The 232,035-nt window shown below is 36.2% G+C and overlaps 1 protein-coding gene across 1 annotated transcript; it reads left to right on the top strand.

Annotated features, from left to right (window-relative positions):
* The first annotated feature begins 11,436 nt into the window (after window positions 1-11,436).
* On the top strand, window positions 11,437-176,069 carry ABCA13 (ATP binding cassette subfamily A member 13). The gene is made up of 55 exons (XM_068185206.1): window positions 11,437-11,801; window positions 12,113-12,206; window positions 13,322-13,445; window positions 21,082-21,227; window positions 22,090-22,121; window positions 23,261-23,424; window positions 25,038-25,153; window positions 26,163-26,296; window positions 28,058-28,222; window positions 29,732-29,934; window positions 31,883-36,574; window positions 37,777-37,883; window positions 39,684-39,802; window positions 41,112-41,284; window positions 42,467-42,543; window positions 42,767-42,888; window positions 45,462-45,656; window positions 47,473-47,637; window positions 53,252-53,429; window positions 55,653-55,792; window positions 60,011-60,124; window positions 61,434-61,524; window positions 67,262-67,438; window positions 69,482-69,782; window positions 70,610-70,724; window positions 71,904-72,233; window positions 73,172-73,241; window positions 74,118-74,252; window positions 75,623-75,760; window positions 78,463-78,649; window positions 79,528-79,746; window positions 81,782-81,978; window positions 82,736-82,893; window positions 83,319-83,549; window positions 89,051-89,141; window positions 105,698-105,944; window positions 106,892-106,981; window positions 107,564-107,636; window positions 109,201-109,319; window positions 110,277-110,364; window positions 116,706-116,814; window positions 126,516-126,570; window positions 127,203-127,380; window positions 129,982-130,097; window positions 134,393-134,549; window positions 135,460-135,713; window positions 136,004-136,196; window positions 137,450-137,559; window positions 147,549-147,696; window positions 155,076-155,210; window positions 157,599-157,702; window positions 159,727-159,819; window positions 173,113-173,218; window positions 174,083-174,220; window positions 175,699-176,069. Exons 3-55 carry the CDS (start codon window positions 13,369-13,371, stop codon window positions 175,786-175,788), a joined length of 12,162 nt encoding a protein of 4,053 aa, XP_068041307.1. The 5' UTR covers window positions 11,437-11,801; window positions 12,113-12,206; window positions 13,322-13,368; the 3' UTR covers window positions 175,789-176,069.
* Window positions 176,070-232,035: the final 55,966 nt, after the last annotated feature.

Raw genomic sequence — 232,035 nt, 5'->3', positions numbered from 1 at the left:
TTGTGTTTTTTTTTTTTTAATCATATTCCTTGCTGCTTTGCTGCTGTGGTTTGAATGTAAATATGCTGTCAGTTAAAGAAAATGTGTTTATATCTTTTTTGGGTCCAGTCCTAGCAGGGGTCATGGGTCAAAAAGTCTGAATAAGCTCTCAGAACAGCTGTGGCTGACCCAGCAAAATGAGATTTTCTTTGTGAGGATTGCAGTCTGCAATGCTGTTAACAAGCACAAGAGTTAGAACTATAAGAGAGGAATGTGAGTAGTAGGCACAGTCACCAAGTGACAGAGACTGGAAACAATGTGATGAAAACATTACAAAAAGAAGGGTGACTCATGAACAGAAAATTGCCAGTGAGGATCAGTCTCGTTAAATTTGATGAGTTTTTCAGCTGGAAAACATATTAGTAACTTTTAGAAAGTTACAATCTAGTCTTCTTTTAATTCTAAAGCCACATTTTCTTCTTTATGATTAGGATATACAGTGAAGGTAAGTTTTCAGAGAAAATCTTTTTTCCCTAAGCTTAAGGCAAGAAGAGAAGTGGGAATGGCTCTACATTTTGTAATTTTGTTTGAACTGTTTCTCCTTTATTAAAAAAAAAAAAATCTGTGTTTAACTATGACTGATGCTTGCCTAGGCATTGCGTGAAGTCTGTGAGGCCCTTTGGGAAACATGCAACAAAGCACATCTTTTCTCTTCAAGGTCCTGTTCTCGAAACAGTAACAAGGAGATAAAAGCGAGATCACTTCAGTGCGTGCTGCACTCTGTGGTGAAGAAAGTCTTACACCAAACTGACTCGTATGGGTTTGGAGGAGACAGTTTGCTGTTGTAAAAGAAATACTTAATAAGAAGTACTTAAAGAGAAGGAAAAAATGCTTTACCTAGAAAACAAACATGTAATGTGACTCTGTGAAGCTCTGGGGAAGTATATTACTACAGTTGTCCTGGAGGTATGAATCTAAAATGATGTGATTTGTCTTTTTAAAGGAAGGACAGAATGAATCTGGAAACTTGTTAAAAAGAATTTATTGAATTATTTTAACAGTGTGTGCTGTCAAATGAAACCAAAAAGTTTTTGTATTTATAGTCAAATAACGTAGGCACTTCTATTCTGAGAACTAATATAAAAACTCTTATGTGCCAGATGCTAAAATATAAATGGTCTTGTGGCCTGGCCAAGCTGGAGATAAGGGTCATGCATTCATGGGACGAAGCAACTATTGCATTAAATCAATAGCCAAGAGCCTGGCAGAAGCCTTTAAAAGATGAGCCATTAACCTTTTGTCTGTATGTCCTTTGTCCTTCCCACTGTTCCTTAGGACACTGTACATTTCTTTCTGCTAAAAGATTTACTTCTGTGCTTCCCACCAGATGGAATAAAGGGACATATGAAAGCTTAAAATTAGAAGTTAAAGGATACCAAATATCTTCCTGTTTCTGCTGTTCCCCCTCTTCTAAAGGATGCTGTATTCCTAATGCAAGAGGTCACTCTACAGACACATGTGACATGCAATAAAATACCTTTCCTGACTTCAGAGGAAACTTGCCAGAATGTTACCCTGATAAGAACAATTGTATTTTCCCTTATGACTGCAACTGGACAGGGAGATAAAGAAGTGAGTCACTTGTGTGCATCCGGCCGAGAAATTACCTTCCTGTAGGTTTTACAGAGCGTTATACAATATTTACAGGTTTTAAATGCAAGTCAATTGTTCAGTTATTCAATATACCCATATATATTATATACCCATTATCATTCTTTCTGAAGAACATGAATTAGGATTTGGAGTGGTGATATTTTAAAAAACATATATGGTATTACATATATGTTCAATATTACATAACACAGTCTCTCCTAGTAGATTTAAAAATCCTGCAAACTCCAGAATCCCATTTCAAATCAAGGGCCTGCTGTGGTTCTCTGTGCCATCCTGTACCTAGCAAAATACTTTACAATTCATTTAATCCAGGGGTCAGAAGGGATAAAAGCAAAGAAGGAAGACAGAAGCTATGAATAGAGTGGAAGCAGGAAGGGAGAAAAAAGTGGTTCCTACCAATGGTTTGTTCTGTGATTCGTGGTGTTCTGGCCTATTCTTACCATTTTGTTAAAAAAATGGTTGAGATCATAATGAAGACAGGCTATAATGCAATGGTTTTACATTTGCAAGAGACTGAAAAAGAGCAGTAACTCAGATAGTGACTTGAAGGAGTGGATTTTTATTTTTGGCATCTTGATATATTTCAGAGAAGAATTTTCTTTAAAGGAAGGTCTGAGAAATCCTGAAAAGGAACATTGTGGAATGACCTATGTCCAGAAGTGATTATACAACATTTTTTATCTGTCCTTTAAAAACCAAGTGAAATAATTTGATAATTTCAGTATTTCTTGAAAATATATGCATGTAATAAGCAACATGTTTTTTTAACATTCGTCTTTGTAAAGGATATTCAGTGCATTGTGTAACAGGACTGGATTTTTTTTCAAGTCAGGATCTCAATATATACTCCTAAATAAAATGTTTATATGGTTGAATCAGGGGTGTTTTTAATTTCATTGACTAGACAGGTGAAAGAAAACCGAAGCAGCAAATTGGACTTTGGGGATTGGATCTGCGTGCAACAACTGAATACAAGAAGGCACAGTAGTGTGATTTGATGTTACTATTATGGTTTGGTACAAAATGTTGAGGTTTGTTTTTCCTGAAAGTTTCTCAGTCTTTGAGTAACTAAAAGTCATGTTTTATCTTTCTAAAATAATTACCATTTAATATTATACTCCAGAGTATGGATTAAATTACAAGTCCAGAAAGTCTTCTGCTGAAGAGAAAGGAGGTCGCTGAACAGAGCAATATTAAATCTCAAACTCTGTGGTACGATAATAGAAGAAAGAGTAAGGCTTACAGGTAAAGTACTTTTGCTTGGGCTACAAACGAAGTGAAGCAGCGGCAAAAGACAGACAAGAGCTAGTTTAAAATGACACATGAGCCTGATTCCAGACCCTTCTTGTTGGCCCTGAGCTTGTAGCTGTGAAAAAAATTTCAATTTCCTAGCAGTCTGTCATTTTATGAGAGTAAATTTCCTAGAGCTCCCCAGAAGCTCAAAAAAACTATCAGCCTCCTTGGGAGATTGGGTCTCTTTTTTTTGTTTAACACATAGCTCCATTTTAATCAGCCCCATTATTTGACCTTACCCATAACTAACATTTTTCATCAGGCCCTAACTTTGCACACACGAAGAGTCTCCCAGGAAAGATGCTACTAATTGATGTCATCCTGCAGGCACTTTGTCTAAACACAGGTCTGGCCCATGTAAATATTTACAAGTAGTACTCCTATTAATGTTAAAAGGAAAGCCTTGTGATCGCTTAATAAATCTTGTGAAAGAAGTGGTGGGTGGTGATAGGAAAATAGGTTAGTTTGCCAGATTCCCAGCCATATTATCACATGATTTGACTGCATTCCTGTCCATACCAAACAGTATTGTTGGCTCCTGGGCTTTAACCTATTTAACATATAAAATTATGTTTCTTTGAAAGTGTTGCCAGCCTACTCTAATTACATTGTATTAAAACTATAGGCTAGACGTGGCATGTTGATGGTATGATAATATAAAGCATTCCAGTTTTAAAACCAGAGCTGGTTGCTGTCAGGAGCTTTACTGTCTTTTCAGCACCAGTGATTTTGGATAACTTGTATATTATAAAAAGTAAAGTTTTAAATTAAAACTGAGGCAAAGCCTGCTAAAGCTAAGCAGAAGCAAAAAAGGTCAGGTCACTCTGTCCTGTCCTTACACAAAGACCCAGTTCTGAGCCCCTTTTTTTTTTTTTCCATTCCAGAAGGAGTGAGTCGAGCACATGATGAAATCCATGCCTTCCTAATTTGCCCTGCAATACTCAAGATGTTGCTGTTGACTACAGCCACTTTGTCAAAGGAACCCTGAAAACATTCAGTTAGTATAGATATTGCCAGTTGTTTATAGTGAAATAATTACATAGTTAATATAGATATTTAAGGCTGGTACTTGTACAGGATGCTGCTTGATGCTGTCCTGATGAAACCTAGGGATTCTAAAGTGCTTCCAGGATGGCAGCAATATAGCTGATACATCTTTCCAAAAATACTAATTACTCCTTTGATTTTCCTCTGTGTTTCATTTTTCATTTTCATCTTTTGTGCCAAGGGTTTTGTTTGGGGTTGTGCAGTGATGGTATGTTTTAATAATTCTCATATTTCTATGGCATTCAAAATAATACAATCAAGCTCATAGAATCTGTGTCTTCTAAAATTACTTTTAGAGGTAATTTCCCAGAATGTCACTGCAGCAATTGTTCCTGATGGAATGTTCATGGGATATCTTTTACTTTCCTAAATTTCATTCTAGAAAAACAGGTCTGCCACTGGAGGACACCAAACAAGGCAAGATTGAATTTCTATAGGAAGTGAGAGAATTGTCTAATGAAGTAAGAGACAAATGAAGTCAACGTAACTTGATGGTGAAAGATGTTTGTCTATTGAGTGTCTTATATAGTAGAATGAGGAGTCAGTAGTTCATTAGCACTGGTCACTAATTGCATACAAAATAGTTGGTTCCTGTTACCATGAAAATAGAATGCCACATTTATGAGAACATAATTATATAGAGCATAATAAATTAACACATCACAGTCAGATGAGCAGAGATTTTGCAGAAAGGCTTGTTCAAAATAATTTGGCAGATGGTTCACGCGAGCTGCTTTAGCTCACACACTTACAGACAGGAATGGTCTTCCACAGCAGTCGCTTTGATAAGTAAAAAACTGCTTGTAATTCATTACACTGAGTAACTTATAACTTCCTACAAATCACATTCTGTCAGGGCTCACTCCCAGATTGGGGTGACCCTGAAAGATGGAAAAGTCTCTCCTCCAACCTGTGCCTCCAAAGAAAGACTCAGTAGTCTTCAGTCGTCCGGTCTCAAGGTATTTTATTGTATGTTATCTAAAAGATTTTCTTCCTGAACTGCTGCGGTCCGTTCAGAAGTCAGGCAAAGGCACACACTGCCTCCCAGGGGGCTGGTGCCTTCTTTTATATCATACATTATGTGTTAAATGTTTATGGTTTTTCCCCAATGCCCATCACCTATATTGAACAGTGACTTTCTACTCTAAACCAATCTGTGAATGCCAACATCACCAAGAACATGGAGGTTAGGAAGGAGAAAGAAGGAGGACAGGGCACACCCAAATCCCTCCATCTTAGAACTTCTGACCCCCATGTACAAAACTCAGACCCCTCTGTACAAGGCCTAAAACCTCCCTGTACAGCACTCAAAAATTCTTCCTTTCACTTTGTGACTACTTCTACTATAGTATCTAAACTGTTATGATTTCTTGTTCCTCCTGCAAGGTTGGTAAATTGTTCCATGGGTCAGATTCAAAGCCACAGAGGTTTCCAGCTGCATGCCAGGGTCTCAAATGCTTCTGACCTGGGCCCAGAACATCCAAGAGTGTCCAAGGGACATTCTGGGTTCCGACAGCATTCTATAGATTCTGCTCCCTGGCTTTCCAGAATGGCTGGGCGATCCCACACATATTAACAATTAACAGCATTTCAATTTCAGTTCCTGAAAAAAATATTTGTTTAAAAATGCATACTTCTGCTGTGTACAGAATCTGCATCACTGCTATCCCAGAATGTCACCTTTGATCCTAACGAGAAAAATGACTGTCCATTCTCTGAAATGGCAGGCATTTTAGCACTGTTTGACGGAAAGCAGAAGTGCCATCCAAGTGTGAAGTGGAGCTCTTTGTTAAGGTATTAATCCTGACTCAAAGGTACATATGTGCTTAACATCATTCAGGTAAACATTAAACTATTTAGTTTTTTAGTATGTCCTGAGGACTTCTACATTTCTACTTGAACTAAATGGTTACTTCAGTAATTTTTCAGTCTCAGAGCAGAGAATACAAAAGGAAATCCCACCATATTTGAGAAATTAAGGTAGTTTGAGAAATTAGCTAGTTGTATTCTGCCACGACTTCATCTGTGATTTCTGCTTTTTGGGAGGTGATTTCAACCACTATTTAAAACTGATGAATTCATGACACCTACTTAGTCTGTTTTTTCTCTATTCCTTGAACCATGGAAAAGGTAAAAATTAAAACAGAAATTGGCACCATTTCAAATAGAGACATTTTAATAGACTAATCAGTCAATTTCCCAGGAAGTGGAGTAACTAAGTTTAGAATGTGCTTCGAAGGGCCAAGACTTCTGCTGGGTGACCCAAATCCAAAGCCTGGGAAAAGAAAGCTAAAGCATTCAAAACTAGCTGATCCTCGTCCCATAGAAACTGGCACAACTAATTAGACCTGCAGATGTGCAGTTGTTCATTGCAGAAGTAGCAGATTTATTAACTTTTAAAATTGCTGCCTTGGCTTAAAACTAATGGAAGTTGGATTCTTCTTTGATGACTTCTGTATACAAAAAGTTCTTATATTTTAGGGGATTTTAATCTTAATGGGGAAAAATAGCTGTGGATGTTAGGGTGTGTCTTTCATTCAATAAGAATACATTTGTAGAAAGTGCAATGATGCAATTTACTCAGCAATAGTAAGAAATAGAGGATATTTGTTCAGGCATCATGCTGTCCTATGTGTGTGTGTGTGAATCATGACTCAGATTCTTGGTGGTTTGAATTACCTTATATAATGGCTGTATTATGTGTCTCTATTGACCATAGAGAGAGATTATGGGGATCAGATTCTTAGGCAATTCATTTGTGTAGAACAAAAAAACCCACAAAGTTTACTCCTCTGCTCACAGTGTCATTCCAGAAAGGTAGGGTGGTCGTCCTCTGCACCACCAGATTTCTGCTGGGTCTCCCACTGGCTCTGCTACCACAGGTCTGCACATGCTCCCTTTCTGCAGAAGGAATTGCTCTCCCACCTCTTTGCTGAAGGAACTGCTGCTGTAAGACTGATTTTCATCCCAGGTGGCATGTAGCACCTGTAGTAGAGTTTTCTATAGTTGGAATATTGCCCCTCTATGTAGGTAAAGGAGAATGAAATGTCAAACATACACCTTCCACAAGAGAAAATCCAACAGTCATCTGATGGGGACAACTACAGTGCTAGATTTGTACTCACAAGGATGTTCTAGAAGCATACTGACATTTTTAGTGCTATGTGGTGAATCAGAGTTATTTTCCTATTTATCTTCCTTCTATTATTTTGTTTTTCAAAAATATAAGCATCTGCAAACAGACATAAACACTAAAGTAACAAAATGTCACAAAACTTTGAAAAGAGACAAATGTGTGTCACATATTCTATCCCCCCCCTTCATTTTTGCATCCATTTTTATTCCAGAAAAGTAGAAACAAGTGGAGAATGTATGCTGTGGAGTAAAGCAGCCTGAAGGCATTTCTGTAAACCCATCCCCTTACTGCTCATTGCACTGAGAAGAAAAACAGAAAGATGAGATTTCTCAACGAAAGCAAAACAAGAGGCAGAAATATAATCTCATCTTTTCTCAGGAAGCAGGCAAATCTCCTGCACTATCCACTAGTGCTGGAATTAATCAGCTTCTGAATAATACGTTTGGACTGCTTGGTGAGATGATTCTGAATTAGAAAGTCCCTAAGAAGCCACTCTGCAAGTGGATGAAGGAAAGAAAAGGAGATATGGGGCACGCTATACACCAATTCAAGGCTCTCTTTTGGAAAAATTGGCTCTGCCGTGTGAGGCAACCGGTGAGTGTTTGGAAATGATTTAAAAAGGAATATTTTATATTTTTTTAGTATCTGGAAATAATAGTATTTAGTATTGAAAAGAGTGTGCCTATTGATTTTCCCTTTTCACTGCAGATTGTTAAGGACAGGCTGGCTGCAAGTGTTTCTTGTTTTGCCTTTTGTCACCTAATTGTTGAAAACATAAGTAGAGAATGTGTTGGTTTAGTTCTAAAATGGCTGAATACAGCAATGTTTCTCAATTTGAAAATGAGACAAGTGTCATAAAAGTTTTGGAGAGACACTGCTTATCTTTTAATTAACATTAAATACTAGCAGTACTGGTAAGTAGTGTCAAGGGAGAAAATCCATTTTCTTCACATTACAGGTGCTTATAGGTAATATAAGAAAGCTTGCATGACTGTGATCAAAGTCTAGATACAGGGAATGCATTGTGTATTAAAATTGTATAAACTTCTTAATTTCCTTTCTTATCTGCTCTCCAAAGCCAAATTTAACCTTTCAAATTCCAATATGCAAAATAATGTGGCAGCTACTTCAACAGAAGTCAAAATTAAAATGATGAAAATTAGATATGAGATGTCTTTTACCTTTACTGTGATGGAAACAATTTTTTAGGATAGAAAGAAGTGAATTTTCTCAAATGAGAGAACATTTTTGTGGGGGAAAAGGTCAATTCAATTAACACTTTCACACTGATTTCACTTGTCTAGAATGATCTGGGGATTTGCAGTGAAGCATGTTGGCTGCTTTAGATTGGTTTATTTCAATTATCTAAACACACTTCTTTCAGTTTCAGAAATATTTAGCCTCAATAAAATAGTGATTTAGAGAGGAATTTCTTCCCCAAATTAATGAAACTGATGTTTTCTAATATAAAATCTACTTTCTGGGGGAAGGATGTTGTTGGTCATATTCTTCTCCATGCATGAACAGTTTTGTATGTTCAATTGGTGTGCATCAAGTGGCTTCTCTCTATCTCCTGGTTTCCTGCATATGCATCTAGTTCTCCTATTGTTCTGTGTCGTGTTCCCTCATATATTTCTGAAGGAAAAGAAAAATCTTAATTAGTGTAAGTTGTAACTTTGTCTAATTGGTAGATTTCCTGAATAGAGAACTCACTTCTCCAAGTCGGGAATTACAAGGGTGACCCAAAGCAAACTTCGTTCTGTCTGTTGAGAAGAACAAGCTGCCCTGGGGAACTTGCAAAACCTCCCTTTGTGCTGTTGTGCAAACACTAAGCTGTGAAGCTGCTCCATCTACAGTACGGGGGGAGAAATCCAAGTGGATTGTCCATCTATGCAGAGGTGGTCAGACCCTTGTGAATCTGGAGAAGCACCTCCTGAAAGATCTGATGTGCTTCAGCTCTGTTCCATATCATGTAGATCTGTCTGTGTAAGACAATTTTCTCCTCATGGCTATTTATCAGCACTTAGGGCTGGAAGAAAAGTGAGAGCTGTTGAACTAGCAAAGTGTCCTGAGTGCCATGTGACCTTAGTCGATATTACACAGTGTAGGGTCAAGGAGCTGTGACAGATGTAAGACTTCTGTAAGGAACAGGTCTTGTGACTGAAATTCAGGTTGGCATCAGCACCTTCTATCAACATGATTCAAAGGCAGGACAGGTTCTTTTGTACCTTTTTACTTGCTGGAGTTTGAAATTGCAGTTGTGCCAAAGACGCATTCTCATTTCTGCTTTCAGAAGGTTTTACTTCAGAACTGCAGATTCTAGAAGCTCAGGACATACACACTACCAGGCTACTTTACTTTTCCGTCACTGTGTTTCTTGACTGTCGTTTAAATAATGTTTATTGCCATCCAAATTTGTAGCTAGGTAAAGGAGGAAATGTGATTCCCAAATTCTGATGCCCTAATTTAGAGGACAATTGGAATTAAAATCAGCTGGGTCCTAAATTTTTCTCAAAACTCACCATTCTTCCCAGGTCCATCTCCCCAGAATTTAATGAGCTCTCATGATCCAGTTCCCCTCAGTTCCTGGGCAAAGCAGCTGTGTAAGGACTGCAATCCTGCAATGTCGCAAATACTCTTTCCTTGGACCTTCTGTGGGCACTTTTCCTATTTGTACACAAACAAACCTTATACAGCAGCATTACTGTCCCATATTTACAACAAATAACTTACTTGCTAAGATCAGTCTTGCATGCTTAATGCCTACAGCATGCTGGTGGTTCATTGTGTCCTCCAGCCTGTTGTTTGCTCTGCAGCTATCAGTTCTTATCCAAAATTCTGTCAGCAGAAGCAGCAGTCCCTATCCAAGCTGAACCCTCCTCCCATGGACTATGCCAGAGATGGCCGGGCTGTGTTTGACCCTCATTGCAGCCTGGCTTCCTGGCTCAGCCTTAGCCCTGGCTCACCTGGAGGTCCAGGCTCCCAGCAGAGCCTGTTGCCTTGCCGGGGCACTGCCGGGCAGGCCCTTCCTGACAAGGGCCCTGCTGCCCTGGCACCCGCCTGGCTCCCTGCCCTTCAGGGAGCCCTGCTGTGCCCTGGCTTGCCATGAGCCCCGAGGTGGCACCAGGGAGCCCAGCCTGTGGCTGTCCACGGCCTTCCCCTATAAACGCCTCGAGCTCTGGTCTCCCACCTTGCACCTGAACTTCTTGTGACACCTTCCCCCAGCCACTGATGCGGGCTCTTATGGTGGTGTGTGTGCCCCCAGGGACAACTGGACCCTTTCCAGCCCCGGCTGGGCAGCCTGGTGACATCCTCTCCCAAGACTCTTCTGCAGTGCCCCTTCCCTCAGCTGCTGCAGCTGGCTCCATTCCCTACAGAGAGCCCATGGATACTCTGCAGCAATGCCTCTGCTCCACAGCAAGGCCCTCCATCTGACCCCAGACAGGAGGAATGGGGATGAATATGCCAAAGAGGGGAGGATGCTGTCAGGCCTCTGCTAAGTTTTGGGCTCTGAGCAGCCCAAGCCAAAATTTGGCTTCTGTGCCCTGCTGCCTGGGAGAAGTCCAAGTGACACGGCACTGTGGCTCAGCCCTTGTGCTTTGCCACTGTTTGGCTTGACCTGCTGTGACATTGACTGAGGATCTGGACTCCTGGTTGAGGCTGGCTGTGCTAGCAGGCCTTGCTCTGCTCCCCCTTCTGGGGTCCCTGGATGGGTCCCCTGCCCTGCTGGGTGGCACAGTTACACACAGATCCCTCCACCCTGCGGAGCAGCCGGCCCTTGCTGATCTCTAAAAGATTGAAATCACCATCCTCACTTTTATTAGGTTGGCTCCTGTATTGTTTTGAGTGTGATCAGTTTAGATAAATGGTGATTTCCTTAAATTTCAGGAAACCTTTAGGTATTTGTCTCATGTCCAGCACAGATGTCCTTCTTCACAGGGAAGACTCTGCCACTGGATTTTGTTCTTAAGCATTCTGTTATGGTTCTTAGGCATTTTTCTGACATGACCAAGTTTACTTCCATGATGGGATTTGGTTAAATTCTGACAGCTTAGAAATAAAATCCCCTGTATGCTCCAGAGAAGTTAACAGCCTCTAATGGGAGATCTTCAGTGTGGCTGTCACTTCTACTGTGTTTCTGTCCTTATTCACACTTTCCTAATGATGTTATCAGTGCATCTAGAAGTATTTTGAAACTTGGCTGAATGACTATTTCTTCCTTTCTGCTGCTGCAAACTGACACAATTGCTTTTATTGGTGTTTTTTTTTTTTTCCTTCCTTCCAATACATTTGGGAGTTTGCCTCTCTGTAGAGGCATGAACGTGTACTGTGTATGTGCAATCTACTCAGAGAAGACACTCAAAATCCGAGTCCTGCGGCACATCGGCTTGTGTGCCTTGTCATTGTGGCCCTGGAAATGGGAACACTGGGATGTAAGAAGTGTGCCTGTGGGCAGCCTCAGGCCTGTTAGCTTGGTCTCCCTTGGTCTTCCCTCCTGAAGATGATGAGGGTGGCTTTTGGAGAGCATTTGAGTGCAGGTGACAGAAAGGGTATAGTGGCAGCAGCCAGGGAGTCAGGGAAGGACAAGAAGGTATGCCAACAGGAAGGGCTCAGGGGAGCATGAAGAATTGGATCAAGGTGCAGAATGCTGCTGGATTCTTAGAAGGCTCAGGTATAGGAAAGTTGAAGATCACTGTCATCACCTTGCCAGAGTCTCTGTCTTGACCTCAGGAAAGTATCTACAAACACTATAAATTGGAATGAAAACTACTTTTCTGTTCTGAAAGAAGTGCCTTTCACAAAGTTAGAAGAATTTCAAATAGAAGTGGCAGTTGTTAACTTGATTTAATGGTCTTGTTTTTCTTTAAATAGTTGTAGAGAGGATGTTTAATGTTTTTATTTTAAAGTAAAAGACACATGAATTTTAATGGTTTTTCCCAAACCCTATGTTCTACGGACTGATGTTCTGATTTCCTTTTTCAGGTCCTCTCTCTCACTGAAATACTGTGGCCATGTGTACTTTTCTTGATTCTAGCTGCTATCCGCTTCCAGGAGCCCCCAAAATACAAGGAAAACTGTATGTTTTGTTTCAATTTTACACTATTTTGGTTCTCTCTGCTTGTAGAAGTATTTAGCAAACACTAAAGACATCCTAGAAGCGGGGACTTAAATGTAGTGGAATCAATGGAAAGAGTCCTACAGTGGGATTCAATCTTGTCCAGCTACAGATCTGAGGAAGCTGTATTTATGTGGGAAAGAGATGCAAAGTTTAAGATCTGACTGTTAAGACAATTTTTAAATATCAGCTTTGGAGTAAGGGAGATTATTTGGCTTTTAGTTGTATTTATTGCTTTCTATTGAGTATTGGAGTTTAGATGACTGCCTCAGAGGTGGATATTTTCAATTAGACAAGATGAACCTTACCCCTACTCACTTCCTGGGATTGAGAATTAATATTTTGTTAAATTCTTCCATTTCCTTTAACACTTCAAAACTTATAAAGATATTTTTGCTTTTATCTTGTCAAAATATAACTTCATTTAGAAAGGAATTATTTAAGATATTATAATCTATTCAGTTTATTATTCTGTTATTCACCAGTACCAGTAAAACAGGGATAAACCAGCTTTAGCTACATTAAAAATCATTTTGGTAAAACAGTTCTGGATCTGTAGAGTGAACTATCTGGAGAGAATGTAGCCTGCATTATATATACTTACTTTATGGAGAGCTGTGGATAATTCCAGAGATAGGGAAAAGTGGCTGTTTAGACAGTCTTGATTGATGCATGTTCAGACATTTCTGAACACCAGTTCATTTTTGAAAGCCTGTGAGAAAAGAGGAAATACCACTTTGTGCAGAAGTCTATATTCCAATCCAGGTCACATGATTTTGGGCAGAGGGGCTAGCAACCACATAATAATGCAATAATGTTACTACCAGGAAAATCAGCTTTTCAAAGATTGCTCTCAAATGTCATGTGTCACTTGTGTTGTCACAATCGGACACAGAGGCTACTCATTTTCTGTGATGACTGAGTTTTTTTTAAACGAGACACCTGAGATACAACTTGATAGAGCTTCATTGCTTGCAGGCGACAAAGAGGCTTTTTAGGGCAAGGGAACACAATGTGATGGTACAGTTTGTAAATGCAACATTATTGGTCTTATTTCTGCTGCTGCTTGGTTTTAGGTTACTTAGAAGCTCGTGATTTACCAAGTGGGGGCCTTTATCCTTTCATGCGGACCCTTTTCTGTAACGTTGGTTCAAGATGCAGGAATACCAGTTACACAGCGCAGAGACACAGCCGCTTTAGGTGAGTTATGTGAGTTTGACAGAGCTCTCACTGTCACAGTGCATCTTTTTTTACAGAAAAGGTTCTTACTGCCTTGTAGACAGGAAAAATAGGAGCAATGTGTGCTAAAAGTTTCCTTCAGTGTTCTTATGGGTTGCAAAAGATGTAAGGCCTCATTCATACCTCTTGCTAATTTCTGTTTACATTTCTTGGACATTTCATGCTGGTTTTGGATACTGAACACTCTTTGGGGGTAAAATTGTAGAGGTACCATGTTATATTCTTTCTCTTTTGCTGCTACCAAGTGAGAGCATGCTTTTATCCCTTACTAGAGAGTCTTTTATTACATGAGAGTGAAGCTGAGCACCAAGGTTATATGTGGATTTAAACTTTGGATAGTCTGGGAGCATACACAGTAGAAGAAGTGAACCCAGAAAAGCAAAACAATAATAACTTTCATATAAGACCCACAAAGAGCCTACAAGGAATAGCAAAAATTTCTCTAATAAGAAAGAATTTGGAAGAAGTTACCCATAAGAAGTCCTTGTCACCAGTTCCTAGAATGCTGAAAGAAAAAATATTGAAGTTGGATTTTTTCTTTAAGAAATGAAGTAATTTCATCTACTTCAAAAATGCTTGAGATGCAGACACTTATGAAAACTGGCTGAAGGATATAGTCATAAACAGCCTTTCAAAATATATAGCAATAAAGTCAAGTTAGGGTCAGCTAATCAGAATATATACATTTAATCTGTATATTTATTCCTAGAAAAATGATAATATCTACCAAAAGATCTTTGAGGGCTGAGCCAGGTGTGTCAGAGCATCAAATATTTATGGTTTATTATTGTAGATGTTTATATGTAGCAATAAATTCAGCATACAGCAAGTTGGAAAGCTTCAGTATCACAGTAATAGGCCGTAATACTTATCTATTGATCTAGATGGTCTGCTTCATTTATTTGTACATCTAGAGAACTGTTGATTGAACATAAGACCATACAAAATAAACCTTGTTTATGGGCAAACACATTCTACAGAAAGTACAATTTGTTACTAGACTTGAATTCTTAACAATTTAAGCCACTATTAGTCAAGATGCATTATTTCACAAGATACTACAGACAAAAATACCCCTATTAAAATTCTTCTCTGCCTCCTCCCCCTCCCACTAATACAGTTAAAATTGTTACATGACCACTGAGTTTCCAGTACTTTCTCTGGGTTTATGCTCACTTTTACACTGCTACTCTGGGTCATGTAAACAGCTGCAGATGGATGGAGATGGGGTTGTTATGCCAAGTCATGATATACAGTACTTTACCTGGAGGAATGTGGTGTTGATGGCTTCTTTTTTCACTTGAGGATGCGCTTGGGATCACTTGTGTTTGCTAGTATGCTTTTATACTTTGTTTGTTTCCATTGGCCTGCAGCTCTGGGATACATTCAAATTTATGTGGTACACCTGAATGTATATGGAGTTTTTTACAGAAGTTAGCTACCTGTTATTTTTTCTTGATACTTAGAAATTGACTTTGTCCAGCTACAGTTCTGAATTTTAACTAAGCAGTGGTCACTGGTTACTTGTTTATAGCCCTCAGTGCCAGCCTGTGCCCCACCTCTTATCATCCCATTAACTCCAGTACAGTTCATCTCTTCCCCACCTCTCACGGCCTCACCTATTATACTGTGCCTGTGTTCTTCTGCACGGCTTTGTTAGCCATAAATATCTCATCTTGCACTGAATGGTCACTTGCTACTTCTATCTGTATAAAACTATGATGGTGTTATGCAATGACAAGTGAAAACACAGTAAATGGCCAGAGTTGTCTGGCCAGGAAAATTAAAAAAAGGTAAAGCAAACCCAAGTCAAAATGAAAACAAGACAAGTTCAGGTAAACCAAAGGTGGCAAGCCCATGTGCTGTGGTCTTTCAAACTCAGTACAAAGCCTGTAGCCTCTTACTTGCAGTTGCAATTCTATATTACTGAGTTAAAGAGTTACCCTAACTCTAGCCTTTTAAAAAATTGTTCCCTAAAGGTACAGCTTTTATTTACATCACTAATTCAGATACCATCTAAATGTGTTAAATCTCTAGAAACTATGAACTATATTGACTGCTCTTCATGATTATTTACACTGTTTTGACTGATCTGCCCAGATTATGTTCCAGCTCAATAGAAAATCGGGAAAGAATTTCCTGGAGGCAGTCTTAGACCTACTTAAGAATCGGGGAAATTACTCAGTGGCTTTCAATTATTCAACTGAAAAATAAAGTGCATGCTTGTATCCATATTTATGCACTCAATAGGCTGCAGTGAGTAGCATATAGCCTAGGTAAAGAAAAAGACTAAAAAGGTAGGATGAAGTTCATTCTGAGGTCAGCCTGTTCCACCAGGTCCATCAGTATAAATTAAATCAACCTTGGGGCTGCTCTGACTTATGCTGGCTGCCAACATCCTTAGGAATATAGACTGTCAGTTTGAGCAGTCAAACATAACTGAATTCAGTCCCTGCTGACTGGAGAGATGGGGTGTGATAGGAACAGTAATACCAATTATCTTTCCCTCAAGGATTTATATCAAGCCATAAGCCTGATAAAGGAACATTTCTTTTTGTCAATAATATTGTGTTTATTAAGAGTGAGTCAGAGACTGCATAGTTTGCATGGACATGACCTTTTTTTTTTCACAGTATGTAACACTTTGGTGCTATCACTTTGAAATGTAGTAGTTGTCTTTGGGAGGAAGTAGTTCTATGACTACTGTTAGAACATTCATGGAATCCAAAAACCACCAATAACTATTTGTCAGTGAGCAGCACCCCTCATGATGGGGGTTGATCCCATCAGGTGAAGTTCTCCTGGTGCAGGCTGTGCCCTCACAGATGTGTCCCTGTCCCTTCAGGCAACAGTCTGTGATATGGTGAGAAGATGAGCCAGGTGAAGCCTACAACCACATTAACTTTGATTTGCAGCAGGATCTGCTCCCTCCTCTGACGCCTTGGAAAGCATCCAATTGCAAGAGCTCTGTGGCTTTGCTCTTTGCTTCTCTTTTCAGCCACTGCAAAGGCTGCTGGCTGGCAGCTCATTGATATGATTCCCTAGCCTGATACACCCACTGGTATCTCAGAACAGAGGAACAAGGAAATATTCAGGAGCTCCCATGGCAAGGGACTTTTTTCCCTGCTCTTTCCAGAATGTTCCACTCACCACCTCATCTTAGTGGAGCATAAAACTGAGAGGATGAAAATAAGATAAAAAACACACAGCCCAGGGGTCCTGTGGCCTTACACCCATGCATGTGTATGGAAACATCATGATTTCCCAGTACTCTGGATTCCCTGGCAAATCTTGCAGAAGACGGTGGGATTTGCCCTTGCGGACTAGACTCCTCGATCTATGTTAGTTACACTTCTCAATACCTAAAAGAAATTTAAACTAGTCTCGGACTTAGAACTGCAAATATCATTAAAGCAAGACAGTTATTTCTGTTATTAAAGCACATTCAGTTATTTCTCTTTATTTTGCTAAAAGTGGTAGCAGCCTGAGCAGCCTCATCCAGTAGATGTGGTAGAAGCCCAGGTCTGTCTCTGGTGCTTTAGCTGGATGTGCCACTCATACCCACATGGTAGCTCTGTCTCCTTTTGCACTTGACTGGGCTCTCTGCTTTGTTGGGGCTGTCTCTGGATCCTGTAACACACCCCTGTGTCCGCTTTTAGGCTGGGGTCCTGAGGGACAGTGTCTCATTGGTGAGGCCATGGACTCTTCCAGGGTTGCCCCAGTTCCTAGCTTGACCCCCTCCTGGAGAAGCCCAGCTCATGCCAGCCCCTTTCTTCTTACTGTTCTAAACCTTTTGCTTTATGAATACCTGGCCTGGGCCCTCCAGTGGAGGAGCATCATGTACAAGAGCTCATGTACAACAGCAGGTGTGGAAGAATAAAATCAAGGAAGGTCAAAGCATTAGCAAAAGTCTTTGTGTGAGAATTGCTTAAAGGGTCCTATTTTTCTTTAATGACATATATCTTCAAATGAGAAATAGTTTTTCCAGATAGCTTATGGGTGAACAACTTTCTGCAGTATTAACTCTGTGGTCTGGGCCAACTTTTGTAGTTGCAGGCTATGTAGCTGAAAAATAGAAGCAGTTTTTGTGACCTTGCTTATAGATTGCCAGAATTGGGGAGAAAAGGAAATTTAAACACAGGTTTTCCTAATTTTAGAGCAGATTAAGAAGAATATATTTTTTTAGTTTGTTATAAATTTTTAGTCCATTACATTTTAGGAAGGTTATAATTGTATCAACATGGAAGAGAAAGATCTTTCTGTGAGAGACATGCAGTATGTTGTTTTCCAGTGTGTGTATTGGTATTAATGTCTCCAGGCTTATAATGCTGATATAGTGCAGAATGGAAGCCAGCTGGGGCTTTACAATTTTAGAGAGAAATTATTAATGTGGTGACAGGGGTGAGGTTGAGACGAGTTTCCTGAGATGCTTATGAAAATCACGAGTCTAAAAGGCATTTGGCATCATAGCTGAGTTCTCAGATGAACTCTGAAATGTTCTTATTGTTATCCTGAGTAACTGAGTACTTTGGACAGAATTAATGTTTCTGAGTCATGGCTTTAGGAAATGACAATCGCTTTTACATGTTCAAAGAGATGCAATCTTTTTGCTCTTTTGCAGTATTTTGTCCCAATCAAAGCTTGTACCAATGTATGTCTTGAGTTTGATTTGTTCTCATGAACTTTGTGGAAATCTACAGTTGAGGGAAGAGCTATCAGGGATGATAATGAAATTTTATATATATATTTATATTCCCCAACCCCTTCTTCTAACACCCCAATTCTAATTATATATGTCCTCTCCTACAAATTACTGGCTTCCTCCTTTTGTCCTTTTTATTATCCCTTGTTTCTCCTCTTTACTGTTCCTAGCAACTGCTGCTAGGAATTTCCTTGGAACAGCTGCTGGACTTCCTTTACGCATTCACACAAAAATGAGTTAATGCCACCTTCTGCTCCAGAAAGCACACTTTGAAGGCTCTTTGGGAGAGTAGCAGTACAACAATTAAGTACTTTTATTGGCACACTGGCTGAAAATTGTTTGCTTTGACTGTCTCTGCAGCTGGTTTTGAAGTGTAGTTTCTTATCTTTCTGGCAAGATGGTGACAACTTCCTGTATTTTTGTGTTACTTGTGCTGAATTAAGAGATCAGTAATAACTTGTAGCACTCTTACTAGGAGCTAAATGTAGTCCTCTATTACCGTGTTGAAAATATATAAAATACTTTAATCTTAGCATGTATATTCAGCAAATAAGACCTCTGTAATAATATAATGTGTTTCACAAAACTGAGCCTGATAACCAATGTTATGCCTGCTGCCATTTCCCCTTTAAAAGGAGTCCGTGCTCAGATCCAAGAATAGTGAGAGGCAGGTCTGTGGCAATGATGGCAAAAGAGGGTCACAAATGGCAGCTAGCTGACATGGCTGCTGACCTGGAAATCCCCACAAAACTAATAGTTCTCACAGCCAGCATGTCTAAACAGCTGCTCTTGGACTGCTGAGAGGCTTGTGCTTAGGAAAGTGGCATTTCTATGGGTCTTTCAGATTGCACATGTATCTTCTCTTCTGTAACAGCTGGACTTTATGCCTTGGATTTGCTCCTTTTGCCATGTCCTAAATATCTACATCCCCCTAAAGTTTCTCAGCTCCCTCTCCACTTTTACCATCAATGTATTTCCCTGCAGTTTGCCCTGTAGCTCTTCAGAGCCACCATGCTCCAAGCACTGTCTGCTGTTTTCTTTAATGTTTTTTGTATCTTCCCAGTCTCCTTTCCCCAGCCCCATGTGCTCTGTGGGACCTCACAGGGCAGTAGCTTGTATCCTTAGTCCTCCAGCCCGGGGGCAGTGAAAGGACAGCCCAGCTGAGTGTGCTGTAAATTCAGTCTGTGCTATCTAATGTGCTTCTGCTGTGCATCAAACAAGCGACTAAAACACATACAGTTAGATGCCAAGAGGATACTTTTTTGTTGCTTCTCTGCTGTTTATCAACCCAAGCTTTGCAGATCCAAGGTGCAGCAGAGTTGGTGATGGGGATAGAGTGGAAAGAATTACCGATTCCTTCTGTCACTGCTATCTGTGCCCCCTGCTGCTGGCAGGAGGCCAGACAGCCGCGACAGCCCCTGGAGATAGGATTGAGTCCTGCTGTGTGCTCCTATGTGATTAAGGCCTTTTTTCCCCCAGTGTATTGTTGTTTGCAATGTTTCTAAAATGGGAGGTTTATAGATGGGGATGCAAGGCTTGGGTATATTTTGAAGGGCAAACAATGTGGGTTGAAATATTGCACTCCTCTGAATACTTTTTATTTTAAGTGACCTTTTCAGGAGAATTTAGTTTTTAATTTTAAATTCAGCAAGTATTAGGAAAAACCCCAACACAACCCGACATCACCACTCCTTCCAAACCCCACAAAAAAAACAAACCAAACCAACCAACCAAACAAACAAACAACCCCCCCCCCCAAAAAAAAAACCCACTAAAATTAAAAAAAAACCAAAAACAAAACAAAAAAAAAAAAAACCAGAAAAAAACACCAAGGCAACCAAAACCTGTGGAAAATCCCATGGAAACTGAGCTAGAGTTTTGGGTTTTTAATGTTCTGACTGTGGCTGCTGTTATTCTGGTCAAGTGCTGGCTTCTTGTTCATGCTCAAAAACCAGAGTGCTGGGAAGATTTCAGTATGTAGGTAGTGTTTCGGTTCTTTGCCAAACACGAGTATTCTCAGCTGTCTGAAATTTCACGCAGTGGGAGTTTCAGTAATATTGGAATTTATGAGATAGTTTTCAAAGACAACAGCTAAAGTGCAACTTCTAGTCACTCTAAAAGCCATGTTCTGAACAACAGAAAGCTGCTTTTTAAAACTCCATTTAAAAGGGAAGAATATGTCTTGGGGAATTGTTCTGCCTTTAGTCCACTGAAGTTTGAGGATGGTGAAAGAGTTTTCCAAAATGCTGTCTTTTCTGTTGGCCAAGTCAGGATCAAAATAAGCTGTACTGAAAGAATTAAGAACTTGATTGTTTTAAGATGCAATTTTACTTGTTTCCTTTCATCTGAAGTTGCAAACAGCTCTGTGATTGTCTAAACAGTTGAGGATCAGGGAGGGAGAGAAAGAGAATTAAAATAATGAGAAAGTGGTGACTGATAGCTTTCTTTGGTTTGTGAGTTGATCTCATTAGGCTTTTCTTTCAATAAGTAAAAATTGTGCTAAAAGCAACTACTGGCATGTAAGCTCGATGGGAAAGGACTGTAACCCTTTATTATATTTTTGTGAATGGGATAGAACAAGAGGCAATGGGCAGAACGAATACACACAAATTTGTGCCTGAATATGAATAATAAAGACTTTTTGGATGTGTCTCTTCTTGACTTCTGCAAGAATTGGCATAGGTGTCCTCATCAATTTTTCATTGCCCACTTTCCTGAGGTTTTGAGACCATGTGCTGCAACTTGAATGCTGATGAATTTACCTAAATAGAAAGTGTATAAATACATAATTGTTAAAAACATATCAGAATACTGCTGTGAGTATGCACACATTTTTCAGCTACTTGATTTCAGTGTGTTAACTCACCTGTTCCTCTTTTTTCTGTGAAAAAATAGTGCAAGCCCCCAAAGTGGTCCAGAGAGAGCCACTGGACCTGATCTAGACTTCATGAAAGAGGTAGAAGAACTTGCAAAGGATTTTATTGATACTACAGAGAAAGCCAGGGCCTTAGAAAAGCTATGGGAAGAAAACTCAAGGCTCTTGGGTAAGCTGTGATTTTTCTAAAAATTAATTTCTTTCTCTATAAGTTAGTGATAGCCATCAAACAAAAGAATAGCTTGATCTTAAAAATGAAATTAGGCAACTAAAATTTTAACTGATCGAAAAAAACCCCAGCTTTTATGATTACCAACACTGTGGCATCAAATTTTTCAGAGAAAAAAATTAGCTTTCTAAAACTGTGCCCTTGAATACTTGAGAGTTATGAAAACACTGAGAGGTAAGCTTAAAAGATAAGGATTATAATCAGACTACAAGGTTACTCAGTCTAACATGCATGCAGAAGTAGTTTATGAGGATTTAGCTCTCTCTCCCTGTATTTTTCTGTTGTACTAAAGAGTATAGGAATGGAAAACAACAGAATCTCACACCTGGTGACCTTAGGTGACCTTCAGTCTTGCACTGAAAGAGTGAGACTGGCCATAGCAGGGTCTGAATTTCCTGTTCCATTTCCCCCCACACTTCACAGCCTTGTTGCTGTACTACTGAGGACCTCCCACTACCCTGTGTCTCTGGCTGAGTTTTCAAGCAAAAAGATTTAGGTGAAATCACAACTTGCATGCCTGGCTGTCTGGTAACTAGGACATTCGTGTAGTGTTGGTATGAAGATTTTGCCTCACTAAAAAATTGAACAGTAAGCACTGTCCTTAAAATTGTTTTTGTAATTACAGTAAAAGTATTGGGAAGCACAGAAAATCAAATGGACCACTATCTTTGGGATATTAGTTGCTTCATTTGCCTTTACTTTTCTAGAAACTTCCTTTGTGCACTGCTTACTCTTGCTTATAATAGTGATTCTTCTAAAGCTAATAATGCTTCTCTTTAAAGGAAAATATTTAATTTTACAGGGCTCCATAACATCACCACTTTTCTTACTGTAAGTATTTTTTACAGTCAATTTCTAGATTACAGTTCTGGGATTTGAGGATCTTTATTATAATGGCTAGAAATTTGTATCCTGTCAAGTTCAAGTAGACTATCATAAAAAAAAAGTGTTTGAAGGAAAAAATGATGTCTTGTAAATTTGATAGATGTTCAATGGTTTCTAGATTACTTATTTAAACCAGTCTAGGTTGTTAGTAGCTAAAATCCACAACTATTTGAAGGCTGTTTGTTTATTAGGAGCAATTTAAAAGTGTATCTATCAGATGTATTTTTTCCATATTTGATTGATTGTTACTGCTACTTTACGAAACTTAGATTTCCAGTTTATAACTTGAAATTAGCTGGTAATTTTTATTTGCTCATAAGATCTTATTGATTGAAAGGAGTCATATCAATATGAAATTTCATTTCTTGAATGGAATATAGAAGAGAAAGAATGTATTTCTCAACATTAAGAAAATATTGACAGTAGATGATCATTATTAGAAACAGAGCTTTTATATACACAAGCTTCTTTTTGAATAAGGCATGCTCATGTCATCATTATGCAAAAAAGCCCTAGTGAGACATTAATTTAGAGCAGCAAGGACTGCATAATAAAAAAGTGTGATAAATCCTGTTTTGCATAGACGTTATATTGTGTAGTCCTATGAAAGAAGTTGCTTTATCCCAGGCAAATAATCTTTAAAGAGCCATTCTTATCAGTTATTATTTGAGACCCTCACAAGACCTGCGAAGAGCTGTGAGGCAAGGATGGCAAGGCCATCAGACAGTCCCCTGATCTTTATACCTTAGACTTAGAAATTCACTGTGGGGCTTGAGAACTCAAAGATAATCATTCCCTTGGTTACACCTCTGAGCAGAAAGAGATGTCTTAGCTTTACTTCCAGCTCCATTTCTCCATTGGAGCAGGGAGACATATCAGAAACAAAGCTTCCATGAGGTCAAAACACCACCAAAATAAGGTGGTATATTGCCAAATCTAGGGGTATGTTTTCGCATTCAGAAAAAATGGTTTAAAATTCAAAAGGGTCAGGGAAATAACAGGCACCTGCTTTTTTTTTTTTCTTCTATTTTTTCTTCAGTTATTGAAAGTGTAGCATGTAATTTTTATTTTTTTTCCACCTCAAGATGGATTTGAATGAAGCAGAGAAAATTATTTCCAGAGCAGAAAATCTGTACAAGCAACCATATTTATGGAACCTTCTGCATTCACTCCCTCATCTTCAACTGAACAGCTTTTATACAGAAGATGAGTTAGCTACCATATCACAGTTTCTAGAAGTTATTCAAAAGTAAGTACTTTCATATTCTTGGAAGTAAAATAAGGTAATTGTTAGGTGAAAGTCAGATATGTATTTGCCAGGGTAGGCAGTTTGCTGTAGTAGGTTGATAGGTGATTGTCAGTGTAGTCAAATAACATAATCATACAGGAAGAAAAGCCCTCTGAACCTGTGTGCCTGTGCTAGACTGGCCATGTACCTCACCAGCCTTAGGCCATGGGGAAGCAGGGGCCCAAAGATCATGAATGAGAAATTACTGTGCTGTTCTGCCATCCTTTATCATCCCACTGTCTTTTTTTAGACTAAAAAAAATCCAAACCAAAGAAAACCAACAGAAACAACTCCTCACCCAGATAAGAAGGATATGATGACATACCTTTTTTCCAAACTGGGAAATAAGTTTCTCTTACAATATGTCGATTGCATCTATGTTGGTGCTTGATTTTTATTTTTTTTTTCCCTTATGCCTGAGTAATTTGTAACCTTATTTCAACTTGTTCTCTGACCTGTTAACATGCAAAACTACATAGGAGACTCAGATGTTTACATGTGGGTTTTGATGTTTTCATTTGCTTAGGGTTTTTAAAGATTTTTGTGCCCTTCAGTAACCAAATTTACCCTCATTAATGCAATTTGGAAAGCAAACCACAAAACCCAATGCTTGTTTCTTGACTAGTTTCATATTACTGTATAACATTCTAGCGGTCCTTTCTAAGGCAGAATTAAGCCAGTAGAAAAGTTCTGAATTTACATTTCCCACTTTCAGGGTCTGTACCATGTTTTGCTGTGTCTTTCAGAGGTACTTAAAACTTTTTGGATCTATGTGTCTGACTTTGGGGTTTTGTGGTAGGGGTGGTTTTTTTTTTTTTTTTATTTTCTGTTTGTTTTTTAATCTTCTTTTCATGAATATTGGAAATTGATGATCTACTCTGGAAAACTGGATTCTTATTTGCATAATAAGAAAGGATTACTCTGTAGGAAATGACTGGTAAATTTGACATAAATTTTAAGTAGTAAGTTACAGTTATATTAACAGATTTTTTTTTTTCATGGCTAAGGTGACAGAGACTTGTTAGAAATTCAATAGAAATATTTTTATCAATGCATTCTGTAATGCACTTTGTTTGCTTCTTGTGAGAATAAATATTATGTTGCTTTAAAAAATATTTTTCCCGCAGATTGATGAGAAGTAAAATGTAAGTAATCTATGTTGATTCTGCCTTCTTGTGGGGATAACAGAGAGAATTTTGGCAGTAGTTTTGCTCTTATCTTTCCTCTCTTGTTTTTTTTTTTTTGTGAGTTTTTAGTTTTTTTTTGTTTTTTTTTTTTTTTGTTTTTTTTTTTTTTTTTTTTTGAGGACATTGGTCCTCTCAGGAGACATTTCCTTAATGGAAATTGATTGATACTCTAACTGCAAAATCTCAATTTGTATTTGAGATACTCTAACTGTAAAATCTCAATTGTTTAATTGCTCAATTAAACTCTAATTTCATAAAACATTGGTTTTTCAACAGTAAAAAAGTGTTTTATTATTCAGTTGCTTGAAGGTTGTCTCTTTCCAGCAAGTCTTTTCAGGTTTTGGGGTATATAGAGAGCTTGATTTTTGTTTTATTTTCCACTTTCAGTACCTTAGCATCACTGAAGGATTTAGCCATGATGCCGCTGGGCCAAAATTTCTATGAAGTGGTGAAAATGGCAGTGAATTTGACTGCTGCATCACTACAGGATAGGAGCTTAGAAGGTAAAAAATTTACTTCAGATTTTCTTTGAACTACGTAATAAGCATGCTGGGAAATAGATGATATTAACTTTGGACCTTCTGCTAAGTTCCCGATATGCAGAGCCCAGACTTTATTGCTGTAGTGCTAATCCACTTCTTTACTGATCTGATTTTTAAATACCAATACTGATAACTCAATTTTATCAGACTCTGGCAACTATCAGATAAACAAAACATCAGATAAACTGGTCTAATACATAGTGTTTAGAATGGTCATGGTTTAGCAATGAATTTTGGAGAGAGACTAATTTTGTTTTGGACATGCATGTTAAGCATTATGACTTGTTTACTTTTAGCTTCATTCTTCTGTTCTCATAAATTCTGCTGTCAGCTGAAGGGTTATATTTCTCCATCTACTGCTTCACTATGGAAGATGAGTTTAATTGGAGAAGGTAGCCTGGCCCCAGAAAACAAGAAAAGGGCAGGGGCAAGTTTCATGGGCTAACTGAAGCACACGATGTATAGGTGCAGCTGTCTGCTTGGTGTGGAAGGTCAGGCTAAGAGTAATATGCAGTCTAAATCCCACTTCACCTGCAAAAGTCAAGGCTGATGTGAGAGAAAGGTGAAGTGCTGAAGCCCTTGCACAGAGGATGAACTTGACTTCTCTGGAACTTCTGGTATTCTCCCATTGCTCTCTTTCTCAGTAGTGATTCATACCCAGTTCATACACACACCCTTGCATGCCTCTGTGCAATTCAGAATGGTACCCTACTGAATTTGCTGGCAATTGCTATGCAGAGGAATCCCACCATCATCATATCAAGTGCTGAAATGCCATCACATTAACTGACTTTACCACTAGTGCAATCATGGGTTTTAGCCTAGGTAAATTTGTGTTTAGGTGCACACATTCTGCTATCCCCAAAAAAGTTGGGAACATGGTACTTGGATCTCAACAAGCGAGAACCACCAAGAAATGACATGAATAAAAAGACTTAAATACATAAACAAAAGATTTCCTTTCTTTCAGGTTTTCAATACAATCTTTCTTTCGGGGATGTTTTGTGGAATCCACTTGCTGTGAAAGCAGAACTTGAATCCAGGTTTGGTTTTGATGGCCCTCGTGTTGAGAAGCTGTTAAGTTATACAGCACAATTAACAGAGGTAAATCACTTAAAATTTTGGTGTCTATGTCTTTGATTTTTTTTTTTTTTTAATTTGTACCCTAATGTATTTTACTGCATTACAGAAGCCTAGCTTTGTGAAGCAGCTACAAGGTTCTGGCTTCATTCCCATCAAATAAATGTTTAGCTTTAGCTGAAATCTCTGCACGTGAAGATACTGACAGGTCTAGTTGTATACACTAATGAATTTATGCTTCTCTGAAGTCACAGCTGTGTGACTTCAGAGTCCAGTGTTTATTATCCAAACCTATGGAGAATTTGGAGGATTGCTCCACTAAGCTTTTAAACCAAATCCTTGATTTGAGTCTGACAGGATTACCTTGTCTGGTAGCATTTTTCATCTTGTTTGCTGGACAAAGAATGACTGTCTCTTCTGTGTATAAATTAAGGGAGACCAAGAGTCCTTTCTTCTCAGTTGTGCAGTCTTGATATGAATGTACTAGACTGAGTTGTCTCAGTGGTGCTTAATCAAATATCCTGGTGATGCATCACATTTAGAAGAAAATCTTTCTTCAGATAAGGCATTCTAACCTATCCTCTAGAGCAAAGCGGTCTGTTGTGGTGGTCTGGTTTGACCGCAGAAAACTGGGAACATCTTTTGAATTTGTACTTAAGTCCACAGTTTCTTTAATAGAACATGTTGGTATTTATGTGAAATCTGTTTGTTCTTTGCAGAGCAGTACAGTTTTCTATACTCCAGAAGAGCTCATTGTAAAAATAGCTGATTTAAACAAATGGGTAAATTATAAAAAAAAACCCTTGACTTTTGGATGGCCTTTTAAAGGAAATATCATGGCCTTTTAGTGAAATATCAGTGATGGCCTTTTTGATTAAATGAACTGCATTCAGCTGCAGGTTGGTAGCTGTGGTTGACTGTGAAATCCCAGGCTACTCACATGGTAATTATTTAAACTAGTATCTCAATATTTTGTGCTTGCGTTAGAACAATGAAGACCACAAAAAACTATGAAAGCAGATATGGAAGCCTGGATAATGTTTGTTTGGAGCCCTTCAATTCTGTATCTAATGTCCCATTTTGTTTACTGTCAAAACACATGCAAAACTTCATGAATTCTCTGGTCAAAGTTGAAAGGAGCAAGGATGTAAAGGATCTCAGAAAGCCAACAACAGAATTAAAATGTGTGGCATTGTTTTTGTAAGCTTTAATAATATTTATAGGCTTGGGAGTATTTAATTATTTATCACAGAATTTAAAAATTAGGTCTATGACGAAAAAATTCAGTTCCCTTGGCCACTCTCTTGAAACCCACCAACCTCAATTTAAATCTAGTCTGCTGCGTGTAATCACTGGTTGAGAATCATCATTGTACTAAGAGCTTTTTATATAACTAATTTTTTTACTTGTGAATTTGCTCTAATATAGTTATTCTACTGTAGGGGTACTGTATCATAGTCAAGTTAGTTCAGTGCCAGCCTGCAAATTACTGTAGAAGTAGCAACACTAGTGTAGCTACAAGGTGGAAATTCCTTGCCTATACAACTCCATCATTTTGCCCGCTCTATGAGCACCTTAATGGGGCCACTGGTATTTTATACAGCAGCTTGCATGTGGAGTACTTTGAAGTATGTGCCTGGGAATGTGAGGCTGGGTTAAATGGGATTTATTCTTGCTGAAGAGGCTATGTGTTATTCTTATTTTCACTAGATAAGTAAGTTGATAGGAGAGATAACACTCAGCAATGCTCTTGAAATACTCATCAATTCCTTGTGTCCTTGCCAGATTCCCACAGGAGAGACACTGGAACAGTTTGTGTGCTCTGCTCTGGCTATTGTCCCAGAAGATGAAGCAAACAAAGAGAAAAATGGAGAGGGCTGCAATTCTGCACAGCATGAGGCCAAAATGTATCTTGTTCATGCTGTCAGCAAGTTCAAACTCTATGCATGGGTAACTTTAATAAGTTAATAGTTTGAATTCCCAGTTTTTGCATGTAGGTTGTCAGCAGTAACTCAGTTAAGAGATCTAAGTTATCTATAAAATTGTTTTCATAAACTTTCTTGATAGAAAAATGAAATAATCCTTATAAAGAATCATTACAGTGGAAGTATAATCTATCATCATGTGTCCACTTAATCAGATTTTCTCATTAACAGAGATTCAGATTTGAAATGTAATAGGGAATGTAATGAAATATACTGCAATGCAGAGGCCTGTCAGAGGAAACTGCTTACTGTTCCAGTAAACATTTACTGTTCCACCCGAGACTGAATGTTGGAAAAAACTGAAAATTGACTAGACACCTCTTAATTTATATCTAAATTAATAGATATTTAATTAATTATTTTTTCCCCTTCACTGTCTCTGGCAATGGTGTCTGAAGCAAGATAAAAGTAAACCTCCAGTAGAGACTTTTAAAATTCTGCTCTGGCAGAATAGCTTGCCGTGAATTCTCTGTAATGACATATGTGCAGTTGCATGGACTAAAGAATAAAACATTCACATATGTCCTAAGAAAAACACCCAGCTACCTTAACACTGGTATTTGTTTTTATACTGAAACATCATGTTTTTCTCCATTAAAGATAAGAGAAGAATCATGCATCAAGATGCTCTGGAGATGTTTGCAATATTATTTAAAGAAAACATGTAGTGTTTCCTATGTATTTCCTTAAAAATGTAATCTTTGAGAAGGTTTCCCTGCTGTATGATGAAGTATGAAATAGGATGTAATAATTCAGTATGATTGCCAAAACTAATGCACTAATTTCCCTGTAATAAAATTCAGTAATAATTTCAGCCATGATTTTAAAACTCTTAGCATGGGTTAACAATCTTATTATGGGAACCAGAAATACTGTAAGCTGCTGGCCACTGTGAATTATCTTGGTGAACAGAATATCTCTTAGAGTAAATCTGTTACATTCAGCTGGCATTAAAAAGAAAGGTAATAGTGAAGGAAAGGAGAGCAGTCAGTAGTTTTGGCTAAGCCTTGTTGTGCTTATTTTTGGGCTACACAATGGGAGCATGCAGGCTTCTTCATCATCTCTGTGTTATGGGACTCCAAAAACATTAAGGCTGCTATCTTCCAACATATGGGCAGTGTAGGCAGAAGTCTGGTAAAAGAAGCCTGAGTAGTCGGCTGTGGAGGTCAGCTTTTGGTTGATTTCAGCCTCAGTCCATCTTTTTTCCATTCTTGGGTCTTTAGGCAAGGTCAGCACCACACAGGATGTCAATTGTCTGTGTGCTGTAACCCTTACATTGTAAACTTGAGTGTCAGTCAAAACTGTATTGAAAATCAACCTTTGTCACGTCAGTCATTTCAGAGTCTAGAGAGGTTGTTAGGGAGAAATTTTGCTATCGTTGATTGTGTGAATTTTTTCAAGACATGCAAATTCTGTGTACTGCCTAAGAAAGCTTTGATTTACAAGATGTTCTGTTTTGCATTCAATCCACTAGGTACTTGAGCAATGGCTCGACAGCAGCAGTCTCTCTCAGAATCTCCTTCTTGATCTTAGAAGAATCATGGCTGATTTAATGTCTCAATTTCTAGATGACAGAGATGACAGGAAACTTTTTTCAGAGATAAATACCCTGATCCAACAATGGAATGAGAAATCAGATGCCTATTTTTCAAAAGGATATGTTTCATCTCATGATTGGTAAATTATACGTATCTTTCTGCAATTTGTCTTATAAAATTAGATCAACCTAAATATTCATTTTCACTTTTCATTTAATTGATTTCTGGTTTTTGTCTGTTTTGTGTTTTTATTTTTATCCTGTAGTTCAAAACCTTGTATACAGTCAAATAATTGTGCTAATGCTTACATATTCTGGAAAAGAAATTAAGTTTGTGCTTTAGAGTATCGCTTCCTACAGGTTCAGCAGAGGATATTACTACTACATGATCAGGACTCACAGGAATCAGGAGCTGTGGATAACTGGCATTTTGAGCTAGGACACAAATTAGTTATCTAATTCTGCGAACAAAGTTGAATTCCCATAAGTAGTTGGTGTGACTTAGTAATGCTTCTCATGTATAGCAAGTCCAGTGCATGTGAAATATTTAGAATTTTTATTGTAGAAGTCAACACAGTTGTGCAGGAGGTCTTGTAACAGAAGCCTTCAGCAACAGCTACAGCCTATGGAAAATGGAATTTTAAGCACATAGAATTAGTTGTACATAATGTAGTTTGCAATCTCATCTAGGACAATCTGAGTCTATGATTTCTTTTGATGTTTTTGCACTTTCCTTACAGTTTCAAGTTCTCTGTTTGGTTCATGACGGAATAAAAATGTAAACACTTTATATGAAGATGTGGCTGTAAGCCCTGTACTTATTAAGAATTTTATGTTTTGTCAAGTTGTTTAAATATTCCTGATCTGGAAGGTTCTACAGAAGAGTTAAGCTGCACATAAAGGGAGTAAATGTTTGTCAGAGTTGGCAGAGGCTCAAGAAAGGTCCATGGCAAGGCACAGGAACTGATACTTCCCTCTTTCTAACCACACAGTGGATGACTTGCATCGTTTCTGGGAGTTATAATATTTGCCTCAGTTTCTCATTGCTTGTAATTACTTGTTCATATCAAACACTATAATCGAAGGAGATATGATTCATGTTATACAAGTCAACATCTCAGGATACATCTGAAAGAAACAATCCATTATCAACTAGTAAGAGAGAGATTGCAGTCAAATTCTTCAAAAATTTAGTAGGTGTTTTGAAATTTGGTTCTAGTTTATAAAAGGAAACTGCTGTGCTGCTGCAGTTGTAAGCAACAATGAAGTATTTTTTCAGCTGTTTTACCCTTTTGTTTGCAGTACACAATGTTTTTGAGCTCTACCTCTGTTGATTGCAGAGTATGGAGAGAAAGAAAATATATTTAAGGAGAAGATATTTTCAACTTGAGGCCATTACATTCAAAGGCTCTTTCTTCCATGCACATCCTCTTGACCAGTCTTATTGGGCTAGTAATTGTTTTTTATCTTGATAAATAATACTGATACAATAAAAACATCAGTGGGTGCATTCCAATTTTCACTGTGATTTTGTGGTTTTGTAGATATTAAAATAGCAGTGTTCAGCTATCAGGCAGCCAATTGGAATATTTTAGCTTTCAATAATTATGAGAAAACAAAAAATTCCTTAGAATTCATAGAAAAATAGAGGTTTTTATTGATTTTACTGATACATTCCTGTCTCTAAAATAATTAGTCTGTGGAACATAAAATCTTTGTTGTTTTCAGCAGCTGAAAATGTGATGTACTCAAAGGTGTTGTACTCTTTGCGGCTTACAAGCTTGATTATAAGTACTGATAAATGCACAATTTTTTAACTGCTGTCTACAGTCAGGTTTTGATTTGAATGAGGCTGTGACTTTCCAGTAGGGATTTTGCACATTTTTTGAAACCCAAAGCAATTGTCGAGTTTTGCTAATTCAGATTTTGTGATGATTAATTTGTGACTGCTATTTAAATTATATTTGGAATGTCCTTGAATTAAGTAAATAAACCTAGATTCTAACATTTAAATAATATATAGTTAAAAAATTATTGTCTGCCTGCTAGGTAACTAACAAGAAAAAAACTTATGATTATTTTTTTCAGGATTTTGATGTCTTTCAAAGAGTTTTTGAAGACAGAAGAAAACTTAAGGACTTCTGGTGTAAAGAAAATGGATCCTCTTTTTCATCTTGTAGAAGTCATAGAAAAATTTATAATGTTTGATTCCTCAGTTTCTTCAAATAAGTCTCTAATTGAAAATGCCTTGAATAATGCAATTATATGGATAAAAATTTTTTTTGAGGGGGAGGAATCTGCCACCAATTTCTCACTTGCAGTTTCTGAACTCCATAATGACCTACAAAAAAATTTCCAGCCTCTTCAGAGCACCTGGACAAAAAAGAAGACAGAACTTTTCTGGCAGCTAGTAGAAATTGTATTCCATGAACTAGAGTCTAGGCTTTCTCTCTTGAGTCTTGTAGAAGAGGAAGAGGCAATTGAGACCTTATCTAGAATTTTATCTTCTATTACAGAAAATAAAATCTATAGTAGAAGTATGGTGCTGCTCAAAAAGATTCTGACTGATTGGCCAGAAATAAATATTACAGCTTTGGACCACTTAAAACAATTCAGTGGACACTTCCAAAGAAATATCTATGAAGTTGAGTCATTGTCTGGTGATCATGTCAATGTCTCATTTAGCACAATTCCTGGAGTGAGTAATAATGCATCTTTTATGTATAAGGTACAAGAATTAGGAGAAATTGTGCATGATTTCCTCAGAAATATCCAAAAATTAAACAGTACTATTGTGGCCTCAGTTGTTCCGAAAATTCTCTCTCTGTATCAGAATGATGATCTGGTTTTAAATATTAAGAGCAATAACACTCTGTTAAAACTGCTTTATGAAGCTTCAAAAAGTATGTCATCTTCTCAAGTATGGCATGATTTGCAAAATAAGGAACTAGTTTTTGATTTTCTGTTCGAAACTTTTGATCTTCTCTGGAATCTCACCAGTAAGTCTCTCTGTGAAAAATTACTATTAATTTACAACTACACAGAGTTTCAGGCACAGTTTCTTGCACAGAATGGAAAAAAAGATATACAAGTCATTTATGACACTCTGAGCAGCCTTAAAACTTTATTTATAGATGAAGAGCTCCAAAGAGCTCTCTTATGTTATTTGGAAGAGTTTCTTGACCTGCCTCCAGAATGCCTGGTAAATAATGGATGCACTGATTTCTATCTAGCAAACATGAGTTCAGTAGAACATTCAGCAGAGGTTTATGACTTACTTCTGCTTCCATTGGACAGTGTCCTGTCTGATGTAACAAACTGGGGAGATAAGGTAACTGTGCCTTCTGCTTTGCACTGCACTTTTACATGGCTTCAGGCGTGGACAGAGATTTTTGAAGAGGCATCGGAAATCTTAAATTTGAATTCAACTTATTTTGTTTGCCTAAGAGATGATTTGGCATATCTCTCTGAAAACTTTTTAAATGTAACTCAAGATGAACTGTGCAATAATACAACTATGGCTATTGTTGAAGCTACAGGAGCAGCAATGAAGCTTTTAAAAGCTGTTTTTCAGGAAAATGGCAATTTAAATGACTTGAAAGATTTTGAGACTTTCCTTGTTAATCTTCAAAGGGTAATTAACAATGCATTTGAAGTCACAAACTTGCTTAAAGATAGCAGTTTAGAAAGTGTTTTAGAGACAATGGGAGCTGTGATAACTAAAATGCAGAAATCTATACTGAAGATTGTTAACGAAGAGTCTTTGAATTCTTGGCTTGATGCTTTCATCTTGGGAGGATCTGAGGGAGAAGATAAGGGTGCTGGTGTATTTTCTATTGAAAATTCCCTTTCTACTATTCTTAAGCTCTCCCAAGAGGAACTGGAAATGATTCTCACTGAGATAAATGACATATCTGCTTTTTTAAAAAGTGTACCTCAAGATAAATATATGGTTTGTATCAGCATTTTCCAGAATATTACCAAACTAATTTTGGGTAATAGACTGAAAGACAGAAGCTACTTGCAAACAAATTTTTCATCTCATCTTAACTCCTTTCTAGACTTTTATAGTACAATGGATGAAGCAGAGGGTTGTAACACATGGGTATATGGATTAAGTAATCTCACTGAAAAATACAAGTCACCTTCCCACCTTGAAAGTGCAAGACATATTTTTTTTCTTCTGAAATCTCTGGGAAATGCTGAGACAGATGTTAAGCTAATGAATGTGATGTACTTTGTTAATTTGGTTTTTAATTTGACACTTCCTGAATGTTCCCTAGGTACGTCTAATGTGATTTGTGCAAGTGTTTATTTCAATATCATAGCAAAAACTTTGAAACTTATTCTCCCCGAACTTTATGTAAAACATGACATTAATGTGCTTGAATTTATTTTTAATCTTTTAAATAATTCTGGAGAGAAAATTCAGACCATTATCAGTGATTTAGTTGGGAGCTCATTGTATATGTCAAATAAGACCCATTTTAGTCAGTCAATCCGTGGTTTTAACAGGACTTCAAGAATGCTCCTTAATCCTTTTCACCACATTCATCTTATATCAGTGGAACTTTTGTCAGAAATTCAAAGTCTTCTGAAAAATAAAACTTTTGAATTACAAGAAAACAGCTCCTCTCATTTGGACAATGAGATCGAACCTTTCTTGCATGGGAAAAATATCAGTTTGCTGATGGAGATCGTTCAATATATGATTAGAAAACTTGACTCAAATTTGCAGAACAAACACAAAACATTTCCTCAGAAACTGATGGAAACAGCAGGTCTGAATATTGAACTGGTAAGGAAGGCACTTGAAATTTTCAAGTCTCCTACTTTTATTGTCTTTCCATTAAGAGATGAAACGGAGTTTCTAAAGCATATAGTTGCCTTGGTGCAAAACATGAGAAACATGGATGTTGAGTTTTTGATAAGTAGATTCAAACAGATCCAGGAGAACCTAGAAAATTTCTTTAAAAATATCAAACCTTTTAACCTTGGGAACTCTGGGTTAGGTACTTTAACAGACTGGTGGGATGCATTTGAGAACATATCATGTTACTGGAACCTGACTGGTGTACACCAAATAACACAGCTTTTTGAACAAGATGAGCTCTACAATACAAAAGATGTGTTCAGCCTCGTCTTTGATGTCATCAGCCTTACAGAAAGATTGGCTTATGAAAACATTACAGAAGCACTAACTGAAATATATGCTTTCATACTGACTCAGGAAGAAAAAATGTCAATGTTTACTGATGAGGAGTTCTCTAACCAAGTTGAAGGTCTTCTAATGTTGCTGGAGACATTGGCAGACATCTCCAATGAACCTGGAGAGACCTCTGTTTGTTTTTCTGCAGCGTTCTGCTGGACTCTCACAACAGCAACACCTCTGAGTGATCCCACTGTTAAACCTTGTGACTTGGTGCACACCAATTCTACTCTTGATTACAATGCAGTCATTGAAGTCATTAAGGAGCTTAAACTCATTACTCTGGATGATGGGTTTGCTTGTTCTATGGAGGACATTCAGATGGACATTACTCGCAATCTGACTTGCTTTTTTCATCAGATTAAAGAATGGAACTCTATAGTTTTGAAGTTTTCTGAGCTCCATCACATAAATAACTCAGTTCTCAAAGAACTGCTAGATTTTTGGAATGAGCTATCCCTTTATGCTGTGCCACTGCAGGTGAATAATACACATGCAATCAATTGTTCCTCCACATCAAAGAGCCAAATGGCTTTACAAATCATAGAAACTCTGGGCAGCATTTCAGTGTCAGAAATGGAGATGGCCAAAAGTCTTCTTGAACAGCTGAATAATCTTTATGGTGGCCTAAGTTGGAAGAGAGAGTCAAGAACATCACTTAAGAGTGTTCTTACTAATGTTAAGAATATGACCAGTGAAGTTTCCAGACTCCTGAATAATGAAGCCGTCCTTTCTTTTCTTTCTGTAATTCAGCCTTTAATGATGTTGTCATCTGTTGGAAACCAGACACATGCAATGCTTATGACAATATCAGCTTTAAGTGGGAACATCAATATATCTGACAACTTTGAGAACTTCTTGTTTCCTCTAGTTACAAGCATAGAAAATTTATTGGTGAATTTTAGTATTAGGCACTTACTTGTGGTGATAGATCAAGGGGTTCAATTACTAAAGTTGGCCACTGGACAGTCCTCTTCAATGGCGCCTGATGTTTTACTAGAGCAGTTTAAGACATCATCTGAAGATGCTATATCAAGAAATTTTGAAGATATACAAGACATCGTGAAGATCATTCTATGCGCGTGTAATGATAAAAATTATTCTAAAATAATGCATGCCCTATTTCTCCTTATGACTAATGAAAGTTCATCAAATGACCTACTGCTGGCTGTTAAAGATATTATTGCCTTTCTGGAGCTATTCCAAAATATGTCTAAGAAGGACCATGCTGGTATGTTGTTTGGTGACAGTCATTTTAGCAGAGAGAAATTGAATAATACTCACCCTGCTTTTTCAGTTTTGCTAAACAGCCTCCTTCATATAATTGCTGATCTTGATGTTGTAGAAGAAGCTTTGCATACAAACAATACTGAACTTCATAAAATTGACTTAATTGATTCATTTTTTTATAATGCACCATATAGAGACACTTCTACTCAGTCCCAAAGCAGAACTCTGGAGATCATGCAAGAGATTTTGCGAATAATATTTCAGTCCACTGGCGAACATGACATGAATAAAATAAAACTCTTACTGATGAATTTGCATAAGGATGTAATGGCAGAACTGAGGTAAGTGCTTTCCATGTACTCATTTTGGGAAGTGTGCTGACAATGACAGAAGGACTCTCTGTTTATGAACAGCTCAATCAAAACTTTTATTAAGTTAATTAGTGTTTCAATTCATATTTGTTCCAACTTATGTTGTTCAGGCCAGCTGTATTTGGTATCAGAACACATTGTGTGGACCAGATTGTTGTTTTTAGCTTATGTTTACGATATGTGCTAAGTCTCATGTATTGACACTTGAATTAGTTTCTTTGGAATTATTATAGAAACAATTATTTGAAGATACTTGTGTTTTAAAATCCTTGCAGTTCTGAATACTGAACCCCCACTAATGGGCAGGCAACAGTAATTTTTGTTTTTGGAGCTAAATGTTAAGGAATGCTTGAGCCTAATTCTTTATGGTGTGTGTGGAGGTTTTTTTCTATATCCAAATACAGCTACATAAAGTTTCTTTAACTTAAATTTGTTGATGTCTTATGGCTATTGTGTTAAATCGTTCAGTTTAACAAATGCAGTGTCTGAAGGAATCTCGAACCCACAATCACATTTATCTGATTACTCAGATCACATGTAATCCAGAAGAAGAGGAAACTGCTTCTGATTTACTGATGGTTTACTTAATAAAAAGGCTGCTAGGCTGGAGTTGCTGCATTTAAACAAAATTGAATGAACCACAAGTTGATTGTTCCAAACAGCTCTAGGGTATCTTGCTGGTGGAGCTACTGGTCCGACTGACATATACCAGCTAAGAAATGGCATTGTAAAGTAGATGCTGTGGTATGGTATTTTCACCTTTTTGATTAATTTTATGTAAATACATAAAACCATTGTTGTTCAGGGTCAAGTATTAACTTAATCAGTTGAAAAATATCAAAAGCAAGTACTAGAAAAATTGTTTATTTTCCCTACATGCTGATTATCTGCTCTTAACCATCAAGTCAGTATATTCTGTGGGCTCTCAGCATTTCTGAAGCTATTACAATTTTGCTTATTTTGTGAAAGTATTTTCTGGCATTCCTAGGGTATATTTTTTTTAACACGGAAGTATTATATTCTGATTTTGAAACAGTTCAAACAAATGTAATAACTATTAATATTGAAATCCTTGTGTGGTTCATTGAAGACTGCATTTATGCATTGTCACTTGAAATTTTTCTGTGGTCCCCTTGGAATGAAAATAATCTTTTCTTATTATGTTTCTACAGAGCATCAAAAATCTGCAACATTCTTCAGGAACATTTATACCCTGATAGTGTCGCACTATTGCAGAAATTGCAATTTATCATTTTGAATATTCTCAAAACATTTTCAGGTTGGTTACCACAGTAGTGACTCTGAGTCCCCAGGTATTAATGCTGTTAAGGCTTTACTCTAAGCAAGCTTTTGTACAAATAAGGTAATTTGGGTGATGCCAAGTAAAGCAAGCATACTGATGCCTGGAAATTAAACCAACAGAGGCACATGAAGAAATTTGATACAGATCGTAAAAAGGGATGATTTCTTTCGAGGGTGTTCACATAGATTTAAAATCAAAGTGAAAGCAGGAGATCTTGCTGCTCCTCCTCAGCTAGTAAGCTGAGTCAAGTCACAGGGTCTTTTTTTTAATGAGCCAGACTTGCCACAGGGCAGCGTGTAGCTGACAGTAAGGAAAAATGGGGCAGGTATTTAAAGGAAGTAGCATGTCCCACTTCTGGCTTTGTCATGCCAGTGAATTGGCTACCTGTAGCTGAAAAACTTCACCTTCAAAAAATTGTTCAAATTTAATGTGTTACCTTGTTTTATTTCTTCTGTATCTGCTCCCAAGTTGTGCACTTTAAGAAAGGCTAGAACCTCTCAGTATAGATATGGACCTGAGTATAATTTCATATTATGTTTTCTTTGGGCAACAAAAGCCAATGCTTTTCAAAGCTCATATTTTAGCCAACTATGCCCAGAATTGTTTGCAAAGAGTGGTTAGGAGACATTAACCTGCCCTTCTAGGGCAAGGGATAAAATCTGTAATGTCTTATGCCAAATTAATTTCCAAAAGAGTGTAAAATGTGATTACAACTCAGTTTTGACTGTTTTCTCTACTCTCCTGTGATGGATGTAGTTCCAAAGAGTAAAACAGTAGTGACGTTGAGCTAGGATAAGTGATGCCGAAATTTTGTAGCCAGGTACCTGTGTTCTGTCCTTGACCTGTGGAGAACAGTCTGTTTATAGAGAGAACTGAGATTAGGGAACTAAATTCCTGTAATTCTCATTTCAGTCCTCTATTTGTGAGAATGTTTCATAATGTTTAATTTGTTACAGAAAATATTATGAAACTGAATGAGAAAAGAGGAAAACTGCTTGATTTGGTTTGATTTGAGGAATAGTCTTGTATTACTTCTATGAGCAAGATCAAGATTTGCTTGTTTTAGAAGCAGTGTTTAATGTTTGTTATTCTTCCTACTTGACTTAAGAAGCAAACTTAAGGAAAAAAAAACCCTATAGGTGAAAAAATTACCTTCACTACTATCCCACGTACAAACCCACTGCAGACAGCAGAAAGGAGTTTTTTTCCAAGGATATGGTGCCTGCAAGCTTGGGTAGAAACAGTCTCCATGGACAACCAGGAGGATAATACTATTGGCCTATATGGGTTCATTATCCCAAGATATGGAAAATGCTTCTGTAATGCTGTTTCACTCCCCTTGTAGTTTGGGTTGGAAAGTTACTGTTCACTGGAGGGTTAGTAACATCCAGGTGTTCCTAGAGGGAAATAGCATCAGGGGAGCCTGCCTGAGGGAAAGGTAAATCTGGTTAATATCCTCAGCTTCTCACTTATGCTTCTTGCTCATGAAGAGCAAATAGGAAATTTTCTTCTCTGATTCTGTAGCAGGTAGGGATACTCTTATTATTGATCAGGAAAATATTATGGAGAAGAGTAACTGAAATTGAATCAAACCAGCCTTTCTTCTCCTCTGAAATGATACATAAATTTAGTTAGAAATATTTCTCTGTGCCTTAACACATCAGATGTTCCTTCCTTTTAAAAAAAATTCTCTCCCTTACTTGTTGGCTAGCTTTAAATTTGATTTGAAGTTTTTTTTTTTTTAATCTGATTAAATCTGGACATTTTCTCTTACAGAAGAACCCATTGTCTTTAGCAATATTTTCTGTGCCATTACAAAGTGTAAAGATGGATTAATGAGTCACTTGCTTCTTGCTGTCTTTGAAGGGATTGCTGTGGCTCAAGATCATTATCAGGTCTGACTGATTCCCTCACCTACAAGTGTAATTTACAGCATGCATTAAACTTTGGAAACTAAAGAAAGTTCCCTTTTTTTCCCCACTGTCTGAATGACAAGTCTCTACAGTGGCTATCCAAACCTGAGGTTTAAATAGGTATATAGCTCTGATAATTTTGATAGAGATACCCAGAAGAAATTGCTTAAATAAACATTGGTGAGCTTTACAAGCTGTAAGTATGACTTTGAATTATGAGAAGTCCTATAACTAGGATAGTTGGATTGTCAATCAATGTGAAATAGCAGCCAATTTTTAATTTCTTTAAATTATGTCATTCTGCTAATTTAATGAGTTATAGTACATTTATACTTTTAAATCTTCACAGGAACATTTGTGAAATTAAACTAGAAACAAATAATCTTCTTAGCCAGAATAATTCCAGCTAAAATAGCAGTTGTGATTACCAGTTAGGTTTAGTCTGTTTTTCTTTAACATTAAATTGCCAGCAGGTGAGAGTAATATTTGGCAAATAGAAACTCACCTGGAGTTGGAAGCAGGCCTTTGGATAGCACATCTGTGTGCACACAAATTAGTGTGCTGTACACAGACAAAATACTAAAGTCATGCTTTTTAGTATAGAATCTGTCTTCTCTTTATTAAATAACTCTGCTGCTTTGTCTACCTGGACATTTTTCTGATACAAACAGCAATGTGTTAAAGTGAAGAGGTGACAAGTGGCATCACTCATATACCACAGCAGACTTTTGCAGGCCAAATGTGTTTGTGTAGTCACCACCCTTCCATGACCTACTTCTGTAAATATTAAAAAAGTTAGCAAAATCAAAATTGTAAATATTCAGGCAAAAATAAAAAAGTGCATATTATACAGAGTGTAATGCATGAAAAACTTTGGATATGAGGATCCAGATATTTTGGTTTGTTGAATCAAAACTGATGTTCAAACAAGTTTTTTTGGAAAGAGATAAAAATGGTCAGACTAAAATAAAAAAAAAAAGAAAAAAGAACAGCTCATTTTATTTTGAAACAAATTTTAAAAATGTTGGCATTTCTATTAGTGGATGACTCTCCTTGATAGGCTAGTTCAAATTCCCGATCTGATTGTTTCCTAAACAGAAATATTTGAAAATTCCTTCCTTCTTGAAAACGTTTTATTCAAGTTTCAGTTAATCATACAATGGTTAAGAGAATATTACCTTACTCATATTCTCATTTGAAACTACGAATCATCTAGTTGCCAAGGGCTGCTATTTCAAACTATAAGACAATTTCATGAATTTACTAACCATGTGATCACCATATTCTGCAGGATATTGGAAGATATTTGCCAACTTTCAACAAGGGGGATTGTGAGAGTATGGCATATATAAACCAAAAACTTTCCAATGCTTTGGAGAGCTTTGTGGGAGCCTTGCAGAATACCAGCAGTGACAGCTGTGAATGCCAGCTGATGTTGGGGAGCATCCAGAGACGACTGCAAATGTAAAGCCTTTCACATTTTGGTACCCCAAATGGTTCTTCATCATTAGTGATGTTCTGTGCATATGTCTGTGTTCTAAATGAAGTAATTACAGGAGAGATACTGTTTTTTAAAGATTTGTTCATTTGACTTAAAACTGAGTGGGTAAAATGTACAAGTTATTTAAGTAATTTAGAATAACTGAATACTTCTAAAAACCCTTACATTTTTTGCTGAGCACTTGTAGCAGATCTTGCTGCTCCACCAGCTGAATGCTTTGGATCAGAACTAAGGAAAACTTTCAATTTCCTGTGACTTCATTTAGGTCAAAATTTTGATATCCAATTTTTTTATATATAGCTCTTTTGTTATGACTTTTCCTCTTAATAGCTGAATATCTTTTTGTGAAATATTAAGCATTCAGGTCAGTTCAGCAGTTTGACGCGTTAGAAATGCAGTACAGTGACTGTAAACTGATCAGATTGAAGTCCAAACAACTTCTGATAGTTATTTGCATGGGGAAAACCATTCGATTTATGTAAAGCTGCTACTACAGAGTATTTCAAATTTGCAATCAGCTAGAAGTAGACATTGTTATAATTGTTGCTGTACTGGTTTGACTGTTGGATTGTTTTCATAACAGGTTTGAATGGTGTCTGTGAATTACAGTAATAATACAGAAAAACTTGAGCCTAGATGCTGCTCCTAAATACTATGGGCTGCAGTTTTGAAGAGAAAATAGTATCTAATGTGTGCATACTCTTTATTACTTAAATTATAATTAGATAGACATTTTTTCATCCTGAACTGCAGTGATTTGTATCTCTAGGTTTAAAAATGTGTGTTCAGTAAGAAACATGGACGTGAGATTGCTAGACCTGTCCTTCTCTATCAACTACTGTTTGCTAGGGCCCTTAGTCATTATGGGCAACTATCTCTACATATGTACATATGTAGAGATATACATGTGTAGCTCTACATATGCAGCCTCATTTAGGCAGGAAATATGATGATCACTGCTCCATATAAATACCACATAAGCAGGTCTGTAGAGGTGCTGACTGCATGCACAGTGTGTGCACACAGAGCATAGTGGGACCCTATTGCCTCTTTTAGTCCTGTTTCACTGTTCATGTTTGTCTAATTACATTGAAATGCCAATGACTTGGTTCTGACAACTTATGAAACTAAGGTTATCGTTCCAGGGTGACTGAAAATTTGGAGCTACAAATGTCAGAAAATCCAGTGGCAGCTTTCTTCAGCAATTTTAATCTTTTGAATGGTGGGTTCCAGTTTTCTTCACCTTTTCTATAAGTCACTTTAGTGTAATTTTGTAGGATAATAACTGTTTCTTGTTCTCTCAACTTCAAAGGGGCACTGTTTATGGAGACTATTGACATAAGGCAATATTGTCACTCACAGTGAATTGAATGGAAAGGATAGAATATGTAGGAAATCTAATTAATATATTTGGTGTTGTTGGTACTATTTTCTTTCTCTTCCAGATGTGAAAGTCAAAGATTTTGTGCAGAATATTACTCAATTGAGGCTGGACATTGGTTCTTCTGTCAATATTTCTGAAGAAACTTTCAATACCCTCTTGGAAGCCAGTGTCTCTCATTCAGAGGTAAAAGATCAAAAAGAGGTATCAAATTAGTGGGTCAACCTATAGCATGGTGTGCCAGCTGAAGTAAAACAAACAACGTTGTTTGTGTGGAATCTTGTATTTTCACTTATCACTTCCATGTGAAGTACTTTGGGAGTTTTAGGACATTAAAGTAATAACGTGATGCGTTAAGAGATCAATTTATAGTAGTATTATTCCTCTGATCTAAATAGCACTGCTTCATTAATTTCAGCAGTGTTTTACCCTCTTGTGCTGACACAGAATTGGAGCTTTTCTGTCTTGGTATTGTAGAAAAGATAAAGGTTTCTGGAGATATAATTTTGTACCTTACCAGCTCTGCTCCTTGTGGTATGGAGTTGTCTTGTGTGTATATTTTTAAAATTGCTTTGTGTGTTCCTCAGTCTTCTTACATTATCTTACCATTGTCTTGCTTTACTTTCACTTCGAGGTGTTGACTTTTGAGTGTTGTAAATTTTCTGAGGGAAAGGCTGTGTGTTACCATTGCTTTTTATTGTGATCCCAGCAATCAGTCGAAATCATGAGAAATGCCAGCTGGCTAACAGATTCTCTGTGCTGCGAGTGTCTGTTGAAGAGCTGGGGCTACATTTGGTGTAGATTGGTCAGCTCAGTCAAGCAGCCACTGGGTGTCAGTGATGCTCCGCTTGCAGGAACCGCCGCAAGCTCTGTTCGTGAAAAGTGCAGCATTAAAAAGGCAGTTCAGACCATCATAACTACTTATAGATGATTTGTTCTTTTGCTTCTGTGGCAGTGTGACTGCCTTTATTGTTAGCTTGTTATTGTGATACCACTAAATGGTAATGAGAGAAATCATCTGAAAGCAATTCAGCTAAATGGGATTCAGTGCACCTTTGATCTTTTGGAATAATAATGCTAATTGGCTGAATTGTAAAATTGCTTTCCATCATTACTTTTTGCCAGTCTTATGTAGAGCTTAGATATATACACATGTCTCACATTTGGATAATGATACAGATTTTTTTGTTTGCTTAGTGCTTAAATCCTCCCCCAGTCCAACTGGAGCATTAAAGGCGTGTACCTCTTGCTGATCATGAAAGCTGCACAATTACTTTCTAGAGCTATGGGTGTACTTTCTATGAGCTATATTTTAGCTCACAAGTACTTTTTATGAGCTATATTTTAGGCATGCCCATTATGTTTATTGTCTATAAAGCCACTGTCTGATAACCTAATGATAGCTATAAGCCCATTGTAGCCCTATATTTCTGTGATTATATACTACTACTGTGCTTGCCTCTGGAACAGTAAGAGTAAGCCTGGGAATTTTTTGTGCTTATTGTTTTACCCATAATTTCTGCCGCGATGTTGTGTTCTGGCCATGCTCATTGCCATGTGATGAATTGATTTGAAATCACTTAAAACTTGTAACCTGAAGACTATACGCATTCATTTACTGAATGTAGGAGTTTGGATTAGCTCTGGTACTCAGAAGGCTGCAAGGAAAGTTCAGAGGAAGTTAACCAAGGGGATAAACCATAGAATGTGTTAAAACTGTGCTGAAATGGTGATATTCATGTGAGGCACATTTGAAATAAATTTCAAATTGCATCATAGTCAAATTTCCTCCCCAGCAAGAAGTCCAAATCAGTATCATTTTATGCTGCTCAGAGAAAAATGTTTGTAATTATTTTCCTTGAACGCACACACAAAAAAGTGAATCTTTAAATAGATAGAAAACCTTGTAGAATCACAAAGGAAAAATTCTGTTCCAGAATAAATATCAAAAAAATCAAATTATTAAGTTGGAAAATAAAATGTTCATAGGAATTAAAGAGTTAAATTGCATATCCTGACTGGATACTGTTAGCAGCAAGAGATGCATTCAGTGGAGGCAGTAGAGGGAGATTTTGTTCTAAGTATTACAATGGAACCCTGTTTTTTGGCTCCTATAGGCTCCTAAAAAACTTGTAATTTTTCTGGACTTGTTGAGAATGGGTAGTTTAGAACTCCTGAGATATGTGGACTTCAAGCACTTGCCATTGTCCAAGATGGTTTTATTATAGTCTCACCCAGGGTCTGTGTAGGCATTTATCCCTTCATCTGCTATTAAATAATACTTTAAAGCAGTGTTTAACTAAGAAATGTGAGCTGGCTCAGAGTAGATGTTATGCCATATAGGCATCCCTAAGTGTTAAATTTGTGTGTCCTTTGAAAGAAGGAAGAACTGTATTGTTTGATGTTAGTGATTCACATGCCTAGATTTTGATCTTCAGGTGTTTCTGCAGCAGAGGTGTGTATCTGCTAGGATTATGTTCAGCATTGTAAATATGCCTGCTTATGGTATGAATGCTCAAGAATGAGTGATTGACCTGTGAAAAATGAAAGCAAATCCTTTTCTTCATCCTTTTAAACGTATAAGGAGTATAAAGTAAGAACATAGCAATCTGATATAAAGCTGTATGGTTTATTATTTCAGGTCTGTTGGTGCCTGCAAATTGTCATGTTACTGTGACACAAATTTTCACATTATTTACTATAAGAAAAGGTGATGCATTTCAGGGAGAAACATTTTTAATACACATATGTTGTGATAGGTTCTTTACAGTGCCTTTGTGGTAGCTTTAACTGGAAGATGTGATGAAGAAGTACTCAGCCTGCTGCTAAAGCTCCCTGAAAACAATAGAACTTCCCTGGTAGTGGAAGAATTATGCTCTTTACCAGCACTGGACTTGTATACCATGTTTGTATTGATTATACAAAATTTGAATGTACGTCACATCATTTACAAGGTAAGATGCTTTATTGGAAGGTGGTATGAAACATACAGGTAGATAGATTAATAGTTCTGTTATTTCTTCAGATGTTCTTTCTCCATGAAAGCAAACAGTGGACATATGGCATTTTTTGTCTTTGTTTGGCTCCCTAAAATGTAACAGTTGAAGAATAGGGCTGATAGATACTTCCTCAGGTAAATTATCACTGAGTAGTTAATTACAAAAGTTTTGCAAAAAACACAGGCAGTCAAAGTCATATTTTTATTAATCTTTAGCAGAGTTTGCAGTTCATGCAGTCACTTCATTATTTGTAAGGGTGGAAGACTGATCTGACAACATTTGAACAAAAAAGCCAGCATAGGAGCTCACATCACAAGAATGACAAAACTATTTTCTAGGAAGAATTCATAGCACTGTGGATGCAAATGTCTGTAGCACAACTGTATTATCTGTACAGCTGTAGATAATCTGGAATCAAGTATGGGTATTCATTGAGATAATGGTTTTATCTGTAAGAGCAGAATTATTGAATGGGATAGTTAGAAGACATTTAGTTCAGTTCTTTTGGGGGTAATTGATTGACAGAACATAAAATGTGAGCATGAATAGCTTAAATATCCTTATAACATTGTGAGGAATAATGGTTTGTTCTAAAGCCATAGGGGTCTTGTTGTGTTCTGGATGTATCAGGTTGCATACTGGATGCTGCATGCTCAGTTAAACAGATTAGAAATAGAATTTTAAAAAACAAGACAATTTCCCACAGTAGGTAAAGATACCAGAGGGGAAAGAAAAGATTTTACTTCCTGAATTATCTGCAAACTTAGAAGGGGAAAAAAAATAGAAGAAAATAAACCAATGCTTGTTCTGATTAATGTTTCTACTGAACTCTACGGAAACCTAATCAAATCCTAGCAAAGAGTAAAAAATATTGTCAGGTCATCCTAAATTAAAATGGAAGTTCTGCTACTTTTTTAGCCAAATAAGATTTTTTTTATGGGTCTCTTTCATTTTTTTTTTTTTCTTTTTTTAAACTATGTAAGGCTGAGTAGAAAATCAAGCACAAACATTATAGTAGGAAGACAAAGGTGGATAAAATAGATAATCAGAGGAAGAACTGAAACTATTTAATGAGATCATTGTGGTTTTATTAGTTTGTATAGACAGGTAACAATGAATCAGTTTGTAGTATTGTATCAATCTAACTAATTCCCAAAAGCAAAGGGAACAGAGAGAAAATCCATAATGAGAAATTTGCATGGTGGAAATAGCAAACAGCCAATTGAACTTAGGTCAAGTAGGTAATAAAATGCACACAATTACTTCGGGCATGAAAAATTCAAAGACAGGAAGAGTGTGGCAGGAAAGTTACTTACTTTAGGGGTCATATTAATCAATGAAAATAGTTTCTAGATTTAATTTAACTAAAAAATTATTTTTAAAATATGAAATTATTGCATAGAACATTTTTAAAGTGGTGAAGGAAAAGTTTATACTGAATTCTAAAAGGATAGAATGCTGCAGATCCCATTAGCATCTTGGGTTGGAAAGCTCTCTTCAACTTGGCAGGTGTAAACATATTCTCTGAGTATTAATTTCTGTTTTATCATAAGCCAGATCTAACATTATGTTACAGAGAACTTATCTTCAGCTTAATCTGACAGTAACTAGAGAGTTATATCAAAAGGAGTTTTGTTAAACATGGTTTGTAGGAACATTGTATAATCAGTTTTAGAAAAAGACTGAATAATTTTGAGTGTTTCATTGAAAGGTTAATATTTGTTTCTAACTGGAATTTCCTGTTGTGGTAATTTTTCCCTTCTATTCCAAGGTCCAGATACCACCTGAGATAGGCAATGTATTAAATATGCTACTGGATGTGGTTTCTAGTATCAGTTCACTACTCAATAAAGTCCACCATGTCATGGAAAAGCTTCCAGTATTCCTCCAAGGAATTCAAAATATTGGTGTGCTTGACGTCTCTGCATTGCAGCAGGTATGCATAGGATTTCAATATGCAAAATTAATTCTCCTTGTGAGGTGATTAGGTAGGGATATGTGCTTAGTAGGGAGGCACACTACTAGAAATGATTTCCTAGAAAGTAGGGAATGCTGAGAAGAGTCCATAAACCCTAGGAAGATTCATTAGGTCTCATTCAAGCAGTCTGGTAATTCTGAGGCTAGTGATGCATTGTTTCTGTCACCTCTTTTTTTTGTTAACTTATAAGGTTCTAGTCTAAGTTACTCAGTGTTTGTCAACTGATTAACATTATCCATCATCTGTGATTTGCAGATAGCTAGCCAGGTGATTTCTGCTAATAGCAGTTTTTTGTTTGTTTGTTTTTAAGAGCAGACCATTATTTTTTTACAAGAAATAGCTTTGGTTTTTTTAAAGAATATGAGTTTAAGACAGCCTATGCAGTTCTTCTATCTGCCACGTGTTTCTGTTCGTGTCACCTAGGAGGTTTGTGGGATAGCTCTGACATAAAAAGAGCAGCATGAGGTGTGAGTGAGGGTATTTCTTTTGTCCCTGCCTTTAATGGCGGTTGCTGTATGCACATCTACACAGCTAGCAGAGTGGTGCATCTAGTGTTAAATGAATCATCAGAAAGATTTCTGTCTCTAAGCGGGTTCCAATTCCATAGGAAGACCTGTTGACCCCCATGACATTGCCTTTTGGGTTTGTTGTCCTTTGTGGAAACCTGAGGATGGAATCTGGTTTAAAACTGCAAACCTCTGAAAGATCAGCAATAGACGGTGCAATGTGGTTTGTTGCTAGAGTACAGAGTAAACACTGTCTTAAGTACTATTTTCCTTAGTGATACATTTTTCAAGATCTTCTAATCTGTGTGATAGAGACATGTTGAAAAATGCTGTTCTGGTGCATCTATCAGTTTTGGTTCTGAGCCTCTCTTTTAGGGATAGCTCTTTGGCTGCTGCAATTAATGGTGACTATCATCATACACTTGTATTTTTTCTGCTTTCCTTAAAATATCTCTGTTTGTGTCAGAATTTCCTTCCAGCAAACGAAATATTCTTTTTGGACTAAAATCCCAAAGTTTCTTATTTGATAGAAGAGCCTCTCAAAGGGTGCTGTTTAAAAAAGTGTGCAAAGGAACAAATGGAACAGCAGAGGGCCATCTGCTCAAAGTTTTGATCTTTGCTCGATGGCCACCCTTATTATGCTGTAATATACCATAGATTTAACCTTGGAATTCTTGTTCCTTTATAGTTCTAACCTTTTTTGATCACTTTTTTTCCCCCCACATAGTCTTTATTTTCTAATGTTTTGCTAAATGCCTTTTTCTTGTGAGATTCCTGGGGCTGATTGGTCACCTAATAATTTGTGGAGTATTAAAATAATCAGTGCCTCTTTCTTTTATTATTAATAAATTAATTTTTGATTTCAAGGGCTCTTCTATCTCTAACTTTTTTTTTTTTTTTTTAATTTTGAAGGCTAGTAAAAGTGTAAGTGTCCTTTTTGAGGTTTAGATTGATTTTTTATACTTTCCAATAAGTTTTAATTCTTGGTTATTTTCTGCATCTTTTCTACAGTGGCCAAACTTGTACTATTGAATAAGTGCTCCACTGAAGTGCATATATTGCTTATATGCTTCCCTCCTTAAATATTTTCTTCTATTTCCAAAAGAGCCCATCCTTATGGATTTTTGTTTTCATAATTACCAAGAGCAAAGTAGTTCAGTGACATTGAAAGATTATCAGATAAAGAATGTAGATGTTTTTAGGGTAAAATATGTGGACTTTTGTCAGAAAGACATTGAAGTTAACTTTAAAAAGTTACTTCTATAATGAAAGAGGTAATAAAGTAATTGTCAACTATTCATACTATTCAACATGGATTTGTCTGAAAGACAAAATTGAAAGGACTAAATAACTTTAATATATCTTTAAAATGTGAAGTTGAATTTAAAAAGTAAACGTACTGTAATAAAAGATTGTGTCAAAACACATTATCTACCCATCAGCATTAACTGGAATGTGGTGCCAGATTCTACTGTTAAAAAGACAGAGTGAATGGATAACTCCCTGAAGAAAAACACTGCTGATTTCAATCATGATTTTTGCTTGTGTTTTGCTGTTTGAAATTATTCCCTTATATTTTCATACCTAATTTTTTAGATGCTTGTCACTCATCAATAGATAAGCTGCAGGGACTTCCTGAGTTGCTAAATCCTGTTAATTGTGAGATGTGGCCTTGCTCTGTAATCCTTCCACTAACTTGAATAAATTCTCTGTTGATCCTATTGTTGTAGAACAACCTGTTGGGGTTTTAAATGAATAAAATTCTGACTTAGCTTTATTTGTGACTACTATGTTTATTCTTGTATCAAAAGTGTTCTGTAGCATTTTTAACTTCTCTGGCTTGCCCATATGTGTGTGGACGGCCAGTCACAGTCCTCTTTTTTGATAGGTTGAAGTGACTTATTTTAGCATTTGTTTTTTGCTTTAGCTTTTTCTATCAGGCTCTCAGTTGCTTAAGACAGGCTAGCACAATTTTTGCATGCTGGTTTAAGGCTTATCCTGAATGTCTGGAAGAAGAAATGTGTGCAGTGCTTGGGGGGAATTGCAACTGATAACTCTTGTAGCCTGCTCATTCTTGTCTATACCTACTAAAATGACTTTTCTAAACTTGCATTCAACTTTTTCATAAACTGGACACAGCTTTGTCTCTTTGTCTCTTAGATGATTAAGGATGAGTCATATACTGAGTGGTATATCACTATATATCTATACTATAGTGACATACTTCATTTTATAGCAACATCTCATGATTTCAGTTGATAAATAAGATTTTGCACTGGTTATCTTTCTATTCAATTTGCTTTGAATTAGGTATTTGGTTTCTTGCCATATTGCATTCTTATCCTATTTTCTCCTGCAATGCCTTCTGATATTAAATGATAGGCAAATTTAGGCAATTTGATTATTTCAGGGCTCACAGGAATAACACTAATAGCTTCTCTGTAATCCTGTGCTTTCTTTCCTGTTAACAGACTCCCTGAAATATCTTCTTAATGCCATTTTCTTCACCACTATTAATAATCAATTGGATTAATTGATGATTAATATTTTCTAGAGCATGAACATTAATTGGTTGTTAGAGTTCACCTAAATTTGAGTAATCTTGTAACTTTTTTGTGGAGAAAGGAATTGCCCTCCCATGTAAATATGTTGTGTTGGTCAGGAATGATAACTTGAGAATCCATTAAATTTTACTTCTTAAATATTTTTTGCTTTAATGTTCTCTCCTTTAAATTTCACTGTATATCTTGCTCCTATAAACATCAGAATCGGATATCCTTTATTTCCTGGATTATTATACTTTTCATTCTGGAGTATATATTATTTTTCTACTCTTCAAATAATGCCATCTTAATTTGATAGTCTTCTGAAAACTGTTTAATAAAATCAGAAATTTTGCTATTATTCCCCTGATTTTGTCAATTTCAGGACTAAAAAGACTTTGTTCTTTTTATGTTTTTTCCCAAGAATTAGGATTATCTATTTCCCTGAATTTATTTCCTTTAGCCCTTTGGTTTCACTAAATTTTGAATTATCTTTAAGCTCCTTGCAGTTTTACAGGAAAACTGCATTATTTGTTCTCTTTCTTTCTCTCTAATGTAATAATTCAGAATGTATTTTAGATTTATGTGCAAGCTGTAGCCCAGTATTACTTTTAAGTCTCTTTTTCTGAATATCTGGTATTTCTATTCCGTGTGAATTTGGTTTTATTCATAATATTTTTTTGGCATACAGCTGTTCTGTTAGTTCAGAAGCTCTTATGCTATGAGGTTTTTGCCTCCATTTCCAGAAATCCAGCTCCAGATAACCTTTTAATCTTCCATATCAGCTTTCCTCTTCCATGAATTTGTTACAGTGACTTGCTTGACTGATTAGTTTGTAGGAGGCTGGTTGTTTGGATTCATCAGTCTTGATTACAGCCCTACTTTTTACAGTTTAAACTAGATCAATGATAACTCTTTTTTTTTTGGTGAAAACCATACTATATATTCTTCATACTTTATTAAAGCCAAATTTTAAGAAACATATCTTTTTGAGTCAGTGGATATTTAGTTGAAAGACAGTAAGTAGATTCAGCCTGTTAGTGGCAGCTTACCGCATAAATATTCATTATTTCAATTTCAAATTATTTTGATTGGAACTGGAATTAATTAGCACATTTGTGCTCTTTGACTGAAATAAGCCTCATTTATCCTTCTAGTGCAAATAGTCACTAATAAAGATTCATAACCAATTTTATACAGCATTGTGCATAAATAAAGTTTATTTCTCCAGTGAAGTCCATGCCAGCAGATTCATTCAAGGGCTGTGGATGATTTTATTATGAATTACGGGTATTACTTATTTACTTTTCTCTGTGCTGAAACTGTATGCTAAAAGTAAGATTTTTGGGAGAAACTAACACTGAGTTTTAAACAACACTTACTAATATTCCTCCAGGATTACTAAAGAAGCACCTGGCACTTCAACAAATGCATTGATCAGGATAAACTGTTTCTAACAGTGCAATTTCCAAACTGTCTGTGATTATGTCTTTATGTAAAGTGCTGTATTACTTTGAAAATTGACTCTTCTGTTTAAAAAAATTCCAGCAATAAAATGCAAATTTTTTTTCTGTGCTCAAGGTGTGTGTTTGACATATCACAGTGTTTTTTTCTACTTGCCAGTTGTGGAGTCTTCAAATGATGTCTGATAGTCTAGTTATGCCTTTCTTGACAAGCATCTGCTACAGTAATGAGTATCAGGCGAGCCAGTGCAGTCTTCATTTGTACCACAGCAGCAAGATGCCTTGCAGTTGTGTCCTCTAAGAGCTGTGCACCTGTACAGCCTTCCATGAGATACCACTTACAATCGAAGCCCATTATTTGAAAAGTGGAGCTGCAGAGAGGATAAGACTATTGTTGTTGTTCTTCCTTTTTGAATGTGGTGAATGATGGTGCTTAAGCCATAAAAGCAGTCAGATTGCTCTCTCTCCTCATTAGAAGTATGCTAGTCATGAACAAATGGCAATAATAAATGATGGTATGACTCAAGATGTGCAAAAACTGTAAGCACATCTAACAAGTTAAAAGATGTACTTGAAAAATAGGCTTTTAGGGCATCTGAATATTTTTTTTTTCTTATTAACAACTATCTTCACTGCAAATGTTCATAGCAAAATGGCTTTAGTTGTTTCTGCTGCCTTTGTGACACAGGAATAATCTACCAGAAGAGCACTTTTTGTGGAAACTGGCATTGGAATCAGGGTATCTGTCATCCAGTTGTTTTGATATTTTCAGTCCTTTTCTGCCTAACCGCTACACAGTATTTTTCTAGTTTCAGTGTGGTGCATTATGCTGCTGTCTTTCATTGAGTATCCTGACAATTAAAACTACATTACGTTTCCCCATAATAATGGTGATCAGAAGAATAGAAATTAACACAGTGGGCCTTCATCCTAATAGGCTGTTTCACCAGCATAATTTTGTCAATCTCCTTAGATGTTAACATTGACAGAACACCAGGTTAGTCCTTGAAGCTACTTTAAGCAACTTTGATTCATCTGTATTTTTGTTCATTTGTTCTAGTTTTTGCAAGGCGGGCAGTTCAGAAGTTCAGCTGCTGCATCCCTGGAGTCTGTAATCAAGGCAGTATGTAAAGAAGAATCTTCATTTTTCAGCAATGCAAACCTGTTCATAGACATGCCCAGAATCATGGGACTTTTGGAGGAAAATATGGCAAAATATGGCATTCCTGAAGACTCAAGTAAGAAAAAATACCTGACAAGTTGCAGTATGATTTCAGAGTTAAGAGAAGTTTTTTCCCCTTAAATGGGAATGTTTATATACTCTCTGACATCTCAATTGACATTGTCATCTTGAGCACAAAGTGTTGATAAATAAAAGTTAAGTGGCTATGAGATAATTGTAGGTGAGAACGAAGAGATACTGTTTTTTCTATCTTGGCACATAATAAATAAGAGCGTTCCTGTGTTTGAGACATTTTTATTAACATTTTTAAAGCACTTGGTATTAAAAACATATATTTGAGATACAAGGTAGAGAATTTATTGCTGCTTACCTTTCTTTGGTGAACACAAAGCTGTGATATTAATGAGCAGTAAAATATACAGACCTTCTGGATAGAACGAGTTTTTAAATGGTTGATATTCCTATTCTGTTTGTCAAGTGCTCAGAAAAATCCCTTAGCTCACATATAGTTTCACCTTTGCTCCCTTTCCTTAATACACATTTTACTTACCCTGATTAATTTTACTATTGTTAATAACCTTTTTAGTGCCTCAGGTGGCCCTGTGCAAGAGAATACAGTGATAGAGTGTCACTGGGGAAGCCTCTATCATCTGTTGGTTTCTACAGGCAGAAATTGCTCCTGGCTTGGCTGGGACCCTTGGGAGGGAGCCAGAGCTCTGCTTTGGCCTTTTCACTTACATGTGTGGGATGTAGTGGTAAGCAGGCAGCTCTGCTTTTCTTTCCTCTTGGAAGAATGAAGCCAGCTGGATGGCTGATTAGACAGATTGTTTGGAATTTAGTCTCTTTAAAAGATGTGTAGGCCAGAAGTGCTGTTTCTTGATATTTTTTTTTCAAGCTGTCACAACTCTGCTGTGAGAATTTTTTGCCATGGGACTCTGCAATATTTAAGGCATCAGTTATTTCCAACATTTCCATGAATGAATTAATACTGTTGTCCATATTTTACTGGTTTGTAAATGGGGCAATGGAAAATGAAAATTTAAAAAAATTGAAGCCACAGAAACTTGATTCATACTGCTTCACAGTGATTAACTTGTATGTATTTTGTGTATACCAAACACTTCCTAATGACTTTCTGAAGATCACAGCAAACCCAGATTAGCAAATCTTCTTTGTGTCCTTAGTCTGTTGACATTTATGTCTGGCCAACTTCTAGCCTCTTAATTCTTTGCTATTGTTTAGCAAGGGTCGTGTTTACTAATGATTGCTTCATTCAAGAAAGTAAAAATTTAGGCAAATAACTGTTTCTTGATGAAACATTTCTGACACTTCTTTCTTCAACTTTTATCAGGAGTTTAAATGGTTTTGGCCTAGTTTTCCATTATGTAAAAAGATTTGTCTTCCTTGAGGAGTTAATGTTATCATTTAACATTTCTTCAGAGCACTAGAAACAGGATATTTTGAAAACACTTGTAATAAATAATAAAACCCCCCAAAAACATGAGTTGGGCATAAAAATCTAAATGTTTCTTATAGGAACTCATTGCCTTTACATGAGTACAAATGCAGTGGGGTATATTGGAAACTATTCCTTATTTCCTAGTTCTGAAGGACATACACCCTAATGCATTAGTAGCCCCATGTGATGTAGGAATATGTTTTTTTTATTATGGGATGGAAAAGGCACGGATTAGATTTTTCAAATCAAGAAGTTAAGTGTCATGACAAGTTTTGCCTATTTTTTGGTAGATTCTTGTAAGATTATACAAAAAGAAAAGTCTATTTCTGAAGGATTTTGTATATTCCTACTTCTTTCTTATGTAGGAATCAAAGCTAGAGAACAATGGAGTGTGTGAAAGGAAATTTCTTTTTTTCTTTTAAGGTGATTCTTCCCTCTGAATTCACTTTTGTGGGCAGAGGTTTTGCATATGTTCTTCTGCTCTAAAATGCACCAATGTAACACTTAGGACAGATGGGATTCACAGGCTGCTTTTCAGAAATGTGAGGAACACTTTAGATTTTGATTTTTTTCCGATTCAGTGTTTAGAGTTCTGCATCCTCAACACTGTCATAGGCTGTGTTTAAGCAACTTCTATAGGGGCCTGTACTGATTGCTTAGTGGTGGTTGCATGGTGGTGTTACCAAAACACTGGTAACAGTTTTTGGCATGGTGCTGTGGTAGACTCTAAAATAAGACTCAAGCTTTTATTTGAATAAAAAAATTTCAATCTCACCTGTATTGTCAGTCTTAAATGTGAATCTCTGTTTGTTTTTGCAGCTCCTTTTTGCTTGAAGCTTTATCAAGAGATTTTGCAAGCTCCTAATGGGGCTTTGCTATGGACTTTCCTAAAACCTTTATTTCATGGGAAGATACTGTACAATTCAAACATCAGCATGATTGACCTGGTGATGGAGAAGGTGAGTATCAAGAAATGTCACTATTTCTGTGTATTGATTTTGTCTTTGTAATTCTTTTTAAAGGTCCACCTTTTCAGGGTAGGCAGAAGCAATTTGATAATTGCCTTTCAGAAAAATAGATCCAACCTGCCCCCTGAGGCCTCACCCGTCTCCACTTTAAACTTAATTCTTCTCTTAACTTCTATTTTACTTGTTACAGTGGTTCAAACTCAGTGTGAAAAGCAGAATTTTGCTCAAAGTCCTTTAAAGCATGTATAGAAAGATTAAAAAGAACGTTAGCGCAAGTGTCATGTGAGTCATGCTGAATTGAGGTGTAGGGTGCACATATTCTAGGGAAGCTCTTTCCTTCAACATTTTCTTATCATGGGAACTTTAATGGGGAGGCATAGAGATCTGTGGGAAGGGATGTCCCCAGGGAAAAAAAAAAAAGCCTGCTCGTAGGGAGTCACTGAGCTGAATGAAAAAGAAAAAACTTAATCAATCAGTAGTTCATCCTCACAGATAGTTTCTAACACCAGTAGTTGAGTGACCAATCATAACTGAGGTGCTGTATGTGTGGATGCTGCTGATGGTATTCAAGAGTTTTGCTATCTCTGCAGTTCTGCTATGGTTGGTGTTCTTGCTTGTGTGATTATTGACAATGACATGTTTCTTCATGCCTAGCTTAGATGGACTTCTGTAAGAGAAGGGTTTATGACTTATTTTAGATTTCTCTGCAAATTTTGCATTGATCTTCTAAATATATGACTTTTAACCTGCAGTATTAGTTATTGCAAGAATGGAAATTTGGAAAAAAGATTGCTGCCTGTAAGTGGTACACAAAAAGACCATAATAACTTTAAATGTGATGGACGTGATGGTAACTATATTATCTGTAAATTGAAAACTTTGTGGTATTCTAATTTGTGTTCTAAAAATATAGCAAAAAACTAAGCCAAAAACCCCACTGTAGATAGCAGATACTATGTAACTTTATAGTTTCTGTTCTGAATTGGAAAAAAAAGATTAAGTGATTTCATGCTTTGCAGTTAAATAAATTAATTTGGGGAACATTGGTTTTTGCTATGGAGTACAGTATAATTAATTTAAAATTTCTAGTCAGTCAAACATAAAGCTGTGCTTGATGTTTCTAGATGGAAATTATATAAAGAATGAGTTAGAAAAAATGATAAATATTACATCTATTTTAAAACTAATATTCTATGTTGCAATGACATTTAGAATATAACACTTAAAATAGTTCCACATTATTTTACCAATTAATATGCTAAGCCTCCATTCTTAAAACATCTGTAGGAAATATTAATATCTTCACATAAAATATATTCCCCCACAGACCTTTTAGTGAAATCTGGACTGAGTAATGCAGTTCAGAAAGAAGCTGGCTTGCGGGTTGGTTTTTTTGGGTTTGTTGGTTGATTGGTTGATTTTTTGGTGGTGGGGTTTAGTGCTCTGGAATGATAACAAGATTATCTTAGAAACTCTTATTCTACTTATATATTCTCAGGCTCACAAAAGTTCCATCAGCTTATTCAGAAATCTCTGTAAATATACTTGCCCCTCTTTCCAGTCCTGTAAATCTAACAAGCAGTTATGAATGGGTATCTGTTTATGTGTAAATATGAAAGTAGTAGGAAATTTTATTGTTTTTATTACAGAAATCTCTCAGCTATTGCTTGAACACAAAGCTTAAATGCAAAATATTGTCCCCAGTGTCTCAAATGCTGCTACTAAACCCCAACCCTGTAGCTCTTACAAGCCTGATCTCCTACTGAAATTGGAACAGTTCTAGTCTCCTTTAGACTGTGTGGCCACGTCATCTATTTACTAGAAGAAAAAAGTAGCAGACTACAGCTTCGATAATGTTTGTATACTCTGATATATTCTCTAAGTTTTCCACATGGACTATTAAATTTGAGAGCATGTAATTGACCATTCTTTGATAAACTGTGAGGTTGCTGGGTTTGAGTTTCAGAGAAGGCAGCAATTCTACTGTGTGGAGTGATGGTGGTGACAGCCACAAAAACAGGCTCTGGTGGTGACTGAGGGTAAAACAGTTCAGTGCCAGCTGGCATCCAGGAGTTCAAAGGCCTCGTGTGATATCTTTGATCTTTGCTTTCACAACTATGTTTTTTGCCACTGATGAACTGTTCTTATAGAAGTATTTCTTATTTCAGAAGATTTTCAGAGTTATCTCATATTCAGCAATCAATTTTGAATAATTTTCTGCTCTTTCCAAAAAACACTGGGGCCAGGATTGCCAGGACTTTGTTGCTATAATTTGTCTACTTGCTTTTTGCGTTATATGAATTCCTAGTATTTATTGTGCCTGTGGTGAATTCTGCATCAACCACTTCTTCCTCACTTCCTTGTTCTTCCAGTTCAGACTGTGGCACCTTCTATTTTAATACTCTCTTTTTATCTCCCAGCTGTAGTTATTTCTATTTTCTATTTACTACTACTTTTTATTGTAATTTATTATTAGTATAAAAAAATAAAACTAACTTAGATTTCAGAATTATTAGCCTGCATTAGTAGCATCTTTATAAATAACTTTGCATTTATTATTTTCCACTTCCCTCATAACAAGGGAATTTTAATCAGGAGGTTACACTACAGTGAGTAGTTCAGCTATTTAATCCTTGAATACTTTTGAAATTCTTGTCTGGACATTATCTTTTCCTGGAAACTACTTATTGTTCATTTTGTTAAGTTGCAGGACTTTATTTTTTACTGCTGCTTTGATAAGAGACTGATTCTTCCAAGGGCTCTGCATGGGGAAGGCTTCTGACACAAGAACTTCCCAAATGACCACGGTCATGGATGAATGAGTGAAAAAGCAAAACTATTTTTAAACAAACTCTTTTTTTTAATTATTATGATTAATTTGTGCTGTGCAGAATCAAGTTAGGAAGCACTAAGCTATACTGAGCCCAGATCTTACAAGCTGCTTGGTATAATAGCTTCTAGTGGTGTCTGAAATTTTGATCTCCTTGTGTTCTGGTGTGACCTGTTGTTGCTCTGTCCTGGGGAGAAAGCAATCTCCCATACTGCCTATTTGCCACCCTTGCAGCCTTCCTGGTCTCCCTTCATCTTGTCACCATCGTGCCTGGTCTGGGAGTTTCAGTCCATGAGGTTTCTGTGTTACTTCTGACCAGAAGAACTTGTTTAGTCTACTTGACATCAGATTTACTTTAACATTTGGGATCACTTTCTCTCTAATCCTAATGAATGATCATGCTTTAAAGTGGAATAAGGATTCTCATAGAAGTTAAATGCATAATGTTTTTCAGGGGAACAGAATTATTTGCAAGGTCTTTTTAGGGTGTTCTGTGTTACAAAGAGGAAGAAAGAGCCACCAGAAATTGTTTTCTCATTTTGTGCTAAGAGTGAGATTTTGAAAAAGGCACTTAAGATACTATGGTAGAAATTGTATACTTTCAACATGAATTATTGCAAAAAGCATAATCCCAAATTGGAATTTACAACTCACTGCAGACACTCTTTGCTGGAAAATGTCACCATTTTTATCATAACAACTATGCTGGATTGTTCTTAAATGCACTTCTGTGACTGATAACACCAATTTAAACAAAAAGATACTGCAATATTTTCTAGTCTTGAGTACACTTGTGATCTGTTTAAAACAGGCTGGAAGAAAATTGCTAGTTGTTTACTAAAAGAGAAATTGTAACCTGTGTTTGACTGGGACAGAAAATATTTTGCTTTACTCAAGTCTTTCCCTGTGAGAGTATTTTGAAACAGATTGATTGATCAGTTATATTTATTGTCCAAACTGTGCTTCCAAATTTCAGTTTTGTTGTGTACTCAGTCAAACTAGTTTGAATAAAAGATCCAAAACGGAGAGGCATTCTTTTAAAACTGTATTTATTTTTTCTGTCTTTCTCAAGCACCCCCATGATACTCTCTATGAAGGTGACACTATAAAATAAAGAAGTCTTTATTGATACTTCAGGTGGGAAACATACAGAGAGGACAGGAAAACTTTGATTTGCTTGGTATACAAACCAAGCAAAGAAAAAAATACAACTAATTTCTTAGGTAAAAAAAATAAAACATGGATATTCTTCCTGCTGATGATCAAAATGGAATGGAAAAGAGTTGCAGAAGATATAAACCATGCCAGTTTTTCCTGTTTCTTAAAATTTACTGTGCACACGTTTCACTTCATTTGTTTCCATGTATTTTTTTCTCCAGGCTAATTTCACTTTTGGTTTTGTGGAAAACTTGAAGATTTATTCTGAGACATGGCTTAGGATGTCTGAGGTTTTCAAGACCAGTGGAAATGTTCTCACAGTCTCACGACTGCAGGTTGGTGAACTGTGGGAGAACTTTCTATTTTCTAACTTTTTGCTGTTTGATCTAGACAGTATTTCTATACATGCAAAACCACCCATATATCTGACTTCAGATTTTAAAAGAGCTGAAAAAGAGACAGATTAGCTTTAGGTTATGAACCTAGAGACTTATGCTGAGAAACTTCTGACATGAAAATACTTAAAAGCAATGTTGCCTCACTACCTCCAGTATTGCTCCAGTATCACTGAACAACAGAGGAAATAAAATGATGCTGGTACTTGTTTGTTCATTGCTTATGTTTGCCAGGAAGATGTGAAACTGATGAAAAAACTGATGAGGGAAATACTGACTATACAAGAAAGGCATTCTTCTTACTGGGTGTTGGAACCCAGAATGTCCCTTGGACACTCTTGGACGTTCCGGGCCCAGGTCAAAAGCATTTGAGACCCTGGAATGCAACCACAGACCCCTATGGCTTTGAACCTGATCCATGGAACAATTTACCAACCTTGCAGGAAGAACAAGAAATCACAAAAGTTTAGATATTATAGTAGAAGTAGTCACAAAGTGAAAGGAAGAATTTTTGAGTGCTGTACTGGGGGGTTTTAGGCCTTGTACAGAGGGGTCTGAGTTTTGTACATGGGGGTCAGAAGTTGTAAGATGGAGGGACTTGGGTGTGCCCTGTCCTCTTTCCTTCTTCTTCCTAACCTCCATGTTCTTGGTGATGTTAGCACTCACAGATTGGTTTAGAGTAGAAAGTCACTGTTCAGTATAGGTGATGGGCACTGGGGAAAAACTGTAAACATCTAATACGTAATGTATGATCTAAAAGAGGGCACCAGCCCCCTGGGCGTTGGAGTGTGCCCTTGCCTGACTGCTGAACGGACCGCAGCAGCTCAGGGAGAAATCTTTTAGATAACATACAATAAACTACCTTGAGACTGGACTGCTGAAGACTACTGAGTCTTTCTTTGGAGACACAGGTTGGAGTAGAGGCTTTTCTACCTTTCCAGCTCACCCCAACCAGGGGGTGAGGCCTGACAACACAACAACATTCCTACAACTGAGGTTTCTCAATTGTACATATTTGTGCCTTCCTCTGTCGCCTCTTCTAAATCTCTTCCCTGCCCCCCACCATTTATTGAAATGTGTGATGTTAACCTGTTAAGAGGGAAAGACCGACGACATGGAGAAGCTAAATGACTTCTGCAGTGTCATGCAGGAAATCTTGGTCATGGAATTGAACATTAATACATATGTATATTTTGTATTTTCTTAGAGAAGATAAACCTGAGGTAACATCTATTGCTTTTCATTTCAGGAAGCACTGCAAAACAATTTTGTAAAGCATTTCATAGAAAGTAATTTGGATATCAACATGGAAAGACTCCTCAAAAAAATGCAAGCGTATGGTGCGTATATGAAAGTACATGTATTGGTTAGCCTTGTTAGACTTAGAATTACATTTAATTGAAATTGAATATTTTACTTACATCAGTGATACTTAAGTAAAGTAATAAGAGACTTTACCCTCTTGAGTTAGTCTCAAATGTAATTGTTTTATTTTGAGTGGCTGGATAATTTGATTTCAAATATTGAAACAATATTGGTAACAAGTCAGAAATGTAAAAGTGTCATGGGAGAGTCTCAAACATATCATCCATACTTAAAAGGAGTGGAGGGAGATGTAAACCTTGTAGCCACAGTTCCATTAGGGAGAAGTATATTTTTGTAGTAAATTTTGATGGAAATAAATAGACAATGAGGTTGGATACAGTGTGTTTGATAAAAAACTCTCTGTATTTTTTTTCTCCATTTATTCAGAATCAGTTGTGTGTGGTGTCCTTGAGCCTCAGAAAAGCCTGAGAGATGATTATAACCAGGGAGCTGCAGTCAAAAGAAAGCAACCTATGCCAGTCCCAGCCCTGGGATAGCCCAGTGGGGCCATGGGGATGATGCTGAGGGCAGAACACCGCCCCGTGGGAAGCAGTGTGGGCCCAGATCCACAACCATGTGTGAAATGGTGGGAGCTGCAGCCTGGAGCAGGCCCGGGCCCAGTCCCAGCTTAGTGCAGCTCTGGCAGAAAAGGACTGGCCTGGATTCATTGGTTTGCCTGGCAGCCTCCCGCAGGGCACAGCCATCCCTGGCTGCTCCCTTTCTGCATTGGTGGTGAGCCCTGGCAGTCAAACAGAGAGACTCCAGGGTTAGATAGATAGCCCAAGGGGGATGGTGCTTAATGGAGGAGAAGGGGAATTATTATTTTGACTAATTTGGGATATTCGAGGATTTAAGTAGGAGAAGAGAAGGGATTATGCTGTAAATTTATGCTACTTAATGATTTTACAAGAATTTGATAATTGAAAAAAAATTCAGTATGTCCAGTTGTAAGTAAGCTGTCATGATCATTAAAATGCTTGCCAGCATGTGCCCAAAGGAAAACTCTGTACTGAAGCAGATTCCAATGTCATTTAAGAAAAGTTCATGCTTTTGAGAATCAGAAAGAGAGAAAAGTGGAATAAAATGCAATAACAGACAGTGTGCCATCATGGACAAAGGGAGCAGAGTACTTCCCAGAGGAGGATTGTTGTAAAAAGGACAGATCTGTGTGGTTTCAGGTCAGTGCCTGTTAGGATAATTATGAGCCAAACAAAAATCTGTTCCAGTCGCTTTCTGGAGGAGGGCAGTGATGAGCTCTCAAGTACCCCCACAGAGGGACTTTGTGACCCTCATTGCTTTGAAAAAATTGACTTTACAAAAATGTAAGTCATTAAGTCTGCTTTACAGACAAAGAATTAAAACTACAGCTAAAATAAATAAATGTACCTGAAATACAGCTTTTATTGGTTTTCACTATCTGCCAAGATCCACAGAGAGCTTGAAAATGAAGTGTGCTCTCAGTCTTAACTTGTACTATTGCCCTGAGCTGGTGCAGTCATGGTTGGTGTGAGCTGGTGTGGCTTTTCTTTTAGCAGACAGGTTGTGAGATTTTGACGAAATTGGCCTTGGTTTGAAGGCTTTCTTTGAAGGCTAGGACTTCTTGTGTATGCTTTCAGTAAGAAAAATGACAAATGGCATCTGGAATTCAAACTGGAAAGAATTTGGGCTCTGTGTCCTCCTTAGGCAAGGGACTCAAATGAATCTGCTTTCTCTTCAGATGATTTTCTTGACCAGTGAATTGCTAACTAGTCTGAGTTGTACACAGCTCACCCCTCGAGGTGAAGATGGATCATAATACAGCTAAAAACCAAGCCCACAGAATCGCAATGTTGGAAAGACAGGATGAAGGAAAGAGCAAGACTCAAACTTCAGGGCATGCTGGAAACAGCTATCTCAATCTATTAGTTGAGTAATAGCTGGATTTTGTTTGTGTGGACCTAACACTGAGAACTACATGATAGGTTATGGACAAACAATATTCCATTAAATAGGTACCATGATCTCTGGAATTATCAGATCCATCTTCACTGATGCAGACAACATCAAAGAAATCTGTACCTGTGTTTCTCAAGCTTTGATGCAGACAACATCAAAGAAATCTGTACCTGTGTTTCTCAAGCTATAGCTTTTTCACAGAACTTGAGGACACTTGATAATATGTAATAAATGGTTAATAGTTTGGATGGTCAAGAAAAAATATGGTTTAAGCAAGTGTGGCTTGTAAAACTAGGATTTCCTTATTTTAAGAGAATACAGTTGGTAAAATTAGCATCATATAAAAATTGAAAATCAATAGGGGCTATATATCACAAGAGCATTTATGCCTTTGTGAAACTGATCTCTCCAAAGCGCCAGAGCACTCTATGCATTTATTATGCCTCTTTGTATAGATTCACGTGGTTATTTTACTTGAAAAATTATATGCACTCTTATTTTTATCTTAGCTTTTGTGCTTTTTGTCCATTTTATTAGACTATAATCATGTGTAACTGAACCGTAAATGTCTGTTCTTATGTTTTTTTTTTTAAATTTCATTAATCTTATATTGCATCAGCTGTTCAGTCCTGTAATTACCTTGCTTGCATCCAATTAAAGCCTTGAATATATCCATGTTAATGGTTTTGCCACTCAAAATATTTTTAATTTTCATCCAAAGCTCCAGCTTTCTAAAATCTCCTGATCTCTGTGATTATGTCTTCTAACTAAAGCAACTATATTCTTTTATCACATCTACACTCTCATACAGATGACTTTTAATTATCCTCAAATACAAGGTGCTTGTCTTTGTGTCATTTTTTTATTTCTCTACAATGATATAAAAAAATGTTAACAGACTTAGTGATGTTCTTTTCTGTGCTACTCCTGCTGTAAAGTGTGATGGACAGAGTGGATAGATGTAGAACTCTTCCCATGTCTCTATAAAATCATCATACTGCAAGACCTTGCAAGGTTATCAATTTCTAAAACTGTTCAGCAGGATTACTGTGTCATATTTACTCAGGTCAAGCAAGGTAAATATTTAGGCTGAGGGCTAAAAAACTGGTGGTTTTCTTTTTAATCCCTTTACTTTCTAAGCTAGCTGTGTGTGGGCAAAGAAATTGTTTTCCTCTATGCTTGCTTTGCAGCCCAGCAACTTGGAATAATTTCCTACTGATCTTATATAAACCCTGACCCACTAGAACTTGTGAGCTCCTTGCTGGGCACAGTCCTTGCAAACCTTCAGGAGGCACTGGGAGACATTTGTGCTGCAAGCTTCTCTTTTAAATTCTTGCTTGCTGAGTCTCTCTCTTGTACGTCTTCTGTGATTTCTCCCAGACATGAATTTTCTTTTTTCACTATCAAGGGCTCTTCTTACAGAGGGCTACATGTGACACTGTATATAACAGCCAGGGTGATAAAAAACAAGACCAAAACAAGCAGATTTCCTTTGTGCTACCCCTCTGCTGCCCTCATTGTAGTGGTATAGTTTTGTGTGTATTTAGAAGGCAGGAAACAAATAGCTGTAATGCCATCACTGAAAACTGTGCCACCACCCAAAACTTCTGATACCTAGAAACTTTCTTCTAATTTCTGACCTAAATTTATTTATTCCTGATTTATCCTAATTTATTCTTCCAGCAACTTTTTATTTTTACTTAAATAGCACTTCTATTCAATGGTTTTACATAAACCATTTGTATTTCCTCCCAGTTACTTAATGATAGGTTAAACAAGTGGAGTGAAAGATGAGGGCTGACTTGATTTTTAATGAAATATGAAGATAATAGTGAACACAGATTTACCAAGTTTTTCATTCATAATTGCTACATTTATAAATGGGAAAAAACATAATCAACTCTAAAGATCTTGATTTTAAAACATTCATGTAGATAACATTTTTCATATATGTTATTTCTATGATGGAGTACAGAAGTTCGTGCACATTAGGACTATATTTTTTCCAGAAGTATTTAGTTATGCCACACTCCAAGCCAACAGCAATATATATGTTATTTCTTATGCTAAAATATTCAGCAATTTAACTTATGAGTAAAGCTTTTCTTAGGTAATTATTGATTTCAAATTAAGGTCTTGTGTATGTATATATCAATCAATGATAAAATGCTTTCAGTAGGAGGCAACATTAAGGATGACATAGTTCCAACCTCTCTGCTGTGGGGCCACATTCTGCTAGATCAGGTTGCTCAGAGCCTGCCCCATCCAGCCTGGCCTTGAACACTTCCAGGCTTGGGGCATTCACAGCTTCTCTGGGCAACCTGTTCTAATCTAAACCTACTCTCTTACAGTTCAAAGCCATTCCTCTTGTCCTAATGGTATATGCCCTTGTAGAAAGTCTGTCCCCAGCTTTTTTTAGGCCCCCTTCAGACCACAATAAAATCTGGAAGGTGCTATAAGGTCTGTCTGGAGCTTTCTCTTCTCCAGGTTTAACAACCTCAACCCCTTCAGCCTGTCTTCATACAGAATAATGCGTATAGGGTTATATATAATTACATACACATATATTAAAATGTGTATGAAAACCCTGCCATTCAGGCTTAATGTTAGGAATATTTTCTTCTCTCTAATACTGTCAAAAAAAAAAAAAAAAAAAAAAAAAACGGGGCAGCATGGGTGTTTCCTTTATTGTCCTCCTCAAGGATAGCCATAAATAAGACATTTATTATCTCTATTCTGTAATGGTTTCTCTCAACCTATGAATTCACCCTGTCATTTTTTGCCTATCTTTTGAATTCTAGACTGTCAGTTCCTCTGCTTTTTCTCCTTGTGCACTTTACCCTTCTCACTGTTAATCATGCTTCTTCTTCAGACTGCTTCATACATTTTCCACTTATCTGCCTTCCTATTGTAATATTTCCTGTGCTGATGCTGAGTAATGTCTCTGATCCAGGATTTGTCTGTCACCACTCTTATCAAAGGAGGTCATCACCTATCCTTTTTTAAAGATTCTATCTTCAAGTGAGTGTTGAAAAATTTAAGATGGAAAATTGTGTTGAATCTTTTATAGCATTATTACCTGAGAAATTCAGGTGTTTTTATTAAATCTAGGTAGCATGTTTCTAGCTCATGCTATCCTTCTGATTATTCTCTCAAACATAAGGATATAGCATTATCCCTACATTCTCTACCAATGGATGAAGATCTGAATTCCCCCAGAGGTTGAGTTTTTTAGAAACCAGGTTTTGATTGAGGTAGATGTTCCTCTTGGATCCATTGATAAAGTAAAAATGAAGAGATTATTAGGCTTTTTGCAGATTCTTTTAAATGCAGAACTCCTGTCAAAATGCTTATGCTCTATTTAACATGGTTCTTGAAATATTCACAGTATCAAGGAGAAAAGAACTGGATAGTATGTTGCTAAATGAGAGATTAATATCTATTATGATGTCTGAAGTACAGTAATTCCCTTGTATTTGTAGGAGTAGTTATGGGAACATAAGAAAAGGTTCAAGGATGTGGGCTCTTTCTAGAACTTTGCTAGAATTTTTTACATTTTTGTTCCTCTGAAATTGAAGGAAAGAGAAGCTGAGGGCTTGTAAAAGCCACTGAAACTGGAACTGCACTTCCACAAGTCCACACTAAAATTTCTGTGTTTTTTAAACTTTTTTTTTTTAATACAAAGTGGATTTACTCTTATAGGATGTGCAAGTGACAACACACCTTTCTGTACTGATCATTAAAACTAAGCAAGTCCAATTTGTGTCCTCTTCTTAGAAACTATGACAAACAAGATGCTTAACAGCTCAGCAAGTAAACAGATTGACCTGTTGACACAGCTTGTTGTAAATATCTCTTCCTGTGTGTTACTGGACCGTTTCCAACCTTTTGACTCTATAGAGAAACTGGAGGAGAAGGCTCATGAACTCATGCAGGAAAATAATCTTTTGGCTAGTAAGTACTTTATGTAAAATGTATTTTTACAGAATATTTCAGACTTTGTATCTGTTGTCTGTGTTTATTGATAAGGTAGGTAAAGGTTACACAGTTTTAAAGCATGCATTAAATCACATATAATACAGTCAACATAAAGCACATTTCAATGCTCTAATGTAAACTGGAAAGACTAATTTTATTGTTTTACCTGTGGAATGGCCAAATGAATCCTTGGAGTCTCTTATTTCTATCAAAATGTTTAAAAGAATGGTCATAAATATTTAAAGAAGAAAAAGATAAAAAAATGTGGAATACTGAGGAAATTTAACAAGATGACAAGATGATCTAGTTTACATCCTTTCCACATTTATTTTTTATACTCTTGACTTTTCAAAAATGAGGAAAAAAAAGGGGTTTGTTAAGATTTACTCTTAAACCAACACCTCAGAGTAATTAGCTTTTTTATTCAGAGTAAATAAATTCTTAAGGATTTTCTTTTCTTCCCTGGGATTATGCTGTTTCTCTTTTTCCTGCATTATATGCTTATTGCTGAGAACCAATTAATTTTTCAAAAGCCTTTAAAAGGCAAGAATATTTTCCTTATATACACACTTAATTTGCAGAAAAATGCTGTAGATTGCGTGTAGTGTTTCCAAAAGAGAGGTCCCCTTAAGTCTATACAAAGTGTTCCACAACATTTTCCCACTGTCTTTTTGGGGTTTTTTTCTTCCCCTTATGCCTGTAAGTGTACAACATAAAACATGAGAAAGCATTTATAAAGAAGGAAACTGTTCAGTCTGGAATCTCATGCTTGTTTTGTGATCTGCACAGTACCCTGGCAATTGCCACCCTCTATCAATATGAAGCAGACTATACCTTGAGCCAAGGAAAATTGCTCAGGACTACTTTGGAAAAGGCAAACTGTTTGTCTCTTTAAGGAAAGAAATGGACAGATAAGTCTTGGCTCTCAGGAAACTGAATTATCAAATTATAGTTTTATTTTATTTCCACTTACCTAGGGAAGGGTCATATGCTAATATAAGTCAAGATTTTGTGTGAGTATTTTTCAGTACTCTGGCCTTATTATCTCCACACAATATTAGAGAGCAAGAAGATGGCATTCTAAGGAACATAATGTGTCCAGCATGTCAATGTTACATGCTCTGATGTAGGCATACGTTCCTTTCCATAGAAAGGTGTTAAACTGGAATAGACTTTTCCTTTCTCTTTTTCTGTGGTCTTCAGAACCCTCATAGCTTCATGGAATGTCTTACAAAATCAACTATTTGTGTAGTTGGAGAAATGACATTTACTGGTTGAAAGAAATCAGGTTTGTAGTAAAGTATTCTGTATTTTGTTATCTTTCAGAGAACCATATGGTAGGTAAGATATCTCTCCCTTTTCCCGAGGAAGAAAAGGGCAACATTTAGCATTTATCTGGAAGTCCTAAAAAGTCTGGATCACACAAAAAGAGACACAAGAAGTTTCATGTATTTGGCTTCATCTTTACAGCTACATGTTAAACTTTCATCTGTTTGGTTGGGGTTTGTTTTCCTTTATACAGAGCTAGAGAAAACAAACATGCAAATTCTACTATGCTAAACTAGAAACTCTGCAATTGACTTGAAGATTAATATCAGAATAAATTTTACTGGGTTGGTACTGTTTACTTTGTCATCTACTTATGAAAGCTGTTATGCTTTGATGCACAAATTTTATGGCTGCTGCTTTTACTGTGAAACTGATATCAGTCCCCCAAAAACTGCTAAATGTGGATGCAAAGAGAAAAATGCAGCTCAAAAAAAGAAAAATCACCTCAGATAAAAATGATTTTTATGAACCCATTTATCATGTGAATCATCTTTTGCGTTTCATATTCATGAATGTGAAAAATGTGTCTCTGAAACCTGCCATTTTTGGGCTTGGATTCAAGAAAGTTTGGAGGCCTGCCCTGACAGATTAATGCATCCTATATCATATGATAATTAGCCATGAGTTAGCTATGGAAATAGCATAAATTATATAACCTTAGTTATGAAGCTTCCTTTCTTCTTGCGTCAGGTATCATCTTCAGTACACCAGAGGACAAGAAGCAAGGTTCTAGCAATCTCCTTCCAAGACACATTTCATACACAATTAGAACTAGTGTTCTCTACAGCATGAGAACAGATTTGATTAAAAATCCAACATGGAAATCTCATCCCCACAAGTTACCAGCTGATGGGTTTAAATACAACCATGTCTTTATTCCTCTTCAAGACATGATTGAAAGGGCAATTATTTCAGCACAGACTGGGACAGACACTTCAGAGACAGCAATTCAGGTGCAAGCCATGCCTTACCCTTGCCATACCAGTGATCTGTAAGTAAAATTTTAGCTTTTTAATTTGATGTATTGTCCTTGTTAGATTAGTTCTAGAGAACTTGGGATCCTACTAGTTCCCACTTTTCAGTGGGTGAATGTGTATCTCTGCGCAGGCTTAAACAAGTACATCCAATACCAGAGTATTACAGCATAGCAAATATTGCCCAACAGCTGTGTTTAACATGACATGTACAATGTTCGTCTGGCAAATGACCCCTTACAAATGTTTGCAGCCATTATATGGAGTAGTCCTCTGGACAGAGGCTGTGTCAACATAGTGTTCATTTAGCTTAAATTATTGTAAGAGATCCCTTTTAAATCCTTAGTTGTCCTGTACACAAACTGTAAATTGGTGTCTTGAAGGATGAAGTTGATGAAGCAAAAGTGTAGGGTTGTTCTCTGTAAAACCATCAAAACATCCCAACTATTAGATTTTAAAATTAGTCAGTGGTAATAAATTTCTTAAAGTGGAGTGAAAATTGACTGGGTCATGTTATTCCTTGTTGTCCAAATATATTTCTTTGCCATTGACACAAATCTGATATTTGTTTGACTTTGAATGGAGCCCTAAGGAGTAATTATATCAGTTTTATGGTCTAAAATATTATAATATGTAATAATAAAATAATAATACTGTACCAATACATACATTTATCTTATTACATAAAAAAAGAAGTAATTCTAACCAGAACAGGTATAAATCTTATTGTTCATGTCAGATCTGAATTTGTGCATATTTTGAGAACAGTTCCGGTATTATCCTATTAACATTCTTCTCAAAAATTGTTTACCTTTGTGTGCTTTTCATATTTGTTCTTTCATAGATTCTTGAACAACATAGGGTTTTTTTTCCCACTTATGATGATGTTAACATGGATGGTTTCAGTTGCTGGTATGGTTCGCAAGCTGGTTTATGAAAGAGAAATTAATCTTGAAGAGGTAAGAGGCAGGTTAACCTCTGAAAAGAAAATTTATTAATTTAGGTGCACTGAAATGCAAAAGATGTGAGGTACTTTTAAGTACTCATAATCCAGATGGCTTTGTTTTCACTAGTTTCCTGTGGGCAGTAGGCTCTAGCTCTAGCTGCCAACTCAGCTTCAAAACATTGTTTGAGCATCAGTATGCAAATATTGTCCATGAGACAAAACGCAACAGCAAAAGTTGAAGCTGGAAAGTGTTATTTGGGAAGGCCTTGTGATTAGAATGGTTTTTGGTTTGGGTCCTTTTTCATATTTTGCTCTATGTAGTCTGTAATGATAAAACTACCTAAAATAAGTTAAGAACTTGTTATGAACTCTGTAATTATCAGAAATAAAAGAGAAATTGTCTACTAAAAAAGAAAGGAGACAATTATTTGCTTCTATCAACAGCTAGTCTTCACAGGTGCATTGGAAGGGTCCTTGTGATACATTTTCTGTAGGGATAAATACACTTTTTAAAGAATTACACTGATTTCACTGTATCAGCGGAATTACTGCTTGAGTAAGATTTTTTTATTTGGGGAATTATTAAGGAATTATCTAATTTCTCTAATCTGTTTGTTGTAAGGTAAACTTTTTTAATGCTCCAAAATATTAAATCAACTTAATATTAATTTTGATGATCTTATGAGAACTGCTTCAAAGGTTTTATTAGATTGTATCTAAAAGCATATTTTTAGAAAAAGAGGGATGTACTTCATACCTGGCTAAATTATTATTTGCCTGGTAATACATAAAGGTGACAAACTATATGCCTCTTTCAGAAGAGCAACAGGCTGAGAAAAAAATATTTGTATATATGTATTGCTGTGTATATTCTCAGTACTTTTTAGATTATAAAAAAAGCAAAATCCTAGCTGGGAGAACCAGTAATCTGACATCTGTTTTTGAAAGCCTATGCAAAAGAGAGTTTTGCTGAGCATGGTGATTCCTTGTGATCCTGTGTGATCTCAGAGACAGCCCTGCTTAATAATGAGTCTGATCTAGGAGAGAGCACAGCACAAGAAACAAGAAATTTAAGAGGAAGATGATATCCTTCGGGAAACTGGCAGTGTCTCAGTGACAAAAGGTTTTGTTTAAAAAAGAAAAACAAAGTTTGTTTCCTAACTTTAACTCTCTTTGATCTTTTGTCTTGCAGTATATGAGGACAATGGGTGTGTATCCAGCCATTCATTTCTTTGCTTGGTTTTTGGAGAATGTCATTGTGCTCACAGTAAGCAGCTGCGCTCTGGCCACCATTTTAAAAGCAAGTGGTATCTTTGCTTATAGCAATGGCTTCCTTGTCTTCCTTTTTCTCCTGGAATTTGGAGTTACAGTCATTATGTTAAGCTATTTTTTAGGAGCATTTTTCAGCAGTGCCGATACAGCAGCTCTGTGTGCCAGCCTTGTCTATATGATCAGCTTTTTACCCTACATAGTTTTGTTGGTCTTGCAGAACCAGCTGAGTTTCACCAACCAGATTATAATGGTAAATATTTCTTCTTCTTTTCTAATTTTTCTTCTCCAACTATGCTATGAATTTCTATAGTTTCAAAACTTCAGACCATAATGTATTTATTTTTTCCCATGTTGCTGTTTGCTTTTGTGATCATTGGAAATAAATCACACTAATAAATCTTTAACTGAGAAAATATCTAGAAGGTAGAAAGGAAAGAAAAATAAATTGTCAGGGCAATTTTGTAAACCTACAGAAAATATCAGGAAGTTGCATTCCTCATACTCTTGAGTTCTCTTAATGTCTTGACCTCAAAATATTTGTAACATTAATGTATTTTCAAGATCAGCTGATGACATGCCACTTCTCAAAGTCATTATTTGGTTGGAAAAAACTAGTTATTGATTCTTGTTAATATAATTGGGAAATAGATCAGAAATTTGTTCAACCATATATTCTGAGGTATGTGCTTCTTATGTGTAGGTTCTTTCAGGTCCTTTCCTGTTCTATGTATTCCATAAGCTGTTTTATATATTTGTCCTAAAATACTATATCCCTGAATGTGACATCAAGTATCACCATCATATAAAGAAAATCATATTTCACACATTTTGGCTTCACTATTTCAAAATAACTCTCTAACTTAAGCTGGTGGACTAATTCATATACTGTTAAAAATGCTCATTTTGTCACTGTCAGTTGGTCAGATAAAATAACACTTTCCAATATTAGTAACTAGGTCAGTGGAGCAAATACTCTTTTTAGGTGGAGCAAATACTACTAAGGTTTGTGAGGGAATATGGTTAAAACATAAAATGAAATAGCAACCATTAGCCTATGTGGAGGGGAAAAAATAAGGTCTATTTAGTTTGTGCTTGATTTTAGTATCACAATACATTTTATTTCATGGAACTTGTTAACAGAATGTTTTTATTTGGTGTTCACATACTCTTTCTCCTCTGATTTTGTAGTGTCTTCTTTCTACAACTGCCTTTGGGCAAGGAATATTTTTCATTACATATTTTGAGGGCCAAGAAATAGGTAAGTTCTTTAGTTATGAGAAAACCTTTGTAATTATTATTTGAAAAACTTTGGAAATGTTTTTCAATCTGTTCTGAAAATATCTCTAATAAATTAATAAGCTGGATCAAGTTCAGGTATATTAGGGGATGTAAACCTTTTTTTTTTACTATTATAGCAAGACCAATATTGATGACTGTGGATGTTTCAAACTATTGAAAAAGTGTCATAATGGTACAACAGTTTGTAAGAGTGGAAGAGACAATTGTAGAATATATAACATAAATTTCCCACTAGACACTTCATCTTTACTGAAGGAAGGGCAAAATGTGTTTGGAAAACACTACTTTCCTTGACAATTGTGGAAAAAGAATTGCAGAAGCAATATCATGATCCACTGTACTGCAAAGAAAGTGGCATTTTTAGTTAAAAAATGCAATATTTTAAATAAATTTACAACTTTGTTACTTTTGTTTTCCATTTAGCAGTATGGTAGTTTTCTGTAGCTCTAGTGTTTGCACCTTCTTTTTTCCTTTCATGTTTTCTGCAATGTAGTAATTTTATGAAGCAATTATTCAGTGAGTTTATTCATGTTTACCTCTGAATGCAGTCAATGTACACAATGCTTCTTGGTTAGAATTCACAATTTGATAAACAACCCTTTCTACAAAAACTTCTCTACATTTTCCCAGCAGCAGTGTCACCTGTTGTTCTAAACACAGGCTTGTAGAGGCATAGAAATGTTTTCTGTTCATTAGGATTACTGTTATTAACTCTGATTTGTCTTGTGCCAGTGCTTTAATACCCAGAAGTGTGTGGTGTTGATGTGTTTGTGATCTTTAATGCTTTGCTGATTAAGCTCTGACCTTTAAAAAAAATCATTATTATTACTACCAGGAATTCAGTGGGATAATGTGCACCAGTCAACAGCACAAGGAGGATACATGACCTTTGGATGGATGTGCTGGATGATGTTCTTTGACTCCATTTTATATTTTGTAGGTGGCTGGTATTTCAGCAATATTATTCCTGGTAAGATCATGGGCTTGTTCTTATTTCATGTTTTTGAAGAAGTTATTTAATATTATTCATCCATTAATATCTTCACAATGTAAACATTCAGCCACCATAGGAAACACTTACTGTGTCATTGTCTTTCTTGTTTTTATGCAAATAAAACAAAAATATGTATTTTTCTGAGTTATGGTTCTTTTGTGCAAAACTGTCTGACTTTCTTTAGGGACTGGGAAACAGCATCTTCCTAAATACATAAGTACTGACTAGTGCTAACATATGGACTAGAATTTGTAGCCAGGAATGAATTATCTTTTGTTTGCTGATGGGTAGGCCAAATATTTGATAGAATTAAGAATTTATTGTATCTTCACAGTAAGAGAGCTTAATCTCATAGCAAAACTTACTGGGAAAATGGTGAATCTCCAGTCAGTACCTGGGCTGAAACCCATGAACAACAGCATGTTTTCAGATAATAAAAAAACTTCAGACAGCACAGTAGCTGTATCTTGTTCCCAGTCAGCCTACAGTCCAATGTACAGAGAAAACAAATTGATTTTCAAGTATGTTTTCAGAAAGAAGTGGTGTGTTTATTTAGATTTTTTAATGAAACAAGTTTTATAAGTCTTATTGAGTTGGTTGCTATATTTATAATCATAGCCTCATGCCTCACTGTATGTTTTACCTTTCCTCTGATTTGCATATATCACTTTTATTTCTGGCTACTTTGTATTTATTTTTTAATTAAATTAAAATTAATTTTGCCTTGAAAGGGTGGGTGCAATATGCAACTGAATTATAAAAACTTTATCTTCAATTGACACTTGCCCTTTAGTGTCAACGTAATGACACTCCAAACAGAGAGAGTGTGTATTGTGTGATGGGTACGTAATGCCTGAAAAGATCAGGCACTGCCAAAGATTAGTTTATATATATGAGGGTGTTTTTGCCCTTTTTGTTTATGTGCCACAATAACTGTTTCTTTTGGTGGCTGATTTGTTTGCGTTTTGCAGATATTAATGGAAGAATTGGCACAATTAACAATTTTTATAATAAAAAAAATAGGCTCTTTCTCTTGGCAGGCTGTTTGGTGCATTTTCTTCCCTATGGGTTACAAGATTATGTTAGGTCTGTGATTCTGTTACACTTAAAAGCTGATTTGGAGACAGGGTAAAGCATTACTGAGGCTTGATTATTTTATGGAAGGACCTGGTTTTATAACCAAATGACTTTTTTTTACACTTTATTAAAATTTTTAAGTAAAGTATTTGGGCTAATTAAATGACCTAACCAGCTTATTGTAAGCAATAATAGGATATTTTTAGTCTACAAACAGATGCAAAATGACTATAAATTTTTCAACAGTTTATATAATAATTCTAATATAGGAAAATTTGGATTGAAGAACCGGTGGTACTTCCCCTTTACTGTTTCCTACTGGAAGAACCTGTGTGGTAGAGAGCAAAGCAAGAGACATTATCTGAATTCTAATATGTTTTTCTTCAATGAAAACTTCCAAGAAAAAGGTTTGTAGTAATAGAATTTGAATTTTTTTTTCTGAGTGGTGTGCTAGTCATAGTCAATTTGCTTTTATCATTGTTTGGTCCTGTATTATATGTTTAGATCTTATCCCTTTCTCTCTTTCATTATGCAGTATGTACTATGAATATTATATAGTAACTGTTACATTTTGCTACCCCACGTAATGATTGATTAGTTCTGTGAAAACTATTGTACAGAAATATTTAAGAAAACTCTTTGAAAGTTGTAAAATAAGTATCTCTTGGGTTCATCCTGTTCCAGTGTATTTCCACTTTCCTTGTTTAGATCTTTTGGAAGTCACTGAACCCTTTCATACTCTTACTTAATCTGAAACGTTGGGATTTCTTAATGTTTTAAAAATTTTCTTCTTGTTTCAGTGGAAAAATTAACTTCATTAATTTCTTTCTCTCCTGTTTCTAATTTCTCTCTTCTATAATCACTGTTCTTTCTTTCTCTGCTTCTTAGCCTTTTGTCTAGAAAGCTGTTATTGCAACTAATTTTTTATCAGTCTCCAGATAATTTCACTGTTCTTCTATGTATGTTCACTTGCTTACAATTAATTCAGATTTTTTTTTTACCTTTTTCCCCCTCTCCAGACCCTTTAAGGATGTTCCCACATTTAGTTTAGGTTTTGGAAATGAAGGAGTAAGTCACTGTCACTTGTATTCCATCTTGATGGGTTGTTGTGATTCTTTTGGAAGTTACAATAGCTTAGAAATGATCCAGTTGTCTGTAGCATAGGTGAAGAAACTGAACAACTCAGCAGTTTTACATACAGGTGTCTCCTAGATTGGAGCAGATTTCAAAATATCTTGAGGTTCATTTTAAACACTCATGGGAAACAGATTTGTATGAATCTCATCTGAATTTCTGCAATTTGGAACAATTCCATTTTGTTAACACAATTGCATTTGGTCCTTACATAAGATGAAGATTTCCAGTGTTTCCCTCTGGGTTGAGCACATAATCTGCAGAAAACAAAGACACAAACTTCTCTGAATGACCAGTTTTAGTGTGGTTTCTGGCTCAAGTTAAGTGATTTCCTCACATCATGTGGTTGATAGCAAATTGCCTGTGTGTGAATGCTAAAACTTCTGCAGCAAAGGAGCTTGCTGTCCTTTAAAAGAATTGTGTGCAATTGTACTGCCAGTGGGATAAATGCAGCCATGAAGGATTTTCTAGGAACAGCAAAGTGACTTGCTTCCAGGCAATTTCTTCACTTGTTCCATACAGCCCAGGTAAGGGCTGGTTCCAGAGGCATGGAGAAAATTTAGGAAATCAGAGGGGTATGAGGGAGGAGCTGGGAGTGTAGGTCCTACCAGCTGGAACTAGAACTTCAGCAGGGCTGGCAGTGACCAGGGTGCTGCATACCCCCTTGGAGCTCCGCTTTGGAGAAGTCCCAGGGTAATCAGTTTAGTGCTTGCAAGTAACTTGGAGCTCTCCCTCTGAGTCTTTCCTGAGCCACATTGTCTGAGGCTCCTCTGCACTTGAATGATTTTTTGTTAATTTAAAGGATGCAAATTTAGGAAACAGCAGAAATGTACCTGGAAGAGAGGTGCATGGCTAGGAGGTCTCAGTACTGTCCCAACTGCTGGTAGTGCCTTGCTAGCAAGTGACCTCAACTTTAGAAAGAATTTTTGCCAGAAGCTTAAAATCGAGTGTGAAAGCAGCAAAACATTTTCTTCATTCACAGTGTAAACAAACCAATATTTGAAATAATTATGTATTTTTTAATTTCTAATTTGATTTATACAATTCAAGTTTTTTTATGTATAAGATAGTTCTCTGTTCTTGTAATGTTTGCATTTTATTTATGTAAAAGTATTGCAAATAATGTAACTGTAAACCATGAATGTCTTATGTATAAGCATATTCAGAAGAATAATTCTCTCTTCTCATAATTTTCAGGCATAAAAGTTTGTTTCTTTGGACTCACATTCCAATCTGGCTTGCCTTTGCTTAAACATAAACCAACTCGCTGCCAGATCTTAAGTAGTAATGAGTCAATAAAATATTAAACATGAATAATGTACTGTGGCTGCTGGTAGACTGTGCTCATGTTTGGAAAGTAGTGCAAACCTGACATGGAAAGGAAGGCAACTTCATTGGTGTCATATGGCATCTCAGGCTCCTGAGGATGTTACCTCACAGCTAGAAGACTGTTGGATATCTGCTTGCCTTGAGCACCTTGAATTATGCTTAGACTAGCCTGCTGCTCTGAATCGTTTCAGAGATCTGCTTTGTTTAGTTGACTGAAGAGAATTGAGAAGATTAACTGCCTGTAAATGTATGTCAATATTGTGTGCCTGAAACTGGATGACATATATGAAGTAGCTTACACAGTTAGACTTTTCTAATGGGTATAAAAATGGGTATAAAAATGATTCAAGTAATATTGTTATAAGTATTTTTTTACTAGAAATATAGCAACTATTTTATGACATTATCAAGACATATGTAGACATGCACATAACTTGGTGTAACAAATGAGCCAAATTCTTAGCAAATATTAATTGGCATGGTATCTTTCATTTCAGTGTAGTTTGTGTCAGTTCAGTCAATTTGAACATCTGTTCTAGGCTTTGGTAAATGGTAGGGGAAGTTTAATTATTTTGTTATTCCTTTCATGCACAAACACAAATTTAGATTCAGCAACCTGCTTGTTCTGCTACTCTCCCACATGCAGACCCAGCACCTCAGGGTTGGAAAGTCCCTTGCACTGAAGGAGCCACCATTGGTGTTGTGCTGCTGTCCCTCACCAAAGAGCACGTGGATGGTCAGAAGGCTGCTGTTAAAGATCTCAACCTCACTTTCCATAAGGGCCAGATAACAGCGCTCTTGGGACCTAATGGAGCTGGAAAGACAACAGTTATGTAAGCCTGACTTTTACTGCTGTTACTGTCCCCTCTGATCTCCTATGCTTTTTCAGTTTAAAATTATGTGAACTATTTGCTGTGCTTTTTTTCCCTCCCCAAATAAATATTTGATATACTCCTCAAAGCACATGGAAAGTGAAGGTTGTCTATCTATGACGAAAGGAATGTAATGAGTAGAGAACTGAGCCCTCTATGCCACTTAAACCATGATATTATATCTCAGGAACAGCTTAAGTAGGACTTAGGCATGTCTGGTTGTGGAGTTGAACACATCTTAAAGGAGTGTTCTTTTTTGGCAACCTGTCACATGGAGAGTTTGGAGTTTTATGGTGTTTGTGTCCCTAGAAGTTGCAGGGAACTTCTTTCTTGGCAGTTGACCAGAAATGAAAGTAATAAAATTAAAAATTACCTTTAAAAATGTCTCAACTAATAAATTTATATTTCTACCTTTCTGTTAGCTATAATCAGCTTTCATCAAGCCAGTGATGCAGGATGGGGCCTAGCTGGGAAATACTCCTCACAGAATACCCAATTGAAGAAGGAAACAATCACCTGTTAGATTTGGTTGGGAAAAAAAATATTGATTTTGCTCTGGAAGAAGGGAAATTAAGAACTCTTGAGATCATGTTCAAAAAACAAAACAAAAAACCCACCAACAAACCAATCAACTAAAAAAAAAAAAAAACAAAACAACCAAACCCAAAAAGCCACCAAAAGCAAAAAGCAGCTAAACCCAAACCATTAGTGATATCTCTAAAACTATTCTCAACTGAATTGGTGTTACTCTAAAAATGTTAAAACATGCCTTAGGATATCTAAGTGATGAGCTAATTGCATGTTAACTTGCTGAATTCTTTTTTCTTGTCTTATATCAGATCCCTGTTGACTGGTCTGTATCCACCGAGCTCTGGTACCATTATTGTTGATGGGAAGGACATACGGACTGAGCTGGCTGCCATCAGGACAGAGCTGGGTGTTTGTCCCCAGTACGATGTCCTGTTCAGCACGCTGACAGTGCGAGAGCATCTCCTGCTTTACGGGTCAGTGAAGGCACCAGGGTGGACAAAAGAACAGTTGAATGAGCAAGTCAGTGGGTGAGTTTTCCTTTCTTTTCCTGAAATCTGTCAAGTAAATTGGTAATGATTGTATTTCCTAGCGTCTGACTATTACTCAAATGTATTTGTAATGGGAACTGTCACTGTTTAACAACTTGGTATACAGAATCATCAAGTAATGGTGTTTTCACTGGAGTGGAGGTGGTTAGCCTTGTAGAAATTGCAGATGTTCTGCCTCATGTTGTCTGCCTTACCTCTATCCTTGCTGGAGAAGCAGATAGAAAGAAAACTGCTGTGCTTGCCTCGAGGTTTTAAATAAATCAACAAAATGACTTTATATATTTATTATCCTGTATTCCTTCACCTGCAGCAGAAGGAATGTTAGAAAACCAGAAAATCCAGGTAAAGGCAGTGATTGCTACAATATTTTTAAATAAGCCACCTCATTTTCCTTTGCCAAATCCAGCCTTGAAATGTTTTTTATAAATAAAGAGGTTTTAAAAATGAAAAATACAAAAGCAAACATAAGTCAGAGCTCTGACATGAACTCAGAGGATTTGCCACTTGTTAGGTTAAAAACATTTTCTAGTGTTTTTGTGCTGATACTTCCTCGATGTAGGACTAGATCTTACTTTTTCCTAGTGCATATTAAACTAACTAGTAAACTGTACAAGCTGAGATCTGGTTCATTAATAGCAAACTGCATTTATTCTACTTCAGAAATAAAAGGTATGCTTTCCAAAGAGTGTGGCAGTGTAAAGAGTTTGTGCTTACCTTCTGATTCATGCTAGACTCTGTGAAGGGCTGGGCATTTCCATGCTTCAATGGAAACAAATGTCAAGTTGATGGGACTTCTCCTTAAGTGTACAACCAAGCGTATGCAGAGGCATTTGTGGCAAAGTGGCTTTCCTTGGTAGCTATCATAAAAGCCTGCCACTTAAATTTCGATCTGAACAAACTCAGGTGTGGACACTCTGTTCTCTCCAGAAACAACAGAAGGAGTTCTCTAGAACTACAGAGACAAAACAAACTTAGTAAATGGTTTAAAATTGATGCAAAATAATATTCTGTATCTAAATGTACTTAGACTGCTGAATTGTAATTCTAGCAGCAGTCTGTCATACTAATGGCACATGAGAACACTCAGAACTCTGCAGGCCTTGCTACGAAGCATTTTCTTGCTACGAAGAAAAATTATTTTTAAAGGCAACAAATGCCTTAAAGGACTTCAGAGAAATTAGAAAAGCAACAAAAGAATGAAGCAAAAGCTTTTTATTAACTAAAAAAAGCAGGCTTCTAAAGAGATTAAGAATAACTTTTCTCACTATATATCTACAGATCAGCTATTGAAATGTGTTTTCTTAAAAATGAGAAATTCTCTCAGGGTAAATGACATTGCTTCTTCACTCAGACTGCATATTCACTGAAATTCACTAAGGAGTTTAGCTTAGGACTGTTGAGCCTTCTATGTCTTGCTTGCCAAGCTGATCGCAGCTGAAAGCTCTTAGGTCAGTGACTGTATGCTCAGTGTGATGAAAAATAAGTTAAAGGTCTTATAGTATTGCCTTTATTAATCATGTTTCCATATTATGCTCACATGCAAGACCAGCATCTTGCAAGGGCAAGGGCTGAATTGGGAATATCTGTAAGGTATCTCCCAGTCCTTAATATAGGAATTAGATTAGATTTGATTAGATAGTATTATTCTACCCAAGGATCTCTAATCAGTTTATTTCATGAAACTAGCAGTCTTTATCATTATTTAAAGGAGCTATAATCTGTAGTTTGCTGAAGCTGCTGGGCAAACTAGTATTAATTTTATTATCTTGAATTTAAAATATTCCTTTACAATATTATTTAAAATCTGTTCAACTGAGGATGATAAGCATTTATGCTTTGTAGGTAGAAATTTTTTTTCCTATTTGTTTTTGATAGCAAAGTATATAGTCAGACAGAGTTGGTGATTTTATCGCTTTCCATTTACAACGACTTTTCAGTACTTGTTCTCTGAGTGGACAGAATGTGACTAGAATGTCCACTTCAAAATTCATCCTGTTTCTGTATTCCTGTTCAGAGCTCTGGAAGATGTGGATTTATCCCAACATCAGTACAAACCTGTTGGAGCTCTTTCTGGGGGAATGAAAAGGAGGCTGTCAATTGCCATCTCCTTTATTGGAAACTCAAAGACAGTTGTTCTGGACGAGCCCACCAGTGGAGTAGATCCATGTTCTCGCCGTAGTATCTGGGATGTTCTTCTGAAGTACAAAGCCGGTACAAAGTTTATGCACATAATTTGCTTCTTATTTTCTTTTCTGGATTTCTTTTTCTTTTTTTTTTCAATAAATTTAATCTGGATGGTCAAAGTTTGGTCAAAATATTATCAGAAGCTAAATACATTAATTTCTGAGGAAACATTAAGTTGATCTTGATAACTTTAAAGCAAGTCAAGTGGCCTTACAAGAATTGTCTGCTATTGTACAGAAAGACACCCAATCTTAAAAAAGATTGAGCTTAGTTTGAAGTCCTGTCCTAAAGTTTCTCCCCTCTCTTCAGCTTCTCAAAATTACTATCTGGTTTCCATTTCCCATTTTGCATATACCTGTATGTATATACTCACATATTTCTAATGAAAATATATTCATCAGTCAGTCTGTTACACTAATTCTAAAATTCATTGTGGGAAGCAAACTCTTCAGCTAGTGAGCACTCAATTAGCTGTAATAACTCACATTGAATTATCCATTGAAAAAGACACTGCTGTTATGTCATTTTAAGGAATTTCTTAAGCTTTTAAAACAGCTGGAGGCTCTAAAGCCTTAATACTGTTTGCTATGTACAAAACAGGGCAAAGTAACTTTAGAACTGAATCTAACTCAATTTCCAGTTCTGACAGCATATTTTGTTTGAGTCCTGTAGTTAACATTCTAAAGAGCCCTGAAAATATGTTTCCCTAGGGCTAAAGGACCCTTCTGATGGGGTTTCTCTAGAAACCAGGTTTTGTAGACATGTACCAATCTTTGTCATGCAGGTTGCACACTGATCTTTACCACCCACCATCTTGATGAGGCCGAGGTGCTCAGTGATCGCATTGCCATCCTGCAGCGTGGCCAACTGAGGTGCTGTGGTTCTCCCTCTTATCTGAGGGAGACATATGGCCAGGGACACAGTCTAACACTCATAAAAAAGGTAAGTTAAGAATGTACTGTACTGAACTGGAGAGTGCCTGCCAAATATATTTTAAGGAAGATGTGAGACAAGCCCATTTTAAGCTAAACATATTACTTCCCTGCCAGGAAGTAATTTGTTTAGTATTATGATTATTAGAAAACCAGCAAAATATGGTTTTATTGGCTTCCTTGGTTGTTTTGGTTGGGTGGTATTATTATTGCTATTTAGATGAACACAATGGCATCTTTGAAAATGGTGAATATCAGTATTTAGCTGAAAATGGGCTTGTCTCACTGTCTTTTATTTCTGGGAGGTAGTCTCTGTATCCCAGCTGTGACGCAGTTTCATCAGTGGAATTTTTCCTGCATGAATTCTAATATTAAGACCAATACTTCTGGTAATATTTAATTTTTTTCTGCATGATTATCTTTCTATCTTCATAGCCCTCTGTGTTTGAAATCCAGGACCCTAAGCACATTGTTCAGGTCACTTCTCTGGTACAGACCCACATTCCAGAAGCCTTCTTGAAAGATAACAGTGGGACTGAGCTGACCTATGTGATCCCAGAAAAGGCAGATAAGACCTCTTTTAAAGGTCTTTTCCAAGCTTTAGACCAAAGCCTTCAGCATCTACATGTGACCGGCTATGGCATTTCTGACACAACTTTGGAAGAGGTACTTGTAGTTTTTCTGTGTAATGACATTTTCTTGGTTAGATAATCTTGATTGTATAATTGTCTCTTTTATATTGCACAATTTATTGTGAGAAGCATATTAAAAAAAAAAAAAAGGAAGAAAACAAACAAAACCTTCCAAATCAGGTAAAATCTATACCATATAGTTTTGCTTTGCTGTTAATTTCAGCACCCACTCTACTATGGCTTTTTTTTATTTTAAGAATCTAATGTGAAGACTGAACTGTGTAACCCTGAAATGTTTTTTTTTCTGCATTAACTTAAGGGAAATGTAATGTGTCATTGACTTTATGAGAAGCAGTGTTGTCCTAGGCCCATTGCATTGGAACAAGCTTTGGTCTTTCAAGTCTGGTGATGCAGCTCAGGTGGCTCTTTGGACTGAAAAAAAAATGCTAAGAATACATTCCAAATTGCTAGTTCTGAAGCTTAGGACTTAGCCAAACTGTGTGATGAAATACCTAAAGATTATTTTCTATGTGTACTGGCAGAGAAAGTCTCTGATATATGTATACATCAACATATATACACACATATATGTACATGTATGTGTGTGTATATACTAAATGGATCAGAGGAAGAGAGTCTGTTATGTATCTTCATCATTCTGAATTTAGCTCTGTGTAAATAGCCATGTCAGCAAGTGGTTATTTCCCTTGGACTCTTTTTATGCCATCTATAATTTCTAAGTAACAAGATTCCCTAAACCACGACTATCCAAATACTGTACTATAGATCCTTTAGAAATAATTTTTTTTTCACTTCAGGTGATAATAGGAGACTAATGTCTCCTATCATACATAGTTTACAAGTTTAATAAACATTTTATTTAATGTTATGAAGTAAATTAAATTCCTCTGATACAATTCTATGAGGCAAGTAAAAAAAAAAATTTGAAAAGTTTTTATTTTCTTATAGAAGATGGATGATTAACATGGTATAAGGAATATTGTTCACTGACAAACATTAGAGATTTGGAGGTAATGTATATGTTAAGAATACTTTTGGGTTACATCTCCATGGGATAACACAGGACTTTCCAGAACTGACATGTATAAAGTAAATGTGAAGTAGTCATGGATATGAGCAGGATTCCTCAGTGAGCTGAATCTGTGACTCACTTGAGAGCTTGCTTTTAGCTGTTTTGTGAAGAAGTTTAAAATATCTTTAAATGTGGTATTAGATATTAACGTATCATTCTTCATCTTGCAGATTTAATGCATTAATTTGGGTTGATTTCTGTCATCTCTGCATCTCATCATTAATTGTTGTTACAACCTCAATCTCTGTTATTTTATCAGAAGCCTCTTTGCATTGGGCACTAAAAGGATAGAACATAATAGCACTATTTAATCTATTCAAGCAATTAAATCTGGAAACAAAGAGCCCGGGCCTTAAAGGAAGGAATGTATTATAATTTTTTTATCCTTTCTTTTTGTTCTCTTATACACTCACCATTATTCTTTTTCATTCTGAGGGACACTAACACTCTCAAAAATCGTATTCACTGAGGGAAAATGGACTTCCATTCATATTTCAAAGGAATCTTGCAGTTCTAACAAATCAGTTTCTGACACCTTTAAATCTCACTAATATTATATTTGTTTAAATTTAGGCTTTAGATATCTTTTCCAGCCATTTGTATTTGTGTATTTTATAATACTTGTAGTCCAAAGTGTTGATAGAACCAAAAGGAGAATAGAAGGGTAGTTAATTAAATTCAGCATATACTAAGAGATCTCTGGAGGATGCTGTTTCACTTTCTGGCAACTCTGAAGATTTCAAAGCTTATTGCTTTCTTGCTTTTCTTTGAGGGGAGAACAAAATGATTGTAACATCTTTTGAAAATAAGATGTGTCAAAATTTGTTAATTGAGTACTGTTTTTAGATTATTTTCTTTGAAATTACCTGAGAGTTTGCATCAAAACTTTCCAGGGAAAGCCATATACCTCCTTGAAATGATGGGCACCTTCTAGTGAGATGCAGGGTGCCCCAACACATTCTGGTGATGGCACAATCACATTAATCTATTTCACTGTAATATTATCATTTGGCCAGACTTGTTTCCTCAAGGACAAAAAGCACTTTTTGTCCTTGACAAGTCCTTAGTCAGATACCGACTTGCTAGTCAAAACAGAAATTAAACAGAATTTCATAGAATTACAGAATTTCACAGAACATTCTGAGTTAGAAAGGACCCAAAAGGGTCACCAAGTCCAGGTCTTAAGTGAATGGCCCACATGGGGATTGAACACATGGCCTTGCTGTCATTAAGACCATGCTCTGACTAACTGAGCAAGCAGGAATTGCTAAGGCATGTGGGGAAAGGATGCTCTGCTGAGGTCTAGTATATATCTTCATTTAGATGTAGCAAGAACATACTGTCTCTTTGTCATGGTGCCTAATCCCGACTTTTCCATACCTGTGTGTTTCAGAGGGTGCTCACTCCATTAATAACATTGTTAGGCTAATACCACTTCTGTCCACAATATCTGGTGCAACATCAGGTAAATTATAATATCTTCTGTACAATGTGGTCCCTAATTATTCCCATTCTTAAAAGGATGTTTGAAAACTGGATACCATGGGGAGGACTGGACAATGCAGGTGGCATTCTGCCTTTATAGCTGTATCAGAGAATGTGTCAATGAAGCTGACAACAGACATAGGATGTATTAGAAAAGCATTTGATGGGTTGGTTTATTTTTTTGAGGTATAACTACATCCTCTCTACAGTGACTTAATGAGATTAAATAAGAAAATGGATCTGCTGCTATTTTGGCACTGAAGTAAACGTAAGCAGGCAAAGTTTTGTAGTGTAGGCATTGTCCTAGCCACAGATGTGTAGTTACTTTGTGGTTTCACTAAGTGGTTGACACACCTGAAGGACAGGATGCCATCTGGAGGGAGCTAGACAGGATCAAGAATTGGGTCCATGGGAATCTCATGCGGTTTAACAAGACCGAGTTCGAAGTGCTACACCTGGATCAGGGCAACCCCCAGTACCAACACAGGCTGGGATGAACAGATCAGTGCAGCCCTGCTCAGAAGGATTTCAGACTGCTGGTGGATGAGAGTCTGGACATGACCCAGCCATGGACACTCACGGCCCAGAAAGCCAAATGTGTCCTGGGCTGCATCCAAAGCAGCATGGCTAGCATGGCCAGGGAGGGGATTCTGCCCCTCTGCTCTGCTCTGGTGAGACCCTACCTGTAGGGCTGCACCCAGCTCTGGGGTCCCCAGCACACGAGGCACCAGAGACCTGTTGGAGCAAGTCCAGAGGAGGCCAAGGTGAATAGATGGATGGAGAACCTCTCCCGTGAGGAAAGGCTGAGAGAGTTAGGTTTGTTCAGCTGGAAGAGGAGAAGGCTTTGAGGTGACGTAATTGTGACCTTCTAGTACCTAAAGGGAGCCTATGAGACAGAGAGGGACTTTTCACAAGAGCATGCAGTGACAGGACAAAGGGGAGCAGGTTTAATTATCATTAGGAAGAAATTCTATTTTGTGAGGGTGGTAAGGCATTAGATCAGATTATCCAGAGGAGCTGTGGGTGTCCCATCCTTGGAAGTGTTCAAGATTAGGCTTCATGGAGTTCTGAGGAATCCAGTCCAGTGGAAGGTGGTGTCCATAGCAGAGGGGTTGAAACTAGATGATCTTAAAGGTCTCTTCAAACACAGGGCATTCAGTGATTCTATGATTCAGTTGTTGCAGTTTATTTTGGTTTGCTTGACAGAATTGGTGTTCAGAGCCATTATCAAGCAGATCCAAGAAAACAAATTAGAATGTGGCTTTAGACTGTCAGGATCTGTCTCCAGGGTCTAATACAGAAATATCAGGCCAGAAATTTCTGGCCTTGCAGTTAATGGCCAAAGTTTTTCCCTTAAAGCTGGCAGGTAACAAATGCAATCAATAACCACTGTTAAATGGCAATTATATTGACTAAGCAAAATATGGTTTTGTAACAGTCAGACCTTAGAAAGTCAAGAAATATCTTTCAAGAGCTATAAAGCACTTCACATTGACTGGTTTTTATTGTCTATTGTATGAGCTCCTTGGAAACAAGGAATTTTTGTTATAGCTGATATCAGGTTCTTTTGTGGGAAGAAATAAATGGTTTTGTAATGATTTCTGAAAGTTGCACTGTGGGTATAATCTGTCTTGCAGCTCAATCCAAACAGAGAGGAAAGAGCAAAAGAAAACTTTCATGAAGACAAAGAAAAATTTGGTTATTTTTCTGTTTAATTTGAGATGTTCGTGGTACCTGTATTTTCTGTAAACTTTTCTTTTCTTTCTTTTTATCTGGGATTCTTAGATCACTATTTAAATTGCAGTTCAGGTTAAGATAAGAAAATGTTATTGAGTTTTTAGTTTGAGTTTACAAGAATTGGGGAGTGTGTGAATAAGGCTTGTTATGAAAGCTTCTGCAAGGCTGAGGTATGGCTATATGAAATGCATGTCTCTGAAATTCAAAGGGCTTTATGAGGACATAACTGTGAAACAGGTTTAAGGAAGAAATAGTAGGTTGAACACAAATCTGTTTGGCAAAGTGTATATACCATTTAAATAGACCTCATGATTATGAAGTTGGTGAATTCTGCTGGGTTTTTATAATTTTAACTGTAAGTCCCTTCTGACATGTGTTCCCCTACTTTAGAAAATTCAATCCTTTCATTTTCTATCTGATGCATATTTTTAGATTTCTGCTTTTATAAAAAAATAATTTCAGTTTTTCTCATGGTGATTTTAGGTAATAGGATCCTATCATCTCTACCCAATTTGCAGACTAATGTTTTGGTACAAAACACACATTGTTGCCTGGTCCTCTCTGTAGTATTAGTTTTATAAGACATTGTTCACCTTGGCTGTCTCTGATGGTTGCCTTGTCCTTTCAAGGTCTTTCAGTAATGTTAATGTCCATGTGCTTGCACATATTTAGGCACGTTTCCTGAGTGTCCCTAGACACTGTGAATTCCCTGGACTCTGTGGGTTCTCAGCTCTGTAGGATTTTGTACATTAGATTTAGATGTTCTAGTACAACTAGAACTCTGGTAACAGTTCTAGCTGTTCCCATAGATTTCTAGCTGGGGCATCAGAAGAGTTTAGCTGTTTCCTTGGTAAAAACTGCAGTAACTGAGTTCCAACATACCAAGGCTTAGGAGCATAAAAAGCCAACCAAGGGCAGACAGTCTATTGAAAAATCTTTGTAGATAGTAATGTTCATAGGTCAGCAATGTTTTGCGTGGGTGTTTTTGCATCTAGTGACATTTATTTCATTTCCCTTATCCCCAAGATTTTAACTGGAGAGCTTGACTAATTTGGTAGTCATATTCCAGCAAGGTGTTTACAGCAGTCAGTAGTAATTTCTGACAGTCTGGATGGTTTAGTGTGTATATATATATATATATATATATATATATATATATATATATATATAATAGCTTTAGAAAATTGATTCTAAATTACTTTTTTCTACTTTCATGAAAGGTTTTTCTGAAGCTGCTGCAGGACTCAGAGAAGATGCCCTATGTTCCACGGGCAGCACACCTGGACCATACAAATGGTGCTGAATCAGTCTGTAAGTAAAAAATGATGTGCCTTCTGAAGCAACTAGATTTGTAAAAATCAAAAACACAAATGTAAGCATGCACAAAGCTCCCAGAGGTTAGGAATGCACAAGCAAATGAAGATTACTTCTTGCTACCATTTTGTAATTTCTTTTTGTATGTCTGCCTTGGGAAATAGTTTTTATATGTCCGCTGTGATTTACCTCTAGCCCTTCACAGTCATCTTCCCACCCTTCTGTGTACACGAGCATTCTCTCACTGCAGCGGCACTGACTAACTGCTTTGTACCAGTCCCTGGAAACTAATTATCCTCTTTGTCTCATACTGAAAATGGATAAATATTACAGACATATACCACAGATATAAAATCTCTACACTCTAAGAAAAGTACATTCATGTTCATCCACATAGAATTCAAAAGAAGAAAAAAAAACCTGGCTCCCCTTGTAGTAGGAGATCATTCATCTTCTTAAGTGGCATGTTATTTTAGGTTCCTTTACATCTTGTTTTAAAGAAAAACCCTTCATACTTTCTCTTTTTCTGCCCTGCAAATCTGGAAGGAGGTCCTTGTGAACGCTTCTGAAAATGCAGGAAGATTTTTCTCTTTTAAAAAGTCTCTTCATAAGAAAAATCACTAATCATCACTAATGATCATAAGGTGATGCCATTACAAAATCCAAGACTCAAGTTCTCTAATGACAGTGCCCGTCAAGTTGATGAATGTTTTCACATTGGTTCTGGGATTTTCATGCTTCTATACTTAACATGTTTCTTTCTATTTGAAGATTGACATTTAGATTATAGTTTTCTTTGGTTAGATGTCAAGCACTTTGTTCTATGTGAAGCACTTTTCATTATGTTTCTATAAAGTACAGGCACGGGGAATTCCTGATCTGCAGACCTTTAATGTTACTGTAACAGAAATAACAATTTTCAGCCAAGCTTTCTTTATTAAGATAAATTCAATTGAATCTGCCAGTAATAAGTAACCATTGCCAATAATGGTGGTGTAAGGTGAGACCTTTTCTCACAAAGTGCAAGCTTGAATAGATGACTTTTTCCAGAGGGTGTGTTTGCTGGGCTATTCCATCTGAATCAGTGAAGATGTTAGTGTATAAAACTACAACAGCTTCACTAAGCAATGAGACTTCTATTCAAAACACAGTTTTGAATATCCCTTATTTTATAACAGTCAATTTATTACTTCAAGACTCAGCTAGGACATCTGAACTAGTTTCATATCATAACAATCTGTCTTCTCCACATTGCATTTTCATTAAAGAGTAAGATTTACAGATCCTTAAGTAATGAAGACAGTATATTCTACCGAAGAACTTGATATACTTTCCTATCTGCATCTCAAAATGTATAAAGCAGTATTTGTTTAAGTTATTACATTAATAAAGAACTGAGTAATCAGAGACTCTGTATTTTTTCACCCTGATAAATTATAGCAAGAATATGTGATGATAATGCCATTTCTTTGAGGATGAGAGTACTGGAAAATTGTCATTCATTGCAGATGACTGTCATTCATCATTAAGGACAGTTGTGAAGTGTAGGCATAAGGGATCTGGGAAATGGTCATGAAAGGTTTCCATCATTGTCAAAGTCAACTAGACTATTCCATGGGCAATAGCTTGACTTGTATAACTTTGTCTTTGAAAGCAGGTTCAAAGGCAGTCAAACTTTCTGTTGTCAAAGTATTCAAATGAATTTTCAAAACCCCTTAGAGCAAGCAGCTGGGATTATTGAGGAGATCACATGATGCTGCTATTTGATTTGTAAAATAATTTAGGCTAGAAAGATGCTTTCACAAAGCACAGATCTGAGCTCAAACAGGCATGTATCCTTTAATGCTGTTGAGCCCTTGAGGTGTCAGGATTGTGCAGAAACCAAAATGCCTAATGTCTCCTGGACTAGGAGGCGTCGCAGAGAGGTGTGTATGTCTCTTCTTAAATGAAACTGCAGAAAATCAGTACATGATTTAGGTTGACCACCAATGCCAAAAACACACAAGAGACATTATTTCAACCAAATATGAGAGTATCTCACTAAAGTAAGAGCTGAGATAATTTCTAGTTATGTTTTACAGTGTCTTAGTGTACTGTGTATGATTGGAATTGAGTTAAATATCTTCATAGTAGCCTAATGGTGCTGTGTTTTGGATTTGTGACTGAAATAGTGTTGATAACATGCCAGTGTTCTGGCTATCCCTGAGTAGTATTTGCAGTGCCAAGGCATGCTCTTTTCCCACATCCTTGTTATGAGTAAGCTGAGGATGGGAGGGAGGATGTGAGGGGACATGACCTGGACAGATGAACTAAATTGACCAGAGAGTTATTTAATGTCACAGAGTGCCATGTTTGGCAACGAAAGCTTTTTTGAGGAGGTAGCTTTTGCTACCAGTGGCTGAGCATGTCTGCTTCTGAGAGGTGGTGAGTGATTGCCTTTGCATTATCTGGGTTGGATTTTTTTTGGTTTTTAGTTGGTTTGTTTTGGGTTTATTTTTCTTTCTTTTTCCTTTACTGCTGAAACTACCTGGATCCTGACCCTCATTTTTTCTCACTTTCTCTTCTCCTATTCTCTTCCCCATCCTGCTGGAGGAGGGGGAGTATGGGCGAGCAGCTGCTTGGTGCTTGGCTGCCGCTTAAGGTCAACAATGAAAATAATGTAAAATAAACTCAGAATTATTTGAGCATTTCTAAATGCAAATGTTATCGGTAAGTAGCAGTCCATTAATTAAATTAGCTGTAACAGTTTTAATATTGGTATTTTTAAAGATGCAAAGCACGCTGTAATATATAGTAGTTTGTTTCCATTGTGAATGGTTTTCTCAAATTTTTTAGTTTTATTCTAAGGAAAAAACCTTATAATAAAACATCTTTTTGTGAAAACAGTTAAAATTTTATTTTTGTGTCAGGGATTACTGTGTGTGCAGATATAGTACATAGATATATTATAGTCATGCAGTATTCATTTATACACAGTTGGAACACATGGTAGTTATTGTTTTGTAGATGTATAGAGACCATGCAGAAAAATGGTTAGACTGAGGTTGCAATGACTGTTTGGCAAGACCATTGAAGCCAAATAGTCTAGAGAAAATGGAGAAACCAACTCTATGGAGGCCAATAAAATTATAATCCACAGCCGACAGTATATATACAGAAATACTTAGGAGAACTAAGAGCAATTCCAAGAGATGAGTGGCTAACCATGGATAAATGACAAAATAATCTGAACACATGCAAAAGCAGGTAATAGGCTATGAGCAGTCTCATTGGCTCATTCAGGGACCAATATTGTTGAATTAAGATAGATGTTTTGCTGAAGAGCCAAAATATTTAATTTTCCAGTGTTTATTGTCTTAGAAATTTCTGGGAGATGCCAACTTTGGATCTAGTCCCTTCTGGCAGTAAACTACAGTTAGAACCCTTGAGGTAAAATTAAACTAAACAGTAGAAAATTGAAAAGTTATTATTATATTTTTTCACACAATAACATGTAACATTTGAATTTTCTTGCCATATAATTGCAGAGACTTACAGAGACTTAGAGTATTGCCATACGTTTTAAAAAGCCAGAGAATTGTTATTAATGGATGTATAATATGACCAGCTATAGTAACAGTAATGCTATTAAAGCTTATATGCCTCTGGACTTCTTGGATAAGTTAGCCTCTGAAAGTGTGGATGTGGAAGCAGGTTAATGCATAACTACTTTTTAATGTTGCTTAACCCTTTCTCTGAAGCAGCTGGTGTTAGCCATTTTGAACAATATTGGGCTGAATGTGACATTGCTCCTGTTAGGATTGGTGAGATCAAAAATATACAATACTTATAAAGCTCAACTAAAAGCTAATTTACTAATTTACAATTTTACAAGAAATTGTAGCTGACAAAAAGCAGTTGTTAATAGTGAAACATCAAAATGAAGAGCTTTTGTGAATTTCAGCTGTTTCAACTCTGCCTTTTAATTATCTTCATGATTGATGCTGAAGTAAACATAACCTTGCTGATGAAAAAGAAAGACAACTGCTGAAAGGTGACAAGTAAGACCAGTCCTAAGGACTGAGTTAAATCACTTGAAAAGCTGAATCCATTTTAAATAAAGGATATTTTAATTAAGCCAAATGCTAGGCATGTCTGTGTAATGGAAAGTAATATTCTAGAAAGCACTGACTCAGAGTTATCTGCTGATTGTGGTTGAGAAGCATTTTAAGACAGCTAAGGTGATTTATATTTGAGCTGAATGTACAAAATGATGCAAAGAGGTCATTTTGACTATCCATTCAAAATTGATGAGACTGATGATACAATACTAGTACAACCCTTTTGTCCACATTTTTAACTTTGAATGACTTTAGGGAGAAATTGAGAATTCAGAAAGTGAGCAGAGAAGAATTAATATTTGGAGGTTGGCAGTGAAGTCCTTATAAAGGCATCATCAGGGCTCCTTTAACATAGTTTATCAAAAATAAGATAGAGAAGTGGTTTGCCTAAAAATCCTATTTTTTTTTAATGCATGGAAAATATTGTCTGTTAAAGTATAATTCTACTTTTTATTTGACCAGAAGAGAAATGAAATAAAGGAAGCAAAAAGTAAGCAAATAGCTGTAATCTGAAGACAGGCAAGAGTTAATTAGCAGTTGGGGTTATTCTCCCCAGGGAATTGTGTTGCTTCTCTTGGTGCATTTGACATAAGACTTGGGTCTTTGCAGAAAATATCCTATAGTAAAGGGTGTTATTGATTTCTGCACATGAGCAGCAGAGTGGAATTTGATGTCTTTTAGTAGGTGATCAAGTGATTTCTTCTATTCTTAAACAGTATCTTTTAATCCACTATGACAAACTGAGTTCACTGTAATTACAAATAAAAAGGCTTGACAGTGATTTTTACAATATCCTTGAAGTTGTATTTCAACATCCGTTTTTAAATGGAGCTCAGTTCTTTCAATTCCCTGTAAAATTTGCATGAAAGAACCTAGGAATTATTGCAATACTCCACCTTGCAAAATGTAACTTGATTTATGAGAAGAATATTGTAGACACAAAGCATCAGTTTCTCTGTTTAGAAGCAACTATTTCAGAGACATGAAGGTAGGTATAACCCTACCTGCCTTCCTCACACCTGATATTCTACATAAACTGTTATTTCTCTCCCTCATAATATCAGGCATATGTACTGGACAAAAGTTTCACTTAGATAATCAACACAAAGTCATACATATGGTGTCAGAAAGTATTTGTTGTTAATAGCTAGTCTTTAGTTTTTATATGGAAAGTAAATTCTGATGGTTTCTTGCCTTGCTTGAGCTTACAAGTGGAGTGTATATTTTATAGATCTTTTTGTGTTTGTATATATATATATATATATATATATATATATATACAGATGAACAAAGCATGTGTGTATGTACACACATGCATACAATTATTTTAAAACAGTTTTGCTTTATTAATGATGTTGCACTAGAAACATAGGTATTTTAACTTCAATTATGTAAGTAATGTAAATGACCAGTTTTTTAAAGAAATGCTTATCAAGAGTAAGTGCTTGCTTTTCATTCTGGAAAGGAACATTGCTTAGGGAAGGGGCTTCATGAAATCTTCCTAATGTCTTGCCTCATTTATTCAGTAAATACCCTAGATATGTAGAAGGTGTGCTATGCATCTTAGTTGTACTAGTAAGACTCTCTTTGAGGCTGATGCTTCTACATGAAACTAGATTTTCATCTGTCCAGTTCTGTCTCAGAAGTATCTCGTTTGGTGAAATTGTTGTCTCTGCTCTGTTGCTAAAACATTCCTTTTATGCACCAAAAGCCCACAAAGACTTTAGCAATATTCATACATATTTTTTTCTCATAACTAGCAACATTCTGCAGTACTACAAGGTTTTTGTTTGTTGTTTTTTTTTTTTATTTGTTTGTTTGCTTTCCTCAAAACTAAAAAACCTGGTTTAGGAGTTACAGGGACAACATTTAAGGTAGCTTCAGGATGAAGGGAAGTATGTGGAGCACTTAGGACTGCCCTTTTTTTGCCAACTTTTCATATGGTAACTTGTTACAAGATGATACAAGATGTATATTACACTGTTGCTAGTCAGTTCTTTATTTGAAATATAAGTGGGACTTCATGATATTCGATCTGGTGTTGGACTTCTGTATAGGTGGAAATTTTTAGCCATGTAAAATTTTTCTCTTTCTATCTGTCTCTAGGTCTATTTTACAGTTTATTTAGGTTACCATATTCGTTGGCAACATTAGGAAAAATGGAGCTGTTGTTTCTGCTAATCCAGATCCTTGAAGCTGTTTAATACTACTATTTATGATATACTTGATTCACGTCTGAATAAAACGTGCCTCCAGCAGAACTTTCGGTTTTGAATTGCTTCCCTGCACAAACTTTGATATGATTTTTATTAATAGAATAACTCCAGTAGAGATATGTTCTAAAAATATTCCTGATTATGGGAGCTGCACTATTTTAGACCAAGTACTTTGTTTGTATTAAGGTAATACTTGCAAAATTTCTGAAAGTTAAAGTGGGTCAGAATGTCCTTGTCCATCATGGTGAAATCTGGGCCCTGCTGGAAGTTGTTTCCTCTGTTTAATGTCTGAGTTTTCTCTGAGCAATTCCAAGAGACCTCTTCCAGCGTGCTGTACACAGTGTTGCAAAGGCCACTCATGACAAACTGCGCGGCTGCATGACAGAAGTCATCTGCAGTGCAACAATAGACAGTTGTTATTTAAAAGGTTGCTTTCTGGGAGTAACCAGTGGGAAGTGTTTGAGAACACCTGGTTTGAATATATAGTTCTTTCTTCTGTTGCTCTATTTAATCTGTCTAGTTGGAAATGCTATGATACTTAGCATTAAGTCTCACACATAATGTTATGGGAAGTGGTAGAGCAAAGTTCAGATTTTATTTTTGCCCTGCCCTTTCACCACTTTTTCATCACACACAGCAAAATTACTGTGGGTTGTAGCCCTATTGTCTGCATCGGATTCAATCTTGAAATTTTGTAACTTGAGTCTATTGGTTGAAATCTGTGGGTTAAATGCTAACAACTTTCTGAGTATTGATTTACAGTTCTAGAAAGAAGAGGAACCTGCCTCAATAAGTGTGCTGCTTATTGTAATAAGAGAGTATATTCTAGTGCACAAGATGTATCTGATTGTTGTTTGCCTGTGCATACACAAATATATTCTTTCTCTTGGCCATGTCTTGCATAAATATATCAATACCTATGAAATGAATTGGGATTTTTTTTTTCAATTCTGACAGTCTGTGCTTTTCTTCTACTGTTGTACCTTCAAAGAGTACAGACAGAAGGTGAAACTAAGCTTCCATTTTGTAGACAGTCTCTGCTTGTTTTTCAGCTCTTCCTTTACTTACCTCCTCCTCCTCCACATGGCAACTCATTGCAGGTGCATCACTGCAGGGGAGATAGTACTGCATTAAAAGGATATCTATTTGCAAAATTATCTCCTGGAAATTGAAATTAGCATAGCTGTTAATATTGCAAGTTAACCATGCAGAAACTCAAAATCAGAGACTTGGAGTTTTCAAATCTGCAGTAATTTTCTTTTCCAAGACATGATAGCCTGTCTACCTGACTGAACATTTGTCTTTTTGTTTGTTTGTTGGTTTGTTTGTTTCCAAAGAATATTCCCATCCCATAATGATGAAGTTGCCCTGGCCACAGTAGAGTTCACTGCACAAGTCTAAAAAAACACTTGGTGTTTGATTCCAACTTCTTTTTCAGAATGGTTTAAGCTGGCAAACATCCCAACTAGGATGAAGAGATATAAATGATGGCAAATCAGGAAAAAAACCCTGGAAATGTAACAAAAGAGATTGGTTTAGGCATCACAAATGTAGAAACAATTGAAACCTTCTATTTATGAATTATTGGAAGGGTGCATTCAGCAATATGTCCTCCTCTTCCACCAGGCCCAGACTAGCTTAGGTGGCCATTCACCAGATTACTTGCCTGTCAGTGTACCAACTGTATTTGGCTCTCCAAGGTGTCTGTAGCATGCTGGATAGGAAGACAGCACCATTTTTTCCCATTTCCTTATGCTCATGTACTGTTTGTGTTCTTATGGCTGGAGAAGGCAAAGAAACAGAGTATTTTGCACTAGAAAATTAATTCCCTTCATTGAAAGTAATGACAATGCTTTTATAACCTGGAAGTGCTACATTCCCAAATAAATATACGCTCAGTCAAGTTTCTGCTATGGATACATTCGTGCCCATTTCCACACTAGTAAAAACAACAAGGGGCATTTTGAGACCAGCTCACACTTGAGCAGCAACAAGGGTGTTGTTTTTTCCTAGCTGCTGTGGTAGCTATTATTGTTTATTGTATGAGCCACGGTGCCTTGGAAAACCAAATCTAAAGTCATGCCCTGTTGTTCCAGACACCCTACAGACTAATAGTAAGAATAAAAAACCCAGGTCCTTACTACCTCTGACAGCTTGCAGTCTAGTCTTAAGACTGAATGCAATTAGTGGGTAAAACAGAAAAATAGGTTTGGGAAGGCACGAGTATAAAGCAAGCACAAATTAAAAGCAGAGATCTCAGATCATTGTCTTTCTGACTATTTTATTTACTTGCTAAAGGCCATTTGGACTTTCTTGCTTCCTCAAATTTACATTTAGAGATTGGTTGTGATGCACATCTGTTTTAAAGTTTTTACTTACTACCACACATGTGGTACATGGTGTGGCACTTTTAGAAGATTTTCTGTTATTTAGTATGAGTGATGACAAAGCATAATGGTTTTTTTTGCATTGATATGAGATTGAGTATTCTTGCATTAAATAGAGGGTTAAAACAGTCAGGCAATTCTGTAGGCATGTGAATATTAGTTATATGTTAATTAAAGAGGCTGGCTTTCCTTCTTTCTGACTTGAATGGGCGTTTCAGATACCTAAATTCATATTTCATATAATAGAATTATGATGTTGGATATAAGTAGTTGTGATTGTGAACATATAAAGGAAGGGAAAACTAGAATCTAATTTTTAATTTTAATCTACTTTGTATAATTGTGAAGAAATATTTTCCTTGCATTCAGCAGTGCTCATCTCTTCATCTATTGTTCATACCTCTAGTAAGCGTTAACTTTGAGAAAATGCAAGTTCTTGAAATTAAAGGATGATATTCATAATGTGCATGAGGCCATGTTATGCCTGGAGAGAAAATAAAGACCTTTAGTTGTATTCTTTTTTACACTTAAACCTGTTCTGACTATTTTGTAGATCTTTGCAGCAGCATAGTGTGATGGTGGTTGGATGTTGAAAAAGCAGGTTCAGGTAGGGACTCTGATCAAGTTCACATTGTAAACTCTAAAAATTTGGAGAATTTGGGGGACAGGAATAGTCATTTGCTGCATTTAATGACCTCTTGAGAATCTAGGTCATGTACTGTATTCAGGTTATTTTGAGAGCTATCTTGCTGTATATCCTAATGTATTCTCTTCATTTGGGTTATTCAGTATTCAAAAATTAGTCCTAATTTTAATTATTTCCCAGTCTTCTAGTTACCTATCCCAAAACTATCCCATGGTAGGGTTAAGGTCCAAGAGGAGTAGAGTATTTTAGATTGGTGCTTGAAGTGTTTGTATGAGTCATATTTCATGTGAAACTTTAAGCTGAAAATTCCTTGTTTTAATTCCTTGTTTCCTCTCCCAACAAAATAATTAAAAAAGAGTGGAGTGTTGTAGATGTCGGTGAACCCAATGGGAAGAATGATGATGTCTGACTTATTTCAGAAGGCTGAATGATTTCTTTATTATAATTATGCTATGATACATTAATATACTATATAAAAGTGGATACTTAAAACTACATCCTACTTTCTCTATCATATCTAACTAACTCACAACTCGTGACCCTGTTCTCCAGAGTCCAGACACGGGTGGATCTGATTAGCCATCAGGCCCAAATAATCCACCGTGATCCAACCAGACATTCGCTCTAGGTAAACAATTCTACAAACACATTCCACAAGAGAAAAACAAGGAGCAGAAATAGAAATTGTTTTCTCTTTCATTTCTCTCTGTCACCTCAATGAAAAATCCTGAGAGATAGAGAAATGTGCTTGCTACAGTGGAGCTCATGTTTTGGTTAATAAATTTACAGAATCAGAACCACACAATCATTTAGAAAGGAAAAGTCCTCCAAGATCATCAAATCCAGTCTATGACCTAACACCACCATATCAACTAGACCATGGCTCTGAGTGCCACATTGTCTTTTCTTAAACACCCCTGGGACAGTCACTCCACAACCTCCTTGGGCAGCCCATTCCAATGTTGCATCACACTTTCTGTGAAGAAATTCTTCCTAATATCCAACCTAAACCTCCCCTAGTTCAGTTTAAGACTCCTCTTGTCCTGTCACTGGTTTCTTGGGAGAAGAGACTGACCACAACCTGGCTACAGCCTCCTTTCAGAGAGTTGTAGAGAATGATAATGTCCCCCCTGAGCCTCCTTTTCTGCAGGCTAAGCAACCCCAGATCCCTCAGCCATTTTGCATAAGACTTGTGCTCCAGGCCCTTAATCAGATTCATTGTCCTTCTTTGGGTCTGTATTTTCCATTGCCACTTAATTATGTGCCTTATGTTATTTGTACAATGCGTCTACATTGTGACAAACCTGAATGAAAATCTTGGCTGCAAAGAGTGATGTCCAGGATCAAATGCTCTTGCTTAGATACACCTCTGTCACTGCTTGAATAACAATGCAGCAAGTAAGAGTAAAGAAAATTATTTTATGTATCAAGGTTTTTTACTCTCTAACACCTGGATGTTTTAACTTTTCTTTTGAAAAAACCACTTTACATTTCTGTTTTTCATTTAACTAGTGAAAGTCAGATATATCTCCTCTCCAACATGTCAAGTGTGAGGGTACTGCAAAGCGTTTCTCCCTCTAAGATTTAAGTCCAATTGTATCCCACCAGGTCTTCACCCCCTTACACATTGCTGGGAGTAGACAATTCCTACTCTGTTTAGTCCTGATTTTAGGATGTATTTCTTTTAAATACAGTGATAAGTTTGAAAGGAGTTTGCCCCATTCTTTTCCTAAACTTTTTGTGTACAAATGAACTTTTGTTCATACCCCTTATTCTAGGAAATAAAAAAGTAATAAAGAGCTTAAAGAGGTTCCTTTATGAGTTTGCTAGTATTTTTTCTAGGGACAGGTTTTTAGATTGTGAGATTTGGGTGTTGGAGTTTCTTCAGTGAGAGTATACAGCACATTTTTCTGGTTACACTGGTTCTTGATTTTTCAATAGGAATCAGACGTATTGTTCACACGATCATTTCAGTGGTCTTCAGTGTGATAAAATATTAAGCGTGTCAGATCTTGAACAAGAATAATATCTTAGATAAAGGAAGAAAATTGTCTAATCAGTCAACTGTCTGGTTTGAGGAAAAGGGCTTAAGAAATCTGAGTTGTGAAGGGGGTTCTTTACAAGGTTGGGGAGTGACAGACACCAGTTCCTTGGCTTTAAACATGTTAATTCTGTTGATGAACTCTACAGTTGCCTAGATCTCTATTACTCTGTCTCAAAGGTCTTCAGGCCTATGCAGAATCCTATTTTGGGATCTGGCACTCAGAATGTAAAGCTAAATTTTTAATTAAAACTCTACATGCTTTACCTTCAAAAATGTTACTTAATTGGATTAATCAATATGTATGGAGTAGGGAAAAACTCTTAGACAGGAAATTCTTAAAATGGAAACAATTTGAATCAATGTTTTAGATAAAATATTCACAATGCCAAAAATTAAAAATAGCCTGAGGGGAGGAATAGGAGGATTTATATCTAAAAATGCCCCAAGGGAACTTCTCTCGTGAAATTCCCCTCAAAATAAATATTTTTCTGATCAGATTTGGATAGAGAGAACTCATTACTCCATTAGATATAAGCCAGAATCAGTCACTGTATGAAACACAGACCAGATGCATTCCCTTTATACTTTACACCATCAAAGTGCCTTTTATTCACATTCCCCACATGAAAATCTGTATTTGACATCCTTCTGGAAAAAAAATCAATATAATAACAATTTTTATAATGAGTAGAAAAATGTGCAATACGAGGAAGAACATTTTTATATCTTCTAATGAACTGCTGTGCACAGATTGGTGGGCTAGCACTGCCTCTAGGCCACTATGGTGTGTGCTGAAATGCAGAATGATGTCAGTTCACTTGCTCAGCTTAGAACTACTTGTTGGCACAAAACTTCTGATAAACCAATAAATATATGCTGCCTCTGAATGCAACCAGATTTGTATGAGCTAGCTCAACTGTTTTGCCAGGATATTGCATCTCCAAGTATTACCTTCCTAGAATCTGGGCCTCCTCTAAATGACTTGCCTAAATGCCAAAGTGACAGAAGTAGAATCGAAAATGTATGCTCCTGACTGTTAGTTTATCTATTGCATAGTCCATCTTTCCTTCTGCACTATGAAAAACATTAGAATTACATTGTTTTCTAGAAGTGAAAAATACAGGAGAAAAGGATAATCTAAAACCAAATTAGAGACTTTTATAATAATCGTTTCTGCTCCTAATTCTAAAGCAGTTTATAGGCAAGGATTTTAATAATTTTTGTTTCTGGATTTTAGGCCTTGTTCTGTTTCCCTGTACCGAATATTAACCTGTATATATTGGAAACTAGCAAAGGTCTTGTCTGTAATACAAAGCAGAATCTGGATGAATTGGGAAGTACAAATTAATTGTGAACATAATTGCACTTCTGGTGGATAATTGCAATCGTAAGTCAAGCAAGACAACTTCTAACACTTGGGTCAGGTTTTTAATTCTGTGATCTAAATTATTAATGAGGATATTTTCATAAGCTTTCTACATAAAAATTGACTTCATAACAGAGAGGTCAGCTGGTCTTGTCTCCTAGCCTTTATGATTCTCAGTGATAATCAGAAGCTGTTTTCCCATAAATGTATGCTGGTTTTATGCACCCTGACATACATACCAGATGTAGGTGGTGAATTACTTACAAGCTTTATGGAGCAAAAATTAGTTCTTTAGGTTCCAGTTGAAAGAGTGATTTAATAGCTTGGGAATCTTGAAAGCTGTATTGAGTCTATTATGTAAAGCCCGGTGCAGGCTACTTTTCACAGTGTGGCTGCAGTCAGATGAAGTGGTATAATGCATAAAGAAAACAAATTGATCAGTACAAGCATGTCTAATATTATCATATAAATCAGTAGTGTTTCCACATCTGATAGACAGCTGCACTGAACACATTATATCTTGAGACTGATACCGTGTCAATATAAGAAGATTTGAGACAAGCAGCAAGGTTGATTAGGAGTATAAAGATTTCTATAAGAGAAGAGTGAAAGGTTGAAATTATTTATGCAGAGATGGATTGAAAACTTCTATAACCTCTCTCCTAAAGCAAGATTTAAGAGTCCATCCAGCATCATCAAATAGAATAAATTCAAAACAAATAAGCAAGAATTTTGTTTTGTACCTGAAACACAAAGAAATGACAGACTTCAAGGTCACAAAGATGGAAATTTAAGATAATTCAGAAAGGTATTTGGCACCCTTTTCAATTAGAATTTTAAACAGTAAACATATGAGGTTTTAGAAAAGATAAATCACTTTAGAGTGCCTGAGTCAAACAGTCAAACATATACTTCCACTATAATGGTTTATTGCATCTTCTTGGGGTGTGTCTTGGCGCATTGGCATTATGAATATTGAGTAAGAGTTAGGATATTGGACAAAATGAGCAATTATTTATATTCATGGTGACAATTTTCCTTCCTTTGGCAATCTGAATCAAGTTGTTATAATTTATCTCTGCTCTTTTTGTCAAGAAAAAAGAATGGATGGCAGCTCTGATTTCCCTTTCTGTCCCCAGAAAGTAGATGTCATAGTTGCCTTTCAGAGATTCAAAGGGTCAAATATTTTGAAGACTCTTTCATTCACATCTCCTGTTAATGATCTATAAGCAGGTCTAGGACTACAGAAAATATCTAATTCTGTGCTTCTTTTCTGGCATTTTGCTACTTAGATAAATGAGAGATGTTATGCTTTACAATTTCAGGGATGTTAAGCTGGAAGCACTTACTGGGTGTGTTTTAGTCAAAAAACACTCATACCTTGAAAATTTTTCTGCCTCTGAGTGTCTCAATTTTTGTATTGTGAGACTCTTACCATGATAATATGAAGAACTTCATACATTCCTAAGTTTTCTTAAAAAAAAAAAAAAAAATTCTTAACAAGAGTGTCTCCTCCTCCTACTCCAATTTACAGAACAAAAAATTCCAAGCCTAACTCTTCTTGATCAGGGCACTTGAAAGCTGGATTGGAATCTGAATTCTGAAGCTACTTTTACTCTCCACAGATTCAAAACCTTAAATCCCATTTGTGTTAGCTGTCAAATTAGCAAGGTATGGTTGTGATTAGAATACCTTACAGAGATAATTTCTGCTCAATGGGATTTTCTGGGGAAAAAAGAAATAAAATTCAGTTGCAGAGTTAAAGGAATAAATACTGGAATTTCCCCCCAAAATAACCCCTGAAATAATTAATTATAGCCTGTTAAAATCAGAGAATATTAACATTGAAAATGCTGGTCAAGCAGGTCAAGAGCAGGTTACTTAGGGCCATGTCCAGGCCAGTCTTGAGTTTTGATTGTTTTCTTCACAGTGAAATTTATTTTCCTAATTTATTATACCAGAATTTCCCAGGTACCAGCTGGCACCTGTTGTAACTTGTCCTTTCCCTGAGCAGAGATTTTGGTACCTGATGCCACTATGGTTCTTAAGTGTTGCTAGGGAACTGCTCCTGCTGCCAGGAGGTTCTCCTTGTCCCCAGTGCCTGACAGAAAGGTGACTCCAGACAGGGTGGATCTCCTCCAGGTGTGGGTATGCACACACGTCTGCGTTAAAAGGTACTGTTAGCCAGTGTTTTGCTCATCTTTGCCCCCAAGGGACACGCCAACTAACCAGCTCCTCCTCCTGTTGGATCCAGGATCCCTGACAGGGCAGTGACCATCAGTCCAGCCAGTTGTCCTTGTTGTCCTCCACACCCCATTTGACTGTAGGAAACCATGTCACAGGCTTTGTTAAATCAAAATAAACAGCACACAGTGCTCATCCTTCATTCACCAAACCAGTCCTCTATTCATGCTGAGCTCTCAGGTGACACAGTTCAATTGTATCATATTTATTCCTGGTCATTTCTTGTTTTTCATATCCTGGGAGCTATTTTCTGGAGAATTAGACGTGTGATCTTCCCAGGGACTGAGGGTGATTAACCTGTATTTACCTGGAGTAATGAGAGCAGAATTTGAGGTGTTTGTTCAATGACCATGGTCAGAAGTTTGGCTTATTATCTGATTATTTTTTCTCTCTGTTTGCCTCACTTCTTGGCTAAAAATACTCTTTTAGAACAATGCAAAGGGTCTGGGATTAAAATTCTGTAAACTCAGATAAAAACTGTTCTAAGGACAATTAATTTGAGGTTACTTGAGAACTTCCATAAATGTAACTGTTTAAACATGGAGCTTGGAAATGCTGGTTAGTGTTCTCAATATGCAGAAGGAAAGGTAATAAGAGGCAAATCACAAGTGTTCATAAAATATAGCATGACTTTGAACACTCTAATAAACAGGCTATTCGGTCTTGCTACGGTACAAATGCCTGTGGTAGTAAATCTGTCAGACACGGCTATGATGTGAGGAAGGAAAGAGATTGAAGGACATTCTACTGGGCAAGGCCACAGGCAAGAGAGTTTGATAAGAACCTGCACATACCTAGAAGGCATTAGGGGCTAAAATGGAGGTAGAGTGATTGGTGTGATTCACATATGTCTGACAGAATGAGAAAATAAAATTAAGGGAGAGTCTATTGGGAAACCAATTGATTTGTAAGATGTTAATAAGCTGTGGACACACTCCCATGTGACTCTGAAGGACAGCCCATGAGCTCTGAAAACTGAATTGACTAACAAATATGAAAATTTTATCAGTCCCATATGAGCAGGGAAATGAATGGAATGCTTTTATGAGAATCAATGTGCCTAGCAACTGTGATGCTCTGAAGAGGATCCATTGAAATTTCTGTGGAAAAGTTTTTGCTGATTCCAGTCAAGGTAGATCAAGACATTACTGTGAATACAGGCCATGTTTATCAGAGTAATTTGTCCAGGAACAAAGGTGGCAATGCACAAGGAATGGACAAACCATAGGACAAACCAAGTGCATGACCATAGGGAATACCTAGGGAAAATAGTATTCAGTAAGCCATTAGCTGTGCATGGGAACCTAAAGAGATATGTTGACTAAATATCTGTTTTCCCTCACAGGAAGAGGTAATTTGTTAATTGGTTATACTTGGAAGCAATGTGGTATGGGGCTATACTGTTCCATTCAGGAGAGCATGCTAGGCTTATGTAGTTTGATTTATTAGAGCTAAAAGACTGTTATGTTCTATATGTGACAATATAGCATGTGAAAGTTCAGTTTGGTTTTTCGTGTTTGTCAAAATGTTTTTCCTTTCGTCTCACTTAGATATTTCTCTTGCGGGAGCCTCAAATGTGCGTGGAGCCCACCTTGTTCTCACACAGATTGTTGCCCTTCTGATGAAGAGGTTTCACCACACAGGGCGAGACTGGAGAGGAAGCCTGTCAAACGTGTTGCTGCCCATCCTCTTTGTTGCACTCGCAATGGCCTTGTTTAGTGTGAAGCCGCTGGCTATCGATTATCCTTCTCTCAAGCTGACACCAAGACTTTATGACAATGCAGAATCCTTCTTTAGGTAAAGGGCTCATCCATCATCATCAATATCCAGGGTTTTGGGACCTTTACCCTTGAGTTCTTCTATCGTAAAGACCTTCTTGTATTCTAGAAAGAATGATAAGTTACTTTTTAGAATAGTTATATGGGAATTTTTTTAGATGTTTAGTACACTTTTATAGATTATTATGAGGGAAAGATAAAATTAGAAAAGCTTTGTGTGAATGATTTTCTGGAGGAAAGGGCAAAGACTTTGGAGAAGATTGAACTCAAATCAATACCAGCCATGACCATTTATATGTAAATGAACAAGTGTATTGAACAAGCATATTTGAACGAGCCTTTGCATGCTTCATTTAAAAAAATTGCTTAGGCCGGAAGTTATTTTCTTAAAATATTTCTTGGGTTTGAAAATGCCTCACAGTATTTACAATGCCTGCTACTCTTCTTCCTCAACATAATTTCTATATGTTCAGCTATGAAATCAACTAGATTATTTATTTATATATTTTTAATGTGCAGTATCTATAGAGTTAATCTATATACAGTGCTAATTGCACATATAAGTCACTTTCTCTACTGTGCAAATATATAGATGAACATAGCAAGAAGCTGTTTGAAATTATAATAAAAATTTGCTTTATAATCATAAAAACACTTTAGCAATACCAACCGCTAGAAATGCATGATTATAAGGAGAGGGATGCCTATGGGTAGATGTTGAGATTTGTTTAACCATAATTGTAATGAATTTTCTTTATATGTTCACATAGAGTTTTTTTGAAATGAGATTATTTTGGTATGTTTCCTATGCATGGATTTTATCGGCCTTTAATTTTTTGGAAAATACATAGGACATTGAGAATGAAAGTTAATAGAGCTAGACATATTAACATGTCTTTATTTCTTTTCTTTTTTTATTTTTATTTCCCCTTCACTCCTTATACTCCTATGGCCCTCTTTGAACAGTACTGAAGATGGTAACCTAGGGAAACTTTCTCAGGTTCTACTGGGATATTTTTCTGATTGGGACCACAGATGCATGCATTCACAACATGGGTAATTGTAACTAATGTAACTATTTCCCTAATTTAAATATTGAACATTTTTTTTTTTTTCTTTCTGTGTAATGGATTATCTTAGCCTTTTTTTGGCAGCATGGCATTGGTGACAAATCGTTTCTGATAAAGAGGCTGCATCCAAGTGAAGAACAAAGTCGGCTTTACTGTTAAAGGTCTGATCCATACATCTTAAAAGTCAGTGGCAGCTTTCCGATTAATTTCAGGATGATTTTGATCAAGCCTGGTGTCCATATGAAGGATGAATAGACAATAAAGAAAATATTTGTTAGGAAGCATTCTAGATTTCCAAATTCAGGAATGAAGTGGTGACAATGCTTTAATAATTGCTGCAAATATGAGACACGAGGCTCATTTGATGCCTATATAAATATTTTTAATAAATCAACTTTGATAAACATGGGTAAAATTTGTATCACTCTAGACACAGTTGCAGTTGTGATCAAATGCTAAGAAGGTGTTAGCATGCCAGATCTGCTCATTACTCTCTGGATTTCTTCTGTTAATTAACATATTCCTTTCATTTCCTAGTTATAATTTTTATTATGTCTATTCCCATTAGAAAAAATAATTCATGCTGGCAGACAGCATCTATGTCATCTCAGGATTCATGCAGATGTGTGTCTGAACAGGAGGTATGTAATTTTTTATTTACTTATGTATGTATAAAATGTATGTGTGTATATTACTTCTAATTCCTTGGCTGCTGTTTTTGAAAGGCTGGTGAAAGTGATAAGGAAATAAATCCTCAAAGGTCTGACTTTGTTATGATTTGAGATTTACTTCTGTTTTACCCGATGAAATTGTACACAATTTTCTTGTTTATATGTATATAAATATATGTTTTTATACATATGTGCACTAGAAATGGCTATAGATTGATCTGAAATAACAGGATCAGAGACAGCTGAACTATTTTCAGCAGATGCAACTTAGTTTAAATATGTTCTAGGACTCTGATTAAGAAAAACCTCCATGTAAAACAAGGTTAAAACATAACACTTCCATAACATCTGGAAGACTACCTACTTTCAAAGGGAAGGGTGGGTGAACCTAGCTGATAGAACCCATGGCAGAATTTACACATAAATGAGATTTAATTGTTGGAGTTTGATTTTCGTTTGGATTTTGGATTTCAAAATACAACAGGCTTCAAGAAATTATTGATTTTGAAAAACATAAAGAATTTCTGACCTTCTTAACAAATTATTTTTCCTGCTGACTTGCTCTGAGTTGAGTAATAAACAAAAATATGAAACTTTGTCTGAGGTGACAAATGTATTTCCCCAAAAGGGAATATCCTGCAAAAAAAAAGGTTCTTTTGTTTATAAAGATAAATTATTTAGAATAAGAGTTGCATATGAAATATAGCATTACAGTTTTGGGAAAAATGGAAGGAGGAAACTTATTTTTTGCTTTTCTGGTCAAGGAATAAGTTTGCCTCTAATACTAAAGAGACTTAAAATACAAGAACATTGAATAAAATACAAATGGGAACTTTCACAGGGAGAGGTCTATTAACCATGAAAAGTGAAAGTCAGTTGACAGAGGAGGCAGAACTTCTATCTGTGAGCTATAAGAGTAATCTTTGAGAGTGAATTTTTATTTTCTGTAGGTTTGAGACATCAAATAAGCATTAAATTTTTTCTTTTGATTGGCATAAAGTGCTTTGTAAAGCTTCTGAGATAATTGAGTCTGATATCTGTCACTTTTTCTTTGGTTGTGAGAATGTCCCAATGAACCATTAGAAGACATCTTCCTTTATTCCTCTCTTCATCTCATCAATGAAATTTTTAGAAGCTTATAACATTAATTAGAATTTTGCTTTTATCTCATATTTATCTGGTGCCTATTTTGTGTTTCTTCTCAGGAAAAACAAATAAAAAGCAGACTTGCCTTTTTCATTGCTGTAAACATTCCTAAGCTTATATACAAGTTTTGATGTTTTCAAAACAAACTGACTGACAGGGTTGCAAGAGAAATCAAAGAGATTTCTAATGTGTAGGTGGCACAATCATTTGAGTTGCCTTATAAACATAAAAATATTCATAATTTATTGAAAATCTGTTAAAGCTGGAAAGGCAAATTGAGGTAAAAAGAAGTGCTGTAAAATCTAGATCAAAATCAAAAAATAAGGCTAAATGTAGTGCCACTGCTTTTAAAAAGTGTTTTACTTATTTTATGTATACTTTTTTTCAGATGTGCACAACTTTCAATACCTCTGCTCCCTATATGAAGAATAAGAAAGGACATATTTTTTATAATCTTTCAGGGTTCCCTGTGGAAGAGTATTTAGTGAGGTCTTCCAACAAAACAAGGTAATCTTAAAATGTCTAACCTTTGCTTATCCTTTGTGTATAAGCCCCATAGTCCTTCCTGATCCAAAGCATAGACATTTTTCACTGAGAATATAAAGGGTCGTTGTCTTTATTTGGTGATTGTTATCAAGGTGTAGAGCTAGGCTGTGATTCAAGGTGATGTGAAAGGCTCTCAATGGTCACATCTCAGAACTTCCTCCAGCAGCTGCCTGATGATCTCCTCTAAGCGTACTCTGGAGTTTCTTCCATGTAGTGAGTTATTTCAGCATCTCAGAGATGCGTATCTAAACCAGGTGAACAATATAATTTTCATTCCTCAGAGATTCAATCAAATAGAGGTGGATATGCCCTAATTAATATTTTCTTTGAAGTAAAAAGGGCTGGTATGCCCCTGGCAATGCTTCATATTCTGTGATGTCAGCAACAGAGTTTATCTGCTGTATTTTGAAGTTTGTTTATGTGCCTTTACAACTCAACCACTGCTGATAATGTAAGTGGAAATATTAGACCATGTATGATTTTATCGAGGAGAAGAAAGTGTTAGCCACTTGTATATTAAAAGAAGGGGCATCTGATTTGATAGAGGTAAGCATCTTTGGATGAAAGATTTGAGCTAATATATAAATGGTTTAGGAAGAAGTAAAGCTGTTCAAGATACTTCTGAAGTCAGTAATACCTCACTTGCTCACAACTGTTCCTGCTGCTCAAAGATTTCAGCTTTCAGAAAGCAATAATTCTTATCTAAGGGAATACCTTTGCTGGAAAAAAAGCCAGTAATATTCACCTGATTAAAAAATACATTGTCCCCCTTCTGTTTAACAAGGAAGGAGTTTGTGAGGAGTGAAGTTTTACTTTCAGTTGAAAAATAAAGCATTAGTGTAGCTATTTCAACTTTACCCTTGCAAGAAATCTGCAGAGCTTAAGGGAGATAACTTTTTGTTTCATTTCTATTATCAGATATGGTGGTTGGTCTTTTGGAGGGATGAAAACATTTGAAATTCAGGATAAAAAATTGAATAACACTAAATCTCAGCCTCTGGCTAAGGTAAGAGTTGCATGTATGTGTGCACATCTGTATGTATGTATTGATTACTTTTTCAGGCCTCAGACATCACAACACGTAGTAAATAATAAATCATTACATGAAATGCTTGCACTTGAATAATTGGGAAAAAAATCCTCTGTCTCTTGTTGTCTAACTCTGTTCATAATTCTTGAAGTAACCTCCTGTGTTTGATAAACTGTTTTAAATGAGTAAAATGATATACCTTTTTTTTTTCTCCCAGTGAACTCATTTTAGAATCTAAGTTTAAAACTTGTTTTTAGATAGTCAGCGAATAATATTTTTTGTTTGTATTCTACAAAAAGCTGATGTCAGAATTGACCAAAATGCATCGAACATCACAGTAATGGGTTGCTGTTGATGCTTTTTCATGCCTACAAGGGATACTTTACTTTGCTTCATTTCTCTCACCATCCTCCCCCTAAGAGTAAAGACGTCTTCCAGGAGCAACTCCTTCTGCATAACAAACATACTTTTCTCAAAAGACCCTTTTAAAAATGTTACAAGGGAAATCAAATTGCCTGCATTGGTAAGTGCTTGTTAGCCTCCAGGTCTCATCCCAAGTTTTCACAATATGGAGATACTGGACCTCTGCACTGCATAATAAAAGGCCTTAAGGAAAAGCCCTTTATTGCAGTTGTGCTTAGAATAATCCTTCTTTGATTTTTGGGATCCATTCAAATGCAGATGCATTACAAGTAGAGGAACAGCAGTTTTGGAGAAGTATTGATGCATATCAGTGAGAGGTCTCTATTTTTGTATTTGAGGCAAAAAAGATTTGTTGAGAGAAAGCTATGCATTTTCCAGAATCTAGATTAAGATGGGTATGAAAGAAAGATGCTTCTGCCTTTAAATTTTTTTAATGTAAATATAGATTTTAATTTCTCTTATTAAAAAAAAAAAAAAAAGGAACAGCATAAATAAGCTCTATCCCAAAATCCATTTTGAGACAAAATGTTAGGAAAAAATACAGATTTTTCTCCAGTTCAATGTAATTTCATGCTTAGTTTTGCAAAATAATTTCCTGTTTCTAATGCTTTTTCCATATAATTTGTTAGATATCTCCCTATTTTAAGTAAAAATCTGATCATATACAGATTTTCATTTTGGTCATTTGCAATCTTTCTTCTAATCCCATGTATTTTATAGGTTTGAACTCTAGTTCCATCATTCCTTCATGAGTAGCCTGAAAGTTTTCAGCAATTTTTTTTTCTTCCATTTTTTCCTGTATATCTTCAATCATTTTAGATTCTTGTTTTGACATGCTTGCACTGTGGTCCTTTTTTTTTGTTTGTTTGGTATAGAGCACCACCTGCCATCAGGACAAGGATAAATTATAGTTATACTCTTAGTAAGTAAGCTTCATATTTCAGACCCAAAGCAAATAGTGGAGTAAATTTATAAAGGGCACTGTGTTAGCTAAAGCATCTCCTGGAAATGTCTTTCAAGGCATGCAATGTCAAGTTATTGCATTAACCTTTCAGTAACTAATGACCAGATTTCTACTTTGACCTTTCAGGTCTGTTCATGAGACAGTGAATGTACCATTTAAATAGCCTTGTATGAAAGAAAATAAGAAATTTGCATTTGAAGAGAATTACTGTATGATTCACTTCATTTTAGAACATTTCTGAATCTTTATACATTCTTCTCCAGTACTTGAAAAGCCAACATTTTTTCTTGTTCAAATTAAAAATATATATTTAGTAACTATTTTACTGTACCTAAACATACTGTGCTGTGTATACTACATGCATGGTATATGCATGCACATGAAGAATGTGTAATGTGCATACAAGAGAATATATCTATGATGTAACAAATATGGGTGATTAAAAACATTGATTATTGGCATTCATTGATGATCGGTGCTAAGTAGCAAAAGAACAACTTCTCAATTTTTTTGTATTTTCTTGACAATATATTCTTTGGCTTCCTTTGGTAATATGGCGAAAAAATTGTTCCATAATAGCTTCAGTGTTGCTGTTTTTTATAGCATAATGAAATATAGGAAGAACATGTGGTAATTTTAAATACTGCCAAAAGGCAAATTGTACTGTTCACATCTCATTTGGAAGAATACATTTTTCCAATCCCAAAGGGTGGGGCTTGTGGCTTTACAGTACAGTAATTGTATAAGTGTCCAGGAAAAAAATTACATCTTTCTAGTTTAATATCAATCATGAATCTGGTCCAGCAATTCTGAGGGATTTCTCTGCTCCTTCTCATCCTTTTTTCTTGATAGGCCATATGTTAGCTGAAATGTCAGTCTAGCTTTATTCTGGAATATTAATGGCAAGTAAAAGGTTATGTAATAATGTAAAACACGTCTTCACGTCTTCACAGAACTTCAGTCTGATGTGGTGAGGGGCTGTGTTTTTCCTTGGGAAAGAATTTTCCTAACTATGTATAGAATATAAAGTAAAAATTAATTATATTGATGTATATAGTTTTCTGTTTCTCAGCTCTTTTCTGCCATCTGTAAATAACTACCTGTGTGGCACAAGAGTAATATGAAAGATGTTTCAGCTGGAGCTAGTGCATTTCATTTTTTAATATAATTTTGAATAAGAAAAAAGTCTTTAGAAAAAAGACCTTAAATATATCTTCTGGTGAAGTGAACAACCTTAAATGTCTCTTTTTCCTGTTTATAATAAATTAAATATCCATTTGGTTATTTTCTCACAGTTTGATTCAGTTACATAATGCAGCTTGGAAGATAATTCCAATTAACATGTTGGATATTGAAATATATTATTACACACAATGCTCTATTGTGCTATTCATTTGAATACTGGTTGCATTACTTTATTTCAAAGGTGCTCTCTGAACATTTGCGACCTTTCCCCTGCCTAAATTAAATGAGGATGTGTTGTCAGAATTTTGCTTTGTGGTTTTTTTTTTTAATTGCCTTTTATTTCCCAATACAACAGACACAATTTCAGTGGAGTTTCATTATGTATGTATGTATGTAAAACTTGCTATTTTGCAAAAAACTTTCAAAATCTGATAGAATTAGAGATGGGTGTATGGGCCTGCGAAAAAGACAGGTTACTCTTGATCACTTATTTCTGTTTTTTTTGCCCTGATTGCTATTCGCATAGGAGGTCCTGCAGTGCAAAGATTTTCAGTTTTCCTCGTCAATCTTAGGCTTTCTTTCACTACTTTTCATTAAAGACCGCTCTTGTTGATTAATGAATGGGAGATCTAGTTTGTGGAATAATTTGTGGGAACTGAACTGGAGAACAACAAAGGAATTTCATAACTTTGCAAAGAGGGGAAGACATAAGGGTTTGTTCTTTTTTTAGTTTCTTTACATATGGGGACATAAGAGTTTAAGACTTTTGAGTACCATTGCATGGCACATGCAAGCAATCCAGGGGATCAGGCACAGCCTATGTGGATTTACGAAAGGCAGGTCCTGCATGACCAACCTGACCTTCTATGACAAAATTACCTGCTTTCCAGGTGAGGGAAAGGCTGTGGATGTTGTCTGTCCAGACTTCAGTAAAGCATTTGACACTGTCTCCTACAGCATGCTCCTTGTAAAACTGGCTTCTTGTAGCTTGGATGGCTGACTTTTTGATGGCTAAAAAGCTGATTGTATGGCTGGGCAAGAGAGTTGTGGTGCTACATCCTCTTGGTCGCTGGTCACTAGTCATGTTCCCCAGGGCTCAGTTTTGGGGCTGGTCCTACTTAACATCCTTGTTGATGAACTGGATGTGGGGATTGAGTGCACCCTCTGTAAATATGCAGATGACACTAAGCTGTATGGGTGAGTTGATCTGCTTGAAGTTAGGAAGGCTTCTCAGAGAGGCTTGGACAGACTCAGTCATTGGGCTGAGGACAACTGCATGAGGTCCTATGAGTTGAAATGCTGTGTCTGGCACTTGTGTCCCAGCAGCCCCATGCAGTGATACAAGCTGGTGGAGAAGTGGCTTGAGAGTTTTCCGGCAGAAAAGGGACCTGAGGGTACTGGTTGACCACCAGCTGAATATGAGCCAATGTGTGCCCAGGTAATGACATTTTGGCCTGTATAAAGAATAGCATAACCAGCAGGACCAGGGCAGTGATTTTCACCTGGTATTCAGCATTGGTGAGACTGTACCTCAAGTACTGTGTTCAGTTCTGGGCACCTCACTTGAAAATAACACTGTGAGGTGCTGAAGCGTGTCCAGAGAAGAGCAGCAAGGCTTCTGATGGGTCTACAGAACATGTATTATGAGAAATGTCTGAAGGAGCTGGGTTTATTTAGTCTTGAGAACAAGAAGCTCGGGGGGGGGCCTCATTCCTCTCTACAACTCCCTGAAAGAAGGCTTTGGTGTCTGGTCTCTTCTGCTGAGCCTACAGAGAGAAGGAGAAGATATTGCCTTGAGATGAAACTGGTGAGATTCAGATTAGCTATCAGAAAAAATTCACTGTGAGGGGGATCAGGAATTGGAATAGCTTTCCCAGGGAGTTGGTGCAGTCATCCCTGGAGGTGTTTAAGAAGTGTTTGGATTTGATGTTGGGTGATATAGTTTAGTGTTCTAGGAGTTACAGTGGTAGTGCCGGGTTAGTGGTTGGACTTGATGATGTTAAAGGTCTCTTCCAACTTTGATGATTCGATGATACTGTTGAGATTTCAAGCAGTTGTGAATACCACATAAAGAAGAGTAGAAAATGTGAAAGGTAGTGCAGGCAAGCATAATGGCAGGTCAAAGCTGCTAATTTTTTCAAGATGGCTAACAGAACTTGTGGCAAAGATGATTGAAGGGTGAGAGGCAGAGAAGAAATGACAGTGGACCTCAATGTGGTTCTTGGAATCATGATCTAAGATAGATGGGAGGAAATAAAATGGAGTCAGAGTATTGTAAACCTCACCTCACAAAAATGTGGAGATTCAAACAAGTAAGTAGTAAGGAGAATTAATAAGAAGGAAATGATTAAGAAAGGGAAACAGGACAGAAGATTAGGCAGCCTACACTGGGAAATATAGAGGAGAATGTGTCAGAAAAAACAGTCAGAGTCTGGAATTAGGCTCCAAGTAAGGTTTATTTGGATAGTATCATTAATAAAAAAAGGCAGAATTATCTGCAAGTAAATGAGAACAGCATCAAAAGAGAGATAAGAGAATCTTTAGGGAAGATTCTAAGATGTAACTGTATAGATGATAATTCTAGAAATGATGGAATTTTAGGAAAGGAGTGTTAAGGCAATAAAAATGTATATTAAATCCTGTTCACATTGCATTATGATTCAGAATCCAGAAAGACAGTGAAGATTGCCCTACCTGGAATGTACAAAATGCAGAGTACAAACAGCTAATATCAAAGACAGAAAGGTAAGGAGTTTTTCAACTGTTTAAAAAAGTGAGAAGAAAGGGTGCTATGGTGCGAGAAATAAATAGTAATCAGATGGTTTTAAGTGTCACTGAGACTGAAAACAAACATCCATAATAATTTGACTTCATTTTCAGTATGGATAATATAGATACAAAGGCACTATGATTAACTATAGTGGTTGATAAGAATCAGTTGCTAACTGCAGAGGAAACTCAAACCTCACTGTATTTGGTTTTGGGACATATCAAGCTCTCAGCAATGGTTCTAGCAAGTGGAAGTGTGGATTAAGAGTACTTTATCAAGTCAGGGTGAATTTGCATAGATGAAGTATATGTTGCAACAGAATTGTTTCCCTGTGTTCCTCAGAGACACTGGCTTGTCTTGTCTGCCTTAAAGTTTGTCTGCATCAATTTCTCCATGTTCAACAAGCCACTGATGCTGGATTCTGAATCATAATGCAAAGTGAAAAGCTTTGTCTATGGAACAGCTTCATACCTTGTAAAGAGTGCCTCCTTGATTCTTTCTTTCCCCCTCTTTCTAGAATATTCTGGTCTTAGATACTTTATGCTGTGTGTCATATGTAGGTATTATTTCAAGAAGTCTCTGGAATTTCAATGATTCTTCCAATTCTAGCATTAGTTTTACTCATATTTTTGTATTTTTGATCAAATTGGTAGTTATTTTCACATTGATATCCCTCTATTTGTTCAACCATGTGTGTGTAAGGGAAGGAGGACACAATGTTCCATTAAATCAGAGAATCTCAATTTAGTAATGAACATATGTGTACAGCTCCAACAACAGAAAACTGCTGCATGTTGTTGAAAGACTTATGCAAATCAACCAATTCTGTTCTGCCTGGTTAGCTTTCTTCCATAAATAAATGTCATAACAAAAGAATTAGACATCCTTCATGCAATTCTTAAAGGTATGTAGACTTTCAGATCAGCATGCAGATTGAACTAATTTTTGATTGACAATTTCTATTCTTTCTTCCAGGTGTGGTATAACCAAAAAGGTTTCCATTCGCTGCCATCCTACTTAAATGAACTCAATAACTTCATTCTGTGGCTGAATTTACCTTCTAATGTGGATTGGAGACAGTATGGTAATAGTCTGTTTTTATTCATATGTTTTGGAAAGTAGTTTTTAAATAAACTATAATAATTATAAGTATGAAAATTTTTCAGTTTACAGTGAGATTTCAGAATTCCATTTCTCCGGAGGACTGAAAAGTGAAAATTTTAATTACAAAGAAAGTTTTTGTGGAGAATATAGTACACAGTAAGGTAAAATTTGAATTTAAAGCTCAACATGTCATAGGAGTTCCTTACAAAGGCATTCCTGTGGAATAAGTAAGTGTAAATTTGTTTGGGATATTAGTCCCTCTGAAACTGCTGCTAGGGCTTACTTAAATGGCATGATTAAGGCACAAGGGACTATGGATTTATAACTTATTTGACACTTTGCTATATCTCCTTATAAATCCAGATTAACCTGTAAATTCACAGAGCAATTTGATGTTTCGTAGCATCCTGTTACTCAAGGAACAGGAAAGGCTACTATATCTTATTATTGTGCAAAACAAAAAGAGCAATTAATATACCTGGCTTGTGAATTCTCTATTTCAGATATCCTGAACTTTATAAAAAATTGTTAAAGTAAAAATTTAAAAACTGACATCTAAAAAAACGACTGCTGCCAAAGACTCAGCTGTTAACACAGAAACACAGATGAACTTTTAGGATGTGGAAATCTAATTTGAAATCTGGACTTGATTAATTTCACAAGTTCATGTTAACTTCTATTCATGCCAGTTCCTTTAAATCTTAAAAATTCTGTTAAATAGGAATTTGGTTTAAGGAAATTTAAAAAGAGCTTTTGACCAATTTTTAAGAGTTCTTGCAAACTTAGGATGGTTTTCTGTAATGGTAAAATGATTTTAAGTGTTTTTATAATTAAGAAGGAAGACTAAATTAGTGAAAATGGGGAAGGAATCCTGAGAATCTAAAACCAGAGATTCATTAAGAAAAGTTTCTGGCATATCCAAGAAAAAAGAGTAATGACTTGCTTTCAAGATGGCTGGGGTTTCATTTTTCTAAATGAATTATGAGAATAGGTCAAAGGTAATATGTTTACATAGAAACTTTGAATTAAATTAAATGAGATATTTTAATGAGAATTTTTAATAGAAATCAATTTTTAATCAACTTTCCCTGCACTTCATGACTCTTACTGATGCTAGCTTTTTTACTATACCATTAGATATCCTATTCTGGAACTTAAATGTTTGCTTACCCTTACTTTTATATTTATCATGGAGAGTCAGAGTTTACTGTCCTGCTTACACTCAGAGAAAATGACAGCTATCCCAAGGATTGTGAGAATGATTTGGTTTTTGATGTTGCATGACACAGAAACACAGCAAGCACAACAGTGCTTAAGAAATACTTCAAGTCTGGTACTGACATCTGTACAAGTATGGGTTCATTGCATAATCTTGTGGCAGAATATGCTAGCTGCCTGTGGAAGTAGAGCTTAAGAGAAAGTAATTTATTTATTTGTTCATCTATTGGAGAAGTGCAATGAAGAGGGACTGATCATGCTCTTGAGGCATAATGCAGAGGGAACTGTCACAGACATCTTGGGAAGATAGGTCTAGTTACCTACCTAGATGTCTGTATGTATTTGTGTACTCATGTTTGTGTGTGTATTGTTTGTGGAGACCAATATATATGTATATTTTATTTCTAAAATCCTCAACAGTTTTCCAGTGCTGTATGGGCCACTGGAACTCAGTTCACTTTGATGTTTAACTTTCTCTTATTCAGGGATACTGTTCTAACAGAGAAGAACTATTCATATGCTTTTGTTATTCAAATTGTTATATGCAGTCCTGTAAGTCAGCAGTCAGAAGACCACATACTGTGTTCCAAGACTGAAATCTATTATTTTTGATTTTGTTTCTTCATCCAAATTCTGTTTATAGGCAAGGTCATTTCTAGAATACTGTTGGAAATTGCTGTGAGGAAGCTTGTTAAGATGTTGTAGAAACATGGCTTTGTAGTTCTGCCTCGCATTAATGACATGTTATTTCATAGAACAACTTTTTTCCAACAGAACCAGCGCTTCTATATTACTTTTAAGTGACATAAAAATAATTTGGTACTTTAAGAGGGATTGTAAGGACAAAATATTTTCTTTCTTCACAAAAAAAAAAAAAAATTGCTTTACAGGAAGAAGCTTACTAAAATAGAGTAGAGCATTGCCATGGATGTAAACACAATAACAGCAACTACGATATTGAAACAACCTTGAACAAGGTCAACAAGATCAACCACTTGTTTAAGTGCTCATACAAAAGCTAAGAAACCCTTTTACTTAGCAGTTATATCCTATGTGTATTTCTTGAACATGAACCCAGTAGGAGTTCTCCCAATATCTTTGGAGGAGGGAAGAGTCTTTACAGACCACATGCTGAGTTCTACCTGCTTTGCCCACAAGGACAGATCCAGTAACTTTCAATGAAGATCAGTAGTACTAGTCCAAGTTTGTGAGAGATTTTGATAAAAAAGGAGCTGAGCAGAAAAGTAATTGCTTTTGTTTAAAGTATGTTCTGCAGTCATGAGGATACAGAGAATATAGACTTATGATTTAGTATGAAAGTTTGAAGGAAAAAATTTTACCCAAGAGTATAGAGGACATATGCTGCCTTGCGCTGGTTTATATCCCAAGGGATTTGTATCTGTTCAAAAAGCTTTGAAAACAATTGATTATTATTTTTTGTTCTGTCAGTCCAAGTTACTGAGTCTTCAGCACTCAGCAACAGGTAATTATATCTATTTAGTGATTAAAACATCTGTCCTCTTTGCTATTGTGTAATCTGATCTTCAAATACTTTCTCTGCAAGTAGAGAGATTTCTCCTCACCCCGTCTTTTTACAATTTGGGATTATTGCTAAATTTCTCTGTGGGGATGCTTGGAAAGTTACAATGTTTGTTTCTTGTCGTTTTCATGTAAATAGTGATGTGTCTGTTGAAGAAAATGTGTGTGCCCAGCTGGAGGAGCATGTAACTAGATCGAGCAACAGAAATTGGCCCAATCAGTTTATGTCAGTTTATTGTAGTAAATGAAACAGATGTCTCTTTTGGAACAGCAGTTCAGTAATACTTCTTGTATAAAAAAAATATGTCACTTTCTCTATCACGTGGATATTCACCCCTACCTTCAACATCATCTAAGTCTGTGATCCCAGTGTGGGAAAAAGTAATCTGTCTCAACTGTGGAAGAAATCAAATGCATTCTGTTTTCTAGTGGGTTATAAATTTAGCAGTAGATGATGAAAATGAACATGTTAATAAATTAATTAAAAAAAAAAAAGTAAGACGCTTCAACAAAGAAAGTAAGATATGCTGGATTTTTGTCCAAACTTTCACCTCTGACTGGTATTCAAGCTTATATGAATGACGTTTTCTAATCTTTTTCTGAAATGCTGCATTCTTACAACTAAGTAATGTAATTGTGAGCAAATAAAAGTGCAATAATGAAGTAAGAAGAATAAAAAAAACAAGAAATGCAGTATTTTTTGCTTAAGATAGAAATTTTGAACAAGTAAAAATGTTGTTTTTCCACACCTGATTGTATAATATTGAGTGAGAATATGTTTATTATGATGGAGTATAGGAGAAGGACTATAATCTTGCTCTTAGGGTGGTTGAGTGGTTGTCATCTATAATTTTGTCTGTAAAGTAGAGAGGTCAAAAAATGTTCTTGCATCACTGTTCAAAGAACAAAAATGTCTCAGTATAGAAGGGCCTTTTGCAATGCAACTGCCCCATCTTAGGATTCATATTGAAGTCACTGATTTTTTAAAAAAGCTTTCATACTAGGATTCCTTGTAGTTTTCATTAGCATCCTCATTTATTTCAGATTCAATTCTTCAAAAGAACAGAAGGGATCAAGGGAGTAATTTTCAGCTGAATTTTGGTGGAAAGTGGCTGTATTGTTTCCTGAATGCTAACTTTAAACCTTATTACAAAGGAAACTGAAATAGCCTTTGGGTGGAACCTTCTTAACCATGTCTAGTTAGTGGGAGAAACTAAAATAGAAACCATTAATGATGCTGCTGCCTGCGAAATCCTCCATAAAATATAATTTTTTATAATATAAATAATATATTTATATATATAATATATATAATATAGAATATAAATTTTTACAACATAAAATTGTAATTTTCAGTTAATAGTAATGTCTCATTTTATCCAAATAGAAATATTGTCACACATGTGTATATACATAAAATATATATATATGTACTACCTCCATTATTTTTATACATAATATTTTGTTTAATCTGAAATAAAATGTCTGGAATAAAGAAAGGTAGATTGGTATTATATTCAAGTCTACCACAATAATGGTATTTAGAATCAGTAGTACAGATCTAAACTGAGCTATATACGCAAGATTCAGCTTGACATAACAGACAGTGTACAAAGAAGTTCCAAGAGACACACCCAAAATACAGTGCAGAACCAGAAAATATACCAAAGAATAGCTCTGAGTAATCTACAGTGATGGCATACAAGCTTGAAGACCTTTAGGTTTTTTTTCATCTAGATTTCTTCAACTGATACTGAAAAAGTATTGCTGGGTTCATATCACTTTCCTCATTTTTACTGAAAAACCACAGATTTTGAAGTGTGTTTATGTGGAAAGTTGCACCCAGGTGGGATTGACTAGACTACCAATGTCTTCTGTTCTTTATCATGTACAGGATGGAAACATGCAACTCTCTAAAGTTATGCCAAATTGTACATGCCTTTATTTTCTGACAGAGGGTCAACTAGTATAGATGGAAGATAAAAGATCTAGAGCACTTTCTCTTGAAGGCATAGATTGAAGACTATTAATAAGACGTTGGTACAGGGAAAGGTGTCCTGAGTTGTACAACTCCTGAATGGCAGCGGGGCAGGATGCAGAATGTTCACAGCCAGCTTGTCTAATGTGGATGCATTTTCCTTTTTCCTGTGAGCTTTCCTATCCAGAATGGAAAAGTATAGTATTTTATTGTAGGAAATGTTACAATCCTTCTAATATTTTACAAAGAATTTATTTCACTAGGTTAGGAATATCTTTTTAACAAATTAGAATCTAAAATTTTTTTAATCAAGAACAATGTAAGGAAAGGAGTAGGATTGTTCCACCTGGAAGGGAGAATACAAAAGGAAAATCATAGAGAAGCTGAAGAAAATACAGTGAATTGTTTACTGCCTTTACATTAAGCATGTAGCATGGGGCTTCTAGTGTCATTTTCAAAGTAAATACACTCTCCTGCCTAGGCCCCAGCTGTGCTACTCCTGAAAATTATAGGTAAACTGTAAAGCTCTGACTACTTCATTCCTCTTTTTTCCATAGTAATGCGGCTTGCAGGACTGATAAAAATGTCCTTGTTCTCAGTTGTATAAAACAAAGTATTTCATTAAGCAATACAAGAGATGACAACTGAGCTTTTAAATTAAGGAACTACATAATTAGGGAAAAAAAAAAGATACACAAAAAATGTAGTTAACTATAGGCAAAACAACTAAGAAAGAAAGAGAAGCTTCATAGCTGAAAAAAAGCTGAGAAAATATATTCCCATTCCTGAATTGATTTTGCTTGGTTTTGGAAAGGCTGGAATGGGTGTCTGTTAAAATTTTTCACCTCTGCCCAAAAAAAAGCCTAAGTGATCACTGTAAAAATAATATGATGAACTGCATGCTAAGGACATAGACAAAGGATATTTTAGGACAATAAAGAAAATTTTTCATGGGATTAAGTCAGGAGAATATATTGGCGATCTGCAGATGTGGAAGAAATAATTTTTATACTGAGAAATTTATGAAAAGGAGCAGACAGAGTTAGTGCTGAATCATATCATATTTGGTGTTATTGCCTGGCTTGTTTTTCCCTTGTGAATACTGATACGGTAAAATTTGCCCTGAGGGCTGTTCACACAAGGCTTGCAAGCACAGTCCTTTAAAAAATCCTTACATAAACATCAGAAGGAGCTTTAATAGGAGCTTTATAATTTAGAACTTATTTTATCTGTCATTTACAGTTTTTAAGTCCTCAAACATGGCCGATCATTTTCAACTTAATGAGCCTCATTATAGCAGCTTTGCTTAGTAAAAAGGGATATAAAGTCAAGAAAGTATCAATAAGTACATTTTACAGCATTTTAACAGCCGTATTGGGACAGAGATATGTGTAAAAAAGATGGTCTAGGTGGTTAGAAGAAATGTAGGAAGGAATAGGTTATAGGAGTACATGGAAGAGTCTTTAATATATATATATATATATATATATATATATATATATATACTAGCAAATACCACATATTAATTCTATTGTTTTTTTCTGGGATTTGAAGGTAATTTATAACTTATTTCTTGAGTTCAAGGGAACTTTTTTTTCTCTGTGAATCACTGGTCAGTTTGTTGGCTATATCTAAAAATCATCTATTTTTTGACAATGGGGTGAAGAAATCATTATACTAAAAAGGTAGCAAATTCAGGGATTGCCATGTCCCAGACTAATTGAAGAAACTTAAAATACTGAATGAAAGGCAAGTATTACATTTAATGCAGTGACAGAATTTTGAGTTCTAAACACAATTGAACTTAGTTTAGCACAGTCATACTTTTCTTACTTGTAATCCACAAGCTTGTGAAATTTAATTTCAGTTGTGAGTGTAAATTAAAATAAAATGTAATCCTTTGTTTCATCTACATGATTTGAATGGAAATTGACTGTCAAAAATATATGCTACTCTTAAGAAGTATGATTAGTTTTTGTGACTATTCCATAGAAGAAAGTTAATTCAGTGTGACTTTGACTTTTGATTGGTATTGTATGATACAATACTGCAAGAAGCATTATACTATTTAATGTCATGGTTTTTATTTCCCCCTGCAATTATCTCTTTTTCACAGTTTCCCTTTATTCTGTATGTTAATAGAAAAGAAAGTTAAAGCAGTGCACTTCCACGTATGGAACCCAAATCAGCTACTGTAGACTTTTGTTTAATACCAATGCAGTAATCTGAAAGTTTTTAGTTCCCTCCTGAGATCTTGGTGCTGGGCAAGGAAGGGAATTGCTTTGCTCTGCACTGGAGTGGCCTCATCTTCAACAGTGTATACAGTTTTGGGTGCCACAACATAAAAAAGACTTTATGCTATTAGAGAGCACCCAAAGGAGAGCCACAAGGATAATGAAGGGCTTGGAGGGGAAGTGTTATGAGAACCAGATGAGGTCACTTGGTTGGCTCAGCCTGGAGAAGAGGAAATTGAAGGGAGACCTCAGTGCAGTCCTCAGCATGCTCACAAGAGGAAGTGGAGAGGCAGATACTGATTCCTTTACTCTTGTGATCAGTGACAGGACTTGAGGAATTGCCTGAAGTTGACCCAGGGGAGGTTTAGGTTGGATATCCTAAAGGGAAAGAGGGTGGTTGAGCACTGGAAGAGGCTCCCCAGGGAAGGGGTCTCAGCACCAGCCTGACAGAGTTAAAGAAGTGTCTGTACACTGCTTTCAGGCACATGGTGTGACTCTTGGAATGGCCTGTGTAAGGTCAGGAGTTGGATCTGATGATCCTGGTGGGTCCCTTCCAATTCTGCCTATTCTATGATTATTTCTTCTAATATGCTCACTTTTATTCAAGTATTAGAAAAGCCTAGAGAAAATTTATGAGAACTAAACTGAACTTTTTTCTGTCATGCTGCTTCTCCTTTACATAAATGGAAATTCCATGGTTCCAGTGGGAAAAATAATTTTCCTTGATATGCCTGTTTCGCTTCAGAACAAATAGCAGAATTTTTTTAAAAAATTAATGCTTTAAAAGAGAAACAAAGGAAAATTTTAAACAGTCCCTGAAGGCATATAACATGAAAGACTTCTACAAATAACAAAGTATCTATTAGTGATACATCAAAAAGTTATTAGCTTGAATCTTCTTTTGTTTCCTACCACTGGGCTTCAGTGTACTGCATTTAGCTGTTATTTGAAAAATCTTTACCTTGTACAAGTTTTGTGTGGAAGTTAATCATCATCATCCAGTTTTTCAACTTTTTACCATGGAGTGCCTTAGTGATGTTTATATTACTTTGGCTTGAAGATGAGGAATGAAAAATTAAAGGGGCAAAATAAATGCCTGCTTAGTCATATTGCACCTGTTGCTAGAATGAAGACTTTTTTTGTCTTTATACAGCTGGACTTTAACAAATTCAATTAAGCAGTGCCCGACAGAGTCAACGTAAGACTACCAACAATCTTTACTAAAGATACTGGAAAAATTATAATTGCTATTAGGATAAAGTTTGTTTATTTTAATTTGGAACAGTATAGATTTATTTAGACACGAATCAAATAATGTTGATGTCATGGTTTAACTTAAGGCCTACTCACACAGCCACTTACTTCCTCAGTCTCCCTCAGTGGTGTGTGAGAGAGAATATTAGATGTGATAAAACTCATGGGTTGAGATAAAGGCAGTTTAATATGTAGAAAAAAAGCCACACACACAAGCAAAGCAAAGCAAAGACTTCATTCACCCTTTCCTGTGGGCAGGAAGGTGTTCAGCCACTCCCAGGAGAGCTGGGCCCCATCATGCCTAACACTGACTTAGGAAGGCAAACATAATCACTCCAAATATCCCTCTCATTCCTCATTCTTCCCCCATATTACATGCTGAGCATGATGCCTCAGTATGGAATGTCCTTTTAGTCAGTCAGGGTTAGCTGTCCCACTGTGACCCCTCCCAACTCCCTGTGCACCCCCCATTCTCCTCACTGGTGGAGTGGGAGAGGAGCAGAAAATATCCCTGCTCCAAGTGCTGCTCAGCAATAGCAGCACAAACATCCCTGTGTTATCTACATTTTTTGCAGTGCAAATCCAAAGCATACGCCCATACCGGCTAGTGTGAAGAAAATTAATTCCATCCAGCACAAAATCAGCGCAGCTGGTACATCTGCCAGGCACAGCTGCAGAGATCAGTCACAAACAGCATCAAGTCCAGTGGAACAGCAACTTTGCAGTGACAATGTTTTGCACCTTCACCCCCCCTCACAATTTTTCTTTTGTTTGAAAAGAAAAGAAGCAAAAAGACACAGTTTTTGTTCATAAACGACCTTCCAATTCCAAAGTTAATTTTCCTAGATTACTACATGTTGGTTGCACCAAGAACCAAAATAATCCTAAGAATTCATTGCCTGCTTAGGATTTTTCTAGGTCTCCCAAACTAGGCATGTTTTTAATGTAGAGCTCTACAGTTTCAATCAAAGGTGTGACTTTTTTTTTCTTTTGTGAATTTAGCTAAACAGTTTTTCTCAGCAAAACATCAGCAATCTAGAAACTGTTGAAAGATCTAATCTAAAATCTAAACCAAGGGCATAAATTGCAGTAACAATCTACCTTATCCCAGAAGATTAGGTATATGAACAAATTCTGCTATAGGTTTTGTATTTGGTCTCTTCTGTGATGTAGATTCTATAGCAATACACAGCATTGATGGACCCATTTCTGAATTTCAGAACACAGAAAAACAACTACTACTTATGTTCATTCATAAGTTTTTAGTGGTTCCAGACTCTGGAAATCACTTAATGGGAGAGAGTGTTGGGTTTTGCAGACTGGTATTTGACCTCTTTCTGTTGATTACTAAGTATTTAGCCTTTTTATTCATATGTGTAACAAGTGTTAACAGTGTACTCCAGAACTTGAAGTCCTTAATAAGATTTAATATTTCATGATTTATTTTTCTTTTCACAGGGATAACACTCTACAGCCAACCATATGGAGGAGCCTTGTTGGATGAGGACAAAATGTGAGCAAACTCTTAAAATGTTTCACAGCAGCAATCAGCAGACAATTGAAACTATCAATTAAATAAGAATATACGTTTCCTGGAATAGATGCTGTGAATTGATAGACACAATTCAGTTCTACTGAGAGAAGCATTTTTTAGAGTGGTCTGTCTGTCAAGTCCACTGTTTATACCAAAAATAGTTGTAGTATTTTGTAAAGAAAAAGACTGAATTTATGCTGATTGTGTCATAACAGTTTTAAACAGGGTAACTATTTCAAATTATTTCGAGGGTTTAAATTTTAGTTTTCTGTAAAGGGGAAATATTTGCATAAGCTTCACTTTACAACTCAGACACGTGCAGTGCTCTGTAACTCGCCCATAGTTTTGTAACTTAACACGTTTTGTTCCTGTTCTTTAATTAGATGTTGACAGTGAAGAGACACTGTATCCCTGCTCATCGCAGGGTGTTGGAACTAGACAATCTTAAGATCCATTCCAATCCATACAATTCCACGATTCTATGGTGTTTGCAATTAGGATTAAGGTCCTAATGTCTAGTGTTTTGGTGAGAAGTTGGCCTGAAAAATGCTAACATTTGAGGGGTTTTTCCTCATTGTGTTTTCATTGCACTATTTTGCCTTTTACCCTAGAATGGAGAATGTTCGTCAGTGTGGGGTAGCACTGTGCATCATGCTGGGTTTCTCTATTCTTACTGCATCCATTGGAACTGCCATAGTGAAGGACAGAGTATCTGGGACAAAACGCTTGCAACACATCACAGGCCTGGGTTACAAAACATACTGGCTTGCTAACTTCTGCTATGATATGGTAGGTATTATGTGAGGCAGCCTGTGCTCAGGTGTACATTTTAGGCTAGTTTCTTCTAAATGAGCAAAAGGAGATACAGTCACAAGATAAAGAATAAGATTTGAATTGCTTAGTGACAGCTCTTGGCTGACATGTAAACAACCATTAAGTCACCATTCCTACTTTAATGCAGGATGGGGATTGTGTTCCTTTCTTCCCAAAGTTGAATTGTAAATCATTTGCTAGCTTTAGCTATTTTACAATGAAAAGAATATTGGCTAATCAGCCTAGACAGAAAGAATCTTCCACACAGCAACTCATAGCAGGAATTTCTATGCTTTGAATTTTGCCATGCACTGGCAAAACCTTACAATTTAGTGAAGAAAACTGAAAATAATAGCTACTTTAAGGGATAATTATGTTATGAGTTGTTGTGGATAATATGAGAGATACTTATGATTGGTACTTTTTACTTGTGTTAAACACTGGAAGAGGCAGCTCAAGGAAGTGGTGAAGTCACCATCCCTGGAGGTATTTAAAAGCCATATAGATATGGCACTGAGGGACATGGTTTAGTGGTGGATTAATGGTTGGACCTGATGTTCTTAAGGTCCTTTCCAACATTTAGGTTGGATTGTATGACACCCTGGTCAGGAACAGAAATTTTTGGAGCACTCTGTTTTCATTTAGAAAATGAAATGTTTCTAATTCTGAAACATTAGATCTTCACCCATCCATGCTTGAAATCAGAATTTTTACACTTGAGCAATCTTTGAGGTAAGAGCACATTTTTCCAAATGTTATTTACTTGGCCAGTCAATCTTGGTATTTCTTTTTGCTGCTGCTTCAGATAAGAAGGCTTGGTTAAAAACAGTCCTTCATCATTCGGTTTCTCCTTGTGAGCAAAGTCAACTCCTCATTATTTTCTGCCAATCTTTCAAAATGTTCTCACAAATTCAACACAGTACTGCATGATCAATCATGACGTGGGAAAGAATAGACACTGCTTTAAATGCTAATTGTGCTACAGATCATTTAGGGACACTGAACACATGAATATATGAACTGTCAAATTTTAAATCCCTCTACATATTTTAAATATTACAGGCTGTGTCCTGTAATACTGGTAGCAGAATCCTTACTAGGCCTGCAGAAGTATTTGATTTATGAAATTGATCTCAGGAGAATCGGGCTATTCTTACTGTATTTATAGGCATGAATGATATTCATTACTATGTTCAACAAACAGAAAAATTGTAAGTGCTAGGAAAATTTAAAGAGAAATAAAGAAATTTTGTTCAGATTACGCTTGTGTTACTAGAAGGGCAAAATTAAAGCTGTTTTGTTGTACATGCACAACTACTGTAATATACCATGATTTCAGTGTAAGATTTCCAATAGAATTTGATTTTAAAGTTATTGATTTATTTCTGGACAGAAGCCCCAGGTCTATTGAAACATACTGTGACTCAAATGCATTGTGACTACTCTAAAATATTTTTAAACAGCTTCAGGATAACTGAAACATATATCTGTGGGTGGTATGTTATTATACTTGTATATGGTAAAGAAAAGGTACACTGTGAATGAGAAAATTGCATCCATCCACATTTTACTTCATTGCCCTTCTCTTAAAAAAAATATGTTTCTCAGTAGCAAAGATGTGATGGCCTCTGGTTTAATTTGGAACAGGTTTTCCCTGTACTTCAGTATGAAAGTCTAATTTTAACAGTATGTTGTTCTTCTACATTGAATATTTAGCTAGACCTTGATTTGTTGCCTCTATTGCAGTTGTATCTCGGAATCTCAGTTCTATTAGGTTAAAGCTATAAAGCTAAATATTACATAAGCAGAAATGGAGACAGTCAGTGCCCTAGTGAGTTTTGGTTCAATGCATAGAGCAGGCAGACACTGAAAATGGAGCTGAGCACAGGTCTTCAAATTCTGACATTGCTATTTGCAAGCAGAACCCCTCTCTCTTGAATACTGAATACTCTCTTGATATGAATCTCTTGGACCAATCCCACCTTGCCACCCCTAAGTATTGTTTGCCATTATGTTAAGAGACTAAAGAGAGAAACTGCTTTCCCTGTTGCCTAATGGCTATAATGCTTTTACATATTTTTACCATTCCCAATAAAAGATGTAATTTGCGTCATCAGCACACATGGTCCTTCATTAAAATCTCTTTTAAAATTGCATCATTATTATTCTCCCACATGAATGCAGCACCAATCAGAGAAACTGCTGTTTCTGAAACCAAGCCTCTGTATTCACAGTGTAATTTGATGTTTTGGAGCAATAGCCCCACACGGACTCATTATCTGGAAGAGTTAGCTTGTTAAATGTATGTATTGGAAAGGTCAATAAAAATAGGATTAAGGGGGTTACTCTGTAGTCAGATTTTATCTTGTCAGGTTGTTTCATGTGTAGGGAGCAGTTTCATAGCAAGTGCAGGCTATCAAATCTCTAAGCTCTTCTGCCTATTTCCTCCTAACTTATAATATAATTGTATTGAAAGTATGGAGAAGTTAATTTGTAAAACTCTTCTATGCAATTCAGGTAAGACCAGTAAGAGACACTCACCTGCTCAATGTTTTTTTTTTTTCCTTCTGTTTCTAGCTGTTTTACATGGTTCCAGTCACCCTGTGTGTTGGTGTTATTAGTGCCTTCCAGCTATCAGCCTTCACTTTCCGAAAGAACTTGGCAGCAACTGTTCTCCTGCTGATACTCTTTGGGTATGTGATTGGAAATGCTACTATGGAATTACAGCTTCCAAGAAACAAATATAAATCTTTAGGTGCAGTTTGCACCTGCTGCTGGATGCATGGTTTTCTGTCTTTGTAAGCAATTATGATTCAGCATAGCATAGTGAGAAAACAGGCTGAAACGTGAGTTTGAAAATTAAACACAAAAAGTGGAGGGAGATTGCTCACACATTTTTTTTTTTAAAAAAGGAGCACAAACATCTCAGAAGATACTCAGCCTGTATAACAGTAGTTTACTGTTAGAAATTGATTGTATGTTATCTTCCAGAAAATGAGGGAATATTAACATAGGTCAGAATTTCTGTGCTTAGCTGTGCAGAATATCATCAAGAAGGTAAGAAACAGATTTTATTACAGCTCTAACTATTTTCTGTAATTCAACATAACTCCAGGAGTTTATATTTCCAATAAGAAGTCTGTCCAATATGAAGTAATGGGGTAGATGGAGATTTGTCTCCTAATAGTACTGTGAGAGAGGAAAGTTCTACCATGCTACTCTCTTGCTTACTTTCACATGAAAAACAACAGCAACAAAACAAACAACCAAAAAAACCCCACCAAAAAACCACAAAAAAAAAAAAACAACAACAGAAAAAACCCCACCAAGCAACCAATGGAAAAAAAAAAACAACCAAACAATAACAACAACAAAAAACCAACCAAAAAGCAGTCCTGTAATAGAAGGTTAAAATAACTGGTTCAACAAAGGATTGATATCTCTATAAAAGTAAGTCTGTTCAGCCCTGGGATCAATCATATTAATAGTGTGTTCTGTTGTGTCTTTTGAGGGGCAGAATTAAAGTTTTTTTGCTGTACATATACAGCTTCTGTAATACACCATGATTTCAGGGTAAGATTTTTGATATAGTTTGATTTTAAAGTTATTTATTTATATAAAGACAGAAGCCTCAGGTCTATTGAAACATACTGGGACTAATAACTCCTCCCATGTGCAGTCTAAGGTGATGTTAGAAATGCTGAAGATGAATTGTTAAAGGAAAAGGCTGCTGAGAAGTTTATTACTTATTTCAAGCAACTAATTGTTGCTCCCCTTGTAGGGGAGATCTCACATGAGAGATGTTTAGATAATAAAATATAGCTGCTTCATGAGACAATGGTAAGGAAGGAAAGAAGAAAGGACCTTCTACAAGACCGGGACATGTTCTATTCCAGGAAGAGTCTCAGATAACCCTTCAAAAAAACCCCCAAATTTACTATATTGCGCCTTGAAAACTGTTTTCAAGGTTTTGTGCCTCCAGCAACTCATTTTTTGCAAACTGTTTAGGTATCCTCAAAGCTGGATCTTTTCTTAGAAATTCTAGCCGAAGTTTATTCAGAACCATACTTCAGAATTGTCCTTCATCAAATGCATTTTGAAAGCCAGAACAAGCCAAGTCCTCTCTCGTAAAACCTTCCAAATTCTTTGCATAATTCTATTTATCATTTTTCCTTATAATTCCAGTTTGAGCTCCTCTTTCCTGGATGCGAACAGCCAAACTGATATGAAATATTGTGGAGATTGTGATGCTAGGATTTTGTAAATAACTTGTATGAAACATCCAAAGTTCATAACTTCCTCCGCTCTGTATCTTTCTTGGGTACCACCCTCACTTCCTTTCTTCTGCACTTCCATCAAGTTATACCTTCAAGTTAAAGGCACAAATTCTAACCAGTATTAGAGCAAAGATTTGACACTATGAAATCTCACACCTTTTTTTATTAGCTCTACAACCACTGAATCCTTCTTGTGATCCAGTTGCTGTCATATTAGTGAGGCATAACCTTCTACAGAAACCATAGCCAAGCAGCAATTGAAGCACACAGTACAAACCATGTCGACTGAAGTCATGACAGGGTTTTTCTAGTGCGCTAGGGGCTTTGACCCTGCCCACAGTGTACTGTCAAGTGCCAGTTATGCTGGCATTGTTTTAACCAAAATATTGAGTTAAACTTTGAGTATCTCAGAAAAAAAGTCATTGGACAAAAATGGGTCTTATTTTGTTGACTGCAGATGCAGCTTAATCAGCTCAATATAATCCCTCCTGTTCTGTTCAGCTTTGGCAGACATAACAGATGTTGCAGTGATTTTTAACAAGGAAATCTGTGTATTCAATGTATATTGGCATATATTAAAGATCCAATAGCTGTCTGTAAATTTAACATGTTTCAAGGACATTGATAAACTTCAGAGTTTTCACTCTTCTTAATCTACCCTTTATTCAGCCTAACTACACTGTAAATGTGATGAAGCCTATTGTGGCCATTTTATTTTTCCCCAGTACTGTGCATAGAATCCTCATTCATCTGAATGCTATCTTCATCTGCATTTTTTTTTCCTTAAAAAATGTTTTTTCTCTTCAGAGTACACTTGTGCAAATTTGCAGATCTAGAACAAAGATAAAAATAGTCCAGTTTTACAAAAAAGTTAAAGAGGGTGTGTTCAAAAGAATAATCAAATTTCTAAGCATGCTACTTTAAAAGTTATTTCCTTTGAAAATATAACTAAACTACATATTTTTCTCTTTTAGATGACTGCAAAGGTCTTTTCTAGTGCAAATGCTTTAGCAGTTTTGTCCAAAATGTTCTTTTATACTTAGAAAATACTAAATTGCAACTGCAGCTGAAGGAAGAGAAAGAGGATAGAAATGTAGGTGCAACTGGCCACATCTTTAAAGGCTGTATTTGAACATCATATAACTTTAGGATTCTGAAAGTCTTACTCATTTCTTAGCAGCTATAAGCAAAAAAATCAAATTTTGCTTTCATTTACAGCAGAGCAACAGCACTGTAAATCATGTCTCTTTCCTGAGCTGTTTCCAAGGGTGGACTTGTATTTATGATGTTGTTATTCTGAGAACAGTGATTTTGGAATGTGCATCAAGGGAAGAAAAGATTGTGTGGTTAAGACTGGCAAAAGGATGCTGAAAAGTATAGGGGAATCTTGAATACTTGCAATTTCATTTGAGATTCAAACATTGAGTCATTTAACCTTTATCTTCTGGTAAAATGAAGATAACATTATTATTAGTTCCCAGCAGGGTTTGCAAGTTTGTTTTCTAAGGTAAAGGATTTTGACATTCTTCAATGCAAAAGATCCATCTATAAAGTAAAGAATACTGAATTCAAAAGGGAATTACTTACTTTAGTATTCTGAAGTCATTTAGTAAGATGACTTTTATGACTTAGTTTAGTAATCTAAACTACACTTTAAGGCAATGAAGAAGTGAATTCACAGATTTTTGTCTGGTTGCTCTTGCATTGAGCTCACTATTAAAACAGTTATACATATTAAAATTTTATAGGAAGTGTTTATATATACACTGCATATATACTTATTGCTGTGCAATAGTGTATGCTGATACATATGCTCCTTCAGTCTATATATTGCATGTTTGATAGATATATCTTGCACTGTGTTGAATGGAAAATAAGTTTTCTTTACATGGCGTGCATGCTCTGATTGCCTGGGCTTTGTTTTAATCTTCATAAATGTCTCTTTATAAATAAAAAGACATGTACGCGCTCCACTCTGGATAGACATCCTTTGATTTGTCATAATGGAGGTGCCTTCCTCCTTCCTTTAAAGATTCCCATTGAAGATTATGTAGCCATGGACATGCTGTCTTATTGTCATAGTGTTATGCACCCATTTTTGACAGCTATTACTCTACTGACAGCCTGGTTAAGGTAATAACACGGTCTGTAGGATTTTTCAATTCTCACATGTCACCAGCACAAATACTAGTTTCAGTTTGAAAATTATTGGTTTTTTACTTATTTTTCTTCTCTTTCTTTGCTCACTACCTCCTTCTTCTTGCTTTTTTATTTTTTTTTCTTTCTATGAAAGCCTCTCAGAAAAGATAACTGCTCAACATCCATGATTTAAGATTTAAATATTTTGTTTTAATTCTATATCTGTGTAAGAGGCTTGCTAAGGTGCATGGATTTACAATCATTCAGAAATCAGGATTGTGAGCTGTCTGGAACAGTCAAAGTAAATATCTGCAGCTGATATATGCAAACATGGATCTTATCTGCACATAAAATGGCAGTAGATCTGTGTACATCTATGGAAAGGTAAGAAATTTTTTTAAAGAATATGTATCCCAAATTTGTCCTTTTTTAAAAATCACTTGTTCCGAAGAGTTGTTTGCCTGTTTTAGAAATAAGAAACAATAATTGTGTTTTTTTTCTAGCGTGATAACTGACTTTTTTGGGGTCAAAAGCATAACATTTTTGATAGTTATGTTTCTTTAAACTTTCAGATATGCAACTTTACCTTGGATGTATCTTGCATCCAGATTCTTCTCAAGTTCAGATGTTGCTTTTATTTCCTACATCTCCTTAAATTTTGTGTTTGGCCTATGTACCATGCTGGTGACTCTCTTACCTCGCTTGTTAGCTATAATTTCCAAAGTGCAGGTCAGTATAAAATCTTTGGTTTACCTTTTTCATAACTGAGATGTATACACACACATGCATGCATATATATATTTAAGAATGTTCATAAGTGTGTTTAAATATTTATACAGATAAGATTTTTCTGCAAGAAAAACACATGGTTTTTATATATTCATGATTTTTCTATATTGACTGTTACCATCTTGAATTTTAACTTGTCTATAACCCAAAAAAGCATGCTGTAATAATAGAAAAACAGTGTTAATTGAAACTTTGACATTTTCTAGACCATTAAGTTGTAATTGGCACATAATGGGTGCTGTTCTGGTCAATTAAATAGATTATATGCATTGTAAAATGTGTTTGAATAATATTGACATAAGAAATAAGCTGCATATTCCTAGGATCACTAATGCACTGTATGAATAGCAATTTATGCAGTGCATTCTCACTCCATATATGTATTTTAAATTAGTTATAACAGTATTTAAACAACTTGATGGAAAGGAGTTCCAGTATGACTATTAATGTACAGGTCAAAAACTTGATGTTTAAAGTCAAATCTGGATTATCTGTCATGACATTGTGTAAGCAAATTTGGTATTCACTTGGGTTTAGGTTGGTGATTTAAATTTGATATTATTCAAATATTAAAATGTTAAGGAAATAGAAGGCTACATGTGTTTTGATACTGTCTATGAACTTCAACTATGATTAGAATGCTGTGGCTGTAGAAAGTCTAAAATGCAATATGATATGAACCCTGTCCCCAAAACAGTTCACAATATGCACTTTAGAATTCAGTTTACCATGAGTGAGATTTGAATGCAGTATCCAGTTTTATAAGACTGTTCATTAGGCTGTTGCAGAAAACTAATTTTTTTTCCTTTTTATCTTTATCCTCCTCCATCCTTGCTGTGTCTTAATACAGAGTTTTCAGAACATCTACAATATCCTCAAATGGGCATTCATCATATTCCCACAATTCTGCCTAGGCCAGGGCTTAATAGAGCTTTCATACAATCAGATCAAGTTTGACCTGACCAGGAATTTTGGAATAGATTCTTACGTGAGCCCCTTTGAGATGGATTTCCTGGGCTGGATTTTTGTGGCAATGTCCCTTCAGGGAACACTACTACTTGTTTTACGTCTTTTCCTTCATTGGGATCTCCTCTGGAAACCAAGGTGTGTTATCATTTGTATTCTGCCAGAGTGGGCACTGAACTAATTTTTGGAGAAAGAAAATGTGTTCGAGTGTGTTCCTTTGAACAACAGAAGAAAAATTCTTCTGATAGCATGATGTGCCTGAATTAATGCAAACTACAGAAAAAAATACAAGTAGTTGTTTTTCCCTTGAATTCTGATGAGAATTGATCACCAAGTGCTAAGGGATTACAACCAGGAAAATAAGAGTTATGCAGAGTGCAGCAATGACCAATTTTCCATGTATCACTTATTATCATCCTCCGTTATAGGGGTCATTGTTCAGTTAATGGCACGGACAGCCCATCAGAAGATGTTGATGTAGAAATGGAGCGACAGAGACTCTTTGGTGGAAGAACTGGTAATGATATCCTACTTCTGTACAACCTCAGGAAGTGTTATGGAGGTTTCAATAAGAAGAACACAGCTGTGGAAAACATAAGCTTGGGTATACCAAGGGGAGAGGTAAATGAGTCTTTCTTTTTCCCCTTTTATAAAGTAACACTTTATTCTGAGCAATCGTTGAGACATACTCACTGTGTCTACAGTGAAAGGCCTGTAGATAGCAGCAGAAAAAATTCAATTGTAATAATTTCTGAAAATCAATACTGGATAAAAGCAGAAACTCTGGCGGTGCTGAAGAAGCAGCTGTTCATTTATTTTTTGGTTAAGCATTCATCAGAATCTTAATTTTTTTACTTCTTTCTTATCTTTACCAAATTACTGTACTTTAGGCTAACATAAAAAGCAAGTAAGGTAGCATAGCAGTTTAGTGTTCAAAGAGAAAACAGAATACCCAACTCAACAGCAAACTATGGACTGCATCCTGAATTTGTTACCACAGGACATTTTTGGTTCCCATGCTGAAATCATCACGGTACATATAAATATAGCATATACAAATAAACTATTTCAATAAATCAAAATTTAGTGCTGAACATGTTTGTGTTTGGGGGCTTTACTCATTATTTGGATGATTTGGGGAATTACAGATATTAATTTCTAAACTACTGAGAAAGAAAAGACTTTTCTTGGTTGCTAATATAAAATTGGAAGATCTGAGAAACTTGCACACGGCAGAACAGGTGCAGTGATGTTCGTGCTACTTACTGATCAGCTGTTGGGTAACTGAGGTAAACAGGAGGATGTTATTGTTAATTAAAGCCTATAAATCAATACGAAAGATCATGAAAAAAGTATTTAGAAATCATAAAGTGCTAAGTTTGAACTTAATATGAATCCTATTCTAGATTAAGCATTAAGTTATCGCAGCTAGGGGCCTGTAATAAGTGTTTAAAATGAGTGTGTCTCTTGGATGTTTGGTATTCACTTGTACAGAGTGAAGCAACTCATGAGAAGCTTGGAAATATTCACTCTATGGACTGATATCGAGGGTTTGGAAGCAGGACCTAAAATCCTTCTGTTCAGATGTAGCATTTACTAATAATATGCATAAATAATGGGTTTGATTGTTTGGCAGAATTTTAAGAGGAGAGCTAGAATCCTAAATAAGTCACTTCTGGTAATTAGGAGGTAATCAAAATATGATAAATACAATTTTTTTTAAACTGATTTTCTATGGGAAAGGGAATTTGCACACACATTATATCCATATATAGTTTCTTACAGACATATAATAGAAAATGTGGAAAGGGGTAATATTTCTTATTTTTTTCAGTATAGCATATTGATTTTTTTTCTTCCAATATCTCTGATAGTGTTTTGGACTCCTGGGAACAAATGGAGCTGGGAAAAGCACAACATTTAAGATGCTGACTGGAGATATCATCCCATCTGCAGGACGTGCTGTTATCAGGACTCCTACTGGGTAAATAACACAGGGTTTGATCAGAATACTGCTAATTGATAATGCACATGATCGAAGACTCAGCATGTCTTCAGTCCTTTATACTGTACTCTAGGGACCTATTTTGTTCCCTTTTAAATGTATATTGTTGTTTTTCTGTTAAGTCTCTGTGGAAAAGCTTTTTAGCATTATTTAATTCTGTTTGCCGGCTCTGTTAAGTGAGAATAAACTTGTCTGGTAGCAAAAGAGAAACTCTAAGAAGACTTAATATACATCCTTTTAAAACTTTTTAAAAAATCTTAACATATGTTAAAATGCATGGACATATATCCCCCTACAAGTTCAGCACTGAGAGTTTTCCAGGCTTAGGTAGATGAGCAGTGCTGCAAGTGGGTCATTTTAAAATATTTTCTTACACTAATGTACTTCAGAGTCATGAATTAATTACTTGATCAGTATGCTATGTATAAGAGGTAGTGTTGGTGAGGTTTATCATTCTGATGGAGTGATCAATAATGGACTTTGGGTTAGATGCAACCAATACATTTCATTTTTTCCCAGCAAAATTGGAGGGGAAAGAAAGTTATTTTTTCAGTCAGTAGTAAATATGTATATACACATACATAAATGGCCTTTGGACTATTTTCTTTTCCTAAATGATGTACATTTCAAAATCATTTTTGGAAAGGACAGGTCAAGGGTTTCATGAAGAAATTTTTGAATTTTCAAAATGGCAAGTTACATTTCTTTAGATTAGAATTCAAATGCTTTCATAGGTCAGTGTTTCCTTATTTCTTCATGAAGATAATGATCATCAGATTCATCTTCAAGGAGAAGTAGCTTCAGTCATTGCAAAATTCAGTTTTCTGGAAAATTTGCACTTTTGAAATGGACAATATCACCAATATCAAACATAATTTTACTTCAGTGTGTTTTTTCATTATCTTTCATATCAAATCATTAAAAAATGTTGATCATAAAGCAGAAATTATTAAAAAAACATAAAAAACCCCCAGATTTTGGAAGAATTATTCTTGAGAGAAGTAGTGTGAGTGACGCTTTAAAATGGTTAGAGAGACTTTTAGATGGTTTTTTCATTAATAATTTTCCAGACTTTTTTTTTTTTTTTATAATTTTCTGTCTTAAACAGAAGACAATTTTTTCAGACACAGATCAAAATTAAAAATGACAGAAGTGATTTATAATTAGATAAAAATCAACATTTGTTATTCTTTGGAACTGATAGGTGGCTTTATACCTCCTGCTACAGGATATGATGGAGGTCAGAAGTTTATAGCATGAGTCTGGAGAGGATTTGAGATTTGGAGAAATAAAATTATCTGCATTATATTTTTTTTTAAATAAAATATTGCCATTAGGGTATCAGGACATTTAAACTCGCATGTTTTGTTTTAATTCTGAGCAGTATTTTGCAGTAGATTTTAATGGGTCTTGTCTTGTGTCCCACCTGTGCATTCATCACACACACATGACTATCCCCGTGCAATGTCGTCGCAGGTCTGTATTTGGGCAAATCATTTGATCTGGTGTGAAAATTCCAAAATTTTAACATCTACTTGAAAGCAAATATAAAGTTATAAGAATACAATTCAATTTTTATATAATGACACTTACAGTATGTTTGCTGACTTCTATTTTTTTAGAACCTCCTAAGATAATTAAAAAAATAATTACAAAACAATTCACCAATGCCTGGATTCCTTTTATCAGTTGTGTTGCTGTGTACCTGTGGTTAAATGGATAAAAATGCTTCTGGGGCATTGACAATGCAAATGGCTTTTGACAATAGGATAAATACTGTCCCTGGACATTGTGTATGTCACTTTAATTTCCCATACTGTGTTTTATAAATCCAACATGAAAGCATATATTAAGATGCAATTTTATTTTGCATATAATAAAACATAGGTAATGAAATTTGACACATTTAGGAGGCTTGAGAGAAAGCCTTAGACAATTGAATTTCAGTGTACAAAATACCCTTGACAACATTAATTATCACCTTGTACTATGGTGGTGTCAATTGAGTTCATGGATTTTTTGTGTTTGCAGGGGCTGAAGTGAGTGTAAATCCCATATTCCCAAGATTTCAAAACTTAACGCTAATTCAAGAAGGCAACCTTAAGTAAGAGGCTGCTATTATACAGTAGCTTAACTTAGAGAAACAAACAATTTGAGTCTGTGAGAAAAAATTTGTCCCTCCTGACTTTGTTCCTTGCTTCCTATTTTGGAAACTACTGTTGAAGCAGCTCATCGTGCATTGTGCTGCTGTACTGAAAATCACTAAGAGACAAGTTTGCTGGCTCTTCCAGAGGTGAGCTCGTAGCCACAACAGATCTGGAGAGCCATTCCTCAGCAGCTAAGAATGACTAAAATTACTAATTGCAGGGAATTTTAGGTGGATTGATTTTCATTTATGACTCAGATAAATGAAGGGGAAGGTATAGTAAGCAGGCTTCTCTTTTTCTTACTCTGGTATTGTATTCAGAAGCCTGGTGTTCCTGGCAGAGAGACTACAGTCAGCAGAAGAAAGCATCTGCTGATCACAGCTGCAGAACATTTCTTGGTGAATAGAACTAGACTTTTTTGCTTAAAATTTACATCATGAAGGAGATTCCGTGAAAGCATTATCTCTGATACCTATTTCTGATGAATAATGCAGCTTAGATGTAGATCCCACCTCTTTTGGGTTTGACTGGAAAGAATGCGTCTTTTATCCTCTGTCACTGTGAAAGGACGAGATACTGCAGTCTGATGGATCCTTCACAGAATTATAAAATGGTTTGGGTTGGAAGGGACCTTTAAGATTATGTAGTTCCAACCCTCCCTCCCCCCCCCCCCCCCCCCGCCCCGCCATGGGCAGGGACAATTTCTACTAGACCAGCTTAATCAAAACTACATATAACCTTGAACACTTTCAGGGATGCGGCATCCACAGCTTCTCAAGGAAACTTATTCCCATGACTCACCACCCTCACAGTAAAGAATTTCTCCCTAACATAAAATCTAACCCTATCTTGATGATGTATTCTTCATGATCAAATAATTAAATGAGTATGCAAAATTACTATTATGAACATTGCCTAACTGATTTTATTCCATGCAAAAATCCTTAATCCATAACAGATTAAATTTCCTTGAATAACTATGCTTCAAGGTTTTTGGTATATAAACAAATTAAAAAATAAAGAAACCAAAAAACCCTTCTAAAAATCCATGCATACAGTTTCCTAATTGATACTGAATTTAAAGTAGAGTTGGGAGTGTCTTTTTGAGGCAGGTGCACTGATAATGACATTGAATTTTATTGGACAGCTGTTGCACCTTGGAACAACATGAATTCTAGAAATCGAAGATGGAATTTTTCAAAGGTATGAGTTGAAGGTAAAATAGAATTTTTGAAAGGTAGACCTAAAACATCATGGAAGTGCAGGGATTTATAGACAAAGAGCCTCATACACCAATAACCAACTTATATTCAAGGAACTTCTGCTATAGTCTCAAAGAAATTTTAAAAATATGCTTCTGAGAAGTAAGTTCCTTTTTAATAGGGCATAAGAGTAGATTCACAACATCTCCAAGTATTTTTAAAGATTTGTTGTCCTCTAGGTTGGTAGTTTACTGAATGCTTAATACCACACACAAAAAAAAAAAAAAAAAAAAAAAAAAAAAGAGTTTATTCTTGCGTCTGAGAGAGATCTGTGTTTGTTTTCATAATAAAGCTAATAAAATCCATAGAAGATAAGTATTATGTAAGTTAGTTTTCAGTATCACTGGGATTCATAACTAAGGATGTCATTAAGTGGGAATATTTGTGAAATACTAAAGCCAGCTTCATCTTTTCTGCAAATTGGTTTTTCCAAGACTTCTTTGGTGGGGAAATGATTCTGAGGTAGGGAAGGCTTCTGATCTGTTTTAATTGGGGTTTTCTCTTTTTTGTTACACTATAAATTAAGTAGATGTTTTAAATGCATTATGTGCCTGAAATGTGTATCTTACAATTTGTGTCACCGATGCACATTCATAGTATACAAGCTGAGCAGTCTACAAAAAACCTGTTTTTTTAAATTTTTCATTTCCCTCTGCATAAAATGTTTTAGACAACTTATATAACCTTTGTAAGCCCATTCTGGTTGTTACTGCTATGTGATTAAAACAGTCCAGTCAGATGAGTAATTTATCACCAACCAGAGCCAATCATGTGAAGATGCCTTTCTCAGGGAAGTTTATTTTTTTATTGTTTTGTGTACCTCATTAATATTTCTGCTATCAGAGACATATCTGTGCAAAAGAAACAGAGAAGTAATTATCTTCTAGAGAGCCTGTCTCCAAATTAGGGATATTGGCCTCAATATTGAAGAGTGACAAAGAAACAAGCAGCTGAAACAGTTACTGAAACAGTAAGTGAAACAGTTACTTCAGAAGGTTTGGAAACAAAATAGTGATAGCAAAGTTCCAGGGGTACCTTTCATAAAGGGCAGAAATACCAAAAGCAAACCAATAATTGCTAGAAAGTAGATTATTTGAATAAGGTTTGTTTACTTGTCTTTAGAAATATGATTTTATAAAACATTAAGAGACTGAGAGGGTTTTAAAGAGTTGTGAAGCTTAAATATGCTTAATAATTAACTGCATAATCTGCTTGACAATTAGAAGAGTTCTTTGTGTTCTCTGCAGCACAGCTGTTGCTCTACAAGAGTAAAAATGGACTAAAATTATCTCATGCTTGGCTCTACTGCCAGAACTAATTGCCACCAATGTGGGAACTGTTTAAATGAAAGGTAGTGTATGAAGCTGTAAACATTTTTGTAGTTAGTTCTCCTGTCAAACAGCTTGAAGAAGTAAGGTCTGCATTAAATATGTACAAAGAAAAGTTGACACTTAACAAAGTGGTATAACAAAGTAGAACAAAGTGAGTCCTCATAGTCTTTGAATGTCTGCTGGGCTAATGTATCAGCAAATTCTGTACATCTGTTCCACTTTTTTGTGTTTGTGTGTACTTTGGCCAAGCTTTGTTTTCCTTCCCTTTCTATACTTGTGTTTAAACCCTCTTTAGTGACTGTTATAAACCTGTCTAAAGTGAAGAAAGCTAAACACAGCTTTGAAGAGAAAGTGTCAAACTCCTTTTAAGTGTCATGGCAAAGTCAGTGTAAAATAATGAATAATGTGACTGGTGGCTTGTTTGTATTTTTGGTGCCCTCTATTTTGCAATCTTTTCTGCTGTACTTTGCTGAATAGGGATGACTTTAAGTTCATACTTAGAGTGTAATGGGATGCAAATGCAAAAAAATAGATAAACCAGGTAACATCTTGTTTGTAAGTTGCCCCATCAAGGACTGAAGCATTTGGCACTCTTCCTCATGTAATTAATTTATGTCCCATGAATTTCCATCTTCCTTCTGCTCAGAGATACTCCATGACAGCAATTCCCCATCCTATTTGAATTGTCAAATAGGAAGTCATGATGAGATGAGCAGTCATCTCAGCTGTTGGATTACAAAGTCATAGGACCACAGAGCTACTCTTCAAAGAGGGAAAAGTAAAATATTTCTTTATAGCTAGAACTTCAACTCTTTTGATAGGTATGATATTCAACTTGATAAATTATTAAAATGTAGTTCGAATACCTTAACTTGAAAGGAAGAGTAAATTTACATAAATATAATGACTGAAAGGACTGTTTTTACACTGTATATCAGTATAATTAGTCTAATTATAATGCAGCTATAGTTACATTAATTATATTTTAACCTTGATTTTTTGTAATGTTAATTGAGCATTAGTATGCACTGAATTGAATGTGCAGTTATGAGTACAATGAAATGTTTAAGTACTATTGCAGTTTGTAAATTTATATTTCATTTTGACTAATTAATGGAATTTATCTCTCTGAAGAAGCAGATATATGTGTATATATATGTGTGGTATTGTAGGTACCATATATATCACGGCTTTTAATTGCATTGAAAAACTGCAGAAATAGCATATAAAAGTGGAAAAAAGTGCACAGTGGAGCCAAAAGCGAAACAATTTTAACAAAACCAGCCATAAGACTAATATCAGGGGTACTAATTTATCTCTGGAAACTTAACACTGAGGCTTACCTTTGAATTACAGCCCACAACCACCTATAAGCAATGTTGGTAGTGACCATTATAAAAAACAAGATCCAAATCTAGTTCTGCAAACTAGATTTGGATCTGGCCTTCTGGAAACTGCAGGTCCTGTTTATACAGGGGAAGGAAACAGGTTTTGCCCAAGATCATATTCACTCATGCCAGTGATCATGTCTCTTTTCAGTGTCAGCAAAGGCTTTCTGACTGGAGTGCTCCATGCCACACCCATATAACTTGTAATCAGATTGCAGGGCTTTCTTTAAGCACTCAGAATAAATAGATCAATGTAAAAAGACTTGCAATGGTCAGTGGAGGAACAACTTTGAATCAAAAATTTTCTGTACTCTGATTTTAGTTTATGATTACAGTATCTTGAAAGTCTGGCAAGTTCCTTTACTCAATAGTACAAACCTATAAGATGAACACTCCATAGTGAGGAAACTCTTATTGAGTCCTGGATATTTTCTCTGGATGTCTTGCACCAAAATATCATGATTCTCACCAAAGTACTTAGACAGGGATGGAATAGAAAATCTTTCACGCTTCAAGTACTAGACTCCACTATTTTTCTTGAGGATGCCAAATGTTCTGTTGACCATTTCTAAAAGAGTTCTAGAAATGCAATTCTGCAACTTTAAAACTATATTTAAAATATAAAGATTTCTGGAAATATTCTGGTGGTGTCATTTCTTGCAGCTGTTCACTCTAAAGGATAACTTAACTAATGAGGGGAAGTATTGACTGAGCATAAGGATGTAGGCTAAAAATGAAGGAGAAAATATGTTCTATATCTTAACTTCATCAGATGATGTAATCAAAATTGCTGAGAGAATTTAAAGATAGCAAGTACTCTGTGTTATTGTAAAGATACAGGCAGTTGTGTATTAGTGTAAAAGCTTAGTGTAAAAGAGTTTTACTCCTCATAGGATTTAGATGTTACGCAAGATTTCATTGTGTCTACTGTACTATGGAAAATAGCCTGAGAGGGGTTGGAATCCATACTTACATGTTCTTTCTCTCTGTTTATAAAATGAGCTGATTTTTCCTCCTGTATGTCTTGTTTCTAATGTGAATAGTCTAGTGAAAAATGATGGCATCTTGATAATAATAGGGCAGAAAACAAATGACTGTTTTTCTCTAGCTTGAGAATAAAAAGAATCAGCATTTTGCTGCATGCTAATCTATATTTCAGAAAATATTAAAAATATATATTTCAAATTTGGTTCTGATAATATGATGTTTGTTAAGGAAGAAGAGGATTATAATTAGTTAAATGAATCAAATCAGAAATTTAAAAAAAGGGAAAAATATTTACAGTATATCATTTACTGAGAAGACTTTCTGGTATCAAGCCATCACTACTTGAAATGTTGACTTAATTTAGACCCATAAAAATGATATCTGATAGATTAACTGAATTTCAAGGAAAATCAATTTCCTAAGATGGGAGCTTGTTTCCTGTTATACAATACCTACTATAATTAAAAAGGATAATAAGCTTTTCTTTCTTTTTTTTTTTTTTTATTTATATTGTTTATACCATCAGAAAAAACTTAGGACCTGGCTAAACAAAACTGAATGAAGATGTCCAGAATTTTGATTTGGAAATCTACTCTGTGATGTTGATGAGGGAAGATGAGGCATTAAACTGCACATTAGGGAAAAAAAAAAAAGTCAGTTAAAAGCTAAGAATCCTAATATGGCTTTTTTTTTTTTTTTGGTCTTCTGGTTGGATTGTTTTTGTTTTGACAGATACAGAGATGAGGGAGGGGAGTGAGGTGGAAAGGTCTATGAGTTCTTTAGTGGATACAGTAGAATCTCTGAGTTAATGGGAAGTTGAAGTGTTCAGGGTCAGCACTAATGGATAAAGTTGCAAGGTAAGGGACCAAACTGAATAAGAATATTAAATTATGCATTCTTATTTTGTCCTCACTTTATGAAAGCTAAAAGTCAGTAGGTGGGGTACTGTTTACCTAGGACTGGGTGCTTTACATAGGCAGAGCACCAAAATCCTGTATGTACAATCATCACTGAGGACACTTTATTTCCTGATGCAAACTGAGTAAGAATGCTCTAATATAGTTCTAGCTAAGGAACATTAGATGTCTGTTGTTTATTTGCAGCTGTCCATATTTAACTTTTTGTTCTTCATGGTAGGGGCCCATTGCAGACATGATGTTTCTATCCAGTTACAGGGTTCATGCTGAGTAAATGTCCCTGAAATTACCCCTGAGTGCGATTTGTTCTCTTCTGATTCAGCTTGGCATGTTATCAAAAGCTCAGTCTCTTTTTCTCAAAAGACAGCAGCTGCACCAAAAGAATACCCTGTGCATGAATCTTCCTAGCAAAACAAACCTCAGACACATCTATGTTCAACAGCATCTAGATAACATTTCACTGTGAATAGTATTTTGCTATGTTAGAAATAATTAAATAAGGAATACACTGCTTCTGACTGGTTATACAAAAAGATCAGCATTATTCAATGCATATCTAATGGTAAAGATGACTATAGAAAAAGGATTTAATTTGCCATATGTATGGTTGGAAACTGAGACAGTAAAAATTCTGTATTTTCTTCACTGAGAATGTCCTCTAAGTGGGTATAGATTAAAGATGAACACTTCTGTTATCCTCTTTCCCCTATCACCCTTCTATATTTTGCTAACTATTTAGAGAGGTGTCTACAGGCAGATAACTTAACATAGCACCATCCAAATCAGCCAAGGTACCATGATTTTATATCTTTGCATTAACAGCAAAGAAACATTCATATTAATCCATGGCAAGGTTTGTCATAATCATGTTAATTTATCTTTTGATAGCATTAAAATATATTTTCATGCTGTGGTTCATTATGTAAAATGCAGAATTTTTTTCTCCCCAGACTCCTGAATCTTGTAAACAGGAGATGCATATTTATATATTCACTAGTGCTAGTATCTGTAGATCCTGCAGTTAATGCATTTACTTTGTGTCTAAATGATTAATCATATATTTAGTTCTTTTAATCAGAAATGTAGAAAACCACTAAGAGGAAAAACATTCTGTTACTCAGAATCTTTTGAAAACTTTTCTTTCAAACCTCAGATTTTTTTATTATTAAGTATCTTCATTTTGATAGGTCTTTCTGTACATGTAAATCAGCATCGCTGAGTGTTGAATTAGATGTTGGAATAAATAGGATAGATTTAGTGTCATTATGGGTAATGAGACACCCTTGCAATCAAGCTTTCTTCTTAGCAATGAGTGTAATTTCAAGTAATGCTGTAAAGCTAAAAAGTGAAGGCCAAAGTCTCTTAAATCAGGATGATTTTATACTTTTTCCTGTATTGTCTTTTAAGTTACTAGGCTTTAATTTTTTTTACTCTTGTTGTTTAGAGAATGCATGCATGTGTATGTGTGGTCATAGCACACAAAGAAAACACAGCAAAGTTTCCCTCTCAAGTCCTTCCTCTTCAATATTCAATGTGATTGATATGAATATAATATTTTATATAGTATAATATCCAATATGAGCACTGTATGGTTATAATGTGTCTCCTTAGAGCAGGTACTACCAAAAAGATAAGAGAAGTAAAACGGGTGAGCATTAATTCTCATGGACGTCTCTTCTTCATGTGTTGGTCTGTTGACCTTGACACACACGCTGTCACAACAGTGACATGCTGGTGGCTGTGCTGACTCAAAAGGGACAAAAAGTGTGGTGTGCATTGTGGGTGGTGTTGCACTAAGTAACCACAGCAAAGAGACTCAAACTCCTTTATCTGCAGACTTGAGGTTATGTGTGTTTGTCTTTTATCCCAGGTGTGGAACCCAGGGCCATGAGATTTGTTAAACAACATTCAAATATTTTTCTTTTTCTTTATACAGGTCAGAAATGGATATACTCTCTGCTAGCTCTGAAGGTATTATTGGATATTGTCCACAACATGATGCCCTGGATGAACTTTTAACAGGTTGGGAGCATCTTTATTATTACTGCACACTGCGTGGAATTCCAAAACAGAATATCCATAAGGTAACTATCCAGAAAAGATTTGCAGGGGGAGCTATTGTCTGGCTAGACTGTGGGGTTTATAGAACAACTGTACTTTTTTAACATGAGAAACTATCTAATATTTCGTCTTAACAACCTTAGTAATAAGGCTTTTCATTACCACAATTTTATCTAAATAATGTGGATTTTTTCTGTCTGTTATGCCAGTTCAAAACACAATAACATCCCTGCAGATAGTAAAATAACATTATTGTAAATGAAATCTCAGGCACAAAACCCCTTAAAGAAATTAAATTTATGAATGGTTCAATGCCTTCGCTATCACACATCAAGAACTGTGAGAGAACACCATGCTTTGAATCTTGTACCTCTGAAAAACTCTTTTCTTCAGAGATACATTTTAACTTTGAAGGAACTAAAAATTGTTGTATGATTCTGTATAAATAAATGAAACTCCTGGGTGCTGGGATAGGAGCTACCAGCACTCTGCTGTCTTAAACTTCACAAGATGGAAGCAGTCTCTTAAATGCTCCAGCTGCCACACAAAGCTTGGGTTTTCCAGGGAGAGCAGGCAAAAGAAAACTCTTTGAGAGCTTATCACCATAGAAGTTGACAATGTCTGGGAATATCACTGGGAGCTCTTGGATTTACAGATACAGGTGTAGCTGTGCTGATTAGCAGACTGAACTTTTTTCTGTAATGAGGTAACCAGTAAGCGCATACCAGAAATTAAGTACGAAATGGATACAGTGTAAAATATTTTTTTTTTTTCCTGTATCAACTGATGGAAATTTACAATATGATCTGACTTGAGCTGCTCAGTCCTTTCTGCTTAATTGCATCTCTATTATGATGAGAAAATTATACTTTGATATGAAATTGGTATCTGTCAATTCCTGCTGTATAGATTGGTCCCAAATAGTAGCTATTGCTCTAGCACTGCCCTTGTAACCTCGAGAATACTGCCTGTTGTTTTCCTTTAATTTTTCCAGAAGCAAAACTGCCTGAACTAACTTTTTTTTTTTTTTTTTTTTTTTTTTTTTTCTCTACTACCCAGCACTTTTCTGGCTGTTGCCTCAGGGTCTAATAAGTGGTTTGCATCCAGTTCCTTGACTGTATGCGAGAGGGCTGCTTTCTGGCTCTCTGCAGCCTGTTTCCTTTTTCCTCAGCAGAAAGGTGCTATTTCAGAAAAAAATATGATTCCCGTAAGGGACATTGAGTATTCATCAGGACAGGCAATATTTTGAATTTTTACTCTTTTAAGCTGATAATTTAGGTAATTCTGGATGAAAGCCTGGGGAAAACAAGTGATTCTTGCATGTCTTTGCCCCTTGTCTTGGGCAGTATCCATTGTCCAGGACAAAGCCTGGACTTTTATATGTGTTAACAATATGTTACTTGCAGACTGCTCAGAAATTATCATACAGTCTTTTGTTTGATTGTTTACCCTTCATAACTTATTTGTGTTAATTTTTACTTCAGACTACTAGCAGAGTATTGAAAATGTGCATATATTTCCATCGATCTAAAAGAAATATATTAAGGGATGGTTGTTATTGTACTAAAGCCCTCAACTATTATTAATTACCTGTTTTCTCCATGAAGTGTCAGTTCCTCCATAGCAGTTAGGGAAGAGTTACTCAAGTGGTATGTTACATCACATACACGTCCCTCTTCAAATGGATGAAAATCATTCATTTAGATATGAGTTATGTTACTGTGTGCACTGAGAGAAGACAAACATTAACCTTCCTGGACCTCAGATGATCTAGGTATAGGCTTAGACTATTCTTTATAGTCAGCCTTCTGTGCCTTAGCATCACATTTGTGAAAGAAAGATCATTCTTCTTTTCAGTTGTCTTAATTTTTTGTCTGCATGGATTGCAGATCAGACTTTGTTGCCATATGCTTCCGATCAAGGCATCAAAGCGCTCCTGCAAATAATATTTAGCTGCTCTGGTTTTCCTCCACCAAAAACTGAAATGCAGTTATCTCAGAGGAAAACAAATATTTTGTCAATGGGCCCTTCTGACTGTGTAGCATGGCTGTCAAGCACTCAACAGCTGCTGTGCTCCAACTCAGAAATGGCTGGTGCCTGGAGAAAGTGAGCGTTTTAGCTGCCTCTAAAGAAAATAAGGCTTTGGAATGCTTTAGAGGAGCAGCTGTATGGAAACGTAAGCTGTTATTTTCTCATCATTCCCTCCTGCCTATGATACAGCACTCCAAGCCTGCCTCTGAATATTTACCAGTGACTAATTACACTAATATGCACAGACACATATATTCTAGAGAATACATTGGTTTGATAAGGAAAGAAACATACATTCACTTTGTTTTTTAAGAAATAGGTGAGCAGGCAGGTGACTCACAGGTTGTGTTGCTGCTGAAGTTTTCTATTGAAGTACTAACTTCAAGGACCAAATCCTTTGCTAGACAAATTTATCAGCAGCAGGAGTTAAGTGCCTGACATAAAGCTGAGCGCACTTAATGTTCCAAAACAGTAATTAAATGAATGGGAAAGGAAGGGAAAAACGGGTCATTTACTGTCAGTGTTAAGTTTCACATGTAATGTGAAGTTTTTTTATACTTCACAAATCTGCACTGAAAGTTTCTTTTTGTTAAGAATTGGAAAAAATTAGAATAAATATTTTAGGCTATTTAGAAGAATATTGATTAAGCATAATACTTTTAATTTTTATTTCTTTAATATATCAACTTCTTAGATCTCAATTTGCTCAAAAATACACCAATCACCTTGTTAAAAAATTAAAATTACTAACACAACATCAAATGGCATCCCTCATTAGCATTAAAACTTCTGTTGCAAATCTCAAAAGAAGCTTTATCAGGTCTTCTGAGGTAACTTTTTGGAATGCCAGTATACTTTCTCTTTTCATTAACTCTCCAGGAAGATATTACTCTGATTCTAGAATCTCAATGATTTCCTTACATGTTATATTCTATAGGTGCTGGAAATGGGAATCTGTAAATTCCTGCATTATTTGTAGGTTTTCTTTTTTTTGGACCCCCAAGCAAAATGAGTGTGTATAGTTTTATGAGATTTTGGGTTAAAAAATATTGTTCCCCAGAAACCTGACCATGACACTTTCCAAATGTAAAATAATCTAGCAATTCTCAGTTTACTTGAAAACCAAATAAATACTGTTCTGTGTGGAATTGATGAATTATTGCTATTTAGGATGTTCAAACTACACTGTATCCACTTACTCAGAACCTGACACTTTGAATTACTGCTTTGGACATATAAAGTTATTTTCCAGATGACTCTAGAATTCAATCCATGTTTATTGTCATTTATACTGGGTACGATACGCATTTTCAGTATTGGGTCAGATTTGCTTTACGAGGATTTGTTTAAATAAATAGTAAGAAGTTATGCATTTTATTTATTGTGTAAGAAATGATGGAAACTAATACACTGATGGATACAGCCTTTCAAGTCAAGATAGACATACCATGATGTTTCTAGTCTTTGAATAGATTGATTCTAGTCTTTCAATAGATTGGTAACTCCAAGTTTTTCTGAAAGGCACACAGATTGAAAGTCCTTAGCACCACTTAATTTTTTACTTGACTATTAGAGGTAAGTTTTAAAGGGAGTGGAAACCCATAGGCATTAATGGTTAAAAAATTACTGCTTTTTAATGGAACGGATGCACCTCTTAGTTCCCTGATGGATGGAGGACACCATGCCTGTTTTGAGCTTTACTCCCACAGATATTGGCATGTGTGCAAAAAGTTATCTTATTGCCTCTTCTGGAATGAATATTGTCTTTAGGAACTCCACAAAGTATTGGGGGATTTTGTTTAGATGCTACAGATTGAAGGCCTCATTCCAATGCCTGTTCTAAAGCTAGGTGGACTAACCCAAATTAATTCTGGGGAACGTTTTTTGCTAAATATATTAGAATTGATGAGAAAAAAAGTAAATATTTTTAAGAAATATTTGAAAATAGGGAAATAGCTAGCTGATAGATGTGAAGTCTGTTATAAATTTTACTGCTGGTGTGGGGAGGAAGGAAAGGAAAAGTTTAAATACATTACTACAGCCATGAATAGGCATTAAACATTTTCATGGTTCAAATGTGCTCACAATGTATATATTTGCATATAACTATATTTTGATTTGGCTTCAGTGTTATCAACTTGCTAAATAAATTGAAGTATTTCCTCACTCTTTGCTGCTGAAGGTCAATGAAACATTATTCAAATAGAGCATCATGGTGAATATGGCAAGGAGGGAGAGAAGGTGCTTGTGAATATCTCACATTCACTACAGGAAGGAATAATTAGAACTGTAATTCTCTGGTATAATTGTGTGTATCTGTATCGGAAGATTGATCACATGCTCAATTCTGACGTTCATTTAAAGTAGTTTAAGAGGGATTTTTGTATTCATTTTACAGTGTACTGTGATGAAAAACTCTGGCTATGCAGAAAAATAAACTTATAATGGATATATTCAGGCTCCTCTACAATATAGCTAATATGTAATTTCTAATTTCTTTCAAACTACTGTTTTGTTGTTGCTTAGGTATTATTGATGAAGCTGAAAAATGACTGGAAATCTTAAAATATTCATTAAAGAAAAAAGTCTTGAGGTCATCTCTTGAAAGAAGATTGAGCTCTATGTTCTTATATTTAGTTATATTTGAACCATAGTCTGCAGTGTTCTTTTGAAATATAAGATTTGAGGGGGGTAGCAGGAATAGAAGAGTTTTTTAGGTGAAACTGGGAAACATTTAGGAATAAGAAAGTTGGCCTTTTTGTTGCTGATATGATTCAGTTGTAAATCCATTCTAATTTGATATATTTTACACCAAAGAAGCATATCTAGATATAATGTCAGATTGTGCTGTGCAAGTTTTATCTTGGAAAATCTCCATATTTAAAGCAGCAGCAAAGTGGGCACTATGAAATGATTCCTACCCCTCTCCTTTTACCTATTTAGCTTTTCAACCTTGTCTCGAAGAATTTCTATAGCAGGATGCTTGCCAGGCTTTAACTCCTTGTATGAAACAGGAGATTGTGGAGTCATGATGAATTCTTGAGCACACACCAGAGAGGAGAATTCAATGTGAGGAATTACAAATCTTGCAAAGTCAGTTCTTTTTAATGTTGCTCCCTTCCAAGAGCTTTATGTTCATACCTGACATGATTGAGTCTCCTTGGGAGCTACAGGCTACAAGAAGACCCTTCTAACTTGAATAGTTACTTCTCTCTCTGGCACTATTCTTTGACCTTCTAAATTCTTCCCCATGCAACATTCATTGTCTCTTTAAAAAAAAGACATTTTTCTGACTTTAGATGACACTTCAAAGGAGCCTTAGAAAGAATGGTTATAGTCATAGCTAAAGGATAGTTCTGACTGCATTTCAGCTCTCTGAAATGTAGGTCCTCTCTTGATTATTTTTTAATAGCTCTTGAAGCTTACTGTGGTTTAAAACATATATTTGGTGTAAACATGGTGTTGCATATTTTTTCACTTTCTGGTCTTAAATTCTTAGGAGATTTTCTGTGTAATTGTGTGACTGTTGGTGAATATGTAGGTGGATAATCCTTTAGTCACTAACATTCATGCATTCCCAGTGGTAGAAGTCAAGTCAGGATAAGGTGCCTACCACATGCTTTAGAGGACAAAACAAAGTGTTGTGTTTTGCTTTGGTGTATAATGAGACCTATACTTGGAAGTGAAAAAAACCCACATAACAAAACAAAGCTCAGCTATCTTGTCTTAGAATATAGTTTAGGTGATTAACCATTTTTAAAGCCACAGCTATAACCTCTAATTGGAAGTAAATTACTGTGAATTACCTTTGATGCAGCAGAAGCCTTGAACTTTTCAATATAATATTACCTGTGGCTGGTTTTACAGTTGTTATGACTTTTTTTTAAAAAGCAAACCTCTCTGCATCTAATGTAGACAGAGCAATACTTTTGAAATGTGGCTTTTGTGTGAGAGCCTGCACTGCTGTCAGGTTATATATCTAGGTACTCCAAACACAGTGACTATGGATACCAGTCCAAGGATCATCACAAGAATATTGTAAATTCTAACCGCTGCAGCATTGTTCCTTCTTATAGACAGCTTGCTCTCAGAGATGTCTCTTACTTTTATAAGTATCACTTGAAAAATCTTGCTAAAAGGGTCATGAATATCTTGATCATTTTCAATGGTGTTTGCATAAAAGTCTTCTATAGAAAGTATTATTATGTTTGTGGCAGTTTGTTTATGATGGATAATGAATATTAATTCACTATTGTTTATTGAATTTTTTTCAACTGGAATTTTGAGTTAAGTGGAGACTGTCCATCTGATATGCTTAAGCTTTCAAGTCCCTCCTTGGTTTTTGCTGAAGGTAATGTAGAAGAAGCAAAGAGAATGAACCATACTGCTGGGAATGCTCTGGCAGTTAATGTTGGGCAATAAGAGCACCATGCAAGTCCTTGTTTTCCAAGAATCTTCCAGCTGTCCTACATACAGGTAGAAAGCACGCTTGCTGTGTTATAAATCTGATCACTCCTTGATGACACAGCCCCCTAGCAGTCTATACCAAACACCTGCTGCTTTGCAGGGTGCATTTGGCAGCAGCAAGCAGAAAAGTTGCTGCTGTGTCCCTCGTGGTTTTGAGCTATATCTCCTTGGACAGTCTAGCAGTAGTAGCTGATATAGATGGATTAAGATTATTGCTACACTTCATATTCTCTAGCATCAGTATTTTAGGGATTCTTATATGTCAGATTGTCTGTGACAGGGTAAAGAAAAAGGCCATAGGGGACAGCATGAGCATTGTCTCCAGCTGTGCTCACATGCCTTCCCAACTTGCTCAGATTATAAATTCTTGTTAGAGCAATTAAAACAATCCAGCTAGGATCAGTTTACCCCTCTCAGTTATTAAAAAGTTGTAGTAATTTAATCCTGTTTCATTTTGTCTAAAAGAAGCTCTAAATCCACAACTATGACTTGGTTTTCTGGCATTTTCTTTTTTTTTTTGTAGCTGATTGAGAACTTTTTCACTTGAATTTTCAGTTACTCAGGTATTTGATCAAATAGATAGTGGAGAATAAGTTGAAATGAGAGACATTTTAGATAATTGACCCATGTACACAAACCAAATACAAACGACTGTGCTGAGCAGTGACAAAGCCAGACTTCTACATGAGAAAATCCTTCTCATTTTTGAAGAACGAAGGGGCCCCAGAGAAGATTTTTGTCTGTGTTTAAAATTCAAAGGTAATAATTTGCAGCAAGTGTAAGTAAATAAGGAAACAACATACACATTTTCTTAACATGCATGAAGAGAATGTTCTTTCAATCTATGCATAAATGCTATCTAACCTGGCTCGTCTTTGTTGGCCTTCAAATTTGCAAACCACAGGTTGCAGAGGACCTTGTTAACCGCTTACACCTCAACGCCCATGCTGACAAACTGGTGAGAACATACAGTGCTGGCACAAAGAGGAAGCTCTCTACCGCTGTGGCTTTAGTTGGTAAACCCCAAATACTTTTACTGGTGAGTAAAAGTAATATTGTGCTTATGAAAAATGGGCTACATTTAATTTTCTTGTCATGTATGTTGCTTTAAAGAAAATCAGGTAGTTTCCTGATCAGTCAGGGAGTAATTGATGCACAGATGTGCAACTGTCTTCTTTGTTCTGTATGAATGGCTTTAATTTTATTCTCCAGTGCTCACAAAAATAGAAAGTTAAATTGTTTTTCTTTTCTTATTTTTTGCTTCCTTTGAGTAGTTGGATGAGCAGAAAAAAACAGGCCTCAACACAAATACAGTTGTAGTATTCCATGGTCCAAATATGTGTTTAATTGACCCATGTTCTTTCAGGCTACTCCTAATTCTTACTAGGTTATATTTACTTCATAAATCTGCGTAGTTCTTACATTTTGTTGCATTCACAAGTCACCCAATCAAGCAAAATTTATGAATTATATTAATTTGAATTACTTATCTCAGGTTGTTTTAGTTCTTGACCACTGCTGCCCATTCAGGCCTGACACTGGTCACACCAGTTTATACAATGTCTTCTGTATTGAAGATCAGGGAGACAAAGCTTTGAGAACTGCATCATTACAACACTACATTCTCTTTTATACCATTGCCCATTGTTTCACTAGAGAATATTGAACCTCGCTTTCTTAAAACTTGGCTGGGAAGAGCTAAACCAGTGCAATAAACTGTTCAAAATGGACAAGGGTAGAAAAGCTGCTCCTCAGAGTTGAGGGGGATACCTGGGCTTCCAGGAAAAGATCACAAATAAACCAGAATCAGATAAAATTTATGTTCTCTGGGGTTTGTGTTTCAGAAGATTAGGCACATTTTGCTGCTTCTAACTGCCTACTGTTGCCTCACTTCTAAGAGAAGACATTTTATTTGCATTTTATGCTTTAACTGACCCTGGTTCAGCTAGTAAAAGGAGCAGATTATTTTAAATAAGTGTTTTTTTCCTGATATTAGGAAATGCTCCAACTGGTTTTGAATGTCTTTATGACAGTGTACTACTGCAAGTATCCATTTCAGCCTACTTCTTGCTGCAGGGCACAGACTGTTGCATATAGAATGAAAAGAGGAAAGAAAGTTATCTAAACATGTCAAATCCTTTAAAACATTTGCTGGCTTTAGAAAGCTAAACGAGTTTTTCAGTATTTTAAAATGAAGTTTTTTTATTGTTGTTTTGTCTTAAAGCAAGGACAGCAATATAAACTACTGAATCTGCTTTTAAATTGCATGCAGGATCATAGCTATTAATTTGAGCAGCATTGTGGGTTGCTTTATGTTTATTGCATTTTATGTTTTCTTTGTTAGTAATCCACAGATAATGGGAGACTGAACTGAATTTTTTAACCTCTGACATTGGTAGTGAAGCACTAAAATTAGCTGCAAACTAGATGTTTTGTTTGCTTTGTCTCTTGAAAACTTTTCTTCCAGGTTTCAGCTGAGATTCCTTGCTGAAAGTACTTCAGCCAAAGCCATAATTGTCTAATAGTGCTGACACTCCCCATGGAATTCCATTCGATAAAAAGCAACTGGAAAAGTTTCCTTCTTCCTAGTTTTGTAGTACCAGAGACTGGATTTGTCAATCAAATATAGTTCCTTTTTTTTTTTTTTTTTTTTCCCGTGAGTGGATAAAGTAAAAATTTGATTTAGGGAGGAAAGGAGGAATAGATAAGAAGGGGAAATGTAGATTTTGTAGCAGCATGTCTTTCTCCATGAAAGCCATCCGAGTGGGAAATGGGTTTGCCAGTTGGTTTGCAGTGAGTTAATGTTATTTAATCCTGTGAATTCTCTCCACTGGTTGAAAATTCCTCTTAAAAGGGCTGTGGGAGTAACTGGCATAGGATGTCAAATCCTAACATCTTATCAAGCACCTGGATATGGGATGGGCAATGTAGACATCTGGGAGCTATAGGACTTCTCCAGTTGTTTGTGCTCATGGCAGATGTGTATGCAGATCAGAAACAGTCACCAAACCCTTCCAGAAAGTGAGAAAATCCACTTGCAAGTCTCTCTTATAAAAAAGAGTATATGTTTATAATTAAACAGATATAACATAATAAATACTTATAAGTATACATATATGGTATATAAAAATTTATATACATGATAAGCATTGATAAATGCACATAGGTTATATTTAAATATTATGCTTCTTTACTGAAATGTATATATACTTCTTTACTAAAATGTGCCTTCCATAAATTTAGACATTAAACTGTATGTGTTAAAGCAAAACATTGATCAGGGTGTCACTTAAGTGGCCCTCTGAAAATGTGACATTTAAAGAGAAAAATATATTATTTTATTGTGAATTGTAATAATTTTTCATACTGGGCAAAACCTGTGGTATGCTTTTTCCATGCTGCTGTGTCATTTTCATTTTTCCTGTAGGATGAGCCCAGCTCTGGGATGGATCCCTGCTCTAAACGCTACCTTTGGAAAGCTATCCTGAAGGAAGTTCAGGATGGCTGTGCGGCTGTGCTGACATCCCACAGGTAAGACCCTTATCCCAGCAGCAGAGGACTATATTCTGAAGACATGCTCACTCTGTTGTGAAACACAGATTAAGTGTTGAAATTTTGTGGTAATTCCTTCCTATTCATGAAGGAAGGCATTAAAATCCCAAACATTTTTCATATTTAATTTTTAAAGAATAGAGTGCTGCTCAAGGAGCTGCAGGCAAAACAGAGATGATGTAATTAATTCTTCTTTTCCCATGCTCATTTTACTCAAGTGTTTTAGTGTCTCTTACTTGGAATATCAGGTTACTTTTTTGTATCTGGCTTCCTTAAAAATCCTTAGAAAGGGAGGTATGAGTGAAAAACCTTCTGATTTTATTATATTTTCCTTTGCACCAGTGTCTGAAAAGAGTAAGCCATGGCATCCTGAAGATGGATGCATCACCTATTCTCTTATGCGTTACTGGAAATGGTAGGAGAGACCCCATCCTCTTGGAAGGGTCCATCTACATTAAATACCTTGTCAGTTCTCTGATATGGTCACTGGTGTAGTGGTTTAATGGAGGAAACATCAATACTGTTTTGCAACATCTATAGTTAAATGAAATAAGTTAAATGTTTCCTTAGGTTATATCTATATGGTATGTATAATATAGATAAAATTTCTTTAAATGAGGGAGATATAATGAAAACATGTCCAGAGAAGACAAAAATTCAATAATCAAAACAGCAATGAAACATTTGGCCAAATGAGATTTGAAGAATAGATGAATTAATAAAGGAATGTGGCCAAACTTCCTCCAAGGTTTTCTATTTTCAGATTTTTTTAGATATTCTTAAAATCTACTTGTTGTCCCAATCCATTATTGATGGAAAAATTCTCCAAAAAGTTTCTAGTGTTTTATTTATGGAAGCTGAATTTTGAAAATCACATACCTGTGTTTGATGGCCAAGTGCTTACCAGCACACTCATTTAGGGACCATGGGTAATTCATTGTGAATTCATCTCAGTGATTTTCAGGAAAAATATGCTTTGACTTTTCAGCCCAGATTAAGAAACTTTAGCTGTCAAACACCAACTAAATAGAAGAGACCTGTGATCTCATTACTAATATGATGTAACCAAACAAAATTCATCAAATTGTATCAACTACACATTTAGCTCTACAAATGAATGACTTGAAGCAGACAATAAGTACAGTGATACTGTTCACATTGTTTTGCCAGGGTGAAGAAAGGAGAAATTATTTTATACTATTCATACTATTTACTGAAGGCCATTGGAGCTTTGAGATTATTTACTTGTATAAGTACAGGAATTTTACATATGAAGTGAACTTTCATACATGTCAGCAAGTACATGTGTAAGGTATAGAGAGGGTTTGCTGTGCAAAAATCAGGCTTTGAGGACTGTTTACCTACTTTTCCAAGACAATTTTTTACTTGCATATCTGAGACAAAGCTTCTGTTTTAACTGGGGAGGAGTGAGGTTTTATCAACTGTCCCTAGAGCCCTAAATCTGTGTAATTTTGCCACAGCTGGGGAGCATTATGCCAATGGGAGCATTAGGAGTTATTCAGTGAATTTCCTGATTTGTGGGAAGATGTGTCAGCTTTCTCCCTGTCTCTCTTAGACACAGCAGTTTGGCAATTCTCACCACAGCCCTTTCATTTTATAAAGAAATTGTTCCTAGGGCAGTACTTAATTGCCAATGTTCATTCAGTCAAAGCACTTTGATGACTTCCCCAGTGGCATTCCTGAGATTGCATATGAGGCATTTGCCTGTGGTAATGATACCTTTGTATTCTGACCAGAATTGTCCAAATAGTTATGGGCTAAAAATATAAATAATGGTTTAAGTTTCTCTTCTGCTCTCATGTGGTAATAACTGCTGGTGTATACTGATTAGGGTTACAATTTTGACTATTACCCTTTGAAGTCAAAGGTTTTGTGCACCTGTTTCTGCATCTGTTCCACTTTAACTAAAGTTAGGTATAAAAAATGTTCTCTGTTTTCACTGCTAATTATTTGGGTTTTTTTCTCCTTGATTTATTTTGTAGTATGGAAGAATGTGAAGCTCTCTGCACAAGGCTTGCTATTATGGTCAATGGAGCTTTCAAGTGTCTTGGTTCTCCCCAGCACATTAAAAACAGGTATTATGCATCAACATCAAATCTTCTGCATCTTTATTCAATCTAAGAGGTGGCTAGATGCTTTAGTAGTGCTAAGGCATAAGCACTTATGACTCCTAAGAACATCTTCTTTTTCCTGCTGTCACTGAAGTTAAAAATGAGCCAATTAGGATAACTTAGCAAGCTAAACTGGCATGTTACATTGCTAAAATGCTTTGTAGTCTGCATTGGTAATTGAAAGAGACAGATCTGCATTTAAAATGAAGCAATTTTGCACATAACCTAAGGAATACATTGTGAGAATCCGACATGGCAATGAAATACAATTTGGTTCCTTCTGAGGGTTTTTCATAACAGAAAGAATCATTTTTAACAGGTCAGCAGCCAGTAAGAACATCTATTTTGAACTCTCTCTGCTCCCTACCAAATTCACTGACAATTGCAGATATTTATGCTGTTTTCTGCATCCTCTTCCTGATGTGCATAAGCCTCTTTTCTGTTTGAACTCTGCTCATAAGTTAATTTACTCCCTATTAATGAGGATGTTTAATTCAGAGGATGTGCTTAAACCACCATAAAGGAAACAGGATCGGAAACTGAGGGGAAAGTTACTGCAACTTATAGCTAAAACATTTACATTCAGCTGTAAATGTAATTGTTAGGACACGCAGACAGTCAGCTGTGTAAGTTGATACTGCTCATTTACAAGCAGCGAAACTACACTGCTTTGTACTAGCTCAGCACTCAGTTCTCTTAAGTGCAGATGCACTTGATATTGGGAAAAAGCTCTACAGAAATGCTTTGGAATTGCTCTCTGCCATGTTTATAAGGCAGAAGTTATGTGTTTTGGACAACTTCTTGTGCTGTGACAACCCTTTTGGCTTTCTGGCCTTCCCTTTGGGTAGAACCATAGATCCTTGCTTCACAGCTGCATTAGCAAGATGTGCCTGACTCACACTAGCTCCCTCAAAAGTTTTTTCGTGAAGACAAACTTTTAGTTAGAGATATTACAATCCAGATAGTGGAGATAGTGTCTGCATCATGATGCCTGATGATTCTGTGTGATTGTAGCCTTCTTTTCATGTTTGCACACCTTTCAGTGCCTATTTGCTTCAATTTCTGGAGGTATGAGAAGTCAATTGATCGGCAGCAGTTTCTGCCTCTTTCATATCTAGGTCTTTGCCTTTGCCATATTGTCTCTTCCCAAATATCGTAGCATAGAATGGCCTGTTATCTCACTGGCTGGAGTACATTAGTGAGTGTGAAGGCATCCTTTGTTTCTTTTGTATGAGAAACAGATCATATGTAGAGGACAGTGCAGACCTTAGACAGGTGAAAATGCTTTTTGAAGATGTGTGTCCCCCCACTCAGGAAAAAATAGTATTACTTAGGAACTTCATTTGAGTGTATAAAGTTAGCTGGATGAATTTGATTCTTCCCTTTTTATGTTTCAGATCCTCTGGAGTAAGTACATGTCTCTGTCTTGTCAGCTTGACCTCGAGAGGGCAAAATCACACAGTCCACGAAGGCTACCTTCCCCTTTATCTTATCAGTGACTTTGTAATTTTTTTGACACTTCTGATGTTTCCTCTAGCAATATCTTTTTATCTTCCTTCTTATGGAAACAAGACATCAAAAGCATACTCAAACCATGCACCATATTCATATAAATAAGGCAGTTATTTCTCAATTTGCTGCACTGCCTCTGTAGATAAACTTCTTTCAGATCACAGTTAGCAAATCAATGCAGAAGTATCCTGCTGGAAGTGTCATCATATTACTTCTTATTGAGATTATGCTAGTACTGTTATTACTATAGAGGTAGTCACAGATCAGCCATTCCAGAATCAAGGCTTTATGAGTGCCTCTTTCAAATTCTCTAAAACAAGGTCATAATAAGAATATTTAGCAGTCATGTTCATAGCAATTATTTTTTTAACATCATTGTAACTTTGTAAAAAGAACACCTTCGCTATATTAAGAATATGTCATATTGTCAGCAGGTTTGTGTTCGGTGGCCGTTCGTTAATGCATGTCCATCACTGACATTCACATGGGAAAATATGTGCACTTGAGATCAATATTGCTGAGACTTTCTACACAAACTGTGTAGCTCAAGTTGCATGAAGATTTTTCATTTAAGGCAGGAATAAAATCCCTTTAATTCCCAGCTTATTGATTTATTTGGTCTCCAAATTTTCCATGCTAACTGTTCAGGAACCTATTGAATTTTTAAAAAAACTTTAGAACCCTTTATTAAGAAAATATAGCCATGAGCTTTATCAAAGGATTTAATCTAAATCATACCATTTTCTGAATTTTCTCTGACTGCCTGATACATTTTCTTGGCTGGAAAAACAAAACCGCTGCAGAAAGCACAGTCTTAAAGCATCACACACACGCAGCTGTTAAAGCTTTCAGAAACGACATTTCTGTGTTTTCTTTGGAAATGTTTTAATGGGTGCTGGGGAGAAGTCAAAGACTGTTCCTGTACTCCTCTTATTTTGTTGCTTAGTCTAGCTTCCAAACATCATTCCAACACATGCCAATATAATCCTTTATCATAAAACCCAGGCTATCACACACCTAACACTTAAAGTGATTGTTAGGAGATTAAAAAACATTGTAGATTCTGTGCAATTTAAGTCCCAAAACTACTTGAAGACAATTTCCTGGTATGCTTACGATGTACCATATGGAGGATTCCTGTATCTACATGAGATGGAGAAGGTACAGAGAAGCATAATTCCAAAGAAATCCATTGAAATAATTAAGCTTTAAATAATCTTAAAATCTTCATTTTCTCACTTTCTGGTCCACCTGTGAACATCCTGAAAAGATTCCAGGACTTGGAAGAGCACTGAGTGATTCCTTCCTTCCTGTTTTCCTACCCTCCGTATGATTCAATAGCCCTATTATTCTCATTGCCATACGGAGCAAAATACTGTTTCTTCTATAGTGATAGATCACAAGGATTAGTAAATCTAAGCTACTATTAGGAACTATCTACCTGGAAGGAAGGATGTGTTCCTTAACAGCCACCTTCACTAGCCTTTTCCTAGTGTTTCACTGTTTTCCTGCAATTAGCACTGTCTATTATATTTGAACATGCACCATCTCACAGTAAAAAACCCATGACCTCTTACATTTTGTTTTAAAAATAAATGTTCCATGAAGCAATATAAGGAAAGCATAAACAAAACTGGTTTTGTTGCATCTGATTTAATTTAATTACCTATACCCTAAAGTTTTGTCTTTTTGATTGTGTTTTGTTTTTTTGCTATGTGTGTGAATGAATCAGGCTAGTAATGTACACATTCATCTTAACAGGGAAGAATGGTACTAAAATAAATTCATGGGATGATAGATGTAGATTATCATGGTTTCATTGTTAGATTTTACCACTTGTTTTTAAAAAAATGTTCTTATCTATAAGCAGCTCTTGACATCCTTAAGTCTGTTTTCAATTTGTTTCTACAAATCAAATTGAACAAATATTTTAAAACCAACAAGTGTCCTGATCTGATTTTGAAGATTTCAAGGAGAGAAATCTAACCACTATATGAATACTTAAACCAAAGAATACTTTCATACAGCTTTTATTTACAAAAAACTAAATCCAATACTGTAAGAAATAGAAGCATATTTTGATATTGCATGTGATTCTATAAGTATGTCTCAAGAATTTTCTTCCTCTTCTAAGTGTAGACACATACACTGAAATGATGTTCTTTCTTCCCTTCTTGTTGAATTCTGTCTAGATGGAAGTCGTCAAAATTGTTTCATTTGTTTATTCTTTAGTAGCACGCCAGCCTATGGAGTCCAGATTATGATCACCTTTTTGATGGATATGTGATGAAGGTTTAATGATTCTTCCTTGGAGCCCTGTTAAATTTGCTTCTTTGTTGGGTGGGGAGTTCAAGGATTCAGCTCTTTGTGTTTGGCTACACTTTCAGCCTTTGGCAGATGTGAAAGATCATAATGTTGGACTGAGTACAGCTTTATCAGATGGCAGGACAAAATTCTGCTATGAAGGGTATGGGTGAACTCCAGGAAGATGCTAATGTGAAACATAAATGCTTCATAGGGATATAAAAAGCAATGCTGCTTCTAATGTGTGAGACTTCTTCCGTTTTTCCGGCCCTTCTGTAAGCCTGTTAGAAAATGCTTTTCCAAAAATGTCCTCTCATTACAAATGTCAGTGTTTGGGTTTCTGCTCCCAGCTGCTGAACCTTGGCTATATTTATATATGTTGAAACAGGTTTAAAGCATCTGCAGATGTTTATCAGCAGAATAATAAAGGTGAAACTTCTTTATAAAAGCTTTCTTATTGTAGGTGGCAAATTTATAAGCAATATCAAGAAATTTATTAGGTAGAAGAACAAAATGAAGGGCAATTTTCAAAAAGTTATCATCTTAGTTCTAGATGTAGTTTGTCTGAGATTGATGTGTTAACAGTTGTGCCCATTAAAGCCTAATTTCAGACAACTCCTGCCAACAGAGTCAATTACTCTAAATTGTGAATGGATTACATTTAAATGCTCTCTTCAGTATTCTCCATTATACTTAATGCTTTTTTTAAAAATTCACAGAAGCATTTTCATGTGAGATACAGCTGGCCAGTTCTCTGGGAACAACATTTTGAATATTATCCTTCATTCTAGGGCCATCTGGACAGACTTCTCATATCAGAAAAAAACATACCAATTTGTCAGGTGCTGGACAGCAAGTCTTTTCTCAAATTTTATCAGCAAGCCATCTGATTAAATTACCCCACAATTAATTCATTTGCTATCGCTGTGTAGTGGTTTTGGTTCGCCAATTTGAGATTTCCTGGCCAATGCACCAATTAATGTGGTGGGTTCAATGCTGGCCAAACAACAGTGCACCCACTAGAATATACTTACTCATTTCCTGCTGTGAGATAGGATTAGGAGGAAGGTAAAGCAGGCACAAAACTTTAAAAGGATATAAAGAAAACTTTATTAACAGAAACTAAAAGAATAATAAAAATTAGAATAAAATCTTCTGAACACTTCTCCTCCCTTCACCCCCCCGCCCCCCAACTTCTTTCTTTTTCACTAACGACATACAGAAACAATTCAGTGAGTTTATCACCTCTAGAATAGTTTTCCTTCAGTTCATTTAGGGAGAGGAGTCCCTCTTGTCAATTTATGGAGATTTCTCCACAAGAAAACAGTTCTCATGGCTTTTAATTTCCACAAATAGCAGCCACCCAGAAATCTGCAATCGTGATGTCCCTCCCATCTTTCACAGCTTTCCCACAGCTGCCTTTATGGGCCATGTCAACTTATGGGGTACTATTTTAAGGATAAGCTGTTCAAGAGCAAAGGTTCTCTTTTTCTATTTCGGAGATCATCTCGGAGAACAGAGGTCTTCTTCTGGGGGCAAAGAGTCCCATCACTCTCTCTCTGTTCAGACTTCTCATGGGACCACAGCTACTTCAACATCTACTTACTTTAGCATGGTGATATGAGATATGAGCATGAGATAGATATGAGCACTTTCTTTGCTCATATCTACAATTTGAACACTTAATCTCCTCATAATTTCAATGAGTTACAGGGAAAAAGAGCCTGATGTATCAATTACATTCTTCTCCATAGCTTTAAAAGAGGATTTCAAGAGGATTTCAGCCCTAAAATCAAGGCATCTCCTCATCCCTCCTATATAGGGCTTGACTCTTTCTTCACTGACCTTGGTGTCTTCATGTTGTTCTTCTACATGTTCTCACTCTGTCCTTTTCTCTCAGCCAAGGGAGGATTAAAGGGGTCTGCAAGTCTTATCTGTGCACTGAAAGAGGAAGAACGGAAAATATGTTGGCAGACTATTCATACTTTACATTTTTTTAAAGGTTGATTGAAAATATTTTATTGCTTTCCTCAAGCTACACATGTAGATTTCTTAAATGGAAAAGTGAGGATTAAAATTAAAGTTCTCATCAATATTTCAGCCTTTGGTGGACACAGTGTTGTTAATTGACATACTAGCAATAAACTTCTTACATGCTATAAAATATAAAAAATTAAATAATTTTCATTCTTCTTGACCAAAAAAAGCCTTCCTCTTGTACATGGAAAATGTATTAAGGCAGTGGATGTAAAATCATGAAATATAGCTATTAATTTATCTCTCAAGAGGAATGTTTGAAGAAAAGAGTTCTTAAAACTTAAGAAACACAAAGATTGAGAGTTCAAGAATTAATAAAATCTTTTGACTCTCCTAAAACTTTGTACAATATTTAGTCAGCCCCACTGTGCATGTGCATTAAAATGCTTTTTTTTTGGTCATTTTATACTATGTTTTCCACAGGATGCCGCATTGTATCTCTGAATAAATCATTAAATCAGCAGCAGCAACTTAAGACTTCATATTCTCCTCTTTCCCTAGTATGTGTTTTACTAGGAGTTTTTCAAACCTGTCCTTAAATACAGCTTTTATTGGATCAGGGCTTCACAAACATCAACATCTTTGTTTTCCACTTCTGGGAAACTTGATTTGAAATAATTATTCCCATTTTATAGAGGAGTAACCAAAGACTGGTGTTAAAATTAAAAGGGTTTGGGTTGTCCATCTGAGCAATTTATGACTAAATATTTTACATTTGTTCAACATTGCATTCAAATCAAAACGCCAGTTAACTTCAGCTGTAGCTGTAGGTGTTCCATAAGGCACTGTGAATTCCCCCTGCCAACTGGAGCCCTTGGTCTCCAGATTGGCCCTTAAGAAGACAAGTAATCAGGAAAGAAAGATGTGGTCTAAGTAATTGCCACAGACCACACAGGTGTATGAGGATGAAAGGGTAAGATTTGGTTCCCCAGGCTGTTCCAGAACCATGAAGCACTTTCTTGCCTTCTTTTTCCTTCCCTTTTCTCATCAATCTGCTGACTTATTTCTAACATTTTCTAGGCATTTTAGTAAATAAGGCCACTCTGAGCAGGTACATCCAGTGTATCTTGTAAGGCATTCACAATACAGATTTAATGACAAGGTGCTGTGTGATGATGTAATTCATGTTTATTATATCAAGCAAATATAACTGTGGTTTGAATTTTAATTTTATATCTTGTCTCCTTTAAAAACTTATTACCTTGAGATTTGACCTTGAGGTGTTGATAAGGTCGTTCAATAGACATTTTAGTGTGTAATACCATGATTATTATGTTATTAAAAAACAGTACACGCAAACCCAGTCATAGCAACACAATGATAATGTTACTTACTCCAGCCTTTTTCATTGTTGAACCCCAGAAAGTGTTTTGAGGAAACAGTTTGGGTTCTTTATAGGCTGTACCATCAGCTTTACACAGGATTACAGCACTGATGCTCCTGTTCCTCTGGGAGTGAAATATATAAATAATGCAAGAATGAAAAGATCCCTGATACGTGGCAGTATGTGCAGATAAAAAAGTTCAAATATGGAGATATTTTTGTGTGTGCACCTATATAAACAATTATCGAGATTTTTCTGAGAGTTTCACCACATATTTGGAAATCACACCTAAGAATTTACAAGCGCACAGAGAGCAAGGCAAAGTTGTACCCTGCACTGCTCATAATCTGAGACTGTCACTGTTATGAAAATTATAATATTGAGTACAGAAATTAACTTTGGATGGTTTGATATGAAAGCCTGAGTGTGTGTGAACAAATAGTGCATGTACAATACACCTGAACAAGTGTTAGTCATCATTTTAATAACGGTTTTTGTGTTTCTATTGTTACCCTGGAAAAGTCATGATTGCTTAAAATGATGAAACAAACTTTATGAATAGTACATGGAAGAGAGACTTTATAATTTATTTATGTCTGTTTGTTTGCATCTAATCTAGTTTATCTGTTCAGCAAGGCTGAGGTTCTGAATGAATGCAGAAGGAAATCCCATTTTAAAAGTGACAGGGTATTTGCATTTGATTTTAGCATTTTTAAAAAAATACAAGTATTTAAAAATTAATTGCCTTTTTTCCTTGGTATTGACTTTGCTTTTTTTTAATAGATGAAGCAATTACATATATTACGTGATTTAAAGTTATCTTAAACTATAATTAATTTTTTATTAATTTTATTTAAATTTTATTTAAATTTTATTTTCTTTTTTCCCAATGTTTTTCAAAGTGTTTTGTTTTCAATGTTGTTCAAGATTTGTTGTGTTTGTAAATTGTATTTGTGTTAAAGCTGTGAGAGGAATGACCTGGATATGTATCCCATGCTTCAGCAATTATACTGGTGTAACTAAGTTATCTTGCCTAGATGAGGCCTATTTTAGCTTAAACGATTCCGTGATTCTATTCACTTAGGGAAAGTAGAACCATATCTGCCTGCAAATGAATGTAAACCAAAGCAGAGAGATAAACAGCACAGTAGAATATTATTCCCTCTCTTTGATTTATGGCACATATTCTAAAAGATGCAGTTCCTTGCAGACATTAAGTGCCAATGTTCTCTTTACTAATTTTATTTTTTCTATCCAATAACGTTGCTTTGAAGCAATCTTTTGATTGAACTAGTGCATACACAAAGTATGCACATTATATTTCAATCAGTAAACTTTTCTTGAGCTGCAATTTTTTGATGTGAATATATATATAAATATACCATAACATTGTCCAGGAAATGTACTCTTTGATTAGTGGGGAAGAAAAGCATATGGGTGATTAGATGCTTTTCTTATTCCTCAAAGTTCAGGAAATGGGGCCATGTTCTTCATTTCCTGAGGCTACATTCAGCAAATTTTACTGGGGGAGAGAAGGGTTGGTAAATAGGCTTTGGGAAGAGTGATTTGAAGAGCTGTTTATGCTGGACCTGCTGTAACTTAAACAGTGGTTTCAAAGTTTGGTTTTGTTCATTTGAGTAAACTCTTAAGCCTTTTAAATTAAAACACAGAATTTTTTTTTAAAGCAAATAGAAGTCTGCTGATAGTGTACTTTCTTTTTTACCCTTCATATAAAAGAGGTTTTCATGGGTCAAGCTTAAGAAAACACATTGGGTTAATTCCTCCAGGAATTCCTCCTAGAATTCCACATTGGGTTAATTCTTCCTTGTGGCCAAATGCAGGCTCAGCTGTGTTTCAACAGGAACTCTTGTCCCCATTCAAACGTCTGAACCAGGACCTCCAAGGAATGGGCAGAAGGGAACATTGAGAAGCTACCCTGCCCCAGGTAGCAGCTCCTCTCCTTGATATTCATGAAAATTTTCAGCCTTTGGGCCACTAAATCCACTTCCATTACATTGTAAGGTTAAAAGAGGACCAGGAAAGCATCCAGGGGAATTCCTCAGTATAGATTTGGTTACACTTTATTTCAGAATGTGACTGGAGTTTGTGTAGACACATATCCGGAGTCGATGTACATAAACTATTTTTGTACTACTGGCAGTGTGACTGTGGGGCTGCAAAACTCTTCAGAGAACTGAGGAACCATTTGAGTGATTTACCCGGGATGACCTCCTCTTGGGGATATTTATACCAAAAGAAGCCTGAGATCAGATTATACACCTGCTGGCACAGTATTCTCTCTCTGAAAGTGATAAAAGGGACAGGAACAAGATAAGCACAGGAAGTTACTTTACCACATTGCTCAACTGCCTTCAGCAGTTTCCTTTTCAGAGGCTTCTTAAGTCAGAAGTGATTTTAGTGGATCCCCACCATGAGTTTTTCTGGTGTCTTATTCAACTCATTTCAAGTTCTGACATCTAGCACATCTCATGGCAATAAGTTGTACAGTTTCTCTACATAGTGTAAGGAAGATTACATCATCTTACTGACTTGGCATTTCTTTTCCTATAATGTAACTCTATGTCCCCTGCTCTTGCATGAGAAATACAGGAGTGAAGAATTATTTCTTATTTTCGTTGCTTAGTCATGATTCTGGACTCCCCAAAAATACCTTTTGACAACCTTGTCATCTTTCTGTCATGATGAAAAGTTTTAGCCTATTTAGTAATTCCTGGTATGGAAATATTTTCATTCCTTGCTACCTTTTTATGTTCCTTTTGTTCCCTTGTTTTCTGAGTGCTCAGATACCTTGAGGACCTATGTAAATTAGAAGTAGACAAGTGGACTTGTAGTTCTTGCTAAGCTACTGCTTCTGCAACTGATGCTGTCTTTAAATAGTCAAGTTAATTAGTTTACAGTCAAATTGACAATTTATATTTTAGCTTCAGTCTCATGTTGGCATTTTAACAGAAAAAACAATAAGTTGTACTCCCAGAACCACTAATGAGCTGAAAGTTGAGCATGAGCTAGTAGTTTGACTGAGGAAGAGGAGGAAGGATAGAGAGAAAAAAAAAATTAAATTTTGTCAGAATATATGATTTTGTGTGTTTGCTTATGAAAAAATAGAAATGCAGGTGTTAAAGTAACTTGGCAGTGCACAATGTGTTCTCTGTTGCATAGCTTTGAAGAAATGAAGAATCTTTTGCAGCAGATGGCTGCGGAATGAGTCTGCTTGCTCAACTTAGGCCATTCTAATGATAATGTCCTCCTCTATAGGTCTTGAACTATCAGGTACTAAAGGTTTGATCCTAACAGTGCTAATCAAACCGGATTGTGGTTTTCTCTGTAATTCCACTTTGGGTTTCTGAATTAATTAAATTGTCTGAATCAGAGAGGAAAACAGAGTGAACAAAATGGTCAGCTCAGTTTCCATTTCCTCATTGTGCTGCCGAAAGCAGCTTGCTGATTATAGCAGGGGTAAATGTTTATTGCTGATCAGCTTACTCTACATGGGGAGCTCTTGTACTAAAATGGAGTATAAAATCAAGGTATAGAAGCATCATATCTTGACTAGCCAAAACAAGAAAATATTTTAATTTTTTTTATTGGCGCCATGCTGGCATTTATGCTGTTCACAATTTAGAACTAAACCAAAGTTGCACAGACTCCTCTGTCTTTGCTAATCAGAATTTTGATTCATTTTTTTGGAAACTTCATTGCATACAGCAATTTCATTTTATGAGACTGTTGAATGTCTCCATAAACCAGCATTTTTCAAACTGTAATTCAATAGTTGTTGTATAGAAATGCCAAAAAACTGATCAGAATCGATGATCTCTTGTAAAATGTTGCCTCGGGTTAGCTGTCAACTAAATTGAATACCCTTGTTAACTATATCCATCTTCGTAACAACTTTTTTATTGTTACATGTACTTTTTTCAGGGATGATGCTATGCATTTAAAACATTTAATTAGAGATCTATTTAAAACATAGTAAAGCATTGCAAAGCAAATCTACCAGACACTGCTTTGGATTCCACCTACTTCTGGATCTCTGATGAATCAGCACTGTTTGTCAGGCTACACTCTCCAGTAAATATTTAGTACCCTGCTATCTGGACCCAATACAATTTAGTTCATGAAACATCTTTCAGGAACCAACACACAGGACACTGCATCAGGATGTTTCTTACTCAGTTTCACGTAGTTCAATGGTTGCATTTGACTACAATAAAAAATAAACAAACCAAAGAAATAAACCCAACCAAAGTAAAAACCCAATAACCAAAAAGCAACCCACAAGTAACCAAAGGCTAAAAACCCTTACTCTCATTTATCTGTAATGAGGCTTTTCATTTTTATGCAGAAGCTGCCACTGTCTTGTGCTACATAAAAAATTAGGATTTTTGAGATACTTCGAAATTGTATTTTGAATTAATGTGAAATTCTTAATAGAATAAAATCTGCAGTCTATTTTTTTTCATTGTGGAGACTCGCAGTGCTCTTAAATAAATGCCAGTTGTTCCTTTATAACAACAGAGTTTCTCATTCATTGCAAAATAAAAGTTAAAGCCCTTACATTGCTATATACTTATTATAGGTGGGGAACATGTGGTGTTCCATATGGAATATTTTGCTGGAAATCACTCATGCACTGGTTAAACTGGACATATATCTCAAAATATTTCTTTCTATCTTTTTTTTAACTTTTGATTGATAATCTGTAGACATTTTAAAATGTATTGAAATCGGGCAGCATTGTAGAGTGTGCTGTGAGATATCTTTTGCTTTGATGACATGAAAATGTGTCTCTCACCAGTCAGACCAAATTAGGCCAGATACTGCTCTGAATCATGAGTTGCACGCAGGAAAGACATGAGAGAGGAGGGTTTTGGCACAAGAGCATATTACAGAGGTAATCACTAGGAGCCAAACCACTAGAATAAATGTTTGGCAATGAGTAATTGCCCCACTGGAGAATGAAGAAAAGGGAGTTTGCTCGAATGAAGGATGTGGGACTGATGGTCAGTGGACAAATAGAGGAAGTGACAGGCTTCTGGGGAGATTTGGGCAGTGCTGACCAAGCTCCCTGTCCCCCTTTCAGCTCTGCCTTTGCCTTGCTCACTGGCAGCAGGGAACAGCAGTGGCAGTGGAAAGCTCTGATGTGGCTCCTGCTGGTGTTTTTCCTTAGCAATTAACCAAGAAGGAGAACCCAAAGGAAGGAGGACATGTAGCTGAAAAGGAGGGAAAGGGTGCAGCAAAGACCCTTTTTGTCCTTTGTCTCTGCTGAGCTCTGACTCTGCACCCGATTCAGGGGACTGGTGCAGCACAACCTCCATTGCTTAAGAAATATTCATAAGAACATAGTTGTCATTTCAGTGTTCACTGGTTTATTGCAACTTTCCCAAATAACAATCCACAGTGAGTAAAGCTAATAAAAAATATAGCATTGGTTAGATTGCCTATATTTAAATTTTATCACATTTGTGCTGAGAATGAGAAGTTGATTTCCTAAAATATTCTGAGCGAGATTGTATGGTCACAGAAGTCAAAGAAAATTTGTTAACTTTGCCATCTCCCTAAATATCCCTACACTTGCCTTTGCATATCTTTAAAACACTGTTGTACTCACAATTCTGAAATCTTCTTTTGAAGGTGCAGCATTGTTAACAGATTTGAAAAATAGTGCTACATGCCCATTTTTTCTCATTAGAAAAGTTGAAGGATTTTTTTCTCTTTTTCTATATATGCGATTGGTAATGTTCTTAGTTTTATACTGACCACTAAAAGCAATATAGCAATTAAAACATAGTTTACTTAACAAAAGTTCAGGTATATTAAGTAGTGAAATACAGTAGAAACTAAAATTAGACATAGCATGTTTATTGTCTCTGTTATTATTAATTTTAAAATTTTCTTATTGAAGTTCTGTTGTTCAATAGCATTATAGTAAAATCACAGTGATAATGCAGTGGGCATGTGTGATATTTTATATAATTATAGGAAAATCAATTGAACCAAATGTTCTCCTTGTCTTCATGGTGTTCTTATGGATTTAAATTTCTGTGTCTCATTCCCAGGTTTGGAGAGGGTTATTCTGTCAAGGTTTGGCTTAGCAAAGAAATAAGTTATGGAAGAATGATTTTGGACTGTCTACAAATGCATTTTCCTGGAACACAGTTTAAGGTACAGATAAAAATCCGTGTTGTAGTATATGGCAGGATTAATTTGGGGCTGGTGAAAACAGTATGTATATGTTTGGATATGTACATGTTTGGATATACTGTAAATACATATAAAAAGTACATATGAATATTCCTTTTATTTTTCTATTAAGCAATTAATAAAAATTTGGCTTACAATGTTGGTTAAATTAACTCCAAACAGGAATTTAGGCAATGTAAATAAAAAGGCCTTTTCTCTGACTGAAAATTTCCTTTTGCTTTTATTATTGATGAAATTGGACTCAAATCTCTATTCACCTGTAATAGAACTACAGGGTAGTCACTGAGTATTTGCTTTGATTGTTTTCTGATAAAGCCCAGAGTTGATAAGTCTCAGACTTTACTGAGATTCTTTGATTTAATACAAAGTCTTATAAAAGACCTATAGCAATTACATTTCAATAAAAACTCTTAAAAGCTTTAACTTTGTTTAGGAAAAGAATAATGGGAAACAATGTCTATCTTAGATATGAACCACTTTGCGGATATAAGTCTCTGTTGACCTCAGACAGCTGTGCACCTGTATATGTTCAGCCTTTTCCCAGACTGCATTGTAACAGCACTAGTCTGTTAGATTCAAATTGCCCTAAAGTGTTATATCTTTTATGAGATGCCCAAGCCGTCACCTCACAAAATCTGTACTCTGAGTATGAACTGCTCTTTGTGCTATGAATGTAGACTAAATATGTTATTTTTTAAAAGCTCATGTTTCCCATATTAATCTGCAATAAGAGCCTATTGAAGGTAGGCTGATTATAAGCAAGTGTAGCTTCATCACAAAGTATGTTCACTTTTATCTGTTTTTATAATTTTTGCTTGTTTTCAGGGACAACATCTTAACCTGCTTGAATACCATGTACCAAGAAGTCAGGGATGCTTAGCAGAGCTCTTCAAAGTCCTAGAGAATCACAAAGCTTTTCTCCAAATCAAACACTACTCCATTAGCCAAACCACATTAGAGCAGGTATTTTATAATTTTTCTTTCTTTTCCTGCCCCCATGCTTTTTTTTTTTTTTTTTTTTTTTTTTTTTTTTTTTTTTGTTTAAATGTGCTGTGTATTGTAGTTATTGATGTAGTGGAATATTCTATCATTTGCTGTGTTACCCGAATGTGTGCAATACTCCAGTAGTTCTAGGCCATCTCAGGTCACACAGTGATTCCATGTCCCACACTGCTTTTACACTGGAGGTGAGCATAGTGAAAGCACCACAGCAAGCCACATACTTGGAGTGTGCATAAACATAATCTGTACTTAGATGAATCTGGAGCTGTGTGGGATGTCAAGGTGGGACTATGAACTGCCACCTCCACAGTCCAAAAGTTGGGATCTTACCAATGTCCTTGAAAAGGCTGAAGTGCTTTCTGTAAATCGTGGTGAAACTTAGACCTTCAGAACATTTTCCTGTGAAAATTTTAAATGCACAGACAGAAGATACCCAACTGCTAAAGACCGTGAAATCCTACTGTGAGAAAAAGAAGAACACGTTGATAGCAAGCATGGGATTTCTGAGAGATTGTGATGTGTTACATCATCTTCATATGCAACCGCTTGTTATTCATTCTGCAAACTGAGAGGCACATCTAGTCAAAATATTAATTTTGTGTGATTGATGGTGTGAATTTGTTCCTTTTTCCCATGTGCAAATCATTGAAGTATTCTCCTCTGTGCTGGTCTACTAAGTACTTGTAAATTATCTATTCACTGAGTGACTGCATATAAGATAATTTCAGCCTGTTTCTTCAGGCATTGTTCACTCAGGTTTACTTCCTCTCCATTTTTCACGGTGATGCATCACCTTATTCACCTACCACCACTTCCTCTCCCTGACTGAGTGTCAGTTTTAAACAGGAAAATAGTTCTTCACAGTAATAAACACACTCATAATACACCCCAAGTTTGCTTGCATATAAAGAGGACTATTTGAATAAATAAGAGCCATTTTTCCCTCTACATGGCTTACTGTGAAATAGTTGTGTCATTAAAAATAAAACAAACCTTCACATAGTAAGATCTGTGCTTAAAAAAAAAAAAGACCATTTCAGGGAGGCACATTAGTTGTTGAATCAGAAGTGTGCTTTCACCTCGAAATATTTGCACCCTCATCTGTAATATTTATTGGCAGACTCAGATTCTTTAGGTATGTCATTCAAAGAAAATTAAAACCATAGTTTCATATTTACTTGTGAATAAAATGTATTTTTCATACCTTGGTAACATTTTGCCATAATTTTTATCATTTATCAACCCTTATCTTAGCTGGAGAGGGAAGAGGGATTATTTCTAGAGTTTATAAAATGGGGTTTTAGAGGTGTTCCGTCAACATGAGTTATTAATTATTTTGTCAAAAAAGCTAAGGAGAGCAGGTAAGAAATACCATCACCTATATCCCCAAAGTCAAGTACTTTTATTTTGAAAAGCCTACTTTTTATCATGTCTTACAGGTATTCATTAATTTTGCAACACAGCACCAAGGAGTCTCGCATTCTTCACAAGGATCTCCTGTTGTTCATCATGATCGTCTCCCAGTCTAGGCTCAGAACAGGATACAGCTCCAACGTAACATATGTATGTGTGTCTTTGCATATATGCACACACAGGCTACATGCAATAACTTTTCAACTGTAAACAATTTGTGCATGAGAAACAAATAGTAGAAGGTGAGAGGTGAGTTTTCATCTGTAGGCCAGAAGGAATGGTACCAGTTCTTGGTAAAGCAAGAAACTGACTATATGTGGACCAAAAATTTGCCAAAATGTAATGGTCTCTTAATTTAGCTGGTATTTTAAAATACAAATGGCCTAATTAATGCAGAGGGAATAAAAGCTGATCTGAAATCTCAGTGTATAGTAGATTTTTTTTTGGTGGTAGCTCTGCATTCATTTGACTATATTACTTTCTTGCATGCACACTTAATATCTAATTTTTACATAATAAGGCAAGAAAAAACAATTGAATGGTAGCAATAGCTTGGCTATCACCCTGTATTTTTATTTAATCACACAAATTGAGAGCCTTTCAATTTCTCTGTTAATTCAGTTCTGTGTTGTGACAAGCTAAATTAACCTTTTTATTGTATAAAGGATGTACTGTATTCCATAAGGCTTTATGTTAAAGAGGTTATTAGTGTACTAGCCTAGTCTGCCTCCCAGGTATCTTAAGTAAATTTAACAGGTTTTCAGAAATCATACTTGACAATGAGCCTAAGCCTGTGGGTTGCTGCTGGAAGTATTATCAAGTACCTTTTTAATGACCTAATTTGTTTTTCTCATCTTTTTATTTCCTTTTTCTTCAAAAAGATTGTCAAAATGCTGGTTAATGGGAATGCTAAAGGAAAATAAGATAAAAAATCAGATTGTGATCAATAAACTTCTCAATAAATATATTATGATGCTAGATACTTCAGATAAGACCACAGTCTTCAGCCTATACTTGTGTAAAATAAATGAACATTTAACGGATAAAAACTTCTTGTATATTGTTCTTGGAGAAAAAAAAGTAATTTTTTTTGTTGTAAGTGGCTGCCTCATCCAAAACAAATCTTTGAAGCTCCTATGAAATTAGCTCGTGCCACTTTTATTGGACTACCCTGTCAAATAGATGAAATTGTAGAATCCGTGACTTAGAAGTTATTTGCTGCAATATGATTTTGGGTGGGCAGTGGTGAGGGCAGTTCACTTTGAGATGGGAGAATTAGATTTTAAATGGCCAATATTGCAGAGCTACTGCTATAATTCCCTGCTGTACAATGATAAAATATTAAAAATATATGTATTTGTGTTTTATACTTTGCAAGCTGACTAAGAGGCTTGATCTGTTCATGTCGCTTTGGCCCATTATGTTTTTTTAAAATCAGGAATTCAGGTTACCTATTTAAAAAGATGAAATTACATCCTTGAAAAATAAATAAAACCCTAAAGATTTACAGGCTGTGTCTGCATGTGCATATGGGTCAGAGTGAGTGAGCTTATGAAAGTTCTTTATCATTAGAATGGATTGGTATAATATCAGAACTCTGCCAAGCTACTCAGGACCCAAAGCACCTAGGAACCATTAGACCCCAACAGCCACCACCCTGCTGGAAGTGCCATAGCCCAATGAGCTGTCCATATTTGATGTGAAAACAGTTATCTTTAATTTCTTCATGAGGCTGAGAGTGGAGGGTTTCGAAAGTCCCCAGTTAGAACAAAAAACAGTCAGTTTTACAAAGCAGAGTATGAGAGAAGTAGTAGACATGAAAGGAAAAGAAGGCAGATGCAGGAAATTTGGGCAGAAGTAGAAATATGCCATCATTGAAGTAGCCTGCTTAATTTCAGCACCTCAGGATGGAAGAAACTGAGCATTCTGCCAAACTGAACAGCCAAGGATCTCTGAGTCATAGTCTGAAACCACTCAACAGAAGAATATTTCTGTAGCTCTTAACTGAAAAAAGTAGACAGGAAAGTATGGCAGTCACGTGCACAGGGCTTTTGGCTTTTTTCTTTTATTTTTGTTGGTGTGTCTAGACCTGTAGATCACTGATATTATGACTGATTGATTTTCTTTGTTTCTTTTGTTTTGTTTTTATAAACTAATATCTGTCTCAACTACAACAAGTCCTTAAAAATGCTCAAGGAAATGTACTCAAGGAAATTTAAGGATTTGGGAAAGTAGATAGTTCCAATCCTTGCAGAGCAAGGCAGTTGAGCGGAAATATGTGATGTGTATGAAATTGTGAAAAGAGTGCTTATTCCTGCTGAGGAAGGGTGTCAGGCAGTTGAATTAATAAAACAATCCTGCAGTTTGCTTTGACCAAGGGAAGCATAAAAGCATACAAGACTCACTGTGCTGGGACTGAAAAATGATAGCCTAGCTGAATGCTCAGACAGGGGAGCTTCTTCAAGTCTTGGCTGTGTAACACTAATTAAATGTCACTTTTTTCTGATTAAAATATGAAAGATTATATTAGTTTAACAGATGAATACAGTAAATAATGTTTGCTTCAGGCTGATGGTTGAGTAAATTCAGTTAACAGTGTTTTTTAAAATTACTTCATATGCATCTCAGGAGACCCAATTTAATTCAGGCAAGCAGCAAAAAATATCTGTCTACCAATCCTTTATGGGTAAAGAAGGTCAAAATCTAATTGAGTGCCAGTGTACCAGGTATCTCAGAAGATATTTTCCCTTATTTTAACTTCTGGCATTCCTAATGTATGCAAGTTTCAACAAAAGTATTTTGAAGATTTTTGTTTCATTCATTTATTTATTAATCAAAATAAATCACTAAACTAGGAGTCTGGACAGAAAAGGTCAATTATACATTAATGATGAAAGAATCCTTGAATTCACAATTCATGAAGAAATATCTCTTAACACCTCTGGATTTGGAATCAAACAAAGGTGAGGATTTTAACAATACTTCTCTTGTGTGATTCTTGTTAGGAAGGTTTCATTATATTTCAACTGGAAATTTCTCTGACTCCGAAAGTAAGCCCTTCACCGTGAACAATAAACTAGAATTAAGCTCAAAGTTATAAAATCAACTGAATATCTGAAATACTCAACGCTAAAACTGAGAAGATGATAGTTATACTATTAAGGGACTATTCCACAGCCCAAGTCAAAAGAAGGGCTTTGGCCAACCTTTGAGCAGATTGTTTCAGGCCCTCTTTTTATTTTCATACAGTAATAGAATGATGTGACCAAAAATAAACAGTAGGTCAACTTTAACTCAAAGTATCACAAATTCAATGGGGGTGGAAGAGTGATAATATTAGTGGATAGGATATCAAAAGTCACAAATCACCACTTTGAATATGGCTGCATATTAAATTTCTGTACAGTTTTTTTCTTCTGGAAAGGAAGAACTTATTTCTCTACTTTGGTTCAGTCATGACCACGGATGATAAATTTTGCCCAGGGTAGTGAAAGACATATAACATGATTTTCAGGAAAGGAATTGGGTGCCTTTTGAGCTTGCTTGTCCTTGCGAAATTTGAATCACTGGGGTCTGAAATCACATAAATTTGGAAGCAGAATTGAACTCTTACTGGAACTGCTCAACTCCTAGATCTGTCTAAAACCAATTTAGGTAAGGATATTGCTTTCCTGGTCTTTTCCTAGTAAGCAGTAAAGCTGACACTTTCTTTGATTCAGTTTAATATGATCTAATCTTTTTATGTCAGCACTTTCAATTTTTCTTTCTTAAGAATAGGGAGATCAAAGCTAGCAGCAAAAAGATCATATTTAAAGTGATTGAGAGATGACTAGCTCAGACCTACAACAGCTAAAGAGGAAATGTTTCCTTAGTTGTGTATTAGATCCTTACATTACACATAGAACTGATGCTGTTGCAGGTGCAGTGTGGGTGGGCAACAGGTACATAGCAGAAATCACAGCTGTCTTATTCTTGCACAGAAAGCAGCAATCTGCTGCTATCAACGAGCCAGGTACTGCTGAATGTTTTAGCAGTTGAGTTCTCCATGCTGAATAATGATATGGATCACTGAAACAAATCAAAGCATCTTTCTTTATTAAATTTGTCTACCACATACTAATATTGTTCCAGCAGTGCTCTCATTGCTACATGGAGCTATGTGCTGGGATAAATTCTGACTCCTTTTACAATGGCCTTGTAAAAGCCATGATCAGAGTCTGCAGTGTAGAGGTGTATGCACATCTTTAGCTTAAGCTGATCAAAGCACCAAGGTTCATATCTGCTTTCTATGATATACAAGTGGAGAAAGAGGAACTATAAGTTATATAAGCAAAAGGAAATAGGTGAGATTTCCATGTGCAACTGATTTACTCCAGTTATAGAACACTACATGTACATAATTTTGCTGCCTGTGCATGCCATTGGCAATTTAAATAAGTGCCTTGGGATTAAATGGCTATGAGGTGCCCAGCAGAAAAAGCTAGGATCCTCTAACATGCAGTGGTACAAGGTAAGATCAAACAGGAGCCTTTTCACCCTCTTATTGAGGCAATAAATGCTGGTTAATAGTAAAGTATAATGCATGTAATTCAAGAAAAGTATCAGAAACACTTTTGTCCTCAGCATGTGCTGAAACAGGGAAATGTAAACTTTATTCCATAGATCATTTTTGCATCACTCTGTTCTACCTATTCTACTTACCTTACTATATGAAATAACCAGACCCCCAAAAACCTGCAGTGCTTTCTAAATATTTTGAAATGTGATTCAACTTCCACAAAATGTGAATGCTTGTGCAGTTTTTTTTTACCTTAGAATTTACTGAGAACTGGTCCTTAAGACTTATATAATTATAGCTGAGTGTGTGAGTGAAGGAGCATGTGACATTTATGCTGAACCAAATGGAATATGAATGTAATGCTCTGGCTGAGGAGTTATAGTCACCTGATACTTTGTAGCTAATGATAATTTTCTAATATGAAGAATCTGAAATTGTTTTTTTAGGAGTCTGCTATCATAAATAATTCTGTTAGCAATGTGTGAATACAAAACAGATTGAATCTAGCTAAAAGAATATTCTCAGTATGTGAAAGGTAAGAATCAAGGTCATATGCAGCATGTTGAAGTGTTGTATTGCTGGGGTTTATTTTCCCTTCCAAAGTTAACTAAGTGATTAGAAGTGGCACTTGTCAGTGGCCAGCTACACACTGAAAATGCTTATTTGAGCCCAGAGCTGAGGCTGTTTGCATGCTGATCAATGAGTAGTCTCTCTTTTTTTTTTTTTTTTTTTTTTTTTTTTACTACCTGCATGTTGTAGACAAACTGGCAATTAAATTGAATGCATAAAATTGTATTTTGAGGTCTTTGCAAGCTGTGCAATTAAAAATAGATTTTCTGGGTGTCCAGCAACTGGGTAAAATAGAAGTATCTAAGTACTTCTATATAGAACATGTTAAGTAGATTTTGAAAATAGTCTTTGCAGAAATGTTTGAGAATATTGAGTTTCTCTTTGCATATGGATTTCTACCTTAAATCTAAGTGCAAATAAAGGTGTCCATAATTTTATGTTTCTAACTGAAATGGTTGGATTTAGCTTTAACCCACAATCTTCAGCTAAGAAGAGCAGGAGCAGTGAAGATCTACTATGTGTCTGATCTCAGGGATGGAGACTGGCAACAGACTCTCTAACTCTGTACTTGAAGGGTGCATGTCTCCACAAAGTGTGAAGAGCCCTCTTTTTAACCACTTCAAGGTATTGACTGGAGGAAGAACTGAAAAACGTCTTGTTGCAAGGCTTGGTCCCTTATAAATACCTGTGACTGCACATACATACATCCCATCTATATGTAGCAGAGAAACTGCCACAAGTTTTCAGGAAAGATGAGATTTTTGTCTGTACCATGGTTCCATTTGTGATGACTTTGCTCAAGATTATTCTTCTTTTAGTAGACTTTCATGTTCTTAGTTATCAATCAGTGTTTTCATGCCTTGGCTTTTACCCCATGCTGTCAAGTGACAGCTGACTTCATGTTTTTTTTGATACTGTGTATTACACAGGTCTTTAAAAGACTCCAGATGAAAAAACTTCAGCATCTGAGGAAAATATTTCCCTTGGTAGACCTTTTGCCTTTTGCTCACTATATTGGTTGTCAGGTCTTGGATGTGAAAAGCTTCCCCAAAATTGTCACTTTAGGGAGTACTGAAGAGCTGGGACTTTTTTTTCTTTCACTTCTGCTAAATCACAGAGCAATTTCTCTAAAGAAATTTACTACTCTCAGAGAGTTCAAAGACACTGATGATGTCTTGCCTCTATTCTGCCCACTACCAGAACTCACAGTTGCACTTATCTGGTATCTTAGAATCATAGAATGGTTTAGAAGGGTCTTTAAATATCATTTAGTTCCAGACCCCCTGCCATGGACAGGTACACCTTTCACTAGACCAGATGGCTTTGGTCAAACCTGGCCTTGAACACCATCAGGGATGGGGCATCTACGGCTTCTTTGGGCAATAAATTCCAGTGCCTCACCACCCTCACCATAAAGAATTTCTTTCAAATACCTAATCTAAACTTATTCTTTCAGTCTTAAAACATTTTCTCTTGGTCCATCATTACAGTCCCTGATGAAGAATCGGCTCCCTATAGGCCCCTTCAGATACTGGATTGTTGCTATGAGGTCTCCACACAACTTTCTCTTCTCCAGGCTGAACAGCCACAGCTTTTTCAGCTTGTCTTTGTAGGGGAGATTCTCTAGTCCTCTAATCAACTTTGTGGATCTCTTCTGGACTTGCTCCAACAGTTCCATGTCCTCCATCAGAGAGTGCATCAGTAGGTGTCAGGTGAAAAATACCTGCTTCAGGAAGACCTTAAAGAAAACAGACACTCTTTACCACTAACAAAAAGGTGTGTGTGCTGGTCTATGTATTAAAAAATGTTTCCTAGCGGCTGTGTTCACAAGAACAACTGCTTAAAACATTAGATAATAATCAAGAAAGCAACTTTTGATTCTGTTTGGGCCAACATTCAGTATGCAAGGGTGGGAGTGAGATTTTCTCTATGTGCCTAAATCAGTACTGAGGTTTGAACATGCTTCTTCAATAATTGCAGAAAGTTATGGAGGGGTTTTGGCAACTAATTTTCACTGACTACAAATTAGAGTTTTAGTTGGTTTCATGGGCTAGAGAAAAATATCAGCTTGACTACTACGTCCACTGAAGAAAGCTGTACCACTATCTTCATGTCATTTTGAAAGTGGTGAAAAATGTGGATGTCTTACAGAGAGATCCTTGGTGACACAATCCAGGGCCCAAAGAGTAAAAGTGTCTCAAAAGCAATGGTCAGGTTTTAGGGCTTTTTCAGTGTGCCCAAACAGAGTTGGGAAATCTATGCAATTATTTTTTTCTGTTCAACGTTTGAATCTTCTGATACTAGTATAGTGAGGCTGCAGTTGCCAGTCTGACTTCTGACTGGTGTCCTCAGGTCCACTCTTTACTTCTGAACAGAATGGGACATGGAGACACATACAAAATGCTGCAAGGTGACCCCAGTTGCTGAAGTTGCTGCCTCTGTTGCCAAGAAGCATATAAAACAGTTATGATACTAATTTAGATCACAATAATATAAAGTGACATAAAAGCAATAGTATATTTATATGTTGCCCTTTGGCATTAATGAAGCCCAGAATGGATGCAGCAGTCCAAGTCAATTATGTTATGAAGGCAAAGTCGATGACAAGAACCATCTCAAAGACAATACCTGCCCAGAAAAGCCACTCTGGTGGGTGTAACATAGACAGAGGAATGCCTGAGAGCAATGGCAGTGTACCAGAGAGCATGAGAAACCAAGGACCTGTCCTTTCATCCAGTTTCTTCCAGCAGAAGCATTTATGTCAACTAGCAGCGCTGCAAAGATAGTACTGTAACTGAGGATATATCAGAGCTTTTTCCCTATTGTTTGGTTTGGGGAAACAAAAAATCGTTATGTGGACTTTCCTTCTATTGAAGTAAGTTCTTTTTATAGGGACATATTGTCTGCAGTTGTGAAATTTTATCTACTCAAAAGCATCAACAGTTATCTTTTACTAAGAATGGCAAATAGTCTTTGATAAGAGGGCAGGGAAATACAAGTCATCCTTCTTGGTTTTGTTTGTTATTCCTCTTCCTGTTTTTTGGGGTTTATTGGAATGTATGTGTGTGTCTTTTCTTGTTTGTTTATTTTGTTTTGTTTTGATTTGTGGGTGTTTTTATGTTTGATTTGTTGTTTTTTTTTTTTTTTTTTTTAATCTGGTGGTAGCAAAATGTTTTATTTTGTGTAGGATTTGTGTAGAATTTTTATCTCCTTTTTTTCATGTGGGAATGTTAATGGCCAGGAGTAGAAGTGGATGAAGACAATACTTATAGCTCTGAATTTTTTCAAATTAAATAGCAGATCTTTTAAAATTATCTTAAGCCTAAACTTTTTATTTTTTTCAGCCTCCTAAATGACATTTAATCACTTAGATTCTTTTGAAAATTTTATTATTTTTTACCATACAAATCTTGATCAACTAAGTATAAGCATTTATTTTGGTGGCAGATATGTTAATGATTGTTCTAACTTATTTACTTACCTCTGTAAATATTTTACATGTTTTGATGTAAGTGCAGATAAGGGATTTACTAAATTTAAATAAAACTTCATTTTCCTCAAATATATTGTATTCTATTTTCTTGCCAAAACACAGTAAAACAAAATATATGACATATTATGCAATAGGTTAAAGGAAATATATTTTAATCAGATATGAATAACAGATTAGAAGAATCTTTAATTCACTTTTATCTTGCTTTGATCTGAAACCAAACTCTGAGCAGCCAGAAACATTAAAGAATTAGAAGAAACAAGGATGACTCATTTTCTTGGTTCACATTGAATTGATTTTCTAAAGAAAGGAATATGACTTTGAATTATATGTACCATTTAAAATGTTTTGGACTGATTTCTCAAAAAGTACACCTGTGGCAAATGCTCAAAAGCATCTGCCATTGTATCAGCATTAGACATGTAGCTAAAACTTTCTCCAGTATTCATTGCTATATTATAGTTTTTTCTTCTACATAGCAGTTGGCTTAAGTATTCCTTCAAAGACTTGGGCACATTGCATGGTGAAGGAGACAGAATTCCAATTGAATTCATACCAACAAAAAATGTTGGCCTCTTGGTGTATCATTAAAGAATATGACAGTTTATTTGACATGGAAACTTGAAACAATATTTATATATTCAGACCATTGTTGTCTATGGCAAGCTTGACACAGTAATCTGTAGATATTAAAAAAAAAAAAGAAGAAAATGTTTTATTTTAATATCGTTCTGATCCATGATATTCCTGTGTGTAGAAAAAATAGCTTTAAAAAATGTCTTTGAAAACTAAGAGACTCAAGGGCTTTGCTGTTCCCCTTCTCTAATTTACTCAATGGCAAGAGTGCTGGTGCAGCAGATTATTTAGTCTCTTTATGCTTTATTGCTGTGAGGATATTTCTAGCTTGCCACCAGCAAAAGTCAGACTGGAAAAACTAGAAGTACTAGTTTTCTAGGCTCTGCCCATGTCTAGATCACAGAATAATGTTTTCCACAGAAGATTGTGTAGATGCCTATACTGTAAGTGCTTCTACTCCTTAGGAAGCTAATTATCACTGTCTAGTCTTGCTCACTTGGCATTTCAGATTTGCTCCACTGAGGTGCCTGGAAGCAGCATTGTCTTAAGCCAATTGCAGTTCTGGGCAGTAAGTGTGTTGGGCTGTGTTCATGTTTCAGATCCAAACTTTATAACTTTTCTTTAAAATAAATAAAAAAAAAAAAAGCTGAACTTCTTAAAATGTAGAATTGGTGTTTGGGGAATAGGATGAATTTGCTACCTGCTGTCCTGTGCAAATACAGCAGTGCTGCTTCTCATGTATAATCAAATAGTTCAGGCTTGTTGCCATCTCTAGCAGTCTGTAGGGTGGCAAATGTTAATGGTGACAGCTAGTAGAGGTTGGCTTTTCCTTTAAGCATAGAAACGTATTTAACTTGTTTGCTTGTAGTGGAGAGTGGCTAGTTTTATGGCTCTGCACCGTGACACAGACAAGTTATTAAGTACAACGTGGAGACAATTTTTTCCCCTTTGGTAATAGTAAAGTTTAATTGATGAACATAACTTGTGTCTATGCCATCAACTTCAAAAAGTGTTCAAAAGCAATTTTAGGGATGTGCATATTTGTACTTCTTGCCTGAAATCTGAATATTGCTTTGTCTGCAAAAGATAAGCCATAATAATCTGAGCAATTGAAACGACCTCACAACAATTTGGATTACATAGCAGAATGCCAAGTGAAGGCTTACAATTCAAATTACTGCCACAATAAATTCGGTCTTGGTCCTTTCCCATCAAGTTGCTTTAGTTGCTCACGATGGGAAAGGAAATAATGAGGAAAACATTCTTGTTAGAATGATGTAAAATTGTGCAGGGTTTCTTGGAGCACTAGAGGGAGCAAGAAGGTAAAAGTTCTTGAAAATGCAACTGCTTGCTTGGAGGTGAATCCTTAGAGATGAACTCTACCCTATCATTCAGGTAAATAAAACTAATACACCATTAAAAGCCCCTCAACAAAACACAAACCATAATCAAAACTGAAGTGATATCTTACATTGGTTTTAGGAGTTTTGTTTGCTGGTAGTGTTTTTTCCTATTCTTGTTTTTCACCCCCATGGACACACACTAACAGTATTATTCTCCTTCTCCTCCCCACCACTTTCCCTTTTTGTTTATTGTTCTGTGGGGATGCTTTTGTTTTCATATCTTGAATGCTGAGCGTGTCTTGATCTAGGCTACTGCTAAGGGCTGGCTCTGAGAACCAGAAGTCCTTGTTTCTCCTCATCAGAGACCCCTTTAGGCAAATGTTAACCTGCCAAGAGAATGTGCATTCCAAGGAGGATTTGCAAATGAACTAGTTGTTTTCCATGAAAAATATTTCCTGACCTAAATCTTTCTGTCCTCAGGAAAAAAAAAAAAAAAAGAAAATGAAAAAAAGAAATTATATGCAATAAATACTATTGCAGATGAGAGAATATTTTCCCTAGTGTCCCCCCTGCCCACTCATATTAACTATTTCTAAAAGAAAAGAATAAATTCTGGTGAACACAGCATTTCATTTTGATTATTCACAGAACTGATCCCGAGCCAATAAATAGATGCTTTACCCAAGTGGATTAACCCACTTGCATGTTTGTCTCAATTATAATCTGCCATTAGCTTTGGAAAGTCAAAGACATTTGGGGGAATATTCTCATCTTCGTGTGTTGGATATTACTGGCTGACTTCTCCTGGGATTTATGAACAACAATGGCAGTACAATGAATTTTAAATACAATTCTACAGTGCTGAAAAAGCCTGTTTTTCATGAAGCACTACAAACATCATGGTGGTAAATAATTTAAATGCTCTCTTTCCTCTTCTCCTTTGTGTTTCTTGGAAACTTTAAGCACTGCTTTGGATAAATGAAGAGCAAGATAAGTTTGGAGATGCTTGGCCTAGGACATCTGCCAACTCATGCACAATCTGAGGACAGTGTGAGGTGACACTTGCCCCTAAGGCTTAGGGGGAGCTGTGGATGTGCAGGTGGCCGCAGCCCTTGCTAGAGGAATGCTCTTAGAGCAGAGTGTATGTAGCAGGAGGTTCCCAACACAGAGAGCTGGACTTCTGTCTCTCCCAGTTTGCCAAGAGATGCTTTGTTTGCACTTTATAACACTGTCAACAAGAGGCAGGACAAATTCCAATATGTAGCTGCCTCTTCTGAATGTGAAATGGGAAGAAACTCAGTGCCTGCTTTCTTTCATCTGGTTTATGTACACAGGCCTATCCACTTCAAGACTTCCATGCTGACTGTTTTGGCCCTTGCCTTGCAAAATTTCTTCTAAATATACCAACAAGGTGTCAAGCAGCAGTGGCACCTCCCAACCACAGGTATAATGGTGTCATGAAAAACCAGTGTGCAGTGAGATGTGGAGCTTTCTTTAATTGCTCCCTCCTGCACATAGATAGCACATTTTACTTCAATATTTGTGCACCTTTTGTAATTTTGTTATAATGTCTTCTGCCTTGCAATTATATTCTCCCTTGCAAATTAAATATAAATATTGTAGTGTTGATGATTCTCCCTTGACAATTAAATATAAATATTGAAGTGCCAACCCTTTTTAGAAAATTCAGTTTTATTTCTTGATTATATTTGCTGGTATCTTTGTTACACCCAATTTTCTTTGCTGTTGTTTTTACAACAAACAAAAATAGGCCCATTTATACCAGTGCTCTGATTTTAGTGTAGCTCACCCCATGATTGGGTGAAGCAGTGATATACTGAATAGGGTGCAGACACGTGCTCGGTGACTCCTGCTTCAGAGTGAGAGCTGCCATACTGATGGGATCATCCCTATGAACAGAGTTCTTCCTTTGAACTGGAAATTCAGTCTACAGGACTTTTGCTGATGCCCAGACTTTTGGTGGACATCCTTAATAACTTTACTAACACTCCAATACTTATTTCTTAGTATCCTTATTTATGAAAACAAAACTTTATTCCAAGATCAAATCTGTGGTGTCTGTGGAAGGTTAGGTGTCAAGAAGGCTTTTGAAGCTTGATTTGAGGCTTGAACTATTCTTGAATTAGGGTTGTTTGTCTGAGAAGTTAAGGGCAGAATAACTACTGTTGCTTCTTATCCAAAGTGCATTACTGTTAACTTAACGAAAGTTTTGTACAGAAGCATATTCCTCTGCAGTGTATCTAGCAATAAAATACTGCCCTTAAAGATTAACTTTGTGGTTTAGGAACTGCAGTCTCCAATTTAGTGTTCCCACTGAAGCCACATTAAACCACACACTGCTCGCTCTCTCTGCCCGATCCCTCTCACTTCCTGCCTCCACTCTGCTTCTTGCAGTGAGCTGGAGAGGGGAACTGGGGGCACAAAAGGTAAAAACAATTTAATGGAAACAGCAATGAGATGAACATGAGAAAATGAACAGTAACAGCAACAATACTCATGACTAAGTGTATAAGGAAAGAAATATTATTGCTTATTCTGCGGAAACCACCTATAGTACCTGACCACTCGCTCTGCCATGCTGTCCTGACCCAAAGTGACCCTTGCTTCCCTTCCTGAAAAATGAGTGAGGGAGTAGAGAACAACCCCCGTGTCCTTGCCATGCCCCTGTCCTGGTTACTGCAAAAAAATTAATGCTCTTCTGGCCAGAACCTGGACACTTAGTGACTACATATCCCAGATTAGGAAAATATCACTCCTGAAGACAGCAGTGAAAGTAATACTCAATAATAATCTTAAATCTCACTGAGATCAATGAGAATTTCATGCATGCCTGGAATTTAATATGTATTTAAAATGTTTCAGTGAATGAGGAAGGATTTCTTCAATCTTTGGATGGTTATCTAGCTGGATGCAAGATTCCAGACACATTAGCTCCCATCCTTTGTCTCCTTCTGAAGTGAAACTCTCCTCTGAGTAAGAGACCAAAGTTGCCCCAGGTTCATAGGCCATGGGCTGGTTTTTAGACTGTTTTGATCATATTATCTAGCTTCTCTAGGTCAGAGCTCAACTTTCACCCCAAGCCCATAATAATTTTTTGAGTCAGAGAAGGTCATAGGCTAAAGAAGCTGTCTGACAGTCCCGTGATTAGGAGTAAAGGATCAGCCAAGATATTGAGCTCTCTCAATCTTGAATTACCTTTTGTGTTCAATTGACCAGCTTAACATAGGCTCTGAACATGTCTAACTTTTGTGCTGCTTTTTGGGGTTGTTTTGCTGCCTTCCATTCTTTCTAGAATGGAAGGCAGCAATCTTGATGCAGCTAAAATGATAAGAATGTTCACTTGCAATACTTTTGGTTTTTTTTCCATTTTGGAAAGGTTTCTGGAATTCCAACTATTCTAGGAGGCAGCCTCTATAAATACTTGTATACTGCTTATATTTTTGCTGAAAATATATCTTAACTTCCCAGCAGTTTTCCAAATGAAATTATTGAAATCATTGGATGAGAAGCCTTAGATGCAATAGGTCTCAATATTTGTGTATTATCCAGGGTAATAATGAACAGCACCCTACTTGAATATACTTACAGACTCTCATACTTTTTTCAAAGCCAGAGAATACATTTTCTTTATGTGTTTTCATTATAATTTTAATTGCATATTTTTTCATAAGTGCAGGGCTTTTTAAATTATATATTTCTTATATAGGAAAAAAAGAACTACATTTTACTTTCATATGTTCTGATTATAAAAGAAAAACAGAAGAGTTTTCAGTTATCCTGGTATGAACTCATAGCTGCTAACTCTGGAATAATTCTATATTTGCATAAAGTTGAAGAGTGGAAAAGTCTGAAAAAAAAAGTTGTGAGATTAAGAAATTTTTTTTTCTTGAAAGTAATGGAAACTAGGAAAGTTGGCATGCTCACGTGCCCTCAATTTATTGCTCCCTTGCTTGGGCTAAGGAGCCACAGAAGCAATAAGTGAAATAGATTTATTGGGTAAATAGATCTGGATTTTTTAAATCCTTTTATGTACTAACAGAGCAATGATTAAGTGAATCTGGCTTCTTAAAATCGGGCAGTATTTTAGCTCATCATATTCATATTCCAGATATGCTGCTGTCTTAATAATTATGTCTATTGTCAGAGACAATCTCCATTGGTATAAAAGCTGCAGGTGTTTAGCACTTATTAAAATCAGGCAATACATCTGTGGTCAAAAAAAGTACATGCTTAGCCATTTTACTTATATGTGATATTGAATAAAGTTTTGCAACAAACTTCAAAGATCCAGCCCAGTGCCCCATTTGACTTATTGAAAGAGAAAGGAATAGCTCTTGATTTCTTTTGTATGCATATAGATAGCTGTAGATAGGATCTGCTTGAATATTTGCTGTCAGAAGTAGTGTGTTTCTCTGGAAGCTGCTTATGACAAGATGGAAAATGGATACCTTTTTATGTAAGCAAGATCCTCAAGGTAAGTATTCTAGGTGCTTTCTTGTTTGAGGCAATAGCTGGGCTTGTCTTTTAAAAATTTTACTTTACTTGATGTCCCTCTTTTTGATATATGAAGGGAGTGAGTGGAAGTGGGTGAGAGGCTGAGATGTGCAGCACAGAGAGTCCTGGAGAGAGAGCTTTGATTCTCATTTGAAATGCAGAGACCTCTCTGGTCAGCTGAGCTCATGGAAATTAAATAAATGGCTCATCTGTACCAGTCACAGGATAATGTGGGCTGTAGTGTTTAAGCTGTTCCCAGAGTGTCAAAAGCACATTTTTTCTGTGCAATACCCATGTTATAAAGCATGCAACTACCTTTGCTTTCAGATGCTGTGTCAGCCATTACTGCAGATTTGCACTATTTATCATAGGAAACAGTCGAGCTTTGGGGTTAATTTGGATCACACTTCAGGTGTTTTATATTTTTTTTTAGCCTCTAAGCTCTGCCAGCATGCCCAAGAGGAATGAGATGTTCAAGGCCCAAGTGCAAATGGACATACCCCAGTGAAAAGCTTCTGCAAAGTGGGAGTGAAGTGTTTCAGCTGCAAAAAGAATAGCTTTGCCTCCCCAGCTGGACCTCTGAGTGAGTCAGGTCTGGGTGCTGTGTTTTTCCAGTAGATATGAAGATTTGTAGGTGTAGGCAGGGATTTTGATATATTATACTTACTTTTGCTGTTGTGCAATAACCTATTATTTATCTAGTGCCAACACAACTCCTTGAAATTGCTGGTAATTTATATTACATTTTGTATTTTCTCTCTCTCATGATGGTACACTATACAATGGAAGCATTGATAAATATTTTGTAAACAATATGTACCAATTACCTTGACAAAAAAAGCAACCAGCAATTTTTCCTGAACTCTGATTTTGACATCAAATAAGGCACAGTCTGAAGTGTTTTTACTAAAGTAAAGGTTTCAATTCTACCAGGATTGTTAGTGGGGCTTTTTTTCCCCACTTCTGCTAAAGATTGGTGTTAAGACCTTTGATCTGTTAATGTTCATCACAAATTTCCAAAGCCCCATCTAGTTAGCTTAAGATAACATTTAACCATCAGCAAAAAACTTCAAAATTTGAGTTTACTTTAATGATTGCAATGAAAATGAAAGCAGAGTGTCAGGGTTTTTTAAAATATTTTCATGCATGATTTTATAAAACAGGCTTCTCAAAAAAGAAGATGCCTGGAATCTGAAGTTTATAGTGGAAGGCAAAAGTTTGCTTTGCATATAATTGATTAGCAGCCTAGCTGTGATTGAAAAAGGATGTTTTTTATAAATTTGTAGAAAAGAAGTGATAGTATTGCTGCTTGCAAATAGCTTAAAGTCACATCAGTGTTCTTGGAATGTGATTTTGTGCTTATTTTTACCATAGTTTGTAGTGGACAGCCCTCCAATAGAAAATAAAGCCATAATTTTTTTTTTTTTTTTCCCAGTGGTTTAGTAAATCAAATCAGAGTTCCCAATAACCTCTTTTTTCCTCTCACCAGTTATTCTAGCAAGGGTGGGAATAGTTACACTGAAGGCATGTGAGTAATTAGAAGAGTAAATCCTTCCAGATTTTTCACCCAGCATATCAGAGCAAATCTGAAACTCTTTGTGGCCCTCACTGACCAGTAGCAATGCATTTTCATCTACTACAATGAAATGTGGAACTTAAGTAAAGCTAAACTTAGCGTCTTGAATTTTGATCATCAAGTACATGCTCATGTATCAACTTGCTGTCTACAGACTGTGCCCAGAAAAGGCTTTTCAGATGGGCTGGAGTGATGAATTTGATAATCACTCCCTGATGATGATGTCAAGGATCGCATTCTGAAGATATTAAATACAACCATGGATTTCAGTCAACCTTAAAAAGGCTACAGTGCCAGGGTGTGCCCAGATTAGAAGACCAGATTCCTGGCTCTCCTCCTGTAAGCTTTCTCTGGCTCACTGCTTTACCTGTTAGGGATTTGCACAATTAAGGGTTTTGGTGCATTTAGGCATCAACAGGTATGAAGAGGTATGGAGAATTCAGGTCTACATATGAGACATGAATATGGACTTCCACTTACTTATTTTTGCTTGCCTGTGCTTAGGGTTTTAGAGATTAAAAAAATGACTTTATACCTTTAAAAGATACATTGATCCCTCTGTTAAATAATCTGCAATTGTTATGGACACGATTCTTTTTTGTGTTTCCATATGTGAATTAGCTGGATAAAAGACATAAGCTGTTTCATTGCTTTTATTACCTTTATTTCATGCCTATATATGTCTTGAAACAAAAATACCTTCCTGGGATTAGCAGTGTTTTGAAAAATTTCTACATCATTGTGGAAATATTCAGATAGGTTTATTGCCTCCAACTAAAACACCTGCATTCTGACTACCTACATACTCCATCCAAGCACCTAACTTTTCTCTTCAAGTCTTAGATTTCAGATCTTAGAATCTGAAATGTGCCAAACAATGCTCAACAATGCATGGTGTGGAAATCCCCCATGATTTTTTATTTTGCTACAGCTACCTGGAATTTGTGAAATTTTGCCATCTGTTTAACACTTACGCTGTGTAGATGATGAAGATATTTTTGCTGCATCTCTAAAATCTTTGTCAAGGATATGATACTGACATAGTCCAGGAACAACTAAGTGAACTGTATTGCAACACATAACATAGAAAACACTCTGGTCTCAGAGATGATTAAATGAACTATTCTACTTTTAAGAGTATTTTTCTTCTTGTTATTGTAAAAGAAAAGAAACTTTAGAAGTGCAATTTGAACTTTTTATTGATCATAATTTCAAAACAGAATAATTGACAAAAACTAGGAGATTAATTGAAGAAAAATGGAGTGGGAGCTTGAAAGAACTTTTTGGGATAAACCATTACAATTTCAATTTAAAAAGTTATCTGTTTCTATAGTAAACAGAATATTGTGAAGTTTTTTATATGAGTTTGTATATGGAAGTGATTCAAAAATAAAAAAAGAAATAAACTTTTGAAAGACTAGAAATTAAACCATTCCAGCATATGAAAGAGAAAATACAGGATAATACAAAAAAAAAATTCAATAACATGAAGATAGTTGCAAGATATGAAATTGCTTTCCCTGTCAAAGTGTTTTTCAAGCATCTTGCCTCCATAATGGGACAAGATGACTAAGAAAAGAGTAATTTTCTATCCTCTCTGAAAAATACCGATTCTGACAGGCATGGATGCACTCTCTCATGCCCATCTCAAGAGGATTATTGCTGTTCTCTATAAGCAAAGTATTTTAAGAAAGATGGCACTCACAAAAATTCTGTGAAGCCTTACTGGCGCTGCATGAGTCCTTGCAGGGTTAAGTCTGATAGCATTGTCTTTCTGTCCTCCAGTGTGTGAGACAGACATGAGCAAGCATGATCCCAAGTGGCATCCCTTCACTTGGGACCTTCACTGGCTCCAGCAGAGTCCAGCTCTGCATGTAGTGGGGTGCATGAGGAAGAGCATTGCTCACAGGTAAAGAGCGATGATCCTGCCCCTCTTCCCAGCCCCCACGAGGCCACATCTGGAGTGCTGTGTCCAGTTTTGGGCTCCTCAGTACAAGGGAGACATGGAGTTCATGGAATTGGTCCAGCAGAGGACTACAAAGATGAATAGGGGACTGGAGCATCTATTTTTTGAGAAGAACCTGAGAGAACTTGGGCTGTTCAGTCTCAAGAAGAGATGACTGTAAGGGGACCTCATCAGTGTCTGTCAGTATCTGAAGGGCAAATAGGTCAATAGGGTGGATCCAGGCTCTACTCAGTGGTACCAACCAATAGGACAGGAGGCAACAGGCAGAAAATTATGCACAGGAAGTTTCACCTACAGATAAGGAAGAACTTTTTTACTGTGCAGATGACCAAGCGCTGGAACAGACTGTCCAGAGAGGTCGTGGAGTCTCCCTCAGTGGAGATATTCAAGAACTGTCTGGATGCAATTCTGTGCCATGTGCTCTGGGATTACCCTGAGGCTGGACTACAGGTCCCACTGTGGTCCTTTCCAACCTGATTAATTCTACGACTTCGTGTATCTTCTACATGCAAAACAGTTTTATTATTACAAAGCAAAACACTGAGGAATTAAAGGACAGTTCCTTTGTGAGAGCAATTTCACACTAACATGTGTTAATTGAGTTAACAAAGATCAAACCTCAAAAAGGTTAGGCTTGGAAGCACTGTTCAGGTCTAATGCCTTAAAGCTGTTTTTCTTATAGTAGCCTTATGCGTAATTGATTTGCTGCCTGTCCTATGCAGGGATCTTGCAGAATAGTTATCAAGGGATTGGGTCATGAAATATTTGGAAAGACAGTTCCTACTATAATGAGAAGCTTAACTTTTGATAAAATTACTGATTTGTGCATATCAGTAAAAAGACTCAATTTGCCAGCAAGAATCACAGCTGTTAGGCTTTCTGTAATCCTTTGATTGTCAAGGGGACATCCCTGTCAGTGGAAGAAGGAAGGTTGGAGAGGGAGAAGCCTTTCAAGTGTGCAAGAGAGAAAATTTTGAAACGTGGCCTATGAAGATGAGACTTGTATGCCTGACTTCTAAAGAATGTCTAATAAATGCCTTCTTGGTTACATTTTCACTACTTTAGCTTTGCTTTATTATGACATGCAATTCCTCCTATCCTGCTTTGTCTATTCTTGTTTTTCTGCATCCATATTTCAGGCCTAATTTGTGTTGAAAAAGACCTCAGGACATCTCCAGCCCAATCTCCTGATCACAGCAGAACCAGGTAGCTCAGACCAGGTTACTTAAGACAGTTTTGGTCAGGACTTGACAACCTCCGGGGATGAAGTTTGAAAAGCCTCTCTGTACACCTTGCTTTAACATCTGAGCATTATATCTGAGCCTTATAGGCAGTTTGAGCTTCTCTTATTTAAATTTGTTCCTGACATGTCTTTTCCTTGCAGTACACACTGTTATTAAGAGCCTGGATTCGTTTCCTGGATGACCTCCCTGTAGATACTGGGATATCCTCCTCACTGAAGCCAGGTAGTTGTTTAATGCCAGCAGGAAATTAAACTCCAAGTAAGCATCTTCCTATTTCCGTCCTTCTGATACAGGAGGGACAAAAGTAGAGACCATGGATTGAGGTAAAATTTACTGAAAACAAAAACCAATGGAATAAGAAATGCACAATAACAACAAAAATAATACCAAAAGTATGCAAAGAGAGGTGTTTTATCCCCAAAAAAGTATTCACCTCTGGGAACAAAAGCGAGATAGCATATGGTCCCTGTAGGTCATATCCAGTGGCTTCTCCAGACAAAGAAAATAGGATGACTGTTCCCATGTGCAACCCTTGTGACAGTAGAGAACAAAGGCAAGAGGCAAGGGGGCTTCCATGGATAGTGTTTGCCACCCCGCCAGCCAAAACCAATGAAAAATCAATGACAAACAAACCCTGCAAAAGCTGCTCATCCGATTGGATCCCGTTAGCATTCCACTGGGCTCCGGTCTGCACAGGTCCTCAGCTGCTGTTTCTATTGCTCTGCTGTGCTGGAGGTCAGTCCTGCTGTTGCTGCTTTCCATTCCGCTGCACTCCTTTTGGTCAGTTCAGCTGGGTTCAGCTGAGCTTCCTTCCACTGGGATCCACAGGTTGGTGGTGTCCCCAGCTGTTCCTTTCCCCATGGCAGTGTCCGCACAGGAGCTGTTGGTTCAGCACTACAGCCAATTCACATTTTCACTGCTTTCCTTTCAGCACCATGTCCCGTAGCTGCAGCCTGGAGCTGCGTGAGCATGACCAATACCCTGATGTTATTCTATACCATCTTACATCATTGCCAGGGCCAGAGAAAATGATTCTTTATTTTTCAGAAAGAAAAGGTGACCCTTTCCCATTGAAGAGAAAGCATGGAGGGCAGAGAGTCTGTCCACCATTATTTTTCATTGTTCTGGGATTGATAAGCATTTTGCATGTAAATCACCCTCTCTTTGTACATTTTTGCTATTAGTATTGTTCCTGTTGCTATTTGTTCTCTCATCTCATTGCTATTCCCAATAAATTCTTCTTATCTCCACCTGTGATCTTTAACTTTTTTTGCTTCCAACTGTAGGGCAAATGAAGAGCGAGTGCTGGAGTGGTTTCAGTGGCAGCACTAAGTTGGGAAATACCATTCCTAAGCCATGACAACTTGCTTCTGGCCTTCAGGCTCCATATCATCAATTAATCATGGCACTCTAAGCCTGATCACTTAGACATTTATTATTGATCCACTAGTTCACTCTGCTGGTTTGAAAGCAAACCAGTGGGAGATATTAAGTTAGAACTATAATTTAATAGGAAAATTAAAATAAAATGCAGTACTACAAAACCAGTGACAGAGTCAGAATACAACTTGACACCCAGTCAGTGTCAGGGTGTTGGTAGCAGTCTGATTAAATGGTGACTGCAGCGATTTTAACATAGAAGATAACCAGGCTGGTCAGGTGCTATTTGCACTTAGTAAATCCATGCTGCTTGTTTTAAGTCACCTTCTCATTCACAGGCATGAGAATATATATCTGTAATGATGAAAGTGAACCTGGTCCTTTTGAAACTTGGGTTGGCCTTCTGCCAAGTCAGTGAAACTGGATGGCATTTTCTTTCCTGTGAAGGACAAGATACCGAATGTTTCAAGTCAGTGGGAGTTTTAGCATCTATTTCAGTGGAAACAGCTCCTAGCCATAAACAGAAATGGGTTTGTTTGTTAATAAAAGGTCTCTCTGAGTTAATCATAGTTTAAGACTGAGGACAAGATTTTTTTGTTTCATTGGTTTTTTAGAGAGAACCCATAGGCCAAAGAATAATAAAGAAGAATGTCTTGCCCTGGAAGCTGCTATCACCAGATATACATGAATTGAAGTTCATGTGATGTGGAATGCATTATGAACTAACCATAAAGAACACTGCCTTTAGTGCATAATAGTTAGGAGGATAGCTGTATCTTGAAACTCAGTCTAGGGGATTTTAACTCAGTAGGTGGGAGACAGCTTGAGGGTCAAACCTGCCTTAACCTTCAAGATGACTTCAGCAGGAGTCCTGAAAGAATTGTATACGCTTACCTTTACTGTCTTTTTTTTTTTACTGAAATTTTCAGTCCTTGAATAATTAATTTCAGACTGCATAGCCTAATGCAAGAGCAAAAAGCAGTGTGACACATCAGCAAGGTAAATACCTGCTTTGTTTTGTTGACTGAAAAAGTAATCCTTTCTTTTTGTCATGTATATTCTTTTTCCCCTGTTGTTTAAATTCGATTCTTATATGCTATTTCAAATTAGATTTGAACTGTGTGCTAACACATTCCTAAAAAGATGTGCTCTCTTCACTACATAACCAAGGAGTTTTGTGTAAACTTTAGTGCAAAGAAAAGGGTAAATGCACCCTACACATGCTTATGTATTCCACAGCCGGTACAGCTTTAAATCGCTTGACCAAAAGAATGCTCATTACCAGGAGTAGAGCCTATGCTCCACATGACTACACACATCAGAAACATTTGATATGGATTTCTACCTGCCTCTTGATTGTGTATTAATCTGGTGATATTAGAAAACCTGACATCTTTCCTTACTCTGCCACAGATTCCCCTAATCTAATTTGACACACTGAGCTGCAAAGCTTGAGTTAGAGGTGTGGTCACCTCAGAGTGCCTTGCAATCAGTATGAAGAGATAAGCACATCCCAGGAATGATCTTTGTTTGTCTGTCTGTTGCTAATATATGGAATTTGGGACAGTTAGGCTCCTACATTGCTGTCTCACTAAAGTAAATGAGTCTGTCCATGTTTTCATCCAATCTTGGGCAAACCTTGTTGCAAACAGAGTGTTGCAAATTATTTCACCCACTTTCAGACCCTTGAAAGATTTAGGATTTTCTTCCACTCCTTTTAGTATGTTCTTGAAAGAAGTGTGGTGGTGGGAGTTATATTTTGACAGGCAAAAGGTTCATTGAGCAACTTTAAATTTTCTGTTATTTTAATGAAATTCTGGATGGAAGTCATTCAATACTCAAAAATTTCAAAAATTTGCAAAACCAAGAGCTATTCCACAGCTATGATTGGCCAAAAGGTGATATCAGGAACCCCAAAGGTACCACTTCAGTACACCAAATTCAGCAAATCTTGACTTCCCATTGCTTTGCTTTGGTCTTCAGAGTTGAGTGGAAAAAAAGATAACAACTGAGGATGGACCAAGGGACCTTCAGGTATAATTTGGTTCTGCAGACAGCCAGACTTATTCAGACACAGGCCCTTTTTAGAGGTATATCATTTCTAGTTGCATGGCCATGTTAATGCAGGAACCAATGACAGCCAGGAATGGGTAAGATTTTAAAAAAGACTATTGAATACAACTGGAGGGAAATGCTTCAAGAGGGGGCCTGCAGAAGAAGAAAGTTGTCTTACAACCTGCCCCAGGCAAGGGAAAAAGACAGAACTTACATGCAGAAAAGTTTTACTTGAGAAGTCTCTAGGTGGAGCACAAATCTCTCCTGAACTGGCAAAATTATCTACGACGTGTGCACTCGTCTTTTCATGCTTGGGGTATCATAGAAGGGCAAGGCTGATATTAACTGCAGTCTCTGGGTGTTACTTGTTTCCCGAGTAATTACAGCCAGAACAGGTCTGTTCAAATGTAGGAATAAAGGAAACAGGAGATGTAAAATAATATCCAGGATTCAGCACATTATCACCCAGCATTCAGCTCTCATATCTTTGTGAGGTACAGAAGTGCTGTTATTTTCAGGATATTGATGATACATGTATTAAAGTCTAGCAGTATTAGGATGTTTATGATAAATCCTATATGGAATTTGCAGAAAAGCATGAAGAGAATTCATAAGGTCAGCTCTGTGCCTTCATTCTGAGATACTGCATCTCTTTACTCAACTGCTAATGGTGAATGTTTCCCAACCTAATGCAAGTTGGTATTTTCTCTAATTTGGTTCCATTGCTTTTTCCTGTCCAGTCCTCCTAATGCCATGATAAGCTGTGCTTCTGAACTCAAAAGGAATTCAAAAAGAAAGCAAGAGCATGTTAAATGTCATATACAGTATGCTTTTGTGGAACTGTTAAATGAAATGCAGCAAATAACTCTCTTTCTCCTCTTGCTAGTTTAAGCCGCAGCTATAATGTAAGTTGTGATATTTATGTATAGAATAACTTTTGTTGTCATGTAAAGACAAAATAATAGTTTTTACAGAACAAGACCTGACACTGCCCTATACTTTTATAGAACACAAGTGAATTTAACATGCTGTTTCTCTATTTGCTGCTGCACATCTCTGAATTATTTGGACAAAAAAATAAAACCAAGTTCAAGTCCCTACAGAAATCCTCCTTGCATAAGCCCCAAGAATTATCAGGATTTGCAAGAGGTCAAGTGTACTTGATGAGTAGTCCTTTCAGTAGTACTATCTTAACAGAATTTCTGTGTTATCCCTTACTGGAAGAACACAAGAGATGCTGTGTTGTGGTTTGAGTTTATTTAGTCAGTTGTTATATTAATGTTAGTTAAGTTTGTTCCTTGTACTCCCCTGTTTTTCCCCTCACAGTGGTTTGTTCCAAGGTGTTTACCCCAAGAGTTCCTGGCACTTGGATCCCCGGGTACCTGTCAATCTTCTCACCTGTCCCTGTTTTCTCCTCATTTGGTCCCATCAGTCAGGGTTTGTTCACTCCCTGAGGGTTGTCAATCCTGTCTCTTGTTTGTCCCCATTGGGCAAAGCAGGTTTGCACCCCTGTCTGCCCACTCCCTATTTAATCTGCTGCCAGCCTTTGTTTCATTGGCATTTTGTCACTGCAACCACCCTAAGAGCACTTTGTTCCTGCCCTGCCTGGGGGAATGAAGACTCTTTGGGCTCTCAAACAAGTGTCCTTCTCTCGTCTCTTCATCTCCTCTCAGTGTGTGAAGCTACCAAAGCTGCGTAACCCATGCCGCAGCACTCAGCACTACCAGGTTGGCAGATGCCATTCCCCTGGAGTGCCCACTCAGGTGGCGGCCACCCGGCCTCACACAAGGCAGTGCTAGCCAGCACATCTCGTCTGCTTGAGGTCGTGGCAGGTAGCTGCCACAATGCTGCAAACAGCTGTCCCCTTGTGAACCTAGGATAGCTTTTCATAAAAATATTTGCAATGATAACATATAAGTAGCTACCACTGAGCATTATTAGTTTTTTAAACCTGAACGCCAAGGTAAGCCTAAAAAAATTCTAAATTTTAACAAATTCCATAGCACTACTTGAAAGCATAATATTTCTCATAAAGTGCACCAGTGGTGTCAGGATACATACCCACAACATGACAAAGAAAATCTCTTGGTTTAAACTGAATGAGTTCAGCTTAGCTTTACTGGTGGTAATTTTTTTCACTCAGCTAATCATCCTCCCTCTGGGCTAATTTTTGAACATTGCTCTTTATTTTCTCTTTACAGCTGTATTTAGGAAAGCAAGAGACACTAAGACATAGTCGTATTTTCCTCATTTATTCCTTTAAATGAAGTTAAAGAAACTCTAATGTTAAGGACTGAAAAATCCCAGGAAATGTTTTCATTAGAACTCTGCTGGCAGCAACTATACCTCTGGCATTGAGGGCTGCCTGTGTGTTCCTCAGTTCTCAGTTACTCTATTAAAGGGTATAATTTCTTCCTCTTGAAGTGATTCAAAGTGAGAGAGCAACTTTTTTTTTCCTACATTCTGATGTTAAATAAATTATTATTTTTAAATATAATACTTTTAAGGCCTTATCCCAATATTGCCAATAGTGTATTTAGAAACTATGAGAATACTAAGGTAAGGAAAGAGATGTCACAAAGACTTTAATTATAAATTAATTCTGTACTTACCTCCCATACTTTTCTGCAAACAGAAATATTTCTGCATCTTGCTACCTCTCACACAGAGAGATGCACCTATAACGGAAATTGCTGATTCCTTTTTGCCTAAGCATCTGGTTCTGCAAAGGGCACTTGAGAGTTAATCATGAAAGAGAGGGAAGAAACCATGTGACTTCAGGTTGGATCACAAAGTTATAATGTAGAATATAGATGAATATCCTATTTCTCCTGCTAGCTGTTCTGACAAATGCATAAGTTGATAAGCATTCAGCTAGCTTTCTTGTCAGTTTAGGTGCATTTATATGTTCTCAAGAAATCTTATAGATAACAGAAGAATCCTCCTTTATTTCTCTTATACATTTTTCATTTAGTCCAATGAAAAGTCCATCTACAAATAATGAGAGCCTTTATCTTCTTTTAAACCATGTTTTCAATACTTTGTCATATGTCATACAATCCTATCCTACAACTGGCAGGTTTTACTGCATTCTCTTTTTTTTTTTTTTTTTTTGGCATGATCTGTGAGTAATTCTTAGACATATGGACATTTTCTACTGCAGATTTTCTGTTTGTCAGTGTAGAATACTGCTTAAGGTGCTTAATAAAGTTTTTGAAAGTTTAATTCCTTGCATATGCAAGAAACAGTGGCAATTAATTCTGAACATTTAAAGAATACTTTACAGAGCTGTTGGCACATTCAGAGTACACAATAATTGGCTGAATTTAATCAGATCCATTAAAAATACTATTGTTATAGGTGATATGGCAAGGGAAACTGTAACTGCAGAGTTTCTGCCTGCAGTTCACTGCTTGTTGTGCCTTATATTTTGTAGTCAGCAACAGAACAGAAATTCTGTAGTGTGTGCTGGCTTTCTATGGGTTTTTCATCTTGAAAGTGTGTTTTGAGCAGCAACATCACCATTGGGCAGAAGAGGAAGTGGAAGGCTTTTATCCAGTACACAGAGACAAAAATCGTATTGTTTTGTCTTGTTTGCCAAACAAACAGAGAAGATGTGAAAACTCAGGAAGACAGAACTGATAGTAGGAGCTGACACCCAAGGAAAGCCTGTGGAGGCACAGCAGTTTGAGACCCAGTTTTGAGTGACTTATGTTGCTGTCTTTACTTTGGGAAAGTCTAAAGAACACTAAAGACAGAATACAAAGACTTTTCAGCAACCTAAAAAGGGAAGGGTCTGTTTCTCTTTGCTCTTCATTCCTGATACATTTCATGATCTGCAGAGGTCACCACTCCTCTCCTTCTCTAGGTGGAAGCCTCACTATGCGGCATGGGGAGCTTAGTGTGAACAGTACTGCAGGTTGGGGGCTTTTCTTTGTAGGAGAGAAGTGTTTGTATGAAGCCTTTATGTAAGTTTCATATACATATGTACACACACATATTTACATATTATGTATGTAATGAGATTGAGAAAGAGGGAAGATATAATAGGTCTTGAAATTGTGCCAGGGGAAGTTTAGATTGTATATTAGAAAAAGTTTCTTCCCCCAGAGGGTGGTTGGGCACTGAACAGGCTCCCCAGGGAAGTGGTCACAGCACCAAGCCTGACAAAGTTAAAGAGGCTTTTGGACAATGCTCTTGGGCACATGGTGTGACTCTTGAGGATACTGCAGTGCAGGGCCAGGAGTTGGACTTGATGATCCTTGTGGTTCCAACTCAGCTTATTTTGAGATCGTGTAATATATTAAAAATCATAAAGATATGCAAAAATCTTTACCTTCTGTATTGAGGAATTTAATAAGAGGGTCCACAATGGCTTAAATTCAAACACTGATAAATACAACATAGCCTAAGTCCATCTAATTGTAGCATCATCAGCAATGTTCCTAAATAATAACAAACAGCAAACCTAAAATTCATTTCAAATTTCAAGTCTATTGAGTTTTTCAGAGTTAGACCAGAAAAATGCTTGTGTAACTATGCCCACATCTCTGCCCCAGTCATGTAAGTGTGCATACCACTAAAACTCCTCAGTATTTCAGCGATCCCTTGAAAGGCCCAGTATAATAGGCTGATGACAAACACACTTCTTGTTTGTCAGATATGCATAGCTGTATAAAAACTTTGTTGGTATATCTGATGAATACTTGACAAGCTGGCTGCTGTAATTTACAGTTAAGATGGAAGAGAACAGACTATGTCCCCAGGGGAGCAAAGCACTCTTAATATTTTGACTTTCTTATATGCCTTTCAAAGCAAGTTTTCACACAGATCTTTGTTAGCGTACACAAAATCATAGCTAGTTGTAAATACAGGTGACAATGCTTTATTCTTGTAAATGCAGTTATAAGTATTTCAAGAATGCCAACAGCTGGTCCTGGAATGATTTATATTCCTGATACACAGGTTCATACTCTCTTGTGTTCTTCAAGTAAAATAGTTCCTACTGTACAAATTTTTATAAACACAGATTGAGAGCCAAAAAATTTGCACAGTAATTTGCTTGTAAAGATTATTTGGCAGTGTAGCACTTTCCTTCCTCCAGTTTTAAAGTGTGTCATACTGAAGTGTACAACTTTTCTTCAGTGAATATTTCTGATACAGAAACAGCAACATAAAATTCCAGAGTGTCCCATGAAAGTACAGTAGTAGTCATGTCAGGGTTCAAAAAGGACAGGGAGATTATGGGTTATGGGAATCAGCTGAAGAAAAGTCTGTATAGATTTGCTGAAGTATATTTTGTATCTGTATGGTTCCCTAAAGGAAAGAATGCTTTCCTGATTTTAAATCCTAAGGCTTCCTTAGGTTTCAGTCTATACTCTGAGTTCTTTCATGTGACAGTTTTCTAATGAGGTTGAAACATTTGTCACCGCTCCTTCAGCATTTTCTGAATGAAGTCCATTTGTTTATTTTTCAAAGAATAAAGACATTGTTTCTTCATGTTCTCTACTTTAGTTAAATTCCCTTAGTTTCTTTCTCCCATCTGCTCTAATTTTTCCTTTGATTGTAAATTTTATTAAACAAACATCCTACTAGTGTAAATTAATGAAGTCTTATTGACTTTAATGGGAAAATGATAGTTTATAACAGCTGATGATTTTGCATTATGTGTTAAATGAATATGTAAACAAAAATTGGGATGCTGTTATTGGCTATGCCATATTCCAAGAATACTCTTAAAGTTATTTATTTTTCCCATGGGTGTTGTTGCATTGGGGCTTTTTTTTTTTGTGTTTGTTATTTCTGCCAGTATAATCTATAGATCTCTCTCTTTTATTTGCCTTATTTTCTGAATATGCAAATTCTTTTAGTCACAGTATTTTTCTCTGTAGTAAATTGTATCTCTAGATGCCTTCTTCCCATCATAAAACAGGGAGGATTAATCAGCCTCTGGAAAGGTGTAGAATGTCTCTGTCATCTCTAAAGGAAGCCTAAATGATTAATTTAGACTGGAAAGGGAAAACTGACTTAACCAAATTCTGTCTGCAGTGACTATCTACCTTTATTGACTTTGTCAAATGCTTCTTTTTTGAGCACATATTGAGATTTCTAAACTCTGAAAAAGGAGCTCTGTGGTTTCAAATTTCAAGGATATGGGAAAGAAAAAAGAAAAATAAGGCATTTATTCTGAAAGTGTATTTACCATCAATTTATGAAAAGTACCATTCAGCGTCTACCACTAGTTCCTGTCCTTAAGGCTAATGTCTCTTTTTAGTTGCTTCAGAACATTTTGCAGTATCAGAGGTGTACTGAACAACTTGCCCACAGTATTCCATTTGGTTAAGCTATAGTCCATTCCTTTCCTTTTGAAATAGGATATTAAAGGGAATGATTTCTGTTGTGGCTTGATATCTAAATCTTCACTTGGCAACTGTATATTTTCTGTTTCTGTTTGATAGTCTGTTACAGGGCTGTCCTGTTCTGGATTTGCTATTAATCACTAGCCTAAGCAGCATGATTATTTGTCATAACAGGTAGGGAAATCTCAAAGTAATCAAATCTGGAAAGGTCAGTAGTGGAGAATTGTTCCCATATATGAGACATTTTCAAACAGGAAATGGAAGGCATCAAGTGGCAGTCCTGTAAATAGGAACATAATCAAAAGTGCAGGTGCAAAAAAATAAAGGAAAGTAGGTCAGGGATGATTCTACTGGTGCAGCCAGAGAATAACTGATGCATGTACTAAAGGCTCTGTCATTTCCATGGAGAGCTTTATCCTACAAAGCCAGCAAAAAACAGAGCTGAAAGTTGAAGAGGCATTGAGTGGTTCAGAGCCTGTTTGTATTTCAGAGAGATGAACAGGGGCAATATGTGCTGCAGTCAAGAGTCTGAAACTGAAACAAGAAGAAACATTCAGAGTGTAGCTTGTTGGACCATAGCTTGTTGGACCATTTGTTCCCCTCTTGTCAGTCATTCACTTTCCCGTATATATGATGACAAATGTACAGTTGTGTCGGTGTTTGTCCACAAATAGCTGGTCTGGTCATCTGTAAAATGAGTTTTATTAGGATGTTGTAATTCATATGGTGTGGTAGTGCTGCTGCAGATTTTAAAAATCTTTTGCTCAAAGCTGCTGGTGGCTTCTGTTTTTAGCTAGAACAGACAGGGATGACTCATGGGTGTTAATTTGGGCTTAAGGCTGTATTTTTAAACCTCATTCTCCAGTTTGCAAGCACTTAGAATCTGTGTCAGAATCCAGACCTGCTGCTATTTAGGGATTATTGGTATTCACAGCCTATTGTTTCAAAGTCAGGGCATTGTGTTAAGTGGACATACATCTGTTTGACATTGTGTCCTAACCTGCACATTTACCACTTGAACAGTTTCAGCGGTTCTAGTTTAAGCTTCTCTCCATGTGCATTCAGATGTCATTACTTGTTTGTGTTGTCTCTGATAGATGTTTGCTTAACATACTTATACCTTTTCCTTGGGTAGTGGAAATCAAGGCAATTCCCTCTCTTGATGCTTGCAGTTGCTTAGAGCTACTTCAATAATGCAAAATGGCAGTACATTTTTCTGGGACAGATCTTGGACTCCCAGAGTTCCCTTTGCACAGGAAAATATGTTGGAAGCATGGTGTTTGTCCAATAGGAGTGGTCAACTACAGGTGGTCAAAGATATCAAAAAACTAATGAAAATATCACTGCAGAGCTCCAAAAGCTTCTGAGTTTAAAATATATATAGCTAGTGTCTGTATATATGCACTCTTTTTTGATAATTTATGTTCAGACAGAAACATTTATTAGTTCTGAACACATTATTCTGGATGAATAATACCTATTGCCTCTCTTCTGTTACAGCACTCATCTAAACTTAATACAGCTTTTTTTTTCTAATAAGCTTTTGTTTAGTGTCCATATATAGGCAACAGTGAACTTGTATTTCCATCACCTGTGAAATAAACATTTCTGAAATTCATGTGTTCTGTATTTTCTTCTTTGTTTCCCCTTCCCATTTCCAATCAATACCCTATATTTCTTCCTGAACTCATTATTTTAACATTTTACTTAATTGTCAGTCCAGATAATTTGATAAGTAGGGTTAAAATTGTTCAGAATGGATCAACACTATAGCTCTGATTAGCACTTTAAAGTTCAACCACTGATTTTAACCTGTGTCTCTTCAATTACAGTGACTGTCATCTTGAGCTACCAATGAAGTTTGTATCTATGGTAGACAGGGTTATGTTAGCTTTGAAAGTCCTTTTATATGGGCATTTTTTCTGTCCAGGCTAAATTTTTTGTTGTTGTTGTTTTTTGTTTTTGTTTTTTTTTTTTCTCACTGTCATGAAGTTGGATTATTATGGGAATCCTCTTTTGTTCTTGGACAAAATATGAAGCCTATCTTCTCAGTAAGCATAGAATTATTGGACCTAGCTCACTAGGGAAGAAGAAAGTATGCTTCTTTTTAAATAATTTTAATTATTAGAGCCTCTGAAAGCTACTGGAGACTCTGCTTGTGCCTTCACATTTTCTGGTCACTGTAAGCTTTCTCCTTTTGTCACAAGCCAATTCTGTTTTCTACAAAGAATTTCTCTTGAATGTCCAGTGAAGAACAGCACTTTTCACTGCTATGAATAGTGTTTTTCAATGAGTAGCAACAGCTGCTGAGAGAATTTTTCTGTTTAAAGTGAAGATTGTGAACAGTCTTTAAAGTCTTTACTTCCCCTTCTGTCTTCCAGTTAGCAATAGATATCAGAATGGTGTATGGATGTATGTGCATGCTTGTGTGCATAAAATAAAAAATGTTTGTACACTGCTAGAGAGAACAGGAAACTTTTAGGTTTTAGACTCAGCATGGCACAATGCTGAAATATAACCTAAAGTTAATAATCAGACTTATTTTTCTGAACAAGGGACAAGTTTGGTCATCTCTGGCCAATTCACTTCCCTTTTAAATATAATACAGAAGGTGAAAAATAATCACTGGATTCTTTTGCTCATCATTCTTAAATGTTAAATCCTGAAATCTTGATTTAATATTCATAGGTGTCTAAGTTCAAATTGCAATACAGGTTTAAGTGCTAGAATAAACTATAGAAACTATTTTAATCACCAATAAAAAGTAATTAATTGATTGATTACTCTTGTTAAGACTAATTCCTAAGGCAACAAAGTAGGACTGTTTTAATCTAGATCTCAAACATGTGTAAAGCAAAATTATCTGTAATGTAAAAATATATAAAACCCCAAGCATAATGAAACACTGTTAAAAATAAGCAAGAAAAAGGAAAATCATTTGCGCGGTTTTTGAAAAATTGCTTATGTAGTGTATGAGAATTATATAGGCCTAACTTCTCATTAGTGTTCTCTTTTTTCTGTAACTAATGGTGTTCCTCTGAAAATGATTTTCATGGGATTGATCTGAAAATTGTAAAGTTTTTCATGGTCTCCCCTAGTATTTGAAATTGAAGTGCTAAAGGAATCCTTTACAAAAAACCCCAGTGTTATATGTTGCAAAGATGACCAGCTCCCCAGTTCTTCTCTTTCCTTTCACACCAGCTTTGGAGAAGAAATATTTTGTTTCCTGATGAATACAAAAGGGAAGTGAAAGGTATCATGGAAGCAATGGAGATATGTTATGAATAGTAGAAAATTTGTGAAAGCAAATAGCTCCTAAACACATGGAATCAGTTATAAACCTTGTATTTCAGACACTTCTTCCCTAAATGTAAATTTTCCCTATTTTCAAATGCAGGAAAGTTAGATAAACTGGCTTGCTATTGTTCTCACACCCCACGTTCAATTCCATGGTACTTCTGGCTGAAATAATAATTAAAAAAAAAACCAACACAAAAACATAAAAAAACCCCAAAAAACCAAAGAAACCACGTAGCACAAAAGTGTTCTTTGTTTCCCTTCCACAGCTTGACATCCTCTGAGCTGCATCCTGCTCCCTGCAAGCTCACCTAATCTCCAGGAAGACATTTGGAATTGTGAGGCAAAGTGCCTGGCTTTGCCTATGAAAGCTGAGATGTACATCATCAGAGAATGGAGCACAGTGCAAATTCTGAGCTTGAAACGGGGATCAAACAATAATCCTCTGCACAATCCTTTCAAATATTCTTTTGGTGTTGGTGCCAAAGGGCAGTTTGGAAATTAGATTTGTTGCCAGTACAACTGTATAGCCCCCTCTCTTTTGTTTTAAGATTCAGTTTGTGCTTTGTTCAACACAAGATGAAGACATCTTTTAAGCTTGAAGGCTTTGTTTATTATTGCATCATCAAGGCTGACTTCCTAAACTAGCAGCACGGCTGCGCGTAGTTCAAAACAATGATATAAAAGAAAGGAATTTTTTTGTCATTTTTTAAAATAGAAATTGTATCCCCACTGTGCGTCTTCTTCTCGAGAATGACAGCTCTTACTCTTTGACTACAAAAAGTACAAAACAAAACAAAATCAGACATTTCCTATCTGTCTCAAATTAATTCAAAGCAAGCAAAAATGCGCAGTATCAATCAGTGTGTCGTTAGTGTTATCTTTGGAAACACAAAGGGGACAACTAATGAAATTCCAGTACAAACACTGATGAGTTTTTTCTGAGTTTTGGGGATGAGCAGTTGGGAGGATGTGTCTGAAAACTAGCTGTAAATGGCTTGAAAGCTTGTGGGTAAGAATCAGGGACTGATACACCAAAGGGAGCCTCGTGACTGGTGTCTGCTGCAGGCTGCCTGATAAAGGGGACCTATTGGTGAAGCCATCCTGCTCCAGCTACAGGAGGCATCGCACTTGCAGGCTCCTGTCCTGCTGGGGGGCTTCCACCACCCTGATATCCACTGAGAAAGTGTCATGGTGAGCTGTAGGCAGTCTGGGATCCTCCTGATATGTGTGGTGGGTAAATTCCTAAGCATCAGTCAGTTCCCTAGGGGATCACCAGCAGCCCTGCTGAGAAGGACTTGGGGCTGCTGCTGGATGAGAGGCTGGACATGAGCCAGCAAAGTGCACTTAGAAGCAGTGTGGCCTAGCCTGATTGCCTAAATATACACATTCATGGCTTCTCAGGAGGGCTCTATAGCTTCTGCTGTACCACTGTACCTTCCTCACCCAAAGCTGCACATCTACAGGTTCAGACATGTTATACATGCCCAGGCTGCAGTCCCATCTTGGGCAGCCTGGAGGACAGATAAACTTTTGTAGACAGGGCAATTGGACTCAACCTGTACAAGTTTGGTGCCTAAACATAACATAAAGAACAGGTTAAAATCAGACTGGTAGGCTGCCATTATGCAAATCATTGGTAGGATTGCCCTCCTGCAGCTGCTGTCTTTGTAGCAGTCCTTCTTAAAAAAGAGGGAAAGCATAATAAACAAAAATGTTAAGAATATAGGAATTTGAAAACCAGACATTAAAAAAAAAAAAACACCCCCAAACCCAGAGAAAATCTACTGTGTTAAAAAAGATTGTAAATCCCAGGACCAGTTAGAGAGGAAACAAGGAACATCTCCACTGGTGATGAAATCAGGAATAACAAGTGATACCTAGAACATGAATCAAATATTCTGATTAATCATCTCTCAGGATGATGTTTTATGCCATTACCACCTCTGAAACAGTTTCAGGCTTGCTTGTCTCTTGGAATCATGTAATAGGGGATGTTCTATGACAAATATCTTTTCCAATTTGTAGGTATCAACAATTTTTGTATATTTTTATCCCTGTCTGAAGATACCACCTGCTTCAATTTCACGGTAATAAACACTGCAGCTAAACCAGCTTTGAACTCGGATATAGCACAGGTCTGACTGTTCAAAACAACCTTCTAAATAATCTCAGGTTTATGTTCCTGATCTGACACTTTGTTATTCAATTGAGTCTTTGCTTGTAGACTGATACCTTAGATACAGATGTTCCAGTGCATTAAGAAGCAAAAAGAAAGGTGCAATTTACATTTTTACAGGAAGTTTCTTTCTTTCAATGAAGCAGTTAAAAGGCATCAGCAAACTATAACCATTATATATCTATCAGCTCACTGCAGGTTTCTCTAGTTTTTATTTTGCTTGGTTTATGTCGACTGTGGAGCTCATGGCCTTGATTATTCACGCCATTGTTTTCTGCAGTGTCTCTAAACTCGATTTTGAGTTTTGAAATTTTGAAAGCAAAGGACAATCAAACCTCTACATCAAAAGTGACGGTGGAATAATTTATTCACAAAGAAACAGTTTGAACAGCACCTTAGTCTTTCATAAAATAAGAGTTGCAAGCCTGAAAGTCAGTAATGCACAGCCCCTGTGCTTTCTTGTTGGCAATTATGGTCATTATTAACATAGACTTTATGAGGTGTAAGATGAATTGTTGTTCCAGAGAGCTTATTCTGAGCAGGAACAGATGTCACTGTTGGTTTTTCAGAATTTTGAAGGGCAGTTTGGACTTTGGACATCCTCAGTTTGATTAATTAACAAAACTTTTAAATCTAAAAGAATGTTGGTTAAGCAGTAGAATTTTATCAGAGCATTTTCACATATTGTGTTTCTGCATAAGTGAGTTACACAGGAAAGAACATGTGCTTCAATAACTATTCGCAGCTTCCCAAGGGCACATAAAGAAAATTACACTTTTATCACTAAAATACTGACAGCTAAATATGGCTTATGTTTTCAACTTGCCCCTTTCTCTTTCAATTGGATGGTTTGACATCTCCATGAAGTTAGATATGACTTCAGTGCTTTGAAAATTTTCAGTAGCTATTAATCTTTTTCCTGCCATTGTTTTGTTTTCAGTGAGAGCATGCCACTCCATGCACTACTGAGCAGATTCCTATCACTAGGGTTTTCTTTTGTATCCTCTGGTGGAATAGAATCTGAGGATTTCTCAATTTACATGGAATATGTTGGGGGTTTTATTGCATTCTCTGTCCTACATGTGCAGGTCTGATTGTAGCTCTCTACAGCCTGAAAATAGAATTTCAGAAGCTTCTTTTGTGATTCTTTGGTTTCTCATGGGAGGGAGCGAGCACTTTGTAATGGCTGCCTAACTGTTTCTTTTCAACAACTTTATGAGTTGCTGATTGATTTAAGGCAGACAAACTCTGAGGGCTGTGGTACAGCACACATGAAGGTTATGGGGAAGTACTGGATTTTCAATGCTTACTTTTTTGAAAACAGCAGAAATGCTTCTTAAGCTTGACTCCTAATCCCTTCAGTGTCCAAGTTGTCTTGAAGCACCTTATTGAAGGTGTAATGTCAGGTACTACTGGCCTAGAAACTCATACTGAACACTGAATTTTTAGCAGCAGCTGTGTGTGTGAATGGTTCTTCCATATGTGATTAAAGTAGAAATATTAAATTGGTCACTTGTGTCTTGTGGTTTGTATAACAGAGCTTATGAAAATACTGCATCAAAAAAGTATGTAAGGTAATGCAAGGTTCTCTATGTAAAGTCAAAAAAGTTGAAAAAATGCTCCCAACATAAGAAGGACATGGAGCTGTGGGAGGAAGTTCAGAGGAGGGCCGTGAAGTTGACCAGAGCACTGAAGCACCTCCACTATGACAACAGGTTGAGAAAGTGGGGCCTGTTCAGCCTGGAGAAGAGAAGGTTCTATGGAGACCTCATAGCAATCTTTCAGTATTTGAAGAGAGCCTGCAGAGAAGTCGGAGAGAGATACTTCATCAGGAGCAGAAGTGATAGGACAAGGAGTAATGGGTACAAATTAAAAGAGGAGAAATTTAGGTTAGATAAGGAAGAAATTTTTTACTGTGAGGGTGATGAGACACTGGAACAAGTTAAACTGGTTGTAAATGTCTCAGCCCTGGCAGAGTTCAAAACCAGATTGGATAAGTCCCTGGGCAAACTGGTCTAGTGAGTGTGTCCCTGTCCATGGCAGGGAATTTGGGACTAAATGATCTTTAAGATCCCTTCCAACCTTTTAACATTCTCTGATTCTGTGAAATTATCCAGGCCAGAGCTTTATTTTCATGTGCAAGAAACAGTAGTTGAAAAATGCTTTTCTAGACAGTTTAAGTGCATTTTATCCATGCAAGATACTCAATCATTTTAGTGGGTTATCTTCTAAAAAAATTTTATAAGATTTTCACAGAAGGCTGTTCAGTCAAAAGTATGCTCTTTTCCACATGAGACAACATTCATGGAAATCACTACATCTCCCAGTAGATGATGTCTGCAAGTAATCAGAGTAGTTGTTGCACTTCACTAGTTGCTGGTTAAAAAATATGTCATAAAAGTGAGCTGGAAAGCTTAAATAAAAGCATTGTTAATCTGGAAGACACTGTTGTTCAGTCTTTCATGTTATGTGTTACAGATTTTTTTTAACTTTTAAATGAAAGCTCTTTTTCTTGTGTCATCTATTAAAATGATATTGCATTTTTATCTCACTAAAAATGTGTCAGAATATCCTTTTTTGTGGTAGCACAAATTGTAAAGTTTTTTTTTTTTTTTAACTGAGATCTGACAGTGATGTTTGAGAATAATCTCCTTGAGTGAGAAAGTGCCAGTAATACTTTTCAGTAAAGAAAAGGGATTGCAGAGGGATGAGTGGTAAAAGATGACATATATTTCTGTACTAATCCTGTTGTGAGTAGTAGGAGAGGGCACACAGCTCTGAAATAAAATACTTTTAAATCAGATTTGAGAGTACTGAATGAAAGAAGTCTGGACACCTACATATTTAACATCAAGTACAAAATGAGGAATGATGGAGATAATTCTCTTTCAGAAATCTTTCTCTATAAATATCTGAAAGAGGAGTGACCTTGAAGTTCATCTAGTTCCACCCTCCCTGCTCTTGGCAGGTACAATTTCTACTAGACCAGGTTGCTCAAAGTCCCATCCAGCTTGTCCTTGAGCACTTCCAGGGATTGATATGATATATAAAAATTCATGTGAAATCTACAGCAGTAGTGTTTTCAGGATAGTGGTGATATTCAGTTGTATGTTTACCTTGCATAGAGGATCAGTCCCAGAGTAAATATCTCAGGTTAATTTACAAAACTTTTGAAAGGGTTGAGGTTGAGCTGGCTGAGTGATTCCTACCCATATGAATTGTTGGAGTCTGCTAGAAGAGGTGACTCTAAATTCAAATTATTAAATGTATCTATCGCTTCAGCCTCCAGTATGTGTTCCTAAAGAAAGGTGGAATGGAGTGATAACACTGATGTTGGAGATAAGGGAAAGCATGATCTCATCCAATCAGTTAAGAGTATGCACAAAGTTTTTTGTAGTTGCCTTTCTGAATTGGTGATATCTCCAGGAATTTGTTCACTTAAATCATGTCTAAGAATGAGTTTCTTGTTTACTAAACTTCTTTATTAAGCAGTAGATAGTACAGAGGGGTGTGCAGAAAAGGTAGCATAGTTTAAACTTTAGTGAACTTGTTAGGGAAGGTAACAATGGTAGCAGTGGAAGGTAACAGTGCACAGCTGCACAGGAAGCAGCACTATCCTGCTGTGTGGGTCTAATAGTATTTCTGTATTTCTGTATTTCTGATTTTTTTTTTTTGTAAAAGAAGAAAATCTTCAATAAGTAGATCTTCTTCCCCTGCAGATAAAGTTAACATTCCTCTATGTAGTTGTAGATGTCTATCTAAATATGCAATTATATTATTTTTAATAAAAAGAACACTTTAATAAAAGGCCTTGCATGCATATGCATGATTTAGTACTGTCTGATAAATATGAAAAACTGGATGGATTCATCAATGATGATGGTATGAAAAGTCCCAGTTTTATTTGTGACCAAAATTTATGTCTGATTTTGCTACTAGAGAAACCTCAAAGCCATGTGTTGTCTTATCTTCACTTTGATTTCCCTTTATCATGATTTGTTACAATTTTCAGTCAGTGTTTTCTTTTGTAAAAAAGTTCTCATGTAGCCTGTATAAATCCAGGTACAGTTTTAACCTAACAGATATTCATAATCCAAAAGGAGGCAGCAGTTCTTTTCATGGGTATTGGTACATTTTTGGTGTAAATTTTTGCCATGGTACTGTGCCTTCCTACAGCAGCATAGATCAAAGAAGACTGTGTTGGAGACACTACAGAGCATTTTGGAATCAGGGCTGCAGGTGTAATCAGAGTAAACAGTAGGTTGTGACAGTCCTACAGTTCCTTTAATGGATGACAGCACATAGCTACAGCACAAAAATCTTTGTGATTCCCAACCAAATAAACATATTACCATCTATCCCTGGGGTACAACTTCTTCACTGCAATGAAGTTTCTAAGAGGTTGCTGACAGGAACAAACTGTTAAGCAATCAAGATATATCAAAGACATTTTTCTGCTTGTTTTCTTTGTTCCCTATCTAGTAGAACAAATCTGACATCTGGCAATAGCAAGTCAGCAGTATTTCTAAATTTGTTGCTCCCTTTTTTTCCTGTATTATTCATATATTGATGCTCATGAAAGTCAGTACTGCAATCTTCCATTAAAAAGAGAGCAGGGGCCATTGCAAATATTCTTGAGTCTTTGCTTGGGTTTCTGTGGACAGATATATTCAGTGAAGACTTTCTGTAATTGAACTGTGGGAGACTTTTATTGTTTTCAAAGATCTGTTTATAGAACATAGAGAGGTATCTGGTTATTAGCTTCTCTGCCCTTTTAAGAAGCTATGAGTACACCCTGTAATTCTTTTGCATGATAGCACAGAAACACACAGAATAGCTGCAAAGAAAAATTCTAAGGTAAGTTCTATTTGTGTGGCATTATATTTTGTCAGTAGTACAGCTGACTGTGGGACAAGTTAACCACAAAAGCTAACATCCTCGAGCAGGTGAGATGGAATATTGCAGCTTGGACCAGAAATTGCATGTGTTGTTACTTTATGTTGAAACAACAGACAAAATAATCCCCTCAAAAAAAAAAAAAATCACTGTTAGGATGGTCATTGGAATAGGTTTCCCAGGTAGGTGGTGGAGTCACTATTTCTGGTGTTTAAGAGGCATTTGGATCTGGTGCTGGATGACATGGTTTAGGGGTTACAGTGCTGGTGCTGGGTTGGTGGTTAGACCTTAAAGGTCTCTTCCAAGCTTGACTATTCTATTATATTCTATGATTATATTATATAATTCTGGGAGCCCACATGTTCTACTCTGATGCATGGATCCAATATCTGGCATCATTAAAAGCCTAGTGAGTCCTGTTGCAAATATAGAATGGCATTCATCCCTATGACCCACAGTGTGGATGGAGCACTGATTTTCTGCTGAATATTCAACACACCTATCAGCCTTAGCTGAAATTGTCAATCAACAGAAATGCTTAATGTTTCCTTCTCTCTATGTGGTTCAGCCTTAGGCTCAGGAGGAGACTTCTGTTTCTTTTTTATATTCTGTTTGTTCTAATCACATTTTTTTCCCAGTTAATGGAAGGTCACAGGGTGAAGCCAACATCCCAAGACCTGTGTCACCAGTGTATGCTTTGGATGGGAAAGGGAACAAACTAACTGCAAAAAGGAGACCTTAGTAGGGTACTAGCCTTTCCCAGCCTGAGACATGCAAAGGTAAGACCTTTAGAAGTGCACAATGTGCAGAGGTAAATTAAGGTCCTTGCTTTTCTTTGGGAGCAGAGAAACCCTTACACCGGCTAAGACCAGATACTGATGTGCTCATTTCAATGCAAGATGATTTTAAGCACTTTAAATCATCATCCACATACCCTTTGCTTTTGAATACCCTGCATGAGTCAGCAGTGAGTGGCTAGTTCAATTGTTCTTTGTATAGGGTATCCTAAGGTGTGTCCTAGCTGGATATTTAGACTGCAAAATCTGTGATAGCTGTAGAAATGAAATGGGTGAGGATGGATAAAACACCAAGAATGGAAGCTTTCATAAGCAAAAGAGGTGCAGTTGTGTTTATATTGCTAAGGAGTAATAAAATTGCCTGAAATGAAAGCTTATTTGGCAAGAAGAAGTTATGAGGCTTATTACCTACGGATCATTAAAGATCCATCACTTAGGTCCTGTGTTCAGGTCATATGATATTTCAAAAAGACAGAATACAACAGGGAAACAAAGCCTCATAATATTCATTAGATGTGTATAATTAAAAGAGCAAAGTGAATGAAACTATTATGGCTCACATTACAGCAGAAAAGGACTAATGGTCAACATCAAAGATTAGCCTGAAGGCATCTAAACTGTTATAATTTACAGTTCACATAAAATCTTCCCTCAAGGCCTGATCCACTGTTCATTTGAAAACCTTTTATTCTGGCTGTGCAGAAAATAATTCTGGACATGGAGCATCTTTGTTGGCTCCAAGTTCCCCATAATCATGCCTGTGGCACAAAAGGCAGAACAAACATTTGAATTATTGCAAACCTCCTGCTTCCTGCATCCTACATTAGGGAGTTGAGCTTGTGTCAGAGACAGTTCTGAAGGCTACTTGTCTTTCCTGGCTCATTCAAATGGCACAGTATTGGTATTTATCACTCTCAGAGATGATGAAACAATAAATGTTGAATAAATTTTAAACTAGTTTACAGTAGAAAGTGAAATGATGAATACTAACAAAAAGAATTGGGGTGGGAGAGATGGAACCTCTAGATAATTTGCTGGATTCAAGGCATTAGTATTCTTCCTTTACTTCCTTTATATAACAAGCACCTGAAAGTTCTTATTGGACTGAAATGAACTTGAGTGAAATATGAAGGACTCAGTAATAAATATCCTAGTTTATATAAATATCTATTCAGCATATGAAAAATCCTGACTAAATATAGTGTAAAATCACTAGACCAATTTAGACAAGAATAAAAGTCAACAGCTATGTGAAAAGTGTAAACAACAACAGAAGAAGACATAAATCATGAAAAGAATTTAAGCAAAATACTTAATGCTATAAAAAGAAGAATGCATTAGAAGAGAACTAAAATTAGACCTATAGAAACATAGACAAGACTATTTTTTAGGTTAAAAAGCCCTCAGAATTCACTGAAGAAATAAATTAAAACATCACAGGAGTGAATTAGAAAAGAAGATGGAAGGAATCATGAAGCATACCATTACATGGATGTTTCTCCCAGTGTATTTACTTGACAGATCAGGAAAAATATGCCATATGACACTACTTGTGTATGCAGTCCTGTGAATGATTTTGTGACCAATGAGGCAGAAGCATTTAGTAATTTAGCACAAATGAAAACTACCAAGGCTCCAGAATTAAGATAATATTTCTTCTAAGGTTTTATGAAGGAGGCCATGGAAAAAAGTAGACAGGGCAGTGAAAAGCAGCATAGAACAATTGTTAAGCTATAGTGGGTTAAGAGAAAAAAAAATACAGGGAAAACAGACCAAATATTGTAGAATTAATTTACTGTCTTTTGCAGGTGTTAATAAGGTAGAGTTCTAATCAAACATCATACTGGAGTTTTGTTTTAGTGAAGATGTCTAGTGGATTTGATAAGGAGTCTGAACCCATGGTTTACATGCGAGAGTAAGGCTCTAATCTGGTAGTTATAGCAATGCTTAAGGGTGGCTTTTTGGACTGTCCTACTGAGAGTATTCTACTGATAAAAATAAGTACCTTTTCAGAGGACAAGAAAGGAGGAGAAATAGATTTAGTCAATACCCTGACTTCATCCTGTCACAAATAAAAATCCATTTTCCTTATGGACTAAGTTTAAAAGATTGGTCAGAGCAGGAATGGAGAGGACCGAAAGACCTGTTCTTCTGATGAAAAGCACAGAGAGAGAAAGTAAAAGAAAAAAAGCTGCATGATTTACTTGAGGGAGCAGAGCTGACTTGCCCAGCCTCTCATGCATTGATCTTGGAAAATGTTTTCTTTTGCTTTCTGTGTACAAAACACCTCCTCATGAGAGATCTCTTTGTACCCTATGTTGGTCCTGTTCATTGAGTTGATGGAAAACTGTAACTGCCCTTCACCATACTAGATTTAAATCCTAAATATACAGAGCATTACCTCTGCTTACATCAGCTGCTCATTATCCTGTTGCAAATTATACAAAAGGAGAACAGGACCTGATCTCTTTTTATTTCTAGTAAGTAATTAACAAATACTCATGTTTCTCATGTAACTTGATGTCTCCAGACAGCCCTTATAAAACTCCTTAGTCTTCCTCCAGCGTTCAGAATTGTGGCAGGTATGTACGTTCTAACTGGAGTTTTTGAAGACCAAAAAGCTCTGATATGTCACTTTCTCTTCCTCTTTGACCACTTAATGTTTGTATTTTCAGGTAAATATTTTCTTGCCAGATTGAAGCTGACACCTTGTGGTTTGTGACTACACACCTTCACTGGTAAAACAGAATGAGCTGTTTTACAGAGGAATTTCTTCAGCACTATCTAAAGGTAATATGTCTGCTTATAATTTTGTTAATTTAATTTTTACATGTGAAGAGTGCAATTAAGAAAATCCAGCACTATCCTAAATATGCAATTGAGACCAGACAGTCATATATCCATTTTCCTCTCTTACTTCCATATGTTTTCATGTTCATTCAGTTGAGTAAATGTATTGTTGAGACAATGTATTGGAAACTTTCCGTTTTTCATTAATTTTTTTAACATATTAGCCTGGGAGTGATACTGGAGCAAGGAAAAATGGAGTCTAAATGTCACATCTCAGACTGAATTTGCAGGTCAAACAGCTTCATGGAATCACATTTTTAATTCAAATTAAAGCAGTTTTTTTCATTATTTGAGAGATAATGCACAATTATGTTTTTTATGTGGGCTTTCACAGATAAACTTTACCGTCTTCCACAGCAAAAGTGAGAAGGAATAAGTGTTAAAGGGGACCTATGCTTCTAAATTGCTTAATTTTATATGTGAGTTCCTTTTTTTAAATAAGGCCTGATCTCCTGCCTTTTATTTGGCTTGTATCCTGGGAGTCAAAGATGACTGTGATGCAATGGGATATGGCAAATATTCATACAGTATCTTTCTTTTGAGTACTGTGGCATTTCATTATGGGCTGGCAAGGACTGCAGTAATACATATTGCAGCTCAGATGAGGTCTCCTTAAGTTCATATAAAAGTGGTAAATATTTTCCAGGTCCTGTGTCTGAGATTGTCAGAATTTAACAAATGTTTCCTTGAGCAGGAGGCCAAGTGGGATGTTGAACTGTGCCAACAACCTAACTTTATGTATAGCTCTAAACCTCTAGAAACAATGGTCATGTATTTACTCCCGAGGCAGAGCAGCATTATTTTATAGGTGTATATCTTTTATAATAATAAAACTCTGATTTATGAATTTCAATATTAAGCAAAGCAGTGCTTTCAAGAGAGTTGATCTTGAAATAAGCAAATACATTGTCATTTAACCATATGCTTAATGGTATGCTACTTATAATTGTAATGATTGTTTGCCGAGCATAGTTTCAAATAAATAAAGAAATGCACAGATGGTTTTCTTATTTAAGTGCATTAAAATGCATACAGAATGTTTAGAAATGCAAATCCTTTAAATCACCTACTTGAAAAAATCAGGCTTTGTTCCAAGTTGTTGTAATAGAGTCTCTTGCATATAAATAAAATATTGTGTTACAGAAAGAGAGAGAATGTCATCTGTAGACCAGCAGTCAAGAACTGAGTCTGAAAAGGCTGAAAACACAGGGCTTTTATATTGAGGAGTTAGAAGAGTTGGATAAGTAAATTGTCTGCAGTTATTTCTATGGGTGACTTTACAGAAGGAGAAAGATTATGTCGATGCATTCGCCCCATTACAGTGACTTAGAAGGAATTTACTCCTCTCTTAATAACTTAGTGTCAGAAGCCAGCATTGCATTATTTTGATTTGTAGCATTATTAGTACAGGTTATATTTCAGTGCCTCCTCTTAATCCTCCTTTTCATAGTGTTCTACCAGTTTCTCTTGGCTTTCAGGAGTGTCTTTAGAAACAGTTTTCTAGGGAAATAGATGTTAAACCAGGACTAACTGTAGTTTATGATGATCACAGTTACTGTGCTGGAGTTATTTTTCTTTGAAATTCAAAAGGACATTATGATTGTATCAAAGTCTCAGTCTCAGTGACTATGAATGGCAGATGAAAGGAAGATTTAAGGAGGCCTATAAGGAAGGACTCAGGAAAAGTCTGAGAAAATAATAAGTGGGATAACTGCATCCTTTCTTCCCTATGATTGTAGAAGTTTAAGTTCGTCTAGGAAAACTAATGAGCAAGTGAGAAAATATTGGTGGAGTCAAACTAAAAAGAAGATGGGGATTATAGTTTGGATTTTCAGGTAAATGAGACACTTGACACAAAGAATCTGCAGTCAGGGTGTGGAAGGATGGCCTCATACAGCTCAGTGGCCTGGCTGAAGGAGGTTATGTTTTAGAAGATTTTGGTTTAATTATTTTCCTTTTAAAAATGTATTTATTTATTTAAAATGCTCCAGTAATTGCAACATTGAAGACAGTTATTCAGGAAACACTATTAAACCTCAAGGTGTCTCAGGGAGATTAATGAATATTCTTTGCTGGTATTGCAAACTCAAAGAAGCAGAACAGTATCAGAAATACATGCAGTGAGGAAAGGCATGTTGCTCATAATTCTTGATGTATCCAGATGACCCTTTCAAAACTCCATAGTCTTCCTCTACCTTTCAGGATTGTGGCAGATATGGACTTTCCAAGTGGAGCTTCAGGACCGAAAAGTTGATGTATCACTTTCTTTCACCCTTTGACCACCTAATGCTTTTATTTTCATGTACATATTTTCTTGCAAGGTTGAAGGTGACACCTTGTGGCCTGTGACTACACACCCTCTTACATCAAAGACTATTTTGTAATATAGAGGAAATGAAACAGATGAGATCTATCTAATCTCTGCTGTTTGTTTTCCAATTGGATCATTTTGATCCTTGAGATTCTTGCTTTTGCGCTGGTTTTAGCTTGCGTAAAGTTAATTTTCTTTGCAGTGGTTGGGATGGTGCTATGTTTTGGAATTTTGCTGAACACAGGGTTGATAATAAAGAGATGTTTTTGCTATTGCTGAGCAGGACTTAGACAGAGCCAAGGCCTTTTCTGCTTTTTGTACTGCCACAGTGTTGGGGGGGCTGGGGGAGATGCATGGGAGGTTGGGAGATAACACAGCCAGGACTGGTGACCTAAACCGACCAAAGCGATAGTCCAGATTGTGTGACATCACACACAGCATATAAAGTGGGGGGAAGAAGGAGGGAAAAGGAGGACATTTGGAGTGATCTTGTCTTCCTAAGTAAGCATTGCATGTGCTATTCTCCTGGAGATGATTGAACACATGCCTGCTCATGGGAAAACAGTGAATTCCTTGGTTTGCTTTGCTTGTGTGTGTGGATTTTGCTTTCCCTATTAAACTGTTAGTTATCTGCCATTATCTGTCAGTTCACTGCCATTATCTCAACCCAAAAGTTCTCAAACTTTTCTGATTCTCTCCCCAGTCCCACTGGCAGGGGAGTGAGTGAGCATCTGAGTGGGCCTTGGTTGCTGGCTGGGGTTAAACAACAACAGTGTTTTGGCTTGTGACCATAATAATATTTGGTGTCAACATTTAGTGCTTCTGCAACTCTTATAGATAATACTATTTGCCCAAATATATGGGACCTAGAGATTAAAAAAAAGTATGCTTAATGTCTCTTTTAGTGACTCCTTAATGGGAGTTGCTTATATAGTTAGTAAAATTAAACTATCAATCTCTGACAGGACAAATGTCATATCATTGCTGTCTGTATTTAATCCTAAAATAAGAGACAAATAATTTTGCACAAAGCTAATACATTACAATGGTTCTTTAAAAAAATGAGTAGATTCCTTCAGGGGATTGCATTTACTTTATATCCTTCAAAGATCTGAGCTATTGTGTGGAATGCCCAATAGTGTAATAAACACCAATTTTGCTAAATCAGGTGTAGGTTTAATAGGCTCAGGAAGAGTGAAGACATGTACAGTCACTTGGTTCTATATTCCAATTTTCTTGTATCTAGCGGTAATAAATTAATTTTATTACAAATAAAAGTGACATTTATTTCTGACTGGTTTATTTTTCACCCTCTGCTGTCATGGAGTAGGTTTCAGAGGAATAGAAATGGATCAAAATCTCAACAGAATAAAATTAAAAAAAAAAAATTACACATACTAGAGGTACACAAGCTTATTTTTTTTCCCATTGTGGGCACATCTGTTTCTTCTGTTCCAAATTTTTTGTTCGTAGTAATGTATGCACGTATATTTGCAGTCGCACTTGAATTTGAGTTTAAAAGAAGACTTCATAGGGTTTAACTTTTTATCCCTTCATGTTTGGGCCATATCTGATAAGCAGAGGCAATACTCTCTGTGAGGTGAATGATGAAGAGCACATGGCAAGTACCTAATTGTGAATAAAATATTCCTCAAATCACATTTGGAAAAATAGCTCTACTAGACTGTACCAAATGATCATGTCCCTCTGTACTCTGTTTCCAGCAGTGGTCATGAGCATCTCATAGAGGAAAACTAAGATAAGGCCGGCATGTTTTATTTAATAGTCATCTGGATTTCTTACCTCATTTTAATCTGTATCTATGCAGTAGCTATTAATGATTTATTTCTGTAAACATGACCCTGCATATTCTCTAGCTAACATCCTGTTGCATGAATCCTTTCATCTTTCTGTTGGATTTGAGCCTGGCTGCTAGTTTGCTCTCAGTTCTTGTCCTTGAAGAGGGCACAAGCAGTCAGCCCATCCTATATCGTGCTTCCTACCTCTTCTGATTGTGCAAAATTCTGCTGTTACTTGTCCAATTTAAAGAGTCCCAATTTACTTCTTCCTCATCCAGCAGCCATTCTGTATCTTGTAGCCCTTCTCTCCTTTTAACCTCAGATGTGAGTAGATGTATAAAGCAGCACAAAGATACACTCTGTCCTCATGTCATAATAGGAACGGCCTTTTAAAGATATAGGGTTTCATCACTAGCACAGACCACTCTCTCAATTTTCTTGTACTTTTATTATGTCTGAGTGACAGTGTTTTTATTCCACCAAGTTTCCAGCATACTTATTCATTCTCAGCTTTCCTTTTCTGCTGTCATATTTCCCAGATTTTTGGCAATGCTGTAAAATCATGTGTTTTGGTCCCCTTAGCATTCCATTTAAATGGCATTCTGTCATTCCTTATAGGACTGTTTCTTATCCTTCACAATACTTACAGAAGAAAAAATTACTTATTTAGTTCTGCCAAGCTGAGTCATACAATTTGTATGGTGTTCTGTGTAAAAGACACACTCTTTATACATCTCAGCTTTTCCCCAGTCTTCAGTTTAAACTTTCACTTACAAACTCTTTGTCTTTAAAGGCCAGTGGTCCAGTTCACTTAAAGTTCAAATTAAATACATCCTTCCTCTTTGGCCTTCTTTTACTCCAGAAACATTCCATCTGAATTATTGGTGGGGAATGAATCTCTAGTATTAATCTCTTAATATGTTTAAACCAAAAGCAGGAAAAATAGTTTTAAAATATAGCAGAAAAAAGAATTTTTATACTACTTTTAAAAATGTTGTTACTAGTTTTTAGATATTCTGGAGAATATTGCAAACTTAAATGAGAAAATTAACATACCTTTTATCTAGCTAGTTCTAAACAGTTGAGGCAATTTTTCAAGTGAGATCAAGACTGAAGCTAACTGCAACCTGAATTATCTCAAAAAATAGTCAAGAACATTAGGCTGTAAAAGATTCACTACTGTATTTATATATAATAGTGTTGTTCTCATGAATCATCCAAATAATATATTAAAGTTCTGCCTTTTGAAGAAATATAAGTTCTGACTATAAGAAGTATTTTAATTGTATTCAGTCTGGCAACATTTAAACAGAATTTTAAAAAAGATACTGAATAGCCTTCTTTTTATGAGAGAAGCCCATCTTGCATCAATGCTTGTGAAAGATCACACAATTTGACAATGCGCTAGAGTTTACAAAAGAGTCCACCAAATGTCGGGCTCACCCATTTAAAAGTAACAGTTTTTTCCTTGCTTAATGAATTTGCAAAGCTATATTCTCAGAAATTAATTGTCAGTCTTTTGTCTTAAAAAAGACAAACAAAAAACCAAAAAAACCAACAAAGCTGAAACTGAACCAGGTTTCAACACTTCTTTCCCCTTAAGAGTATTGTTAATTGGATAATCAAATTAGTACCAGGAAACTAGTTTTTTTTGAGGCTATAGTTGACAGAGAAAAAAAATACAATCTACTCATGATTTAGAATAGGAATTGAACATTGTATGATTTTCCCACTCAAGGCTATTGCTCTTGTGTACAGAATGAAATTAAATGAATGTTGATGTAAGATATACAAAGCCAATATTGATACATTCACAGTTGTTTTTTCTGATGAGCTTTATGAGATTTTCTCAAATGTTGTTTGCCCTTTCATCTGTATCTACACTAATAAGAGCAATATTTGGACCAAAAAGTGACTGGATATGGAGAGTGTTTGAAGTTAGGAAATAAGATTTTGTATGTGGAATGTGCATTTCTCAGTAAGAAAATCAATTGGTGGGAGGTAATAAACAAGGAAACCAATAAAAAGGATTTATTTTTGATTGTCAAAGGAGAGGTGTAATTAAAATAGATAATCTTTAATTTTATTCTAGAATTACAATGAAAACAAATAATCTTTACTTCTATTAGATGGGATTTATTAATATCTTGTTATCTTACTACATTCTAATTTCTCTAGGCATTATATTCTCTTTCCCTCATTTTGCTCTAGAGGTTGTTCAGGAACAATCTGCAGGATTGTTCCCAGGTAAAAAATACATGCTGTCTGCTTTTTTTTCTTTTTTTTAATAATTAATACAAAACCATGTAAGCATATAAATGAAAATTAACACCATATGTAAGCATTCTTTACATCACATGGTGATACTCTTAGAGAAACCTACAAAAACATGACTCCAGATGTGAGGTACAATATACACTAAACACAAATTTTGAAAAAATATGGGATCTAAACTGATATATAATAAAAATGCACATAATTTTTATCCAGTTTGGACTTGTTCTTGACAAGACTTGAAAGGAAACTGATCTTTTTTTTTTTTTTCAGAATTGTGAAATCTGAGATTTAGAAAATCTGCAGCATGGCCCTAGTCTTCTGTACTACAAAATAGTAGATCATTTGTCTGAGAATGCAAAATGTGACATATTTTGTTTCTAATTCTAATTTATTATACTTTGATAGCAAGTGTTCTTGAATCAAGCTTTATTTTCCATTTTGTTATAGAGATAGACAACTGGTAGAATGAATCCTCAAAAATCTGTGTAGTTTGTATATACTATATTGCTTTTTTACAAGAAACATCATAAGAGCATAATTGTAATACTCCTTATGATGACTGTTTGGAATAAAAATTGAAGATTCTTGTAACTTTGATGAAATATTTTTTCTCTGTGTCCTTAGAAAAATAGACACATTTTCCCTGTCCCCAAACTATTCACTCATTTCCCTACAGATTTTCTCTTGGTTTTGCTATACAGTAAGTACATGATAGAAGATCATATAGATCAGCTATAATACTTTTTTTATTATCAAATCCCCTTGCTATTGTTTCTCAGCAGTAATATTTGAAAATTGATATAATTATACAAGGAAAATTAAGGTGTTATAAAGGTAGATAACACTTTCATAGAATTCCACTGCTTGCTGAAATCATAAAAATAATAACTGTATTTCCTGTTAAAGTATTCTGTTTAATGAGCTATATATAAAATAATTGTGTTTGTTGATTCAGGCCCATGAGATCTAAAATACTTATAGTGTTTTCATAAATGATGACATTACAAGAATCATAAAAGATTGCTATTTTTAAAAGAAGAACAACAGACGTGGTTGCTATTACTCATTCTGCAGTTTTGGTGGGAAAACCTATTTTTAGATTAAAGAAATCTTGACTTTTGACCATAGTAACTTGAAAATGGGAGCTAGGCTTTAATACAAATATTCACATGCCATGGAAAATTACCTAATTTAAAGCATATCTCTTGAGTTAGACTTGGCCATTGGTGACTAAATAGAGTATTTTCTGAGTGGGAGTGACCTTTGAGTTTACAGCAAGTTGTCATATTATTTGATTTCTGGAAGTAGAGTCAATAATCAAGATCCTGTTGTATTTACAACTGATTGAGACTTTTTCTCTGTGTAACATGAACAGATGTTTCTCTTTTTTCTAGATGAAAGAATCAGACTTCTTCTGAAGAGACTTGAAGGGACTGGAAGGCAGGAGGGAAAAAAATGTTCAGCAGAAACTGAAATGCACAAGAGTTTTAATTTGCTAAGAGAGCTATTAGACAGGTTCTTTGTTGCTGCCCCTGGCAAAAAATATTTCCATCAATAGAAAACTGCTAAAAGACCTTTCCTCTGTGGCTTGGAAATGCTCAAGGTACTGCCCACTAATCCTGTGAAGTCTACACAGTACAAGGCAGCTTAGGTCCCATTAAGAGGAAAAGCCCATTAATGTAGACTGGCTTAAACAATTAACAGGCTAATAGATTTACCAGATCACAGATCTGTTTAGAGTTAAAGTGTTTTCTCACAGATGGACTGCTATAGTAGCACCGATCAGCCTAAAATTAATATCTCTGTATACTGTGGTCATATGATGGTCACAAGTGTGAACAAAGGAGAGCCCCTCATCAGAACCTAAGAACAAACATGCATCTCAGATGCTTCACTGTTTGCCTGTTTTTATAGAACAGTTTTAAAATTCAAAAGCCTTCAAATGTGTCTCAAATAGCTGCTCCTACTCAAAAAGGTATGCTTCCCTTAAACTGCCTCAACTGAGTTTATATATCATAAACAATACTCACACAAACTTCTTCCATTAAGAACAGTCTTTCCATCAATGTACGTGATTTTTCCCTGGACTGTATTTCTACCAAATGTACATCTTACCTCTGAAAGAAGCAGATATCCATGTGTTTTTTTGCTAATTTTTGAGAAAAATGAATGTCAGCTTCCCCTGGATTATGGACAACCATGTAGATAAAGCACTAGTAAAATGCTAGGAAAGAAAGTATTGCAAGAAACAGAGAATTAAAACAATTTGCTTGGGCATTTACACTGCACTGCTCATCTGTATTTTTTAAAGGCCAGTGAACCATACCTGTGTTTAACAGCAGAGAAGTGGAGTCAGCATAAGGAAATCCCTTTCACAAAAATCGCAGAAGGCTGATAAGGACTGGCACAGCTGTGGAATGGCCTTAGTGACTAGAGCCCTACCCATTACAGGTGATGTCCCCATGATCACTTGAGAAGTCTGGCACAGACCCGTGTCTTGAAACAGAAAGAACCCCCTGTTTCCTCACCTGATAATCTACTTTTGAACTGAAGAAGGGCATTGCCAACAGTTCTTTATTTGAAAGGCATTAAAATATGATATGGGTGTGTTTCTTTAGTAGAGATGTGTGAAGACTTTATTGAGATATACAGAGAAAAGTTTGTGAAAAAGAGCAGTAAGTATTGACAATAGGTATAATGAAGATGATATTGAATCACGAAATCACTGTTTCTAATAATAAACTGCCAGTGCCACAGTTGAAACCTCCAATTTGGTCTGATATGAAATGAAAGTGAGGAAGTAAAAGAAGCCCAGTCTACTGGGAAAGGAAGCAAAATGTTAAGGTAACTGAACAAATACTTACAGAAGAAAAAATTACTTATTTAGTTCTGCCAAGCTGAGGATCCTCCTCCCTGGTAATAAGATGTTTTGTAAGGAACAAATGGCAGAATCAAGCTGAATTAGTTTTATACATAACTGTTTCTTGGAGCAATAACTAAACCTATTAAGCAGAAAACTCTAGGGTGAGGGGAATGTACGTGGAAAGAGAAAATTAGACTGGGCCTTGTATTTTATGTTATTACTTCCTTTAAGTCACTAAGGTCTTTGTCATTATTACCACTGATGATAACTTGGAATGCAAATGAGTTGAAGACATAAAAATTTTCAGCTTTCCGAGGCAGGATACAGGTCTGCTCTCCCCAGATTTTCCCTTGTAATTATTATGTGTCCATGGCTACCATGTCTCTCAGACTAACAATTGATTTACAATCCTACTTCAAAGCATTTGTTTTTCCCTGGCTGCAGTGAGTAATGACAATGGGCAAGAGACCCAGATACAGGATGCTATTTTACACACCTGTAAAGTGTTTCCTTTTCCTGAATTTCTGTGACTGCATGGGTAGAAAAAGCACTCTGTTATGACTGGTTCACAATATTTTTGATGTTAAACCTTTGTTGTTCTAGCAATGTAATTTATTCTCAAATGCCTAATAAATGTTCATTAAAGCTAAATTGCACCATAATTCTATTTTCCAGCACACCCTTTATCTCAATAAATAACTCTTCATCTCGTCTCTGGGCATTGGCGGTCCTATCACATTGCTGAAGGACGCACCAATGATAAATGATGGGAATGCTATTCAGCAAGTATTTGCATTTTTCATCTCTCATTAAATAAGAAGAAAAGTCTCATAGAGAGATTTGAGCTTAGGCATCTGCCACATTTGATATCTATCAAAATATGATAAATTGACAGTTTTACCCTAGCCTCTTAACTCTTTGGACTGAACAAATGGAGGAAGGCCTTTTTTTTTTTTTTTTTTACAAATTACCATCACGTTCATGAGGTAAAGTGGGCTAACCATAATTCCTTTCACTGAGGTTTAAGGTAAGGGCAGCGTCAGAAGCCATTACTTAGCGTTTTAGCTCAAGAAATTTTCTGACAAATCTGCTTGATATTGCACTGGGCTGAAATGAATTTTTGCTCTATGATAAGCAGTGTAGCCACTCAATGTATAGAGGGAAATTCCTAGGCATCTGTGACTTTGCTGTGCTCTGCCCTACAAAGCTTTGCTGACTCCAAATTCTACTGATTTCTCAGGTCTTGCTCAGAATGCATTCAGGTCTTTCCTCAGAATAAGGAAAATGTATCCCTTATGCTTGTCATTTTCCCCATCTGTGTTAACATTTTGAGTGCTTTCCTAAACTGGAGAAAACTGTACTTAATGAATAATTAAATATTTCCAGGTGGAATCTGTTTACTCATGAGGTCCTTAGAAATGTATGAATTACCTGTTTCCCAAATATTGGTTGAAAGTGCTTAGGCGAAGAAGTGAAGATAAATATCAGACATTTGAAACTGCATGGGGAATTGTAGGCAGGGAAAATGAAAGAGATAACATAGTTGATTGAGATGCTGGAGGCCTTTTTTAAGTCATTATGCTGTATCATTCTTCCATTTAGTGTAATTTATATTTTCTCTCTTGAACCTTTGCAGATAGATTTATTACAACACTGAATCTATTCTGAAATATGTACACATTTACCTGCAGTAAAATTGCATTTGCCATACGGTAGTCCAGGTATCTAATATAGATGACATAGTCCTTCAGGTTTTTATTTAGACAGCCCAAGTAATTTGCAGTGTTGATGTGGTAATTACAATTTTGAAGTTTAATTTTTTTTTGCTGAATTTTTTTTTTTTTACTGTTTAAAAAAGAAGCTAATTCCTTGAAATTACCCCATACATAATTTTCTGTAAAACAGAAGTGGCAAAGAGTTCAGAATTGCATATATGACTCCAACTGCACTAAGTGGTATAAATTTTAGTAGAGGTTAGTTACTGATAAACATACATCCTCATGTTAATTGTTTAAATATCCTATGCTAAGCTGGTGATCAATACCCTGTTTTAATCTTAACGTATCTAAAATTGCAAAACTAAATCTCTGGCTAGTATAAGCTTCAAAGGGACAGAGAGCTCATCCAAACATATACTGTATCTAGAACATAAAACAGTAATACTCTACCCTAACCCAATCTATGGTGAAAATATCTTCTAGGGAGCATAGAGTCAGTGGAGACTCATGATCAGTAGTAGAGAAGCTAATGATGTCGACATTTTACTTTTTCTTAAGGGGCTTTTAATAAAATATATTTAAAATACTTTAGGGAGCCTGATACGTCAATGAGTTACATATTCACTGCCAGATGAAGTAGGAAATGTGCTATTCATTGAGTCATTAGGCCAGTTTCTCTAAACTTATTGGAATTTCTGCACTGAACATGGACAGCATGAATTCATCAACTGCTTCCTCCCTTTACTTGCAAGGCCATTCAAGAATCAGACTGCTTTAGATACTCCTTGCTAAGCTTTTGGATTTTAATTAATATTATATATTCACATCAAAAAGATACTACTCTTGCAATGTATAAAACTTTTCTATACATTTTCTTAGAATTAAGTATCCTGAATGTATTCTTCCTCACTTTGCTATATACAAGGGGGTGATTGGGGGTTATAGCACTAACAAATTCTGCCTATACAGTGGTTATAGCTGCTGGTAACTGTTATGGGTTGGATGGGAATACACCAGAGTCTCTAAACTAGCATCATATTTCTCTGGTGCCCCCAGTTCTCTTCAAGATATCAAGATAATCTGCATAAATATTTCTACTATCCTGATTGAATGAACTTTTGACTGTGAACTGAAGATGGTGTTCACATTCAGGCTATATATTTATAGATTTCTCTGTAATTTCCTTTTATCTTCAATGTCAAATATAGTTTAGAATAAAACTATACTTCTGTTCATAAGGCCAGCAAACTTGTGGTTTAAGCCAATGCTAATCTTGCAGCAGCAAAAATCTAGACAGCAAGACAATGGGAGATCCAAGGATCTTAGCTTTAGAAAGAACTGCCAGATCCTGAACTGGTAAAATATTTGCTAAATTGACTGGTAAGCAGCATAAATTGTCACCCTGGTTGCCTGTTTGGTGAAATACAACCTGGTATTTCTGGTTCTGCACCCAAGATTTGAAACACACCTTGAGAGATTATATAATTTTAAGGCAGAATTAAGTGTATCTCTTTTATTTCATTAATAAATAATAATTCATTATTATTATTCATTTTATTTCATTAATAAATAATATTTCATTAATATAATTTTCTTACCTAATTATCAAAAGTGTGTGTTCTAATGTTTTAGAGATCTTACTGTAAGAACATGTAGCTGGAAGGAGTGGCTGCTTAATAAGATTTTCTTGTCCCACATACCCTGAGAAGGTAAGAAATGCTTCACTTCAGGAGAGAAAATG

Source organism: Anomalospiza imberbis, chromosome 1, assembly GCF_031753505.1.
Source record: "Anomalospiza imberbis isolate Cuckoo-Finch-1a 21T00152 chromosome 1, ASM3175350v1, whole genome shotgun sequence".
Classification (NCBI taxonomy): domain Eukaryota; kingdom Metazoa; phylum Chordata; class Aves; order Passeriformes; family Viduidae; genus Anomalospiza; species Anomalospiza imberbis.
This window is presented reverse-complemented; position numbering and strand designations above follow the sequence as displayed.

What these genes read in the sequence shown, in the direction of transcription:
- ABCA13 (XM_068185206.1), top strand. Translation starts at nt 13,369, where the DNA reads ATGCGGACCCTTTTCTGTAACGTTGGTTCAAGATGCAGGAATACCAGT. An exon ending in GATGTAATGGCAGAACTGAG is followed by an intron (nt 36,575 to 37,776) that starts GTAAGTGCTTTC and finishes ATGTTTCTACAG; the next exon opens with AGCATCAAAAATCTGCAACA. An exon ending in GCCAAACCACATTAGAGCAG is followed by an intron (nt 174,221 to 175,698) that starts GTATTTTATAAT and finishes CATGTCTTACAG; the next exon opens with GTATTCATTAATTTTGCAAC.